General features: G+C 43.7%; 9 protein-coding genes across 17 annotated transcripts; 7 read left to right on the plus strand and 2 right to left on the minus strand.

Moving 5' to 3' along the window:
- The first annotated feature begins 6,058 nt into the window (after nt 1–6,058).
- On the plus strand, nt 6,059–7,389 carry LOC117044518 (taste receptor type 2 member 40-like). The gene is made up of 3 exons (XM_033145335.1): nt 6,059–6,575; nt 6,879–7,005; nt 7,380–7,389. The coding sequence occupies exons 1-3, from the start codon at nt 6,059–6,061 to the stop codon at nt 7,387–7,389; spliced, it is 654 nt and encodes a 217-aa protein (XP_033001226.1).
- An 8,949-nt stretch (nt 7,390–16,338) lies between these two features.
- Nucleotides 16,339–20,431, minus strand: ANKRD66 (ankyrin repeat domain 66). 2 transcript variants are annotated; one of them, XM_033145394.1, is made up of 5 exons: nt 20,268–20,431; nt 19,954–20,108; nt 18,764–18,992; nt 17,596–17,770; nt 16,339–16,761 (listed from the first exon to the last, which is right to left on the minus strand). In XM_033145394.1, exons 2-5 carry the CDS (start codon nt 20,090–20,092, stop codon nt 16,741–16,743), a joined length of 564 nt encoding a protein of 187 aa, XP_033001285.1. In that variant the 5' UTR covers nt 20,093–20,108; nt 20,268–20,431; the 3' UTR covers nt 16,339–16,740. The 2 variants fall into 2 exon arrangements, with proteins under 2 accessions (XP_033001285.1, XP_033001284.1); XM_033145393.1 differs by lacking the exon at nt 16,339–16,761 and having other exon boundaries at nt 17,523–17,770.
- A 3,985-nt stretch (nt 20,432–24,416) lies between these two features.
- Nucleotides 24,417–54,882, plus strand: LOC117044519. Its single transcript, XM_033145336.1, has 18 exons — nt 24,417–24,641; nt 25,714–25,896; nt 28,713–28,779; nt 29,609–29,725; nt 30,696–30,836; nt 31,776–31,876; nt 32,434–32,559; nt 32,897–33,007; nt 33,154–33,274; nt 36,573–36,654; nt 40,716–40,848; nt 42,431–42,651; nt 43,458–43,745; nt 45,327–45,608; nt 47,764–48,078; nt 50,967–51,110; nt 51,355–51,549; nt 54,731–54,882. Exons 1-18 carry the CDS (start codon nt 24,535–24,537, stop codon nt 54,880–54,882), a joined length of 2,886 nt encoding a protein of 961 aa, XP_033001227.1. The 5' UTR covers nt 24,417–24,534.
- PLA2G7 (phospholipase A2 group VII) lies at nt 54,731–69,119 on the plus strand. Of its 3 annotated transcripts, XM_033145580.1 has the most exons (11): nt 54,731–54,852; nt 55,891–56,002; nt 58,487–58,637; nt 59,729–59,822; nt 60,414–60,482; nt 62,166–62,310; nt 63,910–64,023; nt 65,321–65,412; nt 66,179–66,349; nt 67,832–67,980; nt 68,973–69,119. In XM_033145580.1, the coding sequence occupies exons 2-11, from the start codon at nt 55,916–55,918 to the stop codon at nt 69,083–69,085; spliced, it is 1,185 nt and encodes a 394-aa protein (XP_033001471.1). In that variant the 5' UTR covers nt 54,731–54,852; nt 55,891–55,915; the 3' UTR covers nt 69,086–69,119. The 3 variants fall into 3 exon arrangements, with proteins under 3 accessions (XP_033001471.1, XP_033001470.1, XP_033001472.1); XM_033145579.1 differs by lacking the exon at nt 54,731–54,852 and having other exon boundaries at nt 55,660–56,002; XM_033145581.1 differs by lacking the exons at nt 54,731–54,852; nt 66,179–66,349 and having other exon boundaries at nt 55,660–56,002.
- A 3,116-nt stretch (nt 69,120–72,235) lies between these two features.
- TDRD6 (tudor domain containing 6) lies at nt 72,236–84,539 on the minus strand. Its single transcript, XM_033145337.1, has 6 exons — nt 78,272–84,539; nt 77,487–77,555; nt 76,181–76,299; nt 75,957–76,046; nt 73,086–73,146; nt 72,236–72,360 (listed from the first exon to the last, which is right to left on the minus strand). Exons 1-6 carry the CDS (start codon nt 84,537–84,539, stop codon nt 72,236–72,238), a joined length of 6,732 nt encoding a protein of 2,243 aa, XP_033001228.1.
- A 5,970-nt stretch (nt 84,540–90,509) lies between these two features.
- Nucleotides 90,510–120,036, plus strand: LOC117044788 (24-hydroxycholesterol 7-alpha-hydroxylase). 4 transcript variants are annotated; one of them, XM_033145583.1, is made up of 13 exons: nt 90,510–90,761; nt 93,279–93,414; nt 94,940–95,114; nt 100,531–100,680; nt 103,159–103,252; nt 105,684–105,782; nt 106,667–106,757; nt 108,273–108,406; nt 109,047–109,142; nt 114,035–114,123; nt 116,532–116,619; nt 119,199–119,312; nt 119,376–120,032. In XM_033145583.1, the coding sequence occupies exons 1-12, from the start codon at nt 90,582–90,584 to the stop codon at nt 119,268–119,270; spliced, it is 1,404 nt and encodes a 467-aa protein (XP_033001474.1). In that variant the 5' UTR covers nt 90,510–90,581; the 3' UTR covers nt 119,271–119,312; nt 119,376–120,032. The 4 variants fall into 4 exon arrangements, with proteins under 4 accessions (XP_033001474.1, XP_033001473.1, XP_033001476.1 ...); XM_033145582.1 differs by having other exon boundaries at nt 119,199–120,032; XM_033145585.1 differs by lacking the exon at nt 116,532–116,619 and having other exon boundaries at nt 119,199–120,034.
- Nucleotides 120,037–125,687: 5,651 nt separating this feature from the next.
- Nucleotides 125,688–135,259, plus strand: RCAN2 (regulator of calcineurin 2). The gene is made up of 4 exons (XM_033145339.1): nt 125,688–125,826; nt 128,253–128,283; nt 133,173–133,339; nt 134,939–135,259. Exons 1-4 carry the CDS (start codon nt 125,703–125,705, stop codon nt 135,097–135,099), a joined length of 483 nt encoding a protein of 160 aa, XP_033001230.1. The 5' UTR covers nt 125,688–125,702; the 3' UTR covers nt 135,100–135,259.
- Nucleotides 135,260–138,422: 3,163 nt separating this feature from the next.
- On the plus strand, nt 138,423–143,879 carry ENPP5 (ectonucleotide pyrophosphatase/phosphodiesterase family member 5). Its single transcript, XM_033145340.1, is given in 7 exon segments — nt 138,423–138,780; nt 138,783–138,848; nt 140,773–140,923; nt 142,831–142,840; nt 143,285–143,453; nt 143,456–143,530; nt 143,533–143,879. Coding segments are annotated over 7 exon segments (969 nt in total). The 3' UTR covers nt 143,673–143,879.
- Nucleotides 143,880–148,194: 4,315 nt separating this feature from the next.
- Nucleotides 148,195–200,281, plus strand: CLIC5 (chloride intracellular channel 5). 3 transcript variants are annotated; one of them, XM_033145587.1, is made up of 6 exons: nt 148,195–148,808; nt 179,046–179,155; nt 180,632–180,757; nt 182,524–182,630; nt 197,147–197,328; nt 199,927–200,281. In XM_033145587.1, exons 1-6 carry the CDS (start codon nt 148,353–148,355, stop codon nt 200,092–200,094), a joined length of 1,149 nt encoding a protein of 382 aa, XP_033001478.1. In that variant the 5' UTR covers nt 148,195–148,352; the 3' UTR covers nt 200,095–200,281. The 3 variants fall into 3 exon arrangements, with proteins under 3 accessions (XP_033001478.1, XP_033001479.1, XP_033001480.1); XM_033145588.1 differs by lacking the exon at nt 148,195–148,808 and adding an exon at nt 163,773–164,141; XM_033145589.1 differs by lacking the exon at nt 148,195–148,808 and adding an exon at nt 166,655–166,673.
- Nucleotides 200,282–276,909: the final 76,628 nt, after the last annotated feature.

A 276,909-nucleotide genomic window follows, 5' to 3' on the forward strand; every position in this document is an offset into this window, starting at 1 on the left:
CTACACGCTGCACATTCAGATATCCAAACAGTCGGACCTGTGTGTGTAAAAGAATAAGCAGCCTTAAACAACCTTTTTGTGTATTGCTGGTCCATAGCAGCCAATCTGCCAGAAACCAGAAGGGAGAGTGGGGAGATTGGATGAATAATACAACATTTCCCCCCTCCCTTGTCTGCCTTTTTGAGGGTTTCCCCAAGGTTTGTTTTGTCATCTTGGGGTTAAAATTCTGTGGTCAGGAATGCATTATAAATTTTCCCATCAACAGTTATAAGGTTGAAGCGACCTCTGCTTCTGATTATCTGATGAAGAGTGTATTGCACACGAAAGCTCATACCTCGAAAGCTTATATTGAGTTGATCTTTCAGGTGCCACTGGAATTATTAAAAAAGATTTTTTTCATCTTTCATCTTGTTATTTATTATGACTATATCAGATCAACACGGCTATCCACCTGAATCTTCCTTCCTGGGTTCTTCTCCTGCATCATTTCCCCTCCTACCACTAGACAGCGCTGCTCCTCTGTTCTCCCGGCCTCTGTGTGATTTATATTTTAAACTCGCCTGGCACCAAGGGGGCGGGGTGGGGGGCAGCCACACCTCCATCAATAAAAATCAATAAAAATACATAACTAAATGAGGTTCTGTGCCCCCCCCCCCCACCGCCAGCAAAAGCCTGCCCCTCTGTTATGTACTGAGTTTGGATCCTAGAACAATAGGCAGGTAGGATCCTAGAATGCAACAACCAGATTGGCCTGCAGTAGCAGACCAATCAGGCTCCAGGAGGGAAGCAGAATCAGCCAATCAGATGGAACCCATTGTGTAAATAATGTATATAAAGCCTGAGGGGGGGGGGGGCGAATCATTCACTGTTTTACCAGCTGCATAAAGAGCGTGAAATTACTACTCGACTCCAAGTATATTTCACCCTCCCTTAAAAAACCCTCCCTACGCCCATGCCTGCCACTGACAGTTTTTTTTCCTTGCCATATTTCCTCTTGCTCCATATACTACTTAGAATTTGTTACTCATGATTTCAATGTAGAGCGGATAAATTAAACTTCTGAACATCACACTTTCTGGTTGCTCAGCAATCTTTGTTCTCACAAACTTGCTTTGAACCTCCAAATCTGCTTCGGATGCTGGAAGGGATCGGCTTCCTCTCTTCTGCAGCCTTGCTTTGTCCCCCTCTTTTCCCATTCACCCCCATGCCAATGGCTCCCCCCTCCGGTTGCATGGAGCCCAGACAGCCCCGTGGTTTCCCACAGATCTGAGGGCAATGAAACAATCACTGAGACAGCTAGAGCGCCAGTGGCGGATAACTCATTCTGAAGCTGACCGGACACGGGTTAGAGCTTAATGTCGAGCCTACCAAGTGGCGACAGTGATGGCAAAGAAGAGCTTCTTCACCACCTCTATTGTATCTGCAGAAAACAGCAGACTTTTTCAGGTGGTTCGCAATTTAGCGGAACCACCTGCTTCATCAGGGCCCAGTATGGGCCACATGATCTCCTGCAATGATTTTGCAAAGTTTTTCGCAGATAAAGTCACTCAGATTCGGGAAGAGGTAGACTCCACTGTGGGAGCAGGGCCGGGGCGGGAGAGTGCTAGAGTCCTGTCTAGTCCAGTTGTGTGGGATCAATTCCAATCTTTTTACCTCCGAGGATGTGGACAGGCTGCTTGGACGAGTGAAACCAACCACCTGTCTCCTTGATCCTTGCCCATCCTGGATTATAAAAGCTAGCCGGGAAGGGCTGGGCAATGGGCTCCGCGGGGTGGTGAATGCTTCCCTCTGTGAGGGAGCCTTCCCAGACCCGCTGAAAGAAGCGGTCATTAAACTGCTTCTTAAAAAAAACATCTTTAGACCCGGGCAATATCACCAACTATTGCCCAGTCTCAAATCTTCCATTCTTGGGCAAGGTGATTGAGCGGGTGGTTGCTGAACAACTCCAGGCACGCCTGGAAGAAGCGGGCCATTTGGATCCCTTCCAATCGGGATTCAGGCCTCATCATGCAACTGAAACTGCCTTGGTCATGCTGGTTGATGATCTCCGGCGGGCTAGGGACAAAGGTGAGAGCTGTTTCCTAGTTCTGCTGGATCTCTCAGCGGCCTTTGACACCATCGACCATAACATCCTTCTGGACTGGCTAGAGGGGTTGGGAGAAAGTGGTGGTGGGGGGTGAATGTTCAGACCCCTGGGCTCTCGCTTGTGGGGTGCCTCAGGGTTCCGTCTTCTCCCCCGTGCTTTTTAATATCTATATGAAGCTGCTGGGAGAGATCATCAGGGGGTTTGGGCTAGGTATTCATCAATATGCAGATGATACCCAGCTCTACCTCTCTTCCAACTCAGAACCAGTGAAGGCGGCGAAGGTCGTGTGTGAGTGCTTGAGTGAGTGAAGGATGGATGGCGGTTAACAGATTGAGGTTGAATCCTGACAAGACAGAAGTTCTGTTTTTGGGGGACAGGAGGCGGGCAGATGTGGAGGACTCCCTGATCCTGAATGGGGTAACTGTGCCCCTGAAAGACCAGGTGCGCAGCCTGGGAGTCATTTTGGACTCACAGCTGTCCATGGAGGTGCAGGTTAATTCTGTGTCCAGGGTGGCTGTCTACCAGCTCCATCTGGTACGCAGGATGAGACCTTACCTGCCCTCAGACTGTCTCACCAGAGTGGTGCATGCTCTAGTTATCTCCTGCTTGGACTACTGCAATGCACTCTATGTGGGGCTACCTTTGAAGGTGACCCAGAAACTGCAATTAATCCAGAATGCGGCACCTAGACTGGTGACTGGGAGTGGCTGCCAGGACCACATAACACCGGTCCCGAGAGATCTGCATTGGCTCCCAGTACATTTCCGAGCACAATTCAAAGTGTTGGTGCTGACCTTTGAAGCCCTAAACGGCCTCGGTCCTGTATACCTGAAGGAGCATCTCCACCCCCATTGTTCAGCCTGGACACTGAGATCCAACGCTGAGGGCCTTCTGGCGGTTCCCTCACTGTGAGAAGCAAAGCTACAGGGAACCAGGCAGAGGGCCTTCTCACCTGCCCTGTGAAACGCCCTCCCATCAAAGGAGATAAACAACTACTTGACATTCAGAAAATACCTGAAGGCAGCCCTGTTTAGGGTAGTTTTTAATCTGTGACATTTTAATGTATTTTAATGTTTGTTGGAAGCCGCCCAGAGTGGCTGGGGGGACCCAGCCAGATGGGTGGGTTACAAATAATAAAATTTGCACACCTTCTTTGCACACCTTTGCTTTGCACACCTTCTTCCTCCTGCACAATGAAGCTATGAAGCACATGGCTCACTTTCCGTGCAGGCATGAAGCCACCCTCCACCCCCTGCTATGCTTCGAACCCTTCCTCTCCCCGGATTCCACCTGCAACTGCATTCCCATCATGCCCCCTGGTCCTCCTTTTGGGCCGCCCCCCTTGCACCCCTTTCCCGTCTCCGCTCCTCCTTGCTTTTCTCCATTCTCCCTTGCACTCAGATCAGCCCCATTTCTACGCCTTTTCTTCTCTCTGGCTCAGCAGCCCCTTTGGCACGCAAACGCTCTTCATCTCATCCAGCTCCCTTTCCTTCCTCCTCCTTTTCCCAAGTCCCCCTCGTGTGCAGATGCCCCCATTTCCATTCCTCCTCTTCATTCCCTTCTTTGTGTGCACTCCCAGGCTGATAAATGTTACTGTAGCTTTAAAATTAACAAACTCTTCAGGGAAAGGCTGTCCGCTTCTTCAGTTTGAGAAAGTTCAGTTCAGTTGATGGGCAGTGTGTGTGTGTGTGTGTGTGCTTGTTAATAAAATAGATATTTTAAATTACTACGCTGAATCTGGAATTTCACGTGGAAGATGAAACATGGAACCAAAAGTGGAACACATTGTGGGAAGGTATGATGGAGGAAGAATTAACAGCCATTCCCCCCCCCCCTTTTAGAAGTGTTTTCAAATATTTTCAGGTTTCAGAAGCTGCCCTGGATAAAACATGTTCCCATTCAGACTTCCTCTGGCTTCCGCTGGCTGTTGGAAGCTGCCCTAATCTGTGCACAGAAATGTCATCTGAAAGGCAGCATTGGAGTGGAGAAAACTTTTTAAACTCAAGCTGAGCTACTCCACTACCCAGCAGCAAATCTAAGCAAATTAAACTTGTGACTGTAATGGAATATTTCCCACACTGGCATGCGTAGTGATGCTAAATGTGGAGTAAGAAAACATCATACAAATACTATAAATATTGTTTTCCATACCCAGTCTACTGGGTAAAAGCGTTATCACTGGATATTCCTTCTCTTACTGTATCCAAAAAAGAAATAAAAGTAGTCTGGCATGACTTGTTTTGAAAAACCCATGCTGGGTCTTTGAAATCACAACATCCTTTTCTAAGTCCTCACAGACAGACTATTTAATTTTGTGTTCAAGGAACTTTCCTAAAATTGACATTAACCTGACCAGTCTGTAGCTGCTTAGGTCCTCTTTCCCTCTGCCTGTGACAGAGAGCAGTTCCAACTCAGAGACAGAGAAGGAGGGCCAAGAGGCTGCAGAGGAATACAGGGAGCCTGCCTCTCCTACTATGACAAAGCTCCCCTCTCCCCTTGTCTCCAAGGGCATGCAGAGTGATATGTAGAGTGGAACAGAGATTAGAGATGCCCTGTCCACAGTTGGAGACAGCTTGGGAAACAGCCAGCCAAGAGGGGTGAAGGTGGGAGCAGCCAGTCCTGGCAACTGCTCTATTGGGACAAGACAGAGTGAGAAGTGTGGCTGAGTTGTATGCCATTTCCTTGAATAAAGGGTTAACTTCTCTGACAAACTCTACTTCTTGCATATGAATCCAGCCCTGATAGCCTGAAAATAGTTATTGCATGACTAAAGCCTTTGAACTCCAGAAGCTGTAAGCAATTATTCCAGTCTAATTTACGCAAGCTGCAATGTCTGCTAACAGCAACTATTAGATTCAAGAGCTGAGAAAAAAAAACCACTGCCATTCCACTCTCTAAAAAGTTATATTCATGACATATAAGGCTGTCCCTTTCTCCTTCTGTGCACCACTCTTGTCAGCCTTGCCCTCCTCCTTCACCCTTGAACTATAAAGAAAGTCAGCCAGGGCACTTGAGGACATCTGGGAGCAGCCTGAGAAGTTTCAGCTGGAAAACTGGTGCAGAGGATGTGCCTCTGGAGTGTTTCCTGCCATAGGCTGGTGTCAAAGCTCTCCCCTGTGGAAAGAGGTTTGAGTCAGTGGTGTAGTAACGGGGCGGGGGGGCGGTGCACTCCCGGTTCCACGACTCCAGGGGTGACAAGGCATGCAAGTTTGCCGGCAGCACCACTCCAGCGCCGTACGGACGGTGCCGGAATGATCTGCTCGCGGCTGCAGCCACAAGTAGAGTCTGTTTGCGGCTGCGGCTGCAAGCAGAGGATCCCAGCACCATCCGTATGGCACTGGAGCAGCGGCGCCGGCAACCCGCTATGTACAGCGCATGTGGGGTGTCGCTACGTACGACGCATGCACCATACGTAGTGACATTATGCATGCGCGCTACGTAGCAACGCACCGCCCCCGGGTGCACGTCATGTTTGCTGCTCTGGGTGCCCGAGCGGCTTCCTACACCACTGGTTTGAGTGCACCCTTAAAGTCAAAGCCACAGCTCTAAGGAGTGGTTTGGCAGCAGCCTAGCTCTACCAGTATCACTAAATATTAGGTTACACTTTCCTCTGATATTTGCCTAGGGTTTCACACAATTCTTTAGCAGGAAATAACAGGTGCAAAAAGTCCATCATTTTCAAGTCTTGCAGGAATGCATCCCTGTCTCAGATAAAAAAATAGAATCCATCTCTACATAACCTTGAAAACAAATGCTCTGGGGATTGTGAGTAAATGTCATGTAAATCATTGCTTTTTTGCCACAAGCTCTTGGCAAAAGAGTTGGTTGTTTTGCACCCCATGAAAAGAAGAATGCAAATCAGAGTGCAATAGGTGCCCTATGACAGCATCACTTCTCAATTTCATGGATAATAAAGCATGCGCTATCCAAAAGTTAAAAGCTACAGCCCTTTCAGACTGTGTATCTGGAAGAATGGAAGACCAATGGTGCAACCATCAAAGAGCAGAGAGTTTTCCACTCCCAGTTATACTCTACCTAGTTTGCACATCAGTTGAGGCTGTTGTTGGGATGTCCTTGAACGCTTTCATTGCTGTAGTGAATTGCATTGATGGGATGAGAAATGGACACCTGAAATCCATTGATAAAATCTTGACTGCTTTTGCTGTCTCCAGATGTTTCTACATGTTCTTGCTGGTTGTCAAGATTTTCTGGATAGCATTCTTTCCTTGGATATTTGAAGACACAAGCTTATACCAAACATACAAAGCTACAATGTGGTTTCTAAATTGTACCAACCTCTTCTTCACTGCCTGCCTGTGTACATTTTACTGTGCAAAGATTGCTAACTTCCAGCACTACATTTTCTTCCTCCTGAAGACGAGAATCTCCAGATTGGTACCCTGGATGCTTCTGGCTTCTTTGCTTGGATCATTGGCAACTACGTCACCTTTCTTCAAAGAAATTTACATCTTTACATGCCAAAACTATAGTAGTTTTGATATATTAGGAAATGTCACGCTTAAAGGCTTTACAGTAGAAACAGATTTGTTTCATTTGTTTCTGTGGTGTGGTCTGGGATTCACAGTGGCTTTCTTCATCTCAACCACATCAACTTTTCTCTTACTCTTTTCTCTGCGGAGACACACCCAGCAGATGCAGAACAGTTCAGCCAGTTTCAGCAGCCCAAGCATGGCTGCCCATTTTCAGGCTGTGAAAATAATCATTTCTCTCTTGGTCATAAATGTCATTAATTTTGGGTCTTTGATGGTCCTTCTGTCCAATGTATTTCCAGACAGCCATCTTGCAAGCCGGTTTTGCGCCATCATTCTAAATGCATGCCCTTCCGTGCAATCTAGCCTCTTGATTTGGGGAAATCCTAAACTGAAAAGGGAATTCAGTAGAGTTGTGCATTATATCTGGTACATGTTCTTATTTGGAAAAGGTGTAATGAGAGATGCACTCTGTCTTCCATCAAAAATGATTGGAAGTGTGAGCTGCATCCCAAACACACGTTCATATTCGTGCAATCCAGAAGTGAGACAAGTGACAAAAGAGGAATTGCGTTAAATTAAAATCCTGTGGATGGAGAATATGATAAAGCAGTTTTGTTGTTTGATTCAGCCTGTATTCTAGCCTGATTTGCCTGCTGTGTACTTTAAAAAAAAATATTGAAAATAAAATTGTGTCCCTATAGAATAAAATGATAGTGGAGTCTTTCTATGAAGTAGTGAGCCAACTGAATCTTTCTATGTAGAGACAGATTGCTGAACTATGCATAACTTTTCCACTGCAGTATAGAATGAGTGAAAATATGCATTACAATTAGGCTATTAAAGAAAACACCAATCATTATGATGGGCTGGATGAAAGGGCAAGAAAATTAAGAATATTTGTTTCTGTATGAGGGAGACTGCCAAGAGCAGAGAGTCAGTCTTGTCTGAAAATCATACCTTGGGCCCTCTTACATAGAAGTTCTTCTTTCGTCCACAGATGTGGCACTCTGCTCATGTGAAATGACACACATTCCTGGATAAGTGCTGTACAAGTCTTATTGTGATGAAAGCAGAAAGCCCTATGTAGTCAAAGTGTTATGAGCTGCCACTGACTAGAATATGGGGTTGCACCTGCTTAAGCTGCTTCGCCACTGTTTCTCCCAGGCTTTGTCATACATACTTCTGCAGTAGCAAGTATATATATTAATAACTTTTGGAATAACATTTTGAGACAACTGTTTTTCAGAGAATAATTCTTCATCTTAATTGGATCCTTTAAAAAAAATGACAATTTGATTTACAATTAAAGAACAAATTTAAGAGTAACATTCAATAAATAAATATATTGGGCTGGAGCCAAATAAGTTGTTGAGGTAACAGAAGCCAGTGCAATGATTCCGCCCCCCCCCATCTCTTCACACGCCTCTGCACCCTCCTCAAATCGGCTCAGAACTGCTGGGAGAACCCCTGAAAAGTGTGCACCCGTGTGGAGTAGCAGTGAGAGTATTGGACTAAGACCTAGGAGACCAGGGTCCAAAGCCCTGCTCAGACATGCAAGCCACTGGGTGACCTTGGGCCAGTCACTTTCTCTCAGCCCAACCTACCTCGCAGGGTTGTTGTGAGGATAAAATGAGGAGGAATACTCAAGAGGCCCATGCATGCCACCCTGAGCTCATTGAAGAAAAGGTGGAATGAATAAATATATAAAATAGTGTGAGAGAGAAAAGAGAAGAAAACATTCCTTCTAGAAAGCAGAAATGCTTGCGCTTCTGGAACAGTCTCCTTCGCACAGAGGTTTTCAACCTTTTTTGGGTCTACAGCTCCCTTGACCAACTACATTCTTTCTGCAGCGCCTCTTGCCTGCAGACCTGGCAGCCTCTCACACTTTTTTGAACACCCTCCCTTGTGGAGTGTTCTCTCAGCCTCCTCACCCCTCTCCTTGGGAGGGTGCACTCTGGGCAGCTGCTGCTGCTGCCCCTGATCTCTGAGGTGCCCCCCCCCCGCCCAAAAGAGAGGCACCATTCCCCTGCGGAGGTTATAGCCAGGGCTGCTGCAATAAACAGCTGTGCAAGCCTTTGAGATTCAGAGGCGCAAGAGGGCATCAGAGGAGGGAGGGAAGGAAGGAAAGAGGGACAGAGGGCAAGGTTGCCCGCAGCCATGAGTATGCAGATGATACCCAGCTCTACCTCTCCTTCAAATCAGAACCAGGTGGATGAGGAGGACTCCCTGGCCCTGAATGGGGTAACTGTGCCCCTGAAGGACCAGGTGCGCAGCCTGGGAGTCATTTTGGACTCACAGGTGTCCATGGAGGCGCAGGTCAATTCTGTGTTCAGGGCAGCTGTTCACCAGTTCCATGCAGGCTGAGACCCTACCTGCCCGCAGACTGTCTCACCAGAGTGGTGCATGCTCTAGTTATCTCCTCCTTGGACTACTGCAATGCACTTTACGTGGGGCTACCTTTGAAGGTGACCCAGAAACTGCAATTAATTCAGAATGCGGCAGCTAGACTGGTGACCGGTCCTGAAAGATCTTCATTGGCTCCCAGTACGTTTCCGAGCACAATTCAAAGTGTTGGTGCTGACCTTGAAAGCCCTAAATGGCCTAAGCCCAGTATACCTGAAGGAGCATCTCCATCCCCATTGTTCAGCCCGGACACAGAGGTCCAGCTCCGAGGGCCTTCTGGTGGTTCCCTCACTGCAAGAAGTGAGGTTACAGGGAACCAGGCAGAGGGCCTTCTTGGTAGTGGCACCCGCCCTGTGCAACGTCCCCCCATCAGATGTCAAGGAAATAAACAACTATCTGACTTTTAGAAGACATCTGAAGGCAGCCCTGTATTGAGAAGTTTTTAATATTTGATGTTTTAGTATGTTCTGATATATGCTGTGAACTACCCAAAGTGGCTGGGGAAATATTATTATATTATATTATATTATATTATATTATATTATATTATATTATATTATATTATATTATGTATTATTAAAGGCACCCCAGGGTGCCATGGCATACTGGTTGAAAACCACTGTCTTAGCATGACGTAGGATTCCACCCTTTAATTTAAGCTTCAATCCACTGTTACTTATTATATCTATTTATATTTCTGAATACAGAATTTATAAACTGCCCACTCATGAAAATAACATCACTAAAACATTGTAACACTATAAGATTATAAAATGCAGAGAAATTACCAACGTTGAATCAAATGAATTATCCAAAAATGCTTGGTGGAAAAAGAACATTTTCAGCAGGTGACGAAACGTTAGAATGGCAGCTTCCTGTTTGGTTTCCAGAGGAAGTCGTCCCAAGGTGCCTGTTGGTGTAGAAACTAAGGGCTCGTCCACACTTCCGTTTGCCCTGCCACTTTCCCCAAGGAAAACCCATGGTATAGCGCTGAATTGGAACAAACAGCCATGGGGTTTTCCGCATGTTAAATATTCAAGAAAAGTCAAAAGCCCAATGTAACTTCATTTATTCAACAGCTCACTCCCATATTAAAACAAGAACACACTCTGAAAGCCCAACAACAAGAACTGCCCGTTGGCAGTTGACAGTTGACAGAGATTGCCATTAGAACTTTCGTCCACCTACGCTCTGCGATTGGTTAGAATCATAACGTGTTAAACCCAATACATAACACTCCTCCCCCCAACTTCCTAACAAAAGGAACAAACATAGTCATCAAAGTGTGCTGGCCTTTTCCGCTCCCGCTGGGACCGTCGTGGTTCCTGTGCCCGAATGGGTGACCCAGGAGGTTCCTCCGGTACCTGCGGTCTAAGTGGGGAGGCCAGCTCTGAAGGGGTCGTGGCCAATGGCACCATTGAGGACTCCGGCCTGAAGTCACCTTGCTGGGGTAACTCGGTCACCGGCAACCCATTTGGTTCCCACCCTGGCCTGGGCACAGATTCTCCCAAAGTACCCATTTCTCTGTACTCTGGTTCCGCTTGAAGTTCCCTGTTCGGAGGTGTCCTGGTTCTGATCTGGTCAAGGTGTCTCTTCCAAACCAGACCCCCCTCCAACCCTACCTCGTAGGAGACCGGACCTGTACAGCGGGCAATGGTACCTGGGACCCAACCCTGTCCGGGCCCATAGTTCCGGACGTACACAGTGTCCCCCGGGAAGAACCCTCTAGGAGCCCCCCGCACCACAGTCGATGGCCGTTGCTCAAGAGCCCGGTCGGGGTGCATACGATCAAGGAGGGTAGTGAGCCTCCTTCCCATAAGCAACTCCGCTGGGCTCCGGCCGGTCACTGCGCTTGGAGTGGTGTGTTGGGCCAATAAGAACTCCGCTAACCGGAGAGTCCAGTCACCATGCACTATGCGCCTAAGTGCGTCTTTGGTAGTACGGACCATGCGTTCAGCTTGGCCATTAGTGGCTGGGTGAAAAGGAGCGGAACGAATGTGGCGGATTCCATTCTTTGTTACAAATTCTTTGAATTCCGCCGAAGTAAAAGCAGTCCCATTATCACTCACCAGTGTGTCTGGCAAGCCATGTGTTGCAAATAGCTTCCTAAGCGCGTTTATAGTTGCTCTTGTGGACACGGTTGAGGTCGGCACCACCTCTAGCCACTTGGACTGAGAGTCAACCACTATTAGGAAGAGTTGGCCCTGAAAAGGCCCCGCGAAGTCCACGTGCACCCGGGACCATGGGGACTGTGTGGACTCCCAGGACTGTACTGGAGCCTTGGGTGGATCCGGCCGGGAGACCTGGCAGGGCTCGCAACGTTTCACCCAACCCTCTATCTCCGCATCTATGCCTGGCCACCACACATAGCTACGGGCCAATGCCTTCATCCGGACAATTCCCGGGTGAGACACATGCAGCCCTTCTAAGACTTTTTTTCTTAACGGGGTGGGGACTATAACACGGCTACCCCATAACACGCATCCTCGGTGAGTAGACAGCTCGTCTTTGCGGGCTGTGTAACATGAAAATTCTGGACCCGGCTTCCCGGGCCACCCCCTCCCCACCCAGTCCGAGACACGGGCCAATAGTCTGTCCTTTGCGGTTGCGGCGGCAATGTCCTTCACATGCAGGGGCTGGTCAGGTAAGTCTTCCAGCCGCAGGATCTGGTGGGCAGGAGCAGGGTCAGGGCCGCTCTCCGGCAGTGGCAAGCGGCTGAGCGCATCTGCGTGACCCATGGCTTTCCCAGGTCGGTGCTGTAGTGAGTATTGGTACCCGGCCAGGAAAATGGACCAGCGCAATACTCGTGGCGAAAGCATCTGGGGTGTCTGGCGGTCAGGCGCAAAGAGTCCCAGGAGTGGCTTGTGGTCTGTAATGATTGTGAAAGGCCGACCATAAAGGAAGTCATGAAACTTTTTGACTCCTTTAACTATTGCCAAACCCTCCTTGTCGATCTGGGAGTAGTTGCGCTCTGCCGACATGAGAGTTTGGGAGAAGTAAGCCACTGGAACTTCCCTCCCATCTGGGAGCTGGTGGCCCAGTACTGCGCCCACTCCATAAGGGGAAGCATCGCAAGCCAACACCACCGGAAGCTTTTCGTCGAAGTGTGCCAACACTGAGTTGGACACAAGCAAGTCTTTGACCCCTCGGAAAGCCTTGGCCTGTCGAGGGCCCCAGACCCATGGTGCTTTTTTGTCCAGGAGCCTGTGCAAAGGCTCAGCTATAGCTGCCTTGTGTGGCAGGAATGCATGATAAAAATTAAGAAGTCCCAAGAAGGCTTGTAACTCTGCCTTGTTCTTTGGGTCTGGGGCATCGCAAATGGCACGCACTTTGTCCTCTGCTGGATGCAGGCCATCCGCGTCAACCCGGAACCCCAGGAAATCCACACTGCTAACTCCCAACAGGCACTTTTTCTGCTTTACTTTAAGTCCTGCTGCCTGGAAGCGTTGGAGCACTGTCCGTAATCTGGTGGTAAAGTCCTCTTTTGATGATGCGGCAATCAGCACATCATCGAAAAATGGTGTGACTCCGGGAATGCCTTTAAGGAGACGATCCATTAGGCTCTGAAATAACCCTGGGGCCACGCAAACTCCAAACTGTAGGCGTTTGACCCTGAAAGCACCCCTGTGAGTCACGATTGTCTGGGCGTCTGCGGTGGCCTCATCAACGGGCAGCTGCTGATAAGCTTGCGCTAAATCTAACTTCCCGAAAATCTTGGCCCCAGCCAGGGTCGCTAACACGTGGTTCACTACTGGAACCGGGTATGCGTGGTCCTGTAAGGCCCGGTTCAGGGTGCATTTGTAATCACCACAAATACGGACTGAGCCGTCTGGCTTAACCGGTGTGACAATTGGGGTTTCCCAGGTTCCCGAATCTACCGGCTCTAAGACCCCTTGTGCGACTAAGCGATCAAGCTCCTCATCGATCCTGGGTTTCAGCACAAATGGGACTCTACGGGCCTTGACCCGGATGGGTTGCACTATGGGGTTCGTTGTTGTTCAGTCGTTCAGTCGTGTCCGACTCTTCGTGACCCCATGGACCAGAGCACGCCAGGCACGCCTATCCTTCACTGCCTCTCGCAGTTTGGCCAAACTCATGTTAGTAACTATGGGGTTCAGCCGTAGGGAAATCGGGGGTCCGTTGTACAGGCCCAGGGTTCCATCAAAGACTGATGGAAACTCCTGGCAGATTGATTCGAATTCTGCCCCTGGGGAAATCTGATTGAGCCCTGAAATGCTTAAGCCTAATGGTCCGAACCATGCTAGGCCTAGAAGGCTAGTGAATGGGCCTTTAGTTATGATTAGGTTCAAATTCTTGGTGTACTTCTTAAACTGGACCTTGAAGGTGCCCATACCCTTTAGCTGTATTCTTTTCCTCTGGAAGTCCCGCAGAACTATGGGGGCTGTGCGAAGAGGAGGACCGCCGTCAGGACAAAGCTCTTTCAGAGTCTTAGCAGATATTATGGAGTAGGATGAGCCGGTATCCAACTCCATAGTACACGGGGATCCCTCTATCTTGAGTCGCACCCTAAGCTTATTGGGCCCCGGGGACGGAAGTTGCAGTACCCTGGCTGAAGAGGTGGACTGTAACTCCTCCTCTATGTAGGCCTCATGGACACGTTGCTTGGGTCGTGCTCCGAAGGTCTTGGAGCGGCAGACTCGACCAATGTGCCCAGTTTTCCCACAGCGGCGACATGTGGCATTCCGAAACCTGCATGTCCGCCGCTCGTGGTTTTCTCCGCAGCTGGCGCAGGTCCCTTGAGGTGCGTCAGATGATCGCTGGTTCGACACTGTGCTCGTAGCTTGAGAGCTGTGGTGTCGGTCGGATCTGTCCGAAGCTCGGTGGACATCCCCATTGTGGGAATCTACTGAAGATGACCGGTTTCGCTGTATGCGGTGAGTTCTCACTTCGGCATGTAGGCTGTAGGCCGCCTCATGGGCGTTATCCTTCTCAAAGGCTGTGGCCATATTTATTGCTTCCATCATTGTGATGTCATCTTTTGCCAGCAGCTTGCGGCGGAGATGGCTGTCTCGCACGCCAGTGATGAATCTTTCGAGAAGTCGTTCCTCGATGTCAGTGAATTGGCAATACATCGCAATTGCCCGGAGCGCGGTGATGTATTCACTCGCTGACTCTTGCACTTGTTGCACTCTGTGCGCCAAGTCGTAGCGGCAGTGGTTCTTAGTTGGCTGAGGCGCGAGGTGTCTTGTCATAGCCTGTGTCAGCTCATCGAAAGTGCAGGCCTCTATGTCCCTGGGTGCCATCAGACCTTCCAGTAGAGTGATGGCGGAACTTCCCAGCACAGTGAGAAGTACATCTACTTTATCAATTTCCCTAGTAAACCCTTGAAGCCGTACATAGCTCTTTATTCGGCGGAGCCATTGTGGCCATTGCTCGGGGTGGCTCAAGTCGAAGTCTGGTGGTGGCCTAGTCTGCCCAGTGGCCATTTTCGTACCTTGAGCTGTCGCTTGTGTTGTGCTGGTTGATTGCGAAGGCGCTGCAGTGCCAACTCAGGCCTCAAATCCAGGCCTCCAACTCAAGCTCACTGTGTGTGGCAGGCCTCAAAACCGGGAGGGCCAGAATCCCATCCTCGTCGCCAGTGTTAAATATTCAAGAAAAGTCAGAAGCCCAATGTAACTTCATTTATTCAACAGCTCACTCCCATATTAAAACAAGAACACACTCTGAAAGCCCAACAACAAGAACTGCCCGTTGGCAGTTGACAGTTGACAGAGATTGCCATTAGAACTTTCGTCCACCTACGCTCTGCGATTGGTTAGAATCATAACGTGTTAAACCCAATACATAACACCGCAGATAGCTGTTGGTTCCGAATTAGTGCTGAAGAGTGGGTTTTCAGGGGAAAGAGACCAGGCCAAGGCCACAGGGCTTGGACAAGTGGGAAACTGCTCAGACACTTGCTGCTTTCTAGGCACAGGGCAAGCAAAAGATGAGCCCTAACAGAAGAGGAGATCATTGTGGAAGAGTCGGGAGACCTTCTTTCTCTCAAGGATCCCAGGGATCGGATACACCATTCTGGATGGTGAACAAGGGACATGGTCGTCCTTCAGGTTAAGACTTTTAAAAGCAGCCCTTTCGTGAGGCAGTTTCATTGCTTTGCTTGTCGGTTATTTTTCTTTCCTCCCCTTCTATATTGCCAATGGAAGGGATTCCCCCGCCCCAGTGGAGTAAAAATGAAATTGAAGAAGAATAGGAGGAAGGAATCCTTTGTTTAGGAAGACTTCCCCCTTTCTCTCATTGCAGCTCTAAGGGAAAGGGTCTACGTCTTGAAACTCCTAGGGTGTCTGGTCACATCCACAACATACATATTAATCACATTTAAAGCAAAAGGTTTCCCCTAAAGAAACAAGGAAACCACGCAGCCAGCTACAATTTCCAGTATCCTTAGCAAACTGCGGTTCCAAGGATTGTTGAGGGGAAGCCAAGTGTGTCCAGAATATATATATAAACGATGTATCAAAATGTCCGCAAACTTTTGAATATATTTGCTACCAGACTAATTCAGATTACCAAACTAATATCAGTTTAATAGTAGCAGGGAATTAAGAAGATTGACTTACTCATATTTTTTCCCAAAACAACAACAAAAAGAATTTTAAACTGTGTGAAGCATAGCAAGAGACGTTTTTGTTTACTATAGCATCTGGAACTCCAACCTTCAGGTTTCCTAAAGAGTTAATGAAACTCGCCATGTTTCTCATATGGTTTTTAAATTGCTGTTATCCACGCTACTTAGCTTTTCTAAATAAGCATGCAAAACTGAGCATATGACACCATGCCTGTGAAAAGAATACTCTCCATATTTACATTTCTCAGAAACCTGGAGCTTCATTATGATGGACATAACTCAGTGGGTTTGTTTTCTCTGGACAAGTCTGAAATCTCAGTGGCTGTTCATCCAACTTCCATAATCTAAGGATGTGGCATGAAGATTTTCCTCCTGAGTGGAAAAGCTGACTGCTTTAAAGGATAACAGTTGTCAGGAGCTGGACTGAGGAGGAATGATGGGAGCCTCTTGCCCTTTTTCTGAACCTTCCCAAGGGCAGGAGAACAGTATTGATTTAGAACAGTGGTTTGGAGAGGGACATAGTCCAGGGGGCAAAGCTGGGAAATACTGAGGTATGAACAGAGAGCTCAGCAGCAACAAACTCAGATTACCCAACGTCGTAGATTAATGGGGATGGAGGGGGTAAAACTTTACTGGGAGCAACACCATTTTTAAAGAAAGATACCAGAACGCACCTTTCGTTTTATCTGCTTATTTACTACCATAGGGGGAGGGATTTGATTCCCCAAAGTCTGGAAACAGTCCATTGCTGCAGTTTTCTAAATCTTGGGCATTGGCACAACCATTAATTGTGTTGCTGGTACTTGGAAGTCAAACTATAATTGGAGTTTGATAAATGCTTTAATTTTGATGTTGCATCAGATAGGGCACAGCCACTTGGATTTAGATAATAAAAACTGGGCTGTTACAGCAATCTACATGTTTCTTGCAAAGCTATAGAAATTGCACAAGGTGGTCTGATTCTGGACCTGCTTTACAAGCTCTAAGTCAATAATCCAGTGCTATACTCTGGTTTTTCATTGTTCTGACCTCCGATTTGCTGTTTGCTTGAGCATCTCCACAGTGGGAAGGTTTGCAAACTTCAGTTCCCTCCTTTTCATTCACCTCCTGGATTCTTTATCTCTGATCAGCAGCATCTCTTTCTTCAGTGTGATTTATACAGCAATGTGTTATCTCCTGCTATAAGAATTCTAAGGTCCCAAATATAAAATAAAAGTTGATAAATGTACATGGCAAACACATACATCTACATATATATAAAAATGTTCCCATTGCGTGCACGGCCGACACCAACTTGCTCCGTAACCACTGGACCAAATCACATCAAATTTAGGACAAAGCATAACATGACCATGGGGGAAGGATCTAGCATAATAAAAATTCAAAAAAACCACACCTATCATGCCTGAAATATAGAATAAAGGCAAAAAATGGCATACCTATTATACCTCACCAGCAAAAGGAATGAAGACTCCAACAGCATCCAATAGAAAGGCAGATGGCCCGTTGACATCATCAGACCTGGCCAGAGCAACAATGCCTATGCCCTCACCTAAAATGGCCGCCGCAGCTTCGCATGCTCCGATGGAAAAAATACACGGAGCAGGAGGCCTGCCTGAGAGGTCGCACTGAGTAAGACCAGCTCTGAGGAGATTGTTTCTCTGGGGTTGCGTGATTTTGGGACTGGGTAAGTTTGGGCCTGGGATGGGGGAGAATGCTCTTTAAGGTCGCCATTGCCCTCACATAAAATGGCCACCGCAGCTTCACATGCCTGGTGTTTTTACATGAGTAGAATGTGTTCTTTTATGTAAAATGCATCTCTGGGTTATTTGTGGGGCATCAACCTCTTGGCATCCTGCACCAGCTGCTCCGGTTTCACCTCTAATTTTTACTAGATATGCCCAGTAAATGGTTTGCATCAAACCAAAAGATGCTGTAAGCACTACTCAAAAGGAAGGTGTCTGTGCCGCTTACGGTAGCTAAGGCAGCTGGGCTGCATCTACAGAGTTCTGCTCATTACTTACTCTAGGAGTTGGATCATGGCCATTCCCCACATGCTTTTTTGTGGGTTTCTTTTGTGTGTGGGCTTTATTTTTCAAAGGTTCTGCCTTTTTAGGCTCCCAATCTTCGTCCTCCAGGTCCAGCTGAGTCCCCTTTAATTTTGCTCTCTGACAGAACTCCCTGTACTCTACCTCAGCCCTAGATGAAAGAGAAAGGACAGCCATCTTCACCAAATTCAGCAAAACCTCTCAAGCCATCTGGAATTGATATGGCATATTTATTCAATAAAATATAATGTTGTTAGTGTGCTGATTGGTTCTTTTCAATCAGCAACCCAAACCACTTATTTCTATGTTACATTTTGTTTGTCCAGGACAACAATGGGTTGGGATCTACTTTTTGCTCTGGTGTGGACAAACCCCTGGTTGGGGTGGGGGTGGGCTTATATTCTATATGCTGAAAATCCTTGGTTCAAATCTAAGGTGCCAGGAAGGGGAGGCAGGCCCTTGCAGAGCTTATGTGAGGCCGGGGTGCAAGTCTTGTTCTTCGCATGACAGCAGAAGTCCGGCAGGCTGGGGGGGGGAGGCTGAAAGGAGCCCTGGCCAGGTTAGCCCTCCTATCCCTCCGAGGCCTGGGGCAGGTGTACCTGGCTGCCTCTCCCCTCCCCACAGGCCAGAGAGGCATAGTGGAACCCACCGGGATTGCTGTGTGGATCAACAGCTTGCTTAACTATGGCCCAACCAGCCCTCATGGCAATGCACCATCCCCTCCATGTTGCCTGGTCAGTCCGTCCTTCTGGCCGGCATCCCCCCCAGGACTCCTTGCCACTCGCCTTCAGCCAACTGCCTTGCACAGCCAGGGCAGTGTCACTTAACTCTCTTGGGGGTCCTGAGGTGCCTGCACAGGTTGTGGTACTGGAGCTTTGGAATATCCCTCCCAGTGGGGATTTGGCTGCCTCTTTATTGTCATTCAAACACTGTTATTTTTAGAGCCTTTTAATGTGTGAGTCTCTGATTTTCATACTAATCCCTGCTTTAAATTGCATTCTTTTAACTTGGTTTTTTTTTTAAATAACAACTTTTTTATTTTATTTTGAATGTTGCGAGTTTCTCTGCTCTACCAGCTGAGGAGTGGGATATAAATCTAGCTAAAAATAACTGTTTTATCTGTTAACAATTTGTCAATACTTACACCTCTAAGAACGTGACACAATCTTTGTGTCCATAGATCTCTGCGATCCTCTTTGGTGTGTCCCCATAGAGATCTGCTGCATCAATAGGAGCATGCAGAGAATGAAGTGTTCTTAACACTCCTAGTTTCCCAGATTCAGCACCAAAATGAGCGGCAGTCCATCCTGATTCAGTTCTCAAGCACAGGCGAGCACCATGCTCCACAAGCCGTTTTATTATCTTTGAGTGCCCTGGTAGAAATACAAGTATGGGAGCAAAGTGGGTGAAATGGATCACAGTGGAACTTCTTCATTATAGACAAGTTCCAGAAGAGTTGCAGCCACCTGCTACCTGAGGCAAATCACAAAATGGTGTCCCCTTCACTGCCAGGGAAGAAGGGTGAGTGAAGATCTACAACAGGAACAAGGGGGAGGGGAAAATAAAGATCTATATCAGGATCTGCTGCCCCTGTGGATCCTGCCACCCTTGCCTCATGAGTGGGCCAGCCTTGGTTGCTGCAAATACACCAAAGTCTGTGGCACCTTAAGGTAGGTGTGTGTGGGGTGTGTGTGTGGAGTGTTGAATGGTGGCTCCCCCCATGCTGGCTCTCATCCACCATCCCTGGCCATCGTCCAGGCTGGCTGGGGCTGATGGGAGTTAAGAGTCGAAGAACTGGAGGGCCACAGGTTCCCCACACCAGCCTTTAAAACGAACCAACTTATTGTAACCTAAGCTTTCACGGCTCGAAACCATTTCATCAAATGAACAAAGTGTTATGCTGTGTTGATGTGTAGACATGCACGTGAAAAGACAAGAATGGCAAGCAGCGGTGTCAAATGGCCAAGAGAGGCAAGAGATGAGATTTGTGGCAATTCAGTAAATACAGTGACCATTCACAAAAGCAGTAATTGGTCATAGTGCAGCCATCCTAACACTGTTATTTCCTGCTCCTAGTGTAAAAGGAAACCGACAACTCACATAAGGCCTATGTGAATAGAAACTAACATCTCAATGAGCTATCACTCAAACATTTCATGCTGCAGCCTCCCTTTGGAATTTCCTTCTTTGAAGAATCTTGCTTTTCAGGTCAGGTCAGCGGCAGAGAATCTTAGGAGACTGAAATGTTCTATTTGTTTCTGAATTCTGCTGTTTTTCTGTCAAATTAGTACCCTCTTTGTGAATGCAGTAGAAGAGATTTATTACTGTACTTACCTTTTGCTGCAGCCCAGTGCAGTGGTGTTCTGTCACTCCAATAAATATCTTTGCAATTTGGGTCACACAGCCCTGTCTTGAGAATCTCATCCACCAAGTCACAATTACCCAAAGCTGCAGCTTCATGCAGCTCTGTCATGCTGTTACATTAAGCTCTGTGCAAGACAAAACAAAAACAAAAAACCAAAAACCCAAATCCTGCATGATTTTGTACTTTTTTATCCAAATGAGACACAGTTATTAGTGGTAAAAGGAAGGTAGTAAGAAAGAAAATATTTCAGGGAGTTTTTGTTGAAAATGAATCACATGCCTACCGTCTGTGCTCATGCTCCAATCCTATGTCCCCTTGTTTGGGCTTAAGTCCCACTGACATTAGAAGAGAAAGACAACATGAGATTTTGCCTCTGCAATAAAGAAAGCAAAGTCTGTCTGCTGATGACAAAACCCCCCAGTCTGTTGTTACTTACTCTCTATGGGAACTGGCTCCTCCCTTGTTAAAGCTGCAGAGCTTTTAAAGGAGACATCTTTACAGGAATGTTTTCAGCAGATGCATGTCACACAGGCTTAGGCATTGAATTTTTGACGGCCTACGTAAATAAGGTAAAGGGTCAATATTGCACAATAAGAGAATTGGGTTATAAGGTTTCATGTTGCTGCAGATTTATTAAATATTTTCCAACTGCTCTTCCCTATCTGAAAAAAGGATGGTCTGAACTCTTTCGAGGGCTGCTTCCAGATGGGTAGCCCGTGACGCTTCCCAATTGTTGCTCTTCCGTTGCAAGCAGCAAGTGGAATTGCAAGCAACTCTCCATACTACAGTAGTGAGTATATTGTGCTTTTTAAAATGTGTACAATCTGCTACCAGCAGGCTTGACATGGCTGCTGTATATGTCAAAGGGAAGGTCCCAATTGACCTGAGCTGCCCTTTGACTCTAAGACCACATTTGCTGCAGTGGCTGTTGTTTTATCAGCCCATTGGGGTTTTTAATCAATCTTTTAATTAACACTAAAATGCTTTGTTTAGTTATAATTTTAAGAATGTTTTCAAATATGGAAATGCCATTTAAATGAAAGTATAGAGCTGTAACACTATAATGCTAATTTTGAAAAGAAGGGGGGACTTTCTGGTTACCACCACTTTACAAAGGTAATAAATGACGATGAGAGAAATGGCTTTTTAACAATCATTTTTATAATAGCATAATATCGTCATACTTTAATGCTGTAACACTTTCATTTTAGTGGTATTTCACTAATTTTTAATATTAAAAATTATAAGCAGTAATGCACCAGTAATGAAAAGATAGATTGAAATGAACAATACAATATAAAATGGTGCCCATGGGAAATATTATGGTGAATGTGTTCTGTGATCGTTCACTTGCCTGATACATCATTGCCCTTCTTCAAACCATGGACTTCAAAAAACACACCTGTGCAGATAGTGCTGCTCTTCTGAAAAAAGGGAGGACATTCTGTGGCCAGAGGAAAGACAGAAGAACCCGCAAGAAACAGTCCAGGATTGCAATGATTGAATGAATGAATGAGAGTGTTGTGTGAGGTAGTAAAGAATGACAGATGAAATTTGAGACTTTATTACTATGAAACATTGTATTCAGCAGTGGAAGTCATTTACTGAAATTTTAATTGTAATTTAATTTTGTTTGCTTAGATCGTGGTAGATCCTAGCAAAATCTTTCTTTCTTCTCCTCTCTTTTTATTTTCCCTTTTTCTTCCTTTTTCTTTTCCCTTTGTCTTTTGTTTCTTTTTTCTTTTTCTTTCTTTCGGTATATTAATATATGCAATAGGCAATATGTAACATATATTATGTAACATGCAATATGTAATATGTATTTTTTAAGGTGTAATAAAATTAAGTTTAAATTAAAAAAGAGAGTGTTGTGTGAGTATCCCATAATAACTGAGCAAATGAAATGCGGAAGATCTGCTTAACTATTGTTGGCTGTTGTGTTTTATTTGTATAGTGTGCTGCTACTATAAGTTGTCATTTTATTACAGTATTTGTTTTTAATATTGGTTTCAGATAAAGTATGACTATATTTCTGAAATTTGAAACTGTTGCTTAATCTAATAAAATAAAAGCTGGAGGTCTAGATCCAGGTTTGGGGCAAGTACTCTTTGATGATTATTTAAAACAGTGTTTTTCAACCTTTTTTGGGCAAAGGCACACTTGTTTCATGAAAAAAATCACGAGGCACACCACCATTAGAAAATGTTAAAAATTTTAACTCTGTGCCTATATTGACTATATATAAAGCAATTCTCTTGAATTTTTCAATTTTTCCCACGGCACACCAGGCAACATCTCGCGGCACACTAGTGTGCCGCGGAACAGTGGTTGAAAAACACTGATTTAAAATAACAATACATGCAGCAAAGCACGAGAATATAGGCTGTTAGACCTCATGGAGAAAGCTAGAGAGTTCCAGAAAAACATCTACTTCTGCTTCATTGACTACGCAAAAGCATTTGACTGTGTCGACCACAGCAAACTATGGCAAGTTCTTAAAGAAATGGGAGTGCCGGATCACCTCATTTGTCTCCTGAGAAATCTCTATGTGGGACAAGAAGCTACAGTTAGAACTGGATATGGAACAACTGATTGGTTCAAAATTGGGAAAGGAGTACGACAAGGCTGTATATTGTCTCCCTGCTTATTTAACTTATATGCAGAATTCATCATGCGAAAGGCTGGACTGGATGAATCCCAAACCGGAATTAAGATTGCCGGAAAAAATATCAACAACCTCAGATATGCTGATGATACTACCTTGATGGCAGAAAGTGAGGAGGAATTAAAGAACCTTTTAATGAGGGTGAAAGAGGAAAGCGCAAGATATGGTCTGAAGCTCAACATCAAAAAAACTAAGATCATGGCCACTGGTCCCATCACCTCCTGGCAAATAGAAGGGGAAGAAATGGAGGCAGTGAGAGATTTCACTTTCTTGGGTTCCATGATCACTGCAGATGGTGACAGCAGTCACGAAATTAGAAGACGCCTGCTTCTTGGGAGAAAAGCAATGACAAACCTAGACAGCATCTTAAAAAGCAAAGACATCACCTTGCCGACAAAGGTCCGTATAGTTAAAGCTATGGTTTTCCCAGTAGTAATGTACGGAAGTGAGAGCTGGACCATCAAGAAGGCTGATCGCCGAAGAATTGATGCTTTTGAATTATGGTGCTGGAGGAGACTCTTGAGAGTCCCATGGACTGCAAGAAGATCAAACCTATCCATTCTCAAAGAAATCAGCCCTGAGTGCTCACTAGAAGAACAGATCCTGAAGTTGAGGCTCCAGTACTTTGGCCACCTCATGAGAAGAGAAGACTCCCTAGAAAAGACCCTGATGTTGGGAAAGATGGAGGGCACAAGGAGAAGGGGACGACAGAGGATGAGATGGTTGGACAGTGTTCTCGAAGCTACTAACATGAGTTTGGCCAAACTGCGAGAGGCAGTGAAGGATAGGCGTGCCTGGCGTGCTCTGGTCCATGGGGTCACGAAGAGTCGGACACGACTGAACGACTGAACAACAACAACAAGACCTCTAAAACAGACTGTTCTAAGTTAATTCCAAAGTTCCCCAGTTCCCTTAGCATAGAAAGAAACCACATTTAGTAAGGAACCAAGAGAATAAAAACTTTAAAAAAAAGAATGGGAAAAAATTAAGTTATCTAGGAGACCACTGTAAGCAGACGGAAACATTATTTTAATTCCACTTGTAATGTAACAAATACTATGGATAATATGGATTAATATAACATTTAGAGTATGGAAGAATATGCAGTTGTAAATGTTGAAAATAGGACCCCATATGGATATGTATTTGGATTTCATAACTGTAAAATCAAATAAAAATGTTTTGGTTTGGTTTTTTTAAAGGTTTTTAACTCTTCAAAGGTCAAATTCATGTGCTTTTCCATACAGCTGTCTCAAAATGCAGGCAGTAAAACTTAGGTTCCAAAGTGGTGAATGTTTCTGAATTATTTGTATAGAAACACAAATATGGCTTGCTTAAACCTCCTTACTGGTGGAATCACATGGTGGAATGGCTTGATAACCTTTCCTCCCAAGGCTAGGGGCAGTGACTTAGCTAAGGCTGGCAGGACAGCTTACTTTATGGTCTTAACCCCTTCATGCATTAATTAGTGTTAAGCATGTTGGTTATATGAGGCTGATTTATCCCACAGAAAGGATAACAGTCCTTAAAAGTACAGCTATTTCATCTCAGGGCTACTAGATTCTCCTGCTTTTGACATGTAGTTTAACAATCCTTGCGTCTGTTGTCAGTACCACTAGGTTTTCACATAAAATATAAGCGAGGGAGGGGGGAACAGCCCTGGGAAATAAGTGCGGACTGCTGTTTACACCAAGGTTGTTAATGGCTACATCAGTATGACATCACAATGCTTATGCAAGGGCTTGACTTCCTTCTGTTGAACTGACATCAACAAGGTATTTATAAGAATGATGTGCGTGTAGGGATAGGGAGCTACTCTTAGCTTATGTATATTTAAATGTAGCAACTTACTGCAGTAAGGTTAGTAGACAAAACAGCTGCAAATATGACGCAGGATAAACGGGGGAAGCTTGGGCCCAGAACAAATTATACCTCAGCAAAGTCAAAAACCTGTGATCAAAGGGCCAAGAAGAAACTTTCTGCCACTCTGCTGTAAGTAGAGCATCTTTCTAAGCTGAGGGCAGGGATGGGCCCCACAGCTCTCAGTCCTCGTTGTGTTTCATCTGACCCAAGAACACGGCCTGATCAGAAGCTTGCCACTCTTTCTCTTGGCTCTGACAGCTGTTTCAGTCACATTGTCCAATCCTAGTTAAATGGTCAACATATTTTTTAATAAACTTATATATGACTTTTATAACAGAAGTTTCATGAAAAGTCCAAAATCCACACTTGGACAATACTGTACTTTTATTAGGACCAAAAAGTAAGATGTTACACAAATCGGGAGGGGAGAAGGAAAAACAATAACCCCCCACCCAAAATACATAAATTGGGCTTGATGTTATGAGGTCCTCAGATTGTAATCATCATCTTAAATAAGAACTGCAGATCATTGGCATTATTCCTTTTATCAATCTCCAAACATGGATTAGATATCATTAGAAAATGTCAAAAATTGTGTGCTGGTTACCCCAATCCCCACCCATTGCCATTTTGTTATGGCTACACCCTGGCACCTCCATTGTGATCTTCCGTTGTGTTTTGCTCTCTCTAGTGAGTCCTGGGGATAGAAGTTTGAGAACCCTTGAACTAGGACACCTGGGGAATGGCAAGTATAAGAGAAATTCCCTAACCTAGGAGATTTATGCCAAAGGTGGGCAAGATGTGGCCCTTCAAACGTTGCTGTGCTCCAACTCCCATCAGCCTCAGCCAGCATGGCCCATGTGGTCAGGGATGATGGAGGGCCACAAGGGCCCCAACCCTAATGTATCCCATCTATAGAATAGTGTGCATGAAAAATAAACATGTTAAACCAGGCCACTAATATCATTCTGGTGGCAATGGTAAACAGGATGGCAGGATTTATTTATTTATTGGAAGGCATTTTATAATTGATTTCTGATGTTTTAAGTTGGTTTTGCTGGTATTTCTGTTGGGCATTTTATATTTGACTTTTAGAATAGCTTTTTAAATTGTTGCTATATTTTTATCTTTCTTTTAGCTACTTAACTTATTTGAAAACTGGGGTATATATTATTTAAATACATAACCCTGTTCCTTGCAGGAGCGTTTTGGACACTGAGGATGACCTCTCTAATATCCAGTGGGGATCAGTGCCGATAGAAGTACAGGAGTGGCTGACTGTTACCTTTGCAAGGAAAAAAGAGGCGTACAGTATCAAACCTGAGGATCAGCCAAGCATTCGAACTATTTCATATGCAGTCCAGGCTAGTGTTTTGGTTAAAAGGTGAGCATGGGCCATAGAACAAGTAAATTCTGTAGCTCATGAGTGGTAGAATTAAAGGTGCATCTAACCCAGTCCCTGCAAGAAATGTTACATCCGGAATCTCAATCACCAATTTACACATACATGTGTTCATTATAAGACCATAAACACAGGGAGTCTGGGGGGGGGGGAGGCCCAGGATCAGATGCGAAGCAGCGCCAGCGAGCTCACCCAGCGGGGGCTGGAGTGGTCCTCTGCTTCCCGCTCACTCCAGCAGTGGCACCACCAGGGTGCTCTGAGCTGGGGCTGTGGGGAAAGGCGCTGCTTCTTCCTATTAAACAAAGGTTTCGAGGAGGGAATTATGGCAGGTGTCACTGTGACCAAGAAGATATTCTCTGTGACACACTTAATGGAATGTGCGAAATAAGGTCAGATCAAGAGCTGGTTATTAACGGCATAATGCAGGGGTGGGGAACATCCTCTCCCACACCAAGAGCCACCAGCACCCACAACATCCTTTGGCATCAGAATCATGCCAACCCTAAACCCATTCTCTATGAAGAGAGAGAGCAGGAGATGGGGGATTTAGGGGAGGCAAGGGGAGGCGACTGCCTCAGGGAGCAGGATCCACCAGGGCAGCAGATCCCCATGTCAGTCTTTCTTCCCCACTTGCCTCTGGTGCAGGGCAAGGAGTTGGGGCTTTTGTCTCCATCTCGCTGCTCACCTTTCCTGAAGGCAGCGGCTCCAATACAGCACATTCGCCCCACTTTCCCAGCCCAGTGGGAACAAGGAGCCCTGGAGTCACAACACACCCCAACATTAGGCTGGGGAAAAGCTTCTGTTGCCTCTAAGCTCCTTGCCAGACTCATTAGAAAACTGGGTCAAAGCAAACAAGATGAATTTTAACAGGGAGAAATGTAAAGTACTACACTTGGGCAAAAAATAATAATGAAAGACACAAATACAGGATGGGTGACACCTGGCTTGAGAGCAGTACATGTGAAAAGGATCTAGGAGTCTTGGTAGACCATCAACTTGACATGAGTCAACAGTGTGATGCAGCAGCTAAAAAAGCCAATGCAATTCTGGGCTGCATCAATAGGAGTATAGCATCTAGATCAAGGGAAGTAATAGTACCACTGTATTCCGCTCTGGTCAGACCTCACCTGGAATACTGTGTCCAGTTCTGGGCACCACAGTTCAAGAAGGATACTGACAAGCTGGAACGTGTCCAGAGGAGGGCAACCAAAATGGTCAAAGGCCTGGAAACGATGCCTTATGAGGAACGGCTTAGGGAGCTGGGTATGTTTAGCCTGGAGAAGAGAAGGTTAAGGGGTGATATGATAGCCATGTTCAAATATAGAAAAGGATGTCATATAGAGGAGGGAGAAAGGTTGTTTTCTGCTGCTCCAGAGAAGCGGACACGGGGCAATGGATTCAAACTACAAGAAAGAAGATTCCACCTAAACATTAGGAAGAACTTCCTGACAGTAAGAGCTGTTGGACAGTGGGATTTGCTGCCAAGGAGTGTGGTGGAGTCTCCTTCTTTGGAGGTCTTTAAGCGGAGGCTTGACAGCCATCTGTCAGGAATGCTTTGATGGTGTTTCCTGCTTGGCAGGGGGTTGGACTGGATGGCCCTGGTGGTCTCTTCCAACTCTATGAGTCTATGATTTCACTAGCTGGCCCGTCACGCCTTGGTGTGGGTTTTGTTTTTGTTTTTGTTTTTGTTTTGCTTTTTAAAATTCTCCTGACCCCGAGAATATTCTGGAAGCTCCTGTTTTCATTCTTCCTTGTCCCTTTAGAGCAGGGGTCAGCAACCTTTTTCAGCCTTTGGCCAGTCCACTGTCCCTCAGACCATGTGGTGGGCCGGACTATATTTGGGGGGGGGGAATGAACTAATTCCTATGCCCCACAAATAACCCAGAGATGCATTTTACATAAAAGAACACATTCTACTCATGTAAAAACACACCGATTCCCATTACATAAAAGAACACATTCTACTCATGTAAAAACACCAGGCATGCGAAGCTGCGGTGGCCATTTTATGTGAGGGCAATGGCGACCTTAAAGAGCATTCTCCCCCACCCCAGTCCCAAAATTACCCAGTCCCAAAATCACGCACCCCAGCGAAACAATCTCCTCAGAGCTGGTCTTACTCAGTGCGACCTCTCAGGCATGCCTCCTGCTCCATGTTTTTTTTTTTTTTCTCTCGGAGCATGAGAAGCTGCGGCGGCCGTTTTAGGTGAGGGCACAGGTATTGTTGCTCTGGCCAGGTCTGATGATGTCGACGGGCCATCTGCCTTTCTATTGGATGCTGTTGGAGTCTTCATTCCTTTTGCTGGTGAGGTATAATAGGCGCGCCATTATTTGTCTTTATTCTATATTTTAGGCATGACATGTGTGTTTTTTTAATTTTTATTATGCCAGATCCTTCCTCGAAGGTCATGTTACGCTTTGTACTAATTTGATTTGCTTTGGTCCAGCGGTTAAGGAGAACATCCGTGTCCGCCATGCACACAATGGGAACATTTTTATATATATATAGATTGGGAGGAGGGGCAGCAGGGCAGGACCATGCAAGCCTCTCAGCAGCCTGAGGGTGGCCCTAGGGCAATTAGCTGTCTGTGACGCTTGACAGAACAGCCCTGTCCAGTTGTGGAGGGCCACATTCAGAGACCACTCAGTGAACCTCATGGCCCTGTGGGCACATCAGCCCTCTTCCTACTTTGCCACATAGAGTCTCCCCCGCTACTTAATTTGACTTCACCTACTCTAAGGGTCTTCTCTGCTTAAAAATTATCTATGGCTTACATATATTTCATTTGTTCTCCTAGGATGTTCCGTTCACCCACCAGTGCAAGTGGTATGGCTTATCCAGAGGAAGTAATTGCAGCTTTAAAGGTGAAAGTGTTTTTTTTTTAAGCAGAGGTTGGATGTCCACCTGTCAGAGTGGTTTCAGCTGAGAGAATTGCAGGGGGTTGGTCTAGATGACCCAAGTCTACAATTCTATGATTCCATGATTCTAAGACAAAACAGTGTCAGTTGTGAAGAAAATACAATAGAAAAATGTAGTTTTTTGTTTCATTTCTTAAATCAAAGAAAGAAAGAAGCCATTTGTATTGATGGCAGAAGTCATTGGCCAAGAGAGCCTTGTCTGGAGGATGTGAGGATCTTCTCAACGGAGCCAGGGGGGCCTGCTGTGGCTGGGTGTACAGAGAAGGAGGAGGTCATTCGGTAGAGGGAGTTCATCTCTCTGCATCTCTGGCTTGTAGGTCCGAGACCCTTCCTGCTCTGAAATAGGGGTTTTGTTTCTTCTGTGCCTTGAATCCCGTGAATCTCCTCGGCATAGTTAGTAGTGGTGGATATGAGAAATTTGCCAGCCATAAAATGAAGATCTGTAATAAACTGTTATGACCAGCCATAAGAATACCTAATAAATTGCTGTTTTGATCAGTGTAAACTCCCATATCTATTAGCCAAAAGTGGCAAACAGGTTGACTTTGCTAACATTTCTTTAATGGAAATTGTAGCTGGAGGAAGAGCAGTTTATTATCTATATGCTTACAATAATCTGCCATAACTACATTCATTGGTATTGCGTTTTTTACTCACATAACTTGGGAAACCAAAATGTTTGCATTTATATTTTTACATTTTACATTTTGTATGTTGTCCAGGAACCTAGATTAAGAAATAATAGTGCTTTTTGTGTGTTTTCAATTACCAACAGGACATTGATAAATGGGATTTTGATGTATTTGCCTTAAACGAAGCTTGTGAAGGGCACAGCTTAAGATACCTGATGTGTGATCTGTTCAACAAGTATGATCTTCTGAGCATATTCAAGGTCAGGAACTTATCTAGTTAAATATTAATATGTTAACAATTCAGTGTTGCCAGACTTTCTTTTAATAGAACAAATGCCATGTTCTTGAAGGACAAAATATAATACGGTAGTATATAAGCAAACGAGAAAAAATTATGATAGGTGTGAAATAAAAAGCACATAGTGAAGCGAAGGGGTGTGTTCACAGAGTCAGTGTGTGGCTGCACTGGGAGAACGGGGGGACGGGGGGACAGAGAATTGCCCTGCAGAGAAGTTCCCCTTTCCAGATTTACCCCAGACTGGGGAAATCCAAGTTTACTGTTGGAAAGCTGTGGGCTGCCAGTTGGATGGGGAGAATGTCTTGTGGATGACACCTGAAAAATCAATGCACATGCAGCTTCCAATCTACATTAAACTCCCATGTGGACAAGCCCCAATTCTTGCCTTCATCTGTCCTTTCCATGCCATGGTGCCACCATGGATGTTCCACTTGCTTCTGTGCATCTGCACTGTCCCCAAATCTGCTCTGGAGGGTTGCTGGAAAGCTAGAAGAGATCAGGAAGGGGGCAAGGGGAGGGGGGAGAAGAGGGGAAGTCCCATTGTGAGAGTGGCTGTTGCTTTCCATGCACAATGGTTTGGTTGGAAACAACCCAGGAACATCTCATTTGACCCCTGAATGTCTGGACCTAAATCCAGTTACAGGTAGGTAGCCGTATTGGTCTGCCATAGTCAAAACAAAATAAAAAATAAAAAATCCTTCCAGTAGCACCTTAGATGACCTTGGTATTACCAAGAACAAACTTAGTTGGTCTCTAAGGTGCTACTGGAAGGATTTTTTTTTATTTTGTTTGGACCTAAATCTTTAGTCTCCTCTGTCACATCCGAATGATAAATTCAGAAGGGTGTTTGTCATACAACTGGTCTTGCCAGTGGTTGCAATAAAAATGTTTATTGCCAGTTCTAAGCATGTCCTAATTCTTGCCTTCCATAGATCCCAATTACCAGCCTGATTTCATTTGCAAGTGCTCTGGAAGACGGCTACAGCAAGCACCAAAATCCATATCACAATGTGATCCATGCTACAGACGTTACCCAAACTGTGCATTGCATAATGCTTCGCACTGGTATGATGGTAAGAAATGCCCCACAGTGAAGGGAAAGGGCATTGGGGATTCTTAGGTCCCTCTTTTCTTGACCTGGGAAAGCCTTCTGTTAGAATAATTTTAGAAACTCACATATTATAGTTCTTTTCTAAGGTCTATATTCATTATTTACTAACACACCAGTAGCCATTTCATTCACAGGCTATAGCTGACCCAGAATCATAGAATCACAAAATTGTAGAGCTACACAGGGACCCCGAGTGTCATCTAGTCCAACCCCCTGCAATGCAGGAAATAGAATCTGGGAATCAGTGAATTATACATGGTGTTGTTGTTGTTGTTGTTCAGTCGTTCAGTCGTGTCCGACTCTTCGTGACCCCATGGACCAGAGCACGCCAGGCACGCCTATCCTTCACCGCCTCTCGCAGTTTGGCCAAACTCATGCCAGTCGCTTCGAGAACGCTGTCCAACCATCTCATCCTCTGTCGTCCCCTTCTCCTTGTGCCCTCCATCTTTCCCAACATCAGGGTCTTTTCTAGGGAGTCTTCTCTTCTCATGGTGTTGCCATTCTATAAAAAAATGGTGTTGCCATTCTATAAAAAAATGCATTGACTCATGAGATCAGTTGAAAAGCTGAGGCAGCTGAACTTGTGTTAGTGCACAGGATTCAGGAAGGCTGGCATAAGATTTAGGAGGAAGTCTAAGTATGGATGACCCAGGAGAGCCAGGCAGACTCCGCCATTGACCACAGTATTGTGGAAGGAAGCGGAAGCCTTTCTCCAACATGCTGCTTGGCCCACAGGACAAAATGTGGACCGTGATCCCAAAGAACCCCCCACCCTGGCAGCTGATATTACCACTTAAAAAAGAAAAACAACTATAGGAGATTGTAGGCATAGATCATTCTGCATCATGTCTAATTGTTAGTTGCATGCAGGACATGACTGACTTTTAATTCTTCTCACTAGCATTGGTTCACTGACCTGGAGATATTAGCAATTATTTTCAGCGCGTCAATCCATGATTATGAACATACTGGAACCACAAACCATTTCCATGTTAGGACAAGGTAAGTCGCTTTTGTCATTTTCCAGAGTGACCATTGCAGCTCCACCTAAACTGAAATGGTAGAACCGAGGGGCTTAATGAGGGTTTAATTTCCATGTATCGCTTTAAGTTCAGCTTAAAGGTCAAGCAAATAGCTAGGAATGAGGCACTGGCTTAGTAATGGGATTTTGAGGAAGGAGAATTAGGGCATGTGGGGAAGAGAGAGAGACCGCTGAAGCAAGAGAAGGAAGCTTGAAAGTGGCAGTTATGGTAGCTTGTTGGGGTAGCTGGAGGGATAACCAGGACACTGGGGCAAGCTGAAATAGAAGCAGCTCAGCAGAGCTACCATTGCCCATCTCTCCCTCTGCTGGAACCGGTGGAGTGCCTGCTAATAGATGTCGGATCCCCAGAGCACAGTGTGAAAATCAGCACTCTAAAAAGTCAACATTGCCCCCCTAAAAATGATATATTTTCATCTCTGGGGATGACCTGGCACCAGGAAAAAGGAATGTGCAATCTGTGAATTGTGCAATTTTAGGCCTGTTTTGGGTAATATGGCTAATTTTCGTTTTATTCTAGGTCAGAAATGGCACTTTTGTACAATGATAAATCTGTTATGGAAAACCATCATGTGAGTGCTGTTTACCAGCTCATGCAAAATGAAGATATGAACATCTTGATCAATTTAACCAATGAGGAATGGAGGTGAGATAATATAGGGGTGCTACAGAAGGTGTAGTGATGCTTGTGCAGTTACAGGCCTTTCAAGAGTCACTTAACAATGCTATGATTCTATAAGTAAAGGTTGCCTTTATAAGGATTCCAGAATTAACAGGGAGACTTTACTAATTTCCCACCCCTGCAGCTATGGCTTGTAGGCCATAAATGACAATACAGATTTGTACGAGGGTGGCTTTCCTTCTCAGGGTAGACAGCTTAATTCAGATAACCTTGGACTCTGAAGGAGGGCAGAATGCATGAAAATCCCTGTTTTAGAGAACTCACAGAACACACCATGAACAAATTATTTATTTGTCTTCAGGGAACTGCGCCGGCTGGTCATTGAGATGGTTTTAGCTACGGACATGTCACATCATTTCCAGCAAATGAAATATCTGAAACACGTTCTGAAATGCCTTCAGCATGTAAAAAGGTAGGTTGTATTGGGAAAGTGTGTATGTGTGTTGCAAATCTGAATTTCTGTTGGTGGTATGAATTCTTTAAATCATCTCTCATTTAATATGAGAAACAATCCTACTTTTCTGCTGAAGTAATTCAATAATGCCCTACATTTGACAGGACAGATAGAGATAAACTCATGTCCATGATTGTCCATGCAGCTGACATAAGTCATCCATCAAAGCCCTGGAAATTGCACCAGCAATGGGCAAATGCACTAATGGATGAATTCTTCAAGCAGGTACCATTTTCAAAAGTTCATTGGTAGGCTAGATTCCTATGCATGTTTGAGACAGATATTACATTCATATCTTACCTGTCCAGAAAACCCCAAATGGCCTAAAACCTTTATTAAAAAATATGCAAGCAAACATGCATAAGGTAACACTTGGTATTTATTGTTGTATGTAATATAACATAATCTACCCTTGTTGCTTGCACCCATCATCACAAGAAACCACTGTGAAGTGCTGTCTCAATTCACATGTGGCACTAAGCCAAACCATGGCTAAGTGGGAACAAGGCAGCGCACACAGAGTGGACATGGAAGCCATTGCTCAGGCTGCACCATGGTTTGGCTTAGCATTACATCTGAATCCAGGCTTGTGGTTGGTCTCACACCAAATAAATTACAAGCTGTTTGCTTTTGGCTTACTGAGCATGGTTTCTCTGAGGAAGGACAAACCCATTTATGTAATGCCAAGCCAAATCATGCCTTAGCAGTGGGTAGCAGCAGGACTAGGGAGGAGTGCCTTTTGTTCTGTGTACCTGCTTGCTTCCTCATTCCTGCTAAACCATAGTTTAGTTTAGGGCTCTATGCAAACCAGGCCAGTGAGTAGCTCCGGCTTCTCAGTCCAAGCCATTGAATGTCATGCCTGAACGGGAATTAGAGCTGCAGTCTCTCTGGTCCAACATGTTACCTGATGCACCACACTGCTTCCCTAAAACCTTTCCTAAGGAAAAAGGGGTTGTTGTTGTTTAGTCGTTTAGTCATGTCCGACTCTTTGTGACCCCATGGACCAGAGCACGCCAGGCACTCCTGTCTTCCACTGCCTCCCGCAGTTTGGCCAAACTCATGCTAGTCGCTTTGAGAACACTGTCCAACCATCTCGTCCTCTGTTGTCCCCTTCTTCTTGTGCCATCCATCTTTCCCAACATCAGGGTCTTTTCCAGGGAGTCTTCTCTTCTCATGAGGTGGCCAAAGTATTGGAGCCTCAGCTTCAGGATCTGTCCTTCCAGTAAGCACTCAGGGCTGATTTCCTTCAGAATGGATATGTTTGATCTTCTTGCAGTCCATGGGACTCTTCTCTCCAAACTGGGACACACACATCCTCAAGAGCTTTATACATATAGTGGTACCTCTGGTTATGAACCCTTCTGGTTACAAGCTCCGCTAACCTGGAAGTAGCTGCTCTTGGTTGCAAACTTTGCCCCAGGATGCAAACGGAAATTGCGTGCTGGAAGGCCCCATTAGCGAAAGTGCGCCTCAGGATAAGAACAGTTTCAGCTTAAGAATGGACGTCCAGAAAGAATTAAGTTCTTAACCAGAGGTACCACTGTATTACAAAGCTGAATAATCTGTCTAATTATAGCTGTTCTAAAGCTTCTTCTGCCAACAGCCGAAGCAGCATCCACTGTAAAGCAAGCAGGACAGGTCTCTCCTGCTGTGCTGCATACTAGTAATAACCTCATTGTAATGCATTGCTTCTAAATAGCAGGCTCTGTTGTGGCTAAAATATCTTCAGGAGGACTGATAGGTGTGCCTTTCCCTGTACCCCCATCCCTTTATCTGTACACTTGACGATCCCTTCTGTTGTATTTTAAGGATAAACAGGTATGATTAACAGCTTGGTATGAAAGATTAACATCCAAATGTGTCAGAGTTTGAAAATGTTGCTTTTCCAGATGATTGGAGGACCAGAATATTCAACTCTTTGGTTTTTGCTTCACACAATTGCAGGTTGACAATAGGAAGGCCAAACTGTCCCACATTGTGCTTCTTATCAAGAATTTTGGGCATGTTCAGTCCAAGCTCAAGTAACAGTGGCAGTGATTCCATTCTGGCAGTGAAGCCAACAATAGACAATTGTGATGATTGCAATGATTTATGAGATTCATGTGATTCACCTGCATTCCCCACTCCTGCTATATGTGGGGACTGGAGGGATTTTTACTGATCTTGTGACTGGAGAGAAAAGGCTTAAGCAGCGCACACTGCGCTCCTCAGGACAATCGCCCTGTGCCTGGTATTTAACTTTATCAAACCCATGGCATGGTTGCTGATTGTGTCATTTATGTTTCATTTGGCCATATGTCTCTGGAAACAGGAGTATCTGTTATGTTAGAGGTTCCCAAACTGTGATCTGCAGAACATCGCTGGTCTGTTGAGCTTCATTCAGGAATCTAGTGCAGCGCATGACAATTGCTACGACAAGCAGAAAAAATATTAAGTGGTCAACCAAGACCCTCAGCAATTTTCAGGTGGTTTTGTGGCAAGGAAAGTTTGGGATCCATTGCATTATGTCACACCAAATACTGTAATGTGTTTAAATAAGGAAACACCTTGAAATAAAGATTGTCATTTATTCCTTATTGGGACTTTCATAAACTTGGTAGAATCTTTAAAATTCCCAGTGGAGGGCTCACACTGCACTCTCACATATAGTGTCTCTTTTTACACAATTATAAATAAACACAGACTTAACTTTTCATATTACATACATTCTCAGAGTGTAAGGGGTGATTCAGATGCAACAATCTTGCACAGCTCGTGGTTTTATTAAGTCAGAAATGACTATTGAGGCTAAACTCTCCCCTCTCATTCCTCCCTCCCATGTACGAGCTTTGAAGCTTTTATGTTGGTATCTTTAAGCCACAGTTGCCCGTTATGTCTGAAACAAGAAACTGTGGTTTAATGCTGGTTTTCTAAGTGATGGGAATCCTGTGGGCCTCCAGTTTCTGCTAAACTGCAATGCCCATCAGCCCCAGCAAGCAGGCTAAAGATGATGGGGTCAGCAACATCTGGAGGGGAATCAGTCCCCCACACCTGTTCTAAGCTGTTTTCATAGAATCATAGATTTGGAAGGGATCCCAAGGGTCATCTAGTCCAACCCCCTGCAATTCAGGAATCTCAGATAAAGCATCCATGACAGGGGGCCATCCAACCTCTGTTTTAAAACCTCCAAGGAAGGAGAGTCCACCACCTTCTGAGGGAGTCTGTTCCACTGTCGAGCAGCTGTGTCAGAAACTTTTTCCGAATGTTTCGTTGGAACCTCCTTTCTTGCTACTTGAAGCCATGGGTTCGAGTCATACCCCCAGAGCAGGAGAAAACAAGCATGTTCCCTCTTCCATGTGACAGCTCTTCAGATATTTGAAGATGGCTCTCATATCTCATTTCAGTCTCTTCTTTTCCAGGCTAAATATACCCAGCTCCTTTGTAAGGCTTAGTTTCCAGAGTTTCATATCAAAATAGAAGTGAATTTATTGGATATCATTCACACTGTCTTATATCTCTGTGCATTCTTTCCCTTCCAACTCAGGGAGACAAGGAGGCTGAATTAGGATTGCCAATTTCTCCACTCTGTGATCGTGGGACTACCAATATTGCTGAAACTCAAATAGGTAATGTGAGGGAGGGAGCCAGTCTTTAGTCCCTCTTCTCAATCCTTTTCTTTCTGAAAACCAGGTGTACAGTATGATTTTCTTTCTCAACACAGCAAAACAAAAAACAAAAACAAAGAAATATGCCAATAGGTGCTAGAAAATGTCCTGGCTGGATTACTATTTCCTGAAGCTCAAAAGCAGATCCAGAAATCACATCAATCATCTCGTTGTTGTTGTTGTTGTTGTTGTTGTTGTTGTTGTTGTTGTTGTTGTTGTTCAGTGCTATGTCCCTTTCACCACCACACCACCTGACTCGTTGTCAAATTCCCCCACTGCACTGCTTTGTGACATTTTTATAATCCCTTGCAAGCCATGTGTGACCTACAACATCCCAGTCCTGAATGCCTCTGAGCTTCATTTGGGTCTGGCCTTTCTTTCCGTTCTAAGCAGCACAGATTACTCAGCAGTTTCCAAGCCTACACTACTTCACCATTTAAAAAAATAATAATAAATTTTGGCTACTGGTAAACCGTTTCTTGAGGAAGTTAATTCCATAGTTAAATTATGCACTGTGCGAAGAAGTATTTTCTTTTGTCTGTCCTAATCTTCCAACATTCAGCTTCTTTGATGTCCACAAGCTCTATCTAGTGTTATAAAAGGAGAAACTTATTTCTGCCCACTTTCTCTATTTTTTTCAGCAAAGTGCTCTTTGAATTCTTTAAAGCATCCCTTATTGCCTGGCTGTATTTATTTTGCCAAAGTTTATGGTTCTCCTCATTTGCACAGGTTTCTAAAGGAAACTTCCTTGCCTCTGATGAGCCCTTTGACTCTACTCATTTCAGCACCCTCTTGGTGCTGATGGTACCTTTCTTAATCTGTGGTAAAAACACTTATGAGATAAATGTTTAAATGATATGCACTTACTGTTTATCATTTTATTACAACTGTTGTTAATTTTTTTACATCATCAGATATGGGGTTGCCTTAAGTGTTTGCTCTGGTGCCTGCTTGGACTAATATATATTTTACTTGGGCAATATATATTACTTGGGCAAAAAAAAAATGAAAGGCACAAATACAGGATGGGTGACACCTGGCTTGAGAGCAGTACATGTGAAAAGGATCTAGGAATCTTGGTAGACCACAAACTTGACATGAGTGTGATGCAGCAGCTAAAAAAGCCAATGCAATTCTGGGCTGCATCAATAGGAGTATAGCGTCTAGATCAAGGGAAGTAATAGTACCACTATATTCTGCTCTGGTCAGACCTCACCTGGAATACTGTGTCCAGTTCTGGGCACCACAGTTCAAGAAGGATACTGACAAGCTGGAACGTGTCCAGAGGAGGGCAACCAAAATGGTCAAAGGCCTGGAAACAATGCCTTATGAGGAACGGCTTAGGGAGCTGGGTATGTTTAGCCTGGAGAAGAGAAGGTTAAGGGGTGATATGATAGCCATGTTCAAATATATAAAAGGATGTCATATAGAGGAGGGAGAAAGGTTGTTTTCTGCTGCTCCAGAGAAGCGGACACGGGGCAATGGATTCAAACTACAAGAAAGAAGATTCCACCTAAACATTAGGAAGAACTTCCTGACAGTGAGAGCTGTTGGACAGTGGAATTTGCTGCCAAGGAGTGTGGTGGAGTCTCCTTCTTTGGAGGTCTTGAAGCGGAGGCTTGACAGCCATCTGTCAGGAATGCTTTGATGGTGTTTGCTGCTTGGCAGGGGGTTGGACTGGATGGCCCTTGTGGTCTCTTCCAACTCTATGATTCTATGATTCTATATGCTTCCTTTTTATCCTATATGGTGACAGGGGAATACTCACAGGGCTGTGCTTCTCTCCAAATGCCAGACCAGTTCTAGCAGAGCTGCACTTCTACCAATTTTCTGCGCCTCATCTACCAGGTCTCCTGCTTGTGGCCTTCATGCTGGCCTTCGCCACCAAGCTCAACATTTCTACTCGAGGTCGGAATACCCCAGGCCTTTTCCTGTGGTGACTACCACAGGAACGCATAGCCAGCCCTGGCAGGCCAAGTAACCAGGGCTACTTGGCCTGCCTCTAAAGTGAACTGGGAGATACTACAAGGTGTAGGCTGAGCTTTGCCATGTCTGAATCCTATTAATAGGTATTGGTGCTTATAGAAGACTTGGATATGCTGAGAGTTTATTCTAGCCACTCTCTCATTACTTTGGGTGACCAGGCCTCCACCAGGAGAAAACTAGAATGGCTGTGGCAAGACCAGTTGAACTTACCATATTGCCCTGGTGCTGTCATGTCAAGCCAAACTTTGACTTAGTGAGCTCAAACTAGCATATGTACTTGTGGAGAGGAGCTCACACCCACTTTGCTGCTCCCAGGACCCCCAAGCTAAGCTAACATTTGGCTTAGGGTGTTGTCCGAACCGGGACTTGTGGTTAAGCTCTGTCCTTATTAGCCATGATGTCTTAGGTCAGTATGGAAGCAAAGAAGAAATGGGAGGAGGCAGGCAGCTGCAAGCTCCTCTCCAGGAACCTGCATGTTGACATGGACTCAGGCCCTAAACCATGTTTATTAAACCATAGCTTAGTGTACTACTACTACTACTACTACTAATAATAATAATAATAATAAACTTTTTTGGAGGGACTTGCCTCTTTAGAATCCCTTCCAGATATATCATAGTTTTAGCCAAAATATCTGCACTCATCTCAGACCAGGGATGGATCTACACAGCTATAAAAAAATGTTTTTTTTTAAATCATATTTATTGATTTTCCAATATATATCTCCAATTACCAATCAAATTAAAATCCAAATTAATTATACAATTCCCAATTAAAACAATTCCAATTATGCCAAATTTTTTTATAATTTGTGGACTCCCCATGTCTCGGACTCCGGAGCGCTTTTCTCATCTCTGTCAGTTGCATTCACAGTCCTAATACTTTCACAGCCTCTGATATATGCCAGCAAGCAGACATGATTATAATAAATAATGTCTCTGTATGGATAAAGTCACTCTCATAAAATCCAAATGCCACATTTCGGCCGGTGCCATCTTCTCCCTCCTTCTATTACAGACCGAACTTCTCACACAGCTCTCTCCCCCACGAGCCTTCCATCCACCCCTTTCCAGGAGAGCCAGACACCTCCATAAATTCCACTATCAATCGTCCGTCAAGGCTGGCTTCTCCCTTTGAAGTGGTGTTCAGCTTCACGGGCTCTCCTCAGCAATTAATCTTTGCTGCGCCATTACCAGCCGGAGGTCCTCCATTGCTATTAAATCATTCCAAATCTTGTTTCAAGTCCATACAGTTTGTTTATGTAACGTCCAATTCTACCTAATTCACTCTCGGTCTTTAAAATCTGCTTGCTATTTCCCTGTGAAAGTGGATTTTCTGGGGGAGGTTTCGCGCGTGTTAAGTAAAATATTGAGGCAAAACAAACGAAGGGTCCAGAGCTCCCCCCCTTCTTCTCCTTCTTTCACATACCAATGTAAAGTCCACATCTTCCAATTTTCATTCTTAACCGCTCAGGGCTGCTGTTAGCAACATTCTTCCCACTCCTTTGTCCGAGGCATGCCCAAAACCTTTAGCCAGATTTATATTTCCAGTTCTGGGAGTCGTGCACGAACGGGGCCGGCATCCAGGAGCTTTGATCCTCCACGAGCCCTATGCGCCCAGGCCCCCCCACTCGGTCCCGAAGGATCAAAGTGGGTTGAGGGGTATCCGCCGGCGAGGCAGCCCTCCCCGGGGAGGTAAGGGAGGCTGCTTACTCCCATCGCAGCCGCCAAATTAACTCGTGATGGATGGCACAGGTGTTAAGGTCCGCCATTCTCCCGCTGTGCCCGCCGGAAGTCCTCCACAGCTATAAAAAATGTTATGGAAAAAAACCATTTTAAAGCTCACACTGTAACCGGTCAGACTTTGAATTTCAGCTCTACAGAGCTGTCTGATTTCACATTGTTATAATGCATTTATAACGTTATAAATAGACTAATGTAGCTGAGTCCTAGACCCATGAGCTCTGTACTGAATAATATTTCTTCATCTAGAACAAGAAATTGAAGAATTATGTCTGGATGTTTTCTTCTTTTCAGGCTTTATTGATGTCATAGTGAAACCAGTTTTTTATCTTGTAATTGAAGCAGCTGAGAAAATTGTTGAGCCTCTTATATATGAAGCCTTTGAAACTGGATGTTCCTCTAGCAGAGATTCTGGGTATTTTTCTGGGTATGACTGTTCTTCTTGCTTTTTTGGTTAATGTTATCCTTATTTTTTACAAATTGCTCTTGTCACCATGGTCTTTGATACTGGCAAGATATTAACTCATTTTCAGTTTTGTTTAAATAATTGTTCTTCATTTCACTCCCCAACCTTTCATTTTTTATTTTGTTCTGTTAAGAGCCCAGTATTTCATCTATGCATTTCTTCTCTTTTCTCCTCCAGGGCTTCCTGATAGCCCAATCAGGAATTTTAAGTTAACACTGTGAGTTTACTGCATTCCAGTAACTTTCATGCTTTGTAATGTGAGATTAGTTTTTAAAATGTTGAAGTGGAGTAAAATTTTGAAACCAATATTTCACTTTATTTCCAGTGAAAGGGTGAATTGGACCCCACTAACAGTTTGGACCCAGGTGGTGCTGTGGGTTAAACCACAGAGCCTAGGGCTTGCTGATCAGAAGGTCGGCGATTCGAATCCCCGCAACGGGGTGAGCTCCCATTGCTCAGTCCCAGCTCCTGCCCACCTAGCAGTTCGAAAGCACATCAAAGTGCAAGTAGATAAATAGGGACCGCTCCAGCGGGAAGGTAAACGGCGTTTCTGTGTGCTGCTCTGGTTCGCCAGAAGCGGCTTAGTCATGCTGGCCACATGACCCGGAAGCTGTCTGTGGACAAATGCTGACTCCCTCAGCCTATAGAGCGAGATGAGTGCCGCAACCCCAGAGTCAGACACGACTGGACCTGATGGTCAGGGGTACCTTTACCTTAACAGATTGATAAGTCTTTAAAAAGTCCCACAATAGCTGCTTTTGGTTGTCCCAGTGTTCATTTCTGTTCCTGAAAAAGAGGGCATTGATTTTCTCTCATTATATACTGTATATATTTTCTGGTGTTTTAAAATATATGATGGCGAAAGACGCAAACCCCTAAACCCAAGAAATTAATGCATGCCAGATTCTAACTAATATTTGGGATAGGAAGGGGAAATGCAAGCTGCCAAATTCATGCAAAGCAGCCTGGCCAGGCTAATTAAGTGTAGATCCATTAAGAACCATTGGCAATGCAAGAGAACTGTCTCTTCCAGCAGGAGAAATGGCTGGTTACCAAGGTGAGCTATTACCTTAACATAAGGTTGGGGTTTTTGGTGGGAGATTTACTGGGGGGAAAGAGGACAAGGGCAGAATGATCTTGGCTACTGACTGGAGAGGTTGCAACCCAGAGACCGGGGAGCCTGGCTGGCTGCTCTGGACTCCAGCTGGCTGATGCTCTGAGAGAAGCCAGGGGAGACCCCCCTAGAGATGCAATGCTGTGGACTCTCTTCCTCTCTGTGTACATGAAGCTGCACATTGGTGTAAAATAAATGCAACAGCCTCTGCCATAGCCTGAATTCACAATGGAAACATGACCCATGGGGCCCTAGAACCCTTGGGTCTTGCTACTGCTTGGTACAGATTGGGGTGCCATGTAACAATCAGTGCTTTTTTCCATGCCAATTTTAAATGTCAGTTGCTTATCCAGAACTCTAAAAACCTTAAAAATTAATTCAACAATTTCGCCTAACTCATTACTTACGGTTTTCTTTCCTTTTGTTAAGGTCAGGGTCAATTGAAGATGAAGATAAACCAAACTTTAGTGGGAACAGTTTTGAAGAGGAAGAAAACGTTAGTCAGGGAAGCGTCAAAAGTGAAAGTGGGACTTGCACAGAGAGAAATCTCTTAATTTCCTTGAATATAGAAAACTTTGAAGATCACTTGGTGCAGAATATTGAAGCAAACAGGAAAAAGTGGAAAGAGAGCCAGGAGCCCAAGAGCAAAGGTTTGGACCCCTCTTTTCACCTTCACTTTCGTTTTTCCTTCACCTTCCTCTTCTCAATTCTCCCTTGCCCACAGATCAGCCCCCATTTCCATGCTTTTTCCTCTTTTTTGTGTAGCTCTCTTTGCACAGGCACGCAGTTATCACCTTCACTTCCTTTTCCCAACTCTCTCTTGCATACAAACTGACCCTGTCTCCATGCTGCCTCCTCTCTTATTCTGCAGCTCTTTTTGCTTGCACACACCCAAGGCTGACACATGCAAATATATCTTTCAGATGCATTTGCATTAAGAGCAAGCCTGTCAGTTGACCTGTTCAGTTAGAGAAGGTTCAGTTCCCACTGTACCTGAAAGATACTCGGAGTCGAGTGTGAATTTCATGCTCTTTATTCAGCTCATAGTAGTGAGGAAAGTACATAACAGTACCCAAACAACAAAAGTTTGAGTAAGGCAGGGGTGGAGACCCCGAGATTAATATTGTTATGAGTTTGGGTGGGCAGCTTCCCCTTAAAGTCTTGGGTACCAGTTTCTCTCCCAAAATTTCTAGAGTTAATAGATGCAGCAGGAGATGACTAAAAGCTTGAAGTCTTCACCCAGGTGCGAGACGGCTTAGCCGTGTTACAAGGGCTGATTCTGATACTTTCGTACATGTAAAAAAGAAGATTGAAAGTGTAAAACGAGTGGTCCACAAAGTGGTTGTGCATAAACCACATTTTAAAAAATGAACATTAGGAAAAGTTTCATAAATATTTATCTTTCTACACATGAAATTATTTTAAGGAGCATATCTTACATTTCCTTTGTTTTTAGAATCACCAATGAAAGAAAGTAACAATGAAAGAAAGGCCAAAGACAAAGTAAGTAAAGATAAAAAAGAAGGGGGGAAACCCCAGAAAACATCAAAGCCCAAACACCATCCTTCAAAGTCCAATAAAATTTGTATTGCACCACAAAGTCCTACCGTTTGCGATTGTGAGCTTTGCCACAGCAGAGCATTTGAACCAATGGATGTCAGCTTCATCGTTTACAATGCCGGTGGATCAGAAGTGTTTCAGCCACAGCCGGATGATGAGGTCATGGATGTCACAGAATCATATGGTATTGAAAATAACTTTTATTTCCAGATTGTTGTCTTCGTAGATCCATTATTTTTATTTTGCACAAAATGCATTAAATCTATCCTTAGGTAGTGCTCTCTCTCTCTCCCTCTCCTGTATATCACTCCCCAACCAATTTTCTTTGCATCCTTTCCCCACGTTTAACAAATTCCACTTCTGCAAAACCTCAGTTTTTGCAGCACCAAATTAAGAGTTTTGTAATTTGCATTCATTCACTCATTAATAGATATAAAAGGATTTGTCAGTTTTGGTCCTCTTAGGTTTTGATTTTTCTGATCTTAAATTTGCCACATTTCTGCAGCAATTTGAAAATTCACCAGCATTCTAGTGCAAGTGTCATCTAATAAACACATTTTTGTAATCAATTTTTATTAATGTACATATTTTTGCAAGCAATGTCTCCTAATATAATGCATTTTTGCATTTTCATTAATTTTCATTAATATATGCATTTTTAATGCACACTTTTTGTATTCAGAAAAATACAAAATTTGAAGGATGGTTATGTTTTGGTTGTCATATTGTTTCAGAAAAGGCAAATTTCAGAAATTCAGCTTTAAATGCAAACTGAATTTAATTTCTCCCCCATCTCTATTCATTTCAGTAACAGAACCTGTTATTTTCTGTTTACAAAAGTGTAACAGGAACTGATGTCGAAATCTAGACATACCGTCTGTAGCTTCCAGATGAGTGTTGCTTCCTTGAAAAATGGAGTTCCTGAATTGGATTCATATTTTCATGCAAGTTGTCTACACAGGCACTTGAGAGAAGGGAGGGTAAATTTGCATTGATTAAGCCTCAACTAACCTAGGGCTTTCCTAGGGACGCGAGTGGTGCTGTGGGTTAAACCACAGAGCCTAGGGCTTGCTGATCAGAAGGTTGGCGGTTCAAATCCCCGCGATGGGGTGAGCTCCTGTTGCTCGGTCCCATCTCCTGCCCACCTAGCAGTTTGAAAGCACCTCAAAAGTGCAAGTAGATAAATAGGTACCGCTCCAGCGGGAAGGTAAATGGCATTTCCGTGCGCTGCTCTGGTTTGCCAGAAGTGGCTTAGTCATGCTGGCCACATGACCTGGAAGCTGTACACTGGCTCTCTCAGCCAATAAAGCAAGATGAGCGCCGCAACCCAGAGTCATCTGCGACTGGACCTAACGGTCAGGAGTCCCTTTACCTTTAACCCAAAATTGCAGGCAGTTCCAACCAATGTTCATATGCTTCATGAGTAATTGCAAGAACCCAGTGCTTTTGATCAAAGACCACAGTGCATGAATGTAATACCTTATTTTTAACATATCACAGTAATTTAGGAGACAATTTTTTTATGGGAGTGGAGTATTAGGATCAAGTTCCTCGCTGACTGGATATTTCCAGTTATGTTTCTACTTTAATATTTTTGCTGGTCTCTTCTAAGGAACTAGTTTAAGGAGTTCCTAGTAATGCAAAGCATAAGTTTAAAATTTTTATCAAAAGTTGTCTAGATTATCACAAGAATGTAAGCAGAAGTGGCATTTTCATTTGAGAAGATTTAGCTGACTGTCCCTCTTTTTGCATATTTGTTTTGTAGAGGAATTGGTGGATAATAAAAGTTCCTGGAGAAAAGCTGCTGGTCAGGATACAGATAAAAACATATACGAGATGAGAGGCATGGTTCCAAAAACAAAACCTCTGCGTCCTAATGAAAGTGATGATGTGATCATTGAGGAATTCATACCAGACGATCCTGAGCCCCCAAAAGAAAGTGAACACCCAGCCGCCACTGATCAAAATGATGCCCAGCTATCACCTGGTGTTGGCTTTATGTCAGAGCTAACCAAAAGTGACGTCAATTTCTTTTCCCTGTGGAACGGTAATTGGCCTTTTCTGCTCAGGCTTCAGTGATGACTAATAGGTAGTTTTAGCACAAACCTCAATGAACCTTCAACATTTCACAGAAGAAAATGGTCACTTATTGACTGGGGCCATCGGTGAACTATGACAAGCCAACATCATACGGGTTATGGAGGAAATAGTGGTGCCAACACAATCCAGGCACCGTGTGCCACAAATAGAGATGGCAAAAGCAGTACATTGCACTTATAATCTCATTTTACAGTCAAGGAAGATCATCTGGTGACACAGAATTCTTAAGGAGAAACAATAATAGAGTACCTGCTCTCAGCCTAAACAGAGTTCCTGCCACTTGCCAAAATGACTACAGCTTCTCCCTCCCCTATGCATTCCTTCCTGGTTTAAGGTATGCCCTCATCAGAACTCAGCCTGTGCCAAGACTGAGTCCTGGAATTAAATTATTTGATTATGCAGAGAGTGGCTTCCATCACCACTGAATAACTGCAGTTTCTTGCTGCCACTCAGAATTCAGGAGGATATTGCCTTTCAGCACATGCGTGGCAACAAAATTAGAATTTTTGATAATTTTTGACAGTCCTTTCCCTCCACAAATTCTACAACAGGTTCCCCCTTTCCCCATCCCTTCTTCCATCAGTACAACAGACACATTGACAAAATAAAGGTGTGTTTTAATAACTTCTAAGCAAGCTGGGAAAGCGCATTTTTTATTTTTTTTATGTTCAACTTAATGTTTTATCAATGAGCTAAAAAGCAAAATCTGGAAATTGAATAACTCATTATTATATGAAAAATAATAACTGAGAAAGTTAAAAAAAACTGAACTGAAATTCTTTCTTAGAAGTAGCAAAACAAAGGAAGTATCAATCTTAACCATGTGGAGTACATGTAAAAATTGAGGATGTTCATAAGTATTTATGGATTACCGGTATTCATAAATACTTTCAGTAATTTAGTAAGACAAGACAACAACAAGAGAAAAATACAAGGTCAAAATGAATTTGATTTTGAAATGAAATGTAAGGAAACAGAATCTAAGGACGTTTTTAAGAGCAAAGCAAAAACTGGAAATAGTAGATACTTATAAAACATGTAAAAACATGTGTGTACTAAACAGAAATGCTTTGAAATAGTAGGAAAAACAGGCAGACTACTGACCAATAGTCCTACAAAAAACATAAAAAAGATATTGGCACTCGTTAGAAACACCCTCAGGGCCGGCACACGCATAAGACAAGATCCACTGGAGCAGCAGATCCCAATGTCGATCTTTCTTCCCTCTTGTTCCTGTTGTTGATCTTCCCTCACCCCTTTTTCCCTGGCAAAGAGTGGGGTACCATTTGACGTCCGTCTCGGGTTCCATAATGCCAGCCCTCCCTCAGGTTTACGATATAATTATATCCCTCAAGCCCCAAAACCAGGACAAGTAATATTTTTTTTGGAAAAGTCTGAAATTAATATATGACAATGGAATGTTTCTTGATGACCCTGTCTTGAAACAAGTGATATTAGAGACCAATAATTTCATAAAAAGTCAGTTGCCATAATTCAACACACAAGGATGAACAGATCCCACCCTCTAATGCAGAGCTCAAACATTGAGTTGGGTGAGGATAAAAAAGGATGGCATTGCTAAATAGCATGAAAAAACAAAATTATACTTTAATCCCACATAAAAATGTTGAAAAGTAACAATAAATTTATTAAAACGCAACATTAAATGGACTCATCTATCCAGCTCAATGCCTGGCCAATAAACTAATGTGATAAATAATTAATAAATTATGCGTATGAGAAAAGAAAAAAAGCTACATGTGGATCATCTTTTTAATGGCATATACAGAACCTTCATCAGCACATGTACATGCAATGAAATATGTTTATGCGGACTTGTCAAACACATTATGCTTTCACACATTTCCAACATGCTGTGATTCTCAGTGTGATGGAATGTGTCTCATTTTTCTAGCACAAGCTCTAAGCATGGTTTTTCCACTATGTTTTACTCAGAATAGACCTAATTTAATTCTTGTTTATTAATGTTAATAGATCTACTCTGAGTAACACTTAGTTAAATACCACCCTCAATCGGGTAAAATGCATGCAAAAGTAGTAATATCTTGTCTAACAATATATTGTTTTCTCCCTCTCTGCAGAAGAAGTTATGAGACGTGCTGCTGAGCAGCAGAAACAAGACCAAAGCAGAATGACTCCTGGTGCTGCATCGTTACAGGTGGCAATATCAGCAAAAGAAAATGAGGGTTGTCAAGCAAACTCAGCTGATCAAAACTTTGTTCTACAAGTAATCTCTATTGACACCCCTATTGTAGCAAACAGGGCAGCATCAGGACAACATTGTGACCCATCCCAGAAGGAAGTTGCCAATACCTCTGCCCTAAAGAAAGATACTACCACGCCATCAAATGCAGGCCAACAAAATGAAACCACCCCACCTGGAGCTGGAGCTGGAGGTGCAGCTGTATCTGTCACATCCTTGAACTATGGGGTATTTAAAGTTCCCCAGTAGATTACTGATCTAACTGTTAGGCTAAGATTGCATTGTCTTCAAGCTTAACAGGAATCAAATACAAGGCACCTGACTCAAACATAGAACTTCTGGCTGCTAATGTTCAAAAGTTAAGGGGGAAGTGCTCATTGTGAGATCAGTTGACAGAATTCTGAAACACACATTGGTCACTACAGAATAGGTAGAGGTAATTCTTAATAAACCTTCTTATTGGTGGAAATGAAACCCACCTCTTCCCCTTCCCCTGAAGATTTTGAGTCTGTGGGACTTTTCAGGAGGCCAAAATAGAAGTGTGAGAGAAAATATACAAGGAGAAGAAAGGCATGTCTATGGGATGGAATTAGTAGCAGTATTGTGTGCTAAGAAACGGATGTTAAATATTTATCTTGATAACATTTTTAGTCAGACTGCAGAGTTTGTGTTTGGGATAGAAGAATGGTGAAGGGGCAGAGAAGAGGTATAAAGATTGCACATATGGCCTTGTAGGGGGAAAACCAACCTTTTCAGGAACAGTTTGAGACTTCATAGCCACCATGCACACTATGGACCTATCTCAGGATCTGGCAAAATGCACGTGGCAGGACACACTCTCAATCCAGTGTTTTGTTAGGGAACATGATATGTTGGGGAAGCCCTTACTTGTTCCTTTGTGATGGACAGATCACTGCCTGCTCATTTCCAGTGCTGGTGAGAAACATGGAAGAACTCTCCCAGATCAATTGACTTACAACTTTTCTAATTTCCTGTGACTCTCAAATGGTGGCTGTTTCTGTTCCTCTTACACACAAAAAAAAACAACAACTATTTTCAGACACTGAGATGTAGGGTGCGGACTTTGTAAGCCTAGCCTATCAGTGCAGTAGAATCTGGCATTCTTAAAAAATTCTCCTCTTAAGGTTTAAATGTTAGGTTAACTTTGCAGGTGGGTGTGGTATACTATTTTTGTCCATAGTAATCTACTATGGAATTGCTATGTTTCTACATCACAAAGCATCAAACTATGTAAAATATGAAACATAAAAGTCAACATTCTGCTATGCTAATCTAGCACGACTACTGTTACACCCTAGAGGAATCAGTCTTGAGTAGACAGAGTTCAAATTCACGTGTTCTTTTGAACAGCAATGCCTGGCCATAGTAACTTTCTCAAGTTGCGGTGTTCTCCCAAGGACAACTTCATAAATATTTTTCCTACATGGAAAACATATCAATCAGTGTAGGAAAATCTGTGCAGCCTGCATGTAATCAGCCATAGGTGGTTATTATATTTAACTTTGTGTATTCAGATATGAAAGCCATAATTGGTTGTGATTTTGTAATACAATGGTACCTCGGGTTAAGAACTTAATTCGTTCTGGAGGTCTGTTCTTAACCTGAAACTGTTCTTAACCTGAGGTACCACTTTAGCTAATGGGGCCTCCCGCTGCCACCGTGCCGCCGCCACACAATTTCTGTTCTCATCCTGAAGCAAACTTCTTAACCCGAGGTACTATTTCTGGGTTAGCAGAGTCTGTAACCTGAAGCGTCTGTAACCCGAGGTACCACTGTATGTTTAAATCACAGCAAAATATATGAATAAACATATGCCCTCACAAGTCATTTTACAAAAAAGTTAAAATACCTAATGTCAGCATAATAAATAATATCCCACCAACCCATATAAAAGTACAAATAAAATGTTTTAAAGTACAGTACATTAAAGTTAGCCAAAAACAGACTGGATTAAAAATGCCTGTTAAGGCTGGCAGCATGGAGTCTCAGGAAGATTGTGGTGTCCTCAGGAAAACGCTCTGTCCACCAATCTAGCAGCTCTTACTGGCAGGGCAGCAGTTAAAACGCATATTTCAAAGAGAGGCTGGGATAAATAGCCAAAGCATGAAGTTTCTTAAGATGCAAGCTACTTGTGTCCATGGGGAAAGTATAGTATACAGGTGAAACTCGAAAAATTAGAATATTGTGGAAAGGTTCGTTTCTTTCAGTAATTCAACTTAAAAGGTGAAACTAATATATGAGATAGACTCATGACATGCAAAGCGAGATATGTCAAGCCTTTATTTGTTATAATTGTGATGATTATGGCGTACAGCTGATGAGAACCCCCAGTTAACAATCTCAACTTTGGGGTTCTCATCAGCTGTATGCCATAATCATCACAATCATAACAAACAAAGGCTTGACATATCTTGCTTTGCATTTCATGAGCCTATCTCATATATTAAACTCCAGTAGCTAATGAAAACAATTGCTTACATAAATGGACTTTTCCACGATATTCTAATTTTTTGAGTTTCACCTGTACTTTAAGATGCTATTTTGACATTACTTTCCCAACATACAGTCTCAAGAGGACTGCTTGCTTAGCTTATTTTCCAACTGTTTTGGGTACCGGTTCTGAGAGAAGCGCTGGGGTTTGGGGGGTGCAGCCCCCCCCGCTCCCCCTTCCATCCACCCAAGCAACACTTTTGAGCATTTCATCTGGGAGCTTTTGCCACAAAGCAATATGCTGTAGCAACAATACTCTGTGGGAACACTTCCCTAATCATTCTTTTGAAAAAGAGAAAAGTGCCCTTTTATTTTATCTTTTCAGATCTCCAATTTTAATACTGGGCAATACTACAAAATATTAAGGGGTGTGGGGAGAGAAGCACAGGCTCTCTCTCGTTTCCCAGTCCTCCTGACTTCTGGCTCACTTCAGCCATTCCTTATGTTTCACCCTTTCCTGTCAGGGAAAAGGTGGGGCAGAAACAAAGGAATAAAAGAGGATCCCCACGGTCTCCTTTGTGGCGTGAGGCGACCAGAACCGGAGCAGCGCCTCCCCCCCCCTCCCCCAAGGCTCCGGCTGCTTCTCCTCGCCTGCGGACGCTGCTCGGTTGGCGAGCGGGGCGGAGGAACTAGCGGGCCGCCGGCAGCCCCGAGAGACGGCGCCGCGCGCTCAGGTCGAGCCCCGGCGGGAGCGGCCCCTGCGGCCGGGCGGAGGTAGGCGGGAGACCCCCACCCCACCCCCCGGGGCGGAGGTAGGCCCGAGGAAGGAAGCCCCTGGCGAGGAGGAGCCAGCCAGCAGCGGGGACTTCCAATATTATCACGTAGTAGTATTGCTATTATTCGTTTTCATTTTTATTATGCTCTTCCTCTGCCGACCTCGCCTCTCGCCCCCCCCGCCCCCCGACAGGGACTCGAGGGTGAAAAAGCGTGTGTCCCCCCTTCTCCTTCCCCTCGTGAGAGGAGGAGACGCGTGTCGGGGCCTCTGCTTCGCCCCCGTCCCCTGGCCCTGCCGGCGAGGGCGGGAGCGCCTCTTTCCCAGGCCGGCAGGCCGGCGTCGCGGCCGGGGCCGGGAAGGGCCGGCAGAGGCTGGCGGGAGAGGGAGGCCGAGGAGGAGTCCCTCGGAGCCTGCAGCCCAGACGGCGCTCGCAGCCGGGTCGAGAGGGAGATGCCTGCCTGCCTGCCTGCCTGCCTGCCTGCCTGCCTGCCTGGGTTGCCTTTGGAGCACTATCCCATTTCTGTGTCACTTCACATACCCAGAGGCATCCCAAAGCGATCTGCAAAAACACGGGGCGCGCTCGACAAGGCAAATATAACAAGATACGAAAAGTGCTCCGGGATTCGATCCTGAACGCCGCAAGTCTCAAGACGTCCTTCCTTCCCCTCCAGGCAGGCAGAGCACCGAAGCATAGCTGTCAACTTTTCTCTCTTTTTTTTAAGGGAAATTCCCTTATTCCGAATAGGATTCCTCGCAAGAAAAGGGGAAAGTTGACAGCTATGCACCGAAGCCTGACGCTCAAAGTCCCAGAAGAAGAAAAGCACCTTTGCCTGGTACTGGAATGATGGAAAAGGCAGTGCCCGGATTTGTATTTTATTGTCCTACCAGTCAACGTTTGTGATTTAAAAGAAAAGAAAAAAACTGGTCCTGTTAGCCTTTTGAAATGGAAGGGTAGGATTATAAATATCATACTGGAGCTATTCTAAAAGTTAAAAGAATTTATCTCTTTGTAACTAGCACGCTACTGGTTTTCCCAGTACAGTAGTGATGTATGGAAGTGAGAGCTGGACCATAAAGAAGGCTGATCGCCAAAGAATTGATGCTTTTGAATTATGGTGCTGGAGGAGACTCTTGAGAGTCCCATGGACTGCAAGAAGATCAAACCTATCCATCATTAAAGAAATCGGCCCTGAGTGCTCACTAGAAGGACAGATCCTGAAGTTGAGGCTCCAGTACTTTGGCCACCTCATGAGAAGAGAAGACTCCCTAGAAAAGACCGTGATGTTGGGAAAGATGGAGGGCACAAGGAGAAGGGGACGACAGAGGATGAGATGGTTGGACAGTGTTCTCGAAGTTACTAACATGAGTTTGGCCAAATTGCTGGAGGCAGTGGGAGACAGGAGTGCCTGGCGTGCTCTGGTTCATGGGGTCACGAAGAGTCAGACACAACTAAACAACAACAACAACAACAAACTAGCACACTTAATACAAGAGACAATTTGGGCAAATAAAGCATAATGCCCTTTTGGCACAGGAGGTATTTAGGATGATTTTTTTTTTGAGTACTGAGGACATTAATACAAATGTTAAACCCTCTCTTTATTTGAGATGATGCTCACTTTAAAGAATTCATTCCTACTATGTAGAACAGTGGGTGACTTGTATTGTATAAAATATGGTACTTGTATTCAAGATTACGCATAAAAATATGTAAATGTTTGTTATAATCTTGTCTCATGTTTCTCTATGTATGTAGTCAAATATAGTCAAATTTCTCACAAGAAAACAAAGGAAACAGTGGTGCTGCTACTTACACAACCAAGCTTAGGTCAGGACACAGTCTAGTTATTAGCAGAAAAGCACCAGTATACTGAGTTTATTGGTGGGGTTTATTCTGATATGGCTGTGTGCTGTTTGTTATATTGTTATTCTTGGAAGGAAAGGGAACCTGGTCTAGTATCAGTTCCAAGGTTCTATGTACATTATTCATGCATGTATGCATGAAAAAGCAAATAATCAGACCCAGAGGCATACCTAGACACCCTCACATCTCCCCTCCCCCCAAAAAACCACATACCCCGGGATGTAATTCATAATGACAAATGACTCTTAAAACACTGGGTGTTTAAAAGCACACACCTGTAAATGTCTACACATAAGTAAAGCCCACCAAGTTCAATGGGGCTTACATAGAACTACAGTCAATTTCAATTCAATTCAATTCAACACATTTATTGGCATATAAACTACAGTCTAAATCTGGCAGGAACTTTTGACAATACCCTGCTTGTCTTTGCATGACTTTCAACAAGGCACCAGCAGAAAGGCACTAATTTGGAGGTTGCGTCCCAGAGTTCACTTTACTTAGAAGTAAGCCCTGCTTCAGTCAGTGGCCCTTACTCTCTGGGGTAAGCATGCAGTGGCATGTGTGCTGAACATTGGTTGAGGCAGGAGAGAAACCAGGGGGGAAAGCTCCTTGGCTGTGTAGATTAAGAGCCTTGCCTGACACATCAGCTGAAAGGCTGCTCTGGGGGGAGCAGAGGGTGGGTAGTTAAAAGGCTGTGGTATACACAGGCTGGGTTGTGTGTTGCCCTCTGAATCCTAGCCAAAATGCCAGAGTTCTAAAGTTTCAACAATGCTAAGCAGGATCAGACTGCTTCACACAGGTTTGCTGCATGTCATGCAAAGCCATACTATGTGGTCTCCCAGAAATGTATTTAATTGGAAAATTAGCCATGAAAGTAAATGTCATTCTTGAATTGAGCATCTTGATATCATGCTACCTATGAAGAATGTTAAGGACAGTGTTCTCAACACTTTAAATTCTCATATTTCAAAGAATTGGTCAGAATAATAATTTGTGGAGTTAATAATCTCATGAGCTTCCTGTGGAATTTGTTTGGCATAACATAACTTCATTTTCTTTGTGAAAATGATGGATTTTGGAAATGTTGGTGGCTAAAAATTGCCTTTATTTTTATTAATTCAACATTTGCAGACCTAAGGGGAGCTGCAGGGAGATGCTTCCCTGCTGACTTGCTGTAGCCAGGTTGGGAGGTGCAACAAGTTTTTCTTCTAATGTGTGGAGGGTTTTTTTTTTTTAAGTCCCAGGAAATTTATCCAGGGATTGTTGGGAGAATGAGCAGGCTTTGGAACAAGCAGATCCAAGTCCATGCCAACACCCAGAGAGGAGGAGAAATAACCATTCTGTTTTGTTCCTTTCCCATCTCTCCTGGTCTCTTCTCCCTTTTCTTTCTTTCTGCTTCCCTGCCTTCCTTTCCAGTCACAGTGTTTTATGAATTTTGCCTGGAAAACTAGAGAACTGAAAGAGGAAGGGGGAAGGAGTAGTAGGCCTCCCATTTTCTCTCAATTCCCGGCAGAGACCACTCACTTCTTCTGTCAAATGACAAAGGAGACATTGAGTGGGAAGGAATGCAGAAGCTTCATGGGTGCCATTGCACCCAAAGGTGCCACATTGGGGGCACTAGCCCTGATGCCTTAAGCGATGGGCACTAAGGAAGTCTATGTATTTGAGGGGTTCCCCATGCCTTGTCTTTTATTTAGGTCACTTTCATGAATTGTTTCCCCCCTGCAGAGATGCTTGTTCATGTTTTTGCAGATCTGGCCCAGCCCCAAAGTCACCAAAGCAACAACAGTAGTCCCCTGGAGAAGGAGCTGAAGAACTGTTGGCAGTCACCCAAGGAGCTGGTTTCCGAAGCCACAGAGGGCAAAGATTCAGGAGTACGCCATTCCCAACTCTACAAAAACTAGTAGTGTTGCTGTGGGAAGGGCATGAGGGATGCAATGCATATTCAAAATGTCTCCCAAAACCAAATCATGGGTTGCAGGCGAGAGAGGCAAGAATGCTTAAAAAATGGTGTCTCTCCCCAACCAGTTCTCAGTGTGACAAAGACAATGAACATTCGGAATAATCTACGTTATTAATGTTGTTGTTATTTTAGACCAACCTTCAATTTGAAGTTCCCAGAACACTAGAATAATTGCAGTAAAATATCAGAGCCACATTAAATTTGTAAGATTATCAAGACACACAAAAGTTGGTAACAAGATTTAAGCAGTGCATGATGCACAGCAAATAGAACTGCTCGGTCATCTTGATGGTCCATCGAGGGCAAATGGAGGAAGTAGGTCAGGGGTCAGCAACCGAAGGCCCATGGGCCGGAGGGGGCCTGCGGAGGTCGTTTGACCGGCCCACAAGCCGCCCCCGAACTGAGTTGCCCGCTCGTGCACTGTGCTAAACCGGCACAGCGAGGTGCAGGGACTGGCTTCCGCGGCACCCCGGAAATTGTGTCTGCATACGCACAGACACTGGAAATCACATATGTGCAGACACCGCTCACGGAGGGATCTCCGCGGGACCAATCTGGCCCAGGCAAGATAAACCTTGCCAACCTCTGAAGTAGGTCTTCAGCAGCTCCTGACTAGGGTAGATATTATGTGGGCTATATTATCTCTTTGAAGTCCTTTTCAGTTTCAGTAGCACTTTATATTGTTTTGGAGAATCTTTTCTGATTTTAAATGCATGGCCTATTTCTTTCAATTGAATGGAAGACAGCGTATTTAGACTATGTCCAGACACTGACTGACCAAGCCTCTTTAGTTTCCACATGGTTGGCAATTTGATTGTAAACTGCTTTGAGGTGGTTGTTTTTTTTATAATCAAGTGGTATATAGATTTTATGAAATAAATCAATAATATGCCTTTGCAACATACCCATAGTTATACCCCCACACTCGTAAGATGATCTTGCTTTTCAGACTCGCCTGTCAAAGTGCCAAGGAAATGGGGAGCAACCTTGACAGGATTCCTGAAGGGAAAGGCCCTTACTCAGTTGGATGCACAGACCTTATGACCGACTACAGCATTCAGGTACCTGCAGTTGTTAAATCATCAGATTTTCTTTTAGCACCCAAAGCAACTTACGGTAAACAAAATGAAGGTGATCCAAAGTACAAGTTAATAGATTTAACAGCTACATATGTAGAATTAGGTATAGTGCCCCCTTGTGGTCCATAGACAAAACACATCCGGTAACTACTTTATGTAGTGGTCCCTATTTATCTACTTGCACTGGTGTGCTTTCGAACTGCTACCTTTACCTTTATTCATGCGGGCAGTGTTTATGCTAGGCTAATGCGTATGTGGCTCACTGTTTCCATGGGCACATTTGTGCACCTTCACCTACATACAAGCACTTTCAGCTTTTTGCCTCCAAAATCTGTTTTGATGTTTCCCATTTGTGCTAGTGGGTAATGATTGGTGAGATACATTCATGCCATGTGTTGTTTCCTCCCCTCAAGTAGTACTTCCAGAAACCTGGTGTCCATGGTGGGCATGCATGTCAGTATTTGTTGACCCATGCACAGGCACCTTTAATTATACAGCCGTACCTTGAAAGTTGAACGGAATCTGTTCCAGAAGTTCGTTCGACTTCCAAAATGTTCGAAAACCAAAGCATGGCTTCTGATTGGCTGCAGGAAGCTCCAGCAGCCAATCGGAAGCCCCATCGGACGTTCAGCTTGCAAAAGTAGTTCGCAAACCGGAACAGTCACTTCCGGGTTTGCAACATTCGGGAGCCAAAATGTTTGGGAACTAAGCTATTCAATTTCCAAGGTACAACTGTATATGTTTGAAAATACATTTTTTTTGATAAAGCAAGTTTGCACAAAAGTCAAATGTAGTGTAAAAATGTGTGTTATAGAATCGTAGAGTTGGAAGGGACCCCAAAGGGCATCTAGTCCAACCGCCAGCAATGCAGGAATCTCAACTAGAGCAGGCAAGGACTTTAAGTTGCTAGCATGGGAAGCTGGTACTTCTTCCCTCTGTTTTTCCTTTCCCACCTCCTGCAAGGGCATTTCTTTTGATAATGCTGTTTTGTGCAAGAGCAATTGTGTGCAAAAGAGTTGTTTTAAAAATGAAAATACTGTGATGTGTCTTCAGCAACAACCAATGGGAAAAAGCAGGCTGCATCCTTTCCCTTGGGCTAATGGAAACAAAATGGAAATACGGAGGGTGGCAACAGATGGCAGGCATCCAGCAAAAATGTCACCACACACACAGAATGCCCTTCAGTACATCCACTGCATGCAATTTTATAGTGCATTTTCTCCCCTTATCAGATTATCCACAGATTGGGGAAGATCAGAATTTAGAAAGGGGGAAATGCAGTCTGCCAGTTGGATGGTGTGATTACCACAAGAATAAATAGAGAGACAAGTAGCTTCAGATCCTTATTATACTCCAGTGTGGGTGAACCTACAAATATTTTATGCTACCTTTTAGATCAGAAAAGTCCTTCCAAAGTAGGTCAAAGAAATAACAAAAGTACAATAAAAAAGAGAACACACATATACAATATTAAAACTAAAACAGCATCATTAAATAACGAACCCAAACCAGCAATCTACAACAAATATAATATAAAATAATACACAGATGTAGCATCTAAAAATCTACCCTAACATCATTAATTTAAAGCAAATTGAAAGCAAGTATTTTTAAAGTCTTATTTGAAAACAGCTTGAGGGGGAGCAGACAAACAACACATATGCCCTTGACTTTCAGCATCCTAGCTAGCAATCTAAATTTTACTCCACAAATACATTTCCCCATGTCAGTACACAGCACGAGCACCGACTCCTCCCCGGCAGTATCTACCAGGCTCTCTAGGCAACAGACAACCTGCATAAGCGTTGTGCCAGGCAGGCAGTTCACTGTGGTGAATGGGTGCCTTCTGAGGAAATATTTCCTCTTCCTCACAGTGATGTTCTTCCACAAGATCTTCCCTTCGTCCTGGAGTGGGACCCATCTATAATGTCCCTGAAGACCTCACCCACCCACCTTTCTGCCTCTTAGCTTTTCCAGGTTTACCACCTTGGCCTCAAGGGAATGAAATTGTTCCTGGACACCCAGGAGCTCCTTACACCTTGGGCACACCCATGACTTCTGTCCAACAGGCAGCTATCCAGACATATGACAGACAGACAGTGCGAAACCCTGGAAAGCCCCCCACCCCTGCTGGCATTTTACCTGCATAATTGTTTTCATAATTTAAGTCCTTTTATTTAGAGTTGGGGTGGGGTTAGGTCAGGGAAAGGAGGGGCAGAGTGGTTTCCCTGGCCTCCTTGCCTTGCTGTCACACACGAAAACAGAAAATGATGCAGGACATTAAAATTCCTTATAGTCACATTTCAAAGGTAACCTCTCAGTTAACAATGTATACTTGGGGCCCCTCAGCTGAAGGGCCCCTTAATTCTGCACATATTATGCATACCTATATATCTGCCACTGCCTTCTTCTCTTAAAGCTTTTGAAAGCAGCTTTGAATAACTTGATTTTGTTATTCATCGCTAGGGAATTTTTTTGCGTCTCTATTACCCATCCCAAATTGGTACAAGTGATGAAGAAACAATATGGATTCCCAATAGAGAATATTATTACGGACTATCTGATTTTCTGAACATATATCGGACATTTGGAGAGTTCATTTTCACATGCAACTTTGGTAAGTTTTGAAGGACATTTTTAATTCCGTTAGACTCAATGAAGAGCATGTTTTACTTACTGCATCCGTTGCGTTTCAGTTCCTTTCTTTCAAGTGAATGCATGCCAGGGATTGAAACTGGGACATTCTACATGGCTTTCCCCCTGAACTAGGGTCCCTTCTCATGTCTTCTTCTGAGAAAATCATTACATGCATTCATTAACATATATAAGGCCTGAGTTGTAATTACATTTATTTTGATGACATTGTTCTGACAATTAATATAATAGTATTCTTGTGATCACAATATCTTCTATCAGATGAGTTTGCTTATTTCACTTAATATTCCAAACGTAACTGTAGGGCAGATTCTTTCATCTTTAATTCCTTTCAGTGACTCCTGTCCTAGATGCTAAACTCCAGACACAACAGGTTCAGTTGGGTTTTCCCCCCTGTCCTAAACAAATTTGTGCAAGATGTTACAGCACCTATCAGTCTTCTTACTTGAAGTAAACAAAGTGTAAATAACTGCAGTGATAGCTTCATTTATACCATCCAGACTCCTTGCTCCACAAAAGAATGCAGCTCTTCAACATTTATGATAACAGCTAGCAACCAATATCTGAAAAACGCAGAAGTCTAGTGTCCAGAGCAAGGGAAGTCATAGCACCACTCTATTCTTCTTTGGTCAAACTGCACCTGGAATATTGTGTCCAGTTCTGGGCACTACAATTTAAGAAGAATATTGTGCAGAGGATTGCCAGCCCAGAATAAAATAAAGTATCTGGTGCCAGAAGTTTTATTTAGGTAGGAATAGAGGCAAACTCATTTTCATAAACAGATATATATTATAACTCTAGCAAAAGATTCTAAACCTCTTGCAGATTTGTGTATATGAATACATGTGAGTTCTGGACATGCCTGTGGTTTCAGATACATACTGCAACAACTGCTGTCTAAAACCTTAGGCTGCCACAGGCTCAAACATGTATGAGATACTGTTTAGGGTGGTTGAGGAAGAGCAGTTTTATGTGTGAAGTACTATTTGCATGAGAGCAACAAATGGACATTTCCCAAATTCATAATACAAACACATATTCTATTCAATTTAGGCTCAGTGACATGTCCTGCAAAATGGAACGCGGCGTTCAAGCTTGGAGAAAAATACCCCCTAATTATTTTCTCCCACGGACTTGGAGCTTTCAGGTAGTGTTGCATTTTGGTAATAGAGTGTTTCCTAATATAGATGATTGCATTTAAGCAACATAATATATCAAAATATGTGGTTCATGAAGTTGACAGTCCTCAATAATGGTTTCAGCCTACAAAAATTATTAGTACCTGACTGGGGATGTGAGTACATTTGCACTCACATCCAACCTCAACCAAATTGTGAGTACATTCATACTCAATCCAACCTCACCCAAATTGCTCACCCTCCATCTGTTGGAGAGCAAAGTCTGAAGTGCATAGGCCACTCTGCCCATGGAGGCTCCCGACATGTGGTGACTAGATCCCTGCAGAACTGGGGTTCTAAAGCATGTGGGGAGCCTCCATGAATGAAATAGGGGCTCTCCTTCAGACTTTACCTTAAGTCCATTTGTCCCCTGTTCACTGTGCTCACATGTAGGATTTACCTGCAAGCGGAACAATTGTTTTTTAAAAAAATCTGTGTACAGCATCTAAAAAACTTTAGTTCATCATCATCATCATCAAGTTGTAGCATGCACATGAATTATGAATTCTGTCAGGACTAAACTAATCTGTATAACTAATTTGTTGTGTTTATATTTACAGAACTCTGTATTCAGCAATTTGCACTGAAATGGCATCTCAGGGTTTTGTTGTTGCTGCTGTTGAGCATAGGTATGCTGACGACTACACATCTTGAATTTTGTATTAGCTGAAGAAGAAGCATGTACACAAATATCTGATTAAGTACTAACTAGAAACACAAAAAAGAAAGAATATGGATAGACTAGATTTAGAAAGTAGAAAATAGGCACTTTAGAATTAGATTTTAGAAAGCTTAATTTTACTACAGACTTTTTTTTCCTTTGGGGGTGTTGAAGGATACTCAGAGGTGTGGACAGTATCAGTGGCGTCGCTAGCCTCTGCGCTGCTGGGGGCAGCGGCAGCGCAGAGGCACCCCCCTGGGGGAGGGGCACGACGCGTGCACCGTGATGTCATCATGACGTCACGACGCATGTGTATGCAGAAAGGGGGGGATTTCCCCCTTTCCGAGGCTTTTTTCGGCGGGGGGTGCTGGTCGCCCCCCCCCCCGCCGAAAAACAGCGGCGGAAAGGGGAAAAAAGAAGCAGAGCGTCGCTTAAACGCGCCTGCTCTGCTTCCTTTCCAGGCTTTCCCCGCCCCCCCCCCCCGCGGTTTTTTTTCGGCAGGGGGTGGTGACCAGCGAGGAGGGGATGACAAGCGTGACACCCCCCCCTCGCTGGTCGGCCCCCCCGCCGAAAAAAGCGACGGAAAGGGGAAAAAGAAGCAGAGCGTCGCTTAAACGCGCCTGCTCTGCTTCCTTTCCAGGCTTTCCCCGCCCCCCCCCACGGTTTTTTTCGGCAGGGGGTGGTGACCAGCGAGGAGGGGGTGACAAGCGTGACACCCCCCCTCGCTGGTCGACCCCCCCCACCGAAAAAAAGCGACAAAGTACCCCATCCGTGTGCTGCTGCTCCCGGGGTGACGGAGGGAGCAGCGGTGCGTGGGAGTGGCGGGAGGGGCCGCCGCTTGTCACCCCCACCCGCCGCTGCTCACCCTGTCACTGGGGGCGTCCCGCCCCCACCGCCCCTCCCCAGCGACGCCCCTGGACAGTATGACATCAGAACTGAACATCTTCATGCATTTTTTTTAAAGGAATGAGTGGCACTCTAGTTATTTGAGTATTATTCTACAAAACTGTTGGCCAAATAACTCCTGGTCAACAGCAGCAGGGGCATGCATGTTTGCTTCAAGTGGGATGAGTTGACTTATGGCCTATCAGATCTAATTTGTTTTTTAACTGGAACCTCAGGATCTAGCAGTGAGAGCCAGGGGCAATTTAGGAACCAAGATCAAGGTGCCTTTGAGCATATTCTGAGCCTAGGGATTTGTATTCAGTAGCAGAACTGAACTGAGCTCACTGTCATTTCACATAGATGTCCACTACTTGTTAGCTTTCCTTATTTCAGAAGCCTAATTTAGGTGGGGAAAAGTTGCTTGGGAGTCAGAACTCCACGCCTATATCATCCAGAGGTCTACCGGTGTGTCCCAATCTATCATCTCACCACCACGGTTCTACACTGGCTGGCAGCAGCTCTCCGAGGTTTCCGAGAGAAGCCTTTCCCAGCTGAACAGGGGACCTTCTGCATGCAAAGTAGAATAACAACCATTTTTAATAGAAGTTTCCTTCAGTACTATAATTCTTCAAGCTAAATTGTGAATTGGTTTTTCAATATTTCTTCTTGAATATAAAGGCAGAATATGGTGCTTGAGAGGAAAGGAGTGCAGCTATCTCAAAAGGGAAGTCCAAAGGCTTCAGAACAGTATTTTTCTTTTTATTAGAGACCAGTCATCTTCAGCTACATATTACCTTAATGAGAAACCTGCTTTAGGAGCAAAGGGAGAAGCCTCAGAAGTGCACAAGGAGTGGATCTATTACAGGAAATTAAAAGCAGGTGAAGATGAAGTTGCTTTACGTCAACAACAGGTATTTGTTTGAAGAAGTCCTCTATCTTTGAGCAGTATATTTTTCTCTAAACACTGTGGCAGTAGAGTTTTCAAGAAGGTTGGAGATGACATGAGAGAATCACTGGCTGTGGTGATTATGTTTGCTTCCCTTGTCCTGCTATCAACTCTGGACAAGCTCCTTTTCCACTGTTTTTTTTAGCATTTTAAAAAGGGAAATGTGAACTTACGTTAAATGGGGTCTCGGGTTTGGGATAGAGCAGTCTTGGAAGCACTTCCTTTTGGTTGACAGGCAGGGCTCTCTGGTAATAATTTACCCCAGAGGAAGGAACCTTTCCGCAGATCCCAGAGCAATACCAGAGCTTGGGGGGGACGGGGACGATGACAACTCATTAGTCCTAGCAAGTGAAAATTATATGTAAGAAAAGCAAGAACAAAACCCACCTGTGCTAAGTGCAGTAAGTGGTGCACGCTGGATAGAAAGAAACAGTAGGAGGTTCTTCTGGATTCAGAATATCCGAGTTGGATGCTGATAAATTCATATACCCAAGAACACAAGTCAGAGGCTTCTGCCTCTGAATGTCAGGTTTTCTTCTCTTATAAAATAGCGTGGTGGAAAGAGTGCCCACCCCGAGATCCCATGAGAAGAGAAATTTAAATCAAGTTCAAGGGTTCATTTCCCCAGCAGTTCTAGAGGGGCAACAGTCATTATTTCTGGGATTTTTTTTTTTTAAAAAAACCACATCCATACACCCAGCGAGAAAGGCTTAGGGAGCTGGGTATGTTTAGCCTGGAGAAGAGAAGGTTAAGGGGTGATATGATAGCCATGTTCAAATATATCAAAGGATGTCATATAGAGGAGGGTGAAAGGTTGTTCTCTGCTGCTCCAGAGAAGCGGACACGGGGCAATGGATTCAAACTACAAGAAAGAAGATTCCACCTAAACATTAGGAAGAACTTCCTGACAGTAAGAGCTGTCCGACAGTGGAATTTGCTGCCAAGGAGTGTGGTGGAGTCTCCTTCTTTGGAGGTCTTTAAGCGGAGGCTTGACAGCCATCTGTCAGGAATGCTTTGATGGTGTTTCCTGCTTGGCAGGGGGTTGGACTGGATGGCCCTTGCGGTCTCTTCCAACTCTATGATTCTATGATTCTACTATAATCTTTCATTTGCTAGATACAACCTTTTGGAGGATGTGGAGAATCCTGTGAACTGTAGTTTGTTTAGGGTGGTGGGAATTGTAGCTCTGTGAGGTCAGTTCCCAGGATTCTCCATGACTGATGAAGTGGCATTATACATGAAAACTATAACATTTCTTTTCATGTATGGTGTGCATGTGACCTAACTGTGAGGTTCTGGGACTAATAGAAACTAGATTGGAAGTACTGTACTTCTGCGGAGTGACCTGACACTTGCAGTTCTAATGTCAATTAACAAAATCTACTGTTTCTATAGAGGAAGTCCAGTACTTGGTTTAAAAAAGCTTTTGAGCACGTTTCTTAGGTTCTGTTGATGTCAGGCCATAGATTCATAGGAAATTTCCTCTGCTTACCAAATCAGTGTCTTGGTGCATTGGCTATTTTAAGTCCAAAAGGATAATGATTTATGTTTGCTTTTTGTGTAGGTGCAACAAAGAGCTGATGAGTGTGTTAGAGCCCTTGACCTCATGCTTGATATTAATTCCGGAAAACAAATAGTGAATGTGCTGCCATTGAGCTTTAACTGGATGCTTTTAAAGGTAAAGAAACTTGTGGGCTCCTCCTAATACAAATTGAGCTAAGCTGTTTGCTACAGACTTTCCAATTTCCTTCTATGTGCTAAAACAAAATAATAAATAGTAAAACTCCTTCCAGTAGCACGAAAGCTCATACCAAGAACAAACTTAGTTGGTCTCTAAGGTGCTACTGGAAGGATTTTTTATTTTTTATTTTGTTTTGACTATGGCAGACCAACACGGCTACCTACCTGTAACTGGAACTTTCTATGTGCTGTTTGCTACACTTCCCAGCTGTTGAAACATGGCGGAACTGTCTTTGTACATGGCACAAATGTTCATTTTTTCCAGTCTGCAATGAAACTGGTTTTGTAGAGCTCTTCAGCAGTGTGTCAAGTAATACCCAGAAGCTGAAACAAGTGCTAGCAGTTCAGCCACCACCACAAGAGAGCTGTGTTGTGTTTTGAGGTGACTGTCAAAGAGGCAGCCACTGGTTTTTGCTCTTTTTAAGTATGGCTATGCACTCCTCTTTTCAGTTACCAACTCTCAATGCCCTATAAAGAGAAGAGCAGTGCTGCCTGCCTCTCACAGCAATGTCCCACCATTCAAGATTCTTTCTTGAATTTCCCTTAGGAATGAAGAATAAAAGCTGCTTATTGACTCACTATCCTCCTCACATACCTTTGTACAAATACCTCATTATTAGTGCCAAAGCAGTTAAGGGAAACTGCTCCCATAATTTCCCAGAAATTATAATCTATAATCAGCTTTAATAGGGTCGGAGCCAGCTCCAGACAGGAGTCACCATTCTGAGGCTCCATGATTTGCCAAGGCAGAACTGAAGGGAGAACTGAACAGGCTCATGTTCTTCTGCAGGCAAGATTCCAGATGTTGTTGGACTACAGTTCCTCCTCCTCCTCCTCCTCCTCCTCTTCTTCTGTTGTTGTTGTTACTACTAAATTTATATACAGCACTTCATCACAAGATCTCAGGGTGGTTTAAAGAATAAAATGCAAGATAAAAACACAAGTAAATAATTAAAACAAAACAGTGAAACAATAACCCCCTTTCCAAGCCACATATTAAAAAGGCTGTAGAATATTAATCAGCCAAAGGTCTGGTTGAAAAGGAACATTGGGCATTTAAGAGTTGTATGTATTAGCCTCCTGGTTTCTTTAGGTCTAAGCATGTTTAACTCTGTCTTGGACTGAGTGTGTTCAGTTATTCCCAGCCAGATGGGCGGGGTATAAGTAAAACAACAACAACAACAACAACAACCAGCTAGAAGAGCAACAGTTTCTCTTACCTTTTGTATTTTCAGGATTCTATTGATGTACAGAAGATAGCTGTGATGGGACACTCTTTTGGTGCTGCTACAACTATTGAGGCTCTTAGCAAAAATGTCCAATTCAAGTAAGAACTGTCATCTTAAAAGCCTGTGAATGTTTTCTGATCCCCACCCCGTGCATTAACAACTGAACTCTGTTCAAAAGGTAGGGGTTAACCCTGTGGCACCAAGAGCACACACTCAAAGCACTAATGGTGACATGTGCCATAGCATCTGGTAAAATCTGTATAAAAGCCATTATGGAACTTAAGAACTGGTACCAGGATTTATATCACTTTTATATTGTGCGTCTTAGATTATAAAACTGTGGGGAGAGTTTGTCTTGTTTTTTTATATTACTTCAGTGCCTAGAAAATGGAAGGCACTTTATAAAATAAAAACAAAACTACTAATACTGGGAGGAATTCGGTGATGCGCTCTCCTGATGGTTCTGTCAGTGCAGACAGAAAAATCCTTCTTCTCCCCCCCCCCCCCCGCATACTGTTCCCAGGGTTCTTCTGACTGCCCCCCATGCCAGCCGCTGAGCCAATTTCGAGGGGCACACAGAGGGAGGAAGCCCTGTTGCATAAGCAGAAGCCTTGGACAGAGCTTTCACTGACAGGACTCATGAGTTGAATCCCACTCATTGGAACAAGATGTGGCTTTGAACAGAACATCTTCCTAAAGCTTGTATTTGTAACCTCTCTCAGAAACCTGTGGAAAAGCTGAATGATGTGCAGTATATATAGAACTAGTGTCCCATGTCCTCTGCAAATCCCACCAAAAGTAAAGAATAGACCTTGTGCAACTAATACCAACATGCCACACACTTGCACTTTGTTTCCTGTTCAGGTGTGGCATTGCCCTTGATGCATGGATGCTACCCCTTTGTGAAGAAATGTATCCTAGGGTTCGTCAACCATTGCTGTTTATTAATTCAGAAAAATTTCAATGGGCTTTAAACATTCTAGAAATAAAGAAACTTAACTACAAAGACACAGAGAGAAAAATGATCACTATCAAGTAAGTGCTAAATTGCAACAGTATTAGTTTCTTTTCAGGGGAAATGGAATTGTCTGTGCATGTTGTGAAGGCAGCAAGCTATTCAAATTCTATTTCAGTCCTACCTGTCCAGTGGCAAAATGGTTATATCAGGCTAGCCCATGCAACAATGCAGCCTGTGACTATCCAAGTTCTAGCATGCCCTAGCAGGAAGAAGCAAGTTCTAGCAGGAAGAAGCAAGGTGCATCCTCTTAGGGAAATAATTGATTTCTTTCCAGCTACATGTGATGTTAAATGTATATTTGCATTTATAATGTGCAGGTTCTTAAAAATGTGAATAATTCTTAGCCCCCACCCCAAGGGACACTATCAAGATTTAAGCCGTTAGCTGGAAAGAAATCAATTATTTATTTCCCTGCTGCAGCCCCAAGCAAAACTCTGAAGCTGCATTGAGAGGAAATTTTCACCCATGAAGCATTTCCTCCTCTCTACAGTGGTACGTCTGGTTACGTACTTAATCCGTTCTGGGGGTCCGTTTTTAACCTGAAACTGTTCTTAACCTGAAGCACCACTTTAGCTAATGGGGCCTCCGCCGCCAGAGCACAATTTCTGTTCTTATCCTGAAGCAAAGTTCTTAACCTGAAGCATTATTTCTGGGTTAGCGGAGTCTGTAACCTGAAGCGTATGTAACCCAAGGTACCACTGTATATAAATAAATGCTTCAGATGATGGGTTTTCATTAGGACCACAAGGGCAGAGGAGAGGGAGAGAAACTCTCCCTATTTTTGCTTCTTTCCTAATAATGATCAGTCCCCTGCTCCAGATGTTACTACTTGCCTTTGAAAAAACCTGCATGTTTCAAAAAAACAGAATTATCAAACTTGGAGAGAAAGGGAAACTTTCTTCTGAATGCAAAATTTTGCAAGTTCTGGAGATTCTCAGCACGGCAGCAAAACCTAAATAGTGGGCTCACCCTTCTCCTGTCCCTAGAAAATGTTCATGAAAAAGCTCCCATCCACTTCATTCCATATCCCAGTTTCCGCTGTGTCAGTCTGCAGCGACTTACAGAAAAGAAAAAGTAAATATTTTAAAGTGGCAAATCCCTTTCAGTACCTGCCTGTCCCCAAAAATGGCTACATTGATGAGCAACACATAAGGGCAAAAAGATACAGAAAATAATTAATCTGTAATTTGGGACACATAGTTCATTGAACAAAACATTTTGATTGGTGGGGCAAATATGTCAGGTGACCTGCTTTTGCACAGCACTGTGCATTGCAACCCTAACTATCATCTGTATGCAGCTGTAATTGATTAAAATTTACCTTATTAACCTACTTAAGATTTAATTGGGTGAGAATCAAATGCACTTGTGATAAGAGGTGCTCCTTTGCCATCCTAAGGAAAAACCCACTATGTTTTACTTTTAACAAAAAAAAATTAAGATGTTGTTTATAACTGTACAATTACCCTTTTGTTGGGAAATATATTTGCTATTTGCAGAGGAACAGTACATCAGAGTTTTCCAGACTTTACATTTTTGACTGGCAACATTGTTGGAAAGATTTTTGGACTGAAGGGACAATTAAATCCAAATACAGCCATTGATATTAGCAACAAAGCTTCATTAGCCTTCTTACAGAAACATTTAGGTAAGTTACTACATTTGCTGCATGATTTTTATATGTGATTTATTGTCTACCCCATCCAAATGGCTTAGAGTGGGTAATATGTGAAAGTCAAAAGATGGAATTCAGCATCAAGCTATAACGAATGTTCCGCCTGCACAAGTATTCCATCTTACCAGGTGGAATGATTCCCCCTTCTCTGTGCACTGTTCTGGAGTCTCTCCTGACCCCCAGGCCTCAGAAGACATTTGGGGTGTCTGTGCAGGAGAAGGGGGGGGCCATTGCAGAATGTGAAATCCTTGTGCAGGCGCTGAGGGGGCTTGTTAGCTGAACATGTGATTCCATTCTCCTGAAGGGGAGAATTGGGATCCGTGATGTGGGTTGTCTCCACCCATCTCACCACTAGCAGGAAGTCTTGGGGGGGGAAAACCTAAGGAGTTATCCAGGGGAGAGATGGGGAAAGCATGGATCTGTGCCTGGAAAGCACAGGGCAAAAAGTAAGTGTGGAGAAGCCCATTTGGACTTCTTGCCCTTCTGGCTGTCCTATCCATTCTATACTACAGTCATACCTCACGTTGCGTCCCGCTCTTCTTACGGACTTTCAGCTTATGAACGCGGCAAACCTGGAAGTGTTTACTTCTGGGTTCGCCGCCCGCACACGCGCAGAAACACTCGATTGCACCGCATGCATGTGCAGAAGCATTTGATCGCGCCGCGCACATGCACAGAAGAGGCGCTCTAGTTGCAGACTTTTCGGGGTGCGAACAGCACACTGAAACTGATTAAGTCCGCAACTAAAGGTACCACCTAATATTGATAAAAGTCCTAAAATAACTGGTAGGAGCAGAATGTCAGACATCTAAAAGAAGATCAGTTTTAATATAATGCAACTCCCAACATGTCACAAAAGGTTGATAGTAAAACGCAACACTGATATGTTATTTCACCATATCTGATTTTAATCATTCTTTTGCCCTGAGTTATGTTTTCATTTGATTTACGCCTCTGTTCTGTAGGTCTCGATAAAGATTTTGACCAGTGGGACTCTCTCTTAGAAGGCAAAGGGCAAGATGTCATTCCAGGCACCAACATTGATCTACCTCCAATGCCACCTCAGTCCAAACAATAAAGACAGAATGGAAATTGTGGACCCTTTAACAATTGACAAGGAGCTGCTTGATTGTTGACAGCACTATCTGGAAATCGAAAGCTTGAAGAATAGTTTTGTAACCTGAAGGCAACTGTGCAGCAAATTATAATTGGTTTATAGTTACAACAGCAGTATATGAAGGTTGCCACCACTGCTAATTTACTTTCTGGACTCAAGAAATATACCAAGTAAACATCAGTTAATAATGTGCCTTCTGTTGCCTGAAGATGATTTTGTGTAAAACAGATCACATCAAGTGCTGTGTTCCTAATGTGCACAAACATGGGGTGGGGAGCTAAACATGAGATTAGTAGACCTCCATTTCAATTATTGATAGCACAATTTTGCCACTCGTATGTAATGCAGGTTTTGATACTGTGCAGTTTAGGTCTTTAAAGGACATGATCTCTACTGTAAGAAAAACAAAAAGAAGCATTGCTATAACACCCACTTCCACACAAGTGGGATGCTTGAATAGGTGGGCTGCAGGCTTCATCCAGCCTCATCATCTTAGGCTCTCTTTATGTTAGCATGTTGGGGGTCCCAGTGGAAGAATCAGATCTATTAGGTGAAATTCAGTGTCACTGTGGAGTACACTACCATGGGCTCTCTCTCTTCTCACTGCCATCAAGCTGGATCTGCCCAGGAAGGCCTGTATTCCTAGCCAATAAAATTGCATTCCTAGCTAATGAAGCCTCCTGGGCTTCAAGGAGCAGCCCCAAGCAACAAGCCTCCTCTTTACAGAGGAAAGTCACGACATCCAGAACAGGTGCACTCACTTCCCAAACTCAACTACCCACAGTGGCTCGAATGAAGCTCATTACTTCCCCACACCTGAACAGCCTCTCCTGATTCAGATGGCACAGGTAGAGTTGCATGTCAGCAACATACTGGCATAACACTCCCAAACTCCAATGGCTTCATACAGATGTTGAACAGCATGGGGGGCAAGATTGACCTCTGGGAGACACAACTCCCATGATGTAGCATTCCCCAACTACTACTCTATGGAAATGATTCCTAAGGTTAAGAGAGAGATCACTGCAGCACATTGTCTCCCCATTTCCAACCCACGGCTGCTCCAAGAAGCTACTATAGTTCATGGTATCAAAAGCCACTGAGAGATCAAGGAGAATCCTTGGTGTTACTTGTGCTTGAACTCATCACTGGTATCATGACTCCTGGGTGGGACCAGGCTCGGGCATGGAATGGGAGGTTGAGAAGAATGAGGGAGGGGCTGAGATACGGCAACAGAGCCTGGAGATAGTGGGTGCTTCTCCCTTGCAGAGGATGGCTGTCCCAGCTGGGGAAAAGAGCATGGCAATGGAATCTGAGGGGCGGGGGAGAACCAGAGTCAAGGGGAACTCACACATAGCCTCAACACATGCTCAACTGTCTCACAAGTGAGCCAGCCTCGCCTCTTCTTAAAAGTGAGTGTGGCTACCAACCCTCTGGAATGGCACCACTTCTTCTGTGCAGTTGTGAGCTCCTTGCCCTAATCTTGGGACTCTGTAAACCTGGACTGCTGCTTCTAGTCTGGCTAGCCTTCCCTTTCCTGTTGCCAAACTTGATCACAGTGGCTGCTGGGACACATTACCTGTTGCTAAGCCTCTCTCTCTCTGCCATGGTGGCCTGGTTGAGAGCCAGGAAAAATCACTTCTCTTGCTGGTGGCAGAGGTGCTGGGCCTGATCCATACTTAAGTGTGGGATAAGCATCCTGCTTCCTACTGGGAGATCCCCTTGAGACAGTGGGCCAGATCCCATTTACCTCCAACCCCAAGGACCACTTCAACAGATGGGAAAGGGCTACACACCTGCCAATTAACTAATGTTAGCTGAAGTGTTTTCCTTTGCCTGTGTTGTGGCACACGCTGTGGCTGCAAAATTTGTTTCTTTTGGCCACAAAGTCTGAAATCAAACCATGTGGGCAGAGGAAATGCAGCCAGCCATCACCAACAATGAGCTAATCGAGCTGCCTAGCGATTGGTGTCACATAGGGCAGGGAACCAAACTTGGCGAGCTGTAACTAACAAAGCTGTAACTGTTATAAACCCACTGCAAACTATGGGCAGACTGATCCCCGTCTGCCATACCCCTAACTCTGCATTGTACAAAAACCCTATATACAGTATTACAAGTAATATTACAAGGTTTAACATAGTTCCACATTTCTGTGTATCATGCATGTAGCCTATTTATAATGGCTGAGATCACACACCATCCGTGAAGCAGAAAAATGAAACAGCAAGAATGAATACTACCCACACTATAAACTTTATTCTTGTTTCAATAAACAAAACAAAAAAGTAACAAAACACGAAGCTTTTCATACAGCTAAGGGTTTAAAAAAATGTTTCGAATGGAAGTGCACTCAAAATATGCAAGGAAGAGTATTTCTTTTACAAAGGTGCTCCAAAGCTTAAACAAACTTTAACATTACAGATAATGAACATATATTTGAGGTTTGCCAAAGGGTACCATTAGAAAATGAACATACTTGAATGGAACATGTTTTAAAGACTCAGAAGTGGCACTCTCATGGTTGGAAGAGGACCTGTCCATTAAACACTTGCCATCAATGCCAAAAACAGAAGAGCCTTGTGTGTAAGACTCCTCCATCTCTCAGGTGCAATTTAGTGCAATATCCACAAAGCAGGAAGATCAGCACTGCCATCTGAAACGCCACTCCCTTCCTCCACTGTAGGAGATACAGGCAAGTTAACCGTTTATACCATAGAGAGTTGCGTGTGCTCTCAAGTGTATTAAATACACATTTCCTTTACAGACGTTAATCTGTGCCAGTAGCAACAGCTGTAAAGAGACAATTTTTCTGATATCAGTTGTCATTCAAATCATGAGGGACTTTATTCATATGACTAGTTCCAATAAATTTAATTCTACTGATCTGAAAAAGGAACCATGGCACTCCAGCAAAATTGATGACACTTTGAGTGGGAGAGCACTCACGTTGACAAGTTCCACAGCTAACAGAATAGTACCCGAGAATGACAAGGCAACAATCAAGACTGAGCAGAGATGAAAGCAAAGAAACAAAAGCACAGGGGAGACATAGACCTTGGCCTCCCTTGCCAACTGCTTCACAGTTCTGACAACAGCACTTCTCCCCCTCTATGTTCTTGTTGACACTCTCCAAGAACTCTTAAGAGGTTTGTGAGACAGGATGCCCCTTGCAAAGCCATGCTGACTCTGCTTCACATCCCACACCTCTGAGGTGTTCGGGAGGCCCTGTGAATCTAAATACAACCAGATAGTTGAAATTATATGACAAAGGGACCATGCGCTGCCCCTCCATAGCCAGGCAGCCATCATCCCAGCCAGGACAAAACAAAGCACTAGCTCCAGAATATGTGCTACATGAATGGGCTTCAGTCCCACATGGAGGCCATGATATCCTGGGCCTCTCCCAGCCATGGAAACTCAGCATGAATGCTGAAATCACCCAGTTCAATCAAACTGGGAGACTGAAGCATGACATGCAAGACCACGATGGCTGGCCAGCTCCAGTAAGGACACTGTTGAGCAGCAGAGGGGTTGGTGCACAAGGAACCACTATTTTGCTCTGACCCCTCACTCTCATGAACACTCAAAACTTGAAGTATGCTGAATGCACACTTGGTCAAGGAGGAGGAATCCTCACAGACTACAGCAACCCTTGGCTAATGATGCATAACAAACTGTGGCAGACAAAGCTGGGAGAGGATCACACCAGGTCCATCTGCTACAGACGCTTGGCCTCCAAAGCACGAAGGGAGGCAGGGCTGGCAGCACAAGAGGCTGCAGCTAGCTAGCAATCCTCACGCTTTCCTCACAGAATTCTAGTTGCATGAAAAGAAGACTTGCAAAAGGACTGTAATCAGCAGCAAGAGGGAAGGGAAGTGAGGCAAGGATTAAATATACGATACACATAGAAGATTATTCAGTACAAGTTACAAATTCAAACATTTTCTAAATATCTTACCTTCTGTGCCAACAGGTGGCTTGACAGTTGAATGCACAGTATCCCTTTTGTTGTCTAATATCTGTAGTGAAAGGGAGGGGAAAGAATTATCTCAAGAACAAAATAATATTTTGATACCTGTTTCCAATGTATTGCTTAATGGTATTGTAAGATAGTACTGAACTACAATTCACTGACAAGTGCAAAATATAGAGAGTGCTCCTCATTTATGCCAGGGCTTCTGTTATAGGAGAGAACTGGCAGTAAGCATTTATTAGAAACCAGCACTCAGCAACAAAAATGTTCTTCCTAAACTCTGAATCAGTTTCCTAAACAAAACTTGCTTCAAAAGAACTTTACTGAAATAACAAGGCATAAACTCAAGTCTTTTCAATTAACAAATTATGCACATTATTGAATAAGGTTTTAGTTTTTCACACAACAACACCAACACACTTCACAATTCTGAAAACACTCACAGAGAAGCAATATCCTATTTATTATTGCAGAAGCCATGTTAATTCTTCATCAGCAAGGCTATTCCAAATGCTTAAATTCCAGGACAGACATTAAGGGTATAGATTAGGGCAGAAAGAAGAGAAGCATCTGAGAAGGAAAATGGAATAAAATATAGATAGAAACAAGTTTTTATCCTCAGCATGTTTTCCTTACACCACTGTGCAAGATAGTGAAAAAGGAAGAAAAAGGGTTCTTCTGCTACTTTCACCTCATCCTGCCTCTATAATGAACTCTCTTAGCCCCACCCCTGCTAGTGTAGAAAAAGGAGGAATTATTGCTGGACATGAGAGAGAGGAGAAATGAGTACTAGGTGTGAACTACTGCTAACATGGGGCAACTTTGTTGGATAAAATTTTATTAATGCAAGGACTTCTGCTTGCACAACTGAAAATACACATCCTCTCTCTGTAGCCCCCCCCAATCTACTACAGAGGATTGGGGAGCCCCCAAAACAAATCTGGTGGCACACAGAGGAGAGAAAGGGAAAATTGGGTTACACAAGCAGAGGTCCTTGTGCTAATGAAACAATTTTGTTGGCTACAACCCATCATTCTGCTTGGTCTAGGCAGCGGAGCATTCTTACTGCAAAAGAGAGCCACTAGTTTGAGGCAGGAAGAGGAAAAGGATTTGAAATGGAAATATGGGGCAGAGGACATTCAGGCTGAGAGCCAGAGGGCAAAGCCAAGCAGGAGACTTACAATTTCCTTGACATCTGATGGGAGGGGGCCACTACCAAGAAGGCCCTCTGCTGGTTCCCTGTAACCTCACTTCTCGCAATGAAGTAACCGCCAGAAGGCCTTTGGAGCTGGACCTCAGTGTTCAGGCTGAATGGAGAGGAGTGGAGACGCTCCTTCGGGTATACAGAACTGAGGCCGTTTAGGGCTTTAAAGGTTAGCACCAACACTTTGAATTGTGCTTGAAAACGTACTGGGAGCCAATGCAGATCTCTCAGGACCAGTATTATATGGTCCCAGCAGCCACTCCCAGTTACCAGTCTAGCTGCCGCATTCTGGATTAATTGCAGTTTCCGGGTCACCTTCAAAGATAGCCCCACGTAGAGCACATTGCAGTAGTCCAAACAGGAGATAACTAGAGCATGCACCACTCTGGCGAGACAGTCTGCAGACAGGTAGGGTCTCATCCTGCGTACCAGATGGAGCTGGTAGATAGCTGCCGTGGACACAGAATTAACCTGTGCCCCCATGGACAGCTGTGAGTCCAAAATGACTCCCAGGCTGTGTACCTGGTCTTTCAGGGGCACAGTTACCGCATTCAGGACCAGGGAGTCCCCCACACCCACCCCATACCCTGTCCCCCAAAAACTGTACTTCTGTCTTGTCAGGATTCAACCTCAATCTGTTAGCAGCCATCCTTATAGGCTATCTATAAGAAACCAGATCTAAATAATCAGGTCTAACCTAACCAACAGGAATAGCTTGAGGATATGCCAGTTGTCTGAACAACTTAAAAACCATCTGAGCCTCATCATTTTATCAGCTGATTCACTTGTGTTAGAGAAAAAGGGAGGCACACAGGAGCAGAGAGAGACAGTCAAATCCTATTTCATTCAAATAGGATTTGGTCTACCAAATCCTTTGGTTTGTGGTTTCAGCACATGTGAGAAAATACACTATGAAAGTTATCGGCTTCTCACCCTGACACATGACACAGGCAAGCTCTCTGCCTTCTGATGTGGCCGCACTGAATGGTGGACTTACTTACAAGCATTTGTGGCAGGACTGTAACTATGTTCATAAATTTGGGTTTTCGTTAGTGCAGGGAATTTGACAGTTTACGGGAGAAAGGTTAATGATGGACCCCAGTTTATATTTACTTTCTACGTTTGTCAATGAAAATGTTAATGCAATTTGTAAACTTCTAATGTTCCATATTTTGGTTGACGTCATCTGGTAATTTCTCTGGACATTTGGTTAAAAAAAAAATTCTATATTGCCATATTTCATCATCTGTGAGCCACTGGAGGGGGGAGGCCGACCCACAAGACTCTGCAGCCACTTGGTGGCTTTTTGAGACTTAGGTGACAAGACCAACATATGGTTGCATTTCCCATCAAAGTAGGATTTTATTTGGAGAGATGTGTAACTTTATTTATTATGTATTACTGTCTTTTTCAACAATGATACTCGCTTTTCCTCTGTGTAACCTTTTGCCCAACCCCAGTAGTAGGTCTGGCTTTTCTCTGTTTTCTTTTTTAATGATTGACTGCCTTTGGATTTAACAATTCCATTGTTTTGGTTTGTATTATACCGTACAATTCTTTCTGGGTTTTGTGTCTTACTGCTCTTGGGTTCTAATGAAAATGTTTTTAAATAATTAAAATAAAGCAACTTAACATTTTAGAGAATACTTTACCTCAGTTGGACTTGCATCCTGTTCAGGAATCCGATTCCAAACATTGATAGGACTTACTACCTCTTCATTTCCACTTGAAAGATTCAAAACCTTTATGTAAAAAGAATGCAACCTTTACAGATGTACGGTAACTTTTATAGTGCACCTTAATGGACAAGTATCATTGACATAACAAGATACAGTTGCATGTGGCAAATTCATTCACCACATTCAAGCTGACTTACCTTTGTACCTTCAGCAGATATGCCTAAAATCTGAGCCTTGTACCAATGAATGCCAGACCACACCATGCATTTGGAACCAATATCAAAGCCATTTAAGTTGTAAGTAGTTTCATTTTTTTCTGAAACAGAGAAAGTGCATTATTTTTCTAAGATGCCACACTGCTAGCCCTAAGCAATTTAAAATGAAGCTATAGGGTTAGCGACTGCAGCCCAAAATGACAACTCCCAAGCAGTACTGCCAGATTTCAAGGCTTTCCTCCATGTTTGTCTGTTTTACAGACTGTTAACTAATGGCCAGGTGTTACAGTGGAATACTGAAAAAGTAAGCTGCCTTCAATGTAATAAATTGTCTGTTCATAGATTGAGTCAGCTGTATGTCTAGTGCATGTCTAGTACTGATCTGACGAAAAGCCATCATGAATTCGTGAAGTTATCTTAGTTAACAGTTTAAGTCAGGGCAATTTATAATATGTGCACACGTCTGTTGGGCGAATTGATATTTTTCTTCCTAACAGAAAAATGTCACCGCTAGACTGATCAGGGCTCCCAACCAACAGAAGCCAACCGCTGAAAGAAAAAGAAGCCAGCAGTGCAGGTGTGGGGCATGTGCAAGGAAAAGTGAGAGAGGTCCTACTGCTGAATGTGTATGCAAGTAACATGTGCATTGCTCACGTTCTCTCCAGCTACTGTGCATAAATGTTTTCTACATTCTAAATACTATACAATCCACGTCATAATTTTATTTGCTTCCTTAAACATCTGCTCTGTATATTTTTGAAATCTTTGCCTTGGAATCCAGGCTGTGGAGCTCCTTGTCCTGCAAGACTGGTTTACCTCTGCTTGTGTTATTGCTTTAGCCACTTATTTGTTTAGGCAGGCATTTAATGTTGGCTGGCTGGCTGGCTAGTCTCTGCAGGACCCCAGAAGTGTTTTTAAGGGGAAGGGAGACAAAAGACCAACAGGGCATGAATAACACTGCCAGCTTTGGAGGTATATTTTTTGACATCTCTTTTCTGGCATTTCATAACCCCACAATGAAATCCTATTCTTTATTATCACTATAGATTTCAAACATCATGCTAGGAGATGAGACAGGACTTCTCCCTCTCCTCTCCTCCCTCACCCAGAACTCCCTATCTGCTCCGGAGGCCAACTGCAGAAGGGAGGAAAGGGAACGGAAGTCCGGTGTCTGAGTGGGAATCTGCTGCACAAGTGGAACACCGCAACTGGATACCATCCTATGGAGCTGGAACTGCTTGTACGATTACAAGCCTATTTGCATTTATTAAAGTTTACCAGTGCCTACCCAAAAGAGCCCATTGATGATGTTGAAGTGCACAGAAATGAAGCATGCACTTCATAGGTCCAGAGAAGAGTTAAAAACAGAAGAAAGCATTAAACAATGCTACTGTGGCTATTGCTATGGATGGAATAGGGAGTAACTCTTGCTTCTTTCATAGTGCACAGACAGAAAAACTTCAGTGGATGCACCTTTTCCCACCATTGTGGTAAAGCTGACTTTCTCTCTACCTGTAATAATAAAAAAGGAAGAGCCCTACACAACATTCTATTCAACAACTTTAGCTAGAGCCCACCAAGAGATGACAAATATGAATGGGCCTTTCCCTTGATGGATGTTTTGGATTGTCAAGAATTCCCATTTTCCAGAAGGGAGCAGCACACCATGTGACCAGAAATGTGTCAACAGGTATAGCTCAAAAAACCAATATTTTCTTTTACTTCAGTATATATCTAACAGTATTTACTAACCAGCACATTTATCTGAGCCCAACAATTTTACAATGTTTTGTAAAAGGAAAATAATAAGGTCATTACTCATTCTATATTCAATAAAACATTTCAGTTTTGACAGATAGTACTCCTAAGTGGTGGTGATTGCAATCCTTGAAACAAATTTTACATTCATTTCTTTCTGCACAATTCCTCCTCCTAGCGACCACTTATTACAGTATTATTACGTAGCAAAGCCTGCAAAGCAAGAGTAACTCTCTTCAGCAAGAGACACCATATGCATCACAGGTCACCTACAACACTTAAAAGTAAGCATTGTAAAAACAAGCACTGTCTTACCTGTACTTGGAATGTCAACTGCTTCTTCATCCAGCAGTGTGCTTCTCAAAAAATCCTCTCCAACCAAATTGCTCTCTTTAAATCTTTCACCTGCATCATGGCTCATCTGTGTTTCAATGTGGTTCTTCTCCAGCAGAGTTTGCCTTGCTAGACAACGGTAACCTTTGCTGTCTTGTGCTGCTCCACACACCTCTACATTGTCCTCACGGCAAAAGAAGTCTTGCAGTTTGAATCCAGTTTCTGAAAATGGTAACTGGATTTCATTATCCACAGGCAGCTCCAACAACATATCCTCCTTCATTTCACCACCTTGTAAAAGATACACTTCAGGTGTAACAGGTTCCAGCAGTAAACAGTCACTTTTATCCTTTGGTGAAGAGCGCTGTTCTAACTCCCCTTCTGCATGTGTCATGTCAAGCAAGTCAAATTCTGCTCTCTCTTGTATTTCCTCACACAGGGGAGGGCTCACTTCAATTGTCTCCAGATCCAGTATGTCTCCAAATGGGTGCATCTTCAGTTGAAAAGGCAGCTGATTTGTATCTGATAAAGTCTCCACCTCAAGGGGCACCAAATCTGACACACTCAGTGTGTCATCCACAGCTAAATGTACTTCACGTGTATCCAGTGTTAACATTTCTGCTTGGCCTTCAGTCTCTTTCAGAGTTTCAGACAAATCTAGTTCTAACACCTCAGATTCACCACCATTAGGCAGCTGCGTTTCAGTAACAACTGCAAAATTTGGAATATCACTTTCTTTTGCAAATGCATAATAGTCAGTTCCCTTTTTAAATGTTTCAGACACAGTGTGTTGGTCTCCAATGTCAAGTACTTCAGAAGTGGTTTGGTGGTGCTTGGTTTGAGATTTGGGTGAAGAAGTTGGGGAAAATGCTCCAAATGAATTACTACTCCCTGTAGCAACTAAACACTTATCTGCCGGTTGGAATGCCTCTGAACAACATAGCAGATCTTCTGAAGGCATTAGTGCACAAGCAGATACTTCAGTTTCATTTATAACCACCTTTGAAGTATCTGTCCCTACATCTTTAATCTGTTCTTCAGGTTTGTGAATACTATTTGTCAAAGTTAAGGCACAGTCTTCAACAAAAGGCTTCCAAAAGGGTTTCATTTGTTCATTGATGCTGATTTTTTGACATTCCAATTGAACAACAAATAAGGGGATTTCAAAAGGGCGATCATTTTGTTTTTCCATGATGGTAGTGTCTAATAGAGAGTCCACCGTGACATCACAGAAGATCTTATTTATTCCTTCAGCCCACAAACCTTCTGCAGAGTTAAAGCCAAACAAACAACAAAGAAATGCTTGAGGTTGTATTACCAACAGGTCATCAGGAATTTGCCTGATCATCTCTGCACTGCTAAGTTCCTCGGTTCCATGGTCAATATGAATGAGACTCAAGGTTTCCCCCTCTACACTGCTAATAACTGCTCGGTAAAAGGTATTATCTTCACTATTCTTTGCTAAACAGGGACAGCCACTTTTTATATCCTCTACATCCATGCCCATAAGCTCTCCAGCTTCCTGAAGCTTTCTTTCAATTGAACCAATATCATCCGAGTCAGCAAACTGGCACCAAAAATATCCTGGGCTCTTTGCAACTATCAAAAAGGTTTTCAAAGTTTGACCTACCTTAGGAATCTTCCAGAGGAAGGATTTGGTGTTTGACATATTGAAAGGTTTGCTATACGTATCAGGAACAGCAACTTCAAAGAGGTTTATCAGATCAGTGTCACTCTCCGTTTTGTCAGATGTTTCCCCCAAAGGAGGTTGTTTGTACGCAAGGTAATTATTAACCAAATCCGCTGCTACATTACCATCTTTGTCACAGAGAAGAATGTTCCATTTGCTTTCAGTTTTCTCCACAAATTCACCATTTAGCTGAATATCACTTGTCCTTTGGGAGAAATACAGCACTGCTTCCTGTGTCCATTCTGAAAGCTCTGTGGTCTTAACTCCATACAATGAACAATGAATGCTCATCACTGGGACTGATGAACAGTCTTCAAGGAGTCTACCTGTTTTGCAGATGCTAACCAGTGCGGTATTGCCATAATCAATATACTGCACCCTCACCAGTTTACCAGAGGGTTTTTCAATAACTGCAGCTCGATACCATAAGCCATCTTCTGAAAACAATGCACACATTATGTCTCCTATGTGAAGCTGTTGTCCACTGAGGCTCTCAATCTTTTCAGAATTATTTAGTTTCTCTGAAATGCTGTCAAGCAACGGCTCATCTTCTACTAGGTGAACATAGAAGTCGGATGGATTATTTATATGAGAAACATACACCAAAGTTTCAAGACCAAGGCTTATGATTTTTTGAGGTAAATCACAAATATTTTTAAGTGAAAAGTGTGTATTAGTTTCAGATTGATTTCTGCTTTTCAGGTTATCAGGAGGGGTTTCTCTGCTTAGCGTGGAATCTCTACCACCCCTACTTGTTACAGGATCATTTCCGTTATTTTTTCCCACTGGTCCAGGAAGCTTAATTGTCACTTCTCTTTTTGTTTTCTGCTGGAATTGTCTTACTTCTCTACATACAACAGTGTGTTTGCTACTGCCCACTATGTCCAAATTTTCATTGTTCCACCTCTTGTCCTCAAAAGTTGGTTTATCTATTTCTGTCAAAGATTGCCTTTTTTCAGTGTTTAGTTCCCTGGTGAGCAGATATCTGGACGCTGAAGCTCCATTTTTTGTATATTTGGCCGTCCCTCTGCTGCATTGCAAACTCTCTTTCAGTTTTGCATTGATCTGCATCTTACCATCATATAGTTCAATGATCAGTTTTCCATCAGGTTCTTTTGCTACAATTAAAGCCTTTAAGGGCTTATCTAGTACTACTTTTTCAAACCATGCAGAAACTTCTTTTGGAACATTAACAACATCAGATAGAGAGCATTTTATGGCTTGCATTGGCAAAAGCAGTACCTCATAAGCATCATTTGGTACTAGGACCAAGTCTCCATTCTTTAGCAACTGCCTATTCCCAAAATCCACAAAGAAAACTTCTTTGGTATCTTTTGCTGAAGTTACTACTGCCCTGTACCAGCAGCCATCCGCATACTTTGCAAGATACACATTTCCAGGGCTCTGTGATGTTTCCAAATTGCACCGCATTTTGCTGAGTTTAGCAATACCAGTAGTTAACCGCCCAATAACATTTGCATTTCTAGCAAGTTGGCAGTAAAAGTGACAGGGATCATTAACATGTGTGATATAAACCACCTCTTCACTTCCTATTTTAATGTCATGTGTAGAATAATAGTATGATAGAAGATGAACAGAAGATATTAGAGGTTTTTGAGGCTGCACACATCTGGCTACACCCTTCTTTGTTAAAAAATGGCACACACTTTCAAAAGGGGTAATCAAGTCCACAATATTGATGAAATCTGTATTGTTTAATGCTGCAAAAGCAAATATGGTACATTTCAGTTCTAATGTGCTTGCTGACTCCACAAATTCATGAAAAGCTTCAGTGGCTTTTTCATCCCACACAAATGGATCCTGACCATTTGGCTGAATTAAGTTGTAAAGGCTACATCTGAAAGCCTGAGCTTTCAACTTCAGAAACTCTGTCTTAGTTGCACGGACATTCTTTAGTGAAACACGCTCTTTGTTCCCATAGTCAACATATGCAACTTCCACCTCTTCAGCACAACATACTTTACTAGTAATAAGAGCTCTGTACCACTTCTCATCCTCAGAATACTTAGCCAAACATATAGGATTTGGCCATTCACGGGGTTGTGCTGAATGCATACAATAATCCTGAATTTTAGCCATAAGTGCTCTCAGGTCTTGGGAACTTTTAGCTAGCTGACACCAGAAGAGACTAGGACTTTCTGTATAGGATACTACCACATCTACTGTATTTCCAACTTCCAGATGCCCTTCACTAGAAAACCCTGGCTCAATTTCAGAGTAGTTTTGCATAACATAGAGTGAAGGGGTTGGGGCAATGCTAGAATCCTCTTTTGCAAATGCTTTGCCTGACAAATAGCAACTACCTTCACTGGGCTGCTGCTTGGCAGTCAAAGTTTCAGTAGGATAAGGGGCTGAACTGTGACCTTGTGGCAAGGGCTCATTTTCATCTTTGGGGGAAAATTTTCTCACAGGCTTCTGCCCTATGCCCTCTATTCCAGATGTGCTCCTCAATGGCTCACTGGTCATTTTCTGTAGAGTCTCCAATTCCTCACCCTTATGATGCTCAGCATACTTTCGCTGAGAAATTATTTTGCCCAAGTTTTTTTCTCCTGCTAGTGAATGATCAAAAAGTTCCACTACATAAATATCCCCTTGCATGCCTAAGACCTTGATTACCAGCTCCTTGTTTAGCACGGCTTTCCTGAAATAGTCTACAGCATCTGGGCTCCATGACAGGCCTGGTGGGAAAGGATTAGCCAATGCACATCTGAGTGCTGCAGCAGGAAGTTCTCTGAACTGGGGAAGCAATTCCTTCACCTTATGCAAGTCGATAATTTCAGTGTTTCCTCTGTCTACCAGATAAACTTCAATCCCTTTTCCCAGCACCTTGGTGACAACAGCACGGTGATAGCAGTTTTCCTTCAACGCGACACAGCACAGGGATCCTGGTTTGGGCTGAAGCAGAATACCCTCTAGTTTTTTACTCTGAGAGTAGAAGTCACTTAAGTTCTGTATGAGGCAACAGAGGGGCTGGCGATGCTCCTGCAGGTGCACCCAGAAGTCTGTGGGATCCTGGAGGAAGGACACTTGAGCACTGTGGTACTCACCAGCTTTCAAACGCACAACAGGAAGTGGGTCAGCGACAAGCGTGGACTGAACTCCCAACAGAGAGGCACGCTCTTCGTTGGCTGTGGCACCTACCTTCTTTAGTTCAGCCTTTAGTTCAGAATGCTCTTGATTGCTGTGAAGGAGGCTCTGCTCCATACAATGGGCCTGGACCCCATAGAGGCAGTTAAGGTTCAGGCCATCTTCTCCATAGAGAGTAACATAGTAGAGGTGCTCAAAGGGACAGTAGGCTTCAATGTGAGCTTGCACCACCTTGCTCAACAGCAATGTTTTAAGCTGACTTATCTGAGAGCGGGTCCAGCCACAGCCTCCATCGGTAATACCTTGCAATGAACAAGGATAGGTCACCACGGGCATTCGGAAACACTCAGCAGGCAAACTGCGCAGGTTTCGCTTCGTCACAAATTCCTTCCTCCCATAATCCACATAGATCACCTGTGCCACTTCTCCAAGCTGCTCCTCCGGGCCATCCAGAGGGTATACTTTCAGCAGCAGGGCACGGTACCAGCAGCCATCGATGCCCCGTGCGGCACAAGGGGATCCTGGGGCCAGCAGGGGTTCCTGCAAGTCTTTCCCAGCGGAGGCCTCGAAAGCTTGGTGCATGGTGTCCGAGAGCAGTTGGATCTCCCTGGAGAGGCTGCGCAGTTGGCAATATATCCTGCAGGGGTCGGATACCTGGGTCACCAGCATGGGCTCCGTCACTCTCATCTGCAGCTGCGGGTAGTAGTAGTCCAGGGCTGTGGGGTTGTCCTGGGTGCGGGGAGCAGCTGTGCCCCCAGGCGCCTGGGGGGGCGGCTGTGGCGGGGCGCTGTGGGTGGTGCCCCCGAGGGAGGTGGCAAGCAGGTCGGCAAAGGTGCTGGGGGAGACGTGGCTGGTGAGCCCCAGGTGGCGCATCTGTGCCAGCAGCCAGGGCAGCTCCAGCACCACCAGGTGCTGCGCCACCAGCACGTCCCTCACGAGGCCCGACACCTCCTGGCCCTGCAGGCGGCCCAGGAACTCAGCGGCGGCCAGTGTCCAGCTGAGGCGCTGGGGCCCCTGGTGGAGTGAGACCAGGCCTGGTGGTGCAAGGTCGGCCAGGATGCAGCCCAGCACCTCGGAGGGCAGGTGGAAGAGCTCGGCGGGGCCGCGGGCCAGATCGTGGGCGCTGGCGCTGAGCGTGCGGCCCTCGTCCAGCAGGAAGATGTGGTAGGTGGCCGCGGAGCCATGGCGAAGGAGGCCCAGCACCCGGCAGCGCCGCCAGCGCCCGCCCACCTCCGCCAGGCACAGCTCTCCCGCCGACAGAGGCCCAGCGCCTGGCAACGCTGCCAGCCGGGGCCCCGCCTGCGCCTGCACCTCCTCGGCCAGGCGGATGTACTCCTCACGCCGCTCGCCGCGGAGGCCCCACAGCCGCACTAGCGGAGCCTCCGCGTGGAGCTCCACGAAAGACACGCGCAGAGACAGGCAGCTGCCCGGGCTCGGCAGGGAGGAGCACATGGCGGACGGGGGAAGGCGAGCGGGCGGGCGAACGGACGAGCGGACACCGGCGCCCTCACCCTCACGCGGCACCAACGGGCGGCGGACAGAGGCGGCCGAGCCACTCCGCGTCGAGGGGGAGGAGCCCGTTCCCCGCCCCGCCCACTCCCCTCCGCGCGCGCGCGCGCCTGCGCTAACGAGCGAAGGAGGGAAGCGGGGCGTGCGCGTGAGGGAAGCCGGACATTTACCTCACGAAGTCCCCGCGGCGCTTAGGGAGGACGGACGGCAGAAACCATGGGGAAATGGGGCGCCCCGCTTGGACAGGGAGGGTCCTGCTGCCAGTGCACCTGTCACTGTAAACCGCCCTGCGAAGGCCGCCATGTCAGTGTGATGCTTGTAGACTGACAGCCGGATCAAGCAGTCGTGAAAAGCAAGCTGTGGCGTTCATTTGTTTCCGTCTGCAGCAGTCCTTTCATCACGCAACATGGGAACAGGTGTCTGCCCCCCACCCACCCACCCCGCGGAGTTGTGTGCAGAACTTTGCCACTTCCACGGGGGGCTTTAATGCGGCTTCCTTAATGGCTGGAGCAAAATGTGTCCATGCAGGAATGAGCGAGCCTTCAATGCCTCCACAGACAACATATCAGAAAAGTTTGGCAGACGATTCCTGCTTTTTCTTGCTTAGCTGCCTTCGGTGGCATCAGAGGGAGGAAGGGGTTTAGCTTACATTTGGGTTATGATGTAAGAAATTTTCACTAGCAGAAATCAGTATGTCCTCCATTAAGGTCCTGAAGACTCTGCTCAATCTGGAACCACACAATTGCTGCTATTTCTGAGTGAGAAATTGAAGCAAGGAGAGGAGGTTTCATGGGGCAAAGTCACAGGCAGGCAAATACCCTTTACCCTAAGGGGCATCCAGTCCAATCTCCTGCAATGCAGGAATCTTAGCTAAAGCATCCATGACAGATAGCCATCCAACCTCTGCTTAAAAACCTCCAAGGAAACCTATCACCTCCCAAAGGAGACCATTTCACTGTCTAACAGCTCCTGAAGTTTAGTTGGAATCTCATTTCCTGTAATATGAAAGCATTGGTTCAAAGTCTACCCTCCAGAGCAGGAGAAAACAAGCCTGCTCCATCCTCCATGTGACTACCCTTGAGATATTTGAAGATAGCTATCATATCTCAATCTCCTCTTTGCCCGGCTCCTTCCATTGTTCCTCATAAAGCTTGGTTTCCAGACCCTTGATCATCTTGGTTCTCCTCCTCTGCACATGTACCAGCAGCTTGTCAATAACTTTAAATTTTGGTGCCCAGAATTGGACGCAGTATTCCATTTGTGGTCTGACCAAGGCAGAATAGGTATTACGACTTCCCTTGATTTGGACATACTTATCTTGATGCAGCCTAGGATAGCGTTAGGTTTTTTCGCTACTGCATCACGCTGTCAACTCACGTTAAGCTTGTGGTGCACCAAGCCTCTAGATCCTTTTCACATGTAAGCCAGATGCCCCCATCTTATATTTATGCACCTGCCTCTTCCTGCCTGCTAAGTACAGAACCTTACATTTGTTCCTGTTAAGATTCATTTTGTTAGTTTGGGCCCAGTTCTCTAATCTGTTAAGGTCATATTGATTCCTGATTCTGTCTTCTGCGGCATTAGCTACCCCTCCCAGTTTGGTGTCATCTGCAAATTGGATGAGCATTCCATCAATTCCTTCATCCAAGTCGTTTATAAAGACATTGAACAACAATGGGCCCAGGAGAACTCTGCAGCACCCCACGTGTCACTTTTCCCCAGGATGACTAGGAACCATTAATGAGTACTTTGGGTTTGGTCTGCCAACCAGCTACAAATCTAACAGTTACCTCATTCAACCCACATTTTACCAACTTCCTCACAAGAATATCATGGGGGGACTTTGTCAAAAGCCTTACTGAAATCAAGATACACTATGTCCACAACATTCCCCTGATCCACAAAGCTTGTAACTCCATCAAAATGTAATAAGATTCATCTGGAATGACTTATTTTTGAGAAACCCACGATGGGTCTTAGTAATCAGAGGCTGGCAAAGCTTGTAAGTCAGACATTGCATGGAGGATTTCCCATTGCAGAGATCATGAGACGGGAAACAGTAAGTATTTCTTAAGTTTCATGGAGGAATTATAGGAAAATTAACTGAAGGCAGATGTGCAGAAGAGGGACCGACTGAGGAAAAGAGAGGGAGGGGCTAAGAAGGGTGGCTGGAAGAAAAAGAACCCAAGAGACCATAAGTAAGTAAAAGGGAGAATGGGGCAAGGAAGTTGCATCAAAGGGGACTGTACAACTTAATCAGTTTGGTATTTAATTGAAATGTTGTCTGATTAATTTATTATTAAATTGTATTATAACAAATTTTTGGGATTTTAAAATTTACTCATAAGTTTGATAAATGTATTATAAGCAAGGGCAACAAACAGCATCACATTTAATAAGCAGACAAATGTTTTGTGAAAAAAATGTAGCATATACTCATTAATGATTAAATAGCCTATAGTGTAGCTTGATTCAAAGGTCATATTTTATCACCAAACCTTGCTAGGTCAGCATGATATTAACAATCAGCTCACTTTGGGAAGCTCAACTATTCTAAGTTAAATCCAGTATTTTTCCAAGATTTCCTATGAATGTAACTACAGTGGTACCTCTGGTTAAGTACTTAATTCGTTCCGGAGGTCCGTTCTTGACCTGAAACTGTTCTTAACCTGAAGCACCACTTTAGCTAATGCGACCTCCTGCTGCCGCTGCGCAGCCAGAGCACGATTTCTGTTCTTATCCTGAAGCAAAGTTCTTAACCTGAAGCGTTATTTCTGGGTTAGCGGAGTCTGTCACCTGAAGCGTATGTAACCCGAGGCACCACTGTACAGTATTTGGATATTACAGCTCCATTTACATTTATGACAGCTTGGAAGATAAACAGATATTTTACTCAGTTCATGGTCAATTTATTTATATACTGTACCACATTTCCCACAAATATGTATGTGCTGAAAGCAGTTCACATAAAAATGTCTTAAGTACATTAATGAAACGTATTTAAAATGTACCGTATTTTTCTGTCTGTAAGATGCCCCCATGTATTTGGGGGGACTCAGATTTAAGAAAATGGGAGGAAATGTATCCGTTTATAAGATGCCCCCTAATTAAAAGTAAGGCTTTCCAATAACTTCCTATCCAAAAGTAGCCCAAAAGCTGTTGATGCGAGTACCTGGCACCCCTCGACCTATGCCTCAAACCAAAAGCCCAGAAAGCCCATGGGCATGGCCAGGATTTATTTGTGGGGTGCAGGTATTATGTGGGGGGGCAGAATGAGTTATATGTGACACAATTGGTCAGATACTTAGGTATTTTTATTTATTTACTTGATTTGGGGGGTAGCCCCCCCCCCCGGCTACAGAATTCTTCTGAGAGGCTCTCAGGCCTGGAGTGTGGGGGCAAGGCAGACAAAAGCAGTCATTGCTAAATGGCACACACAGAATCTTTCTCCCCTCACAGTTCTGAAAGCAGGTCCCTCATGAAGGCTCATTATAGAAACACAAGTGCAATGTGCTTGACTTTTTTTAAAAAAAAGTTTTATGTACAAGGAGTCCTCAATTTACACAGGGATTATGTTCTGGGGATCACACCTAAAGCTAAAATTGTGCACGGTAAATGGTGAGTGGGGTTGCAAAAGTCTTTTTTCCCAGATGCCCACCCCATTTCTGTCCTCTTAAAAAAATAAAAATTGAAAAATAAAATTTTGCCAAGGGCATGAAGCTGAATGCACACAAGTTAAATGTACATAAGTTGCGGGTTTACTGTATACCACTTAGAAAATCTGAATATCAAGAAGTATATAAATACCTAGATAAATAAATGAGCAAGTCAGCTGCTGGAAGCCCCAAAATACAAGGGGAAGAAAATGGGAATCTTCCAAATAGCTCCCATGGCTGGAAGCCTTCAGATAAAATGTGGAGAAAAAGCTGAAAGAGCTCAGGTCATCACTGCTAGTCATGTGGTGAGATTCTCCATAATCTACATCAGTGTTTTTCAACCTTTTTTGGGCAAGGGCACACTTGTTTTATGAAAAAAATCACGAGGCACACCACCATTAGAAAATGTTAAATTTTTTAACTCTGTGCCTATATTGACTATATATAAAGTAATTCTCTTGAATAGGAATCAAATAAACACAATTTTTCCCACGGCACACCAGGCAACATCTCGTGGCACACTAGTGGTTGAAAAACACTGATCTACATGATGGTGGATGTGAGGAAAGTCCTGTCCTTTTGAACTACTGGAGAACACAGAGAGAGGCAGAAATGAGTAATGATCAGCAGTTGTGACACATTGTTCCTGGACCTGTGTGCATTGTGTGTGTTCCTAAATGTCTGTAAATAACAAATGCTCTCAGGCTCATGCTCTGTGGCTCCAAAACTATAATACTGTCTATTGATATAAAAAAATGTTGAGGCAATGCATGCAGTTAAACAACAACAACAACAATAATTTATTATTTATACCCCGCCCATCTGGCTGGGCCTCCCCAGCCACTCTGGGCGGCTTCCAACACAATATTAAAATACAATGACTCACCAGATATTAAAAGCTTCCCTAAAGAGGGCTGCCTTAAGATGTCTTCTAAAAGTCTGGTAGTTGTTGTTCTCTTTGACATCTGGTGGGAGGGCATTCCACAGGGCAGGTGCTACTACCGAGAAGGCCCTCTGAAAGGATCTATTTACATTTGGAACGGAAAAGCTTACAGCTTCTGTTCACAGCACAACAGTTAATTATTGGACAAGAAGGAAAATGAAATATGGCTCCATGTTTCAGAGAACAGAGAGAAGTCAATTAGAAAGTGTAAACGGAAAATCCCAGGTGTGGAACTGCCCAGGCACCTGGCCCTTGGGGATAAGCCCACTGGTTTCTGCGGAGTTAAATAAAAGAATTATGGTGCTGGAGGAGACTCTTGAGAGTCCCATGGACTGCAAGAAGATCAAACCTATCCATTCTGAAGGAAATCAGCCCTGAGTGCTCACTAGAAGGACAGATCCTGAAGTTGAGGCTCCAGTACTTTGGCCACCTCATGAGAAGAGAAGACTCCCTAGAAAAGACCCTGATGTTGGGAAAGATGGAGGGCACAAGGAGAAGGGGACGACAGAGGATGAGATGGTTGGACAGTGTTCTCAAAGCTACTAACATGAGTTTGGCCAAACTGCGGGAGGCAGTGAAGGATAGGCGTGCCTGGCGTGCTCTGGTCCATGGGGTCACGAAGAGTCGGACACGACTGAACGACTGAACAACAACAAATAAAAGAAGTCCAGCCACTGGAGCAAGGACAAGACAGGGTTTATTGCACAATAGGTTACAGTCAAAACTGCACACCCAGAGCAGTGTTACAAGAACTTTCAAAAACTCCTATCATATCCCAGAATACAGTTTGGAAACATCATTACTACATCACTAAAACATCATCACTACATCACGAAAGGGAAGGGTTATACATGATTAAAATATAGGAAAAACAAGATTAGCATATGGGGAAAACAGAGCAATATCAGGGAGATAGCCCTGGGCCAATGTGAATTGGTGTTAAGTATTGGCAAGGATACCTTGAGCACTTATCTGGGAGAGAACAATGGGATTCCAGCTGAGGGATATTAGCCCAGTGGCTTCCTGAAGCACCCAGAGATTACCTGCCGAGGCATTTCCCTGTGCACATGGTCTCTCACCTACTGGATCATGGCGGAGAGATGGGTTCCCTTAAGGGCATCACTCCATACCCCAATGAGTTTGCTCGGGAGGAGACTTTGCTTGGGTGACCCCCCCCCCAATAATTTCCGTAACAAAAGTAAAACTAGCCCCTCCCAGAGTCAAGCTGAACTATGTAGTAAACTTGTCTTTTATCATAGCATCCACAAGAAGGCAGTAGTACAAACAAGATTTTTTTTTTAATACTGTCCTGAAGTAACCCCTAGCAGCATTATATCTTACAGCTGCAGCCTGTGTCACAAAAGCAACTGCTACAGAGGAAAGAAGATGGAGATCATTTTGGCTCTCCTGTTTACAGTGGTTCTAGGTTTTGTTGTCAAGCTGATTTTCTTTCCGTTCAGAAACAGCAATGAGCCACCTTGTATCCATGGCTGCATCCCTTGGTTCGGAGCTGCCTTCCAATTTGGGAAAGCTCCTCTGGAATTCATCAGACAAGCCCAACTCAAGGTAATAACTGTGGGAGCCAGGGATGGGGGGGGGGAGAATGAATGAATGAAACCATTTATTATAGTCACAGACCAGAGATCAGAGAGGGAGAGGATGAAAAGGCTTGAGCTTGAGCTGAACAAGCTTTTGCCTTAGCTAGGTTTCTAACTTACTTTGCTTTTTACAATTTAATATGCTTTGTGTTAGCTGACTGTTATCAAACGATTTATAAAGTCTGAATTACTATGATAGAATAACATGCTGAGGCATGTCCAACAGGTAGATCGTGATCTACTGGTAGATCACTGGACGTCTGTGGTAGATCACTGGTAGATCACTGGCTCCACCCAAAGAAGCTCAACAACTTTGGCTTCCCTAAAAAAGCTCTACATCTTTGCCCTGAAGCCCCCCAAACAGGGCATTCCTTCCTAAAAAATGCTCAACTTTGACCCAAACCCCCCAAAACATGGATGGCTTTCCTTCCTAAAAAAAAGCTCAACAACCTCGACCTGAACCCCCCAAAGGGGGTAGATCACTGTCAGTTTTTAACTCTGTGAGTAGATCACAGTCCCTTGGAAGTTGGCCACCCGCTCTCTCTCTTTAGCTTTAGAGCAATGTTCAGAACAATGTGGCTGATCTTGTCTAGCAGGACAGTTCCCCTTGAACAAGCCAAGTATTAGGTTACTAAAGTTCATGTGTGCTTTTCAAGCTGTCCAGAAAGCTACTCAGTGTTGAAAGAATGAATTAAAATACAATTCTATGAGAGCCTTATAAAATGAGTATTTTCAAGCAGTATGTATACAAATGTGTTTTTATAATAAGTTTTGCAACTTCATTGTAATGCAGTCGGCTCCCCCCCCCCTTTCAGTACAGTATTGCTAAGAGATTTTAGACAATACCGTTTTCTGCATTTTCAACACAGCCTTCTGTGCTGATGGCATAAGTAGGCAGAATAGCACCACACATGTAAAAGTGGGATCTCTCTCTCTCTCTCTCTCTCTCTCTCTCTCTGGTGATTCCCAAATTAGCAAAAAATGAAACCTAATAGGGCAGTGTTTTTCAACCACTGTTCTGCGGCACACTAGTCTGCCGCGAGATGTTGCTTGGTGTGCCGTGGGAAAAATTGAAAAAATTCAAGAGAATTACTTTATATATAGCCAATATAGGCACAGAGTTAATTTTTTTAACATTTTCTAATGGTGGTGTGCCTCGTGATTTTTTCCCCTGAAACAAGTGTGCCTTTGCCCAAAAAAGGTTGAAAAACACTGTAATAGGGAACTGTGCATATGTGCCCCACATGCAGGAAAGAGGTAGAAACAGAGTATAAACCATAGAGTGGGAAAGATTGTGCATAAGGAGGAAGGAGGAGGAGAAGCAGAAAGGCAGAGTGAAACTGGGTAGGAGAGGCAAGCAAGGATAGAGACCATAGAGGAACTGAGGTTTGTGTGGACCACAAAGCATTTTGAAATCAGAGTCGTGTAGGGGAAATGAGGTGTGCTCGCAGCACAGCAAGGAATGAATGGCTGTGGCTGCCAGTCAGTCTTACTCTATTTCATCACAACAACCACACAAGCATTTTGGTTTTTTGTATATCTACCACCCCAACTATTATCCTGCTTCAGAAATGGGTAACAGGGTGGAGAGACCTTGTGGGTGCATTGCCTCCTCCTTGTTCAAAATCCATTCCCTAGAACAGTGTTTCTCAACCTGTGTGCCTTGGTATGTTGGGGTGCCTTGAATGATAGTCAGGTATACTGCAGGCAACACTGGCCTCTGTCCCTGTTTCCTCCCCTCCCTCCTCTGATGCTCTCTTGTGTCTCTGCCACCCAAAGGCTTGTGTGGCTGTTTGTTGCAGCAGCCTTGGCTATAAGCTCCCCAGGCGAATGATGCCTCTTGTGCTTGCTGTGTACAATGCCTGCCTGGGAGCTGAGTGTCTGGTGCCAAAGGGGAGCCAATGGGCAGGACCCAATGGCTCCCCCTAAATGTAGTTGTATTAAACTACTTAACTTTTTATGATAAAAATTACATAAAAGATTACATATAATCACATTACGTAACATCGTACCCTCTTATTTTATCTCTTTGGCTCAACTGAGCCTAACGACTTCCCTCCCTCCCATGTGATAATTTACAAAATTAAACTTTACATCTTTACATTTCACTTTGTTTCCTATCCTTGTTGTATGATTACCTAAAATATTATATTACTCAACCTGCATAGGTAGCAATTTCATCTTACAGATCTTCAGATAACCCTGCTAATGATATTAATTGCTTACAGTTGTCTTTCAAATATAATATAAATTTGTTCCAGTCCTTTTGGAACTCTTGGTTTTGCTGGTTCTGGATTCTTCCCATTAGTTTCACCTGTTCTGCAAAGTCCATCAGTTTCATCTGCCACTCTTCTTTTGTTGGTAACTCCTGTTGTTTCCATCTTTGGACTAACAAAATTCTTGTCGCAGTTGTTGCATAGTTTATTCTTCCTGCAGATTGTTTTATATAAAAGCTACTTAACTTTTTTAACACTATATTTTACAGTATGGACCAGTATTCACAGTGTATATGTTGGGGAAACGATACACATTTGTAACTGATGGAGAAGGTTTTCAAGCATTTTGTACATCTAAAGATGTGGATTTTGAGCAGGCAGTGCAACAGTCTGTCCAGCGTACAGGTAGGTAAATGATATTTAATTTCAGTGGGGAAATTATTTCTTTCTATCTTAGTTGACAAAGGGTTGAAACAGATGTGAAGTGGGAGATCTTTTTACTTTAATGTAGCTTTGAGGACTCCAGTTTTGACTGGAGCAATGTGCTGAGGGAGCAAGTATTTCTCTTACTCACACACCCATGCATGTTTTTCACTTCAAAATTATCCTCCCTCATTAATTAGCCTTACTAAAGACAGTTCCAGTAATACAGGCACTATACAGGTAAGAAGGCAACAATTTCCATTCTCTGTGTTCATAAACATCAGCACTATTCCACTGCAACTTGTTTCCATTAATTTGTTGCTGTTGTTTTGTCATTCAGTTGTGTCTGACTCTTCGTCACCCCATGGACTAGAGCACACCAGGCACTCCTGTCTTCCACTGCCTCCTGCAGTTTCGTCAAATTCATGTTGGTAGTTTCGAGAACACTGTCCAACCATCTCATCCTCTGTCGTCCCCTTCTCCTTGTGCCCTCAATCTTTCCCAACATCAGGGTCTTTTCCAGGGAGTCTTCTCTTTGCATGAGGTGGCCAAAGTATTGGAGCCTCAGCTTCAGGATCTGTCCTTCCAGTGAGCATCAGGGCTGAGTTCCTTCAGAATTGATACCGTGTTTCTCATAAAATAAGACACCGTCTTATATTTTTTTTTCCTCAACAAAACACAGTATGGCTTATTTTCAGGGGATGTCTTATTTTAACCGTGTCACATCGATACACTGCATAGCCACGCCTCTCCAGGCTGTTTTAATGGGAGGTGCCGCATCACTATGGCTTATTTTCAGGGTATGGCTTATTTTCGGGGAACGGCTTATATTTCGCAAATGCATAGAAATCCTGCTATGGCTTATTTTATGGCTATGTCTTATTTTAGGAGAAACACGGTAGGTTTGATCTTCTTGCAGTCCATGGGACTCTCAAGAGTCTCCTCCAGCACCATAATTCAAAAGCATCAATTCTCCGGCGATCAGATTTATTTATGGTCCAGCTCTCACTTCCATACATCTCACTTTCCATACTACTGGAAAAACCATAGCTTTAACTATACGGACCTTTGTCGGCAAGGTGATATCTCTGCTTTTTAAGATGCTGTCTAGGTTTGTCATTGCTTTTCTCCCAAGAAACAGGCGTCTTCTAATTTCGTGACTGCTGTTACCGTCTGCAGTGATAATGGAACCCAAGAAAGCAAAAACTCTCACTGCCTCCATTTCTTCCCCTTCTGTTTGCCAGGAGGTGATGGGACCAGTGGCCATGACCTTAGTTTTTTTTATGTTGAGCTTCAGACAAACTTTACCAGGGCACATTATATCAAGATTCTGTATCTACACATTTTTGTATGTCTAATTAGAAAGAATTGCCTCTTTTGAAAGACAACACAGCATGAAATACAGAAACAAAGCTGTTCATGATGCCTGCACAGATTCCAGGGTATTTTAAGTAAAACTTTACAGCTTATTCTGACTAATATTATTTTTTCCACTTGGATTTTGAAGCTTCAATTCCTGAAGAAATCTTTTACAAGAATAGGAGCAGGATATATATCATGGTGAAGGGAAGACTGGGTACATCTAATCTGCGTCATATGCCTGGGAGTCTCTGTCAGGAACTTCAGAAACACATGGAGGATTTGGGTCATGAAGGAACGGAGGAGCTCAGAGATCTGGTAAGGTAGGTGATTTTGAAAACCAGCCAGAATGACACAGGCCTCCATTCTTTTCATTAAATAAAATTAATATCTAGAATAAGCCATGAATGTTGCAGTTTAGAAGAAAATAAAATATACCCATATATACTCGAGTATAAGCTGACCCAAATATAAGCCGAGGCACCTAATTTTACCTCGTTTCTCCGCCGCCGCCAGGGCCCTCTTAAGCATATCCGGCGCCATGGTGCAAAGATCCCTCCGGCGCGCCCCCCCCCCACTTTCCCAGAGTTGGGAACCCCAAAGTTGTTGACCTTTTTAAGGAAAGGTTCCCCAGAGTTGCTGACCTTTTTAAGGGAGCTGACACCACATTTACACATTATCTCTGCTTGGGAAAAGAAAACAGGAAACATAAACAAACCTCAGTCAGTAAAGCATTAGACTCTTAATCTTAGGGTTGTGGTTTCAAGCCCCCTGTTGGGCAAAAGATTCCTGAATTGCAGGGGGTTGGACTAGATGACCCTGGTGGTTCCCTTCCAACTCTGTGAATGGTTGTGTTATTCTGTTGTATCTGAAGGGCTGTTCACAGGGAAGATGGTGCAAACTTGTTTCGTGAGAGATGCTTGTGCTTATACTAAGTCCATTGGTCAATCTTATTTAGTATTGTCTACACTGACTGGCAGCAGCTTTCCAGAGTTTTTGACTCTACCTGGACATGCCTGCAACTAAACCTGGGGCAATGCAAGGCAGGTGATCTATACTGAGCTACAGCCCAGAAAGCATAAACCAGGAACCAGAGGAGCAATTACAGTAAGAAAGGACAATAACAGTGTGCTATAATTTGGCAAACTTTGGCTACCTAAACCAGCTCAAGAAAGCAGCTTGCAAAAGGCACCTTTTGTTTATTCTTGTTCCCTTTGCTATTGAGGTGAAGAACTGAAATACACAGGCTCTTCCTTTGAAACCAAAGAATGTAACTGGATTTGCAAGGTGCATATTGAATCCCTGCCCCCAGGCAAATCTACTTGGGGTGTGAATTTGATTTGAGCTCTCAGCTTCTTCTTTTATGTGGCTGTTGTCCAACCGGTGGGGATTCTTACTGTGCCAAGGAGAGCTCAAACGAACAACAATGGGCACAGGAGGAGGTGCTGCTATAAAGATATATTAAAAAGCAAAACTTTTGAGGCCATTTATTGTAATAATTTTCACAACTTGCCAGAAAGAAGTGAACTAAATAGTGTCACAAGAGGAAGAGGGGGTTAGGATTAAATGCTGAAGTCTCAAGCTTGGGGATAAAAGACAGAGGGAGAGAGGGAGAGAGAGAAATATGTGACAAGCTCTGTGGGGAGAATCCACATCAGATGGAGGGTTGAAGGAGGAAGGAAGAGCTTGCAGGAAAAGCCTGGCAGATCTCCCCCCACCTGTCCTATCGATCCCTCACCTTAATGGGGAACAGCAAGGATCACCCACCTTTTTTACTCTCTGGGCCATAAAGAGCCCCATCCGGTCTTGAATGTTAGATGACTTCAAGGCAAACCTGTCCTGCACGTACATGCCCAGCATTTTGTACTATTGTGAGGGAGGGGGGGTTACTAGTGTAGCCTCTTAAATGGGGGAAAGTGATCCAGACGCGGGAGCATGGCCAGTCAGCCACTGGGGAAGGTGGTGTGTGTCTGTGTGTGTGAGAGAGAGAGAGGCAGAGACATGCTGCCTGAGACGGGAAGGAACGGAAGGGAGAGTAGCAGATTTGCTGAGAGGCTGCTGCCAGCCAGCCACTGGGGGAGGTGGTGTGTGTGAGAGAGAGATAGAGGCAGGGGCGGAGCAAGGGAGGGGCATAGGGGGTGGGTTGCACCGGGTACCGCCCTGGAGGGGGTGACACTCTGGGCCCCGCCCTCGCAATCGGTGACTCCCAGCCAATCCCAAAACTTCACTCGGCGCGCAATGGTGGATGGCTTGTGCTTGCTCTTTCTCTTGCTTGGCCAGCTCGTGATTTCCTTTATTGTTTTTCTTTTAATTGTTTGTTTTTTCAGTGCTGGGGTGGGCCCTGGGCAGAGCCGTGTGTGGAGGCGAGGGGCCGGCCAGCAAGGAGGGGTGTCACACCAGCCACAAAAGTGACGCCTCGCTGGCCTGCCCCTAGCCTCCGCTCGCGGCTCCGCCCAGGGCCCACCCTAGCGCTGAAAAAACAAACAAACAATAAATAAATAAATAAATAAATAAAGGAAAGTGCGAGCAGGCAGAGCGAGAGAGCAAGCACAAGCCAGCTGCCGCGGCGCACTGGGCAAGGTTTTTGCTGGACGGTGGGGCTCGGCTTGCTCCCTCTCAGCCGGCGTGCACTCCCCCTTCCTGCTGCTGGGCCCTGGGCGGAGTCGAGGGGCGGGCCAGCGAGAGGGCGTCACGCTTGTGGCTGGTTTGACGCCCCTCGCTGGCCCGCCCCTCATCTCCGCAGCTCCTCCCAGAGCCCAGCAGCAGCAAGGGAGAGCATGCACTAGCTTGCTCGAGCCCCACCGCCCGGCAAACGGGGCTCGAGTAAGCCGGCACGCGCTCTCCCTTCCTGCTGCTGTGCGTCGGGACATCACAATGCACAGCGTGCGCGTCGGGGTGCATGCACAGTGCAGAGCAACACCACCCCAGGGGGTGTCTCCACGTTGGCCCCCCCTGGCGGCCAAGCGGCTTCCTCTGCCCCTGAGACGGGGAAGGAACAGAAAGGAGAGGAGCAGATTTGCCAGCGGCAAAGACAGTGGAAGAGGAATGAGCGCTCGTTCCTTTCTCGCCGCTCCTTTCTTACCACTCGCCCCTCGCCTGCTGCCTGCCTCACTCGAGTATAAGCCGAGGGCAGCTTTTTCAGCACAAAAAAATGTGCTCAAAAACTCTGCTTATACTCGAGTATATACGGTAGTTTAAACACTACAAGAGAAAGCAGAAGGGTAGGGCACTGGTGGAGTTGTCATAAACTCATTTTACTATTGGATAGGGTATTCTTATGAAGCCAACAGTAGCATCTCCTTAGAAGAGGGCATTCCAAAGTATGTAATAGCAAGGGAGTGTGATAAATATACTCTTTGAGGCTAATTTCATAGAATCATAGAATAGAGTTGGAAGGGATCCCAAGGAGCATCCCATCCAACTCCCTGCAATGCAGGAATATGCAGCTGGCCCATACAGGGATCAAACCATAATACATACTTGTACATTGGAACAATTTGACTTTGGTTCGGCTTTGGATCCATTCCAGTCCGGTTTTCACTCTGGTCATGGGACCGAGATGGCTCCGTAGGCAGCTAGATCGAGGCAGGTCGGGGCTGTTGATTCTTTTTTTTATTTTTTTTTATTTTTTTTATAAGATTTTTATTATTTTCCAGTAAAACAAGAAAAAAACATAACATAACATAAACACCAACATTAACACAATAAAAGCACATTACATAAACACAATCGACAAAGAGAACAATTAAAACAAAACCAAAACCAATACATACCTAAACTGGAACACCAATCTATCTCTTACTACTTAACGAAATCTAATTTCTGATCTTCTAAAGGGACCTCCCCCGCTTTCCCTCCTCTGCCTTCAATACTAATATACTTTGGTAACATCCATTTTTAACATTACAGTTCATTATCCAACCTTTTATACTATCATAAAAACTTAACATCTTATAATATCATGAAATAATTCTTAAATCAATCTTATACTTCTTTTCACTTAAGCTGCTGCTATTAGTCAGTTACATATCTCTTCACTAGTTCAAAATTCCCAAAATCGTAACATCAAAATCTTAAAACTTAACATCAAAATCCTAGAATCTTAACACACTATCTTCAGGGTACCATAAATCCATCCTAATTCAATTTTTATCATTTTCACCCTATTCCCCTTCTCACCATTTTTCTGCTCTCTCCCATGCCCCCCCACCATTCATCTTTACATTCCCCTCTGTTGTCCTTGTTTTGTGTCATCTTATAGTTTATAAATCTCCTCCTCTCCTCTCCCAGCAACTCCATTTCGCAATTTTGATTTTCTTCCACTCGTGTCTTCAAAAATCTTCTCACCTTCATCTCTGGACTCCCACTCCAGAGACTGGATCTTGTAGCTCCAGTCAAAACAACAGCCCTGTGTCTCTCACTGCACCAGGGCCGTCCATTTACCTGGGGTTGCTGAATCAATTCGTCCCATTTCTCCAGCACCTCCCCCAGTTCCCTGGAGAAGTCTGCTTCCAAGTTATCAAAATTCTCCCAAATCTGGCTGGTCTCTCCTGCTCCACAACAAATTTCTTTGAAATTACGCCCTAACCAGTCCATTTTTCGATTCACAAACTCCAATTGCAGAAGGATTGTTCTTTGTTCCTGGGTAATACCCGGATCTAGAATCAGTTTAAAAGCGAAAGCAAGCATGGTTGGAGAAGACAAAGGGTGTCAAATGTCAGTAATTTTCCATCTTGCGTACTAGTTTTCCAGCGCCATTTTCCCTGAGACAGGGTGCCAAAAATAATTCCAAAAGCCACAGAAGAGATATTTCCAAAATCTTCAACCCCCTCACAGGGGTTTAATCCATTTTCTCTGTCAAAGTGCTTCGTAGCAACATTGTTTCCAGTGATACAGCTGCAGCGGGGCTGTTGATTCTTTTAGATCTGTCAGCAGCCTTCGACGTGGTTGACCACGAACCTCTAGACCACCGCCTTGCCAACGTGGGGATTTGGGGCACAGTCCTTCAATGGCTGTGCTCGTTCCTCTCTGGTTGGGGACAGAGGGTGGTGCTGGGGGGGGGGTTGTTGTGCTACTCCTTGGTGTGTGGAGTACCGCAGGGTGCAATTCTCTCCCCGATGCTTTTTAACATCTATATGTGCCCCCTTGCCCAACTTGTCCGGAATTTTGGTTTGGGCTGTCATCAGTATGCTAATTTTAATTCATTTGAATTAATTTTGGGATGCATTTTAATTGTTTGTTTGTTTGTTTTTATGTATATTGTGTTTTATATGATGTTAGCCGCTCTGAGCCCAGCTCCAGCAGGGGAGAGCAGGATACAAATAAAAATTATTATTATTATTATTATTATTATTATTATTATTATTATTATTATTATTATGCAATGACCCTTCTCCACAGAAGCAAATTAAATTGACCCAAATGCTATCTAAATAATTGAGAATAATTGTTGAGTTGTTTTAGGCTGACCTCTTCTGACAAGAAAAGGTACAATATTTGTAGATATTTCATAAAGCAGAATGTGAATAGTAGAATTTGTGAAAGGTATGATGTGCCATGGTTTGTTTGTTAAGTGTACATATTCCCATCTCACAACAGCAGAAGTTTATCCACTACAATTTATTTCACCTATTTTTACTTTAGTTGTATGAAACCAGTATGGCCAACAGGTGACCATTCCAAGTGGATTCTAGCATTATTTTCCTTCAGTCCACAACTATACCTTTTCTCCCATTGCAGGCACATCATGTTCCCATCAACAGTGAACACCCTGTTTGGAAAAGACATTTTTTTGACCACCAAGGATAATGTCAAGGAGTTTGAGGAGCACTATCAGAACTTTGATGATGATTTTGAATATGCTACCCAACTTCCAAAATATTTTCTGAAGTAAGGGAGTAGTGTTTCTGTTTGACAATATAAATTTATCCAGAAATTCATGTTCTAGCTTAGACTGTTCTCAGATTCTTGTTGACTATGTCTACAATATTATGGGTGTAATCCATAGACGACTTACATGATGGCATGCTTTCTCTCCAACTGGCATACTCCTGTAGTCATTGGATCTAAGACTGCTTGCAGTAGCTAGTTGGGGAGCCAAACTAGTGTGTGCAAAGTTAACTTTTGATTTGCTAGGTTTACACTACATCAAAGAGGGGACCCTGCATTCTGTGAAGAGGTGTGAGCACAGAGTCAGCTTAGTGTGATGTTATGGAACGGGGCAGTGCATCCTGTTTTGCCGCCGGAGGGGAAACGTAAATGTGCCACCTTGCTGCCCCACCTCTGATTATGCTCCTCTCCCCCGCCATTGCTGAAGCCTGCCTTACCTGCATTGCACAGCGGCACTCACAAAGCACCAGCAGTTGTGCTGGCTTCTGGCGAGATCTCGCTGAAAGCTCACAAGATCTCATGTGCCATGTGAGATCTTTGCAGAAGCCATTGCTGCCATGGGTGCTGCTTCTCCAGAGCTGGCAAGACTCGCGGGGGCACTGCCTGGTGGGCTTCTGCCGCTCAAGGCGAGCTTGCCTCATGGGTGGGTTAGCCCTGCTATGGAACCTGCTTGAATGGGAGCAAAATTAGGCCAAGTGCTGTTTTGGCTATCTGGAAACAGATGCTTAACATTTTTCAAAAAACAATTGTGGTCATTTAATCCTCATCTCAATGAAAATAGAGATAGGTAGTAAGGGAAATCCTGGTTAGACTTAACAGCATCGTGAGTTGAGAAACTGCCTGAGCAGAGTGGAAGGATGTTCCAAAGATGGCTCTTTATTTGCTGGGAGTTAGCTGCGAGCCAGTCTGCAGTAGCTCACCGTGTATTTAGAAGCAATTTTGTATCCCTAAGAAATCCTTTAGATCCTGACCTGCAGCAAGCCCTTATTGGATCTTCCCTGTTCTTGTAAGGTGTTAGGTATTTAGTGGTCTGTGTTTGCCTGAGCTTGAGTCTGGACTAAGGATTCTGAGCTCCTGTGTTCTGATTCAATACATGATGTCCAATCACAGAACATTTCAGGATTTGGGCCTCTGCCATTGGCCCTTGAACTCTGAGTCGTGATTCACAGCTTGGAATCACGTTGGGAGTGAGAGTGGTGCAGGCTTTCAGGAAAATATATAAGCAGTTGCTTTGCCCCTGTTTCCGAGTTATGTAGTTCAGTAAAGGTTCTTGCTGTTATCACTACGTCTTGCCTCGTGGGTACCCACCTACACTTCATAAGGCTCTTCTGAGAAATTGTGCAGGGCTTCTCATAAAAGTGAAAGTACTTGTCCTGTGACCAGAGTTGGGATTAGAAGATAGCCTTCCCTGGTTCTGCTGGCAATTCTCCAGTAGTGACAAAAGGGGCAGTGGTACTACCATTCCTTTTTTTTTCTTCAATGCACCCTGTTCATGAAGGCCAGCATGGCAGGTCCTTTCAATCTTACTGACGAGCATGAACTGGGAGCATCTTTCTTTCTGCTCCTATGGGGTGTAATGGCTCCATTAATTATTGTGGGGAAAGGAAAAACCCCAGTGGGAATGAAAGAGGGGGGGGGGAGAGGTGTATTTATTTTTCCTTTACATATCATAAAAACATTTAAGTGGTTTACAACAACAGTATCTATAGACAATAAAACCACATAAAAGTTAAAATTGAGAGACTACCCTCTGAGTTTGTCCCCCTAGTGTTTTATTCATTATATTCACTGACAGGACATCACCACTCTTTCTTCTGGCAGCACATTCTGTTTATGCCAGCCAGTTAAGAGAAGAACCATTCTTCCCAGCCAGAATAAACAGAAAACAGCACCTTAACTTGGTGGCTTGAACTGTGAGCAGATTTGGTCGCTCAAGGGCTTATCCACACTTACCTTTTGCCCTGTTCTTTCCAGGCATAGGTCCACACTTTAAAGCTCCATGCCTGAGTGTTGGATTTTTTGCCCCAGAGCTTTCCCCACAAAACCTCACTGTTTAGTGCTTAATCTGAGCAAATGTCAATTTGGGTTTTCCACCAGTTGCCATTTGCTCCAATTGAACTTTGAAGAGCAGTTTTGCCTGGAAAAGCTCCAAAGCCAAAAATAAAATGGCGCTTGGACATGGGACTTAAAGCGTGGGCTGTGCCTGGAAAGAACAGAGCAAAGGTAAGTGTCGCTGAGCCCTTATTTTCTTTCAGGTGGTGGGCCCTGCCCTGTCACTCAGCAGCTCACTCTGGAGACTGCATTTCTCAAAAGCAGGGCAAGCATCTGCCACTGTGATCTGCTGAACTTCTGCAACTGAACATTACTTGAAAGTTTAAAAAGTTTTTAAAATTATGGAAAAATTGTTTAGAATTATTTTCTGAGTACAGATTATCATATATATTTCATAAGCATTTTGTTTTCCTTTTTGCTTCCTAGAAAATGGTCCAAATCAAAGAAGTGGCTCCTAAAAAGTTTTGAAAAAGTTGTCTTGCATGCAGAGGAAACTAATCCTTCAGATGACTGTTCTAAGGTAAACTCTCCATAAGGCTTTTCATGTTAATATAATTATTTATAAAATACTAAGCCAGGTGCTGCGCAAATCAATGAGATGTCAAACCTTTTGCTTCCTTTATTTTTGGCAGTTTTGTGAAAGCTGGGATTGAAGTGAAGAGACTGGGGAATGAGAGGATTTTTGAGAAATGTCACAGAGTGGGAGTGAGGCATTGCTTTGACCCTGTAGAGGGAGAGGGACCCTGTGGTCCTCCAGTTCAACAGAATCCCTCCTCATTGCCTAATAGGCTATAAGGGGGGGGGGTAGTCCTATGTACCACCTGCCATCTATAACCTAAGGTGTCTTCCTAGGCTACAAGGTGGCAACAGGGGTGCCTTTTTTAAAAACTGGCTCTTCTGTGAGTTTATCTATAATGGCCTGTAAAAAATAAGTTGGGGAAGGCTATACCTCTCTCTCTCTCTCTCTCTCTCTCTCTCTCTCTCTCTCTCTCTCTGTGTGTGTGTGTGTGTGTGTAAGACTAAGCTTGAGCACAGTGGGATTTCCTATAGAAGAGATATGAGCGTGTGTTATTAGGAATTGTACCAATGTTTTAGGATTCCAGAAGTTTCACTTAAACAGCTATCTGATGTAGGAGCAACAGGTCCATCTGATGTTATCTTCCTTGCCTCTGCCCCACCAGTCCTAATGGGAAGCAGTCACCACAACTTGGGCATCAGACAAGCTGATAATTAGGCAACCTATAATTAGTAACTCCCCAAGTTACTATAGGGACGCGGGTGGTGCTGTGGGTTAAACCACAGAGCCTTGGATTGGCTACTGCTGCAGCAATTGGGTGTTTGGTTTCCGGCTTGTGTTTGCAAATGGGCAGACGCTTGTCGGCTTCTGCGACGCCAGTGATTCTCAGCTCTTTTCTTTAGGGTTACTGATTTTCTGCCCCCCCCCCCAAAAAAGCTCAAGAACCTTGGGCAACCCCCCCAAATCCCAACAACTCTGCAAATCCTTCCCAAAAGCAATCCCCCACGAAAGCGCAGCAACTGTAGGCAATCCTCCCCCCCAAAAGTTCAGCAACTCTGGTAATATAGCCACCACCCCCCATTTTCTTAAATTATAGCCCCCCAAAATAGGGGGCGTCTTATACATGGGGCGTTTTATACAGCAATAAAACATACAATGACAATAAACAAGGGTGTGTGGGGTGTACACATTTCTTCCCTACTGTCATCTTGAAGATGTAAAATGTACCTATTTTCATTTAACAAATCTTTAGAAGCATGGAATCATTAAAAATAACTCTTGTGCTTGGGCTTCTTTGTGGTCTGACCATCAGTGCCTATCTCTCCCACCTAGGTTGTAGTTAAGGATGAGAGAATAGGTCAATTTCTGAATCAGTTCTGAATCACTTCTGTTCAGAATCATTTTGCTTAAAGAAAGAAAAAAGTCCTCATGGAAAATGGCCAAGCTTTTAGTGCACATTTGTCCAAATACATACACATTTGCATGCGATTTTGCCCAGTCTAAACATTTCCCCCCAAGTGATCCGTAATAATAATAGTCAATGCATTTTAATACAATAATATTTTATATGTTATTTTCACTAATATAAGCAGTTTTATGCACCCCTTCCCTTAATATACACATTTATGTACACATTATTTGGCTGGGGAACTGCATCACACAATTCAGAGAATTTTTACAAAATTTGAAGGTTAGCTGTGTTTTGGTTTGGCTATTGTTTCTTAAAGTGTGAATCAGGCAGGGCTCACATTAAAATCCAAATGAAATTGAATTTGTCCTCCATTCTTACCTACAGTAGTGATAAGCAGAGCACGGGGAAATACCTGCTAGCATGAGGCAACAGATTTGACACTTTTGTATCTTTCCCCATCTATACCTGAAGGAAGTGTGGTCACTTGGGCATTCTAGAAAATGGTGTAAGGAAGAAAGCCTGTGTATGTGCAGAGCCTCACACTACTGCAAGAGGAGGCAGGGCCACCTCTTCCATAGTAAAACTTGCAGTGTATGGGGAAAGAGCCACACACACATGTTCCTCCTCATCCCATGCCCCATGAAATTTCTCTCACCTTCCCAGCGAAAGAGGCATTAAAATAGCCTCTTTCACAAGGAGGAAAGATTGTCATTAAAATTACATATAAATTGGTTAGAGCATGGTGCTGATAACACCCCGGTTGCAGGTTCGATCCCTGTATGGGACAGCTGCATATTCCTGCATTGCAGGGAGTTGGACTAGATGATCCTCAGGGTCCCTTCCAACTCTATGATTCTACAATTCTACAAAATTTAAAATAAAAAGCACACAATAGCCAGTGGCTGTTGTAAGTCAGCTTGTTATAAAAATAGCCTGGGTTCAAAGTAAAACATAGCTGCTCTGTGAGAATGACTTGTGTATGCTATTTTATTTGGTCTGTCTGTGTTCTTTTGTTTTTAACAGACACTATGGCAACATGTCCTAGACACTTTGCAAGGAAAGACCTTCAGTGCTAATTATGGCCTCTTACTTCTTTGGGCATCTCAAGCTAATGCAATTCCTGTAAGTATGAGACAGGAAGTATGCTTCCTTCAGTGAGTAAAGTGAATCAAGGAGCCAGCCAAAGAGGAGCTCTGGGACTAGAAGCAAAGTTTAAATATGTAATCCAACCACAGTTATGCAATTTTATGATTGTCTGTTGTTAAGAAGAGATATTATATTTCATATTTAAGGAAAAAAACAGCAAGTAGCGAAGATGAGGCATGTCATAGAATCATAGAATTATAGAGTTGGAAGGTACCCCAAGGGCCATCTAGCCCAACCCTTTGCAGTTCAGGATTCTAAAGCATCCATGGCAGATGGCCATCCATCTCTGCATAAAAACCTGCAAGGAAGCAGAGTCCACCACCTCCCTAAGGAGACTGTTCAGAGGGGATGTGAGATCAGGGAGTCTACTCTAGCAATTAGAACTTTGTGGTCTTTAACCCCTTCATGTACATATGAGCATTGTTTGCAGATCTCCCACAGATTTTAGGTCCCATACATTCTGGTTTCAGATATTGAAGCAAAAACAGTCGAGTCTAATAAAATTACATTTGGCTAGATCACGTACATACTGCTTAATCATTAGGGAGAGAATGAGAGGAGCCCTGCCTGACTAGGCCTGTCTAGTCCCATAGTGTACCATGAGGTGCTCCTGAAAGCCCACTAAAAGGACATGAGGGTCATAGCAGCTGATATTCAGAGACTGGGTACCTCTGAATATACCAAGTTAGCCACCAAGACTAGGAGCCATTGATAAAACCATTCCATGTGAATTTGTCCAATCCCACTTTGAAGACACCTGAGGTAGTGGCTGTCAGCACTCACAGTGACAACAAATTCTATGGGTTAATAAGTAATTTCCTCAGGTCATAATATGGCCATTTCCTCTGGTCTTTCTTTAGGTTTCATTCTGGACACTTGCATTTATTCTGTCTCAACCTTCTGTTTACAAAAAAGTCATGGATGAACTAGAACCTGTTTATAGAAAATCAGGTAAATATGCCTAAATGCCTTACTATGACATCAGAACTGTTTGTAACAGTTTCAGATATCTGCATCTACGTGATGTATACCGTAGGCTTTGATATGAAGGATTTCACCTAATTAATTTAGACATAGCAGTAAGCAGTTAATTGGTACTGGATGCAATTTGAGGATCACAAAATGCTTATTGTTTTAGTGTTGAGACATATGCCCCAGGTACATCTTAATATTGAAGTAGACATTTGTATAACTACATTTACGTTCCAAATGGGATTAATCTACGCACATATCTTAGTTTTTTTAGAAAATCACATGGGAATTGGCCAGAAGAATACGCTTGTGAAGAAATGTCAGATCCTGCCTATTATTAAACATGTCTATTGGAAAACCTTGTGTGTGAACCTGTCACCAAAGTATCCCTTTAAACACACATTGAGAGGAGGGGGAACTTTTGGTAGAGATGAACCAGGCCCTGTCCTTGAATGGGTCTGAATAGTTTGTGTGTAACCCAAGAATGTAGGTCCAGACCTGACTAAAGCAAAGCTTTCTTTTATTGCAAGAAAAGAGAGAGAAACAAAATTATTTGGGTGCATGGCAGCATTAATTATGAATATTGTAATCTATTCATAACTCTAAACTAAGACATAAAAGGTCCCTACTGCTACAAGAAGTAACAGGTGCCAGAAATTATATCTTCTAGACTGAAGAGTGTAGGGAGTGGTATACAGTAGCACCTGTGAAGAATAACCATATTTTTTCGTGTATAAGACGCCCCCTATTTGGGGGGACTCCAAATTAAGAAAACACCCCTCAGCACTACCCGTTTATAAGACGAGCCCCAATTTTAAACCTTATTTTTTGGTTAAAAAAAACAAAAACAAACCCTAGTCTTATACACGGAAAAATACAGTATAACACTACAGGCCAATGATCTTGAACAATGGATTTTCCTGCCAAGCATGAGGGAAGCTGCCAAGGAGATAAGATAAAAACTCTTGTCGTGAACTCATTGTATTTTTGGGAACTAACAAATTTTATTTATTCAAATTGAAATGCCTGAATCCTTGTCATGTCAAATGAGTGAAACCTACAGTGGGTTAAAAAAAAAAGGGGAGAAGGGTGTCTGTTATGGTTGCCAAATTCCCTGCTCCAAATGAACTACCGGTAAGTGCTGGTCTGCCAAAGGCATCCACCTAATACTGCCTTGCACTTTCTAAGCAAGCAAAAAAGGCCCAACTCTCTACTGCAGTTTACAACCCACTTGTTGAGTAAGATTATAGGGCTTTTGCTAGACGTTTGATATGGTAGGGGTGCCACAGAGGAGGGTGAATCAATATTGTTTCAACTGTTTTAACTTCTCCTCCAAAATTTGATGGTAGTAATACCATCTTTCTCTCATTATACTTAACTGAGTTCCCCTGCTCTCATTACCCACACTTGCATGGCTGTGAATTCACATAAATATATGGGAAAGCTTGTAGTGTTTCAGTAACCAGAATAATGTACAGTATATGACTTTTGCAGGTAAAGAAAACATCCAGTTATCTGAAGATGACCTTAAAAAGTTCCCATTTATCAAGTGGTGTATTTTGGAAACAATACGATTAAGGGCACCAGGTGCTATCATCAAGAAAGTGATCGCTCCAATGACAATTCAAGTAAGGTTTTGTTAATGACGGTAATAGTCTACCACAGCTCTTCATTCAATAATCCTTAAAATGAATATGTTGTTGAATGTATGAAACGTACAGATACACATAGAAATTCCTGTCAAATCACCTATTTAGCACAAATGACACCTCTTCCAGCCTGTTTCAGTGTCTTGAAGATAACGAGGGATGCTGAAATTTATGTGAGATTCTACTCCAATGAAGGCACCATAAATAAAAGCTAGCAAATACAGTACATCTTCGTGTTTAGGGTCTGGCTAACAATCAATTATTACCTAAGTGCATCACTTTATTAGTGACCTCATATAGACAGGATTATCTGCTGTGTTCTTGTGAAATAAATGTTTATAAATGACTGGCTTTGTTGAAACAGAGTTTGAAGTTGTGCATTAGGCAGCCCTGTTTAGAGAAGTTTTTAATGTTTAATGTTTTATTTGTTTAATGTTTTATTGTATTTTTAATATTTTGTTGTAAGCCGCCTAGAGTAGCTGGGGAAACCCAGCCAGATGGGTGGAGTATGTATGTATGTATGTATGTATGAATGAATGAATGAATGAATGAATGAATAAATAAATAAATTATTATTATTATTGTTATTGTTATTAAGAGCATGTTCTTCTGCTTTTAGAATTTTGTTATCCCTCCTGGTGACCTGCTGGCCTTGTCTCCATATTGGATTCATAGAAACCCCAAATATTTTCCTGAGCCCAATACTTTTAAACCAGTAAGTTATTACATGGGAGCCATTTGTTTTTCTCTTTTCTCACTAGCTGATGTGGAGTATAGTATTTATTTGTTGTTTGTTGTTGCATTTTTATCCCACCTTTGCCTCTAAAAAACTTAAGCAACCCTGTGAGCAAGATTAGGCTGAGTGGCTGTGTGTGGTGACACGGCCCCTTTAAGACTGGTTTATGGGTTAGGGGCTTCCGATCCCACCTGCCTTAATGGAGGCAGCCCCCATGACAGTGGGGGATCATTGGCGAACAAAAAACAAGGATGATAGAGGGTAAATCATCCTTGCAAATTACCCCCAGGGACAGGGGGAATGGACTTCACTTGCAGTTCATCTCAGTACCTGGCTCTCACTCAACCATGGAATGTGGGAGGCAGGGAGGAGCAGAGTGCAAAAGTACTTCTGGCAAAAACTTCTCCTACACTGCCTTTAAGAAGCAGAGGTTCTCGGTTTCTGGCCATGCCCATGATTCATGGTGCTAGCTCTCCTCTGCCCTCTGGGGCAGAGGGGAGGTTCAAGCAGGGGAAAGCCAGGATTTATGAGGTAAAATTCCTGGCAATGCTCCTTGGGGGGTGGGGTGGGGGGTTCTGGGGAGTTCACTGCATCCTGCTGTGCCGCTTATTCCCATCTCTGCCTAATTGAAAGGCAGAAGAGGCGCGACCTGGGAGTGTCTCCCTACCATGGACGAGCCTCCATCGGCAGCATGATTTGTAAATAGTTCCTCAAGAATTCAGAATATTGGCATTAATTATGGAGCACTCCTGAAGCAGCATATGATAATGGGCTGCAACTAACCAGCTACCGAATGGACTGGACATGAGCTATGAAGGTATCGGAATGACTTTGAACAAGCACGAAATTCCTTACTTCAGTAAGGAACAATGTTTGCTTTCATGGTTTTTTAAGGGTCTTTTATTTTCTGACCAGCCCCCTACAAAATGAAAGAATCGTGCGAGGCATTATGATGTTATCTGATATCGAGAAATGTGGGAGCCAATGATTTATGCTCTATAAAGGGTTTTACAATGCTTTTCTATACCCTCCCCTCTTGAACGCATGGATTTTATATAAACTATTCTTGGACTTGATCTGTAGTGAGATGAGAGCGATTTGCAAGGGCGAGGGACTGCTAATTGCACTTGAGGGGGAATTTTATATGTGACTTTGCTTTTTAACTGCGGGCTGTGGAAAATAATCCCCAGAGTTTTAATGGTGGAATGGTCATCTTGTTGGGGAGTTATTTATGGTTCAGTGTGTCCTTGAAGTGAGAGATTTCACTTTCTTGGGCTCCATGATCACTGCAAATGGTGACAGCAGTCATGAAATTAAAAGACGCCTGCTTCTTGGGAGGATACAAATGACAAACCTAGACAGCATCTTAAAAAGCAGAGACATCACCTTGCTGACAAAGGTCCGTATAGTTAAAGCTATGGTTTTCCCAGTAGTAATGTATGGAAGTGAGAGCTAGACCATAAAGAAGACTGATCGCTGAAGAATTGATGCTTTTGAATTATGGTGCTGGAGGAGACTCTTGAGAGTCCCATGGACTGCAAAAAGATCAAAGTGCTCACTGGAAGGACAGATCCTGAAGTTGAGGCTCCAGTACTTTGGCCACCTCATGAGAAGAGAAGACTCCCTGGAAAAGACCCTGATGTTGGGAAAGATGGAGGGCACAAGGAGATGGGCATGCACACGAAAGCTCATACCAAGAACAAACTTAGTTGGTGTCTAAGGTGCTACTGGAAGGAATTTTTTTTTTGTTTTGACTATGTTAATTATGTTAGTGTTTGTTGTTTTCTTACCTTTTGAGCTATTTGGAGTTTCTCTCTCTCATAGGGTTTTGTTTTAGTAAAGTCTGTGTATGATTTTATGAAATTTGGTCTGGTCTGAACTCCTGACCCTTTTTTTTAATGAAGAATTTATTAGCATTTTCATAGCACAACACAGACCCTAACCCACACCTACAAATACATAGCAGATACATATACATATATTGCCAGGATTCGTCTTCTTGTTTATATACCTAAGGAAAAAAAAATCCATTTTCGAATCTTGACATTTGACTTCCCCTGCCTTTTCACCTTCGGTTTTAAAACTATATTTTACTTCCATAACAGCTTTTCTCTAAAAAAACAAAACAAAGAATTTAACTTCCAATAAAAGTAACACCATTATCTTAAACTTCATGTTCTAGCTTAAATCTTAACAAAGTATTCTTATAAAATCTAAACTTATTTCTTCTGTCCTTTATCATGCTGCTATTAACATAAAATCTCAATATCTCCTTATTTAATCAAGATAGACTTACAATTAATAACCTTCACCCTCCGATTTCAGATACCATAACAAGCCATTAAAATTTTACATTTAGTACTTCACCCCACACCCCCTCTGTCCATTGTCTTTCTCTGTCTTTTGCCGGATCCAATCTTCCAGTTATCTTCTTTTCCCAGATGTCCACAGATCCAGGCAGCATTCACAACAAACTTTGCATCGAGCTTCAGGATACACATCATCTCTTTTCTGGGCTCCTCCGCTTCTTTGTACCATACTTCTTCTTCTTGTAAATATCTTAATTCCTCGTCCCTTGCCCCCGAGCTCCCACCTCGGGGTCTGGATATTATAAATTTTACCGTTCCGGGACTGCCACCCCCAAAGAACGGTTCTTTTTCCCGGAGTCACCCAGACATTTCAGACCATCCTTCAAGCATCCCTTCTAACTCTTTGCAAAAGTTTTCTTCCATTGTGTAAAACTTTTGAAAAGCCTCCTCTGTGGAAAATGGATTTTTCTTATTTATTATCCCACTCAAGACTTTCAATTTCCGATTAAGCAGTTCCAGCCTCAAGACAGTAAGCATTTCTTCCTCCGTTAATCCAGAGTTCAAAACAAGTTCAAACACAAAGTCCAGCATGATGGGGGAGGGGGTGAGTGTCAAATTTCAGTTCCTGTCTCTTCCTCCCTTTGTTTCAATTGTTTCCCACATCAGTCCAAATTTTCCATCGCCATTTTTCTGAAGCCAGAGCGTAAAGACCAAAACTTTAAACGGAGATATTTTCTGCCCACTTAATCCCCGAGGGGAAATCTCAGCAATCTCAATTTTCAAATTTCAGACACATTATATCCATTGTTGTAGCAGCAGTCACTTAAACTGGTTATTTTCTTTCCTTCTCCCGAAGGGAGGGAGGCAGGCTGCCTTTCCTCTTTCCCCCGGATCGTTCCAAAGGTAAAAAAGTCAGTCAAATACTCACGACCACCGGGTTCTTTCAAATCATTAATGACAGGTAGAACTTAGACGCTCATCTCGGGATTTGTCGCCGCATTTGCATCCCGGTTGGGGCATGTCCCCTATAGCCCGGCTCCGTCGTCCCTTCACCCCCACTCCCCCTTTACAGGGGGAGCGAGGGAAGGGTTCGGAGCCACAACGGGCACAGCCGGGGAGCCCAGGGTGCGGGACGCTCTTCCCGCACCCCACCGGAGCCCCGCTTTGCGGTAGCGGGGCTCCAACCCCCGGGATGGACTGGGCGCTTCGCAGCCGAAGCAGCCCACGACCACCCGCAATGGCGTCGCCGCCGGAAGTCCCTGACCCTTTAATTTTGACCATGTTTGTTGGAGCAAGGGTCATCCACCACACCATGACTGGCCCAAGGGAGCTTCATGGTTGTGTGGGAATTTAAACACTGGTCTTCCAGGTCGTAGTCCAGCATGAATCACTACAAGGCACTGGCTTTCTGTGTGGACATAGTTTCCATAGAGTAGGCATTTCCAACACGTTGATCACAATCGACTTGGGAATCACTGACTGATTTTCTTCAATCATAGGCTGAGAAAGAAAAGCCTTTCTCTGCAGCCTGGGACGCAGCAGCAACCGCTGCTACCATCAGTCTCATGCAAGCCTGAGCCCCTCCTCCTCCTCCAGCCATGGACTGGCTTGCCTTCCTTCCCCGACGCCCGCTCTGCACTGCGCGGGGGGGGGGGGGGGGGTAGAGCGCCAGCAGTGGGGTGAGGGGGACGCAGTGCCCTGAGGGAGGGCTGTGATGTGTGTGTGTGGGGGGGGTGTTCCTGCAGGGTAATAACTTAGGGGTGGGGGCAATAACATGATTGCACTCAAAACGAAAAGCTCCAGAAGCAGAAAGACGGAGGTGGAGGGAGAGAGTGAGGATGCCGTGGGGGGGGGGGAGGGAGGCAGGGGAGGGAAGGAGAATCATGGAGCAAGGAAGGAAGCAACTCAGAAGGGAAAGAGGAGAGAGAGAGAGAGAGAGAGAGAGAGAGAGAGAGAGAGAGAGAAGCTTGTTCCTCAGATCTGTGCAAACTAATATAAAAATATAGTTTTCTCACTTGTTTAGTTACTTGTTCATATTTAATAAACTTAAATGACTTCGGAGGGTGGTAGATAACTGCCAGTTTTGGATACTTGTTGGTAGATCGCAGCCTATTTGAGGTTGGACATGTCTACCATAGAGGAACTTGAATGCTTCTCCTTGGGCATGGCTAACAAGGTTGTAACAGCTTGTACTGCCATAATAGCTTGTACTGAGGAAAGCACTATTGGGGAAAGGAGAGTTATTTAAAAAATAACCACAGCCATGGGTGTTGAAAGTACACCTTTTGTTCAAATGAGAGCCAAGCTCTTGATTACATTACTATCACAAGGATTCTTGGGATTCTAAGAGAAGCTTTTGAGCATGAAAACATCTGCAGCAGCACTTGGCTGCACTTTAAGCTTCCCTACCACCTCTCTTCCGGATCTAGAATTTAGGAATGTTTAAAATAAACTCACAAAAGTAGCTTCTTACTCCATGATTAGCTAAATAGAAGGTCATGTTTGTTATCAAGCTCATTTACCACAAAGTTGATTTTGAGAAAGGGAATTTTCATCACACAGGATCGTTGGAAAGAAGCAAATTTAGAGAAAAATGTTTCCTTGGAAGGTTTTGTGGCATTTGGAGGAGGAGCACACCAGTGTCCAGGAAGGTCAGTAAAACAGCTGGAGTTTATTTCTTAAACTCTTTAGAGAGTGACTCTACTCCTATAACTTCATTCCCTCTTAACAACAAAGCTTCACAGATGATTTTCTTTTTTCAAAAAGGATTGAAAAATTTACTACTTCTACAAGCTATTACGGCAGATACCTTGATGGAGGTATTCCCAAGTTGAATGGTAAAGGCAATGCTGGATAATGTGGGATGTAGGAATGTCTTGCAGTTTCTCTGAATTTACATTTCCTTGCCACCTTCTTGAGCTGTGTAAAGTTAATTTCAGTTGCTCCATACAGTGGTACCTCGGTTTAAGAACAGTCCTGTTTACGAACAATTCAGTTTATGAACTCTGCAAAACCGGAAGTGGTGTCCCGGTTTGCGAAATTTACCTCGGTCTACGAACGGAATCTGAATGGTGGAAGCGCACCGGCGGCGGGAGGCCTCCTTAGGGAAAGCGCGCCTCAGTTTAAGCACAGATTCGGTTTATGAACGGAGTTCCAGAATGGATTAAGTTTGTAAACCGAGGTACCACTGTATACTCATTTCAATATTTGGTCACAATGCATTCTGTTGATGTTGCAGGATGCAGTGTTAAACATTAGCTGAAACAATAGCTTTTGCATCCATTTGTATAGGTGTGAACAAATTTTCTCACAAAGTGCACTGTGTCAACATTTTGTTGTTGATGGCTTTCACTGTAAGAATTAGGATACAACAAACATTCCATGATGTAACAGTATCTTTGTAAAAATTGTGGGAAAGCTTGCAAACTTAAATTGCAAAAAAGATGCAACAATATTTTTTTCAGTTTGAAATTTGAATATATCCAAGAGCAGGCCTAAGAAACTTATTGAATGTTACTTCCTTCTAATACAAAACAAGCACTCAGATAAGCACACTACTCCTAATACAAACTGGGCTAATATTTGTATTACTCAGGTTTTGAAACTATCCCACCATTGACAAAACTTACCCATGAAATGAGCCCACCCAGACTACACCCACCCACACACCCCACATTGTGCAACCAATGGGGGCATTGTGCAAATGGTTATGTACACACAAGTGGCTGCAAACATCTGCTTTAAGATAAATTAAATCTACTGTATATTTTGGAAAGTTGTTTCTTTGCTATATGCCTCTTTAAAAATACCCCTCCCCAATTTTTAATTATTGTTATGAATTTTGTGTTTTTATGTTGTAAACTGCCCTGTGATCTTTGGATGAAGGGTGGTATAAATAAGAATGAAGTATCATAACAGAATTTTAGATGATGTTTTCTGAGATCAAGGCAGTTTTCATCTATGTTTGGTTACAATTGAAGGCCATTTTGAATCAAGATGGCAGACTGAACCTTTCATAACTGTTTTTAACCACTGATTTAAAAACTGCACTGATTTGTTGGTTTCTCAGAATTCCTGAACAATGCTAGTGAAATTATCTTTTCAAATATATCTTGGAGACACATGTATTTCATTCTCTGAGAGACAGGTATATTATTTTAATAACTGGTCTGATTTCATTTCAGATTTGAAAGAGTAATTTTGATCTTTTATACCATTCTGACTAATGATATAGAATTATAATAAAGGAAGAACTGGGAGCCTTCCATTCACTCCCAGACTTCTAAAATGCTGATATTCGTTGCTTCAGATATTGTATGTTGCCAAATATAGTTAGAGCATTTCAAGACTGAAAAAAGGAAATAAAAAATGAAACTATACTAGTCAAATCTGAATTTGAATTGCTATATTTACCTAAAAGGCAACAAACTTCATTTCATGCATCCATAGTAGGTCAAGATGTATTTTCCCCGCTGTTCAGTATTTTATATTGTGGGACAAACATCAGTTGGGAAATGAAATTAAATGTTGCATAAATAAAAATGAATGATTGGCTACACGCTGAGGTGAGCTGCAATCCTATACACACTTGCCTGTGAATAAGTCTCAGTGAAGTGAGTGGGACTTACTTCCGAGTAGACATGTATAAGACTGCACTATTAATTGTCACTAGACATGTATAAGACTGCACTATTAATTGTCACTGGGTCATGCTGAAATCAGTGTGAAAACTTGTTCTTGACTTAAATGAAGTCGCACTGCTTACCCCCAGTAAAACCACTCTTTAGTGCTCAGTCGGAGCAAACAGCAATTCAAGTTTTCCCCAGATTGCCATTTGTTCTTATCTATTACTAAAAAGTGAGTGTTTCCTTGGAAAGGGTCAGGGCAAGGGGAAAACCTAGAAAGCTCAGGTCAAGTGGAAACCTGCTGAGACCCATGCTTTCTAGGCATGGCACAAGTGGAAGTGTGGACAAACCCTGAGTCTGCACCCAACACACTGCACTTAGCATCATGCATGTATCCCATCCTGGAGAGATAACTTGTACTGTTTGCATTTTAGATGGTTTGCTATCATGGAGATTCAAATTCTAGTAGCTACGTTGCTTTGCAAATACAAATGCCATCTTTTGGATCCACTACCAAAGGAGGTAACATATTCATAATGAAAATTAAAGTTCATAGTATGTAACTTTAATTATCTTTCATCTCCTCTGTTAAGCTTTTGTAACTTTTCTAACTAGATAAAAGTTCACCATGCAGTGCCTTTTCTTATGCAGCAGTTTTTTAAAGTGGAGAATATCTGTGGAGGAACAGACATGAAAAATATTGCAACAGAAGTCAACCAATACAGATTTTGGATTTCAGTCTGTTGCTTGTGTATCTTTCCAAAGTCACAGAAAAACATATCACTTGGGACAAATGCTCCACAATAAGGACTCAGCATTTCTTCCTGCAAAGAGGCTTAAGATAAAACAAGATATATAGTCAACATCTATTTCTGGCTGAAATGGTTACATTTCAGTGAGAATATATACATTATATATTAGTTGCACAATGGAGTCTAAGTAGTAAACAACCAATAGCTTAGAAAACTGGACAAATCTATAAAGATACAACAAAATGACAATAGGTAAAGGTAAAGGTTACCAGTAGGTCCAGTCGCGGACTACTCTGGGGTTGCAGCGCTCATCTCGCTTTACTGGCCAAGGGAGCCAGTGTACAGCTTCTGGGTCATGTAACCAGCATGACGAAGCCGCTTCTGGCGAACCAGAGCAGCGCACGGAAACGCCGTTTACCTTCCCGCTGGAGTGGTACCTATTTATCTACTTGCACTTTGACGTGCTTTTAAACTGCTAGGTGGGCAGGAGCAGGGACCGAACAACGGGAACTCACCCCACCATGGGGATTCAAACTGCCAACCTTTCGATCGGCAAGCCCAAGCAGCACAGTGGTTTAACCCGCAGCGCCACCCGCGTCCCATAAAATGACAATATTATTACCGGTAATCTAATTGCAAAATGGTGGGAAGAAACTCTGAGTTTACTGAACAGTGTCTGGGTGTTAATTTACGAGTTGATGTTACTTCTATCAAATACATGAGGGACTGTAAAGAAAAAGACTATGTCTCTATTGTCTGCTTGTCTGTACTTCTTATTGTGGAACACTTGTACTTGGTGATATATTTTTCTGTGACTTTGCATTCTACTGTTATATCACTGTCCTCTGTATTGTCTGTTGTGTATCTTTTCTGCAAGATTCTTATGGATTAGGAATTTGAATGTGATAATTTTTCACATATACTCCTCAATAGGTATTTGTCAGTGAAATATTAAGTTGAAGCTAGCACCCTAGTTACTTTAAATGGAAGTTAAATATGCTTACCTGAGTTCTGGGTTGCAGCCATAAGCTACAGGTCTGCATCCAATTAGTCCATGCTACAGTAAATTCTGTTGAAACCTCCACATTGACCAGGTGCAGGCTTATAATCATAGTGGACAGTCTAGCTTCAGGGAACTAACAGGAATTTTTTCATGCTCTTTTATGATTTGAACCAACATGCAGTAACCTTGTGATGTCAATGAAGTTACTGTACTGTTTTAACATCCCCTATTATGTTATAACAGACTTTTATTCCCATAGTTTTTTTAAAGACCCTTAAAAGTATATGTTTATAAAAATTCCACTAAATATAGATAATCTCTGTTTAGATCTCTACATCTCCCTTACAGTTCATGGTTAGATAATCTGAAATGTAATCCTTGTTTTAAAACGTGAAAGCTTGTATATGCTGCTCCACTTTTGAATAGCTAGCACCCCAGGTTGTCAGCTGTGTAGGGAAATAATATTTATGAAAAACATTTAATCCCACTTTTCTGCCCCATTATGAGCATGATAAGATCCATTACAGGCAAAAAGGAAAAAAATGCAAGAATAAAAACACTTTAAAAACGCAGATTATTCATAAAATGCAAAAAATAGACAACCTCAGTCAAAGAATAACACGGAGCAGGCAAGCAAATTGGAAAACTCAAGAACATAAGCAAATGCACCCCTAAGTATTCTGCCTGGAATGAAAGGTCATGGGAGAATTGTTTGGCTCCCTGTCCCAAGACAGGGCTTTCTAAGCCTTAGCACAGCAACAGAGAAAGCCCTATCATGTTATTCTGCCAAAGAAACTTCCAGCATAGGCAGGACATACAAACTTCATCTCCTGATGAAGTTAGGCAGAGACTGGGCAGGCTCATATGGTAGGAGGGCTTAGGTAATAATCAGTTGTAACTGGAAAAGTGTGCTACAAACCACCACCCTTCTTCCTCTGCCCAATATTTACAACTGTTTACTTAGGTTTTATCTTGTCATAAAGTAGAATTCAACATCACTCTCTTCCAGTTGTTCCATGTGTGCAAGCATTATGGTTTGCCAGATGTAAAATTCCCCCTTCTCCTCCCACACACTGTTCTGGGGATTCTCCCAACCCCCCTCCCCCCACCAGTCAATTGCAAAAGTCCTTTGGCAGGGCCTCTGTTGACAGGACTGGTTATGTGAAACTTGCCCACAGAGTTTAATTCTAAACGGCTTTAGGGACCGATCCTGGCTCAAAATAATGAACTTTTTTGGGGGGAAATATACTTAATGGTTGGTAAAATTCTTGTTTCATTTACACTTATATCACCACTTGTATTATCACCTGAAATGTCTGCTTGTAATTTCTTTTCTGTTTTTGCAGAGCCTTCTCCACTTGGTGGGGACACAGCAGCCTGAGGGACCATGCAGAATTCAGTATAAGTTGAGAACATGAAGCTGAGCATTGGTGCCCATCCCGATTCCTTAACTGTCAGACTGAGAATCAGAATTGGAAGGGACCCCCAGGGGTCATCTAGCCCTACCCCCGCAATGCAGGATGGATCTGCTCCATTCCGATGTGTCCTGCATTCTCTGTTACCACCTTTGATCACCAGAGGTTTAAATAAACCACACAACCCACTTCAATCCACTTCAATTGTTTTTATAGGATGCCAATTATACTTCCATTTTGGGGCTTGACTATCCAGAGAACTGCCAACTTCTTTTCAGTAGACACATTTTATAGTCATTGAAATACCCAGTTAATTAGAAACCCCTGCAACCAAGCAAGTTAACTGAGGGCAAATGATTTCTCTGAGCCAAACAAAGGTGCTAGGAGTTCCTTTTAAATATAGGTTGATTGGTTCTTGTTCTGTAGCTGTGTGAGTGCTGATAAAGTTAAGAGGGTGTCAAATGCTGCCAAAATTTGAAGGGAAATATTTGCTTTGTTAGGTGCAAGGCACTGGTAAATTAGACTACAGCTTCTGTGAGCTGACTGAGTATGATCATTTAGCACAACTAAATGAAAACATATAGTGAACTGTCCCGTGTTTTCTCCTGAACACTGTATCTTGTAGCGGCATCACTCACCCAAATTCTGGATTGCGTCCATCTTGGTGAGTGAGTATTCTTGGAATGCAGCATCATCTTTCCACATTGTACAGTTGTACCTTGGAAGTCAAATGGAATCCATTCCAGATGTCCATTCAACTTTCAAAACATTGGAAAACCAAATCATAGCTTCCTGCAGCCAATCCAAAGCTGTTGAAGCCCTGTCGGACATTCGGGTTCCAAAAGAACGTTCGCAAACTGGAACAATCACTTCCAAGTTTGCGGCATTCAGGAGCCAAAATGTCTGAGTTCCAGGGCGTTTGGGATCCAAAGTACGACTGTACTTGGAAACTCACCACACAGGGCTCTTGTGAGAGACCCTCTAGGCCAATTTCTAGAATACTCTGTGTGGGCATTCTGCCCATCTGGATCTCTTTCTTCAAGAATCAAGTTTCTTACAGCCCACTCTTAAGCATCTTTGTAGAAGTTACGTGACACTGTGTTCTCTTGAACTTGCTCTTCCTGCTTGGCAGGGGGTTGGACTGGATGGCCCTTGTGGTCTCTTCCAGCTCTATGATTCTATGACCTCTTCATGTACACGTTTTGGCATAGCTGAGAGGAACCAACAGAATGTCCACCCAGAAGCTACAGAAGGGAGCAGCAATTTATAAATGGGATAGTCTGCCTCCCTTGAGCTGGCCAGGTTGTGCTAACTTGGCAGGAAGCTGTGCTCTCCTCCCCCAAGGCTATAGCATCTCTCACCTGTGCCTCTTAGTAAGGTCTCAAGCAGCAGAGAGCAGAGGTATTCCAAGGCCTTTCAAGGGCATGCTGCTGCTATGCAGCATCTCAAGTTGCAGAAAACTGCACAGCCATACTCAATACCACTGAGAATCTGACAGGAATACACACACACACCACAACTACCGGTATGTATGTTCCAGATAGAAAGCATTCCAGTTAGTTTTTTACAATTACATTTTTTTAACCACATGTACATTAAAGCCACAAGCAACACGTAAGTAGTGTGTGTAAATAAGAGTAGATAATCTGCAACATTTAGGAACATGTTTCTCTTTTTAGATTGGAACATTACAGTAGAATCATAGAATCATATGGTTGGAAGAGACCCCAAGGGCCATCCAGTCCAACCCCCTGCCAAGCAGGAAACACCATCAAAGCATTCCTGACAGATGGCTGTCAAGCCTCTGCTTAAAGACCTCCAAAGAAGGAGACTCCACCACACTCCTTGGCAGCAAATTCCACTGTCCAACAGCTCTCACTGTCAGGAAGTTCTTCCTAATGTTCAGGTGGAATCTTCTTTCTTGTAGTTTGAATCCATTGCTCCGTGTCCGCTTCTCAGTAGCTCAGGCTAATGGTGCTGGTGTTTTGATTTTCCCAGCAGCTGTCAAGCTAGCTCAGTCCACCAACACTACAATTGCATGCAAGATGACACCAACCTGTTTCCCCTGCTTTGTTTTCATGTTGCCAGTCTAGTAAGGCATTGTGTTTTTCCCCAGAGCCACCGAAGGGAGGGGAACCAAAGGTGTTGAGCATTAAAAGTGTCCAGCAGCAGTTTAGTGAAAGAACCTCCAGGGTTTATGGATCTGGGAAAGGATTTCATGTGAGCACATTAATGTACAGTAGTGAATTAATAAACAAAATGAAGCTGTTTCTTAACCACAACACAACATTAAGGCAAAGCATGTAAAGCCAGAGGCAGTTTGTTGGCATACTAACAATGGAATTGTGATTAAGTCAGAACATTATGACAATCACTGCCTGATATCAAAGTGTTAAAACTAAATGCTGATTTAACAAAGCTGGATGTCACAACTTTTAGTATGCAGTTTCTTATGCTAGTCTATTCTCTCTCAAAATAAAATACTTTTGCAGGAATTTTAAAGTTTAGCCTTATTTTTACAATACCATAAACAGTATATGCTGATGATACTACCTTGATGGCAGAAAGTGAGGAAGAATTAAAGAACCTTTTAATGAGGGTGAAAGAGGAGAGCGCAAAATATGGTCTGAAGCTCAACATCAAAAAAACTAAGATCATGGCCACTGGTCCCATCACCTCCTGGCAAATAGAAGGGGAAGAAATGGAGGCAGTGAGAGATTTCACTTTCTTGGGTTCCATGATCACTGCAGATGGTGACAGCAGTCACGAAATTAGAAGACGCCTGCTTCTTGGGAGAAAAGCAATGACAAACCTAGACAGCATCTTAAAAAGCAAAGACGTCACCTTGCCGACAAAGGTCCGTATAGTTAAAGCTATGGTTTTCCCAGTAGTAATGTACGGAAGTGAGAGCTGGACCATAAAGAAGGCTGATCGCCGAAGAATTGATGCTTTTGAATTATGGTGCTGGAGGAGACTCTTGAGAGTCCCATGGACTGCAAGAAGATCAAACCTATCCATTCTCAAAGAAATCAGCCCTGAGTACTCACTAGAAGGACAGATCCTGAAGTTGAGGCTCCAGTACTTTGGCCACCTCATGAGAAGAGAAGAATCCCTAGAAAAGACCCTGATGCTGGGAAAGATGGAGGGCACAAGGAGAAGGGGACGACAGAGGATGAGATGGTTGGACAGTGTTCTTGAAGCTACTAACATGAGTTTGGCCAAACTGCGAGAGGCAGTGAAGGATAGGCGTGCCTGGCGTGCTCTGGTCCATGGGGTCACGAAGAGTCGGACACGACTGAACGATTGAACAACAACAACAACAAAAACAGTATTGCTTTGAATAAAAAATTGTCCAGTGGCACCTTAAAGGTAAGGGTAAAGGGACCCCTGACCGTTAGGTCCAGTCACGGACGACTCTGGGGTTGCGGCGCTCATCTCACTTTATTGGCTGAGGGAGCTGGTGTACAGTTTCCAGGTCATGTGGCCAGCATGACTAAGCCGCTTCTGGTGAACCAGAGCAGCACACGGAAACATCATTTACCTTTCCGCCGGAGCAGTCCCTATTTATCTACTTGCACTTTGATGTGCTTTTGAACTGCTAGGTGGGCAGGAGCTGGGACCAAACAACAGGAGCTCACCCCGTCACAGGGGTTCAAACCGCTGACCTTCTGATCAGCAAGCCCTAGGCTTGTTCTTGGTATAAGATTTTGTGTTCATGCATACCTCTTCTGATACACTGAAACAGAAGTATCGGAACTGGACAATTTTTTATTTCAACTGCGTCAGACCAACACGGCTACCTACCTGAATCTAGTATTGAAGAAGAAGATTTTGGATTTGATATCCCGCTTTTCACTACCCGAAGGAGTCTCAAAGCGGCTCACATTCTCCTTTCCCTTCCTCCCCCACAACAAACACTCTGTGAGGTGAGTGGGGCTGAGAGACTTCAGAGAAGTGTGACTAGCCCAAGGTCACCCAGCAGCTGCATGTGGAGGAGTGGAGACGCGAACCCAGTTCCCCAGATTACGAGTCTACCGCTATTGCTTTGAGTCTACCGCTATTGCTTTGGTTACTGTTTAAGAATTTTTACAGGAAATTTGGTTACTGTTTAATTTACAGGAAATGTTTAAGAATTTTTACATTTCTGGTATATTGATAGGGAAATTATTTTGGTACTTTGAATAAGATAAAACATATGAGAGCTGGATTCCTAAGTAAAATTGCAACAGAAAACATGTCATAATTTCTTACTTAAAGTTTGAAATGCTTTTTGGTTTTTCAGTTCTTTTTCGGGCTGTAATTGAAGGGCGGTTCAGTAATGATGTGTGCTCCATGGTGTCTGTGCTGTAGCCTAAGCAAAAGAAACAGGAATCTACACTTCAGTATTATATGCCAGATTCATTTTGCTGATGCTGCTGAACCAAAATCTTTGTGCTGCTAAGTGCAACATCAGCATTGCGGAGCATGAAAGAGAACAATTGAACCTATCTCCCTGAGCTACATCTCAGTTTGCATTTTATTTTTAATCACATTCGTCAAAAGGCTTTGAGGACAATCAGGCACATTCTGACAGACATTTCTGCGCTATAAGAAAGCTGAACGTTTACCATTCATTCTATTACCAAATTCAAGGGCAGCTAAGGTATAGAATGATGGACTTTGAGTCTTGCTTTCAAATGACAAAGCTTGCAGTGTGTGTGTGTGTGTGTGTGTGTGAAATATCCTATATTCTACTGTAAATCCTAAAACCTAATAATTAAATTCCTAGTATTTCTAGAGGAGCTGGGTTGTTTGTTTTTTTCAAGACTAGAGATAGGCTATGAAAAGGCTCAGTCTGCAATTCAGTAAAATTTATGACTGTACAAAATCCAGTACACGACTGGATATAAACACTGCTGTTTATTTGCTGTGAAAATTAATGTTTTCTAGCCTGGAAAGTACTGGATTTGGCCATAACATACAGAGCAATCCTATACTTATGTAACACCAGGATCAGAGATACGCTGCCACTACATTGCCACATAGGCTCAGGGGAGGAGGGGAGAAGAAACACGCCCAATTGGAACATACAGAAGTAGAGTAAAGATGGCAGGTCCGCATCCCTGGAAAGGCCCACCTTTTGGGAACTCTTCAGAGTGCCTGGGAAACCTGCCGGGGGGGGGGGGGAGAAGTGGAAGGAAAAGAAAATGGAGTGAGTGGAGTGGCTCCTTTGTATCTGTTGCAAGCTGTCCAGAGCGGCTGGTCCTGTTGCAAGTGCCCGGCCTCATCCTGAGACTACAGGGCTACATGGGCCATCCGGGAAGGCATCCAGGCAGCTCATGTTGTCTCCCTGAGATTGTGTTTTCCTCTTCCCCGAGTCCCAGAGCAGCCTGTGACAGGAGCCTGCCTGGTCTGAGGTGAGCCTGTCTTTTGCAGTTGTGGCTTCCTAGGGGTGAGTTTGTAGAAGAGGGTAATTGATCTGAGGCATGGCTCTGCTTTACAAGCATTCAGTGCAATGCCCACCTCTCTTATTCTCCAGAGAAACTTTTGGCATTATAGTAGGACCTTCCAACCATATTGATGAAGAGCTCTCATCTGTCACCACTGGCTCTTTCAGATTCTCTTGGTCAGCCACGTTGGCCACCTGGAGGAGAACTTGGAACAGGGTTAGGGCGGACTCATGGGGTCTGTGCATCGGATCCATTTAGTTAGGTCATCAGGACATGAAAGCATTCCCAAATGCTTATGGAGATTTGTCTTCTGTGTACCATTATTCTGCCACCATTATTTCTGGTTCAACTTTAATTGCTATGTTGGAAGATGTTTGGAAGATGAGTATGTTCCAAGCATGGATAGGAGGAGGGGGAAATTGCAGAATTTCACGCAGCTATTAAAGACACAGGAATTACGTTGAGGGAAAGTGGTGGCAACTGACAACCCTATCCAAGGGGGATCAGTAGCAGCGGTGCTGCATCACAGGTTGTAGCTGGGACAAAGGATGGGATGTTAGCTTTCAACAATGGCTGAGGGTTCTAGTGAGTATCCAGAAAAGCAAAATGCCTTGGAGGACATTCTTGTTTTGCCAACACAAACTATGATGATTCCGTTGCCAGCCTGTGCTGCCTACATTGATTTAGTCTGGGTTTATTATAATCATCATATTCTGATTGCTTCAGTGTGCTGCTTAGAGTTGATAAAATGTGTGAGCTGGGGGTGAGGTAGCTTGTGCCAGTCCTTGTGGTGATGTAATTGCAATGTGAAATGGACCAGCAGTGCTTACATTGCTGGAAGTTGTGTTGGAGGCTAGAAACAGCTCAGGCGAGAACTTGCATCTGTGTTCCCTCCATTTTAAAGCAGCTGCCTTCAGCCTGGAGGAGCATCCGGAGCAATTAGGAGGCACAATTCAGAGCTCTGAGGCTACAAGCTCCTTACGGACTGACACCAGGGGGAGGGGGGATGCCAGCCCATGGCATGGACTGTGATGCCGCCTCTCTGGCTGCCTGCGCTCTGGATGTTGAAGTTTTTACCAGCCAAGATGTTAAGGTACGGACCTGCACCTTTGGAGGAGAGGGGACTGAGGGCAACAGGAGTTATTGAAGGACTGCAATAAAGCAGATAAGATGCTGGCATTCTAAGCACAACAACTGGAGCACATAGGTCTGTTTATATGAAGAGAATGCGGGGCTATTCCTTAGTAGGAGCTTTTAAAAACATAGCTTTTGAATTACCTTTGTGATAGTAACAAAAAAAGTTTGCATCTTAATGGAAAGCTGATTACTTAGCAAAATGTCCTTGTTCTTTTACCAGTCTGTTAGCATAAACAAAATTATCTTTGGTTGCTCTGCATTTTTTGGACAGCATGATAAGGAAATGAATAGTAGATGCCATGTGAGCCCATGAGAGTGGGTTCTCTGGATTTTCTTCCAGTATGCCAACTGTTCTAAGTGCCTGCTGGAGCACTCACTTGGAAAAACACATAACTTTGACTAAAAATTATCAATACTTTTGCATTGTAAAAGGCTAGGTTTTCTGTTTAACCCTGGCGATTGCACCATGATGAAATTAAATATAATTTCCCTTTTTTTCTTGAGCGGCCAAAAAAGCAATCCTAAAAATAAAGATCAATTTTGTGAAAAGGTAGAATTTTAAAAGGCAGTGAGATAAGCCTTCATTTAAAGAATAGTTGCAAATGGCATAATTTGGACTGGTGAAGCATCCTGGTTGTTTGCTCTCCCTGATGCAGTGAGAGAGGGGACACAGGGCTGAGGGCGTGAGTGAGTGTGGCAGCCCCAGGGTAGGTGGGCTTGTTCATGGAGGAAGTAGACCACTGTGGGGTATCTTGTGGTTTTTACTATTTTATATTATTTTGAAGATTGTTACTGTATTTATTGTACTTTATTGCACCCTTCTTTGAATTGATATACTGTTCACCTCTTTGGGTAAGTATGTCAATGAACCATAGTGTAGCATATGTTGTGCCCCACACCCCAAATTTTGTGATGGAAGAAGAGGCAAAAAGCACCTATGGGTGCTGCACAGCACAGGGAGTGTGTAAGTCAGTCTTTAATATTTTCACCATAGTGTACAACAGAGGATAAAAACAATTAACAATAATTGCAAAAAACTGTATTCAAAAATCTTATGTACTTTTCACATTATGCACAACACAAGTAGAAATTTGGCTTAAACTTTGGCAGCTGCCAAAGTAAACCTTACTGCAGCTAAATTTAAAAGAGCTGCTCGGTTACAAGATGCCACAGCAGAGGAATCATGAAGTTTAGAATCTGTCTCTTTAAAACTTTCCAGTTGAATCTGAGCTGCAATTCTGAGACTAGTAGCAAGCAGAGCCCGAGTTCCTTTAGGACCAGCCAAACTCCAAGGCAGGGGTGGGCCAATGTGGCCCCCTCCAGGTGCTGCAGGACTCCCACTCCCATCAACCCCAGCCAGGGATGATGGGAATTATCCAACAACATCTGGAAGGAGGCACATTGGTTGCCCCTGTTCCAGGGCATGTGCAGAGTTCAAGCTGAATTAAGTGTCTCACTAACACACAATAACACACACCTTAAGATGACTGCCTCACACACTGTTTCTCTAAAGAATCTCAGAAGAGAGAGTGAAAACAATGTGGGCTGAAGCATTGGATGGCATCCCCCCCCCCCCGTCCACCCACCCACCCACATCACATCCACACATCCATTCCATTCTCTCTCTCCCCCCCCCCCCCACTTTCCTTTCTCTCTCCTTTTGCCTGGAACATCAAGCCTGGCGAATGGCTTCCCCCACAGCCTGGAGCAGCTGTGTTGCTGGCCCCTTCTGAGCATGCTCCGGACTGTGCTATGCAGATACAACCCCTCACAGAGACACATCTGTCTGACATGAGAGTAGGGTGGGCTGCCTCCAGGTGTTTTTTGACAATGTATTAAACTGTGATGAGAAGGCAAGTTTGACACATTAGAAAGCTTTGTTTTGTGGTAGTCCACTGTATCACGTTTTTTTACTGCATTAGTTGATTGTGGCTTGCTCTTCCCTTGGCTTCAGTTGAGTCTCGGATGGATGGACCGCTGGAGAAGGGATATTTTATTTCCCCCTTGTTACTTACTGATTGTTTTTTGGCGTTTGTATTGATCATTAACTGTATTGATTATTCTTTCATAGCATTTGCCTTTTGCTACAGTATCTGTTTCTGTATGGTGCTTTGGGCTTATTTTGGGATAGACAAGCAGAAACAGTGATAATATCTGGCTCTGCAAGTTTGTACAGGTTCTTTGGTGCTCTGTAATTCTTCGGTTGTGGGATTGCCTCCATTTACATTGTGTCCATTTTACTGCTTCAGTCAGCAGAATTGGCACTACCGCAGGTGCTACATAATCCCCATTGCACATTTGTAAATACTCAATCATTTAGTGAGGCAGCACCCATGCTGGAGCTCCCTGCCTTTTGACACCAAGCAGGCTCACTCCCTGTTCTCTTTTTGGTACCTGCTTAAAAAACATTCTTCTTTAGACAAGTCTAATCAGATGCTTAGAAAATTGAGGTAATTTTCATCAGTTTTAATATTTTAACTTTTGTATATTTTAAATTATGTTTGTGAATATTTCTTGATTTTACTGTTTTATCTTTTGTAAACTGCTTTGAGGTCTTCTGCAATCAAGTGATGTATAAATGTTATGAAATAAATAATAAAATAAAGGCGATAAACACGATAGATAGATGATAGATAGATAGATAGATAGATAGATAGATAGATAGATAATAAGTACAATGCAGCCAATAGATTGCTTTCCATGAAAGGCTCGATTTTTCACAATAAACAGGCCAGACTCTGCTTCCCTGTTTCCAAATCTTGTATCCAGCCAGAGAGGAAGTGTCTTCTTCACTATTTAGAAATTATCACTGTTCTTCTTCTTCGTGATAACAACAACAACAACAATTTAAAATAAATAAATGCCTGAGGTAGGAAATGAGAATGAGCCACTTTCATTTTGGCCAGCCTTTCTTCTAATGTAATGTCTGCATTGTCTTGAGGGCCTCCACCCATTAATATAAATGGCACCACAATTAATGTGCCTGTAGTTGAAGGCTTGCTTTGTTGTTAATTTGATATATTTATTCTGAATTTTAGCTCCATATCAAGGTTTAATTTTCTTTGCAATGTGTGGGGCAAAAGAGCTTGTGACCTCTGTAAAGGCAATACATGACTGCACAAGAAACTATGGAAAATTTAATTGATCTGATCTGATCAATACCCTAATCTTTTGTTCTGTTTACACCACAATCAGCCCTGCTGGGACATGGAAACACTTGCCATATAAAGCTTATTTGTTGCTGAAGAAGCCTAATTTTTATTCCTGTTGTTCTGTGTGTACGCATTCACTTCAAGTGGTATGTATAACGACGTTTATTTTGTGGCCTTTTTCATCTATTTTGGAGTGGCATTACTGCAGAATTACCTCTTTGTTTGACTTTTGCTTCGTGGCAACCTCACCTGTATCTTTTGGAGTGGCGCAACTACAGAGCCATCGCCAACCAGTACGACCTGCATCACACCCCTCTGTGGCAATGGGACCTTGATCTGTAAATTGTGGATCCCATGATACTTATGGATTCATGTTGAAGGCATATATTTACAGTTGAATGGTTGTGCCAATCTATTATTATGTTTGAGATTTATATTACATTTGTTTATTTGTGCATTTGATAATTGTGATTATTCATCAGCCGGTTACGACCTTTGTGTGTTTGGCACAATAGTAGATTGGCAACAGAGTCTCATATAATCTGTGAGGGGCATGGTGTGTGTGTGTGTGCGCGCACATGCAACCTTACTCTTTCACATTCTACCCCTGACAACCAATTTGAATATGAACACGTGAGACCACACATAATCAGGTCAAGGAACTGGCTACACTCACTTACCCAGCAGTGGGCCTTGTTGGATTCAGTAGGCCTTACTTCTGAGTAGGCATGTTTTGGGTTGCATCCTTAAGAGTGCGCTCCATTGGACTTGGCATGCATGTACAAGATTGCTCTCTGTATACACCTTTGAACAACTGAAACTTGCAGGTTTCCTGTGAGTGCAATGCACAGCGTTGCTGGGTGCTTGCTTGGGGTGCTCAATGGAATGTTTAGCACAAGCATATTGAATCATACCTAGAATATTCTATTGGTGTCTTAATAAATTTTGACTTGCAGAAATGAAGTTGTAGAACAATATGAAGCAGCTTTTTCATATACACCTTATTCAGATTTTGTTCCATAGAAAAACAACATCAACAATAACAACCAAGAGTGATGAGGTACATATTTTTGCTTATGTTGTAAATTAACTAGTATCTATGTTAATCACAATGTTTTTCATTACATTCCAAGTATTTTGAAGAGTTCAAGAGTGTCAGTAGTAAGGCTGCAGGAGTACAGTCATTGCAGTTCATGCTGTAGAAACTCTCCTACATAAGATTTCAACATAATGTAGCTGTATAACTGAGGTAAATAAAGTGCACTATTGCATAAATGTTTTCAGTATCTTACAAGTAATTCTTATTTAAAGAAAGGGTTTTAAAAATCCCTTCAATCCCTACTAAGGTTAAGAAGGTTTAATTTTCTCTATAGTAGAGTCAAGCATGCACACCTATCTTTTAATAAGCATTTCACCTCCAGAGCCTTGAAAAATATTTATTAAATGAACGTTTCACACACAGAAACCTTGACACAACTGAGGGTGATGGTTAAAATTATAGTTAAACACACAACCTAGTGACTGCTAGAAGTCTATCACCTATTTCCCATCTCTTCAGATACCAACTGTAACAGAAATCATTTTTATCATAATTTATCTCTGGTGGAGAACTGTTTCTGGTGTAGGGAGTGCACCAAAAGTGCACCAAGGGAGCGCAATGTGTTGGATCGTACTGCTTTCAGTCAATGTTCATTATTGTGCTTTATATTTCTAGGTTTATATTGTACTGTTTTATTTTTCATGTTCTAAACAGTTCATGGGCATATTGGCTGAAGAGGGAGGGAAAAGAAATAATAAATGAATTATTTTATCGTTTATTATTATGAAATTACTCTTGCATAATGCTATGCTGACTTAACTAGAATCACATGTCAGTGTATCTTCAAGACCACAGTAGGACTTAATCTTAATCCAATACCTTCCAGCTGCCATAACTGGAGTATAGGATAACCAAAGAAAATCCTAGGCTCCTGTTTACATTCAGGACAGAGACAGGGGGAAATGATGGACAGATAAGGGAGGTGGTTGGAAGGGGTCAGACGTGTAGAAAGCAGTAAAAAAGGACAGTGGGGCAAACCGGAAAACATCTCACTACTACATTTCTCAGCTTCCAGGGAAACTTATCACAAAATGTGGGGGTTTTCCATTCCTCCCACACACAGATTTTATGCAATGAAGTTCTGAAAAGTGGGTCCACTTAATGGTCATTGGGTGCCAACGAACTCAGCTGGTAGCAGCCCAGCAAAATTCAGTATCAATGATATTCTGAAAATGGCAGTATATATTGCTAGCACTTATTGCCAAAGCGCTGTCTTCTCCTCTTTAGTGAGACTCTTTCTTTCATCCACGTAAAGGTCAGGAGTTGTGAGATCGGACTTCCGGCGGCGACGCAATCGCCGGGTGGTCGAGGGCTGCTTCGGGTCCGAAGCGCCCTGTCCATCCCGGGGGTTAGGAGCCCCGCTACCGCAAAGCGGGGCTCCGGTTGGGGTGCGGGAAGAGCGTCCCGCACCCTGGGCTCCCCGGCAGCGCCCGCGGAGGCTCCGAACCCTTCCCTCGCTCCCCCTGTAAAGGGGGAGTGGGGGTGAAGGGACAACGGAGCCGGGCTTCGGGGACATGCCCCAACCGGGATGCAAATGCGGCGACAAAGCCCGCGGTGAGCGTCTAAGTTCTACCTTTGAAGAATGGAGCTAAAGGAACCCGGTGGTCGTGAGTAAAGAATCTGATTAGAAATCGTGCTTTTGGAACGATCCGGGGGGGAAGGAGAAAGGCAGCCTGCCTCCCTCCCTTCGAGCTTAAGAATCTAACCAATTTGAGTGATTACTGCTACAGAACTGGCTACAATGTATTTAAAATTGACACATGAGACTGGCAAACTCTTTTTTCGGGAAGCTAACTAGAGGAAAATATTTCCATTTAAAGTTGCGGTATTTGCGCTCCAGCTCAGGAAAATGGCGACGAACAAAGAGGGGAGCAGAAATATGACACCCACTTCCTCCTCCTCTGCCAGTATGCTGGGTTTCGTCCTTGAACTGGTATTGAACTCTGGACTAACGGATGAACAGAGACTCACTGCCTTGAAGGTGGAACTGCTTTGTAGAAAAGTCAAAGTCTTGTGTGGGGGTCTGAAATGGAACCAACTGCCCACAGAGGAGGCTTTTAAAACTTTTGACACTTTGGAAGAAAGCCTTGCCAAGGAGCTGAGAGGGTGGATGGAAAGATGGAGAGAAATGAGTGAGCTACTTCGGAGAAGAAATTCGCTTTTTGGGGGTGGCAGCCCCAAGGCGACGTCAAGATTTCTTATATCCAGTCCCCGAGGTGTGAGCTCGGGGGCCAGGGACAGAGAATTAAGGTATTTACAAGAAGAAAAGGAATGTTACAAAGAACCGAAGAAGCTGAGAGATGATGAGATGGACACCTCTGAACTCGTGGCAAGGAGAGGTTTGGACTGTGCCTGGATCTGTGGACGTTTGGAGAGGGAAGCTACATGGGAGTTCAATGCTGATGCCACCAGGAGAAGAATAATGGACAGAGGGGGTGTGGGGTGAAGCATTAAGTAAAACTTAAAGTAGCCTGATATGGTAAATTGAAATCGGAGGGTGAATACTGTCAACAATATTTTGTTATATTTTTTATTTGAACATGAAAGGAGATATTTCAAGTTTTTATGTTATTAGCAGCAATCTTAAGGATAGAAGAGATAGATTTGATGCGAATGATTTGCGAAGATCTGTGAGGTGGAGTATAAGTAAAGTGAATTCAAGTGGATTAAGTTTATGGATTAAGAGGAGCAAGATTAAGATGTAGATTAAGATAAGAAATTGATAAGAATAAATGAAGAAGAATTATGACGAGGTACTATTATGATGATGCATTCTCAGTAAAATGTTGAAGATATAATTGAATGTAACTATACAATTGAATTTAATTTCTTTTTTCTTTTTTCAGGAGAAATGGTTATAAAATAGATTAAGGATATAAATTCGAAGGTGAAAAGGCAGGGGAAGTCAATGGTCAAGATATGGAAATAGAAATTTTTTTTTTTCTTTTAGAAAGATGCAATAAGAAAACTTGACATTGTTTGTATTTGTTTTATTTGTTTTGCATTTGTTTAATTGTAGGTGTGGGTGTGGGTATATGTTGTTATAGAAAAATGCCAATAAATTCTTATAATAATAATAAAAAAAAAGGAGTTGTGAGATCGATGAGGACAAACTTCATTTGGCTCCACCCCGGCCAACAAAGCAGTTTCTTATCTCTCCTCCAGCCTCTCCTCCTGTAGGTTGGCACCCAATGAATGATGCAACACCTGCTGCTGACTATGACCTCCTTTATGCAGTTTCTAAACTGGAATCAGGTAGGTCTTCTGAAATTTCAGGTATTTGAGTTTAAGAAGAGAAGATGAACTGAGCCAATAGAGACATGAACACCTAAGTTATATCTATTGTTAAATTCACCAAAGTTCTCTTTTTAATCACTTGTGTGCAAATCGTGGGTAGGTATTGTAATAAATCTATATGGATAGCTTCAGTTTCAGCTTGAGGACATTTTCAGTGTGTTCCAAGGACATGAGTTCTCCTACTTCTTCTTCTGAGAGTAGTTCTGAAACTGAAACATGTACAGCATCACAGAACTTAATACCTGCATTTCATGAGTTTTTCTTATCTAAATGAAAAAAAGTGATGTATGGTTGCATGCTGCAGTTTTCAAGGGAAGTAACCACTGACCGTATTTCTCTATGAGACCCTGACTTGGTCTGAGATCTACAACATTTCTACCTATATCCACATTTTTTTCACAACCAAGGACAACTAGAAAGGGGGGCTTTCTCCCAAGTAGGGTTAGGATTGCAGCTGTTAAAACAAAATAAATCTCAGTATAAAGGTACTGTATCTTGGGGGTAGATGACTATGTCCACAGACTCAGTTTGCTGTGCATGTGTGGACCTTTGTTGCAGAGCAGCAGGCGATGACCACCAGGGCCTTGGAGCTGACCAACAGTCATCTCAAATCAACTGATGCCTGCAGGCAAAATAAGCACTTGTAATTTCTCCCTTTGTATTTTATCCTGTCAACAAGCCCGTTAATGTTTTATTGCACATGAATTAGTAGATAAGAATCCCAAAATATTCTTAAATTGCAAATTTAATATGGCCACTGTGATAAAACTCATCAGGAAGATAGATTTATAGACCCTGTCTGCAAAGCTTGCTAACCAAGTTTCCTCCCATCTGCTACACTGAGAGCTGCCTTTTTCTTCTTCTGTTTGGGAATGATCTCTGCTTGTGCAGAAAGTCATACTATAAAGTACAAAGGGCAACCTAGCGTGTGTGTATTGCGCAGCAGGTACACAGAGCAGGCATCTCTCGTATTGCCCAAGCTCTCTCTCTCTCTCTCAATCTCTCTCTCTCTCTCTCCTAAAGACTTTTACAGTGAAGGAGAAAACGCACATACACGGAGCAGCACAAAGGCCACTACAACTGGTTGCCAGTTTACAGCCAAATAAGTGCATTCATGCAAAACACTCCTCCACAAACTAAACAATCACACACTGCCCCCTGGGGAGAGGTTAGGCAACAGCATGTTCAATTACAGTTTGTGTCCCAAATGGGATACTTAAACAATAGTGGCAACAATGAGTGACTTGAATCAATGTCCAAAATCCATTCATGGCATTTTTGCATTTATATCCTACCTTTTCACCTGATTCTCACCCTCCTCATTTAATCCCCAGAACAACCCTACCCTGTGAGGTAGGTTAGGCTGAGAGGCAGCAACTGATCCAAGACCACACAAAGAGCTCCATGGCTCAGTGGGGATTTGAACCCTGGTCTCCTAGGTCTTATTTCAACTGTAACCACGATGCCCTCTGTCTGTCCAGTTGAACAGTAATGTATTCTAGTGGGGCTCTATGATGCTAAATAGCATTTAGTCTAAATGTTTGTCTTTGCTTGCAGGTGAGAAATATGAGCTGCACGCAGGTACAGAGTCCACCCCAAGTGTCGTGGTGCATGTCTGTGACACGGATGCAGCAGAAGAGGGAGATCAAAACAATTCACCCAAGACCAAAATTGTTCAAACTCAACGTCCTGACATGCCACCTTCTGTGCCTAACTGATTTTCTCCAACAAGAGCACCTCTTTCTTATTCCACTTCTGTAGTCTCCCCATGTATTTTAATTTCTATTGGCTCTGTTTGTCTGGTAAAAATATATTGTGTGTTTCTGGATTTTTACCTTATTGGAATACACTCTTTGCTGCAATGAAATCTAATGAAAGGGGCTACAGTAATCATATTGCACAGCATGCAGAACAATTGGCATGGGTCAGATAATGAAAGGCTGGTGTGCTAAGTTGACTAGGCAATATTTCATAGCTCACTTGAATGTCAAGCATCGTTCAGTGAACAGTACCAGTGATTTGCAACTCAGGATCTACAAGTTACTCTTCCAAGTGAACTTCCTTTTCAAACAGGATCCCCATATGCCCTGCTTAACTACACAGCTTATGTTGACTTACAGAAGGCAATGGCTTGGCAGCCTTTTTTGTAACTTCACTATGTCCTTGCGGAGCAGGGAACAAGTAACATTCAGCCCTATCTAATCATTTCCCAGGGATGCGGGTGGGTTAAACCACAGAGCCTAGGGCTTGCCAATCAGAAGGTTGGCGGTTCGAATCCCTGTGACGGGGTGAGCTTCCTGTTGCTCAGTCCCTGCTCCTGCCAACCTAGCAGTTCGAAAGCACGTCAAAGTGCAAGTAGATAAATAGGCACCGCTCCAGTGGAAAGGTAAATGGCGTTTCTGTGCGCTGCTCTGGTCCGCCAGAAGCGGCTTAGTCATGCTGGCCACATGACCCGGAAGCTGTATGCTGGCTCCCTTGGCCAGTAAAGCGATATGAGTGCCGCAACCCAAGATTTGTCCACGACTGGACCTAATGGTCAGGGGTCCCTTTAGCTTTACCCTTTAATCATTTCCCCTTCCAATATATCTAGTCCTATCTAAACCTTCACTTTTGGGTCTAAGATGGGAGGTGCCTTCACTCAGTGAAATAACACTAAAGGATGCTATTAGAGGCAAGAAAGCTTCCGTTAGGAAAACAGAAGTCTTGTCCAAATGAGAACAAAAGAATCGCAGGTAATTGCAGATAATAAGAGATGCAACAGTAACAAGGACAAAAATGTGAGAAGCACAGCACTAAAAATATTAAGATCAACAATAAAAAACAAAACAAAAACAACCTTAGATAAATTAGAAGGAAACCAGCTGGACCTTGGATGACAAAAGTGTGCTAAGAGACAAAAAGGAGATTAATAATGTACTTATTTATTTATACAAATATTTAAAGACCACACCTTCATATAAAATATCAAAACAAAATAGAAAATTCTTTCCAGTAGCACCTTAGAGACCAACTGAGTTTGTTCTTGGTATGAGCTTTCGTGTGCATGCACACTTCTTCAGATACCTGATACCTCCTTCAGATCCCGGGTATCTGAAGAAGTGTGCATGCACACGAAAGCTCATACCAAGAACAAACTCAGTTGGTCTCTAAGGTGCTACTAGAAAGAATTTTCTATTTTGTTTCGACTATGGCAGACCAGCACGGCTACCCACCTGTAACATAAAATATCAAGTACAATCAAACATCAAATGCCGTAAAAACTAGAAAATAATTATAAAAATGACTGATTCTTCTTGAAAAAGTTTAAACAACTTAATAATTTGCTCTGTTGGCATAAAAAATATTTAAGAGATGCCCGAAAGCTAGCAGCTAAGATGGCCTGCAGAATCTCTGCTGGAAGAGTATTCCACAACCAAAGAATTGTAGAGTTGGAAGGGATCCCAGGAGTTGTCTGGTTCAACCCTCTGCAATACAGGGGCACTAAATGCTCTACTTTTAGTTGAAGCCAGTTGAGCTTCTGGGTCACAGGGGTGGGGTGGGGGTGCAATAGCAGCACTGGTTTCGGTGACTTAGCTGGGGTATATGAGTTCAGCTGGCCCTTAAGGAATCTGCCTGGCTTGTGCCCTCCCCAAAGCTACTCTGGCAGGTTAGGGTTACTTAACACTGCATTAGATGCATCTAGACCCCAGTTGTTCCGGGCTTTATATATGGGAACCTTTAGCCTGGCCTGGTTGCATATAGGCAGGCAGTACAGATGTTTTAGCAGAGGTGTTCCATATTGTTGGCTAGCTGGAGCTTCCAGGCAAGGCCAAGGTCCAGCCCCATGTAGAACACTTTGCAGTAATCCAGTCTTGAGGTTGCCAATGCACAGTCCAGATGCAGTTGTATCTGGCATATACTGTACCAGGCAAAGGTGGTAAAAGGCACTCCTAGCCAGAGTCGTCGCTTGGGCCTCTAAGAACAAAGATGTATCTGGGAGTCGTCCCGTTCCCCAAAGCTATGTACCTGCCCCTTCAGAGGGAGGACAACCCCGCCCAAATGTTGTTGTTGTTGTTGTTGTTGTTGTTATTATTATTTACTTATACCCCGCCCATCTGGCTGGGTTTCCCCAGCCACTCTGGGTGGCTTCCAACAAGAGATTAAAAATACATTAAAACATCAGATATCAAAAGCTTGAAGCTAAGAGAGAAGTCATCCAGGCACTACAAGATGGAAAAAGGTGCCATAAAGCACAGGTTCCCCCCTCCCGCGAACGTGGGTGTGCGGTGACTTCCATGGGTGTAGCCAGGATTGGGGGGGCGGGGGCGGCAGAACCTCAGATTTGTATAGATTGGGGGGGCAGCTGCTCCATGCCCCCCCCCCCGCTACGCCCATGGACACTTCCAGGCTGGGTTGAGGATCAGGTGGGGGGGGGCGCCATGGCACCCAAAATGCCTGAAAGGGGACCCCCAGCCAGGCAGGGGCCCCAGACTCTGAGCTTTCATTTACAAGAAAGAATAAAGAGAGGAGCGGGGGGGGGGGGGAGGGAGACCTGAAACACGGGACAAACTGCATCCCTAGTGGAATGTGGTGTCCCTATGTAGGAGGACGGGGGGGGGGGACACTCCATCTTCTCTGTTCAGCATCCCAGCCTTTGCACGCCTTCAAGACTGGCTGCGAACTTTCCTCCGGTTTCGTCGTTTTCGCCAGCTTCTCCGAGGGGTTTCGCCCTCCCCTCCCCTCCCCCCCGCAGGCAAGCGCAGGACGCGAACGTCCCCAGGCGAACAGGCAGCCAACGTGCCTGCGCTCCGGTGAGCCCGAGGGGCGGGGTCCTCCTTCGCCGCGCAGGCGCGCTCGGGAGCCTCCTCGGAGCGGCGGTTGGGCGAGCGGCTTCTTTCAGAGGGAAGCCGGGAGGAGGGAAGGAGGCCTCGGCTGCGGGTCTGCCTGGGGGTCGGGGGTCCCTGAGGCGAAGGGCGGGGAGGCGTCCCTCTGCCCTCCCCTGACCGCCGTGTCTCCTCCTGCTCCCTCCTGGGCGAGGGTCGGGGTTCCCCCGCGGAAGGAGATGGACGGACGGAGCTTTTCCCGGGGAAGAGGCTCGTCCCGTGTGGATCAGGGCCCAAGGCCGAGGGCGCCTCCTCCCTGGGGCCGGGAGCATGGAGGCCGACCTCCGAGGCCCACGACGCCGCTGCTCCTTTTCAGGAAAGGGAGGCCGAGCTCGGGAAGGGGCTGGCGGGCAAAGAGCTTCTTTGCCGGGAGCAGCCAGCCTGGTGAGGCGGACCCTCCCGTCACGACACGTGTCCTTAGTGATGCTGACAATAAGCTGGGCTAACTTGGGTCAGAGCTGCTGAAGAGAGCGTGCTTGTGACCGTGGAAGGGCTCCTCTCAGTCCCCAAAGGACAGAATGGTAGAAGAACTGGATCTGATGTGGATGGAGACCTGTACAGAATGATCAACTATTCGCCTGATGTAGCTGTTTTACCAGAAGAAGGTAGGAAATGACCGTGACAGAGCATCAGTATCATTTAAAAACCAGTAAGGAATGATTGGATGTAGCACTTTATCTAGAATTAAAAGAACACCTCTTAAAATATTGCACTTGGGCTAGAAGCTTAATAATAATAATATTTCATTTATAGCCTTTCAAAATGACTTGTTCAGCAGATTGCAGGGAAATTATTTTGGAACGTTATAGTAACTAGAGCATTGTCGGGATATATTGGTAAGTATTGCACTTTAAGCCCTCTTCAATATTTTCCTCGAAAATCTTAGCACTGATGTTCTTATTGCTGTGGTGGTGGCCATAATGAAGAAGCAAAACTGAACCCATACCAACTTGGAAATTGTGTGCCTGCAATTCAGCCATAATCTAGTCCTGCCTTCCCCAATGTGGAGCCCATGGGTGCCACAGCACTGCAAGGTCTTCTGCCCCTACCAGATTTTTTTTTAATTAAAAAAAATAACGCAGTTGGTGAGACTCCAACTCCCCCCCCCACACCACCACCACCTTACTTTCCCATTTGGGCCATGAGGCATTTTTAGGGAATTGAGGTGGCAGGCAGCTGAAGGCTACTAGCACTTTGCTTTGAAGCATGTCCATCTGACTGCAACAAGTGTCCCCTGCCCCTGCCCCTGCCCCCCTGTAACAAATTAAATAGTGACACTCCCTGCCCCCACCTGTGTTTCATAAGCTTTGCAAAGTGTGGAGGGTAGCTGGTGCCACTGACTTGCTCAGGCTGGGAAATAAGAGTGCATTTGCATGTGTCGTCCTTGCAGGATGTGTCGCCTGCAGAAGGCAGCTGGCTCCATTCAGTGAAGAGTGTGCACTTGTAATGCACTCTGCGCTCTTTACCTTTCCCAGCCTAAGCTTAATCCTAAACTTACCCTAAACTTAACCTTGAGCATGACTTCCATTTCAAAACAGAAGTAGGGCAGTGCTGGAACACTGTGCACGAAGTGGGCCATCTTTTCCAGTCAGTGTTTTGTTTTTTGTTGTGAAGGGAGCAAAAGTTTTCTTCCATTCTGAATTGGTGACTGAGGAGCAGGCTGACTGGTGAACATGGTAGGCTTGGTCCCTTTAAAGACCAGCTGCCCTTTTATCAGACACCAGAAATTGGTCATGCAAGTGAGTGGTGATGGAGTAATGAAGGGAAGGAAGGTTGCTTCTGGCACATACTAGGCACCTAGGGGGGGGGGGGGGTGATGAGCTAGTCTAGACTGGGCTCTGGCACCTGGAAGGATTTCTACCCCTCCCCCAACTAACAGCACTTCTTCCTGTCTCCCCATGTGTACGCTTTATACTGGTTGGGGACCCTTGAACTAGTCCATTATTTATTACTACCTGAGAAATACTCACCTAAGGAACTGGTGCAGCATGTAAATGCTGCATACACACGGGCCTGTGTTCATGTAAAGAACCTTACATATGATGTGTGATTTTTGCTCATCTGTTGTCTTGTTTAAATTCATCTTGAGTTGCGGTTGGTATACTCATACCATGAACTGGGCTTACATATTATGTTTATTTTAACACTTTGCTTTATACCATAAAGCTGCTTAACACTTTATGCATCTGATGAAGTGAGCATTACAGGGCAAAACTATATAGGTCCACTTGGAAAAAAAGCCACATTGGTGGTGTTTACTTCCAGGTAAGTGCATGTAGACTTGGACTATGAAAGTGTTACAAGACTATGCATGTATGATTGCAATGGTTGTCAAGTTAGACTGCTTAAAAGCCTATTGAAATCTGGGAGTACAGCAAGCAACTGACCACAATCTTGCAGTAGGTGGATTTGTTAGATTTATCTATTAGCTACACATTTCTTGACCACCAGCTTCTTCCTTGTGCATGTAAACCAAACAATTTTTCAGGATCCTGCTATTAAAGCCTTCTTTTTGGATTTTATCTGAAGGGAAATATGCTGAAGTATAAAATGCATTAGCGAATGTTCATCCTCACATGAGTGTCTATAAGGAGGAGGATATCCCAAGTAGACTGCATTACCAACACAGCTGTAGAATTCAACCCATTTTAGCAGTTACTGATGAAGGATGGGAAATCTTGCAAATCTGAATCTGTATGTAAGTATGCTTTCATTCACCTTTGAACCATAACACTGCTTTGTTTTTTTTAAAAAAACAAACTCACAATTGAAAACCAGTATAATTCAGTAACTATAGTTTGTTGTACTTAGCCAGAGTTAGGATATTCCACTTTACCCTACAGCAGTGTTTTTCAACCACTGTTCCGTGGCACACTAGTGTGCCGCGAGATGTTGCCTGGTGTGCCGTGGGAAAAATTGAAAAATTACTTTATATATAGTCAATATAGGCACAGAGTTAATTTTTTTTAACATTTTCTAATGGTGGTGTGCCTCGTGATTTTTTTCATGAAACAAGTGTGCCTTTGCCCAAAAAAGGTTGAAAAACACTGCCCTACAGTGTTACAGAAGTACTGTTTTTGGGGGACGGGGCGGGCTGGTGTGGACGACTCCCTGGTCCTCAATGGAGTAACTGTGCCCCTGAAGGACCAGATGCGCAGGCTGAGAGTCATTTTGGACTCACAGATGCCCATGGAAGCGCAGGTCAGTTCTGTGTTCAGGGCAACTGTCTACCAGCTCCATCTGGTATGCAGGCCGAGACCCTCCCTGCCCGCAGAATGTCTCGTCAGAGTGGTGCATGCTCTAGTTATCTCCCGCTTGGACTACTGCAATGCGCTCTACGTGGGGCTACCTTTGAAGGTGACCCGGAAACTACAACTAATCCAGAATGTGGCAGCTAGACTGGTGACTGGGAGTGGCCGTTGAGACCATATAACACCGGTCCTGAAAGACCTACATTGGTTCCCAGTACATTTCCAAGCACAATTCTGTTGGTGCTGACCTTTAAAGCCCTATACAGCCTCGGCCCAGAATACCTGAAGGAGCATCTCCACCCCCATTGTTAGCTCAGACACAGAGGTCCAGCTCCAAGGACCTTCTGGTGGTTCCCTCACTGCGAGAAGTGAGGTTACAGGGAACCAGGCAGAGGGCCTTCTCGGTAGTGGCACCCGCCCTGTGGAACGCCCTCCCATCAGATGTCAAGGAAATAAACAACTATCTGACGCTTAGAAGACATCTGAAGGCAGCCCTGTTCAGGGAAGTTTTTAATGTTTGCTATTTTATTGTGTTTTTAATATTCTGTTGGGAGTCGCCCAGAGTGGCTTGGGAGGCCCAGTCAGATGGGCAGGGTATAAGTAAAAAATTATTGTTGTTGTTGCTATTATTACTGTGAAGGTAAAGAAATCCTACTCACAGGCTTCCCATGGACATCGGGTTGTCCACTGAGAACTAGATCAGCCTTTGGCTTGATCCAGGAGTGGTTCTTTGTAAATGGAGTAAGCATTCTAAAGCATGTTTTACATGGGAAAGTGCTCTAGAAACCATTATAGAAATAAACTTGGCTGCAAGGTTTTCAAAACCTTAAGTCTTATTGAGACCATTGCATACAAGGCAGTCTTCAAATATGGATCACCTTTAAAATGAGCGTAGCTTTTTACAATGGTCCAAAAACAAGGAAATTACTTTAGAGCGAAGTCCCATGTCTTTCTGCCAGAATGTACCTCAATACTAGAATTATTCATCCTTCCATTCCCCTGCTAATAATGTAACATTGCAGTAAATTAATGTTCAGAAATGAACTCTGAGAACATGGGACTCTGACTGCAAATGAGATCTTTGGTTATCAACTTGCTAATGTTTCATTAAAAAGCAAAGTGCCAAGATACACACCGGGCAACTATGGTGATAATGTCCAAATAAGCTCTTAGAAGGCTTCTGTTGCTTTGCAATGCCTCATAATCTAATAATTCTTAGAAATGTGTTCTGTGGAGATCTAGGTAAACTACTTTTGTAGAGAAACCCAACAGTGACATTGTCTGCCTATGGACATATGTAAATTGGTAAATGTTTCACATGTATCTTGTGCCACAGGATTTTATCAGTTCAAGCTTAATAGCCACATTAAAGTCTGCTTATTGTGCCAGTTCAATAACTCCTAGTCATAGTGATACGTAGTGAGTTAGCGTGGTACAGTGGTTAGAATGGTAGACTAGGACATGTGGAGACCACGGTTCAAATTCCTTCTCAGCCATGGATCTCACTGGGTGTCCCTGGGCCAGTTACAGTTCTCAATCTAACCTACCTCACAGGGTTGTTGTGAGGATAAAGTGGGGAGAAATGGAACCATGTACTTGGTGGGTTATAATAAATAACTAAATAATAAAATCTTGATGTCTGAGAAGTTTGGAGACTAAAAACCCAAACTTATCTACAGAAGTATATCTGTTATTACTGATATAACCGAGGTCATATGACTGCATGTTCCAGCAGTTGTTGTTTTTCTGGGAAAGAGGTCTAAAGAGTCTAATAGTTTCCTGAAACATAGCTGTATACATATGAATGTCAAAAGATGGCAGTAAATGAGAATTTGTTTCTTCTTTTTCTAGTGAGTAACCATGGATGCGACAATGTGCTACCAGATATGCAGCCTATCTTCTTAGCCCATGGGCCTGCCTTTAGAAAGAACCTCACCAAGCAAGCTATGAATTTCACAGATTATATCCCCTTTTGTGTCATCCATTGGATATTACTCCACTGCCCAACAACAGGTCGCTTGACAATGTGAAGGATCTCAACATATAAACTATCAGCAAGAATCATATGCCTGTTTTATTGGAGTTTTTCTTGGCAGCATACCTGTCTTTGTCTTTCCTCTGTTGTTCATAAAACATTTAACTCAGTCACATGCCAGGTCTGTGGGTACAAAATGCTGAAATACCTGAGCCATTGCTTCAGACTTAATGCTTTCTTAAAATAAAGGCACTGTTCATAGGAAGCCTTCTTAGAAATTGTGTATGTGTATGAACAAGAGCAATACCATGTGAAATCTCCTGTTCAACTAGGATAGACAAAAACTTTTATAGAGAAACATGGAAGGCTAAGTCACTGGAAATCTGAGAAGGAAATAATCTTAAATACACTTTAAGGTTCCAGTCTTCTAACTTACTCAAATAATTAATTTTATAACTCGCAGTTCTGCAAGTTGTAAAAAGTGGAATGCACATGTTCTATATCATGCATGCACAGATTGGTTTAAATTGCTATGTATAAGAATTTTTATTTTTAAAAATTCTCTTACAGAATGTTATGTGTTGAGCTGTGTAGCAATTGCATATGCTTTAATAAGATTAAATGAAAATAAAGGCAAGCTCTATGTTAAGTTATTGAAGAAATGTGACAGCTTAATTTAATATAAGCAGCAAATTTTCTATTTACTGATTCAAAATTACTTTTTAACAATCCTCTTCCTAGTTTATATACAGTGGACGCTCGGGTTGCAAATGCAATCTGTGCGGGAGGCGCGTTCACAACCTGTACCGCTGCATCTGCACACGTGCATGATGTAATTCGGCGCTTCCACACATGCGCAAAGCATGATTTAGTGCTTCTGCATGAGCACCGAAACCCGGAAGTAACCTGTTCCAGTACTTCTGGGTTCGGCGCATTCATATCCTGAAAATGCGCAAGCCGCAGCAAGCGCAACCCGAGGTATGACTGCAGCAGAGGAACTAGCAGTAGACTCAGCACATAGTTAAAATTTCTAGATCTACTCTGTCCTACATGGTCTCTGTGTTACAGTACATGAATAGGTGTTTTACTTTAATTTCCTTCCTGTAAAGCTTGAATGCTCACATTCTTAAAGTTATTTCCAAGAAAGCGTCTTCTGATAGTTTCTTCTTCAGTGCATGCTAAAATAAGGAAAAGTGAGTGGCAAATCATATCCATATCAGTTTGAATTTCACAATTTTTTGTGTATAGCTTTGTATATACCGGTATGTGTGTATATTTAAATGCGTTCTAGAGTCTGCTACATTTCGGTTTATGCTGCAGAAGCAGAAGCTCTCACCCTTGTTAATCTATATATTTTTCCTTTTGTCTTATGTTTTACTGGTACACTTTAATCACAGTTGCTCGGTTGCTCCTCCATTCATGTAAAGCAGGGATTTTGTCAACCCCGCCATCCTTCTGCAGCCCTCCCGAAATCCCTGGGAGCACAATTTCATGGAGCAGGTAGGCAGGTGGGCTCAGTTTTATAAACGTGAACTCTATTTCCATTCATGGAAGGAATTTTAGAACCCAAGCCAACGTTTAATGCTGGGATAGGTTTTGTTGGCATTTGTGTGTGCTTAGAGGCCAGCGTTCTAAATATAGGTCCTGCCATTTTCAAACCACATTTAGGAAAATGTACCCCTCTAAGTACTAGGGATGCGGGTGGCACTGTGGGTTAAACCACTGAGCCTAGGGCTTGCCGATCGGAAGGTCGGTGGTTCAAATCCCTACGACGGGGTGAACTCCTGTTGCTCGGTCCCAGCTCCTGCCCACCTAGCAGTTCAAAAGCACGAAGTGCAAGTAGATAAATAGGTACTGCTCCGGCGGGAAGGTAAACAGTGTTTCTGTGTGCTGCTCTGGTTCGCCAGAAACGGCTTAGTCATGCTGGCCACATGACCCGGAAGCCATATGCCGGCTCCCTTGGCCAGTAAAGCGAGATGAGCGTCGCAACCTCAGGGTTGTCCTTAACGGTCGGGGTCCCTTTACCTTTACCTTTTACCCCTCTAAGTACATAAGACCAAATGTAAGGATTAACAGTGGGCTGTTAATTAAACAATCTATTCTGAAAGGCACTTCCTGTAGCAATGATACCTGCTACTTAAGCTCTTACGAATGTGATATTTTAAAGTACCGGTAAGCATGTTATAAAACGGGAGCTGTTCTAAGCAGCTGCAGGGAAATTGACATTTAAGTTTTTCCAGTAAGGTTATGAAAATTTATACTCCCATAGGCGCTCTGTCAAGGAATTGTTATTTTTATATGGGGAGGTATTATATGTAGTGTTGTACAGCTTCCTCTGTTTATGTGATTAATTTAAACTGGGATAAATGAAGCAATTAAGTATAATAAGTCACTGCCTTGACAATTGGTACTCGAATTGCATTTATGCACAGAAACTGTAACTAATTATAAAATCCCCTCAAGAATCTTAATAAACTATTTTAAATTGCTTTTTAGTTTTAACTAAATAAGAATAAGCTAACTGGAAGTTTCATAGCTTATTCCAACTTCAGTTATGGATTTGTATATTGAGATATAGATATATAGTGAAAGTTTTTTTTGTCAAGTCGAGATGATTGATAGTTTGAAGACTGATAAATTACCCATCTTACTGATTATATATATAACCCCCCCCCCTCCACAAGGTATAAGAAACTAATCCAGCTGGGATGTCATGTACATCTACAAACATTCTCACATCCTTTGCATACTGGAATTCCTCCACTAGGACAAAACTAAAATAACAGAATCTTCTCAAAGGAGGCTTTTTGTGAGCAAGTAGGGAAGGGAATAGTTTCAAAATATATTTTGCAGTGGAGGAATAGAGCAGACTGCAACATACTGAACAGGGTCTGTCATTTGGTGTGGATTGGTGCATTGTATTTATTTAAATTATATATAACTTGCTCTTCATTGTTATTCACACTGTACCAGAGCGAGAAACATCACAAATAAAATAAAACAGTATTTCATGTAAATAGTGTTGGTACTGCTCATATCTGAGAAGGGAGAACATTCAAGAGTTGGAGGTGCCCTCTTATGAGTTGCCACATACAGTACTGTATTTTGGAGAACTGTGGCAACGTGAGACGGGCATCGTTCCCTGATGACCTCAAAGTCCTGGCAGGTGCATGAGGAAGCAGGCTGTCTTTCAGGTATCAGTCCTGAGCTGCTTAGAGCTTTTTATGTCAAAATGTGAACTATAAATGTGCTTCAGTAGTACTACTGAAGTCAGTTGGCAGTCAGTTCAGAACTTTCAACACCTGCATTGTTTGTGAGATGTGTTCTACGCCAGCTGCAGCTTCTGAGCCAGACCTTAAGGCAGCCTTGTAGAGGGAATTGTGCTGATTCAGCCATGAAATAGTAGCCAGACACTGCCTGTTCAGGGACAGCCATACGGGGAGCCACCCAAAGCTGGTGAAAGGCACTCAGCTGTGGTTTCCACCTAGACTTGCACCAGCATAGTTTTCTCAAACTCTACCCACAGTCTGCAAGGGGGGGGTGCAGTATCACAGAGACCAGTCCCCAGTTCTTGGAAAAGGGAGTAACCCACCAAGGCTCTGCCTTTTCAAGATTCAGGTTTAGCTTATTCACCGTCACCGAATCCATCACTATCCAGGCAACCAAAAAGCTGCAGAGTCTCTCCCAACTCAGGTGTTGCAGAGAAAGCTGTGTGTTATCAGAACATCTCAATTATGATTCCCTTTCACCCCACCCAGTCCTAAATGAATGTACCCCAGTCCTAATTGTTTAGGAATGTTTGTAAGAGTCCTCATGTTTGTCTTACGAACTCAGTTAATGCAGTTTTTCTTGCATACTTGTGGAAGACCCTCCCATCAGATGTCAAGGCGATAAAGAACTATGGAACTTTTAGAAGACATCTGAAGGCAGCCCTGTAGTGGGTAGTTTTTAATGTTTGATGTTTTATTATGTTGTTATATGTACTGGAAGCCACCCAGAGTGGCTGGGTATAAATAAAATTATTATTATTATTAGATGCGGGTGGCGCTGTGGGTTAAACCACAGAGCCTAGGGCTTTCTGATCAGAAGGTCGGCAGTTTGAATCCCTGCGACAGGGTGAGCTGTTGCTCAGTCCCTGCTCTTGCCAACCTAGCAGTTCGAAAGAACGTCAAAGTGCAAGTAGATAAATAGGTTCTGCTCTGTCAGGAAGGTAAACAGCATTTCTGTGCGCTGCTCTGGTTCGCCAGAAGCTGCTTAGTCATGCTGGCCACGTGACCCGGAAGCTGTACGCTGGCTCCCTGAGCCAATAAAGTGAGATGAGCACCGCAACCCCAGAGTCATCCGCAACTGGACCTAATGGTTAGGGGTCCCTTTACCTTTACTTATTTTTATTATTAGCTGAGACTGGCGTGATACTGGGTCTCTGGTGTACAAGAGATGACAAGAGAATTCATCCTATATCCAGAACAGAAAACAACCCAGCAGACATTTGCTGCTGTTGCTTTCAGTCTGCAAATGGTTAAAATGTGTGTGTGTTTTGATAGATAATAGATCAATCCCAACAAAACCAGGTGAAAATAATTACATTTTATTATTTGTCCTCCCACTTTTACAAAAAACATGGTGTAAAAATAGAACATTAAATTATTTTGAGAAGCGTGTGTAGGTACTTTGAACAGTGCAAGGGTTAAAGGGGAGCAATTCAGGAGAGTGTTGATTTAAAGCTGTCTGTAAATGATTGCTGGAAATCTGTCCCGTGTAACAATGCATTCAGAAAGTATACCACAAACATTGCTCACTCTCACTGTTTATCTGTCACGGTTGCCAAGTTGGTTCCAAGTCTCAGAGATCACAGAAGCAGCTGATTTAACTCACTGCCCAGCATGGAAAATGTGGGAAATATAGAGAATGCTAGGCTCTGTGGAATTCCAAATTCAGAGGAAGGGGAACAAGTTTATGATCAAATCAGTGAAGACCGAGCATGCCTTCCCTTTAAGGCTGTGGTAGACTGCATGGATATGAGAAGTGGAGAGAGCCTGGGAAATAGCTGTGTGGATTCTCTGTCATCTCAGTATAGCTACAATGGGAAAGAAGAACGAAATTCTTTTCGGAGAGAGATTTTTGCTCTGGAAGGTCAGCAGATGCAGCTGCTTAGGCCAACACAAAGGGACAAATGGAGCTCCTCTGCAAATAAAGCGCCTTCAACCGATCACATTCTAAAGAAGATCCAGAGCACGGCCAGAAATGCTCAACATACCATCAGGTTGCCCTGCAATAATAATTCAGAAGAAAACAACAACTTTCAGAAAGAGGACCTTCAGCTTTTCCTCATCATTAAGGTAGGTGCTTTTTCCAAGTATATACACAATTATGTGAATGAGATGAAGGAAAGATTTCCCCAATGGGGGGGAGAATGTATTAGGTTTGCTTGTTTCTTTGCTGTTTTGTCTGATGAAATCTTTTTGTAACTCAAAACCAAGCTACTGCAACAATTGCTAACTGGTTTAGAGATTTGATCAACCTCTCTAATTTTTGTGCTTGCCCTCAAAATATCAGGATCCTGTGATACAGAATATTGGTTTAGGTTTAATGCACATGAACTGCTTTATAGGCAAGAGCCTGTGTGATTTGTTTTCCCTGATAACATACACCGTGTAACCTGTAAACTCCTACCATAATAATTGTGATCATCTTTGAGCTATTGGAGGACTTGCGCTTTGCAGAAGAAAATAACACACTTCAAAGCTTGTGCTTTCCTGCAGTATAACTTCAAATTATGTAGTAGTTATTAGTTTATTAAGTACGCACATGATTTGTCTTTGTGAATTGCTCAGCCCAGCTTCGATGGGGTCTCAGGCAGTCTTCTGTCTAGGCAGTTCGCACAGCTAGACCTGATTGGCTTCAGCCATAGAACTGTACCTGTGTGATTTCAGACTGTCCCTCTGGTCTTTCATGGCTATTTCCAGGGTCACTTTTCTGACATAATGCTCTCTTGAGAAAAGCTTATACTTTGCTATGTTTGCCTGGTGTCTGGGCAGAAGTGCTTTTTTGTGCATGAATTGAGAAGCCATGGGCTATGCTGGCTTCCTAAGTGATGCCTCTGTTGCTATCATTCATGGTGAGCGAATGGGCAAAACACTTCACAGATCCCTTCTCTCTATCAGAAGACAGAATGTGTGCAAGGAATCCTGTTCTCCCTCCTTTGAGCACTAGGTAAATTACCACACAACGCTTGCAAGGGCAGAATCCATTGGTGGATATATCGCATATAACACAGTAATCCAAACAATAGGAAATTCTTTTCAGTGGATTACACTGGGGTAATGATGCAACTTCAAACTTCATTCAGGAGGAGGGCTGCTGCTGAGCAGGGCTGGCCCAATACATTTTGGCACCTGAGACGAATGACAAAATGGCTTTGGCTTCCCTCACCAGGGAAGAAGGAGGGAGTAAAGATCTACATTGGGAACAAGCAGGGAATCAAATAAGCCTTAGCTGATAGCTGAAGTGGGAGTCAATGCCATTCTCTGAATCATGCTGGGCCCCAGGAGACCCCAGAGGGCAGCCCCTGCCTTTTCTTGTCTAGTGGTGGAAGTGAGATTGCAGGGAATCAGACAGAGGGCCCTTCCATTAGATGTCAAGGAAATAAGCAGCTATCCTATTTTTAAGAGACATCTGAAGGCAGCCCTGTTTAGGGAAGTTTTAAATATTTAATGGTGTATTGTTTTAACACTCAATTGGAAGCCACCCAGAGTGGCTGGGGAAACTCAGCCAGATGGGTGGGGTACAAAGAATAAATTATTTTTTGTTCAGTCGTGTCCGACTCTTCGTGACCCCATGGACCAGAGCACGCCAGGCACCCCTATCCTCCACTGCCTCCCACAGTTTGGCCAAACTCATGCCAGTTGCTTCGAGAACACTGTCCAACCATCTCGTCCTCTGTCGTCCCCTTCTCCTGGTGCCCTCCATCTTTCCCAACATCAGGGTCTTTTCCAGGGAGTCTTTTCTTCTCATGAGGTGGCCAAAGTACTGGAGCCTCAGCTTCAGGATCTGCCCTTCCAGTGAGCACTCAGGGCTGATTTCTTTAAGGATGGATATGTTTGATCTTATTTATTATTATTATTATTATTATTATTATTATTATTATTATTATTATTATTATTTTCAGCACTTATCGTGCCCTTGGCTCAGCCTGCTTTGCTGGAAGGAGGACTTATCTCTGGCTGAGGATGTGGAACTTCAGCCGGATGAGCCGGCTCCCTCGGCCAGTAAAGCAAGATGAGCGGCGTAACCCCAGAGTCGTCCGTGACCGGACTTAATGGTCAGGGGTCCCTTTACCTTTAAGCTAGGATTATTCATGAAATGTAAAATAAATAAAGACAACAGCACCTACCTGTCAGACTGCTGTCCATGTGTGTACTTAATGGGGACAGAGTGATGGGGCCTTAAGGAGTGATGCTAGTTCCCCAGCAAGGGGGAAACAACAGCACCAGTGAGCTCTGTCCAACATCTGAAAGCCATGCTCCCGGCCTGGAGAGTTTCGAGGGTCCTGCCTTGTGAATGCTTCCTGGGAGATGCACTGTGCTCATGAGCTAACTGGCATGTTGGCAGCTCACAGTGCCACTCCATGACAGAAAATGCATCTTTATTTTGTAGCTGATAAGAGTGCTCTCAACACTGCTGAACAGAAATGATAATATTGACAGAGCACCTAAGAGATAATAATGCAAATGCTAATTCACACCAATCAAACTACAAGAAAGAAGATTCCACCTAAACATTAGGAAGAGCTTCCTGACAGTAAGAGCTGTTTGACAGTGGAATTTGCTGCCAAGGAGTGTGGTGGAGTCTCCTTCTTTGGAGGTCTTGAAGCGGAGGCTTGACAGCCATCTGTCAGGAATGCTTTGATGGTGTTTCCTGCTTGGCAGGGGGTTGGACTGGATGGCCCTTGGGGTCTCTTCCAACTCTAGGATTCTATGATTCCAGAAAATCCCTGAAAGTCCTGTGTGCATCACATGCACATATCTGAGATACACTTTTAAATATTTTATCTGTAGTGATTAGCAATGTTTACTTTCAAAGTTATTTTATTTATTTAGCGTATTTATATGCTACCAAACATCCACAGATCAGAACAGGAAACAATAAAATTCCATAAAACCAAGCTCTTAAAACACAGAAACGTAAGTGCAATAGAAACAGCAGTTTAACTACCGGTATTCTCAAATAATAGTCGCACAATTGACCCCACTTAGTAGCTTCATATAGCTGTTAAGTAGCATTGGGGACAGAATAGATCCCTGAAGGATCCATAAATCAACTGCCATGGGGGGTGGGGTCAAACAGAAGTCTCCCAGTGCTATTCTCTAGTACCAGTCTGGTGTAGTTCCCTGATAAAACAGGATAGCGAAAGATACATTATACAAGGAGAAAACCCCCTTGGCAATCAACATTGATGGACCTTGAGATACAGATATTTGCATGCAAAGCCCATGCATGTTTACTTGGCAGTAACGTCTGCTCTGTTCATTAGTGCTTACTCCCTGAATTTGGGATTGCAGCCTATGATACCAGTTGTTGAGGGTGGGGAGAATGCCTATGTGAACATCTCCCCCCACAAGATAAGCCTGGCTATTTAATGGCCATTTTTAGCTGACTTGATTTATTACTATTGGTTCCATAATTTTAACACTGTGTCCCTCACACAGGCCTGTCCCATATCACACTAGTTTGCTTTACAAAGACTGTTTCGGGGGAAACTCACAAAGCTAACAAATAGTTCCTGAGTGTTTATGGCATGTCTGAACTTGCAGAGAATGAACAAAGGTTTCCATGGGGTGTGTTTTATACACAAAATCAAGCGATTCACAAATCTCTCTATGCTTGTGGAGCAGACCTTACGTTTTCTCTCACCTGCTCCTTTGCATATCATCTTTTATGGTGGTATGACCACTTTTAATTGTGAGCCACAAGTTTGTATATTGAGCCAGGGTAGCTATTATAAAAATTGTAAAAATTGCTTATGATTGGTTGTTTACATTAAGCTGCATGCATGTCAAGAGCATTGCAGCACTGCTGCAGTTTTGCAACTGACTTCTTCTCTAGCGATCCCTCGTAGCCAAGTAAGATCGTCTTCCATGAACACAGTTTTAACAATGAGTTCATAAGTGACTATGGAGGCCAATTCTGGACCCACATGTCCTTCCACAGTGGGGACATCGGAGTTGATCATGGTGAGGGTTTGCCAAGTCTGCCTTCCTCTTAGCACGTTTCTCCCTTGCGTCCTGAGTTTGAGCATCTTCAAAGCCCATGACACCTTTGGTAAAGGCTGTTCTCCAATTGGAGCGCTTGCAGGCCAATGTTTCCCAGTTCTCAGTGTTTATACTACTTTTTTATTTTTTAGAATTAAATTACGCTTTCCATTCTTAAGCTGGGAATAGAGTAGTTGCTTTGGAAGACGATAGTCAGGCATCCGAACATTATGACTAGTTGATATTGAAGAATCATTGCTTCGACACTGGTCATCTTTGCTTCTTCCAGTACACTGGCATTAGTGTGCCTGTCTTCTTAAGTGATGTGTAAAAATTTTTGGAGACACCATTGATGGAATCTTCCGAGGAGTTGGAGATGGTGTTTATAAGTGGTCCATGTTTCACAAGCATACAGTAAGGTTGGTAGTAAACAAGCATTTTTATTTCCCTGCAAATGTCCCGGTCCTCAAACACTCTGCCCTTCAATCGGGAAAAAGCTGCATTCACAGAACTCTGACAATGCTGGATTTCGGCATCAATGTTGGCCCTTGTGGAAACTGCCCAGGTAGGAGAAGTGATCAACACTTTTGAATGTTACACCATTGAGTTGGATTTGTGGCACTGCAGAGGGGTTGTTTTGTGCTTGTTGGAGCAGCACTTTGGTTTTTTGGATGTTGAGCGATAGGCTAAGCTTTGCTTAAGCTGTAAATATATTTAGGATGGTTTGGAGGTCACCCTCTGAGTGTGCACACACTACGTTGTCATCAGCATACTGAAGCTCTGTGATTTAAGTTATGCTAACCTTACTCTTTGCTTTCAGCCTACTCAGATTAAAGAGCTTTCCATCTGTTCGATATATGATTTCTACCCTGATGGGGAGTTTCCCTTCGGCAATGGTAGGATCATGGCAATGAAAAAATAGAGTTTGGGCAATAACACAACCCCGTTTAACACCTGATCCCACTGTGAATGGTTCACTTTGAGAGCCATTGTTATCTGTGATTGTTGCTGTCATATTTTCATGATGTTTACAAATTTATCTGGGCAGCCAGTTTTCAGAAGAACAGTCCACAGGGACTATGATTTACAGTGTTGAAGGCTTAGTCAAGTCAATAAACGCCATATACATAACCAAGGCTTGACTGTGTAATTGCTTACTCAGATGAAACATTGAAAGTTCTGAGGAACTATGCTTATTCAGCATAAAGTATTCTTTAAACGGCTGCTTCATTGCTTTCACTGCCATTTTGAGGTGCTATATCCTTCCTTCTCATAAACGTGAAGCACATTGAGATGGCAGTAAAAGCATGCAGCAGTTTAATCAGAAGCAAGTAATTGCTCCGATAAGAGCAATTAATTTCACATATTCATTCCTCTGAACATTGCATTGCTGTTGATTCAGCTGGTGTCCGTGACAGGTCTAATTACTGACGACTGCAGCAATAAAGCCTTTTCTTTGGCTCCTTTCTCCGCTGGCTCTAAAAAACAGTTGAGCAGGGGGCAAAGTTTCTCTTGGGCCTCAAGAGCTGATTGGCTGTGCGCTTGATACTTGATAATAGCTAAGAATAGCAAGAGTATAAAAGCTCCAAGCACAGCAAAGCAGGGAACTTGTTCAGGCATTAGGTGCTCCTGCGATCCACTTGCTGGCGGCCTTGGTCCCGCCAGCCCATCCCCGCCTTCCTCGCCCCCCCCCGCTCCACCCCCCACATGGTGTGTGTGTAAAGCTCTGCAGAAGGGAGCCTGCTGTGCGTGTTTAGGCTTCCTGTGTGATTCTGCACCCTCCATTGTCAGGGTTCTCCGCCATGTGGGGAGTCCCTCTGTCTATCTGCCTACTGCAGGCTTCCCTACTTCAGAGCATCCACTCCAAAGCAGGACCCGGTCAATGGGGCTGTGACAGAGGAGGCCGGCCTGTGAGCCTGGGGCTGCTGTCCACCTCATGCGAGCGCAGTTGTGTCTTCAAACATATTGCCAGCTGCATTGTCAGGATGCATCCAGGAGTGCTGAGCCCACGCTGGAACTGCATCCATCCCATTTTGGGCAGGCCTCAGCTGCCTCCGTCTTCCAGCTCTGTGGGGATTGGTGGACAGCTGGTCTTTGTGGCAAGCAGCCCTCAGGCACTGGACTGGCTCTGCCCCTCCAGACTGGCCATGGACCCTCCTGGACAGGAAAGCTCTCCTGTTCCCCTTGAGCTGTGATTGAGCAACAGGGCCTTCCTGTCGTCCTGCAAGTTGCTCTTCTATCCTGACTGCTGGCTTTCAGTTTCCAACCTCTGGCTGATATCGGACTGCTGCCCGTGGCTCAGCCTTGACAGTAGAAACCTGTTATTCCTGTCTGAAGCTAAAGGGCTCTGCACTAACTGGCCTGTGTGAAAGGCCTCTTTCCCATGTCACTCGCTTCCTGAGAACAAATGTCTGTGGTGTAGTGGTTAAGAGTGGTTAAGAGTGGTGGACTCGTAATCTGGTGAACCGGGTTCGCGTCTCCGCTCCTCCACATGCAGCTGCTGGGTGACCTTGGGCTAGTCACACTTCTCTGAAGTCTCTCAGCCCCACTCACCTCACAGAGTGTTAGTTGTGGGGGAGGAAGGGAAAGGAGAATGTGAGCCGCTTTGAGACTCCTTCGGGTAGTGATAAAGCGGGATATCAAATCCAAACTCTTCTTCTTCTTCTTCTCCCAGAGAGGAACTTGTAGTTTCCAAACCATCGGCTCACGTTTAAGCTCTCTCCTCCTTAACCATGACCTCTTACCTTGGCTACAGTTGATGGGACCTTTACCACAATCCTGGGGTCAAACTACATACTAAGCCAAACCTTGACTTAGCTGCTGCACCTAAAAGGCTCAGTGAGGAGCAGAGGGCCTGCATTCTCCTATTCCTTTGGAGCCAGCATGTTCATGAGTTATTGTTAAGCCATGATTTGGAAATGCAAACGTGGCCACAGTCCCTTACAATTGCTACAACAGTCAGAAAAATCATTAAGTGGTCCACCAAGACCCTCAATGGTTTTCAAGTGGTCCACATGGGGGGCTGGAGTTAGGGAACCACGGTTTCAGATTGCTTTAAAATGAGCTGTGAAAAAGGACTAATTAGACTGGCCATGTTTGTGGAAACTTTAGCACAAAAGTATCAAGGTGTGGCATTAAAAATGAATAAGGGCAGCAGATCTCGAAGGAGAGCAAGAGAGTGATACTCCTCACTAGGTCAGCAGTCAGGATATTATTCATTTATGGAAGGTATGCAGTACTGCCAACACAATGCCAGTCAAACCATTGAGCTCGTCATGCTCACTGAGCATGCTCAGTCCTTACTGGGCTGTCAGGGGTTCCCTCCTTTGCAGGGCTTTCCCTGCAAACACCCCACTTCTCCAAAGGCTACTGGTCCCTCTTCTTCTGTATGGTTGGTTCTGTCTTGGCCACCAGAAGATCCATACTTGGTCAATGAGTCCTCTTTTAGTATATAGGACCCTGCAGACTGGTTCTTCTCACCCTATTGGATCTGCGCTGGAAGGAATTGTGAAAGAAACAGGAGATGACCATTTCTGATCTGCATGGATGTTGATGGTCATGTGATGCTTGCGCAGACTGGGATAGGCACAAGCCAGGAACTTCAGTGTAGCAGCAGGTCTACGTAAGAGAATGCAATGGGCCTTCTGACTCAAAGGCTGCAGTCCAAGATTGTCGTGTCCATCAGCCAGATCTCTAGTGTTATGCAGATTAGTGCAGCCGTGTGTCATGGAACTGATTGCCTAGTGGGGTAGCTTCTCTTTCTCAACGGCAGTCAGTGCTCAATAGATGATAAGACTGGCCATTGGTTTGGGACTATATGCCAGCCATCCTGCCGGGTGCAGACTTCTTCTGTGCTTTTAGCACCAGCCCTTAACACGGAGGGGTTTCAGAAGGAGAAGAGGAACTCAGGTGTGGAAATGTACTTCTGTGCCCAAACCATTTTTAACTAGGGGCTCATCCAGACTTCCTTTTGCACGCACTTTCCAAATAAAACTCTGTTTCTCTACCCTTAACATCCAGTTTTCTAAGTGGATCCTTCTGGGTGGGTGTTTGGGGGAGTATTCAGTCATGTGAGCATTCAATCCAAAATAATACATCCCTGCTGCGGGTAAAGATTTGCAAAGATTGTCATCAGGTTTCTTTTCCTTTGCATTCATTCAGGTTTTTGTTTTTTTGGCCACTGGTATAAAACAGCAAAATAGTGCCCCCTGGAAGCTGTAACAGGAAACAGCAGGAGTGAAATGAAGACTTGCTGCAGTGCTATTTAAATGCATGTGTATACAGTTAGGTTCCAAATAATCCCATTAGTAGGTTTGCCGATACATGAACTACAATCTTGTGGCTTCTATATATCATAGAATCATAGAATTGTAGAGTTGGAAGGGACCCCCAGGGTCATCCAGTCCAACCCCCTGCAATGCAGGAATCTCAGCTTAAAGACCTCCAAGGAAGGAGAGCCCACCACCTCCTGAGAGAGTCAGTTCCACTGCCAAAAAGCTCTTACTGTCAGAAAGTTCTTCCTGATGTTTAGTTGCAACCTCCTTTCTTCCAACTTAAAGCCATTGGTTCGAATCCTGCCCTCCAGAGCAGGAGAAAACAAGCACGCTCCCTCTTCCATGGGACAGCCCTTGAGGTGCTTGAAGGTGGCTCTCATATCTCCTCTCAGTCTCCTCTTTTCCAGGCCAAGCATACCCAGCTCCTTCAACCATTCCTCATAAGGCCTCATATGTACTGAGATTCATATGAGCAGGGGCTCTGTCCACACAGGCAGAGTGTTTTTCTCCTTCATAGTAGAGAATGGAGATCCCTTGCATATATTAGGAGGTCTGTGTGTGCCCCAAGACAAGGAGAAGTGGGAAACTCTCAATATTTGCTAGACAGGTTTTGCTGCTAACAAGGCATTTGCAGGCAAACTAGCTTCTGAGAGGCTACCCAGAGCTTGAGAGGTGAGATTTCTCCCCTTCCTCTCCTTTTGCTGAAATTGGGCAGGCTTCATCCCCTCAGAAGGGGTGACTATTTGTGTGAATTGCATCCAAATTCTGGAGGGGGGGAAATCAAAAAGTTATATAGACTTTAGTTTTACTTTTTTTTAAAAAAAAAACCACAACTAACTTTGAAGGTGTCCTGCACCTGAACAATTGGATAGGTTTAATCCACTCTGAAGGGGCTTCTGTGTGTGTATTTCATGCACTTTGGCCCCAAAGGGGAAAGCCTCCTTTAGCATCTCCATTATGATGAATGGGTAACACTGAGGCTTGTTTTACATAGAACGGCTAGAGAGGTTTTTTTTTAATGTGCAGATATAAGGTGAATTGGGAGGAGAAGGGCTGTGCTCACTTCAGCATATACAGGACTTTAGGTAGTAGTTACGCAACTGCTGAAAAGCTTTAATAGTTTTCTTTACAATACAGCAAGCACTAAGTGTTTTTAACAACTGACCAAGTGCTTCTTTGACTGCAGCAGCCTTCCTATCTCTTATCTTTACCCTGTGAGCAGATACTACAGCTGACCAGGCTCCCTCCACGGCTGCCTGCTCCCTCGCTGAGTTGCTGCTTGGTCTGCCAGGGCCCCCTGCCAATCCTGGGGCCACCCTTTGCTGTGGTTTCCTCTTCTGCTGCTGTCCCCAAGCAGATGAGCTGGGAGAAGCAGCAGTCACCTTTCCCTCTGGAGCAGAGATGCTGATGGGCTCCATGCAGCTTGAAGGTCTCACCCTTTGCATAGAACCCCCAAGCTAAACATTGTTGTTCTTTTTTTAAAAAAAAGAATTTTGTTGTGCAGTGGTGTGCTTTATGCTTGGCCTTGCGCTCACCTTATCAAAAGTCTTTGCTGTGAAGTCGTACTTAGCTCAGGCCTATGAAACACGATCACACCTTAAAGATGAGGTACAATGAAGTTTTCTTGCACAGAATGTGATTATTCCATTTCTTGAGCAGCCTTCCTGTTTTATTAATGTGGTGACACGATCATATTCTGCTGCAAACTTCATAAGGGCAAATGACGAAGCCTTTGCGGAGATGAGTTTATATTCATTTATATTGTGTAATCTGAAACCTGGATTGGTGTAATAACTAATTGGCCTTGCTCACCAGCCTTTTCTGACGCAGTAAGATGAGCATGCGTGAATATTTGTTTCTTAGTAGATTATTCTGAATGCATTATCAAAAGAAAAATTGGTCACCAATAAGACAGACGTGACCGAAGTTTCATGTCTTTGACGCTTGTCCATCTTGGCTGCTTAATGAGTAACTCCCAAGGTTATTGTTGCAATTTTTAATGTCTTAACATATTTTACTCTTGCTGCCCCTAGGCTTGTGTTTTACTTTGTTTTAAGGGTTAACTATATCTTGCTATTGCTTTTAGAAATTGCTGCATTACATTTTTATTTATTACATTATTTGGCTTTATTATTATATTCTATGCTGCTCTTCAGTAGAAGAGTTTGATACAGTCAAACCTTGGTTGTTGAACGTAAACCCAGAAGCTCATTCGGCTTCCAAAATGTTCAACAACTGAGGTGCAGCTTCCAGCTGGTTGCAAGAGCTTCCTGCACTCAAGCGGAAGCTGCATCGCACGTTCAGCATCTGAAAAACGTTCAAAAACCAGAGCATTTACATCCGGGTTTTTGGTGTTTGGGAGCGAAAACGTTTGAAAATGGAGCCATTCAGGTACTGAAGTTTGACTGTATAAATAAACTATTGCTCTTAAGTTTAACTGACATTTAAGTGATTCATGGGTGTAATATGACAACACTTGGGCTATCTTCATAGACCGGTCAGCACTGTCTATGAAGTGTCATGTACATCACTAGGGAGTAGGGATAGCCAAAATGGGACAAAAGAGCTAAGATTTGGATGTTAGTTCCAATTAAGAGTTGTCACCAGACGTCATTCATTCAAAGCAATTTTACCCCATTCTTCAGCCAGAAGTACTCCCAGAGTGGCTTACAGATTAAGAAAAACAACACACCTTGAAAGCACCTGAAGCAAAAATGCTAACATAAATTAGGAAGTTCCTACTCATTTGATGTAAGCCAAAAGAGTTTCAACAAGGTTAGGAATATTTCTTAGTAGGGGTCTGCATAGCTCTAGTTAAAATGGATTTCAGTTTGACAAGGGAGGAGAGCAGGCTCCATGGGGGGTGACTCAGGTGCCTCCATATTGGCAAAATTATTATTCTTCGCCAAACCTTTATTAGGCAATACAAATATAGCTTATCATAAAACATCCATATATGAATTTTTAGAATATATACAAATAAACAGCCATGTAAAAATATGTAATGAGGGTTTTCATTGGACTTTCTTCCTGCTACATAGTGCCATTCACCACTCTAAGAGATACTATTGATAAAAAGTCTCATCGGCAAAATTCAGGAAAATTTCCATTCAAGCCCTCCTCCAATGCACAAAACTGAACACTGTTAAATTCTTTGGAAGTAAACAGAATATATGTGTAAACATAGTTATCATTGAGCTGTTAATATGTGGTGTTAAGTATAGCTTGGAAAGTAAGTTTTTAATATTTTGTATTCATTTATACAATTATTTATGTGCTGCTTTTGGGTGCATAGCCCTCCCAAGGCAACTCACAATATTGTAAAAGCACAGTGAATACAATAATCTTAAATAACCAAAACTAACAAAAGCAGCAGCATTGACAGGGCCAGTTAAAACAATTAACAGAGCCTATTAGACCAACTAAGCAGATCTGGTTACAGGTAGGTAGCTGTGTTGGTCTGCCATAGTCAAAACAAAATAAAATACAAAATTCCTTCCAGTAGCACCTTAGAGACCAACTAAGTTTGTTCTTGGTATGAGCTTTCGTGTGCATGCACACTTCTTCAGATACACTGAAACAGAAGTCACCAGACCCTTAAATATAGTGAGAGAACCTAAACCAAAGTCTAGGCTACTATTCAGCATCCCTGAGTAAACATGCATGCCATTGCACTGTGAAGTGTGCATGCACACAAAAGCTCATACCAAGAACAAACTTAGTTGGTCTCTAAGGTGCTACTGGAAGGATTTTTTAAATTTTATTTTCTTTTTAAGCAGATCTGGTTTGCCAGAAGTGGCTTAGTCATGCTGGCCACAGGACCCAGAAGCTGTCTGCGGACAAACGCCAGCTCCCTTGGCCAGTTAAGTGAGATGAGTGCCGCAACCCCAGGGGTCCAGGGGTACCTTTACCTTTAAGCAGAGCTACAGTCTGCAACATAGCGCTGTAGGAAAAGCTGCACTCAAGAAAATGTGTTTGTTTGTTTTTTAAAGGTGGGGTTAGAGGCCAGACCCACCTCTGAGAAGAAAGTCTGGCATACTCAAGCTCTGCTGAAACAGGTGGGATTTTCTTCCAAGAATGGCATTCTTCTAAATACTTGATAGCTGTTTCTATTAAGGGAGGATCCTGGCATTTCATTATGGTGTTTAGATAACTCCTGGCATTCGAATAACAACACCTTCCAATTGAGCATTACTGTTAAATTAAAAGTCTTTCCAAAACAAACAGATGCCCCGCAGGAGCATTTTGTCCCCCACGCTTCAATTATTGGGATTTTGTTGTTCTTGTTAGAAGCAATGGCAGTGAAACATAGTTCAGATTTCTTCAGCCTGAATTCAGATGAGCTCTGAATACCGGTACATGGTGACAGAGAAGGTCGGGGTGGCTGGAAGAGCACCTTGTGTCGATCAGAAGAAGCTCACTGACGGGACTTCTCCTTCAGCATGTTTGTACTTTGCACTTGTCTACGGTCTCTGGCCCTGATCCCTGATTCCCTCTTCCATCTTCTTGCTGCCTAGCCAGTGCCACACGGCTTTCCAGGTGTTGAGGAAGAGGTCTAAATGTGGGGCTGGAAGCTGCCCTGTGACTTCAAACCGGAGGGAGGAGGTAGAGCTTAACCAGCGTGGTGCCATTATTGTATACAACATTATTCCCCCTTCATGGAATTGTAACCCTTTGAAGGAAGACTGTGTGAGACGAGGATCATAGATCCACAGAACTGCAGCATTGGAAGGGAACACGAGGGTCATCTAGTCTAACCCCCTGCAATGCAGGAATTTTTCAGCCAGCGTAGGGCTCAGACAGAAAACCCTGAGATTAAGAGACTCAAGCTATATTTTTCATATGTATACACCCTGCTTTAAATGAATAGGAATAGCCAATTTATACATTTCAGTTGTTTTTCTGTAAAAATGAAGAACACGGGATGAAGTAAGAATAGTATAGGAAAAAACATTATAGTTGAAATGTAATACCTAAAAAAGACAGATTATGCTGTTATCTATATAAATAAAAATGTAAATGTTCGTTTGTTCAATACCTCAAATCTCAGAAAGTCCTTGATTTGATATTTCGACACAACGTTGCGTTCCAATCCAGGAGTGTCTTTACGTAAAAATATTACATAAATGTCGCACCTGTGTCAGGTAAAAACTTGATTTTTGGCAAAAAACAGCGCCATCTGCTGGACGCAAAAGCAGCGCACAGTAATTTCATTGGTCGTGTGCATGGGGGGCGGAGCCAGCAGTTTTGACGGAAGAGCCGTTTATGAGGGAGGAAGACCATGGAGCCTCTCCGCTGGGAGAGGAGGCAGGCAGGAATTCAATGGGAGAAGCTGTGGGGAGGCAGGCGAAAATGGGGGAAAGGCAGAGAGGAGGCAGGTGGGAGTTCAATGGGAGAAGCTGTGGGGAGGCAGGCAGGAGTTCAACGGGAGAAGCTGTGCGGAAGCAGGCGAAAACGGGAAAGGTGGAGAGGAGGCAGGCAGGAGTTCAACGGGAGAAGCTGTGGGGAGGCAGGTGAAAACGGGGGGAAAGGCAGAGAGGAGGCAGGTGGGAGTTCAATGGGAGAAGCTGTGGGGAGGCAGGCAAAAATGGGGGAAAGGCAGAGAGGAGGCAGGTGGGAGTTCAACGGGAGAAGCTGTGGGGAGGCAGGCAGGAGTTCAACGGGAGAAACTGGGGAAGCAGGCGAAAACGGGGAAAGGTGGAGAGGAGGCAGGCGGGAGTTCAACGGGAGAAGCTGTGGGGAGGCAGGCAGGAGTTCAACGGGAGAAACTGGGGAAGCAGGCGAAAATGGGGGAAAGGCAGAGAGGAGGCAGGTGGGAGTTCAACGGAAGAAGCTGTGGGGAGGCAGGCAAAACGGGGGGAAAGTTGGAGAGGAGGCAGGTGGGAGTTCAACGGGAGAAGCTGTGGGGAGGCAGGCAAAACGGGGGGAAAGGTGGAGACAAGGCAGGTGGGAGTTCAACGGGAGAAGCTGTGGGGAGGCAGGCGATATCTCCACAGAATTACAAATGTACGCTTTCTCTTGTCTATCTTCCTTTTCCATTAAACCAAATGAGCCCCTGCAACGCGTGGCCGGGTACAGCTAGTTGCTAGATAAAGTTCAACTAGTGATACAGTATGCAGCAATATGAATGGCGTGCAACCTCTTACTAACATTGCTCAAGAATTCTACGAAATCAATATTTCAGTGCAGTTTGAAAGCTTCGGCCTCAAAACACAAGACAAAAAACTGCAGGAAGATTCCTTGCCCACCTTCCCACTCCCTAATTCACTTTTGTATGCCACTTCACACACACATTCTGTGTTCCCCAAATGGTCTCCTCTTCCCTGCTGCCTTTTATTTTATGCATGTGTCACATTATGAGTTTGCAGAGATCCTCTCTGTAGCCTGCCTCTGAATATGAGAGTGAATGAAAGGCAGAGAATGACATGTTTTGTTTTTAGCTCTATGAGCCAGCAAAATGAGCAGCGTTGGCAGGAACCTTGGGGTGCACATCTTCTTTAGTTCCCCTCGAAATGTGTGTAGTGGAAATAATATGCTGTGGAAGATACCATTGAGATTTAAGGAAACATTCTGATATCCTTTTGTAAAAGCTGTGACTGGAAAGCTGTGGCAGAGGGAAACACATGGGGGATGGATTTCCATATAATGCTGAAAAGAAACTATTTGTCCTGAGGTACCAATCGCTCTCTGCCCTCCTGTGAGCTAACTCCACCCTCTTCTCTGGCACGGGGCTATTTTGGGCTGGCTGTGTGTGTGAGCCAGAGCTCTGACAGATGAGCACTCTGAAACACAACGCAGCACAGTTAGCACTTGTTGCTCCTGTGAACCATTATAAACCGGAGCAGAGTCTTCTGATAAGTCCTCTCCCCGTTTTTGAAAATTCTCAGCTAGGAAATTTATTTTCTCTGCTAATAGAAGTTTCAGAAACAGCAAAGAGATGGTTTAGAGGAGGGGAAGAAAGCATCGCAAGCCGTCTCTTTTCCCCTTATTATAAAAGGAAGCATAGCTGTTGTGGAGCTGGAACCTTTGGTTGCTTTGTGGTGTAAGCAGAACACCTCCTAGCTTGGGGGGGGGGGGCTTAAAAATGACAGACTCATCTCCTGCAAATGGAGAAGGAAAGGACCCTGAAATCGAGCTCTTTGTAAAGGTAGGTGAGACACCGTTGAATGCCCTGAACTCTCCTGCTGCTGCCTGGCTGGGCTGACTTTGACAGCTCCATGTTCCCTTGGAAGTGTTTCAGTTTTGTGCTTCTGTTCTCTTGCTTGTGATACTGGAAACATGTTCTTTTGTGTGCTGTCGTTTGCCTTCCTTCCTGCTTATTGCACTAGTCTTTCTTGTCTATGGTGCCACGATCTCCTCACTCGCGTGGGCCAGGCATGCCACAAAGAGCCTCGCTTCCATCTTTTGAATTCTGTATTCGTATTTGCAGTGTTACCATTGTCCATGCAGAAGTAAAAATATAGGCAGATTTTGTTACTGTGTGGAACTGGTTCACACTTGCTCAAGTGTTTTGGTCATAGCTTGGTTCCACTTGTGTGAACTTCACTGAAAATGGTACTGACTGGGACAAAATGAAAGCTTTTGTGGCTTTTTATATGTGAAGTATTTTCACACATCTTAAGTCACTACATGTACCTCAGGCAGGTAGAAGAGCAGAAGTTCCTCAAGCTGCTCAGCTTAGTAAGCAGCAGACACAAGACACCTGCATGCATGTTCTCACCCCTCCATCTCCACGCTGAGTAGGGTTGCACTGGCCACACAACTTGCAGTCATGGGGCCTGCATAGATGAGTAGGCTGGCATCCTTGTAGAGAAACAGCAGGAAATGCTGCTGGTCAAAGCGTGTGGCTCCCATCATGTGGTCTGGGCAAGTGGGATGTGTTTGTGGTGCGTGCTGCCCCTTTTCCCTGTGGAGAGCAAAGGGAGAACAGCAAGGCAGGCAGGCACCAGAAAGCAACCAGCAGTGGCTGCAGCACATGGTATCTCATTCTGGATGCGCATGCCGGGGTTTGCGAGGACGTGATGGGTAGAGAGTGCTGCTGCTTGTGTGGCTCAACGTTCCTCCCTTGGAGCCTTCCCTGAAGAAGGTGAAGTGTGTCTTGGAACTGCTCTGTTCTGTGGGCCCAAAGCAAATGCCTCTGGCCGTTGCAATGGTAGGAGGAGAGATGCTGTTATTTACCTGCAGGTGAGAGCACCTGCTTAGCCTTGTGTCTGCTGCTTGGGAGGCCCCAATCCCAGCTGTTAGGGGCAAGGCACAGTTTTCACATATGGCAAAGGAAGTGGGATACATCTGCAGCAGTTCTGCTCCCCCTCTTCCCTTGCATACCTGTGTGGGGTGATTTTTCTTTGACCCCCCACTTACAGGAATGGAGGGGGTTTAGTGTGTTTGATGCAAAGTATCCATAAGGATTCTGGAAAGAGAAATGTTATCAATACACTTTTATAGGTATGTCACGAGACCAGGCTGCTTCTGTCCAGTGCCCTTCTGGTTGCCCCCACCCAAGTCTCCCCTTGCGTGGTCAGCGTGCAAGTGAGAGGCCAGAGAGAGATGGGCTCATGCCAGGCACCCCATCATCTGATGACTGCGTCCTGCTGTGGATGTGCTTGGTTGGTTTTAGAGTTTGTCTGAATCCTGTGTTCTGTCCTGACAGTGTGGGCAGGGGAGGAGGCAGTGGGGAGCACTATTGAGTTTTTTACCTTTACCACATCCAAAATCAGTGTAATGTCATGCCAAGAATTGGGGCAGGACCAAGGTCTGGTGAAATGCAGGAATTGGCACATGTTGACCCTCTTCCTGGCACGTTCTGGGTTGCCCTGGTGGTCGATAGTGTGACCTGGCACCAATGCATTTCTGCTGATGGGGGCACCTCTAGAGGCAGGATTTTATAGCAGGGCTACCACCCAGCTAGCACTGAGACTCTGGACCTCCTTCCCGGGGAAATATGGCTGTTCCCCCTCATTTCCCTGCTATTCTTCAAGAGCCACTTAAGATCTATTTTTTTCACTTGTGTCTTTTGAGAATTAAATGTATCAAGGATCCAGCAACTGTAAATATGACACTGTACTTTTTAAGAATTGATGCATTTTTAATTTTGTTGTTATTGTGAAACATTTTGTAATGGTTTTTTAAATACATTGTACACCATCCTGAGCTCCTGTTTGGGAGGAAGGATGGCATAGAATGAAAATAAATCTGGGGTATAGGATTGCACCCACAGTTTCCTGTCTCTGCAGTGTGAGTACAAATCTGTAACTGATATAAAATTAGGGCCGAGACAGAAGTTCTTCTGTCTCCAACTGGTGGTGTTATGGGAGGACCAAAACTCTGTGCGCTCCATGACCTATTTTTTTGTGGGAGACCCAGCCAGATGGGTGGGGTACAAATAACAAATTATTATGATGATGATTATTGTGGGTCTGGGGGTGCTGCTGTTCCTGGAGCCTGATGAGCCTGGGAAACCACCAGTGCTTTTTCTGAGGGTACTCAGGTGTAAGCAGTACTGGCACCTTCTATTTCTAGAAGAAAAGCACTGGGAAACACCATTTTGTTTTCTTCCCAGCAGCCCCCAGAGTGAAGGGAGAATGCTTCCTGTCCTCATTCTGTAGTCTGCTGGAAAGGAAAAAAATGATGGTTGCCTCCTGCTACTGAGAGACGCTGAGGAGTGCAATTACTGCTGGTGGTAAGTTTGGAGCATCTCCCACGATGGCAGCAGGGGGGAAGCATGGCTAAGTTGGGGGAGGCATTTCAGCTCACCAGCCCTATTTAAAATAGGTTCTTTTTAATATCCCCATCCCTCAGTGTATGAGAGATAAAAGGGGGTGGGGGGGGGAGAGGATAATGGTGCGTACCAGCAACTTTTTTTTCCTAGAAAAGAAGCACTGCGAATACATGTTACGATTCATAGTGCAAGTGATGCTAAAAGGTGCTTTAAACATTCATGCGAATTCTCATATACACTTATCTAGATATTTTGTATGAATGGAGAATGTTTCGGCAGTAAAATAATCCACCTACTTTGGGAGACAGATCTGTACAATTGTATCTTAAGGCCATTGTGACAAAGTCCCCCATTATATTATTGCAGAGAAGCTGCTAAAATGTGGGCTGGACAAGGTAACTGTTGGGCGGATTTGTAGCTGGTTGACTCACCGAAACCAAAGAGTACAGTGGTACTTTGGTTGTCGAACTATTCTGTTGGGTTATGGGCAGCTGGTGCTAAAGCAAAAGTCAATAACAATGTTCCTAACATTTGGCTTTTAAATGGCATATAAAAGGCCTGCACAATTTGTGGCCCACCAGTTCTAAAAGCATTCTGACAGATATTTATAGGAGCCCAGTAGGATTTGCTCTTGCTGCTCTCCTGGTACTGCAGAAACATGGGCTTGTGTAAGGGATGCTTTCAAGGCATCGGCAGGCCACAGGACACGGATATCGAGCTTTCTTTGGATTGATGTGCCACACATTTTACAGACATGCCCCCGTCCTGAAGTTATATACATTAGAAACAAACAAACAAAATTCCTTCCAGTAGCACCATAGAGACCAACTAAGTTTGTTCTTGGTATGAGCTTTTGTGTGCATGCACACTTCTTCAGATACCAAGAACCAACTTAGTTGGTCTCTACGGTGCTACTGGAAGGAATTTTTTTGTTTGTTTCAACTATGGCAGACCAACACGGCTACCTACCTGTAATTATATACATCAGAGTTCACAATCCCCTTTTACTTGACAAGCCCCTCTCCAAATGGAGGAAAAAACTCCCAGTGGCTGCATTCCATTGTGACTGTTTCACCTCCTCTTTCAGAAACCTCTGCAGGCTGTTTGCTGGGAATCCCAAGTGGGGAGAGTGTTGCTGCACTTGTGGGCATCTGGTTGGCCATGGTGAGCACTGTGTGCTAGACTTCATGAGGCCTTGGCCTGATCCAGCAGCACTCTTCTTGTGTTCTTACGTTAAGTGTGTGGCTACTTCTGAAGTGTACGCTTAGAGACAAGGCACTTCAGTGCCCTCCAGATGTCCCTAACAATTGCCCTCGCTGCCTGGTGGAAGTTGAAGTCTAACAACTTCTGGAGGGAAGAGTGGGGAAGGCTGGTCTAGTGGTTAGAGCAGGGGTCCCCAAACTAAGGCCTGGGGGCCGGATGCAGCCCAATCGCCTTCTAAATCCGGCCCGCGGACGGTCCGGGAATAAGCGTGTTTTTACATGAGTAGAATGTGTGCTTTTATTTAAAATGCATCTCTGGGTTATTTGTGGGGCATAGGAATTCGTTCATATTTTTTTTCAAAATATAGTCCGGCCCCCCACAAGGTCTGAGGGACAGTTTCCTGCTGAAAAAGTTTGCTGACCCCCTGGGTTAGAGTGTCAGTCCAGGACCAAGGGAGACTCAGGTTCAAATCTTCATGATGCTCATTAACCTTGGACCTGTCACTTTGCCAGCCTAAACTACCTCACAAGTTTTGACAGCCTGTGTCCTCTGGCTCCTAGAGACTGATTGTGCTCCTCTGTTTGGAGATGCCTAAAGTGGCTATTATTTTTGCTGCTGTTAAAACACTCCCTACTAACTCCAATTTTTTGTTAATTATAACTGCTTTAATAAAAGCAATAAAATATAGAGGGAATGAACAGGTTTGGAATATCCAGTTGTTTTGAATGAAAACAGCACATCTTCCCCTCATTTCCAACAAATATTGCTGATTTGAATATATATGGTTTGCCAGTTTTTGTAGAGTTATTCATCAAACAATACAAAATAATGTGGAAATTCTCTTTCAAAGTAATGCATAGATAGATATTTGGCGCGTTATAAAAATATGTTTCCATTGAGAAATAGAATCTGAAATTTTTGTACCTTGCATTTTCACTATCTTGAGCTAAACTGGTTAGCTGGTCATTCAACATCCTATCCTTGTCTAATGATTTTTCTCTCCCCAACAAAGTCCATTACCAACATTTCTATCTTTTCAATCTTTATACCTGGAACTCTTTCCCTGGTAATACACTCATTTAACCTACCAGTTAAGTCATTATTATTATTATTATTATTATTATTATTATTATTATTATTATTATTATTTACTTTTACTTAAGTTTATTATGTCAATGGGCTTGTAATTTTAGTTAACCAAGGTTGCAGTTTTTCTTCTGGCCTGAGAATTGAACATTTAAAAGTCATCTTAATGAGCCCTTTGCTCCTTCTAACCCAGTCATGGTTACAGTCTGTGGCTATTTGAGATCTCAGGCGGTGGTTTTTTCATAGCTTTGCTTCCTGTTATCTTTTAACTGAAGAAGCAAGTGACTGAACCAGAGACCTTCTGCGCACAGAGTACATGCTCTGCCCCCTTGAAACCCCTTCCTTGTTCTTGCTGTGCCCTCACTCTCCTTGTATCACTGTCTGCCCTAAATCTGATTTGCCTGTTTTGCCATTAGCCTTCCTCTCTTGCCCAAATATACAGGCATCCAGTGCAATATTTATAGACCACTTTGGTCATTCTTTTTGGTGTATAAATCAATCAAATTAATAAATAAAGTCTTGCTGGCCAGAGCAGATGGAAGGGAAGGGTTTACAAGGGGACTAGAGAAACAATGATGGAGGAGGCACAGTAGCAGTTTACTTTCCAAGCCTGAGGGTGCTGACCTGTGTAAACAGCATCACTGGACGGGGAACTGGCTTCCCTTGCAGGAGACATTCGGAAGACTTTAATCCAGGCAATCTATTGGTTATTTTCTTGTAGTGACCCTGAACTTCCACAGTCAAACCTCGGCTCCCGGACTTCTCTGTTATCATACGTTTTGGCTCCTGAACACTGAAAACCCAGAAGTAACTGCTCCGGTTTTTGAATGATTTTCGGAAGCCAAATGAATGGCTTCCGGGAAGTTTTTTCTTTTTTCTCCCTTGACTTTGCCGACCACCCTTTGATCCTCGGAAGTCGAACGGTCTTCCAGGACGGATTACGTTCAACAACCGAGGTTTGACTGCATTAGTGCAAAGGGATAGGTGCTTGGCTTTGGATGCAAGGGTTTCAAGACATGGAGAGGTTCCATCCTACTATTGCAATTGCTGCAATCATTCACAATAGTTCCCAGCAATTTTACTTTTTCTGTGCACACTTGTGCTTGCACGGTGTCTATGTCACTGCTATCTGCATGCTTCTAAACTGTAGTGCCGGTTTTTGTGTCATGATGCTGTGATGGAAGTGAAGTTCCTGGAACTGTATGAGGCTGAGGAGAAGGCAGAGGTCATTCCATTACAGTAAATGTCACAGGGATCATTTCACATTGCATCCCAAAAATATACTGGAGGGACTTTGCAGAAGGTCAGCAGTAAACGCTCTTTCTCATGATAGGAAGTCCAGGGTCACTGTCAGTTTGGTCGACAATTGCATGGTTAGAGTATAGTCATTTGGTGAGTGGACTACTCTGAAGTAAATGGCAAATATTTCCTTTGGCTTCAAGTGAGGGAGGATGAAACCCCAGTTCTGCGAATATGCCAGGGGAGAACGTTGCTTCTTAACATGTACTTTTCACTAAAAAACCATAAATGACTGATAGAAAACATGGCTGTTTTATTGCTATAGTATAGTATGTTTGGCAGACCTGATTTTGCAGATGCTGTTGTAATCTGCAAGGGATTCCCACATGACAGGGTTCATGTTGCCAGCCTTCATGTCACGTTTGCAGACATTTTTGTAACACAGGGTGCGCGGGACTGGCAGGATGCTAGCAAGTGTGCCCTGGGGGAAGGGGGCCTGGAGTATGACTTGGGAGAGAGGGGCCAGTGAATTGTGTGTAACCTGTGCTAGCCAGGAGGCAAGAGAGAGGCAGGGGAAGCTTCAGAGTTGGAGGATGGAGCCCAGGATGAGTCAGAAGAAGAGGAGGAAGAGGCAAGTCAGGGAAGGGCTGGGGGCTTCCCCACCTTCTCCTGCACCACTGTCTCCCAGAACCAGGAGGGGATTGAAGGGGGAAGAGCAGAGGGAACTTCCATGCAGCTGTAGTCTCTGGCTAAGTGCACACAGCCTGTCGGGGGCAGATACATAAACTGGTGGCGGGGAAGTGGCCCCCTGTTGCTGCAACTGTTCCATAAAGTGCAGACCTGGGAATAGCTGCCTAGATGCTCGACTGGCGTGTGTGTGTGTTGGGGAGGGGTATTTGGAGCCATAGAAGTGACTGGAAGTGTCCCCTTTTGACTATCTGCCGTGTGCATTCCTTTGGCTGGGCAGTGGCTGTGGCATGCGAGTTGGCATGGTGTCTGAAGCCAGCTCCCCATAGAGCACGTCTTGGGGATCCTGCCATCGTCCATTCAAAGTACATGACCGAACCAGCACTGGCGTCGCTGAGACAAGAGTGCGAACATACTGGGGATGTGGGCTTGGGATTTGGAAGGCTGCAGTATCCAGGCAGGATTGATCAGCACCTCTTCTTTAAAAAATTAAGCAAGGATACACTATGGAAGTGATTTCTCTAGCGGTATTTCGGAAATAAGTGCAATTGCCAACAGCAAAACCTTCATTTCTGAATCCATTGTTGTAAACCGTATTTCTTCTGGAGTTACAACTTTCAACACTGCTCTGCACTGTATTGATATATACTGTGCAATTAACAAAAGTCCCATTACTGTGATGACAGCTGGTAATGAATGATATATCTTGCAAAGACTCCATGGGAATCCAGTGCATTTATTTATTGTTTATGGGGAAGTACCAAAGTTCATTTCATACAAAAAGGCCCAGATTTGATCCCTGACGCCTCCAGGTAGAGCAGGGAGTGTCCCTGTGACGAAACCCTGGAAAGCTTATCAGCCAAAGGCCTAGTTAAAGAGGACCATTAAAACCAGCCCTGTGATTTGGGCCCGGAAACTAATGGGCAGCCAGTGCAGTCAGATCAGAGCAATATGCTCAAACCATCTTGCCCCAGTGAGCATTCAGAACAACAATTGAGCTTACCACATTTCCCCATGTATGAGACAACCCCTATTTTTGTAAACCCAGAATTAAGAAATTAATATTTTAAACATCCAACAGAACAACTTTGATATTTTACCAAATAGTCAAAGCACCGGCACTGGCATAGCAACCCCTGCTGGCGCCTGAGGCGGGTTGTGTGTGTGCACACGTGGGCAGCAGCAGAGCAGGCCCTGCCAACACCCGAGATTGCCCACAGTTCTGGAAGGACAGTGGCTCCACGCCCTGCAGCCCACTTGCCACTTGGTGCGCGCGCATGTGTGTGCGTGCACACCCACACACCCACTCTGCCTTCTTACGGTAATGAGCACCTGTACATTTAGTGGTAAGGGACACGGGTGGCACTGTGGGTTAAACCACAGAGCCTAGGGGTTGCTGATCAGAAGGTCGGCGGTTCGAATCCCCGCGACGGGGTGAACTCCCGTTGCTCGGTCCCAGCTCCTGCCAACCTAGCAGTTCGAAAGCACATCAAAGTGCAAGTAGATAAATAGGTACCGCTCCGGTGGGAAGGTAAACGGCGTTTCTGTGCGCTGCTCTGGTTCGCCAGAAGCGGCTTTGTCATGCTGGTCACATGACCTGGAAGCTGTACGCCGGTTCCCTCGGCCGGTAATGCGTAATGAGCGCCACATCCCCAGAGTCGGACACGACTAGACCTAATGGTCAGGGGTCCCTTTATATTTAGTGGTAAGTGTGATGATTGGTGGTTCCAGCCCCCATGTGCATTCACCATCCGTGTATAAGATGACCCCCATTTTTGACTAATTTTTTTAAGCGAAAAAAACATTGTCTTATACACGTAAAAATATGACACTTTAAGTTTATCAGAAGCTGAAAGTGGCCAAGGAGATGATGGACTATTAGATGACAAATGGAAGCTACAGGAGAATAGAGCAGTGGCATGTGCTTCTTGGGGGTCCATGTGCCCTTACCTGTGCATTGTAAGAAGGGTTGCATTCCTCGCTAGAGGTTGGCCTTTGACAGAAATGCTGCTATTGTTTGCCCCCGTTTTTTTTCTAGTTCTCTGTTCCTTTTGTGATGGTCAACAGGCATGTGGTGCGAATGTTTTTCTTTTTGCTGCTGAAAGGGCAGATTACTTCACACAGATGTGGACGCATATCAAAAGAATAAATATTCCCCCCCCCCCCCCGTTTGTTGTAATGAGCCATTGTTAGAGATTATTATGCAAGCTGGGTTCATTGGGTGTTTTAGTCATAGTGGCTGATCATTTGACACCTGAATAGAAAAGGGTTTCACTGTAGAAGATTCTCACAGGTTGTGGGAGCCCCAGGAAAGCGAGTTTCAGTATTTTTATTAATCTCTACTTTCTTTTCAGAACATCATCTCCTGATCAACATCTTTTACCTCTCACTGTATATCTGCCTATTCTGTATTCTGCTAAGCTTTGGCTTCAAGCAAACACTAGCTGAGTAAAAGAAATTACTTTTCCACCAACTTCTGTCCCCACACAAAATGCCATTTCTGGAAGAGGGAGGAGGAGAATCACAGAATCATAGAATTGGAAGGGACCCCAGGGTCATCTAGTCTAACCCCCTGCAATGCAGGAATATCAGCTAAAGCATCCATGACAGATGGCCATCCAACCGCTGCTTAAAAACCTCCAAGGAAGGAGAGTACACAACCTCCCAAGGGAGTCCGTTCCACTGTCTAAAAGCTCTTACTGCCAGAAAGTTCTTAATGATGTTTAATCGGAATCTCCTTCCTTGTAACTTGAAGCCCTTGAATCAAGTCCTACATTCCACAGCAGGAGAAAACAAGCTTGCTCCATCTTCCATGTGACAGCCCTTAAAATATTTTAAGATGGCTATCATACATAGTCTCAGTCACCTCTTTTCCAGGCTAAACATACCCAGCGCCTTCAACCTTTCCTCATAAGTCTTGGTTTCCAGACCTGTGACTGTCTTGGTTGCCGCCCTCTGTGCATGTTCCAGATTGTCAATATCCTTCTTCAACTGTGGTGCTCAGAACTGGACACAGGACTCCAGGTGTGGTCTCACCAAGGCAGAATAGAGTGGGACTATGACTTCCCTTGATCTGGACACTAGACTTCTGTTGATTCAGCCTAGAATAGCATTAGCTTTTTTTTGCTGTTGCATCACACTGTTGACTCTTGTTAGGTTTGTGGTCCACCAAGACCCTTAGATCCCTTTCACATGTACTACTAGGAAGCCAACTAATAGCTCTGTAAGCCAGCTGTCCCCTGTCTTATATTTATGTAGCTGGTTGTTCCTGCTGAAGTGCAGAACCTGACCTTTGTGCCTATTGAAATTCATTTTGTTAGTTTGGGTCAAGTTCTCCAGCCTGTTAGGGTCATTATGAACTGTGATTCTGTCTTCTGTGGCATTAACTACCCCTCCCAGTTTGGGATGAGTATCCCCTCAATTCCTTTGTCCAAGTCTTTTATAAAGATGTTGAGCAACAATGGGCCCAGGACTATGGGCCCTGCAGCACCCCACTTGTCACTTCCCCCCAGGATGGCTAGGAACCATTAATGAGTACGCTTTGGGTTCGGTCAGTCAATCAGCTACAAATCCATCTAACAGTTACCTCATTCAACCCACATTTTACCAGCTTCCTTGCAATAATATCATGCAAAATTTTGTCAAAAGCCTTATTGAAATCAAGATACACTATGTCCACAGCATTCCCCTGATCAATGAAGCTGGTAACACTATCAAAAAAAGAAAAGAAATGAGATTAGTCTAGCACAGGGGTAGTCAACCCTTTTATACCTACCGCCCACTAATGCATTTTTCTTGATGGTAAAATTTCTTTACCCCCCATCAGTGCTTGATGGAAGGAGGATTCAGCTTGTGCCGTAGAACCCCCTACCGCCCACCTAGAATCCTGAAACGCCCACTAGAGGGCAGTAGGGACCTGGTTGACAACCCCTGGTCTGGCATAACTTATTTTTGAGAAACCCATGCTGAGTCTTGGTAATCACAGCATCCTTTTCTAAATGCTCACAGACCGACTGTTGAATTATCTGTTCTAGGATCTACCCTGGTATCAATGTCAAGCTCACCGGTCAATAGATACCTGGGTTTCTCCCCCCCCCCCCTTTTTGAAGATGGAGATAACACTTGCCTGCCTCCAGTCTGCAGAACCTCACTTGTTCTCCAAGAATTCTCCAAGATCATAGGCAAAGTCTCTGAGATTACATCCACAAGCTCCTTTGGTACCCTTGGATGCAGCTCATCAGGCCCTGGAGATGTGAATTCATTTAAAGTAGCGAGGTGTTCCCTTACTACCTCTTTTCCTATCTTGGCTGCAGCTCCTTCCTTCCATCATTTATTCTGTTATCACCAGGTTCGGCATTGCTTTCCTTTTGGGTGAAGACAGAGGCAAAGTAGGTGTTGAGTAGTTCCGCCTTATCTCTGTCACCCTAATAGCATTTCTCCGTCTTCTCCACACGGAGGACATACCACTTGCCTGTTCTTCCTCTTACTTCAGACATAGCCAAAGAAACCTTCTATTAATATTTTTAACTTCTCTTGCAATCCTGAACTCATTCTGAGCTTTAGCCTGCCTGACTTTCCCCCTGCAACTGTTGGCTACTCGTGTATACTCCTCCTTTGTGATTTCCCCCTTCTTCCATTTCTTGTACATGCCCTTCTTAACTCTCTCAGCTCATCTGTAAGCTCCTTATGCAGCCACACACTTTAGGTGCCTCCCATTTTTCTTCCTTTTTGAAACTGTCTGCATTCGTGCCTTCAATATTTCCCATTATCTTCAGTAATATTATCTCCTCCCTCCTCCAGTCAGCTCCAAATAGTGTTTCTATGCCACATGCTTCCTGACTTTCCTGAAGGAGCCTCCACGAGCTCCTTCAGACAGTCACAAGGGTGATGGGGATGACAGCTGGAGTGCTTGGCTCTGCACCCTCTCCCTCATGTGTCATAGTTCTGGATTCATAGAATGCCTGAGGGCTGTTGTTTGTACAGGTTTGGCCATCCTCTAAGGAGCATGATGCGGGGGCCTGTGTGACATAGCCTCCTGCTGCACAGCCTCTCCTGCAAGGGGTGGCCTCATGGTGGGGCTTCCATACTGCTAGTCGTGAGCTGCAATTAGGAATAGGAATAATTTATTATTGGCCAAGTACATTTTCCAACATACTTGGAATTTGTTTCGGCTACATTGCAATGTAAACATACAGACACCGTTCCTCTCACAATACAAAGAAGCAAAGAAACCCCACCCATATTTTACCTCCCCTTCAGCTATACAACTACGAATTTAACAATTTAATGGCACAAGGGAAAAAAACTATTCTTGTGCCTGGCCGATTTTGTATATGAAGTCCTGTAGCGACGTCCAGATGGAAGTAAATCAAGCAGATGATGACCGGGATGTAAAGGATCTGTTACAATTCTCTCTGCTCTCTTCCTAACTCGGGTAGCATAAATTGTCTCTATTGAAGGCAAGCTAACACCAATTACCCTTTCTGCAATTCTTACAGCTCGGAGCCTTTTTAGAATTAGAAATAGGACAACCCCTGCCTGGACACAGCACCCAAGTTATTTTGGCTCCTGAGACAGAAAATCCCATGAGACTTCTCTGTGGGAGTAAAACTACAACCACAAGGCTAAATTAAATAACTAACCATTTGCTGATCTTTGTGGCACAGGCCTCACTGGCTAGGACTGGGCCCAGAATTATGCCAAACCCTGCTTTGTCATGATGACAATGAGGGGAGATGGGGCAGTGGGTTTTCGGAACTGTTTCCACCCTTGCTCCATTGAGCTCAGTGAGTGAAATGTGCCTTTTGCCTGACCTGTGGTGGAGTGGCAAGAGCTCAAGGGGAGTGTACATACATGCGGGCATCATTTTATTTGTGTGCCGCGTTCCCACAGTTAAAACCATGCTCAGGGCAGCTTACAACAAGGGGGGAAATGCATTTCAAAACACAGCTAGTCATAAACAATAAATAAAACATCAAAAAGTACACAACCAAACGGAACAATTTCCACATAAATCAGAATTTATATCAATAACAGCAACACCCCCTCCTCAAACACACCCACCCCACCAGCAATACCCGAGCCCAAGATTCTGTTCAGTGACCTCAGCCTTTGTAGCCAGAGTCAGTCTGGGCAACCCCTGCCCAAGCCAGCAAGGCAGGGAGGAGGTCTTCCAGGACTCACAGCCAAGATGGTTGTAAGATCTGGGGCAAATCTCCTCCTCCTCTGCTCCATCCACATCTCTGGCCACCAGGTTAGTGGAGTTTTGCCAGCAGTGCAGATGTGCTCCAGTGTATCTCCACTGGTGGAAGGGTCTCTCAAGTGCCACCCACACAATAGGAATTCTATATTCCCCCAGCCAGTTCGTCTTTATGGGCATGCACTCTTAGGCTTCAATCCTAAAGATATTACTTGGATGTAAATCCCATTGAAATCAGTTGGACTTATTTCTCAGGAAATGTTTCAGACTGGAGTGCCAGAGTCTATGGTTGTTTCTCCCATGAGCAAAGGGTTCTTGCTCAGTATTTGCACTAGATGCAGATTCACCCGGCTTCTAATACAGCAAGTAATGTAATGGAATTTCAATAAATAATTCAAGCTTATCTCCAGTTACATTTTCAGGGTTAACTTTCAGCACCTGACTGCCATTATTTTTGCTAGCTGAATTTTGTGCTTAGAGGTATGGAAATTTGGCTGAGGGTCACCAACATTTATGAGGCTACAGGCACAACCAGATTACTGATCCCAGTCTATAGATTTTAAAGAGAAATTTGAATTCCAGATGTGGATAGCTTTCTATTTTACATAAATTCAGTTGAAATGTATCTCGCAGTAAGTTTTAGCTCCTTGTTATATTGGTATTATTAATGTTTTATTCACCTTGCTTTTCGTGTTTTTACTTGGTATTTTATTGCTGTTTTACTGTATTGTATTCACAATATTGCTGCAAGGGGCCTTGAGTCTATTTAATAAACAAACAAACAAACAAATAAATAAATTATAGCATCGCATTTCCAGAAACTTATCTTAGGTTTGTAGCTGTACTTCAATGAAAAATACTGTGCTCTTCTTATCATCTGACGATGTTAATTTGCTACATCTCCCATAACAGTAGTTCAATTTCCAGGCAACTGGGCAGTATTCAACTAAATTAATGTGCAAGCAAAACGACTCCTGCTTGTGCAGTGAGACTTCTCTTCCTTCTTACTGTGCTCACTTGGTACCATTTCTAAATCTGCTGGGGGTGGGGGCAGGGAGAGAGGGGAAGTGTCTTCTTGCACAAATCAAAGTTGTCCCAATTGCATAAACTGCTACTTAACACTATGTTAAGTGTTTAACCTTGGTTTTGAATTGGAAGCATTTAATCAGAAAAAGTTGCTCAGTTTGTTTGTGGGTTGGTGGGAGGGCAGGGAAGGCCAGATCCCTGTGAAGAAGAGACTTAGTGAAAGCTATGGAGAAGATCGTGTTGAGATGAGACACCTTTGGGAGGGCCAGGAAAGCTGATTTTCTTAAGGAGACACAAATACATGTGTTTAAGAGTCCTGGGGGACTCTTGTAGCTCGGCCTGCACAACATGCAGAACCAAATTCACTTCACTGGCCTTGGTATACGTCTGGAGACTTGCCCATGACTCCAGACTCAGCTGCCAAGCAACTGGCAAACTACGTCTGTGGCTGGTGGGCGACCTTCACCTGGGAAGGTCACAGGTTGTGCAGGTTCTGCTGTAGCTGCCAACTGTGTAGGGAAGCCAAGGGGGGAAGCGCAGGAGCCCCATACGCCCCCAAACAATCTGCATTTGCAGTGGGAGAGTGAAAAGATAAGTCTCCCGCCCTTGTGCGTAGCCTTCCCAATAAGAATCGCACCTGCCACAACCTGTAATTATTTAAAGAAAAAGAAGACACAAAGCTGCCGTGTCCAGTTTGGCCATGAGAAACAAAGTACGAGAAGTCTGGGAACAAAGTGGAGCTGAGCTGCTAGGAGGTGGATGGAGATGGAATCAGCAGCTTGGACGAACTTGAGAAGGATTTTGGGTGGACTCAAACTGGCATTGTGATGCTTGCGGTGATAGGAAAAATACACCTCCAGATAATTTTCTTCTCTATTTCTTATTTCCTCTAGGCTGGTGTAGATGGTGAAAGCATTGGGAACTGCCCTTTTTCACAGCGTCTCTTCATGATACTTTGGCTCAAAGGGGTTGTGTTCAATGTCACCACAGTTGACCTGAAGAGGTAAAGGATCTTGAGAAAAAATATTTGATGAGACAGAATGGCATTGGTGTTTTCTTGTGTTTATTTATAAGAGTTATAAAGCTGCCTTTCACCAAATGGTTCTACACCTGGGTAAAATTGGATTTAAAGACAGTATGAACAGCCAGAGGATGAGATGGTTGGACAGTGTTCTCAAAGCAACTGGCATGGGTTTGGCCAAACTGCGGGAGGCAGTGGAGGATAGGGGTGCCTGGCGTGCTCTGGTCCATGGGGTCACGAAGAGTCGGACACGACTGAACGACAACAACATGAACAGCCACAAAAAATATGAACCATAAACCATAAAATTACCAGCATTTAAAGCCTGTTGAACCAGAACTGACTGGCAGACTATTGCTCTGCCAGCAAAAACTTAACATCACCACCTCAGAGGAGAGGTCATTCCAGGGAAGTTTGTAATGGTTGATGTTTTATTGCATTTTAATAGTGGCTGTGGCAACCCAGTCAGATGGGTGGCATATAAATAACAAATTTATTACTATTGTTATTAAACGGGGCTTTACCACCAGGAAAATCCTCTCACCTGGTGGTGGGAGCAGCAGCAGCAGAGCTCTCTCAGCTGGTCTTAATGCATGGGCAGGTCTGTGAGGGAGGAGATGTTTTTCAGAGAGTTGGACTCTTAAGTCGCTTAGGGCTTTGTATGTTAACATCAAAACCTTGAATTGGGCTTGGAGCATATTTGCAAACAGTGCAATTCTTTCAATACCAGTGTCATCCAATTGGCCATACCAGTTAACATTCTGGCCACTGCAATAAGTTCCAGCTGCAGTTTTCAAACCGTCTTTCAAGGGCAGTCCCACGTAGAACGCGTTGCAGTAGTCTGGTCTGGAGGTCACTAGAGCATGGGGTACTGTGACCACCTTTATTTCTGACCACAAATGGCAGTAGCTGGTGAACCTGTTAGAGCTGGAAACCAGCACTCCTTGCCACCTGAGCTTCAGGTGTGGGAGGTGGATCTATGCACCTGCTATGCGCCTGCTCCTTCAAGAGGAGTGCAACCCCATCTAGAGCAGGACTCCTTTGTTCTCTCACCTCAGATGGAAAAGAGAAGCAGAGTTGAATGTCATCCACACACTGATGACACCTCACCTGAAAGCTCCTGATGACTTCTCCCAACAACTTGATATTCCTTCTGATCACTTTCTTTGGATTTTCTGTTGGGAACTTTAATATTTCTCATACAGACAGTGAATCCTACTTTGCTTATTATTCTGGACTCTTCAAGTACAGGCAACTCCCCATATACACGTGAGCAACCGCTGATGCAGGCACTGCGTTTGCCTCAGAGTACAACCCCTGCGTAAATGGAGAGGGGCCTGGATATCCTATATGTAGCTTAAAAAGCAAAGGGCTAATTTACTAAGTAGTACAAAACCAATGGGACTTCCATGGCATATATGGTTAGTGATTTCTTGAACTTTCTTTTTGTTTCCACAGAAAGCCAGCTGATTTACATAATTTAGCTCCTGGGAGCCACCCACCATTCCTGACGTTCAATGGGGAAGTCAAGACAGATATCAACAAAATTGAAGAATTTTTGGAGGAAACGCTTTCACCTCCAAAGTAAAAAATAAGAGTATTTTAGAGTTATGGCGTAGTTACCACGTGAAATGGGTAAAAGTAAAGGGCAAATTGATACCTGCTTTGTGTTACAATGAGCCTGCTTGCCTCTTAGCTAGTAAACCTAGAAAAATATATATTTCCAAAACTTGCCTCTCCTCCTCCTCTGGTACTAATTTGAGCATCAGCTAAGGGTTTCCAACCATGGGACCTGATTTCATGAACCCCCATAATTTGTTCTTTCCTCTCTACCTGTTTCCCATCCCGCAAATTATAACTTCTTAAATGTAGCACTTAACTTGTACTAAATCAGGCTTCCTCAACCTCAGCCCTCCAGATGTTTTGAGACTACAATTCCCATCATCCCTGACCCCTGGTCCTGCTAGCTAGGGATCATGGGAGTTGTAGGCCAAAAACATTTGGAGGGCTGAGGTTGAGGAAGCCTGTACTAAATCCTTGTACCTGTAAATATAATTTGCAGGACTCCCTGCCTGCCCCGCTTTGTATGTAGTGTAACAACAGGAGGGAATACTATGGGATGGCCTCACCTTCTGTAGCAGGTTTGCCCAACATGTGACCCACTAAACTGAACCCAGCTTGCCAGCGTTGTGTTGAGGTTAGTCAGGTACTTGACGTCTCCCTCCTGGGTTGTTGTTTCAAGGTAGGGCAGACCCAAACATTCAGAGGTTCTGATGGGCTGGCTAAAACCTCCCATAAAGGTGGGTGGAGGTCAGTGGATGTGTGGGGATGTTGCAAGGCAGGGACACAACGTTCTGCTTGAGGGGTGGTTACAATTTGATGAGGGGGCGGGGGGAGCACACCGCCCCCGGCAGCATGATCCCGCCTGCTCTCTGCCCCCCGGTGCTGGAGCCTGAAGCTCCGCCACTGGGGCAGCCGTCTTCTTTTTGGTACAGCACGCCTTGGGAACCGTGCCATATAAATTTAGCATGGTGGGCTCATCAAATGGCAAGCAACCCGGCTGCCCGAAGGTGCTGTGGTCTTTGCGGGCCCCCGGTGCCAGGCCACAGGAGGTCTCCTTGCCCCATTGCTACAGGATGGAAGTGGTGGGAGCCAAGGGGTTGTGCTCAGCCCTAGCACCGAGGCTAGCAAGCAGCATTTTGCTTCGGGGTCACGGGTTGCCCAGGGCTGTCACACGGCCGCCGTGGTGTTTCATTATTGCTGGAGGAAGGCATTTTGATTGGTCCCAAATCACAGGAAACAGAAACCTTTCCAAGAAGCACAATACACTTTTCAGCAGCCCGCACTGATTCATTGTTGCCTTTCAGCTCCATATATACTCCTTTTTGCCAAGCACCTCTTTATAAGTGCCATTATATCCTGGAATGGTTTTCTCCAAAGGCCACCATTCACACAGTGAAAAGAAGCAGCTGCTGCTGCTGCCAAACGCCTCTGCATCTTTTGAAAACATACGACTAGTTCTGATTTAAGGATGCTGTTTCTCGGTTCCTTTCACATTAAGCCCCGGTACAATTAACCTTGTCATAAAACCATCATTGTGTAACTTTTTAAAATTCTTGGCTCCCCACAGTGGCAGCAGTATTCAGTTAGGGTCCTGTGAGGCTGACATGCTGAGATAAGAGACAGGTTTAAAAGCAGTACTTGATCCGCAAGAATTTTGCTTTGTGCTACAAACAGCACTTGAAGTGAGCAACATATGCCTTTTCGTGGTATTTGTGTGCAATTTCTTTGCTTTTAAATTTCCGCAGGCAGAGGCCTCCTTTTTAAAACCACTCTTCTGTTTTTTGCAGGTATCCCAAGTTAGCTGCCAAGCACCGTGAATCAAATGCTGCAGGCATAGATATCTTCTCCAAATTCTCGGCGTTTATCAAAAACACAAAGCAGCAGGACAATGCGAGTAAGTTTGTGGGTGGTGAGAATACTCTTCCAGGACACCCCCCCCATCCTTTGTGGGTGCTGGGGAATGGGAGCACTCTGCAGGGAAAGGGTTAAAGACTGTCTCACCGGGGCCTCTGATCAAAAGTGTAGCTGACAGAGGCTGCTTAAAAACTTAAAACAAATCTGACCATAGACCACTTGAGTCAAGTCTGCAGATATGTTTGTTTGGGAGGATGGTTTGACTGCTCTCTGCTGGCCGTTAGGAAATGTACAGATCGGGGATGGTGAGAGTGTGGCCCCCAGGTGCTGCTAGTCTATGACTTGCACCCTTTCCTAGTGCTACTCATGTCAGGAGTGATGGGATCTGGAGTCCAACAGGAGTTGGAGGCCACAGGTTCCCCACCTTAGGCATTAAAGGAAATAGCCTGCGTATTCAGAAGAAGGTTGTGAACTGTAGGAGACATGCATTACACACACCTCACAGGTACATAGGGAACTGCCTCAGAACACTGGCCCACCTAGCTCATTAAGGCTTGTTGTTTTTTTAACTTAGAAAACGCTTGTTTCCTTAGATACCTCATTTTATTGCTCCTTAGGAGGATGAGGATGCAGCTGCAGGCAGCCTGGCCGCTTCCAGGGAAAGGAAGCCCCCACCCCTCCTCTGGCCACAGGAGTGGAGCTGGCCAGGGCAGGAGCCAAGCTTTCCACCTCCTGCCCCTGCAGCCAGAGGAGCCTGGCTTAATAGTCTGAAGTACAGTGACTTTTATATCCACAGGGAAACGAAAACAATTTGTGTGATGCGCTTTGTGGCGATATTTGCTTTATTGCGGTGGTCTAGAACCTGAAATATACTGTACAACCAAACTGACCTCGCTCATCATTGCTGACACTGACTGGCAGCAGCACTCCAGGGTTTGGGGCAGGAGATATTTCCATCCCTACCTGGAGATAACTGAGGTTGAACTTGGGACCTTCCACATGCACTGAGTTACAGCCCTTCCTCTCTATGTTCCTTTGTATTCTGTGCAGGGGATATATATATATATATATATATATATATATATATATATATATATATATATATATATATATATATAACCTTATGGAGCAATTGCCAGTGGCAAATGTCTTTTGCTCACTTTACCTGAATAGTAATTTACATCACCATCCCCTGTGCTTTTGGTCCTTTTCTCCCATTTGTTTGGCTAGTTTTCCTGCCTGAACATATGAAAGGTTTGCAGCAGGCTGGCTGGGGCTGTAAGCCCAGAAGCAAACACATTTCTTCCATATCAAAGTTCCACAACTTTTAAGCATCTTGAAAGAGAAGGAATTGATTCCAGATTCTCAGGATGTGGCAAGCTGTGTTTGAAGAAAGTGTGCATATTTATTATTTCATGCCAGTTCAATTACAGCCAACTTGATTCCTTCTACCCCCAACATCAGCCAAATAATTTTAATAACAGGCTTTCCTCGAGGCGTGATCTTCGCCACGTCCCATCTCAGCACGTAGCGTGACTCTACGCTTTGACTTTTTTCTGCAAAGTCCTAGTACTGTGGTTGACATAGCTAGAATTTAATTTCCTCACATCTGATGCAAGAACAAAGAACACAGAGAAGATACAAATGAGTAGGATCTTGACATCCGTTTCCTAGAATCAGCTCTTTGAATTCCTATCTGATGGAGGCACACAGACTAAAATTGACTTAATGGGTATTTCCTCTCCCCTGGGAACCATGGGAACTGTAGCTCTGTAAAGAAGGAAAGAGATTTCCAGCAGGTTTCTCAGCAACCCCTGCAAAATGAAATAAAAGACTTGGGATGCGTTACAGGAAGCCATGGGCAATGGAAGCGGCATGAAACTGCTAATACATGTAATGAGGTTGTGCCCATTTCACAGGAGTTATGCAGGCTTCTCGGCAGGTTCTGGCTACTGAGGGCAGACTCTTGATTAAATGGCGTGTGCCCAGACCAATCTAGTTCTCTGAGGGTGTGGTGTCCTGGCCCATCACTTGCCAGCCCACAGAGAAAGGGGAGCATGGAGGGAGGGGCAGCTCCATGGTGGGGCCTTGCCCCATCTAACGTCTGCTTCTTCCTCAGAAAAGCAGCTTGTTAATCAGAAATTAGTGCCATTAGATATCCTCAGTATACCTGATCCTCTAGTCCAAATTGGCAAATGCAAAGAATCCAACTGATTTCTGACAATTGCACAGGAGACGCAGATAAAAGCAGTCATTTATGTGCTCTTGAAAGACCAATGATCGGCTGAAGCTCTTGGTACTCGGGTGCTCCCCCCCCCCCAGCTGTTTATTTGCTGCTGAAGGAGATGGTGGAGAGAGTAACTAGCTGTTTGCAGCTGACTAATGTTTCCTAAAATTGTACTCACCTTGACCGAGAGAATGAGCCCTTTGATTTCATTTGAGGGTTGTTGTTTTTTTAATTTGTACTGAATTGAATATTTAATGGCGCCCCGTGTGGGTGGCCGCATTCATTAAGGTGTTCCAATGTTCTCCTCTTTGCTGAGCTGTGAGACCACCAGCGTCGATTTCATTCCGTGGAATTTCCAGCCGTCTGCCCTGAGGAATCCACTGGTCTGGCCTGGATTCAGATCAAGGCCCTAAAAATAAAAGAACATTATATCATTAATTTACATATGATTACCCCCCCCCCCCGTTGCTGCATCATGTGGTTAGGTAAGAGAGGTGAGAAATGCCTATCTGCTATATATAGCAAAGAGTACGCTGCCAGAAGTCTCCGTTGGATACGATTCCCAGGAATACCTACATCAGTTGGACTCTAGCTTAGCAATACTGACGTTGGCACATTTGCAGGAAGGCAAGTGGTGATTTGCAGGGCTTGTTGTGCGCGTTTTAAGTGTGCTCTTTCCTTTATCAAGCAACCATCAATTTCTGAAAGAATTTGTATGTCTTGGAAAGTAGAGTTAACAGGTCTAGGTAAACCAGAAGAGGAAACCTTTGCATTGAAGAGTTACAGTGCATTGCATGGAGAATTCTCTCAAGTACAGCTTCTCCTGTCACAGAGTTCAGACATGGTGACCTTACTAGGAAGCCCATGTGCACTTGGAGATGGTCAGAACCTGGTCGTTTATTATTTAAGGAAAAGGTTTAAAGTTACAAGGGGTTTGATTTCAGACTTTGCAAAAAGGGATTCTATTCACTTTTCAAAAGTGGGTAATTGAAATACAAACACATTTTTCTCAAATATTTTTCAGGGATTTTGTTGTTTCATGTTTCTGAGGATTCTGTGGGAAACTGGGGGTTTATCCAGATGCAGAAGTTGTCGGTGTCTGTCAAGCATGGTTATTAATGCTGTGCCTGGAGGCTGCTAGTCAAATAAGGACTCGGCCGGCACTCATCCTGCCAAATGCAAGGTGAAGGGAATAGAGGAGAGAGGACAGGCAGGACAGTCCCAAAGAAGGGACCACAGCGCTGCATCTCCAAAACTTGTCTCCATGACAGATCTGCTTAATTTGTGTTTCAGGCTTCTGTTAAAAGACATAGAGGAAAAGGCAAAAAAGGAAGAAAACGTGGCAGGCCTAGTTTCCAGAAATGTTGTATCATGATATATATATATTTAAGCTTTTAAAGTACAGTGGTGTTGCCTGCCCATCCCATACATTTTGTGCCTGTCTTTTGGTTTGTGGTCTGAGAGCCAGTCCATACTTTCTCTCATCCCTTTGCTCTCCCGCAGGAAGAAAACTGTTCTTTGGTGCTCAGTCGGAGAAAACAGCAATTCAGTTTTTCTGTAGACTAGCCTCTGTTCCAATTAAGAGCTGAAGAGTGGGTTTTCCCTGAGAAAGGAGCCAGGCAAGGGGAAAACCACTTACCTGTACCTAGAAAGCGTGGGTCAAGCAGAAGTGGGGGTCAAGCCCTGACTGTATGTGTATGTGCGTGTAGATGAATGGAACATATGCACCCTCCAGTTGAGCCTGGTTGAGGCCGACTGGCCATGACTCTCCAGGGGGCAACGGGCATTTTGGTTTTGGATCTCGCTCATGTATTTTTTTCCTGTTTTATTCCAGTACAAATCAAAAGCAATTTATAGAGATATCAGTGGTGATTAAAAAAAGTAAGTGATATGAAAGAAGAGAATCTTGTATCGTCATGAGGGATATTAAGAAATACGTTCCTGCAACTGCTGAGTCTGTGTAAGACTTTGCACATACATTTGACTTTTGTTCTTTTTGCAGATGCATTCTTCTTCAGTGTGTACACAAAATGTGTCTTGTGTCTAGTAATGTGTCATCAAAAATCCTAAGCTAGTGTGTGACATGAAACCAGTGACCGGACGCTCTCCACGTGTCAAATGTGGTAGTTTTCTGGCATGGGGAATGCAGCAACAGCAAAGCCATCTTCTAAAATATGGAATTTCCTTTATCACAAATGGATTCTTTATCATAGCTTTCAACTTTTCCCCTTTTTAAAGGGAAAATCCCTTATTCCGAATAGGATTCCTCGCGAGAAAATGAAAAAGTTGACAACTATGTTCTGTATCAGTTTGTACATAAGCATAAAATAGAATATACCGTAAAAAGATGAAACCAATGGGACCTTCTTTATGCAAATTGTTACTTGTTCTCTAGAACTCCAGGGGGCGCTGTAGTCCAGGCCAAGCACACCAGAAGATATTCCCTTTTCCTGTGGCCATGGCCTAACACGTTCAGTAAAAATCTGAAATTACTTTGGGATGCCTGGTTTTCGAGGTATCTCCCGCTGCTCTTTGATCATTTAAATTGCACTGCACAGTCTGTGTAAACACACAGCAGCTTAATATGGAATGCTGTAATGATCATCTTTCATTTATAAAATGTGGCTTTACATTTAGGTCTTGATTTTTCTCTCGCAGCATTAGCACTCGGTATGTGGTGTAAAGACATTTTTAAAGGAGGCAGATAAAGGGCCTTATCTGCTAAGCACAGTTTCTTTCCAGAAAAGAAGCAGCAGCGCTTGCAGGGCCTGAACATGTGGCTGCTAGAGCAATTCAAAGATTTGCACGAGATGCTTTACTCACTTGTTTCTGGCCCAGTTCACACTTAGTGGCTGTCCTCACGCGAACACGGTACAAGCTCCAGCGATTGCGCAGGAAGGCACTGCTTGTTTGAAGTGGGGCCTCCATGAGGGGGCTGTGCTTGTGCAATTTGTGCAATCGCAGCATCACGCAAACACATCCTGCAAATCGTGGCGCTCACACAGACGGCTGCTGTTTTAGAGGCAGTGGCTCTCACCAACAGCAGCGGCATGTGAGCGTTGCCCAACTCGCCAAGGTCTCCCCTGGGACGGCCATTGTTTATCAGGCTTTTGAGACTTTGTGCAGAATGAAAGGTTTAAGAAGCATTATGGGAAAACGAGTCAAACTATTTGTTTTAACTCAAGTCTGTCAAAATCTTTTGCAAGGTGTTCTGAAGGGATGTGTGAATGTGGGGTGTATAATCCTTTTCCACTCATGGTTTAGCCCCTCACTATTTGTTCCTCAGAGTACTTTTTCTGCTTCAGATGAGCCAGTAGGGGAATGGATGGAGGTGGGGCAGGTGGGGGTTCCTGCTTCAGACAGGTAAATGGTAGTGGGAGGGTTCAGCTTCCCTCCCCTGTATGTGCTTTAGCTACCCTGTATAATAATGTACCTCCACCTGCTTTATATGTGGGTCAGCCAAACTAAGGTTAAACCAATAGGAACGTTATGTCAGTTTGGTCCTAAAAGTCTATAAATTGTATCGCAGATATTGCTTCACCCTGCACATTTTAGGATCTCAGTAATTTCACCCACAATTACATTACGTACATGGAAACTTTTAAGAATTTGATAAATACCTCTAATGGAAGTATCTTTTCATGTCTGATTCAATAAGGACTTTTTTTCAGCTGGAACTCAGTTCTGGCCTCTCACAGTTGGGTGCCATTGTCATGATAAGAGAACAAGGGAGGTGTTCGTGGTGAGTTCTGGCACCTCTTTTTCTAGGAAAAATAGCACATGATTTAATGTGATTATAAAAATTATAATTATTTGATTCAATTCTACCTGCATGCAAGGAGCATAGCTGTCAACGTTTCCCTTTTTTTAAGGGAAATTCCCTTATTCTGAATAGGATTCCTTGCAAGAAAGGGGGAAAGTTGACAGCTATGGCAAGGAGGAAAATAAATTTCAGAGCCGTTTGTAAGGAGCACTTGGTCCCTGTTCCTACCAATAAAATATATTATTACAACTTTATATATTGCCTTATACTCAAAAAGCTCAGTGTGACGTACAAAGTTAAAAAAAGGTTAAAAACTTGCAATAGCAACAATTAAAATAACCGTTGAAAGTGGTCACACTGAGCCTCCCTCCTGGCTGCCGTTCTGAGGAGAGTGCTGGACTAGATGGGTCTTGGATCCCAGTTATATTGAGGAGTGGAAAGAGGGGAAGAAACCCCCCAGGTAAACCAAGGTGTGCCTGTGCACATGGGCTCCGTAACGGAAGTGCTTTCTGCTGGGTGCTGGTGCCAGCTCAGTTCTCAAGCTGACTTCTCATGGCCTCCACTCCAGATCTGCTTGGCTTCAGCACAGAGACTCCTGAAGTTGCAATCCAAAGCAAGATTAGCCAAGGGTACAAAACCTGCCCCCTGGCAAAAACAATATCTAGACGAGCAGTTTACTTGCTGAAGATGAATTTATAAAGAAAATTAAGCGGGTTGAAATTTGCATTAGGGCATTACTTGTCCAGATTATGTGAAGTTTAACAAAGATGTGGTCTTTAAATCAGACTGCCTAATGAAGCGGAATGGTTTGATTTTGTTGTATTTTACCTTAATTTTCTGTTCCAAAGTAGTGGGAACAAACCAGAAAAAATGCAACAGACCTCATGTAATATGCTATGAATCTGGAAGTGATCAAGGAAGGTGGTGTGTGTGTGTTTTAAGGAAAAATAAATCTCAGATTGTTTGTGTGAGACTGGATATTTATGTACAGTTTCCCCCTTTCACTCATTGCATATTTCATCCAACTCATTTGTGTGTGTTATGGGATAAATCTTGTGTGGGTGGAAAAGAGCAGTAAAAAGAAAAGGCATCAATCAGCGGCCAAAGGTAGCAGCAGTCACGATTCATTTTGTACACAGGTCATAGTTTGTTAAACATGCCTCCGCGTGACAATTAAGCAGCTTGCAGGTTTACAGAGGTCATTTTGGGGTGGCTTCATATTGCAGGCTGAAAGGAAGTCTGCTTGCCTTAGAGAAAAAAGACAGCTCTGAAGCGTTGTCAGGAAGGCGTCAGTCATTCCCATTTGTGGCTGTAGGAGCCACTTTCCCTCATAACTAGTAAGCAGTTACATAGCGGAGGCAGAAGAACTCGCCCTCATTTGTTTGTCTGTTCTCAAGATTTGTTGGGTCATTGCCCGGAAATGTATACTTGTTGGTTCATTATGTTTCTATCCAGCCCTGCCCATCAAATGGTAAACATGGAGGTCCAGATCCTCAAGGCAATGAGTAGCTTTGGGCCAGTTATTCTCTCTCACCATGTCCTACCTCACAAGGTTATGGTGAAGATAAAATGAATTGTACGGGTAGACCTCCGTTGTGCACGCTGCCCTGAGGAAAGGGTGGGATAGAAAATAAAAGAATGGATCAGGCTCAAGGCCAGTCAGAACAAAAACACCTTTGGCCGCTTCTGGAAGGTCTTCAGGTTGAAAAGAGAGGCCTCCCTTGGCAAGGAGCTCTTGCCACGGAGAAGCCCTGAAGATCCTCAAATTGGGCTGGGCTCATATGACGGAATGCGGTCTTTCAGGGAACCTGGTCTCAAGCCATTTGGGGCTTTGTAGTTAAACCACAGAGCCTAGGGCTTGCCGATCAGAAGGTGGGCGGTTCGAATCCCCGCGACAGGGTGTGCTCCCGTTGCTCAGTCCTAGCTCCTGCCCACCTAGCAGTTTGAAAGCATGCAGTGCAAGTAGATAAATAGGTACCACTCCGACAGGAAGGTAAATGGCGTTTCCGTGTGCTGCTCTGGTTCGCCAGAAGCGGCTTAGTCATGCTGGCCACATGACCCGGAAGCTGTACGCCGGCTCCCTCGGCCAATAAAGCGAGATGAGCGCCGCAACCCCAGAGTTGTCAGTGACTGGACCTAATGGTCAGGGGTCCCTTTACCTTTAGGTTATACCTAGTTATTTAGGATTGTACCTAGAAACAGATGGGTAGGAAGCCTGCCATGCTGGAGTCAGACGCTTCCTAAAACTGTCCCAAGCAGTTGAATGGTTGCAGCGTCCTGAAATTTCTGGACATTCTTCAGACATTCACACAGAGTGTGTTACAGTCCATCTCTACCCCACTGCTCCCAAACTGCCAGTTTATTTCATTCCTCCTCCCTGGTCCTTTTACATGCCTTTCTTCCTCCCATAACAGCATCCCCTTCTTACCCCATTCCTTTTTATATTCTCTTTCTCTATGTGTGTCTAATAAATGTCCCCCTTTTATGTCACATTTATGTCCAATTTCCTTTAACAAGTCCTCCAGCCTTCCTCCCCCCCCCAACCAAAAGGCTATGGCAAAACTGGGGATGGGCAGGCAGGCAGGCAAGGGAGAGAGGCCCTGGGCAGACTGTGGGGCCCTTGGTGCTGCTGCCCCCCCCTAAAGTGACCCAAGGCTCAGTGGCTGGGACGCACTGCTCTGTCCTGCATGATTTTGGGGCGGGGGGATATGGGTCTGTCTTATGCAAATGTCTGAATAGCTGTGCAAGACACAGTTAATATAATTTGAGGCTTGGTGTCTAGTTCCCGGAATGAACGTTCCCCACATCAAATGGGGTGCGCCTTTTGCGTGGTCGCGAGTAGCCCCCTTGGATCACGGTGCAGCTCCTGGCAGTTGGGCCTGGCACTGCCTTCCCAGGTTGGATACCTGGGGACTCCACCTACTCCAGCAGCCACCCAATCCCGGCTGGGGAGGTGTTGCCGGGGGGGGGGGGATTGGCCAGGTGGAAGGAGGGAATACACAGTGCACACAATAGAAGTTGAGTCATACCTGGGAAGCGGCCTGGATTCAGAGCTTCCCCACCCTCCACTCCCTCAATTGATGTTTGTTGTTCAGTCGTTCAGTCGTGTCCGACTCTTCGTGACCCCATGGACCAGAGCACACCAGGCACGCCTATCCTCCACTGCCTCCCGCAGTTTGGTCAGACTCATGTTGGTAGCTTCGAGAACACTGTCCAACCATCTCATCCTCTGTCGTCCCCTTCTCCTTGTGCCCTCCATCTTTCCCATCATCAGGGTCTTTTCCAGGGAGTCTTCTCTTCTCATGAGGTGGCCAAAGTACTGGAGCCTCAACGCAGGTTTAACCACTTATTTTCCACAGGTACGCAGGCGCTGCTATGCCAAGGCTGCTCTTGAAGGGCTGGAAAGGACTTTCCCGGCATTGGCAGGTTTTGCCTTTCCCGTAGCAATTCGTCACAACTTTGGCGGTTGCAGGCCTTGGGCGGAATCCTTTAGTCATCTACAAAATCGGGGGGGGGGGGAGTGGTGACCCCCACCCCCATTGCGGCGTCGATAACAGGGTTCCCGTTAAAGGGATCTCAGGGGGAGGCATTGACCATACGCCCAGAGGTCGTCACTGCCCTCCCCCTCCAGCGGCGGCCAATAGGGGGGGCGGGCTATCTGCTTGAACATATGTTCTCCAGAGCTAGCCCACTCCCCACTCATGCTGGATAACCCAGAAGTTACCCAGAACCCCGGCTGGGGGGCTGGGAAGGATAAATGCCCAATGCCTGAGCCAAGGTCTCTCTACATCTGAATCTTAATAAAGTTGTGGCCAATTTAATCCCATAGAACGTTGTCACGTGTCGTTATTTCCCTCAGGGGCTGCCCAGGGTTCGGGGGACTCCGCCTGGCCATGCAATAGCGTTGCCCTCATAAAAACACTGCTGTTTCTCTAAAATGGGAATGGCCAGTTGGCGACACAGGGCCAGACTCATCTCCAAAAGCAAATTTTATCTGCCTCTTCAGTGGCACACCAAATTGTGAAAAAAAGACATTTTGAAAAAAAGTTACTCACCGGCAGTATTTCTCTTTCTGGATTTTGCATGCAACGCCTGAGCAGGTGTGCCCCACACCTTTAGAAACCTTGAGCACTGGGTGGTTTCAACTCTATTGTGGAGCCAGAGAACGGGTGAGGGCGAAGGAGTCAGACTCGCATGGAGAAATGTGCACTTGTCAGGAGATCAGAGAGGCTCCCAAGAAGGCAGATGCTGGCCATGCTATTCTGTCTAGGAGACAGAATACAAAGCCATGCTCTACATTTCCTCTCCACCACCTCCTCAGATGGGAAATGGGAAGCAGATGGGCAAATGCAGGCAAGCATATATGAAGACAGCCACCACTGAAAAATAGATGGTTGAGCCAGGATTTCAAAAATCCAATTGAGTTAAATTAAGTAAATAACTTGATTTTGAAGGGGACAGTAAAACAATATTATTCTTTGCTTACCATGCAAGGAAAACCTTTTATTCAACAGGTTTTAATAGGTTTGAAAAAGAAAAGGGAATTCTCCGTATTTCCAGGTCTGCCCTAATAATAGTGTTCTGTGCACCCTGCGAATATTGTCATTTCAGTATGGCTTGCATAGAAAAATGCAGCCGAAGGAGATTAACCGGGCAGTAGAATACCAAGTGCAAAAATTAAATTCAGGGTTTATTAAATTAGGGATAGCAACACGTTTGTCTGAGATATGGCAATACTTCAATCACTTTATATCACTGCTTTAAAAAATGATAAATGGGCCCTTGTTCTGGTGTGTCCCCACTCCTTAAAAGGCCTGCTCCTGTGCATGGCTCCTCACAAGCCGAACACAAGCCTTGTAGAGTTTCTCAAGTCAGAGGGGGAGATGTTCCAGGGGGGGAGAACGTGGAAAAGACCCTTCCCCCCCCCACCACCACCTCCAGGAAGAGAAAGCTGGCGGTCCAATGGCACCTCCTGGACTCCGGGGGAAGACCTTTAGTAGGGCCCTGGACCAGCCTATTCACCCTAATGCGTTTGAAGACCTGAAGAAATAAGGTTTTGTCATCCACCACCCCCCCCCCCCCCGCCTTTGTACTTGTGCACCTTCCCTGACAGGTCAAGGCCAGGAGATGTCATTGAATCCCATGGAATTCAATTGTGACATAGATTGGTTCCTCAACCTGATTCCACCAATATATGATTGGGATCCAGAGTTTCATTCACAATTTTTCCAATATGCCCCCCCCCCCTTGCCCATCCCTGGTCGTCCCTGTCATCTCTCTCAGCCCTGAAGGTCTTGATCAGACTGTGGCCCACAGCGCAAAGGGCAGGATAAATATTTACAATTTAAATCTAAAAGAAGAACATGGTAAGAGATCATGTGTTGCAGCAGGAAACGGATTGCTGGACATTTTCATTAAAGTGGTTTCAGCAGAACAAATGCGAAAGGAAAAGTAGAGCCATTGAGCAGAAACAACATATTCTCAAATTTTAGAAATGGAAAAGAGTAGAGAGTTGTGACGAATAAGGATTTAATGACAGCTTATTTAAGGCAGGTGATATGCCTATAAGATCCACCTGTGCTAGACAATAAAATATTTATTGGTATAAATAATCTCATTAACATATCCTGGCGCTTTAACCTTAATAATTACTGTCAGGTGTTCAATATGCAAAAGACTCCGTAAGTGTATTTAAGAGGGGGGAAGGCTCAAAGTGGTCCCATATTAAATTATAAGTTTAACTCAAAAGGGGTTTGCACTGTATGGGAACGGAACTGTTCATTGATATCTTCATCCTCAGACTCCACTTTGTCTCCCTCCCTCTCATTTATCAGTCAGCCTTGACTAGTGATGGAATATGTGATGCTGCCTCACTTTGTTCATTTTCTGTGAATTATTCAGCCCATCCCACTTTGCAGTTTGTTCACTTTTGAAATTTTGATGCTCTTTTGTAAGATTCCATAATTGTTTTTGAAAACTTCAATGTGTGTTTCATCACATTAATTCCAGCCATATAACAGATAACATATTTCTGTTTGTGTAATTTTGCTTAATTTTACTATGATCTATGTTTATGTGGAAAGGAGATTACCTGTGGAAAGTGGTGCCAACCACTTTTATTATTATGAAAATGAGCTTTACAAAAATATCATTTTGTGAATAATATAGTTCACAGCATCACAATATCTAGAATGCTCCTGGAATCTTGCTCAATGTGTGCTTGCTTTGATGAGAGCATGAAATAGAGAATTATGTGGCATTTTATAAGCAATTTTTAAAAACAAAATAAAAAATAAAAAATAAAAAAATTCCTTCCAGTAGCACTTTAGAGACCAACTAAGTTTGTTCTTGGTTTGAGCTTTTGAGTGCATGCACACTTCTTCAGATACACTGAAACAGAAGTCACCAGACCCTTATATATAGTGAGAGAGTGAGGAGGGGTATTACTCAGAAGGGTGGTGGGAATGGATGATTGGCTGATGGGTGTGCAAAACCTGTTGACGACTGTTAACGACTGCAATTAGTCTTAAAAGGAAAAAGCAAAGGGTGAGATGGCGAAAGATAGCTTTATCATTTATAATGAGATAAGAATCCAATGTCTTTGTTCAGACCAGGTTTCTCCATGGTTCTAAGTCTGGTAATGAGTTGCAATTCAGCAACTTCTCTTTTTTAAAAAGATGAACTTCACATTTTTAGTTTTGACTTACAAAAGCAGGACTTTGTGGGGTTTGCCTGATCATTTGAGGGGTCTCAGCCCTCTCCCCCTGGACAATTTAGCAAAAGCTCTACCTGCCTCACTCTTCCCTCTGTTCCAGGGCTTTTGGAGAAGTTTTTATAAGGTAAAAAATAACAGTCTCTTGGGGTGTTTTTGTTTTTTTTTAGTATAGGTAAGTTTGTCATTTATAGCTTGGATCCTGCCCCCCAATAGAGATTCTCTGCATTTGTAAATCTTGATCATAGCTTTTGTCTGTTAGTCAACTAATGGTGCTGGAGGAGACTCTTGAGAGTCCCATGGACTGCAAGAAGATCAAACCTATCCATTCTCAAAGAAATCAGCCCTGAGTGCTCACTAGAAGGACAGATCCTGAAGTTGAGGCTCCAGTACTTTGGCCACCTCATGAGAAGAGAAGACTCCCTGGAAAAGACCCTGATGTTGGGAAAGATGGAGGGCACAAGGAGAAGGGGACGACAGAGGATGAGATGGTTGGACAGTGTTCTCGAAGCTACCAACATGAGTCTGACCAAACTGCAGGAGGCAGTGAAGGATAGGCGTGCCTGACGTGCTCTGGTCTATGGGGTCACGAAGAGTCGGACATGACTGAACGACTGAACAACAACAACTAAAGGTTCAGTTGTAACTGCAATGCATTATCCGTAGGGCTGCCTCTGAAGACAGTTTGGAATCTTCAGCTGGTGCAGAATTCGGCAGCCAGATTGCTCAGCAGGAACATATGACACTGAACCTGGCCTGACTGCACTGGCTGCGAGTTCGTTTCCAGGCCCAATGCAAAGTGCTGGTTTTGACCTATAAAGCCTTAAATGGATCAGAACTGTAGTAGCTCAAGGGCTGCCTCTCTCCATATATACAAACGCGGACCCCAGAATCATCCTCTGAGGCCCTTCTTTGTGTGCCAACTCCACGTGAAATCCGGAAGGTGGCAACAGGAGAACAGGGCCTTTTCTGTAGTGGCTCCCAGGGAGATTCACCTGGCGCCTCCATTTTACATATTTAGGCACAAGGCGAAAATGTGCCTTTGGCTGATTAATATTCTGCAGCCTTTAAAATGTGTTTGTGAGGGGGGGGTTAAATTTGATAAATCATCGTCATCATCATCAAAATCTACTGAATACAGCAAAATCCTAATTGCAATTACTTAGCAGTAAGTCCTATTGAGTTTAATGGGATTTATTCCTAGATAAATGTGCATAGTATTGCAACCTTAGCCCCCGTTTGTCTGTTGTTGACTCCCCATGACTCTTTCATAGCATTTGATTTTGTTGTCAGATTACTAATCTGATATATTCCAAAAATGGGCAGTTTGGCATCAGAGACCCCTCTTCAAATTGTCTGGATGTCATGAAGGCAAAGATACTGAACTGAGATTTCAATACTTTTTAAATTTTTTTAAGTGGCACAGAGATTTTTATAATTGCAATGTTTAAGAAGGAGAGAGAAGGGATGGAGCAGAGAGATGAGATTCATTCTGCATTTTGGGGAATGTCCAAAAATAACAGTGCCATGATGAAGGCTTGTGATTGCTCTGTATGAGACCAGAAGCCCAATGTAATTGTCCCAAGTATCCCAAAAATGCTGTAAGGTTTCCAGGGTGGTGTGTAGAAGATAGCATTTTGGACTTTCCTTTTCTTTTGTCTTCCTATAGTCTGTCCCGCAGTCAGTCTTTATTAGCGAAGACTAGAATTCATCACCCCAACAGTACATAGGCCAGACACACAACTATCACAAGCTTTGCCACCAGACTAGGTCCAAAGTTTTCTGTACATGGCCGTGAACTTTATTGGAAATTCTGTTTTATTTCCTCTTCTCTTTATTTGCTTCTTGACACAGGCCTGGAGAGAGGTTTAACAAAGGCTTTGAAGGAACTGGATGACTATCTGAGAAATCCTTTACCTGAAGAGATAGATGCAAGTAGCACAGAGGTGGAGAAAGTGTCGAAACGCAAGTTCCTGGATGGGGATGAGCTGACTCTTGCCGACTGCAACCTTCTGCCCAAACTTCATGTTGTCAAGGTGAAAAGAATTTGTCTTCGGAACAGGCACCTATTTGCCACCATTCCTCACATTGTTTTACATGCTTTGCATTTCCCTGAGCTGCAGTGAGAAGCCTAGGAGGATGAGCACTACAGAAATCTTTGGATGAGAGGGAGATCACTGCAGCCTTTGGTGACTTGGCTTATTTACAAAAGTACCAGCAGAGCACACTGCAAACACGGCAGACTGCTAAAGCTGGCAGCATAACTGCTAAACCTGCATGAGACCCCCAGGTTCCCTGCCCAAGAGTCACAGGTGGGGACCTCCAAGCCACCTCCAGCCACGCTAAGCTCACAGCTGATGCTGCTCAAATTCAGTAAGCAGCCTCCATGACTTCTGCCTACACAGGCAGACTGCCACCTGCAGGAAGATTTCCCCTTGAGAAAATATCTTAACCATTGAGCCCATTAAGGTATATCAGCTGATCGCCCTTGATAATTAACAAGCAATCAGCTTAGCAAAGGATGGTCAGCAGTTCCTTGGTGTTCTGACCACACTCACCTTTCAGTTTCTTACTATGCAGTATCTTTTCAAGCAGCAGTTCTGGTACTTGGGGTCGGGTCAAAATTTTGATGCCAGCAACATAAAAACCAAAAGGGCACTTCTAACTGAATCAACATGGCATGCAGTCTAAACATACCCAGCTCCCTCAGAAGTCTTGGTTTGCAGACCCTTGATCGCCCTCCTCTGCACGTGTTTCAGCTTGTCAGTATCCTTCTTAAATTGTGGTGCCGAGAACTGGACATAGCATTCCAGGTGTGGTCTGGCCAAGGCAGAATAGAGTGGGACTAGGACTTCCTTTGATCTGGACACTAGACTTCTGTAGATGCAGCCTAGAACAGCATTAGCTTTTCTCTCTCTCTCGCTGCATCACACTGTTGACTCATGTTAAGACCCTCAGATCCTTTTCACATGTACTGCTGGTAAGCCAGCGGTAAGCCACATTAAGCCTTATATTTGTGCATCTAGTTCTTCATACCTAAGTGCATAACCTGACATTTGTCCCCATTGAAATAGGTTGGTGTCATCTGCAAATTTGATGAGCACCCCCTCAATTCCAAATCCACCTAACAGTTTCCTCATTCAACCAACATTTTGCCAGCTTCCTCACATGAAGGAACTTGCTTGTTCTTCCTCTTGCTTTGAACATAGCCAAAGAAATCTTAAAAAAAAAAAAATCTCTCCTGAGCTCGTTTTGAGCTTTGGCCCACTTGAGCTTCCCCCCGCAACTGTTGGCTTCTTTGTGATTTTCCCTTTCTTCCATTTCATATATACACCCTTCTTAAATCTAAGCTCATCCATAAACTCCTTATGCATCCACACTGGTTTCTTTAGATGCTTACCACTTTTCTTTCTTCTTGGAATTATCTGCATTTAGGCCTTCAATATTTCTCCTTTTAGAAAGTACCAGTCATCTTAGAGGCCCTTCTCTTTGAGTATTTCTGACCATGGGATCTCACCCAGTAGCTCCTTTGAAATTGGCCTTCTTAAATTCTTTTCTCCTGCCTCTATATCATGAAACCCAGGAGGACATGATCACTTCCTCCCAAGTTTCCCAATACTTCCACTTGCACGGCGAGGCCCCGGGTCCCACAGTCCCCTTATATAATAAACACACATGGACACGGATAATTTAGGTTAATGGGCTAAAATAGGCCACAACTTTATTGGTTACAGATGTGAGCAGTTTGACTTAGGCATTGGGTAAGACCAGGCTATATCCTGACTCCTGCCCATCTGCAAGGAGTCACACTAAGGGTAAACTACCAGTAGGGGCAGCCCTGTGACATATGTCAAATTGGGGCACTTCCAGGGTCCCCGATGGGTCATGGCATGACCATAGCCCACGACCAGGCTTCGGACAGGATCCACACCCCTGGATCCTTTTAACAGGATACCTTTATTGAGGAGGGGCAAGCGGAAGCTACAACCTCCCCTCCCATCACAAAGGCTTACCCAATGCCAATTGGTCAGCTGTGGGGTGTGACACAGCCGGGAGTCACAGTGACGCAAGCAGCATCCCTCCACCCTCCCGCCTGGTCACTGGGAGGTCCCAGGTGCCCTCCTGCAACACCGCCCCCGGGGAAGGGGAGCGGACTTCTCCAATTAGTTCTTCTCTGTTTGTGAGGACCAGGTCCAAACTAAATGATCCCCTTGATGGTTCTTCCACCTTCTGGGAAATGAAATTGTCAGCAAGACAATGGAGGAATTTGTTGGACCTTTCATTCTTGGCAGAGTTTGCGTTCCAACAGATATTGGTTGAAGTCTCCCATGGCTATTTTATCTTGCGGGGCCATCCAAGATCTCCTGATCTCACAAGATCTTGGACAGCAGGGGGGCGGGGTTCCGTGGGTCATTCAGTCTTTGCACAATTTTGCCTTTACACACACACCATAACTCTCAGGTAAGTTGCAATTTTACTGTACTAACAAACTCATTAAGTAATACTTTAATATTAGACTGTACTTACTTCTTCACGGCTTCCACTATATTCTTAATTCCTTTTGTCCATATGTTACAAAACTTATTAATAATATTCAAGTATTAAAAGCAGATTTTGGGGGGTCTTCATTCTAGGTTGTAACGAAGAAATATCGAAACTATGAGTTTCCAGCAGAAATGACGGGACTTTGGCGATACCTGAAAAATGCTTATGCTCGGGATGAATTCATCAACACTTGTGCTGCCGACAAAGAAATTGAAATAGCTTATGCTGATGTAGCCAAGCGGCTCAGCAAATCCTAATCAAAATCTATTTCACTGGATGGCTGGAAATAAACTTATCTGTTCCCTAGAGAAAATGGAAGGTGGCAATGCAGAAGAGGAAACGTTACTTCTGAAATGTGTACTAATTTGCTGGAACAAATTTTATCATTTATGACCAGTGTTTTGAAATCACCATGTTTGATTAAATAGCCTCCTGCTAACAGTACATTCTGTAGCTAGAAATTTCAAAGTTAAGTAGAACATGAATGTAAAGAATTATTTGGGTTTGGGGTATTTCTACCTTTTTTCATGGACCCTTGATGTGTTCTATTTGAAAATACACCGTCAATAGCATTGGAGGGAAAATAGGACTGACAGTAAGAAAGGGGACATCGCCGTGCGGGTAGCGTAACTTTAGGGAATTGGAGGCATCTGCCCTCAGAGCAAGGAGACAGTTATAAGAGAAGTCTCGTGCTAGTGGGGAAGCCGGAGTGAATGCTGGCGCAGTTACGTAGGTTTGCTCTCAGCAGAGGCCCCAGCAGTGGGGAAATGGTGAATGCAATCATTTTGTGTACATTCATGATTCAAGGATATTTGGAGGAGCAATGTTAATACAAAAAACAGCCTAGGTAATATTGAAAAGAAACTCGGACAGTACTGTGATGGAATTTAGATATATATTGAACGGCTCTTCAAAGCTAACTCAGAATCTATAGTATCCTTGCGAACATCTCAGCATGTTAAGAAAAAAAAGCATGCAACAGAAATCTGCTTCCTCATATGAATGGATAAGAAATTCATTGTCTATTCCTAAATCGTCATTTGGTCTAGAAATCCTGAAAAACAGCAGTTTTGTTTTTTAAGAAAAAGTATTCCCCACTGCCAACACTAGGTTGAAGTTGGGCAGGTATATAACTGTTGGTGGGTTTCTTTGTGCTCACAGAGAGTAACATCCAATTGCAACTTCCCACAGGGGCAGCAGATTCTGAGTCCACAAACAGGAATTCCCCTACGCTCTCTCCTACAGCTCCTTGCATGCTCTTAAAAACTATTGTGGGGGTTGAAGGACCATCCAGAGCAGATTGGGGGAAACGGGGGAGGGGGACGAGTAGCGGGGATCAGAGGAAGGGAAATTCTGCTGTGTCTGTTGGCATGAAGTTGGACTTCACCTAAACTGATTTTATGAAATGGATTATTCTGTGCTCGATCTAGCCTTTGTATTAAGAGTTCTGCTTGAAGCCAATGGATATTTTGTTCCATAAATTACTTTAAAACTTTTATTTATTTGTTTGTTTTTTGAAATGTAGGTGTTTTAGCTCATATTTCCTAACATTTTGGAAGGCAAAAGGTTTGGCTCTGAATCATATAGAACAGGCACGTCCAACAGGTATATCGTGATCTACTGGTAGATCACTGGATGTCTGTGGTAGATCACTGGTAGATCACTGGCTCCCCCAAAAAAGCTCAACAACTTTGCCTCCCCTAAAAAAAGTTTATTTTTATGCCCTGCACCCCCCAAAAACAGGGCTTTCCTTCTTCCTTAAAAAAGCTCAACAACAACTTTGAACTGAATGCCTAAGAAACGTGGCTTTCCTCCTCCCCAAAAAAGCTCAACAACTTTGACCTGAACCCCCCAAAAGAGGGTAGATCACTGCCAGTTTTTAACTCTGTAAGTAGATCACAGTCTCTTGGGAGTTGGCCACCCCTGATATAGAACAAGTCTGCAAGTAGGTTCAACAATGTGTTGTTGTTCTGCTTTTGTCTCCACTGCAGTTCCTTAAACTACACTTTTTTAAAAAGAAAGAAAAAGAAGGACACCCAGTGCTTGCAAAGAGCAGGCGAATGTTACATTTTGTGATGGGGGTTCTTTAGCATTCCCTGGATCTATTTTGCAGAAACTGTGTTTGCGTGGCAAGGTCCCAAACCCTCCTGAGATGAAAGAATAAAGACACATGAAACCAGTATTATAGGTTAATGAGCTAAAAAAAGGCCACAACTTTATTGGTTACAGAATGTGAGTGGTATTGGCTTAGGCATTGGAAGCGAACCGACTATATCTGACTCCTGCCCATCTGCAGGGAGTCTCAGAAGGGTTAACCTCCAAGAGGGGGAGCCCTGCTGGTGCACATCAACTAGGAACTCCCCCAGGGTCACCGCTAGGGGTCGTGCCATGGCCCTAGCCCCCCGTCTGGGGTTCGGACAGAGACCATGCCCCTTTAATGGAATCTGAGGGGTAGGTGATGGCCACTACCTCCCCTCCCCTCCAACCGATTACTCCAATGCCTAACCGCCAAACCTTACAAAGTTGTGACGATTCGCTACAAGGTAGGTGAAAAACCAAACGGCTGGTGCCAATTTGCCAAGTGGGGAAAAATTCCTTCCAGCCCCCTTCAACAGGTGACCAACCGAGGTCCATAGTAAGGTCAAGAGATAAGGAGCCTGACCTTAGGGAGGGAGGGTGGCAGAACTGTGCAAGCAGGAAGCAAAAGGGGGCAAGTCCTCGACCGCGGGTGATTTAAATAGCCCAAGCCACGCCCCTAGACCGACCGCATTGGTCGGTCCAAGGGATGATATGACTGAGGACTCCAATGGCGCAGGGTCTATCCCGCCCTGTGCGCACGGGCCGGGCTTGTGACCAGCCTGCAACGACATCTCCCAGGGCATGGGAAATGGCTTTGTTGATAGCCATGCCTTGTTTCCCCCTGCTGCTATTCACACAAGAATATATATAGTCTGCTGCATATCTCCCTGTGATCTTATACTGTTCAAACTCCACTTCTTGTTATTTTTCGCAAATCCAACTGCAGCATTTAAGTGGCACTACAGTTTAGGACCAAAACCTCTCATTCTCCTTTCTAGCCTATGTCTTCCTCACTTTCAGAGCTTTTTTCCTGAGCAATACTGAGGCCAATGTCCTTGCACTTTCATTTCCTTGGACACTTTCCCAACTTTGCCCACTAGCTGAAGCTTCTGACCACTTTACTTCCTCATCTGCACCCTTTCTAACACTGCATCAAATTTGTTGAGAGAATGGGTAACAATTGCGTGATACAATCCCACTAATTCAGCATGTACTGTATTGAATCTGCATGTTTTTGCAAATTCCAACATGACTGGGCCTGATAGAGATCAAAACATTTGTTATCCTTCAGATTTTGCACTTCTCCAAATTTTGAAGTGCAGGTTTCAGATTAGGAATAAAGTATCAAAGTTTTAAAATGTGTATTTTGAGAAAGTTATATAAATATGCATTTAAACCTATTAAATGCAAATTGGAAAGAATAAAATCCACGCATTAATGTGGAAATGGACTGAGCAGTCCAGAAATAGACGGATCTTTCTGACCCTGCATAAGATCCCCAACAGTGTATTTATGGAGGACGTAGGGGAAGCACGTGTTTGTACAAGAAATGCACATTGAGGGTAAAAAAAAAAAGGAATGACCAGTGAGCTAATGTGGGTGTATTCTTATTACCAGCATGTGAACCCTGGTCAGTCAGGGGTCACATCCCCACGGAGGCAGCCCTCTGTGCAAAGTCACCCGCAGACCTGTGTCAGTAATCGACTAAGAAGCAACAACACTGTATTTATATACTGCCCTCATAAAATATCAGGGAGATGTACAGGAATATTAAAACACAGGGACTATTGAAAAGCAGTACATCAGTGAAAGCAGCGATGCATGGGGGGGGGGGGGTCACGACCAACACACCTTGGCATCCAGGGATGGGGCTGGCCCAGCAGTGCACAAGAAGTTTTTCACGCATTTACATGGGTTGCCTTCAAGAAGGCTGTTCCTGGGAAAGGACTTGGATCCTGGTGTCTCCTAACTGTCTCCAGAGCTGGCTGCAAGACTGCACTTTCTGCCAGCACAGTAGCTAAGGCAGCCATAGCTCCAGCCCCCTGTTACTCCAGCACTGTATATTATAATATGCAGGGACGCGAGTGGCACAAACCACAGAGCCGCTTGGGCTTGCCGATTGGAATGTTGGCGGTTCGAATCCCCGTGACGGGGTGAGCTCCCGTTGCTCTGTCCCGGCTTCTGCCAACCTAGCAGTTTGAAAGCATGCCAGTGCATGTAAAAAAATAGGTACCGCTGTGGTGGGAAGGCAAATGGCATTTCTGTGCACTCTGGTTTCCGAGATGAGCGCCACACCCCATAGTCGCCTTTGACTGGACGGTTGAGTCCAGGGGTCCTTTACCAAAATGATGATGATGATGATGATGATGATTATATATTATATATTATATTGCATATTCTGTGTGCTTTCAAATGGAATAGGATATGATAACTTAATATTTTCACTTTTTTCCTGCTTCTAGATGGGAACTAAGGTACTAAAAAGGGGAATAAACAGTTACTTCTTGTGGGGAGCTGGATTTCTTAAGAGTGACCTACTTAATTCAGTAGGCCTCTGAGGCTTGATAAATAATTGGGAAAATCCCTAATGTGTGCTTGTTGTCAACTTCAAATGGACTTCAGTCAGAATTTCTTTCCGTTCCATTCTGAATGTGAAGTAGTTTGTGTTAATCATGCTGAACATAGTTTATCTACTTTGGCAAAGTGATTTTTTTTAAAGAACTTAAATGACAAGACAGACAGTATGGATTAGCAATAACTTTGTTCATAAATTTCTCACAAGATGTAAAGAAAGAGGCAGATCAGAAGGAAAAGTAGCCAACAATGTGGATTTAATCATTGATGTTTCAGAAAATGCAGACCAAATGTCTGTAAAAATGTCCATTGTAGTCAAACATTTCTGAGATATTTGTTTCAAAGACACCAGTACTTCACTAAGTACTTCATTCCTATCTGAGATCCACATTGATTTCCCTCTTAATATTAATTCAGAAACGGCTAAAGGGCACCTTTTTCTAATAGAGTACTTGAGCTGTTGACAATCTGGCGTATCTGTAAAGCCAGTAAGTTACTAGGATTTTTTAATCGGAACCGTAGCAAACACCTCAAGGATTTCCAGAGGGGCAACTGCAGTAGACTGTCATAGCAAAAACAACAGATGCCTCTGATGAAGTAGAGACCACAGAATCAGAGAGCTGGAGGGGGCCCTGAGGATCATCTAGTCCAACCCCCTGCAATGCAGGAATGTGCAGCTGGCCCAAATGGGGATTGAACCTGAAGCCTTGGCGCTATCCGCACCATACTCAACTGAGCTATCACAGACTTATCAGAAACTCCATAGCACATTTGTAAAGTCTTTAAGGTGCCACACATTTGAAAAACTGCCAGGTCCACTTCTACTTCTGCAAGGTGGCCCCTCTGAATTCTCGTTTCCCTGCCCCATTGCAGCCTCCGATTCCCCGCCCCACTGGCACAGCTCTCCTCACTACTCTGTGCTTTCAGAGAGAATATCTGCTGCATCACTGAACAGTCTGAAGTAGACATTGCTTTGCTTTGCTTTCTTGGATGTATTCAAAAAATGATGAAAGGAAAGTGTTATAAACTGATGACATATGTAGAGTGATTATGAAAATAGGGGACAAATATTGATTATAACTTCTCCCTGAAATATCACCCATATGCTCTGTCCTAAATTTAATATTGCGAGAAATGATTGAGTCCTTGGACTTTAACAAATGCTTAGAATAAGAGATTTAACTAAAAACAGTACAATAACAATGTGTACTGAACATGCATGAAATTGCCTTCAAAATCTGGATTAATAAGACCCCCTTTCAGTACTTGCAAATCAGAATTCTTTTATTAGAATGGAAGTGAAAATGTTTACAGGGCACTGACAACTTTTGAAAACATATTTTCAGGCAAGATATGACAAAAAGGGTTACCATAGAAAATGTGTCATGTGGTTCCATCACTAAGGGCCATGAACTGTAGTTATAAAAGAAAGCAGTAAGAAGAATCCAGTTGGAATTTATTTGGCCAAAAACTTGTCAGAAATATGCACAAATGCAATGAAGAAGTTGCTAGATGTTAGATCTATTGGAAATGCGATCTAGCATGCACCTCAAAATGGTAATTTAAAAAATACACGGTTTTAAGTTAACTCAAGTTGTTGGCAATGTAAGGAACAATATACAAGCATAACTCAGATATTGCAGGTTCTGCTCCAGACCACCACAATAAAAGTGAATATCGCACTAAAGCCAGCCACACAATTCTTTTGGTTTCCCAGTGCATAAAAAAGTTATGCAGTCTATTAAGTCCCCCCCCCCCGGCTGCAGGGGTGTGAGGGGTAAAGCCCAGCTCCACTCCCGTGGCCAGAAGAGGGGTGGAGGTGGCGGCAAGTGCAGCTGCACCCACCTCCTCGTGAGGAGGAATATCTGTGAAGCCCAATTAAGCAAAAAGCAATAAAACGATGTGTTCCTATAGAGGCTTTGCACATATTTGGTGGTCATGTAAATATGTAATAGCTTTATGGAAACTTATTGTCATAACTATCAAACGGATTATAGGGGGAATCATGTGTTTTAAACCAGAAGGGGAGAGGGGGGAGAGCTCGGACTCTCTTAATGATCTATTAAAAAAAGAACATTGGTGTTTAGTAAACAATTTGTTAGTCTGTATTATAACTGGAAAAAATGGAAGAAACCAAATTACCTTCTGTGGACAATTGGCTTCAAAATGCTTTGCAAACATTGGAGATAATAAAAGCTAGTCATAAAAGACATTGTAACTCACAGGCACATGGGAACCATTCCTGCACTTGGAAAAAAATTAAATCAATAAATACTAAATTGCCAAGAAATACCAAATATTGTGTGATAGATTTTCTAGCTGGAGGAAGAGAAGATGCCTGACAGTCTTTTGCACAAAGGGTCAGTGGCAATTGTGAGTACCCTTTCAGAGGGGTCTGCATTTAGTGCTGTTGTTTTTAAGAAGATAATTTAGAAACCCCATTTTCCCTCCTATTAAGCACCTAAGCACTGGAGTATTTTCTTTATTTGGCACCTGTGGGCACAGCTCTAATGTAGCCTGTCGTGCAATGCCAAGCAGGCTGCCCCAGGTAAATTTCCAGCCCTCCTTATTGCCAACACATGTGCAACTTGGGCTACTGTAGAGCATTGTAAAATCTTATTTAGAAACGAAGTGCTGCAGACTGACTACCCGTGAGTCAGACCCCATACGGCTGCAGCAGCGCAGCCCCTAAATTGGCCTGACATCAGAAACCGCAGGGTGAGAACAGCAGCTCTGAAGTGATGTTTTTGTCACCAGTCATTTTCTATTTATAACAACAGCATAATCCCATTTTATAAGAACACAATAAAGCACAACAGGAGCAGGCATTGTTCTGCTCAAATCGCTTTTCTCATGCGGGTACATTTAAAGCACTTACCCTTTGGCCTCTTGTCTCACTGCACACACCCAACACAAGCAATTAAGGAGCAACAATGCACACCCTGTTGTGTCTGAATGCACAAAACCCACTTGAGGAACAATCTTCTACCAAACATTTTTAGAACATACTTAATTGCTGCTTTTGCCTGTGGTGGTCTGCACACCACCTTTGCAACCGTTTTGCGAAATTCACTTGATATTAAGAAAATGGGGGGGGGCATATTTTGGAGATGACCCAGTTGTCTCTCATGTCCCATTGTCACTGGGGGGAGAGGATGAGTGGGGATAGTATTCCTTAATTATTGTAAAGTGTGTGCCTTTGGTGAATAGTTTTCTTAACGGCTTTGAGCTGGACTGTACGAGGAGGTGTCCCAAGAGATGCCATTCAAACCTTGAAGCGCAGCATGTTTGCTTCTGTGATCATTTCTTGTAGGCCCAGTATTTATTTGGGTGTAAAAAATGTCCCTGTCAGTTAAGCACAGGGTTCTCTGCTTTTGTGGGCTACACATTTGAGCAAAAAGGTAATTTGCTGACATTTCAACTACTCAGAAGAGAAGTTTGAATTAATCAAAATGCAGTCTGAAAAGATAGTATTTATTTCATTGCTGCATCATAAAGATAAACAAAATAAGACGGGCACCTTTTGATTTGACCAGGATAACCCTGCACTGCAGGGAGCTCCTTGCATGGATGGTCACTGTGCTGCTACCTCCAAAGTCCAGCTCTGTAGTGCAATATTATACCTTCACCAGGTATAGCATTCCTTCAGGAAAAGGATGGGTCAGCTTTGAAACTTGCCTCAGAAGTGGGTAGATGTTCAGTTTGGAGCACCATGTAAATCGGGCCTCCCTTAAAGAGGTGAGACCTAGAAACTGACACCCAATGTTGTGGGTGGGTATGATTGGTCAGCCACAACACCCGACTGGAAGGTCCCTCGATGCTGGGTGCAATCTGGCCAATGGGGCGCAGACTCAATGTATCGAGGGACCTATATATCCCCATGCACGTGACCCAGAGCTTCCTCTTTTGGGCCAGTGCATCGGAACACCCGGCCACCTCTCCCTACTTTTAAGGCTTGCGCTTGACCTTGAAATGCCGTCGTGTGTTGTCTGTCGTTGGGACAGGGGCACGGCAGGAATTTTCCCACTTGGCTGATTGGCTGTTGCCATTTGGGTTTCGCCTGCCGCGTAGTAAATCGTCACAACTTGTAAGGTTGCGGATAGGCTCTGGTTCAGGTGACAGGGATGGGAGAACGCTCTCGCCATCCCTATGTGAAGGGTATTTTGTTAAAGGAATCCAGGGACTCGATGGTTTGGTCAACCCCTGAAAGGAGTTGTGCCCGTGCCTGAGTCCAGGGGGACATCTGGGTGACGGGTAGAGCAGGTCTCTGGCTTTCCGCTTATCCAGGTGTTCACCCTTGGCTGACCTTCGCTGGTGCCCTGGGTCAGCGCCACCTGCATGGCAGGGAGCTAGTCAAACCAGAGCCTATGCGACCATTCACTTGCTGTAATCAATAAAGTTGTGGCCTAAATTCTGCCAAAAACCAAACTAAGTGTGAATTTATTTAGGGTGCAGGTTTCTGGGTCTGAACACACAAATCGTGAAACATTGAAATGGCAACCTACATTCAATGCTGTGCTTTTCAGGGAAACGCATATGAATAAGGAAACAATAATTTATTCATTTTATCTGTGTGCCCATGATAGAATACAAGTTCAAGCAGCCACAAGCCTAACTACCGGTAGATTGTTTAATGCCTTGTGGGTTTGCTTCTATTAGGCAATTCTGTCTTGTCAGGACAGTAAAGTCTTTGATTTTTAAGTGATGCTGAGTCGTCTTTAAAATTAATACTACATATTTGTATTTTTGAACTCAGTGTAAGTGTATGGCAATGGCAAACAGTCCAATAATAAAAGAATACTGTGATTTTTATATTAAGACCAGTCACTTTGTAAGTAAATCTGTTCTTTTGAAGAGCTTTGAATTTTAAAAAGGAGGCAATATTTTTAATGTATTAATATTTACATACATTTGAAAGACACAACAGAACTTTCCAAAGTTGAGATACTTTATAACACTTTTGCTTGTTCTTGAATAGCACCTCCTGCTGATTTTAATAAAAAGGGGTTTGTTTTCTCGTATTAACAACTGTCTGTCTTATTTAAGCTATTCTTAAAGTCACATGTAGCTTTTTTGTTCACTAAACCAGAGTAAAAAGTGTCATCCTGCTTTTGTGACAACGTTCATAGGCCATGAAGTGGGAGACTTTTTCGGAGGCTTAAACAAACAAACAAACAAACAAACAACACCTTTCTTTAACTCAGTTTCTCCATTCACCATAACTGGCAATGGAGCTTCGATTATGGGCTGCAAGTTTATTCCGAAATGAGGGTCTGTTGTAACCAAAGGAAGGAATAGTGGCCTGTTGACTGCTAATCATTAGAAAGTAGTAATAAAACAATTGTCTTAAAAGAAATAGTATTTTTAAGACAGCACTGTAGACACTTTCCTAGTAAGTCACTTATTCCCTGAAAAGCTATTTCATTTTTGTATAACATGAACGAATTTTACATTCATTTTCTCATTTACACATTTCTTGTTTACTATCTTTAGATTCTCACTAATTTCTATTTACACAAGTATTTCCTATATCTACAATGGCTTCCAATCTTCCTTAGCCATCTTCCTTCATTCATGTTTTACAGCGCTTTGTTTTACTTAAAACGTAAAAAGTTACACTTAACGCACAAAGGATTTTGTAGCATGTATATACATAACTAATTTGCTTGTTTCCCCTTTGTTGATCCAATAAAATTTATGTATTTGAGAAATTCAAATGCAAAGTGTGATTTATTTCAACTCTACTGCTACGTAATCCATAAATTTCTTCCATTCCCTGTCGAAAATTGCCTCATCTTGTTGTCTGATTTTTCCTGCTCGTTTAGCAATTTCCGCATATTCCATTATTTTTTGTCTCCAGTTCTCCATTGAAGGTATTTGCTGTTGCTTCCATACCTGTGCTAGTAACGATCTTGCCCCTGTAGTTGCATACAGAATTTTTTTTTGATCGCTTTTCTTAACGTCATCAGCTACCATTCCCAGCAGGAAGGCTTCTGGTCTTTTCTTAAAAGTGTATTTGAAAATTTTCTTTAGTTCATTGTAAATTCTTCCCCAGTATTTTTTAACACTCTCACATTTCCACCACATGTGAAAAAACTCTCCTTCCTCCTTGTCGCACTTCCAACAGCTCTTATTACCTGATTTATACATTTTAAATAGTTTAGATGGTGTAAGGTACCACCTGTAAATCATCTTGTACAGATTTTCCTTTAGCAACATGCAGGCAGTGAATTTTATTCCACAGGTCCATAGTTTAACCCATTTATCATAGTCTAAGTTGTATCCTATACCCATTGCCCATCTCGTCCTTACTGCCTTGATCTCTTCATCTTTGGTGTGCCATTCAAGTAGGAAATCGTATAGTCTAGACAGTGGTTTGGTATTACTCTGGATCAGTGTTTTATCTAATACTGAGTTTTGATATTCAAAACCTTTTATTTTCTTATCTTTTAAATATACATCGTGTATTTGATAATAATCTAGCCAGCTCCCCAATTTACCTTTTAACTCAATGTACGCTCTGATCTTAGTCACATTATTTGTTTCTACCAGCAGTTCTCTGTAAGTCAACCACTGACTTTTCATGTTTGTTTTCTTAACTGTTGACAAAAATGAAAAATTAATAAAAATTATCGTGGGGAAAAAGAAAAGAAAAGCTATTTCATTTTTATCCTGCAATCTCTTTCTTTTCAGCCCACTACTGTTGCTTTTTCAGATAACTTTGACCTAGCTTTAAGATAAATGATTGTAGTTTGGAGTTCTTATCAGCAAATCTTTAAAAAGCGTACACTAAACTGAAGAAATCAGGAGTTAGATCATGCAGACTATTGAAACAGACCATTCTGCCATTACAGCATCAGAGTTCTCATCTGCTTAGTGGACTTTCTCCTGTATGCTCTGAGTCCTGGGAAAGAGTTATCCTAGTTCTACCAATCTTCTACAGCCACTTGGAAATTTGAGGTGGTTTCATGAGGCTTAATTATGGCCAGAGGCCATAATGACCACCTTTCCATGCAATTCCACTTGACTACAAAGTAAAATGATGCGCTGCTGCCTTGTGGCTTTCAGTCATCTGAATCCATCCTTGAAATGCAAATGGGATAGAAAGGGGCATACAGTGTACAGTTCATACTGACTTAAAGACAAAATATGACAACTCAGTACAGTATCAGAAGTATATTGGAACCAAAGTTCTGGGCATAACCCATCCTTCATATTTTGTGCATGCCTTTACCAGCAGATGCCTTTAATTGCTAGCTACTTCTGCAGGCTTTTTTAAAAAAAGTAGCCAGGGAACTTTGGAGTCCCTTTGGCATACGATGAATCAAAGGGGCCCAGCACTGTTATGACACTTCTTGGCAGGGAACTCAGTTCTGGGAAGAACAGAGTCCTACCTCCCTTTAGATAAGCACAGAAATCTTAAGCAGATGCTTGAGAGAGAGAAATGGATGCTCTTTGCCAGGGTCCCATGGAAGTTGCAAGAGGCTGAGCATACACTTCTTCCCAAAAGTTACATTTTGCACTTGATGACTAGTGTTAATGAAATAATAAAAGTCCACTTCTTCTGTCCCTACTTTCCAACTTCTAGACTCCTGAATGTGTCCTGCCTATTCACTTCAGTCAGGGTTTGACTTCACCCACAGAGGTACACTCCATTGTCACAAGAACAGCATGACATTAGTATGTGAGTAGGAAAAGTAGGGGACACGGGGGGCATTGTGGGTTAAACCACTGAGCCTAGGGCTTGCCGATCAGAAGGTTGGCGGTTCGAATCCCTGCCACGGGGTGAGCTCCCGTTGCTCGGTCCCAGCTCCTGCCCACCTAGCAGTTCGAAAGCATGTCAAAGTGCAAGTAGATAAAAAGGTACTTCTCCGGTGGGAAGGTAAACAGCGTTTCTGTGCGCTGCTCTGGTTTGCCAGAAGCGGCTTAGTCATGCTGGGCACATGACCTGGAAGCTGTATGCTGGCTCCCTCGGCCAATAAAGCAAGATGAGCACTGCAACCCCAGAGTCGTCCGTGACTGGACCTAACGGCCAGGGGTCCCTTTACATTTACCTTTAGGAAAAGTAGACTTGCAGGAAGGCATAAGCCTTTCTGAGGAACTGATGGTCCAAAGAGTAGGCACACCCCAAGCTGCTGCTTTTTTCTCTTTCTCTTTTTGTCTAGAAAAAAATTATTTCATAAGGAATCACATATATTTATTTGTTTCATTAAGTTTATTTAAAGCTTGTGGTACCCATTTGTCATTGCAGCAGGGTGGGGTACATATGAATATTAGGAATACAACACAAAGAAAGTAAAAATGTATATAACCTAACATAGCAAAAAACCCTGACAGGCTCACTCCATTGAAGTTCAGTAAATTGCTCAGCAAAAATATGTGTCTTCAAGTGGCACTGAAAGCTCCTAAGGGTGCTCAGAATTCCTAATAGATAAGGCATGTTTGGGCATGTCCAGAAAAGTGCAGATGGAGAAGCTGGGCCACCAAGTGGCTGCCCATTTCACACAAGGAAGAATTCTGCAGGAGCTGCTTGAGGTGAACCAGTATTCTGACCCTTCTCTGAAGCCCACCCAACACTTTCAGAGATGTGGCTGGAGAATGGGACTTTCCAGCAGGGGGCCTCTGGCTTGTCCAGGACATTGGCCAAGCACCAAGCTTTTCGACACTTTTTGGAAGCCTTTCTCCCATACTGACTTTTGTATACTTCACTTGGTCCTCACAATGTTTTATTACTCTTCTTTTTAATATTTGTTTTAAGCTTATACTGTAGGCTGCTCTGAGAATCCTAACAGATGAAGGAGCAGGGTCTAAAATTATATAAATACAACAAATAGATAATTAGCCGAATCCCTTTAAAACCCTGATTCAGCCAGGACAGCCTTTCCCCAAGCCCTTTCTTTAAAGAAAAGACCACCATCCAACTGCAATATTGCCTAATTCAAGTCCTGTTTGTTGCAATTCCTTCAGACTGCTTTTAAGCTTTCAGTTTCTCTTTTGGCACTATATAATATTTGCTCCTACATCATCATGAACAGAGATCACAGTGGGCAAGTTCAACACTGTGCAATACTTACAGCAACTGAGTTTGAAAGGGCTGCAGCCTTGGCTTTTAATTTTCTAGGGCTGTCTTCCAGGACTGCTTCCATTCATGGAACACTTCAGAACCTACTGTCACCATGCCTACATTTAAATTTTATTTCCTCCAGTTTGCAGGGGAGGCGGAGTCCTCATCTGAGTTAAGACATTGTTAATTTTGGCATGTGAGAGTGCAGAGCTGTCATCCTGCAAAGGGGAGCATAGTTCAGAAGGAAAGTTGCATGTGCATCACTTTTCCAAGTGTTAAGAAGTCCTAGAGAGAGTGCTAAGTCTTAAGATTTAGTGTCAGGAAATAACGTAGTCCTGGACACAGCAGAGTGAACGCAGGTTTTCTGGAAGCTTCTGGCTGTAGAGCATTGACTGGACAGCACAACGCAGGAACTCAGGAACTCACTTGGATCTCTAACACTAAGGGAGTCAGCTTCCACTGAATGAAAGAACATGGAAGTTGGAGCTGGCCCCAGGATTGCATGAGTCTTTGGGCATGCCTTCTCCCCATGCCTGTTCCTTTCTCCATGGGCAATGGGGGACTCCAGGCCCTCTCTCTCATCTCCAACCCATTTGTCCTATGACAGTGGTGCTACCAGTGGAGGAGGAAGATGGCAGCATGGACACAGGGCTACGTTACCAGCATCTGACCAATCATGCCTCCTGGTGCTTTATTTCTAAATACACAAGCAGATAATACATGGAGGAGTTAAACAGTCATCAGAGGGAGGTGCTGGACTGCCTGCCTCTTGTCTCTATTGCAAACTACTTTTCCCACACACACAAAGCTGTCCCTTGCCCTTTGCTGTGTGTGACCTTCCCCAAGCTCTGCCTCCTTCAAAACCCCCAAGAAAGATATCCAGGAGGAATCAGGAGGACACCTCCTAACAGTTACCTTTCCTCGGACAACCATTCTCAGCTGCTAATCCGCCATCTGCCCCATGAATGGCACTGGAAGCCACAACGTTCTTCAGCAGGACAAATGACCATGATGTCAGTCGGGAACAGCTTTCATATTTGTCGCCTTTGGGTTCACATCTTTACAAACAAAGTTGAAGCTACAATGTCAGTTGCAACCACTGAATTATTCTGGAAGAGTAGAGAAGGAGATGCTGGGATGGGAAGAGAAGGATTTGTGGGAATATTACAGTGTTACACACTTGCTGTTTCCACCACTTGCTGTCAGTTAGGTCTTTCTGTTAGTTACCTTTACCATTATGGATACATTTTAAGATTCAGACTTCCAACATACATAACTTTAAATCATTAACATCCTTCATAGCCTATGATTTGCTAGTTCCATATGTAGCCTTTTGGCTCATTCATCTGGCTCACATTCAAGGCTTGTCCTGCCTTTGGTTTAGGGTTTTCCTTCTTTGATGAGGGAGAGAGAGAGAGAGAGAAATTCACAACAGTTTTTAACTCTGAGTTGTCACTGGTGTGTTATTTAGGATAACACTGAAAACCCATTCTCCACTTCAAATCACATATTGTTATTATCCTCAGGAATACCTATGGCTCATCTTGGATCAAGGGCAGGACTTTGAACCTTTTGGGAAGATTTCTGCCTGTGACACACACACACACACACACACACACACACACACACACACACAAATACACTCTCACACATACCAGACATGGCACCTTTTTGTTGTCACCTTGGCTTTGAGGGCATCAGCCATTGTGTGTGTCGGCTTTGAGGTAAACTAAACTACACAATGGCAACAGTGGCCAAATTCAAGTCTGAAGGCTGCTTTAAATAGAGAACCCCAGCCTGTGTCCATCTCTGTCCTGACATGTCATTTTCATATGATTATTCTCCCCTTTCCCCTCCTCCTTTCCTTCGATGACCTCTGTCCTCTAACTGCCCCCTTTAAGATTTTCAGTACGTTTGTGTAGCGTCAGCTGTCTTAAATTTGAGTCTCTTTTGTGATTTACCAGGGTTGCTGATGTGCACCCAGGTGATTTAGTGCTGCAAAAATACCCAGGAATGCAAGGCAAGGCAATCTCCGCGTTATTAATAACAATAATAATAAAACTAAATGTCCCCTCTCAGAGCTTTCAGTGGACATGCCACTCAATTTAGCATTTTAACAGTGGCATGTGGCCTCTACATGGCACCTGGTTAGAGCTGATGGATTTGAGCAGGCAAAGAAAAGGTTATTTGTCGAGCCTTCCATGGCAACTGTGTGCTGTTTGGAAAGCTCCAGGTCAGAGCACCTCCAGCTGCATTCCTGTCCATGACACGGAACGAGACTGAACTTTGTCACATTATTAAGCTGTCAGCGGGGCCAGGGTGTCAGCTAGATTTCTGGTGGGAACTCCATGCATATGCTCAGGGACCTCGAGCAGAATTATATCAACGCTATTGTAAAACAGGCCAAAATGGACTGCGCCATAATTACCACCTTAAAATCTCCACCAGGAAGACGAGTGGAAATATCCGATAAACACCAATGTTAGGCAACTACTAGGATGTTTATCAACAAGGCAATACATCCATGGACAAGAGTTTCAAAGGGAAAGCGGCACTTCCTAGGTGACTTCACTTCCTGGGTCAGCCATTCCGAGTGAGGCAACCAAGCTTCCTATTTTATCACTTTCTAATAAGAATTTACATTTGTGCAGAGATATAAAACATTAAGCAAGGTTTTGAAAGAAGTTCATAGAATTATTCATGGAATGATTCATAGCTATGCGAAAGCCGACAGAGGAACATTTTTCTCCCTCTGTCCTAATGCTAGAATTTGTAGACGGCCAATCAGTGGCGTAGGAAGAGCAGGGCGTAGGGTTCCAGGGGAGGGGTGACACTTGGCGGCCCCTCCCACCACTCCCCACTGCCCGGCACCCCGTCTGTGCTGCTCCATGGACGGCCAGGGCAGCCCCACAAGCCGCCGCTTGCCCGGTGGATCCCCCAGTCGCTGAGGGAGCAGCAGCACTGGGCAGGATGCATTGCACATGCTTGGAAATTCCGGGCATGCACAGTGCATTCGAGTCCGTAAAGCAGCAGAAATTCTGGGCATGCACATTCCATCAGAGTCAGTGCTGCTGCTCCCGCGGCAACCAGGTGGGCCGCCGAGCGAGCGGTAGCTCGTGGGGCTGCCCCGTCTGTAAAGCAGCACAGACGGCGTAGCCCACCAGCTGCCGCTCGCCTGCTGACCCACCCGGTCGTCGTGGGAGCAGCAGCGCCAGGCCGGTGGCATTTCCACGCATGCACAGCCCGTCCTGACATGCGTCGTGACGTCGCGACCCCCACCCTCGCGGGGGTGGTTCCTCACACCGCTCAGGGCAGCATGGAGGCTTCCTCCGCCACTGTGTCCAATAAGGCTGAATGTTGGAAGATTCAGGATAGATAAAAGAAATGACTTCTTCACACAGCTCATCACTAAACTAGGGCACTCCCTCCCACAGGAAGCATTGGTGGCCAGTGGCAGAGCTTCATGCTCTGGCACCAGGGGTGGGAAGCAGGCGGGGGCGGGGCTGGCGCGCATTCTGGGGGCGGGGCACACCACCTGCAGGAGCGTGGTGTGTGTTCTGGGGGCATGGCGCGCCGCCCGCAGGGCTTCCTGCTGGCATCTGGCTTCCTGCTTGCAGGCTTCCTGCTGGCATCTGGTTGGCCACTGTGAGAACAGGATGTTGGATGAGCCTGATCCAGCAGACTCTTCTTATTTAGTTAGCAGAAAGGCCTGATTCTGGACCCCCTCAGCTATCCCAGCCTAGAGCCCCTCCACCCACACCTGAGCCAGCCAAACAGTTCTGTGGCACAACAGGGCACCAGGGATGTGTGTGCTGGGCTAAGGTCCATAGAGCAATGAGAGCAAGAGGGCAGTCTCCGTGGGGCAGGGCCTCCTGCAGTCCAGGGCCTTTGGCCAATGCTCCAGCATGCTGCACAATGACACTGGGCCCAAGGGGCAGGACGCTGTTTTCTGCAGTGTCCACAGCTCTGCTTATGCAACTTGGCAACCACTTACACAAAGGGATAAATCCACGATTAATATCACATTTCTCTATCTTAGGGCTAGACACATTTGTCTAAACTATTAAGAAAAGAAATTGAAAAATATAACGAATTTCAGTAACCAGTATATATGGGGAGGAATGTAAACATAGTCTGGCTGTCTCTATGGCCTTTGATCACATTTGCTACGTTCTTATTTGTCTTATACAGGACTATGCACCGATTTGCAGCAAGAGATTTCCACACATGTCTTTCATCCTCTTTTGTTATATCCTAAAAACATATCCGATAAAACAATGTTAAGTATCTAGATAAATCCAAATTTTAAAGCATCTTTTGAATTCACTGAATAGGAGAAACACCCCGAAACTACTGTGCTGTTCATAATATTGAAGCAATTGTAATTTTTATTATCTATCTTGCATCCCAGATGCATTGCTAATGATATTATTTAGGAATCTAAATGTATCCAAATGAAACCATTCTCCTTATCACTCACACTCATGTTTTGTGAAGGGTACAACAAATGCAAAATGAAAGTATAGAAATTATAGTTTGGTTTCTTGTATTTATGCTTTGCTCACTGGCTGACCCCTTGTATAAGACCTAGTTCTCTGGTCATTCTACAGGTTCTACACACTGAATGACTACTACTATAAAAAATTCAAAAAGAGGGAAAGTCCTGGCCTATAATAATAATAAAAAAATTAAAATGGAAACCCACGATTCTCCATCTGGTGAGAGTTTGGGAAATGAATTTGGAAGGAGGCAACAGACATTAAAATGGATTGCAAAAAGAAGGAGAACACTAGCTAACTACTAATCTCTGGAAACAGAAGGGATGACTATAACCCAAGCCTGCCTCCATTCTTAGGCAAAACACACAGATTTGCTGACAGGTAGAAAAAAGGAATATAGAGAAACTTGGTAGTCTCTTGTGATAGCAAAGGTGGAAAATAATTTTATGGTAGTGTGTTAAGAGAAGCCAAATTGGGTAGCTTTGCCTAGCAGTTAGAAGGTATGTTTCACTAGAGAAGAAAGTCACGTCTTCAGCGGGTGTCAAATCCACCTCCTTTGGTTTGTATTCCAAACTGAACTACCATGCAGAAGTGGGATCCTATACAAAGACAATCACAACAACCTGCCCTGACTGTGCCGTGATTTTGCCCCTGTTTCCGCTATGTGCTGGAGAAGGAGGAGGTGAGCAGAGGTCAGGTGTTTAGGACAGGGAACGTGTTATTTTTCGATCAGCAACAAAATAAACAGAAATACTTCTTTACAGTGATGGTACATCAGCTTTCCAGAGATTAGACTTCAGAGACTGCACTTAAAGCAGATGCAGCAGATGTTCAGAGTCTGATGCTGCTGCTGTGTTTAGGATCAGGTAGGAATTCCCTCAGGCCAAAAAGGTGATGGGAGGAGACCCCGGGGCACTTGCTGTCCATTGAATTGCTTCAGTTGTTCTCTGCTTATGGCTCAATGTTGACTGGTGGCAGGTATGCTCTCACCTTTGATGAGGGTAGGGCTGGACCTAAATAGTATTTTGGGTAGATTTACAAGTCAGCCAAGAGCTTAAGTGACATCTACCCTCTAAATAGGCTTGGTGTGAGGATTTTCCTTCTGTTCCATCTTTTCTGTATAATTTATTCATCTCACACATTACTGGAGCAGTGCAGGATGCTCCCACAGGGAGGGAGCACTCAAACGCAAGCCGGTTTACACCCCTCTATCCTCCCTGCCAGTGGTTTTATATTGTCTAAGGCTGACTCAATGGAAGATGCCCTTTTGTCATCAACACGGGAAGCAGAATTTTGTTTTCATGGTAAAAGCCAAACAATCCTTAAAAGGCATACGGGGAAAATCCGGGTTACAGACGTCAAACAATATTTAGCAACGTCTTGTATCACTGCTAAAGTGAAGCCACAAACCCACGGTGTCGCATGCAGACTTCTTTAGGGGGGATTGTGGCTAACCTGGCTCCTTTGGATTTCAAATTGTTCAGTCCCAATTCACTGGCTACTGTTCTCTGCACTGAATTGTATTAGTTAGGTATCAATAAACAGCTGCAAAGTCAAATTAGTACTGTTTACTGTCAAATTAACATGGAAAGTGATAGGTTGTGCTTTGTGTTTATAGCTTCTGCACAGCCTGCTCCAGCAACAAAGTGACTAAATGAGAATGGACAACTTCCAGTGGTAGATGCTATTTGAGATCAAACAGAAGGCAAATGTTGTTTGTCTTATAAAATAAACAGTATCTTTTCAGGTTCATGTGCTCAGAATAACAGCTATTATATTTCGCCAGCTGTTTTTTATTTTCCAACTAATTGTATGTCTCGTTCTCCAGTCAACTTCCAGACCATTGTTTCCATTCTATTGCTGATTCAGGGAAAGAGAGAAGGAATGCATGCCTATGGATGTAGAGGTACCACTCTGGGGTGGGAAAAATAGAGAGGCGCACACTCATCTGTCTGCGGTATGCTGAGGGGCTGAGGACATACCCTGGCTTTTCAACTCTGTCTCTAGGGTGTGTGTGTTTTAATTTTTGGAAGAAATTATCTAGTTAGATTTCCAGTGCCTGCTTGGGTGTCAGGGACTGGCTGGATGACTAAGAGTGGGGGTAGACGCCCTCCCATGAATCCCCCAGGGATGACACAGAGGAAGAAGACTTCGACCCAGGACAGTGGTGGTGGGACACTGATGAATGGTCTGTGGAAGAGACAAGCTGGGAGGTGATTGAAGCAGGAGGTTTGCATGAACGTGGGGAGTCAGAAGAAGAAAACTAATTTGAATTCAGAAGGACCCATTCTACCTCTCTCCTAACTGGTCTATCAAGAATCCTGTTGCTGCTGCTTCAACAAACACAAACTATTCAGCCAAAACAATGTCCTAGACAACAATATGTCATCAGAGACACCCAAATGATGTTGGAAGTGTCAGAGTGCAACACAACTCACATTGCAGCTGCTGCAGCTGCATGAGGAAGGGTGGTGGTGGAGAGAGGAACCTCCACATTTCCTAGACTGTCTTTCTTCATGTTGATCTTCCTTCAGGTTAGACTGATAATTTTCGGGTTGCTGACCCATGTCCTCTTCCTCCTCCCCCTCCATGCTTCCCCAATGAGAGCAGATATACTTGGAGCTCTTCCTCTTGAGAGGCAAGAGCCAAAGCAGCTAACTGCATCTCCATCTTAGCCAGACAGAACTATATCTTCTATCCTACTGGAATATGTGATATTAGCTCTCTGGTGTTCCTGATGCCACAGCTGCTACCTTTAGTGGCCTGTGGTGAGCCCAGGGGAAACAGCTCTTCTCTAGCTGAAGTAATTCTATCAACCTTATTCCCACCATATAAAGCCCATCATGTATGCCATTTTCTCTGACAGTGGCCATGGCTCATAGCGTCCTGAGCTTCAGCAGTTAACCAACCTGAAGAGAAAAAAGGTTGACTCTGAAAGTCAAAGGGAAAGTGTGGGAGCATGGATGCTATGTTTTAGGTTAAGCTCTTGAACATTTACTATTTACATAGCACAAAAGTTAAGGTGGGTGTCTTAACTTACAATTTTCATGCTTTTGGGTGCATGAATGAGTTGTTGTTGTTTAGTCGTTTAGTCGTGTCTGACTTTTCATGACCCCATGGACCAGAGCACACCAGGCACTCCTGTCTTCCACTGTCTCCTGCAGTTTGGTCAGACTGCAGTTTGGTCAGACTTCAAGAACACTGTCCAACCATCTCGTCCTCTGTCGTCCCCTTCTCCTTGTGCCCTCAATCTTTCCCAACACCAGAGTCTTTTCCAGGGAGTCTTCTCTTCTCATGAGGTGGCCAAAGTCTTGGAGCCTTCAGCATCTGTCCTTCCAGTGAGCACTCAGGGCTGATTTCCTTAAGAATGGATTGGTTTGATCTTCTTGCAGTCCATGGGACTCTCAAGAGTCTCCTCCAGCACCATAATTCAAAAGCATCAATTCTTCAGTGATCAGTCTTCTTTATGGTCCAGCTCTCACTTCCGTACATTACTACTGGGAAAACCATAGCTTTAACTATACGGACCTTTGTCGGCAAGGTGATGTCTCTGCTTTTTAAGATGCTGTCTAGGTTTGTCATTGCTTTTCTCCCAAGAAGCAGGCGTCTTCTAATTTCGTGGCTGCTGTCACCATCTGCAGTGATCATGGAACCCAAGAAAGTGAAATCTCTCACTGCCTCCATTTCTTCCCCTTCTATTTGCCAGGAGGTGATGGGACCAGTGGCCATGATCTTAGTTTTTTTGATGTTGACCTTCAGACCATATTTTGCGCTCTCCTCTTTCACCCTCATTAAAAGGTTATTTAATTCCTCCTCACTTTCTGCTATCAAGGTTGTGTCATCAGCATATCTGAGGTTGTTGATATTTCTTCCAGCAATGAGTTAGTAAGCACCTTAATTCTTTTATTAAAGTAGGGCTCTTTAGTTCTAGAATTTCTTTTCATTTTGGATGGAGACAGCTTCAATTACTCAGATTGTTCTTTGGCTCTGAGCATCCAGCTCAGTCCCTGATGTTGGCAAGCTCGAACCTGGTTTGGCTACATCTTCCTACTTTCACATTAGCTCAAAGCTATTAAATTTAGAGTGAATATTCAATGTTTTCAGCCTGCATTTTCTCCCCTGGACATTTAATGTTATAAAACTGCTGTGGGAGGTGGGGTGCTGATAAACTTACATGAAGTCTTACTGAACTGTTTCATGGGGTCGCATTCACTCTTTTGGGCAACTGAAAGTTTCATATACATTTCAAAAAGTATATCAGTAGTAAAAAAAAAAAAAAAAAAAAAAAGGTTGTTGAACATTTCCAACCCATCACAGCAATACAATTTTTACACTTTTGTTTCTTAAACATTTTTTCTTTGCTTCAGAATCCACGTTGTGGTGTTTCCAGTACATCTGTGGGTTATACTATTCTGAAGACGTTTGGTATTCAGCTTTTGAGAGGTACAGGCTCCCGTGAGCCAGTCCTGTTAAGATCCCCCAATCTCAAACTAATAGGAGCCATACTTCACTATTCGTGCTGACTTCAAAAAGGGTATAGCGATACCAGCCAGAACTGTTTGCTCAGTGTCAGTCTGAATTTAACTCCACACTGTTTTGTTTTGCTTTAATTTGACATTATTTTTGTGTTTATTTTACCTAATACGTGAATCATATAACTGTAAAAGACTCATTCTGGAAGGTTAAGGATGGATTTCAAGAATGGGTGAAACTTGGAATAACCACTGACCTACTCAATTATATTGCAGTACTGTGTGAACAATGATGTCACAGCAACAGAGTTGTTGCGATAAATAGACCTGCCACTCTACTCTTGACGGAACCATAATCTCCATTTTAGCCACTTCATGAGGAGTAAGAGTGAACAAGCTTGTGATGGATTGAAGATTGTACTGATTCCATTTTCATTTTGGGGAAAAGGCTTAGTAAAGAAGATGGAAGATTTAAATCCATATATAAAAACTGTTTAACAAGCTGTTACAAAATTAAGAATAGTCCCATCCCATATGCTAAAAAGATATCCATAAGATATTAGATGTTGAGAGGAATTTTCCCTAGGAGGTTTCAGCTAGGAATGGGAGGAAAATTCAATTCAGTTCACATTTAAAAGTGAATTTAGATAATCTGCACTTTCTGAAACATATACAAACCAAAGCACAGCCATCTTTCAAAATTTCTGAATTTTTCATTGTGCTTCTCCAGGCAAGTAATGTATGCAAAAATGCATATAGAACTGTATATATTAGTGAAAATGCCTCATATTGTGGGAAAGTGTTTTGCAAATGTGTATCTTAAGGATAATATACCATAACGTGCATGCTAAAAGAAATCTGCATTAAAATGTTGATGGTTTTTTAAAAATTGCAAATAGCTGTAGAAATGTGAAGAACTGAAGACAGGGAAAAATGAGAAACTGAGAGAAACCAATTGACAGATTTGCCCATCCCTATTTATAACATTATCCCAAATATAAGATGCCATTTAATAGTAGTAGTAGTAGTAGTAGTAGTAGTAGTAGTAGTAGTAGTAGTAGTAGCCAATTATAAACAACATGAATCTGCATGTGAAGAAGAAGTTGATTGAACAGAGGTCCATTTCTCTAATATGTACAAATATGCCTTTTCCGTGTAGAAAAGTTGAATGGGTGACTCATCCCCTTATTATAAGATGACCTGTATTGGGTTAGATTTGTTTTTCACGTACTGATGTTGCCTTGAATTGTCAACAATGCTACACCACAGTAATCTGATTCACAGACATTTCAAAATTGGATATTGGCAGTCAGTCTCATAGTACATGGTGGAGTCCTAGACAATACTGAAAAATATATCTTTGTGGTTGTAGAAAGAGCATATTACCACATGAAGTTTGAAGGAAGGCATTTCTGTGGATAAATGGACATGACTGCGGTAAACATAGTGAGTTCCTCTAACTCTGAAGACTAGGCATGCCTGTTAACAAATAATAATGCCCACTTCCTTATGCCTTACTAAATTTGCTCATTGGGCTGTCTGGAGACCCAACAGATAAACCTCCTCACCGGAAGATTAGCAAGAGACATGCCACAAAATTGGATGTGCCAATATTTATACTGGCCTTTTGTGGGTGTAAAGAAAATATGGCTCTTTATTTTTAAATTATATTTTTTTTCTAAATATTTTCTGGTTATTTGTTCACTATGTATTCACTGTAAAGTTATTATAATGTGGGAAACTGTCTTACATGGAATGAAGCCACTGGTCTGATGACCCTGTTTTTATATCATGGGCTGTATTCCCTCAGGGCAGATCTCATGGGAGCTGCAAAAGTGGCCAGGGTCATTTTTATTCATGACTACTTTGTGGGTTTGGTGGTACACATTTAGTATTTAGAACATAACATATCTAAATACAGATAGCACACATACAGGTATGTAAGAGAGGTGGTGACAAAGAGGACCTAACTTATGCCTAGTTTTAGTTGTACTTGTAGCAATGATATCTGAGAAATCAATAAATTTCCAGAGGGGTCCCCAATCCTTCATAGCAGATTTTTGGGGTGCATAGAGGGCTGCAGGGGGGTGGAGAGCAAGGGGGAATCTACACCAGTGTTTTTCAACCTTTTTTGGGCAAAGGCACACTTGTTTCATGAAAAAAATCACGAGGCACACCACCATTAGAAAATGTTAAAAAATTTAACTCTGTGCCTATATTGACTATATATAAAGTAATTCTCTTGAATAGGAATCAAATAAACAAATTTTTCCCACGGCACACCAGGCAACATCTCGCGGCACACTAGTGTGCCGCGGAACAGTGGTTGAAAAACACTGATCTACACCATTGGTCAGCACCCTGACAAATAAATAAATGTTAATGAACTGCACACATGCTCTTAAACAGATACCTGTATGTGCCCAGAGAAGCTGCCCAATAAACTACATTTGCTCTTCAGGATTGATCTGCTGCCTTGACAGTAAATAAAATCCTTGTAGCCAGGTTCCAAATTATTAGGGTCCTTCCACCAACCATCCACCAACTTCTTGTGTGTGTAATCCTTGGTCTCAGAGCAGAGGACACCAAAGGAAAATGGAAGGGAGGGAAGGGGGACGGGAGAGAGAGAGAAGAAAGGAAAGGAGGAAAGAAAAAAGAAAAAGAGAGATAAAAAGGATTTCCAATTTTTTTTGCCTGTATGTTAAAGGTAAAGAGTAAAGGTAGCCCTGACCGTTAGGTCCAGTCGCAGACGACTCTGGGGTTGCAGTGCTCATCTCGCTCTATAGGCCGAGGGAGCCGGCGTTTGTCCGCAGACAGCTTCTGGGTCATGTGGTCAGCATGACTAAGCTGCTTCTGGTGAAACCAGAGCAGTGCATGTAAATGCCGTTTACCTTCCCACCAGAGTGGTACCTACCGGGTATTTATCTACTTGTACTTGGCGTGCTTTCGAACTGCTAGGTGGACAGGAGCAGAGACCGAACAAGGTGAGCTCTCCCCGTCGTGGGGATTTGAACTGCCGACCTTCCGATCGACAAGCCCTAGATTCTGTGGTTTAGACCACAGCACCACCCGTGTCCCTGTCTGTATATTACATAAAAGAAATTATTTAAAACATTCACTCCTGGATGACATACTATTCCGCTTTCCATGAAGTAGCATTTTTCCAATCTTCAAATCCAAATGTCTGAAATTCATTCATTTTCCTTTTTGAACAGAAAGTCCAGAACGGGTTCTCCTATTATTATTATTATTATTATTATTATTATTATTATTATTATTATTATTATCATCATTAGTCAGCGATGGTTTTTCTCCAATCAAACATATCTATTTTGCCTCCAATAATTTCAACAACCATGCCTCCATATTAAACAATAAGTCTTCTCACCTTTCTCCATATAATAGTCCCTAAGCTGTGATTATATATTGAAATAGTATTCCATAGTTATTTTCTTGCTATGTATTTGTTAAGTTGCACCCAATTCTGTATCTTTCGTTTCCATTTTCTGTTGTATTTACCATAGTTTTCCATCTTTTTTTTTCTTTTTAAAAATTATCCCTTCTGCCATTCTTTTTCCAAGAAAAGCACCAGAGATTTGATAGCTTTTTCCTGTGAGTTCACACCAAGTTGTAAACAGAGTTCTTTCTCTATCAGTGCCAGATCGGGATGTATCTCCATCTCTATATCCATGACTTCATTCCTCTCCTCCAGCATCACGGCTCCATCATTTGGCTGTTTCATTCCTTCAAACACCTGTGTGAAGGATTTTTCCATTTCACTATCTGTTTCATTCAGCTCTACCATTTCATTCTCCTGTTCTGGCAATCCTTTATTGATATTGTTCTTCAAAGCCTCTTTAATTCCATTTTCCATTTCATCCTTCTCTTTGGTCTGTTTTCAATCATCATTTCATCAATTTCAGCTCTATTCTCTTTTAATTGCTCATTCAATAATTGCTGTAAGATGCCAACAGTCAATGGAATGTCCAACAATGTATTTGCCACACTGAATGTTCTTGGTCTTATTAACTGTTCAATCTCCACCTTAATATCTTCACCGACTCCACCTTAAAATCTTCAATCACCTGTCCCCACTTTATTATTCCAAAACTAATTATGAAAGGGAGGTGTTTGCAATCTTACTGTCCATAACAGGACTGCAGCATAGTTTGGGCAATATGATGTCCTCAACTTCTAGTTGCTTCAACTCACAAGGCAATCCTTCAACCCCACAAGAAGCAACTTTCAAAGTAATAAGAGGTTAATCCTTTCATTTCAACATCTTCTTTGGAGTAAAAGTTGACAGTAAAACATACGTTTGGCCATTCCTTTTACTAAGGAGTACTCCCAATGGTAAGAAAGTCTTAGGGACCCTGACATGTGATCCATGCACGCATGACACGAAAGCTCATAACAATAACAAACTTAGTTGGTCTCTAGGGTGCTACTGGAAGGAATTTTTTTCATTTTTTATTTTGTTTCGACTAGGGCAGACCAACACGGCTACCTACCTGTAACTAGGTAGAAGGAGTTAATCTAAGGGTTCCCTGACAGGTGAAGTAGTCTGGAGCAGGGAATGCAGTGTGTGCTCAGTAGTCTGCCTTGCTTCACTTGATTAGGCTCTGGGTAGGTTTATTGTCTAATACTTGCTGTGCACCCAGTAAAACCCATAGTCTTCACCCTTAGCTGTGCTTATTGTCTCCGACTCTACAAAGAATGGCTGCCCTGGGCATAACACTGTGGCCAGACCTTTATGTGTGGCAGAGTCAATGATATTTCAGTCTGTCATCTTCATTTGTAGGCATTTCTTTCTTCAGGGTTTTTTCCTTACACCATTATTTGTAACTGATCCCTTTTCTCCTCAGTACTTGCAGCAGCTGTGGGACATGGATGGCACTGTGGGTTAAAGCACAGAGCCTAGGGCTTGCCAATTGGAAGGCCAGCGGTTTGAATCCTCACGACGGGGTGAGCTCCCGTTGCTCGGTCCCAGCTCCTGCCAACCTAGCAGTTCAAAAGCACGAAGTGCAAGTAGATAAATAGGTACCGTCCGACGGGAAGGTGAATGGCGTTTCTGTGCGCTGCTCTGGTTCGCCAGAAGCGGCTTAGTCATGCTGGCCACATGACCCGGAAGCTGTATGCCAGCTCCCTCGGCCAGTAAAGCAAGATGAGCGCTGCAACCCCAGAGTTGTCCACAACTGGACCTAATGGTCAGGGGTCCCTTCACATTTACCTTTCGCAGCAGAAATTTCCTCAACAAATGAAATATGGATAATTAATCACACAATAGAAACATAGGAAGCTTCCTCACCCAGGGAGAGCATTGGTCTTCCTCACTCTGTCTGGTCTACGCTGGCTGGCCATGAACCTCCAGGGTTTTTGACAGAAGTCTTTCCCTCCTTTCCCCAGAGATGTCAGGGAATGAACCTGGGACGTTCTGCATGCAGAGCAGATGCTCTTCTCCTGAGCTATTCCCCCACCCCTTCCAAAGACCTCAAATTCATGTAGTGAGGTCATCAAAATGAGTTTTGGCATTGTGTGTTCATCCTTATCCCAGCTTGTTTGAGGCCAAAGCATCTTAAAGTTATGTGAAAGTTTTAGACTTCCAGGCTGCAGATGTGTATTGCAGCCAAACACAACTATGTATTTTGGTAAGCATGATAATGACAGGATGCAGATATGAAGCAACCACGGCTGAAAGCACAAGTCATAGTTTTATGAGAATAGAAGACACATGTTTGGGGGTACTTTTATGAGAAATGAATAGCTGAAGTGGGTCTTGCACTTTCTTGGTTCCAGGAATGACTTATTCCTTGTAAACAGTTTTGTTCAAGTGGGGCATCCAATTACTGCAGAATTTTGTTTGGTATTAACGCTAGCTGCATAGAGAAGTATTGCCTTAGCAAGGTTTAACACGTTGTCAACCCAAACATGTGGCCAAGCATGAATTCCATAGCTCAAAATATATTTGAGGTGCTTAAAAACATCAAAATGTCAAGAGAAGATTATAGTCATTGCTCCCAGCAAGTCATGACTTAGAGGCAGTGGTTGGCAACAAGGAGCATGTCCAATACAAGCACAATGTGAAAAGTGAAATGCCAGGAAGTCTTCTACTGAGGTAAAAAGGAAGGAACGCAAGAGCTCTGTCCTTCAGAAGTGAAAGCTTGCCTTTGGCGATGAACCCTAGAAAAACACACTTTATGCAATGGTCTGCCCCTCCTGCCCCCAATATGCAGCACCGCACATTTTCTCAGCTGACTCCTCTGCTGCTTTTTATTTGAGAAACAATATATATATAACAGCATAGTATCCCCCCCCCCCCAAATGAGAACTTCCAATAACTTTTCAAGGAGAAAGTGAGTTTGCATGCATTACACAAAGACTGCTCTTAGCATACCTCAGATATTTTTGGAAGTATGGAAACATTTAACAATTGTGGAACGAAGGGAATTGGCTCCAGTGAAATGTGTATCAAATGAAACATAGAGGAACTAATAATGTTGCTGTTTCAATTTTTAATCCTTTCCTCAGAAACTTGTAACATGCATAATTTGAAATTAGGTGGTTAATGTAGTGGGATTACAGAAAAGACATTGAAATTACATATTTATTCACAGGAGCTTATTCATATATATTCTTGCAAAACTTCATATGTGTGCCTGTCTTCCTCTGATGTTATCAGATTGCATAAAAAAATCAACAAGTAAACACAGAGAATTTTATTGTGGCAAAAGTTTTCATGCAGATGAACCTGCCAGTTGTGTTGTCCTTACCATAAAAGATGTAGAAAGATTTGCTGTCCTTCTAAAACTATCAGTGTAAGTGGCACTTTATCCATTTAATATCAAATTGCTTTTAGAATATGCTAGCCTGTCAATTGTTTCTTTTAGATGTCACCAAGACAATTCCCCATTGTTTGTTTTTCTTTTATTAAAGGTCCCCCCCCCAATTTTGTACTTTTAAAAGACTGTGGTATACTGTAGGGTTTATTTCTGGCCTTATTTCTGATCTTCTGTCCATAAGAAACTGATGATTCTAATGATTTATTACAATAAGTTTGCTTTTATGTCATCAACTTAATCTGTAGATTATCAGAACCCTACAAATCCCCCTTCAGTCTTCTTTTGCTCTTTCTCCCATCTCCGTTTCCCTTTCCAGTTTCCACTCAGTCTCTTCAATTATTTTCCACAATAGTGGAGAGTCTCTCTTCTCCCTTTCCCCATGTCAACAGCAGGTGGCAGCTTGAATCTCTTTTGACCATACCAGCCCCCTTTCTTGCACTATGGGCTCAGCCGACTGTTTTATTTCCAACTACACCAGGACATTCTGCTTGCTCTAAAGCAGGGCTTCCAGCCCGGGGAATTTTGAGAAAGTGCCTTGAGCATTGTCACTAAATGGGTGTATGACCCATTTGAAAATTTAATACTGCAACAAAGCACCTATTACACAGAAGGCAAACCAGTGACCCTTAGAGACAAGAAACTCACCTGAGAACAAGCCAAAAGTGAGATTTGAGTCCCAATAAACAAAGATACTCCTTTCAACCCACCATTTTCTGCTCCAGCAGTACAATGATTTCACAGCAGGGAAGCAAAACAGTTTTCCTCAAATAACCTCTATATAAATTTCTCTAACATTAATTTATACTACCAAATAAACATGAAGTACGCCTCCAAATCCATTCCTTCAGATTTGTTACACACCTGTTTGCCCCAGACTTCCTCTTTAATTAAGTTTCAGCCTATTCATTTCCAATCTGCCATCTCCTCTAACTTTGGTCTCTCCACCATACAGCAATCCTGCATCTATCTATCTATCTATCTATCTATCTATCTATCTATCTATCTATCTAGTGGCTTCAGCTGTCATCAGCTGGCTGGTTAACATGAACAACTGAACTTATCCAGATGGTTGAAAGTTGAATCACACCATATGTACATTATATTTATTTATATTAATATTTCTAGGCCTCTTCTCTGTCTGTGGGCCTTCAAAGTAGAACACAAAGTATAAGTAAGAAATACAATGCCATGAGAGTAAAGTAGAATAAAAACAACCCAAAGCAGCAGAAAAACAAGCACACCAACCATCTATTCCCTATACAAAATATAATAGGGAGCCAGGAGAGTAATTGAGTCAGGTCCAAAGCCCTAATAAAATAAAGCAGGGCTCAGTGAACAGCCCATAGCAGAGAGGCCAGATGAAGCTCAAGGGAGGGGCTTCTACAGCCTCCGTGCCACTGCTAGGCAGGTCCTGTCCCATGACACTGCCAGCTGCACTTCTGATGGTCAAAAACCAACATACAGCCATGGAAATAATAACCCAATATGAAATACTCAAAACCATGAAAAACTCTGAAATATGAACTATGAAAATATATCAATGTATACTATACCAACAAATAGTACTAGAGTATTGCCCCTTTAAATGATTTCTTGGCTTTTTGTATTTAATCCTGAGAAACCTTCAGTTTGTATTAGCCTTTGCCAGAGTGATGAACGTTAGAGTTGCTGGAGCTTTTTAGCCATGGTTAAACATGGTTAAAAAGCAGAGACATCACCTTGCCGACAAAGGTCCGTATAGTTAAAGCTATGGTTTTCCCAGTAGTAATGTATGGAAGTGAGAGCTGGACCATAAAGAAGACTGATCGCCAAAGAATTGATGCTTTTGAATTATGATGGTGGAGGAGACTCTTGAGAGTCCCATGGACTGCAAGAAGATCAAACTTATCAATCCTTAAAGAAATCAGCCCTGAGTGCTCACTGGAAGGACAGATCCTGAAGTTGAGGCTCCAGTATTTTGGCCACCTCATGAGAAGAGAAGACTCCCTAGAAAATACCCTGATGTTGGGAAAGATGGAGGGCACAAGGAGAAGGGGACGACAGAGGATGAGATGGTTGGACAGTGTTCTTGAAGTGACTAGCATGAGTTTGGCCAAACTGCGGGAGGCAGTGGAGGATAGGGGTGGCTGGCGTGCTCTGGTCCATGGGGTCACGAAGAGTCGGACACGACTGAACGACTGAACAACAACAACAAAAACTTTGTTATTCTGTATTTCTGTCGGTGAGTATTTTAAATTATTACATTAATATTCCAGTAAGTTTTATGAAATGTTGATAGAGTGTGTTATTGTTGTTACCAAAGATGAAGTCCGTTCCTTTGAAGAAACTGTACCAGTGAAACGGGGAGACCTCAAGCTAGCCACCCGTCGGAGGACAGACGAGGACATCTGAGGGACTTTGCTGTATACACCATATCTATGAGCATTCATTGTACAATCACTCTACAGCACATAGTATTGCATATTGAACTTTTGCACTTTAAGAGTTGATTATATTTGGAAAGTATGCCATAGGCTATGCCTTTGAGGAGATACTTGTAGATATGTGTTAATTTATGTTACTTTCAGTCAATTTGTTGGTATAATATACATTAATATATTTTCATAGTTCATACTTCAGAGTTTTTCATGGTTTTGTGTATTTCATATTGCACTTCTGAAGGTGGCAGGCAGGGCACAAAGCAAGGCATTTCGCCAAAAGTTTATGCTTGGCCAGGTGAGATGGGGTATGTTCCAGCAGCTGTGCACAGGGGAAGCAGGGGGCAGAGGGCAGCACATTTCTGTTTTGCCTCAGGTGACAAAACAGGATGGGCCACCTCTGTTCATATCTTTCAATATGAGAAACATAAATAAATTGAGGGATATAAGTGAAACACATGAAATGAATTTGTGACCTGAAATGAGCAGCTCATATTGCCACAGATATGGGCACCGGCATGAGATTATATGCCATTTATGACATCAGCAAACAGTGCTTTTGAAGCTTTGTCATAATTTGCTTTCACCTTCTTCATCTCAAGGCACTTCCCACCTATAGCCCCTAATATAGTTGGAAAGGGGTGACAGTACATCGAAATCCTTCTCCTCTTCTCTAAGCCTAGCACTGGCCTTGTGGTCGGATTTGAGGTAATCTTCTCTGGCTGCTTCTCTGCCCAGTTCAAATACAGCACAAGAAATTTCATATGCCCCAGCCCTCTTGGAAGACCTCTGGGATCTCCTGTGGCTACTGCTTTGTCTCATTTTTGTTGTGGCAACTGCTCTTTGGCCTGCAGAGATGCCACCATTTCACGTCTGCATGTTGGGGGCTCCAGCAGACTTATCCACAAGGAGACTCCACAAGGAGAAAACCATTAGCATAGAAAATTGTTGTGATGCAGCTTATACTTTCTATGCATGCCTACTTAGAAGTAAGCCCCATTGAGCTCCATGGGACTGACTCCCATGTACAAATGTACAGTATAGGATTGTAACTTTAAAGTATGGTCTCTAGCACCATAGTGCAGAGCCATGGAGAAGCATTTTCACGTGCCTGATAGTTCAAGAATTTAATTCCAGAACAACATTTCATACAGCTTGGACTATAGATAAAATGTTTGCATCACAACCCCTTGGTAAAACCAAGTGTCTTACCACTTAGTGTCTGTCAAATTTTGAGAGTGAAATTCAGAAACCATCTGGAGGCAGATTACTTTTTCACAAGTAACTTGTTTAATAAAAGTAAAAATTCTCCTACATTTCTGACACAAAACTATAATCATTCTACCCTAACATGCTTTGTCATACTCAACTCAATGAAGTAAGAGGAAATTGTAGACATTTATCATGTCTGGGTTTCTCTGGATTGATTATGACTCACTGCTTTTATCTTCCAAACAGTCACTAAATCTAATTGCCTTGTTGTAATGGATTAACCTTTGCGGTTCTCAGTAGCGTTCATATTATGTTCAAAGAAAATGGCAAGAGACTTGAGAGATTTCGTAGCTATGTGCTTTTATGGCTCACAATTGCTCCTATGATACAATTCATCCAATTACAGAAAGCCAGCAGATGATCTAAGCAGAACTTCAAATAAAGGTTTCAGCAGAACATTAATGCTCTGTAGGCTCGGTGGCAGCTCTGCTCAGGCATCCTATATAATTTTTAATGTTTCCAACTTTGGCTGGCAATACACTGGAGAACATTGCAGAACTCTTGGCTTTAAGGAGCAACTCGGGAATTTTTTTAACTTCCAGGAATATTACTGGTAGCAACCTGTGTCTTGAGAAAACAGTTTCCAACCGTCTGATTCCAAGCAATGAGATGGAAGAGGCCAATCTACACCATGCAGCCTGTAGTTTGGCTTGAAGGCTCTGGATGCTTCTACAAATGTGCATCCAGAAACATGAACCAAGTGGGCAGTTCTTTTGAGCAACCCTGGACTGAAACTTGTGGTTCCTAGAATCTGAGGTGACATGTAAGTGTTGTTGAATCAACTGAAAAGTACTATCAATTCCTATATGCTGAAGAAATCAAATAAAGTCACAGTAACATGTAAGTTGTTTTTGCCTCTGCATAATTGCCTCTTCCTTGCCACCACTGTCACAAACAAGTTTGTAAGTTTTTATTTGTGCTTCGTCAGATTCGCTACAAAATCTCAGATCACCTGGCTGGTGAGCTTGCCTTTGCTCACCTCAGTCGGACTCCAAAATGAAGCAAGTTACATTGAAAAAGCAGCAATGATTTGCTTCATATTTCAAGCCTATCCAAAGCTATAAAGAAACAACCAAGCATGTTGCCCCTTAGCAGAGCAATACAGAGCCCTCCGCAGAGGCCAGCTTTGCCCCCAACACATTTTCCTTGGGGTAGGAGTTGCCAAGCGGGGCAGAATGCTTCAGCCTGGAATTTTTCCTCTGTTTGGATCAAGATGGAGAAGAATGTGAAGACATCAGGTACCTACCTTGAGTTAGGAAATTTCTGAATCAACTGAATACCCCTTGCCTTAAGATGTAATATATAGCAATGTATATTACTTCTCATATTTGGAGTGGCTGCTCTGCTCATTCTGTGAATTTCTGCCCTCTAAGTCCTGCCATCATAACACCACTGCTCACATCTTTTTTGGAAGTGAGCAATAGTCAACTCCCAAAGCTTACTTCTGGGCCAGAGCCCAATGAATATTGCCAACATTTCTTTTGAGAACAGAACACCAAGTCCACAGCATGTGTTGGGCCAATAATACATTGAGAGGAAGTGCCCCAGGGTTGTCATGATAGCCATAAAATCCCATACAAAGCAGCTTCAGCATAGATGTTCAGGTCTCCAGAACCACAGGGCTGGCAGCAACACTACCCTGTCAGTTCAGGCAGGAAGACCATTAGTCAGCAGGGTGGTCTGTACATTCACAGAATCCTTAATCGGTTTTGAAAACTCAACATCAGGCACAGGTGGTCAAAACTGTGGCTCAGCCAGGTAGGAACTCTGGGAGATGAGCACCCTAAAGACCACAGCAATTCACCACCAGCAAGACCATGTTGCTACATTGGGAAACCAGATGGACATCACTGGGACTGATATGTTCTTCCCAGTTTACCAAGACTTGGTAATGCAAGCCAATTTGCTGACCCAATCCAGGCTCAAAACAGGATCATGTGTTGTTGTTGTTGTTGTTGAATTAAATGTCTTCCTAGTTTTGCTTCTCTGTATTTATGCTCATCCTCAGAACCTTCGTTCTAGTGGTACCAATACTCTAATCATATACAGCAGTTTGAATCCCCGTGATGGGGTGAGCTCCCGTTGCTTGGTCCCAGCTCCTGCCCACCTAGCAGTTGGAAAGCACATCAAAGTGCAAGTAGATAAATAGGTACCGCTCCAGTGGGAAGGTAAACAGCATTTCTGTGCGCTGCTCTGGTTCACCAGAAGTGGCTTACTCATGCTGGCCACATGACCTGGAAGCTATACACCGGCTCCCTCAGCCAGTAAAGCGAGATGAGCGTTGCAACCCCAGAGTCATCCGCGACTGGACCTAACAGTCAGGGGTCCCTTTACCTTTACCTTACCATTGGAATTCCCTTTCACCCAACTTCTGTTCCTCTGTTCTTGTAATGTCCTTAAGATACGTATATCATCCCTGGCTTAAAATTTTGTTGTTGTAATGGCAACAACAGCAATAATTAAAATGCAGATTATTATTGTAGACTCATGGGCTGTTAGCTGGTTAGCCATTGCTCATTTCAGATTATGAAGAGTAGGGAATTCTGTAGTCTTTCAAGAGGAATGAAATATTTGGAAAGAATGGTCATCTTTCTACATTTGAGAATTGCCAAAGAACAATTTTGGCAGACAGACCTATGCCCAAATGAATAAGTGCATTTGCAGGAAATTAATTAGTTAGTAGAGGGAGGCATACCACAGTGGTTCCGGTTTTTCCAGCTCACAAACTTTCTTACCCAGAATATAAGGAGAGAAGTTTGCAAAGCTGGTTTATATGAGACTGTAACTGGGAGGATGTTAGCTCAGATTAAAAAAAAAAAGATTAGATTATGAGTCTGTGATACACTTGAAGAATAAAGTGAGAGAATGACAAGGAAAGGAATAGGCCTTAATAACCAATGGTTCAGGAATTAGTCCTTAAGAACTAATAGGACGAGAAAACATCCTAGAGAATGGCACTGAATTAAAGTCCCTGATAGAGACTAATTATCAGGCCAGATGAGCTAAACTAAACTGGAATAGCTAAGAATGTACCAGTAACCCCTTTGGTGGAAGATTGAATGATTAGATTAACAGAAGCAGCGAAAAACTTTTTCTTTTTTAAGAAGCTGAAACCAACCCACACTATTTCAAGGTCAAATTAGGAGATGGGAACATCAGATTTAGTAATATCAGACTTATTCATCTGTCACTAACTCTAGGACTTTTGTCCCTATATATAGTATTTTTAGGTTAATAGGGCTATGCTGAGGGACATATTATGAATGTGGGTAGAACGAAAACATTTCTGTAATCAACAAAGTTATCTTATCTAGGACAGGCTTAACTGTACTCCTCACAATCAGCATTACAAAATAGTTTATAGATGTGGATAGTGGGAGAAAAACATTTAGATAGACATGCCCCAGGACCCTCTGCATCACGCAAAGCCTGGGTTAAATAAGTTCACTACAGGCTTTTAAGGGACATTTTCCGGTTCTCTGAGATGTTGTGCTTTTCTCCAAAAATAAAGGAATGGCAAGTGCTTTATGCCGATGAACATCAACTTATATGTTTCCGCCTGCTCCAGAGGGAAGGACTTGAACGAATGGCTTCAAGTTACAAGAAAGGAGATTCCAACTCAACATCAGGAAGAATTTTCTGACTGTAAGAGCTGCTCAACAGTGAAGGGTCTTCCTCAGGAGGTGGTGGGCTCTCCTTCCTTGGAGGTTTTTGAGCAGAGGCTGGATGGCCAGCTGTCATGGATGCTTTAGTTGAGGTTGGAGTGGATGACCCTCATGGTCCCTTCCAACTCTACAATGCTATGATTCTGGGAACCCATTGTGTTTGTTCTTAGTTAAGCAGCTGGCTATTCGTGCCATGGGATTCACCAGCAATTTGAACTTGGTTGCTTCAAAATTTAGGATGCTTCTTTCCTACTCCCAATTTCCTACTGCAGGGGGTTGGACTAGATGACCATTGGGACCCTGTCCAACTTTACAATTCTTTGCTTCTTAAAATATCCTTGTCTAAAGAATGTAGCTGCCAGGATTCATGTTTTGCTGGACTGGTAAGAGGAATAGCAGAGCCATCTGTGGGTGCACTCATTCCCCCACACCTCTGTAGTGTTCTCACGATTCCCTACCCCTCAGTTGCGAGAGAGAGAGAAATGCTTCATAGATGGATGGATAGATTGATCGATAGATAGATAGATATGATAAATAGACTGATAGATAGATAGATAGATAGATAGATAGATAGATAGATAGATAGATAGATAGATAGATAGATAGATAGAGATGGACAGATAGATAGATAGATAGATAGATAGATAGATAGATAGATGATAGATAGCATTACTTGTTCTAATAGAGATTTTTCTTTTTTTAAAAAAAAACCCCAATAAAGTTCCAAAAGAAACACATGGAAAACATAAAAAAAAATGATTAAAAGGGGAATGGTGGAGGATTATTTAGCAGGGGCCAGCAATTTGAGGATGCAAGTAATTTGGATGTTACACTGAAACTTTTATAAACTGTACAAACATATATTTATACTGAGGTTATTGCAGCTAGAACTTTTTATCTGGGACGTTTGATGCAGTAACCCCGATGAGTAATTGATGTGTGGAAGATCACATGAATCAGATGACCATAAGGAATCAATACATTTCTAAAAATTCTTCAGATTTCATGGACACTTTTACGGGATTAAATGTAATTTTGTTTCTCAGCATTTATGCTTAAAGTTTTTGTTTCCTTTCCAAAACAGAGATGTTTCCCCAGATGCTTTCATCATTATTTTTAGCTGTCTCAGGTTTTTTATAGACTCAGACTATACTTATTATCAATAAAGCTGCTGCTTAGGAAATGTCTCAAATGTAAACTTTTTACTCAAATTTCTTTTTAAAAGCATGCCCCTAATCAGTTCAGTTTCCAGCTTTTAAAAACTGGAGCAAAACAGTTCTTTACCCTTTTCTCTTCTGAAATCATTTTTGCATTCAAAACAATTTACTCCTGGTACAGGCTTTGAGCCTTTCTTCTCAGTCTCTAGCAGTGCCCTTGAGACTGATTAATGCTGCTTCACTACGGCAATAAATTCTCACAAAAGATATTTAATATTGTGTCTACAATAACTAATCTCACACAGCCACTCTGTCATCTGACAGTAACAACTGTCAAATGGTAAACTATGGCAATGTCAGTCACCCCACTTGATTATGTTCTCAGTTCACTTAGAGCCTTCAGGAAGAGTTTTTTTCTGGATTGCGGGTCAGATTCAGTCAATGAGTCCCATGCAAGGACTTCCACTTGTGCAATGGGGCTTTCCCCAAACTGACTTAGGGGGTGTTGAGGTTTTTCCACAATGACTACTATGAAAACTAATATTTCATGAAAACTAATATTAACCGTTGGTTAGTGATGATGGCGGCTGCTTCTGTGATCAGCAACTTTATGTCATAAGAAGCAAAACGGGAAAGTACTGCCCCCCCCTCACGCCAAAGCCTCACTTACCCCCTGGTAAGCACCACAGCAGCTTCATTCAGGATCTTGCGGCACTCTCACAGGATGCTGCCGCCACCACTTCCTTCTCCTCACTTCTCTGGTGGCAGCAGCAGGGGTAAGCAGGCATTCTGCCACCCGAGGCGGCTGCCTCAGTCCACCTCATGGGTGGGCCAGCCCTGTTAAGCAGCAGCAGACAGAGCATGAAAGCTAGCTCTGCTTGTCAGTTTCCCAAAAGTATTTGTCTTCTGAAAGCAGAAGGCAAGGCCAGCCTGAACCAGCAAGGCAATTCCTGTTTTTGCAACCTGTTCTTATGCATGTTTATTTAGAAGCAAGTCTCACTATATATTCAATAAGGGTTATTTCCAAGTAAGTGCACACAGAGTATTGCAGCTTTAATCCGCTTGTTTCTTAGATATTTAGTATCCTGCCCTTCAATAAAATGCCCAGGACAGTTAACAAATTTAGAAATTATTATTATTGTTATTATTATTATTGTTATTGTTATTGTTATTGTTATTGTTATTGTTATTGTTATTGTTATTATTATTTCCCCCCAGCCACTCTGGGTGGCTTCCAACAGAATATTAAAAACACAATAAAACATCAAACTTCCCTAAACAGGGAAAGTGAAATAGACCTCAGTGCTTAATGTGAAAGTGTTCATAGTGAGGTGTGAAAGTAAATGGCAGAATACAAGAAAGTTCTACAACCAATAATCAATTGTAACAAGCAATTCTCTTTCTCAGAACTAAACAGCCTAAACTTTTCTAGAATTTCTCCTAACATTTGTTAGTCTTGTGGGTCCAGGAGCGGGACGGTGAATCTGTGGAAAGATGTGCCCTGGTCCAGCTGGAGCTGTGAACTGTATACGCTCTGGGCTTGTCAGTATCTTTTAATTAATAAAGTGCACACGTTACGGATTCTTCCGATCCTCCCTTCATTCTGTTCCAACACGTTTCATTCATTTGAAACCTGTGCCCTCTGCCAAACAGGCCTGAATTTGTGGAAGGGAAGGGAAGGCCTGTCAAAACTACAAACGACTCTCTGTTCTGCTTAATTCAGTTTGGTGGAATTTCAGTTTGTCAAATGACAAGATTCTGTATTTTGACAGTTGCCTATTTATGCTAAACTGGAGGCATAATAAAATCAGTTTGGCGTCTGGCTTGCTCTGTCTGTAGCTTTTACTTAGGAACGTGATGCTCCTCTCAACAATTTGACTGACGTTGGCATTTCGGTTCTGCTTTTCATTTTTAACAAAACTCCGAGACTGGTAGTAGTTTTTGAGCTGCTCATTTCCAGCTGCACATATGAAGAATGAACATAAACATAAATGGCAGTCTTTTCTTCCTGTTTTATGATTAAAGTTTCATAAAGTGAAGAGCTGAAGACTGCTAAGAAAAGAAAGAAAGAAAGAAAGAAAGAAAGAAAGAAAGAAGAAAGAAAGAAAGAAAGAAAGAAAGAAAGAAAGAAAGAAAGAAAGAAAGAAAGAAAGAAAGAAAACATATATTGCATTTCTCTAAGCAAAGCACCAGTTGCCTGGATTTCATCACACTCTAGAATTACCAAGAAATGGAATCCGTGGTGGGACTGTGCAGAGGACATGCAGATTATAGCTTGCTCAGTTTTCAGTGGTCCCCACTGAGAAGTGATGCCAGGTGTGCAAAAATCTCTTACCCACATATTTATTCTGTGCACTTGGCATTAGCACAGATATGGACAACTCTGTATATTTCTAGTCTGTGTCCCTTTCATGTATTTTTATCCATAATTCCATTCTGTTTCATTTGCACATTGATCTGTTAAGTATTTTAAAAACAAACATTCTTCTCAAAATGCCTATTTAAATGGATATTTACTCTTTAAATAATATTTAAATGCATAACGTAGTAATTTTTAAACGGTCAAAAATTGCATCTCAGTGTTTGGAGAAGAGAGAGAGAGAGAGAGAGAGAGAGAGAGAGAGAGAGAGAGAGAAAGAAAGAAAGAAAGAAAGAAAGAAAGAAAGAAAGAAAGAAAGAAAGAAAGAAAGGCTGATAGCTAAAATCCAATGTGCATATTAATGCAAGAAGCACAGATTAGGTCATTTTGTATCAGGATTCGCAAAGACTGAATTCTTTAAGGGCCACATTCAAACTGGATTTCCAGCACCTATTTCTGTGCTGCTGACATCACTGAAGTGGTGCATTCTGAGCCACAGATCCCTGGCCTCTTAATGTGCAGGGACCAGGTGGATTCGTTCATTTATTCAGTATGTTCATGCCCTATATCAGGGGTAGTCAACCTTTTTATACCTACCGCCCACTAATGCATCTTTCTTGATGGTAAAATTCCCATGCCGCCCACCAGCGCTAGATGGAAGGAGGATTCAGCTTGTGCCGTAGAGCCCCCTACCGCCCACCTAGCATCCTGAAACGCCCACTAGTGGGCGGTAGGGACCAGGTTGACAACCCCTGGCCTATATCATCAAGAGACTTTTCAAGGTTGGTTACAATAATAAAATAAATACAACAAAAGATAAAAAAACAAGAGCCTATTAACAATGAAAACTAAACACTAAAGCAGCAACAGATTAAACAGTCCAGGATAGGGTACTAGAAATGCCCAAAGCAGCAGTCAGCACGGGATGCTGCTGAAACTTGAGACTCCAGGGTCTGCCACTGCCCTGGTTGTGAGCTAAGAGCAAACCTTGATTACAGCTAATGGTTTGTTTGGAAAGAGGCAAGCCACCATGAGCCTGGCTTTGGATGTAACACAGTAGTAGGCAGTGGCATAGCGTGGGTTGCTGGGACCCTCCTCCACCATGTTATTCTCACAGCAACTCTGCGAGGTAGGCTGAGATATAATGAACAGTCTGAAGTCACCTAGTGAGGGAAGTGGGGAGGTGAACAAAGGTTTCCTTAGTCTGACACTCCCTTAATCATTAAAATATGGGGCACTTAGGAAACTGGAGCATTGGCAAAAGACGGATGCTGCTGCTTGCTTCCTCCTTTTTACCATAGCCTACACTTTCTGACTCAGCCATTTCTGCTAAGAATCACAGTAAGCGAGACAAATAAATCTCATTTCCCGGCCTTCAATGTCGAACCACTAGAGGGTTCCTAGAGCCATTCAGAAATCCCATCCTAGCAAGTCTTTATGAAGCCAGTTGTATTATGCCAGTTGTAGTTCTTCAACCCAGGTTGAGGGTTGGAGAGATTAACAGGGTGTGAGCTGTTAAACTGGTATATATTAATGAAAGAGAGTTGCTCTGTCTAAACCCATTGAGTTCATAATTAGCTGAAACTGCACAGATAATAATAGAAACAAGGGTCTTTTCAGGCGCTTGTTTTTAAAAGAACTGGAAAGTGGTACAAAGTTTGGTGTAGGGTGACTTTTAAAAACAAATAACATTAGCTTAGCCATTCTTTATCCACACCTTTCCCCAACAATAGCAAATTTATAATGTTATTACCTTTTACAAGACAGTAATCTTAAAGTGTTAATGCTGAGAGAGCTTAGCCAGGCTAATGACATGCGCACAGTGAAGTCTCGTTTTTCTGAAGCTATAATTGCACGCAACACCAATCTTCTTCCCCAACATTCCCTTAGCACCTGCAGCACAGAAGGGGGAACCTCAGTGAAGGCTGAGAGGGAGCCTTCAGGTTTGCACATTCAGGCCCTCCAACATTTCTCCGATGAAAACAGGGACGTCCCATTCCATAACGATAATTTTACTATTTATACCCCACACATCTTACTGGGTTTCCCCAGCCACTCTGGGCAGCTTCCAACATATATAAAAACATAATAAAACATGAAACATAAAAAACCCCTTCCCTAGACAGAATTGCCTTCAGACGGCTCGGGGGTCGCATAACTCCATAGCCTCCAGCAATTCTCCAGTGAAAATAGGGACGTCCTAAGGAAAAGCGGGACATTCTGGGATCAAATCAGAAACTGGGGCAGCTTCTCTAAATCAGGGACGTCCCTGGAAAATAGGGACCCTTGGAGGATCTGCACATTAATAACCCTTATCTTCTTGGAGCCCTTATGTGTACTCTGCCTCCAGACACCGGACATAAACGCCCAGCAGCAAGTCCTGCTCTCTTCCTTCAACTGACTGGGGGCGCAAGATCAACTACTTCAGCCAAATGCTCGTGTCGAGATGGAATGGCTGGAGTGGATTTTTCCTGCTTTTGCTCTGGCTGACATATTGTGAACATTCTAATCTGTCTTTTTTGTTTTAAACTTGCAAAATCCTTTCTTTTTTTAAAAAAAAAACCTCCATTCCCCGACAGCTCATTTTACAGACAAAGAGTTGCATTTCAAAGGAGGTGCTCTTTATTGGGATTTCTTGGTTCAGCTCCAAGTACTCCAACTAGGGGTCAGCAGCTGGAAGACTCGTAGCCAAACCTGGCCCCCAAAAAGGTATCATCTAAAAGGGATGTGGAAAGAGAAGCAGCTGTAGCAACAGACCTTTGCTCATCATGCCCATATTTACACAGAAACAAGCCCCATTCTATTCAAGTGGACTTGCTCTCAAATACAAGTTGAACACTAGTTGTGAATCAGGGCTCTAGCCACTACTGCACTGCACATCTTAACATTGTTCTATAGCAGGCATCAACACCACCATCATCTAGACATGAGCTCTTGGCCGAAGACTTACAGCAGAAAGACAAAATTGCAGCAAATCCATCACATTAAGTTTGCAAGAGGACTGAGGGGTGATATTGAGTTTCATGCTACTGTATGAAAAGCCAGTTGACAAAAAAATGTACATTGTATGCCGAATGTATGGAAAGATAAGTTAACTCAAGTTCTCCAAGCTTCCCCTCCCTCCAAAAAAGAGAATGAGAAACAAGAAAGAATGGAAGCTATGGCCTCATTTATTCCCTTACTCAAGCCAGAATAAATAAATAAAATACTCTTGACTCAAATATCAACAGTTTTCTTATCAGTCCAAAGAAAATTAGACATGAGAACCTGCTCACAATAGTGTAAGGCGCATGGAATTCTGATGATTGAATGCACACCAAGTTATAACTAAAAGCTTAAGGCATAAAACTCCTGAATTTAATGTACCAAGCTTGCTTTTCAAAGTTGTTTAGAAACAGTGGCAGCTGTTGATGAAAGCCAGACTTTAGGTAACCAAATGTAGAGGGAAAGCAACTTAGAATGACAGCTTTGTGGAGATCTTTTGTCTTTGAATAATTCAGCCTTGATCTCCTCTGCATCATATTCACGTCTGATTATTGTGTTCTTTGGTGAGGTGAAAAGGCCACCTGGATCTAATTCATTAGGTCTATATAGCGTCAGGCCTAATATTAACCATGTCCTGGAGAACAATCAAGTATGCCAAGCCACTGGGACTACTTTGTGAGAGATATAATTCAGACAAAAGGTTCACCAAGGTCCCAGGAAGTCAACCTTGGGGTCAGGAATCAGGCAGATGTACCACAGCCAGAGGTGCCAATTGGCGCCCAACATTGCGGGGGGGGGGTGTCACACACACGTGACATTACACACATTCGTGCATCCTGAATTTGAGAAATAAAGCTGTGAGTGTCAGATGAAAAAGGTGGCTTCATCCAGAACAGTTTTGTGTCTTAATTAGAGCTGAGCCAAATTTCACAGAAAATGTTTTTCTGACAAATTTCATAGGGTGCAGGGTGGGGGTATCTTTTTTTAAAAAGAGAATTTCAGTGGCTCCCAATTTCAGCTCCTGGGAAGTTTGGGTGTAATAGTTTTGTTCGACATTAAGCAGACAGACATTTCTGAAAAAAAAGTTCTCTGAGAAAAATCTGTTGGGAGAATTTCACCTCCCTGACAAAATAGTGGCCATTTTCATAACTCTTGTTTTATTAGTGGCTCTTCTGTGTCACTGGAGGGTTGTCAGACCAGAAGGAGTGAAAATTCCCCTGAGCAGGCAAAGCGTGCATTTTCTTACTACTGAGTAGTCACAACCAGCCCCTGACAGCAGCAACTCAAGGCGATTGGTGGGAGAATAGGTTCCAGATTAGAGGGTACTGTTTTTGTTGGAGATTCATTCCCTGTGTCTGCAGTCATGGGATTATTATCTATCACATGACGGTTTGTGTTTTCATACCACAAAATGGGAAGTGACGAAGACAGGATGTTTGTGTTACTGTGTTCCGTGAAGTGGGGCTATTGTCCTTTGTTCTTTCTCTTTGGTATCTGATGCTAGAGAGAGAGGGAGCCATGTTTCAGAGCTCTGTGTGTGTTTATATGTAAATCAAGTAGATTAGCCAAAAGGCTGAATTGCTGAGTTCTGTTACGCAACTGCTCAAACTCTGCAGATCTGTAAGTGTACTAATGCTTTTTGGCATTAGTCGCTGTGATGTTCGGGCTGAAGAAAGCTTTTGAAGCTCCCGAACAATCGACCAGGAGGGAAGGAACATGCCAGTCGGGCATGCGTATCTGCCAGGGTCCTACTCATGTGTAGGAAATCCTAACATTGGTTATGGGCCCAGGGATCAGGGCCACAGACCCAGTGCCAGCAGAGGAAGAACTGGGTTTTTGTCCCGGCTGGAGTCTCCTGGAACCGGCAACGTGAAGCAAGCCTCTTCAGAGACGGAAGAGAAAGACAGCTGCAGAAGGAGACAGACTGTGTGAGTACACTGGAGAGCCTGTGCCTAAAAGTGAAAGAGAGAAGAGCTGTTTGATGCAGCAGGACTTTGCTAACAATGTAGCCCTGATTTATGTGCTACAAAGGGAGGACATGCTTTTTGGCATTAGTCGCTATGATGTTCAGGCTGAAAAAAGCTTTTGAAGCTCCCGAACGATCGACCAGGAGGGAGGGAACATGCCAGTCGAGCATGTGTCTCTGCCAGGGTCCTACTCATGTGTAGGGAATCCTAACTGTTTTCAGATAGACTTGAGTCCCAGCATCTTGCCCCAGTAGAAATTTGACACTGTTTTGAAAGCCCCACTTATACTTTTAACAGTAAAGCTGTTTAATCAACACATGTCCTTTCCTTAAACAAGAAAGAGTGTCAGTATATAATTGTTGCATGCAAATAAGCATAATGTAGATTTTAATTTGCCCTGCAGCTGGATGAGACCAAAGGCCCATGTGGGCAGCCACTGGCCAACCACAGGCCCCAATGGAAAGCGCATGGGCGGAGCAGGAGAGCTCAGCCTCTGATCCTGGGGGCAGGAGCCACGACCAGGAGCCATGCATGCAGTGATTGTGCAGGATTTGTTATCAAGTGCTTGTTGCTGCTTTAAGAAGCCTTACCCCTTTCCACTCTGCTAACTCCTTTTGTTAACCAAAAATAGAGCCACATGATTGTATCTTCCAGCACCCAATAGGAAGCAGATGTAAAGCATCTTGATTTTAGAGTCCTTTCCAAGGCCTGTTATAAGTTTTGGCATGTATGTCAGCATGAGTCAACATGTTACTTTTTAGTGACAGGTTAGTTTGGTTTCCGATTTAGTACTGGTTGAAACCGAAATGCCGTAAATCTGTTTGGTCACAGAACACTGAATCCTCACAGAAAAATATTCTTTAAAAGTACGAGTGAAATTTTCCAATCCATTTTATGTGTCTTCTCCCAATTTCCTCAAAATTGCAGTGAAAAGGAATTTTGTGATCAAAGTGACTGAGACTGGCAGGGCATGAACCAAGACAAAACAAATGAAGATCCCAATTTCAGTCTGTTTTGATTAAATCCATACATTGATTCTAATTACATTTTCTGTCTGTGAGCTGAAGCTGATCATACCATTTCCCCTTTACTCTACAAAATGACAGTGGTACCTGTCCACTTACTGGTAAGTGCTTGCAGGTCAGCGTTAATTGTAATAATATAAATAGTTTGGCCCAGGACAGGTCTTGTTTTCTCATTCAGAACTGAAGCCTTTCAGGGCAAAATCACTCCATCATTAAGCAGCAACTCTATGCACAGCTATACACATTTGACTCATTAAGACTTAAAATAAGTTGCTAGAAGGCCTTCTAGAAAAGGACAACAAATTCACAGCACAGCCTTCTGGAACCCAGCTATCTTTTTCAAATATGCATTTCTCATTCAGAGGGATGGCATTTTCCCGGCACTCAAGACAACAGCCACTGCAATTGTGATACCGCTGAAGAACAGGCTTCTGCTCATTAATCATTGACTGGCATCTGAAGAAGTGTGCATGCACACGAAAGCTCATACCAAGAACAAACTTAGTTGGTCTCTAAGGTGCTACTGGAATGAATTTTTTATTTTTTATTTTGTTTTGACTATGGCAGACCAACATGGATAAAAAGCACTTACTGTACACAAACGGGTACTGGGTGAGAATCTCCTTTCCCAAACTAGGGGCTTGCCCACACTTCCCCTGGGAAAAGCTGTTCTTTACTGCTGGATCAGAGCAAATGTCAACTGGGTTTTCTGCAGATTGATGTTTGTTCCAATTCAGCAGTAAAGAGCAGGTTTCCCTGGGGGAAAGCGGCAGGACAAGTGGGAAACCGCTCAGACCCATGCTTTCTATGCATGGGACAAGTGGAATTGTGGCTGAGTCCTAGCTGCTGGTGGGGCTATGCATGCACAGTCCTGGTCAGAAAAGCTGCAGTCATGCCAATCAGCTGTTCAGGGTGAGGCATGGGCATTGGTTTGTTCCTGCTCCCTCTTCCCCACCAGTCAGCTGATGGGTGAGATTGATCCACACTCTGCACTGGCACCATGGATGGCTTATCATTCTTTTAGGTTTGCACTCGGATCTGCAGGACTTTCCTGAAAAGGACAGAAATGCACCAGGGGCATGTTTTGACTGATTGCCTTGATAAACTAAAAATGCTTTCATTGACATTCTATTAAGGAAAGCATTCAGCCTAAACAATGAGAAGCCAAATGTAGTTCTTTTGCCTTTCTTTCAATGATTCCTACGGAGCCAGATCTAATTAACTTCAAAAACTATAATCCTACTTTGAATGCATCCAGTGTGAAAAGTATCTAGGCAGAGGTTCTGCAGAACAAAGATCTGGAACTTGCTCCATTTCCTGGAGCCATTCTTCATAGCTTTTCAGGGTAGAATATTTTTATGACATTCCTCACTGTTTGCTCAAGAAGCTGTTTTTAAGAAATGTGATCACCTCTCAAGAACATAGGATGTTCGGTAAAGCTAGTGGTAATTCCAGGAGAGGTGCCTTTATATAAAAAAAGGAAAATTAAAGGAAAAGACACACTACCAGCAAAAAAAAATAAAAATTAGTCTACATGTACAGTTCAGACATTTTCATTCATCCAGATACATCAATGGAGACATTATTTTCTTATCCGTTAAGCATCATAATACACTGCTCCTTTGCATGCACACCAAAGAGAAGATTTGCTTTGGCAACCATAATAGCTGCATTTGTCCCTCAGTGCCATAGAACTGCCTGCTTATTGGGAACTACAAGTAAGGCTCCAATCCTATGCATATTTACTTTGGAGTAAGTAAATTCAGTTGGACTTATCTCTGGGTAAACACACATAGGATTGGGCTGTAAATGTGTTTATAATCAGGATTTAAACTATTTCCCCCTAAGCTAATGCAAACATTAACATTCAATTTGAGCCAAATCCTAAATCACGGCCTTTCAAACAGCACACACCAATAGTTGTTTTTTTAACCAGCTAAAATTTAGTATAGCTTGATTGAAGCATGTGACTATCACGGTCTGAAATGTTTTTTTGAGAATCAGTTTTTAATTGGCCCCAGTTGGAAGCAAACCAGATACCGTCAAAAGCTAACAAAATGGGACACTGTGCAAGAGGGACTGCCCTGCAGTGGGCAGGAGATGGGAAGGCTGTGAAAAGGAGCAGACCGAGTATAAGTGAAAGTGGTGCAAAATATAATCAGAAATGGGTTAAACAATTGAAGTGAAAAACAGAATATCTAAATTCCCAATTCAGGGCTATTTTCTTTTCTTTTTCTTTTTTTGGATGAGGAACTTCAAAAACCCGTGTCAGAGTATTGATTCCAACAGGGCCACTGTTCTGATCCAAATTAAGGCACAACTAGTACTATTTGCTAGGAATTTAAATAAATGGAAGATCTAGAGTTAGGAGTGAGCAGTGAGGTGGCCAGCTTTGCTCAAGGCACTAAATTGTCCAGAGTCATTAAAACAAAAAGTGATTACAAACAGAAGCAGAGGAAGCCTCCGCGCCACCCAGGGCGGTGTGCGGAGTCACACCCCTGGGGGCAGGGTGTCACGACGTCACGAAGCATGACAAAGCATGCATTGTGATGTCACAACGCATGTTGAGACAGGCTGCGCATGGGTGGAAATGTCGCGCATGCACAGTCCATCGGCCTGGCGCTGCTGCTCCTGCGACAACCAGGCAGCTTGTGGGCTGCTGCATCCGTGCTGCTTTACGGATGGGGCAGCCCCACGAGCCACTGCTCACTCGGCGGTTCGCTTGGTCGCCGCGGGAGCAGCGGCGCCAACTCGGATGCACTGCACATGTCCGGAATTTCCGGGCATGCACAGTGCATCCTGACCGGCGCTGCTGCTCCCACGGCAACCGGGGGAGTCGCCAGGCAAGTGGCGGTTCGTGGGGCTGCCCCGGCTGTCCTTGGAGCAGCACAGATGGGGTGGCAGGAGGGGCCGCCAAGTATCACCCCCTCCCTTGGAACCCGGGGCGGAGCGCCTCCTACGCCCCACCCTTCCTATGCCACTGATTACAAAGAGTTCCAAAAGGCCTCTCCAAACTGAATGAATGGGCAGTTAAGTGGCAAAAGTACACCAATGTTATCAAGTGTAAAGCAATGCATGTTAAAGCAAAAACAAAAACAAAAAAACAACCCAAACCCCTTACTTTCACATACACGTTCGGGAGTTCTGAACGGGAAGTGACGGGCCTTGGGGTCATAGTCAATAGCTTGATGAAACCTTGACGCAGTGTGTAGCAGTGGTGAGGGGGGGGGAGTAAATTCCTTGCTAGGGATCATTAGGAAAGAAATTGAAAATAAAAGTGCCAATATTCAAATTTATGGTGTGACCACATTTGGAGTACTTGTAAACAGTTCTCATCACTTCACCTCAAAAAGGATATTTTAGAGATTCAGAAAAGGGCCACCAAACTGATCAAGGGGGTGGAGTGACACTGGGAGTGTTCAGAACTTTTTAGTTTAGAGAAAAGGTGAGAAAGAGGTGGCGTGACAGACGTTTATAAAATTATACATCACCTGGAGAAAGTGGATAGAGAAAATGAAAGTCCTTCTTCAGGCAGTGCATAGTCAAACTCCCTCCCCCAGGAGGCAGGGAAGGCCAACTTGGATGGCTTGAAAACAGGATTAGGCATCTTCATGGAGATGGAGGAGGAGGAGGAGGAGGAGAGGCCCGTCCATGGCTACCAGCCACAATAGCTGTGCTCCGCCTGCACATCTGGACTTCTGAGTCCCAGTTGCTGGAAACCACAGGGGGGGGGGAGAGTTGCTCTTGGGCTCATGTTCTGCTCCCTGGTTTCCCTGTGAAAACATGATGCCGGACTAGGTGGGGCATTGGCCTGATCCAGCAGGCTACTCTTGGGGGGCGCTGGGCAGATCTTTGCACCCCAGCGGTGCATATGCTAAAGGCGGCCCTGTGTGCATCTCTAGCATCATTCCCACACCCTTCGTCATGTTGGGGGGCTGGATGACTCCGTTGGGGGAGGGCTACCTGTGGAGCACCTGAAAACCAGAGCTACCTGGTTTTCAGGTGCTCCACAGGTAGCCCTCCCCCCAAAGGAGTCATCTAGCCCCCCAACATGAAGTTGATGTCACTTTGGGGTGGCGGGGAGGTTGCCTGGCTTTCAATCTTCCTGGCAGAGCAGCTTTGGGTGGGGCTCGGCAGATCCACTGACAGCTGGCGCAACCTCCAATTTCAAAGCAGTCTTTCTACTCAATCAATCGATTTATTTATTGCATTAGCCATATGGCCATAGCACATAGTGAAAGAGCAGGCAGTGGCCTGGCGCGATTATACCAAGAATACTACAGATATAGTTAAAACATTGGATGTAAAATTGTGCTGGATAATACAGATAAAAAAGAGAGCAATAGCAGGGCATGACGACAGTGTCCATGTCAGAAAGATACATAGGACTAAGGCTAAGGCAAGTTAGCCGAAAAGGTGGTCCTGAGTTTCAGGGCCTGTAATGTATGGATGGCCACTCCATGTGAAATCAAGGGGTTGGCATCTGCCAGTAAGTATTTCATGCGGTCAACGTCCCTGGTGATAGTCGGCGGGATTAGAGGGAAAAGCCTGGGTCTTATTGAGACATATAGTAGGCAGTAGAGGAAAAAGTGAATAAAGTCCTCTATCTTTCTACTCAGGCGTGAAGGTGGAGCAGGTCTTCCTTGCCCAAGCATGAGACAAGAGAAGCTTTGGAAGTGCAGCAAGTGCTGGACTATTCATTTTCCTGGAGGTGGGGGGCGGGGCGGGGGCTCTGAACATTATGGGAGGAGGCAGCAAAGGGTTCCAGTTACTTTATTTTCATGACCTGAGAGCAGCGCCAGAGCTGCAGCCAGTAGCCTCTTAACCCAGCAGACTCTCCTCCTTCAGGACAGCGCAGTGGGAATGGTGCTATGGGATAACATTGCTGGCAACAACTGCTGCAGGGTGGGGGAGGTGGCTGCCCACTTGAGGTGGTGGCAATGTGTCCGTTCCCCGTCCCCCTGTCAAAGGAAAGTAGGTGGAACCCTCTGGCTTCACTTCTCTTTCTATCCCACACCACAGGGCTGTTGTGAGGCTAAAATGCGGGTGGGGGGAGAAGCTCACAAGCTACCACTGAGCTCTGCGGAGGAACGGCAGAATGAAGCTGTAATAAATAATGATTATTTTGGATCTCCTCTCTCCTTGAAACATGATATTGATTTAATATTGTGATAACATTAGCAGGCATATATGCTTGTAGCCACTGCATGGAAGAAGATGCTTGTACAAAGCAAATAAATGCCCTGGGGAACCACAGTGAAGCAGCCATGGGTCTCCAGATTAAAAACCTATACCTGATCCGGCTCTCTGGAGCTTGTCTTCATGCTGTTCATGCAGTGAAAAATAGACAAGGGGTTTCTTCAGATAGGGGCACAACGGCATTTTAAAATGTACCTGAAAATGCATCTCTAATCAAAGAAATATGAAGTAACATAAAGGGTCCAGAGTTTCTGTTGCCAGACTAGTGCAAAGGGGCTTTAGCTGACTGAATCCTTAAATGAGAGTTGGGCTGCCTATAGATTTTTCTTCCCCTATTATTTTCAAGGTCACGGTGGTTCAGGTAATTGAGTCATAATTTCTCAAACACAGCAGAAGCTTTCCCCTATGACCTTGGTTGCAGAAGCTCAGGACTTTTTTGTGACTAAATGAATGGAATTCAAGGCTCAATCATGTGCCAAGCCGATTCCCTCACACGGATCCCATTTGGAGCCTCAGACAGGGGCAGACGTTGAGGAAACAGAAAATTCATTGCTGCACTCTTTAAGCTGGCATCCCATGATAGCTCCTGGCTGGAACTGGCAGGGTCCCCACAAGGGGAGCCTCGCAGGCATGCTTTGCAGAAGGCTGAGGCAAGAACCACCAGGGCTGGGTGGAAATGAGGCCACAGCCAAACAGTGAGGAAGTAAAGATTAAAGTGTTTAATGCTTCTCACATGTATATTCATTACAGAGAGGGAAAATGTCAAGCACACAGAAGTCTAGCAGTAAAAACACAGCTAATCAGATATAGGTTGTAAAAATCATTCAAGAGGTTTGCAGGAATAGCCTGGAAATATTAAAACCCATAGGTTCTTGGTAGGCTTTTGCACAGGCCCTATAAGGACAGGCAGTTCTGTATTCATTGCAAGTATCAAAATAGAAAATTCTTTCCAGTAGCACCTTAGAGACCAACTGAGTTTGTTCTTGGTATGAGCTTTCGTGTGCATGCACACTTCTTCAGATACACTGAAACAGGTGTGGAAAACCTGTTGAAGACTGCCATTGGCCTTACAGGGAAAGGCAAGGGGTGAGATGGCTAAAGATAGCTTTGTTATGTATAATGAGATAAGAATCCAATGTCTTTGTTCAGACCAGGTTTCTCCATGGTTTTAAGTTTGGTGATTAGTTGCAATTCAGCCACTTCTCTTTCCAGTCTATTTCTGAAATTTCTTTGTATTAAGACAGCTACTTTGAGATCTTCCCTGCAAGACTAATTGCAGCCGTTAAGAGTCGTCAACAGGTTTTCCACACCTATCAGCTGATCACCCATTCCCACCACCCTTCTGAGTTATACCCCTCCCCACTCCCTCACTATATTTAAGGATCTGGTGACTTCTGTTTCAGTGTATCTGAAGAAGTGTGCATGCACACGAAAGCTCATACCAAGAACAAACTCAGTTGGTCTCTAAGGTGCTACTGGAAAGAATTTTCTATTTTGTTTTGACTATGGCAGACTAACACGGCTACCCACCTGTCATTGCAAGTATATGTAAGATTGGCACAGGGCAAGCAGCATATAAGGGCAGATAGACGCTATGCCAGCAAGTGTACACCAGAGAAGAAATTGGCCTACTTATTGCTACTGCTACTGCCCTGCGCACCCACTCTGATAAGCGGCTGGCATTTTAATTCCCCACAGTTCCCTGCAGCAAGCAATTAAATGGCAGCCTCCCCATACTCCCCAGAAGTACTTCACCACCATTATCCTCCTCCTTTTTCTCTGCTGTTGATATTGTCACTAGGTCCTCCTCACCTCTCTTCTGCTTCAGGCATGGTGGCGTGTGGGTTGGGTGAGTATCCATGCCATTCACATGTCCATGGTCCCCTTGGCCTTGGAGCCAGCCCAGGGTGCCGGTTATGTAGGTTTGCCATCTTATAACCTGACAAATTACAGACACTCCAAAAACGGTCTTCAGCAGGCACAGAGAGGACAACAGTGATGGCACCTGTGGAGGGGAGTGTGGCCAGGACACCAGCAGCAGCCCTGGGCAGTTGCAGCTGCACTAAGCAGGCGCAGGAAAGAGGCATGAAGGAGCAGCATGGACACATATGGTAGCTCCGCCCCCTCTGGGTTCAAAAATGCACAAAAATACAGTATTCCATGGCTGCCAAAGGCTGCCTGCTTCGGACTGTTGCCTTCCATGAGGTGGGAGGTAACATAAATGTCTGTGGGGGCAGAGCTAGCACGCTCCTCGATGCTGTCCCCTTTCATAGGTTCCTTGCTGCCACTTAGTAATGGTTGGAGTTCTCTCAACATAGTGTACTTGCTGAGCTGCAATGTGCGAAGCGCTGGGTCACTGTGGGGGTTCGGTGCTGGAGCTTCCCGTGTGTGAGTCTAGGCCACCCACACACGGGATACCAGTTGCAGGGGAAATGCGGCCAGCGTTCCACGTGCGTATCGGCACGGGCGCCGGCCAAGCCTCATAACCTGAAGTTGCGTGAGTAAGTCGGAAACGATGACGCCTCGAAAATGAATGAATGCCTCGGAAATAAATGGATGCCTCGATCTAACTTGAAGTTACTTGTGACCTCCTGTACTGTTACTGACGTGAAAACAAATGAACTAAGGGCAAAGTTAAAGCACTACGGTGAAACCCCTGACGTTTTTTGTAAAAATCAAATAAAAACCTTTTACCCTTTCCCCAATAAAGACAGACACCGAGATACCCTTTATGGCTTTGGCTGACCCGCATAGGCTCTTTTACTTTTGCTGTACCTAGCCCTATGCTAAGGTTCCCTAAACTCTCAGTCCCTGCGCCGCCAAATCTTCCGCGATACTAAACTAAATAAAACTAAACCGATAAATCTTCCGCGATCTAACCCTAAGCTAGATCTAGAAGCCTAACTAAAACCTTACCGAAAGATCTTCCGCAAACTATACCCTAACTAAAGTAAAACCCATCCAACCCTTCCAGCCCGCTCCCAAAAACCCTTAAACTAAACTTGACTCCAAAATAACCTAAATGAACTGAGATCCTAACCAAACTGAGATTAACGAAAAACTGACTCGCCTAAGCGGGGAGCCTCAGCCTTTTATTGATCCGCAAGTATGACATCATAACTAATACATTAACCAATAAAACCACTGTTGCTGCCCTCCAAAAAGGCGGGAAGCAGAATAAACGTTCATTGATAACTTCAAAAACCTCTGGAACTATACTTTTTTGGGCGGAATGATCTTCAGTGGCAAAGTGCTCACTGAGTTTACTTTTACTTTTACTTTAGAACGGAAGGACACTAAAAATAGTACCTAAATAAACCATTAATACAAACAAATAACCGCGGATCTTTATGGATCCACGAAGTGTATTCCGACAGGTCACATGGATGGAGCCACACTAGAGCTCCTCCCCACACAAGCAACATCCTACATGGAAAACCAGGCAATGTTTGCAGGAGGCGCCATTGCATGGGATCTGCCAAGACGCCCCATGTTATCCAAGCCACACAACAAGGAGTCTCACTGTGGCAAGTTTCCATGCTTCAAACGTAAGAAACCTCTCCCCCCCCCCCCGCCAATAAATCATCAGGCGTTCTGTATTGTGTAAACTGAACACAGCATGATGAAAACTACTGACCTGAGTTACTGAATCTGAAAGAGACACAACCTTTAGTTGTAAGTAAAAATTAAGAGAGCCCAACAAGCTTTTTGCCTGAAGCCAACTTACAGAGTCGTAATTAATCCCTAATTCAAAGGGATATTATCAAATGTTAATGTGTGTATTTTTTTCCCTTGGAGATTTTTTTTCACTTTCCTTTCCAATCACCTCTTGCCCTTCTTTGGCTCATTTTGAAACTATATTTCTGCCCAAGCAGTCAAAAATGCTGAGTGCCTGAAGCAAACTAGTAGAACGAGCCTGTTTCTCTACTGTTCCCTGGCAGGCCTTCCAGCCCAAGCCCTGCTTCAAATTAAAGCACATGTGGCTTGAGTTTAGCATTATCATGAAAATGAAATTACCACTTTAGAAAAGTCAAGTTATTTTGGAAGTGAAAACTGCAGGTCAGAGCCCACCAAAATCCCCCCCAAACTTGTTCGAGAAACATCTTGCTGAATGTTCAGGGCTGCTGAAGCAGATGCTACATCCCTTCTTCTGCACAGTGATTTATGAAGAGTGCCCCCCCGCCGCCGCCTGTTCCCTACATTTGCTACATCTTTTAAGTTGGAAAGTGGGGGGGGGGGAACCTCCCTTTGAAAATCTCTGTTGCCACTCCAGCTCTGTCTACAACAGAACTCATAGAAAGAGTTTAAAGATATCATTTAAATAGACTGAGGCACAGTATTTGAGAATGGCCAGGCAGCAGTAACTAAAACAGTATCATGGTCAAATTCCTTTATAAGAAGCAAACGGTGTTGTTGTTGGTCCACACATGTTGTTCTCAGTGTAATGGTTCCTTTGCTGTTGCTGTTTTAGCTAATACCCCTTTTGGGTTAAATATTGATTTACGCTATTATCAGTGCTTTTTCTGCGGGGGACACAGGGGGCGCATACCCCTAAACATTTTGTGCACCTTTGTACTTTTGTCCATTTACTGTATTTATTTTTCCCAATTTGAACTATAAAATGGTGATTTTCTTGAGTCAAAATTGTTTAGAAAAAAAGCACTGGCTATTATGTATGCACAATGTTAGTGAAAATGGACATCAGATGACCTGCCATAGTTAGCATCAAAATGTGGTCGGAATCCAGGACGGACTGTGCACTCTACCTGAGTGGCTGCAGCATAAACAGCAAAGTGCACTTATTCTGCAACATTCATTTTCTCTGCCATGTGACTCACTCATTTGTGCGTAAAGTGGGTGGTGCTATGCAAAATGACTAGGGAATTATGCAGGGTAATTATAACAGGTGAAAATTGGAACATGAGAAGAACATAAGAACCTGCTAGCCCAGCTGGCATCCTGGTCTCACAGTGGCCACCCAGATGCTTGGACCTGAGAATAAGGGCACTCCCTCCCTCCACTGTGGCTCCCCCCCCCCCCTGCGAGGAGTTGTCAGAGGCAGACTGCCTTTGGCAATAACATTTATTTAATTAATTTCTATACCGCCTTTCATCCAAGGATCACAGGGCAGGTGAGGGTATAAAAACACAAAAATGCATAACGTAATGAAAAGCAACACACACCGTTTAAAGGGCCATAGACAGATTAACCTGCCAACAGCCTGGGAGAAGAGGAATTGTTTTCACCTGGGGCCTGAATACATGTGGGGAAGGCGCCAGGCAAGCCTTTCTGGGGACAGCAAGTTTTTATTTAATCCTTTGCTACCATTTACTGTTTGAGTCTTCCCCAATCGAAGAAGCCCTAATAGCAGTAGGACATAGCCATCGGGACTAGAAGCCATTGCCTGCTTTAACTTCAATGAATGAGTCCAATCCTCTCTTAAAACTGTCTGTGCTGGTGACTGTCAGCCCACCTTGAACAGCTGCACATGGTGCAACGAACTTCTCCTCGCCAGTCCTGAATCTTGCACTGGTTTCACTGGGATGACCCTGAGTTCTAGCATTATGACACACAGAAAACAACTTACCTCTATCTGCCTTCTTCACGACATACATAATTTTATATACCTCTGTCATATCTTATTTTTAGAATTCACAATGAAAATCAGATTTAATCAATGCTTGAATAACAGCCTTAGCAAAGCTTGAAAAAATAATTTGCTGAATTTGAAATTCATGTGTAAGTTAGAAATATGTTTTCCCTAACAGTTTGTGCATGGATGTAAATGGTGTATATACTGAAATAATAAATGATGGAAAAGTAAGAATTCACATAATTCTTGATAGAGAATAACACGACAAATAATAATTAATTCTGAGTGCACACAGATGAGCAGAAGTCAAATTCAGATTGGGCTCTTCAGTTTCAACATCAGTCAGGAAGAGGCAAGAGCAATATAGGCAATTATTATATATTTTGCTTAGTCTGTTTCAATTCTCTTTTCTTTTCTGGGAAGCCTGTTTGTCAGGCAGAAAAAGTGGGATATTGTTGTTTTAAATAATTTAATAAACAGAATATCTTCAAAAATCAACTGAATTTTTGTTGGAAATCTGTATGGTACTTTTGCACAATATGCTCGGAAGTTGCTTGGGCCCCAGCTCCATGCCATTCTCATTTGGCCCATGGGAATCAAACCTGGCTCTTGCATTCGTTGGAGGCGGTCTATTAAACATTCTAAGTATATCTAGTAGTATTTTAATATGAATGGTTAAACAAGACATTTCCCCAAACTGAAATATCTGAAATATTGTACAATGAGCTTTGGCTAGTTATTGCCTTTACTTTACGCTGCTTTGGATTTGTAATTGTAAGAGAGAATCAGGCATCATCTATAGGCTCACTGGAGAAGGCCTGATATTTGGGGAACGTCCTGTAAGTATTTAAACAAGTCTTTGGTGGCCTTCCACATTGGGATTGGTTAAGCTGTTTAACACACTTTATTGCTCCTGTGATTTATTGTCTGATGAGGACACTCAAACAAGGCTGAGAGCCTCTCTGGGACTTACTGAGCTGGTACATATTTTATGCTGGTTTCAAATAAATCAGTGTCTGCTGCAGCCTAAAAAACAGGAGCGTTGGAAAGAACATTGTGGAGAACTATTTCCGGAGCTTTGTGTTCTGCTTCACACAGAAAGCAAGAGAACTTCATTAGCCTGGAAGCATCTGCAGGGCGAACCTTTAAGCTCTCTATTAATCATTTTGGTGACAAATGCTGAGAGCCCTGTGATTCCCAAATGCTTCCTAAAAGAAGCCATAATATTTGTGCGATGTTTCCTCAAAGTAGTGACAAGCCTTTATTTAACAATTTCACTTCTTCACTGAATGGATTCCCATTCTGCAAAGCGCGGGGAACCGGATGAATTACCCAGTCGACACACGAGCGATATGTGAAACCCCGTTAAGCAGCAGCAGGGGTTGGGGAGGGCGGGGGACGATTGCCACCCTCTGCGTGTCTCGCCCCACCTGCCACGCCAGCACTCACTCGTTGGCAGTGGGGGAAGCGAGTGCCGGCCTGGTGGCATCCGTGGCAAGGGCTGGACAAGTGTGCTCCAGGGCGCATGTGCACTCTCTTGCCTTGGGCTCTGGCAAGCTGCGCTAGGCCCCTGACCTCAGCATCTGAAGTAGGCTGTTGCCTAGGGAAGACTCATGACCACTTATACTACAAATGCTTATTAAAAGATAGTCTCAAGGTGCCATTAAGCACATTTCTATTTATCATAAAATAAGTCAAGGCTAAACTAGCTTTTGTTTACAAAGTCAGATTCTTTAATGAATAAATTCTATTTGTTTGTTTGTTTGTTTGTTTGAAGATAGGTCTTTTGACTGGGTACCTTGGAGTGTGGGACAGTTTATGGAATGTACTTGTTGAAGATATTATGGCCCTTTCCCATCATGGGTGGTTTTGTTTGCTTTTCCCCCAAACACCCTCAATATCATCATAAAATGCCTAATACAATTTTGAAGGATTTAGTTGATTTCTCAGTACAGCAGTAAGAATATGAGATTTTATGTTCTGATGGCTTCCTGAGGGATGCTGCAGTGGTAGAGTATTACACTCTTCCTACAGTATTGCTTGAGAGAAACTGCCTGTCACTTCCACCGGAACTATTGTTCCCAAACACAGGGAGGAAAACAGACCGCTCTTTCATACAAAATAGCAGGATTTTGTGGTAACTGGTACTTTTAGGACCACTTAGGTGAGTAGCAAGCAGGGACAGAATATTGTGCTTTCAGCATAAATATATTTAGTTTGCAAAGGGTCTCAAGATGAAATGTAGCAATTATGGTAGTCTAAGAATACACTGGACTACTAGAAAACACTTGAAACTCTGTGCCAAAAGGAGATGCCTCCAATACGTAAAATCCCGAGTTTGTGTTTTGTTTTAGGACAAAATGTTCCCATTTAGAATCAGGATCCGTTTTCCTTTCCTTTCCTTTTTGTTTCAAAACTGCAGGAGGACTGGCCAGCAAGAAGGCAAACAAAATGAACAACACCGTGGATTTAAAATATTTAATCGAGTTCTTGGTGATCACAAATCTTGCAACACATTCCAAAATGATGAAAAAGCATGCTATACAGAAACCAGCTGAGCCAATATTTAAAGCGCTTTTAATTTAACAGAACCCATTTTTACAGTATTCAGGATATGTTGTTGGCTTAACTGCCTGTCACATGATCTCCTGTCCAGATGTGCTGGTGTGTCTCTAGGAACGGGCGAGCCAAACCACAGCGCCTTCCCACTGCTTGTAGCTGACACCTCTCGGTTACAGAAGCACTGCATGAATATGAGGTAGAACAATAATAACCATAATAATAATAATATAGGAGGTGGATTAAGTTAACCATAATATTAGTTTGTTTCTAAAAATAAAAATGAAAAATGAAACTGCCCAGCTTAGACAGATTAATTTGTCAGCCCAAGAAAACCCACCAGATATAAAAACTCCCAAGTATGCGTGCTTGCTTCAAAACTTCCACTCCTCCCACACAACCTGCAGCTGAAACCCCCTGCTAAACAGGGAGGGAAGGCTTCCTTCAGTTTTGGTCAGCAAAGCCGCTAGCCCATTTGTTTAAATCTCAGGATTATAGTGCAGAATCATAAAATGTCACTTTCAGAGGCTTCCTTTTGCAGAGAATGAAATGGGCATTGCACTTCAGTTCCAATAATGAGCATCATTCTCGTCCACAGTGGTCTGTGACAGAAGACCAAATGCACATTTTTAAAAAACAAACAAACTTTTTTCCCTTAAATTATAGAAGACCACCTGGGATTCTTACAAACAACAACAAAAATAATAATTCACAAAGAAGAAGTGTTATACTTCATAATGCAAATGTATTGTGCAGGTTAGTGTGAGTGTTGGCACCCCGTCATGGAGAAGGGCTTTACCAGCCATTTTCTGTCTAGGTCTTCAGGCAGCGATGGACTGGGAGCCGGTGAAATGATTTCAGTAGTGAGCAAGGCATGTTCTCAACAGCTGGTCCTAGTCAACAGTTTGATGCCTGCATTTTGAACTAGATGAAGTTTCTGAACAGTCTTCAAAGGCAGCCCCACGTACAAATCACTGCAGCAGTACAGTAGTGAAACATCTAACTTGGGCCAAGCCAAAGGACAAGCCACAGCTGGCACAGCAACCTAAGGGGATCAAATACCCTCCTTGCTTCAAAGGCCACCTGGGTCTCTTGTGACAAAGCTGGTTCTCGGAGGACCTTGAGCCTTTAGAGCAGGGGTCAGCAACTTTTTACAGCCGTGGGCTGGTCCACCATCCCTCAGACCTTGTGGGGGGTCAGACTATATATTTGGGGTGGGGGAATGAACGAATTCCTAGTCCCCACAAATAACACAGAGATGCATTTTAAATAAAAGCACACATTCTACTCATGTAAAAACACGCTGATTCCCGGACCGTCCATGGGCTGGATTGAGAAGGCGATTGGGCCACATCCGGCCCATGGGCCTTAGGTTGCCTACCCCTGCTTTAGAGGAAGGGCAAGCCCACTGAAAATAGGTGAAAAAACACCATCTCCCCACAGAAATTCCAACTTCTTGTGACTGCTCAGTTTATGGTTCATCATCCAGTTCGTTACTGTTCCCAGGCACTGTTTCAGCCCTTCTACTGCCTCACATGAATCCAATGAGACAGAGAAATAGAGCTGGATGTCAACATCCCTCAAGGACTTCTCCCAGCAGCTTCATTGAGATTTTAAACAGCATAGGTCACACTTCTCTAAGTCCCTAACTCTATGTCCTCAGACAACAATAGCTGGAAGTCATCCAGCAAGCTGTGACTCGATGGTGCTCTGGACACATCACCTGATTTCACTGTAAAATGTATTGTTGGAAGGAACTCTCAGGTCACTAGACCCAGCCCTGCCAATGCATCCCTGATAGGCGGCTCTCTGGCCTCTGTTGTGCTGAGATGAGTCAACACCTGCATCTAGGAATGAGCCTATTTGAAACAAGCTCATCTGAGCTCAGTCCAAATCAAGAACAAATTCAATGGCTTTAGGCAAGCCCATTCTGAACTAAACCTAGAAAACTTTGCCCCAAACGTTTTTGGAGGCTCAAAAGAATAATATCTAGTATTTTAAAATGAATGTAGCTTACACCCAGCTATACAACTGCAAATAAAATGTTTTAAGTGGGTTGTAAAGTGCATTATACAAAACTGACACTAGAGGGCGATGGTGAGCTATGGCAAATTCAATATATATTTTTTCAAAATGTTTTTATATGTGTCTAGATTCCATCTCAGTCAACAAAGGGTAACACATTTTTAAATATTAAGTAGTTTATATATGCTTTTAACCAGTGCTTTTTTCTGGGGGGACGCAGGGGGACACATACCCCTAAACATTTTGTGAATCTAATGGGAAAAGAGGCTTTTTTTTTAAAATAGTTTCTTTTCTAGCACGGTGAATCGTCAATTCCGTTGCTACCCCTGATGGCAGCCTCATTTCCTGTCATGGTGTTTCCTGAGTCTCAGACAGAAGCGAGCATTTAATGTGTGAAGCAGTGTGGAATGTGGATGTTTCAATGATGAAAATTTGGCCTCATTGAGGGGCAGTATTTCAATATGAGTAATGCATGTTCTTTGTACAGTGGAACCTCGTGTTACGGACGGGATCCATTCCAGAGGCCCATCCGTAACACAGATCTGATTCAAGCCAAAGTGCTGCGTTCTGGTACTTCCAGGTTGCCACGGGACGCAACACGGAAATGCGTAACGTAACATGAGGTATGCCTGTACTTTTTGTCCATTTACTTTATTTATTTTTCCCAATGTGAACTATGAAATGGTGATTTTCTTGAGTCAAAATGAGAGTACTGTAGTACCTTGATTTAAGAACAGTCCAGTTTAAGAACGATTCGGTTTACAAACTCCGCAAAACCGGAGTGTTCCGGTTTGACAACTTTACCTCGGTTTACAAATGGAAGCCGAACAGTAGAAGGGCACCAGCGGTGGGAGGCCTCATTAGGGAAAGCATGCCTTGGTTTAAGAATGGTTTCGGTATAAGAACAGACTTCTGGAACCCTAAACATATTTTTTGAGGGGAAAAAAACCACTGCTTTTAACTAACTAACTAAACTAATATCTCAAAAATCTCATGCTTCTATTTCCCCAAGCTGATACAGAGATTGTGTACTGGATCCTTTAATAACTGGCTGCCTTTGTGGATTTCCAGAGCTGAGTTCAAATTTTTTCATCTGAGGGTGGGAGCCAGGATACTTTGTGCATGTTACTTTGTGAAAAGCACTATATATTTGTATCTTGCTTTTCCTCTCAGGAGCTCAAGTTTGTGTGCAATATCCTCCCCTCCTCCCCTTTTACCTTTGCAACAACCCTGTGAGTTAATATATGTACTTAAGCATCTTGAATTCAGATTGCGTGTGTGTGCAGAGGCCCCCATCAGACTGTGTACCAGGCCCAAGAAATCCTGTTGGCACACTTGAGCTTGATTATGAATAATGAAAAAATTACATCCCTAATTTTCTGTGAGAAAGGATTCACAAGAAAGTATTTTTTCTAGACAATAGTTACAGCCATGTAATGTAATGTTTTCTTCAGATTAAAACTGAAAAAGTATTGTTTCCAGACAGTGTTTATATCAAAGTGCTGTTGGTTTTATATTAAAAGTGCATTATTCCCTAGCTGCATTGTCTTCTACTCAAAGCTATGGACTATTATATTCCAACACACACACAGGAAACGTTCTGAGTACAAAGTACAGTATCTAGTTGCAGATAAAAATGAGTCCTGTTGACTGCGTAAATTTTTATAGCAGCAATTGATTTCCTAAAAAAAGAAAAGGAAAAAAAACCCTTAGTTTTGAGCCTTCATTAGAGGTTAAAAGTAATTGTTTTTGAACCCACAAACACATCACAAATCACAGAACAAATGCAAGCTAAGGAATGTTTCTAACCAGTAAAGAATTATTAGGTGTGCTTGAATAATAAGAGAGGTTTTTATATTAATGATTGTTTGGTGTTGAAAGTACTATATAAAAATGACATCTAAGAGCTAATTTAGATGTTATTTGTTATCAGGAAGAGCAGGTGCAAATATTACATACCCTCTGCTAAAAATTCAAGTATCTGAAGACGTGTGCATGCACACGAAAGCTCATACCAAGAACAAACTTAGTTGGTCTCTAAGGTGCTACTGGGAGGAATTTCTTTATTTTTTATTTTGTTTTGACAAGAAGCTTGTGTATTTCTTGTCTTGCCTGTTGAATTCAGGCTCCACACAGGTGCTGGTAACTTAACTGATTTATTTACAGTACAAGGTTATATGTTACTCCTTGTCAAGTCTGCATCAAGATTTCTTCCAGTAGATGTGAAGAAAGGGACTTTGGGGTGGGGTGGGGTGGGGGGATCCCGGAGAAAAGATGGGTTGTCCTTATGGGACGGTGCACACGTAATTCACTGTGCCTGAGCACAACACCCTCCAGAGTTCATCTCAGGACAGTGAACAGCCAGCCTCTTAATTGATGCAGCAATAACTTCTTTTATGTAACAGACAGACAAAAAATGGGAAGTCCTTTTTATTCCCCCCCCTCTTTTTCCTCTTCTATTTTTTGGTTTTCATCTGCTGTTTTCTTTTCTCTTTCTATGTTTTTGTTTGGATTTAAATTAGTTTCTTTTATCTTATTGTATTATGAAAAAGCTTTAATAAAATCTTGTTTTGAAAGGGAGTGAGAGAGAGAAATCCCTCATCTTGCCTGATAACTTGAAGTTGGATCAGTGGACCTCAAGTTGCTCACTACCTTCTCCTCCAGCAAGGCAACCACCTTGCACTTGCTGCGGGTGTAGATTTGCACGTTCGCAGGCAGCAAGATGTTGCAGGTCACTGCAGCAGCTCCCTCACCGTCCATGTCTCTTTACAAGTCCTGGCCATGAGCTCCCAGAGGCTGCAAACAGCTAAAATAACTGCTGCTGGCTGCCATCTCCTCCTCCAGCCTGGCTTCCTCTCAGCAGTAGCCCCTTCCCCTCAGACCATGTGCAGAGGACATGGCCCCCCACACAAACCAACTCTCAGTCAAGCCTCCAAACAGCTCAGACAAGCAACCAGCCTTAATCCAAGAGACACTGTCTCTTCAGTCTCCTCCGCCAATTCCTCGCAAACAACCGTGCTTACAAGTCCCGATCACAAGTCCTGGTCATTTACACCCTTTATTTACTCCTTGGGATAATCTTTGGACTCCAGGTAGATCTATTAATCAGGTTAAAATAAATTGGAAGTGTGTGTGTTGCAGAAAGAGAAACCCGGTATAGTTAATCATCATTAGCATGTCCCATTAACATTCATTAGAAAGTTGTGACTCTTCTCTGTGCCATGATTTTTCTTCAGCTTACTAATATTGCATGCCTTTTCTGGACAATACAGGCTAACCAACAATATCATGTCTCCTGCATAATTTATGCTGTTAAGAGCACGGGCTGCGTGCCTTGGGTTGACTGCAGGGCGTATCTCTGCATTTCAGAATGCTGATCACTAAATTTTTGACTATTGCTAAGATAGAGAGCCTGGGGTTGAGGCTGAAGAATTGGGGGCTCTGCCTGCTCTTGATGGCCTTGCCTTCCTCTCCGTCTTGGTCCCAGGTAGCTTTCATGGCAAAGAACTTTGCACCCTTTCCTGGACTTGGCCACTGAGACTCATGTGCTAGTAATCTCCATTTATACTTAAATACTTACTGAAAAACCTATCTTAGCCCAAGATATGAACTGAGCTACTACCAGGGCTGCCACACATTCGGAATTTCTCGGACATGGCTGGAATTCGACAGTCGTAAACAATGTCCAGGCGAAAATTGCTGAAATGTCTGGGAAAGTGGACAGAACTAGAAAAGCTCAACAACTTTTGTGTCTGGATATTCACTTGTGAAATATGGCAACCCTAACTACTACATATTTATAAATGTAGGTTGAACTAAAATGAGTATTAGCTTACTCCTTTAGGTAGTTCTTTTGAGCCAAAAACTGTATTGCAAAATTTGGAAAAGTGGGCAATCTGAAGACTCACTCTGTTCCAACCTCTGTATTAGTCCAAGAGATGTGGCTTCACTCTGTTCTCTTCTTCCCCCTCTCCAGCATCCCCTGGGTCAGCTGTGTCTTGCAGGTCAGAGAGCCTAGTGGGATACACCCTTTCTTTATTTGCATGGGATTGGGGAACCTTATTTGCTAGGTTTCCATTCTTTCTTTCATTGGCAAGCCTGCCATACTCACATACACACACAAAACACCTCTCTGCTAGCCAATGACTGGAGGAATTTTCACTCCTGTGGGAAGATCAAAATAGACTCTGTGAGCTGAAATAGAGGGAAAACTTCCTTTTCGTCTGGAGAGAGTTTCCAGCTGGCATTTGTAACTGTGGAATGAACTTCCTGTTTCTTCGTGGCTTCTTCGTTCTGAGAGAACATATGGCGGACTCTAGTTTGAAATATGGTTATCAAAGGACTGCTGGATTTCACGTAAGGCTATAGCACCCTGCAAGCCATAAACCATCTAAGGCCATGCTGGGAGATCGGGAACTTGGCCAAATTAAACTTTAGTTCTACAAGTTTTATGCTTTTGTCATTATTGGTTTTCTGCCCTTTTCTTTTGATTGCCATGTAAACTCTTACTTTCTTACACAAATGACTTTTTGCTGTTAAACTGCACGCTGTGCCTTGTAGGTTCCGACTCTGCCTTCTTACTCACTGGAGAGTTAAGGAGTTCTTCTGACTCTTTTAAAATAAGGGAATAGTAAGGCATCATCAATGGGCTGTTGGAATAAAAATGGAATGATGCAGGAAGATGGAGTTCTTGTTTTGAAAAAACGAACAGTTTTTGGCCATGTGCACCATAAATGCACCAGGAGCAAGAAGAGGAGGCTGAAGCAGTACCTCCGCCCCACTCTCGGTTCATGGTAGTTTCTGCAATCTCAGGATTGTAAGGGGGATCCTCTTGGCCATTACTATTAATTTTAAAATAGGCACTTGCAATACAGTGTAGCTACTAGATCGGGGCGGGGGGGACAAACTGATGTGGAAATGTGGAGAAGTAAACTTTATACTGGAAAAACAAGAAACCAAATGACAGATTCATCCATCCCCAATCCTGACAAATGTAAATTTGTAAAATTTAAATGTTAGATACTAATTTTAACAGGCTCTTTGTGTGTTCATTTTCATTCCTTTTCATTTTAAAAATAAAAGAAATATTCATTTGGAGAGATCCCTCTGCTGCTTGAGGCTCTTCGTGTGATCTGCTTCCCAATTAAAAACAAAGCAAAGAACAGCACAGCAGTATTTGATTTGGCAGCCTGTTCACACAGGGGCTTCTGGGGACGCCACCCATGTTCAGGACCGGCCTTACCATGAGGTGGCCTGTGGCAGCTGCCTCAGGCGGTAAGATCCTGCTGGGGACCAGAGGTGACACGTCCTGTTGCCGTACCCACTGCAGCTTGGGAGATGCTGCTCAGGTGGGTGGCTTGGGGGTGAACTGGTCACTGCGGCCCCCTCCAAAATGCTGCCGAAGCCACTGCCAAGGCCCGTTGGCTCCTGATGAAGTGTCCATTGAGAGTGAGCCCACAGGCCTTGCCGCCATTTTGGAGGGGGCCTCAGCAGCTACTTCCAAGCGGTGAAATAGGACAAGCCATGCCTGCCCGTGGCCTGCACCATGAGAGGTTGGGGGAGCCAAGTAAAAGTGACAACGATCAGTTGTGCGTGGTTATGGGGCTGGGGGAGGGAATATGCCGACTGCTCTTTTTACCAAGCAACGGTAAGCACCCCACTGAACTGAGCTGCTGAGACCTACTTGGGCTCACGGCTGCTGCAGCACCAGCTGAAACCTCAAAGGCTCCACCGGGGAGGGAAGCGAAGGGTCGTGCCCAACAAAGTTATACTCCATCGCAGCAGACTCATTAAAGTTAATGAACCTACCGGTAAGTTAGTAATGTCCCTTAATTTCTGTGGCTCTGCTCTGAGTTAATTCATGCTAGACGCACCTAGGGGTGGGGGGGAGAAACGTGGTTAAGCACACTAGTAGAAGCAAACCTACCAGATCCACACTTTCTGAAGCCAGACATGAACGGAAAGACAGCCATCCTTTGAAATGTGTCCACTTCTGAAGTTAACAGCACAGTTCCCAAACCAAGCAATGTATACCCCCCCAAAAAAGATAGCCATGTTCAAATATATAAAAGGATGTCACATTGAGGAGGGCGAAAGGCTGTTTTCTGCTGCTCCAGAGAAGGGGACACGGAGCAATGGATTCAAACTACAAGAAAGAAGATTCCACCTAAACATTAGGAAGAACTTCCTGACAGTGAGAGCTGTTGGACAGTGGAATTTGCTGCCAAGGAGTGTGGTGGAGTCTCCTTCTTTGGAGGTCTTTAAGCAGAGGTTTGACAACCATCTGTCAGGAATGCTTTGATGGTGTTTCCTGCTTGGCAGGGGGTTAGACTGGATAGCCCTTGGGGTCTCTTCCAACCATATGATTCTATGATTCTATTCTATGATTCTAAGTACACCTGGAGGTGAAATGTACATAAAAATGCATATTTATGAGAAAATAACATCACGAGTTCTAATAGGGGAAACTGGTTAGCAAAAATGTGCATATTGGACAAAATTGCATGCAAGCATGTGTTCCTTAGGATACACTCAAATGCTGATGGATTTTTATGGGGACTTTAAAACCCCCTCAAATGAATGTGGAAATGTGGAGACTAGAAAACTGAGAAACAGAGAAAAACTGAAGTTGGCAGATTTGACTATCCTTATTTGTTGGTAATGTTAGCTTCCATTATATTTTCCCAGGTTTTATTCTCTGGGAAAAGCTGCTTTTCACAAAACTGGGTTTACTACCCATTCATAAATTCCTCTGTTATGATTCCTGTATGTTTATGTTCGTATATGGCAGAACATCAAGTGTACCTTGGTGAACTTAGACACGGTGCTGTCTCCCTTCTAGCCTCATGCCACTGTAACTTTGAGCAAATAGGTAACCCCATGGAAAGAGCACTCCAGTTTATTTTGGGTGCCCACCAAGCCATTTGGACAAACTGAGCTGTGTTATAATTTAGGATTAGAAGATACTGTAAAGATACTTTTAACGTGACTACTTAATGTTGTCCATAAATTTCAGACAGTATCTACAGACATCTAAATGCCCTTTTTTGGGTTTATTTAAAAATAGGGTGCACTTATTCAGTGTAGCCAATCCCAGTAGCTTTGGGTCTGGGTCTTCAGCCTTTTCTGGTTCTATGTGCATGACTGAGGGGGCTGTTGTCAAAGTGGTCAGGGAATCTTTTACAACCCTTGACTAATTCCACAAAGACCATTAGAAGGACTCTTCCTGTATTTCTGTGTGAGCCCTGAAGAGTGTGATCAAGAGTTGTCATATGGATATTAATGGCACTACACAAGTTATGGATAAATAATAAAAAATGAACTCCTTGAAGTGCTGTACATTCACAGCTACATTCACTGTGAGCAGTGGGGCAAGCAGCTTTAACTGTGAGGGGGGGGCCCTTAGCAACCAGCCATGGGGTCTGCGGAAGCACTGTTCTCTTCGTCAATGGGGTTGTTTCACGACAGACCGCTACACCTTTGCAACATCTGTGCTACTGACTCACAAACTTGGGAATTGTTGAAATATATACAACCCAAAATTAATCTGTTTGAGTCGTGCAACTCAAATTGGGTCTCCTAGACCCAAAGTTTTTAAGCAGTTTGAGCTGAAGTTGGTTCTGAGGTCCCTCCAGGATGAGGGACCCTGAAGCTTAAGCTTCATTTGTTTAATAGCACAGCCACCCTTGACATTTGTTTGTTTGTTTGTTTGTTTGTTGTGCATTTTCCAATTTCCCTGTTTACACAACATATTTCACCATCCAACATAATTTCTATACTGACTTCCCAACCTAACCTTCCATGGCATTCTTGGTAGTCCTAGCTAAGCTGCGTATCCGTTTATTCACCCACCCTACTGTTCTCCTTGTTGTCCCACCTTGTAACACCCTTGACTGTGATTGCAGAGAAAACCTTCTATATGCACGAGTCTCCTTCACTGGATTGGAATTTACACCATCACCTTTACTTGTGGACAAGTAACAATCCCCCCCCCAAAAAAAACCACTCCTAGAGGAGTCCAATTAAGCCAGTGGGGCATGTTCAATCTGAACAAACTCTTCATAGTGAATGCTTTGGGTTTTTGCTTTTGTAAAGATGGAAAGGAAGAGAAATACTACAAGTTACAGATACAGACTTTATAGATGTTGATACAGTTTTCACATCTGCATTCCAACAGAAGTAAGAAAAGAAGTTGAGGAAGCAAGGACATCACCATGACCATTACATTTCTAATGGCATCTCTTTCAAACTCTCTCACACGTATATTATTTGCTTTCCCAATAAAAGTATGTGGCAGACTCTGTCCAAGGAAAAGTTCCTCTCTTACAAGCCTGGCGTATTGGTAGACTCCTGCTGGGATGCTAAGGCTGAGGTAAGCTGGCTAAGAGCCCTTGCAATGACAGAAAGGTGGTTGTTCATGGTCTTCAGCTCTGCCAGGATGTCCCCTAGAGTTGCAGGTGCCTGTTCAGAAGGTGGGGGGATGGCCGGGAATGACGGTGGCGGTGAGAAAACAGATTCAGGAGGCTGCTGCTTGATGAACCCTGCCTGGACATTTCCTCCTTCGCTGAGGGCAGGCAGATAGGCGCTTCCACTCCTCTTCATGTGCTCCATCCCTGCGGGTGGCTGCTCTTCCTCCTTCCCCCGCTTTGTGCTAGTCATCACTGAAGCAAGGTATGGAAGCCAGTCAATAAGGTGAGGAGCAGGGCTAGGTGAAATGGCGACACCCGCAGGGGAGCAAAGGCTCGGTTGCAGAGCTGAAGCAGAGGCAGCTGGTGGTGCAGTGTAAGGAAGCCCAGGATTCGGGGAGGAGGTGGAAGCAGAGGCTGGGTTCAGCGTGGCAGAAGCTGTTGTTCGCAGTGGCATTTCAGGATTCAGGGCCATGGTGCAGGTGGACAGTGGTGGTGAAAACATGGAGTCCTCGCAGCCATAGGGAGGGGATGGTGAGGGAGGAGCTGTGAGAGTTGCAGGATCTCCAGAAGATGATGGTGAGGCAGTGGCAGAGGGGGTGTCAGGGGTGCAAGGTTCTGAGTCTGTAAGAGAAACAACAATAACCATGCAGTATAAAACAGAGGTGGGGAGGGATGCCATTGGCTGGATGGAAATAGAAAATCTGAGGTGTATGTTCCTAATATCCTAGCCCATCTCCTTCTAGTTCCATTCCCCTTCCCTTAAATGCCCTCCCCTTGCTAAATTCTTTGTTGCTAAAAAGGACTGCAACAGCTTATCAGAACCAGGAATAGATGGGCAGCGAGTCTATACAGTGTATGGTCTGTTTCAGTTTTGCATGTTTCCATTCTATCCCATTTCTGCATTAATATAAGATTTATTAAAATAAATTATGTATTTTATCTCAGTGTCTGCAATTCAAAACACACTTTATTTTAAAATACTAATTTTATGCTGTTGTTGTTGTTTTTACTTTTTAGAGTCAAGAACCAAATTCTAAAATGTGTACAAAATTGAAAGGATAATTATGTTCTGATCCATAGGAAGGTGTGAATTTAGTCCCTTCACTTAAAAACTGTACCTATCCCTAGGACAAAATTCAGCAGGTGGGATGCTCTCCCTTACCTCCGCCCTCATCAAATGCTGATTAGAAAGTTGAACATCACAACTTTACGTGCAGAGCAACAAAAAGAAGAGGGTGCCCCTGTGAGGGGACGTGGTGTGACCATAATGAAGAAATCCTGCACTTCTGAATTTGCCATTACTCTACAGTGTAAAGTGAATACTGTATAAGGAAAGCACATAGCCCCAAGGAATCCTTACCTCACATTTTCAAATATAACCCCACTAGTTTCTAGCTATGCAAAACCCTGCTTGCTTAGGATTCAGGTTCACTGACTTTTCCTTGTTTTGTGCCCCATCTATGGTTTGGAACCTGGTGGTTGAAATACAGAAATGTTACTATTTCTCTTCCTTTGCATATTCTTTTTCAAGGCCTGGCATTGCTGTGAACACCATTAATCCATCGCACAAGGAAGGAGATAAGCTGGACTTGCTTGGACCAGGCCAGGCCATCAGCTTCCATTTGACCAGTCCAACCATTCTGGGCACAGGGATTATGCAGAAGTGTCCAGTACAAATTGGCAAAAGGTGCATAAAGCGTAGAAATCAAAAGAAAAAAGAGAGCAAGGGGCAGAATTGAGAAGAAGGGGCAGGACGAGCCACTTAAAAATAATAACTGATTTAACGAAGCTGTAATTTGAAGAATGATAGGAACAGCAACAAGTCTCTTATCCTGAAAGGGTTAATTTGTTGTGTGCTGTTCTCAATTTATCCTGATAGGTTGAAAAACTGGTCCTTTGCACTCCAGACCAGCACAGAGGCAGGAATCCCAATTCCAACAAAGGCATTTATTTCATCCATCACTAAAAGCTGCCTTCTGCCTGAATTTTAACTCTTGATCTGTTGGGAGTTAATGTTTTGGTCTGCCTGCTTTCATTGCATCATTAATTTTATCTAGCCTGAAGTCAAATCACCTACAGCTGTATAGTCTGTGCATATCAACGAATGAGCTCTGGCAGAAAGAGGCCCTTGCATAAAATGTTGGGAGTTGGGACGTACTGTGGACTTGCCATATTGACAGTAGCAATGCACAAATTCAGGAATAGAGGTTTCCCCCCGTTATTGTTGCTCATTGCTATTACAATGCAATAATTTTGGAACACACACACAAAAATACATACATTAATTTGCATATCTTACTGTATGGTTAGAAAGAATCATCAACCAAATGCGGTGTTACCTTTTTTGTGCCTGCAAGCGTGAAACTGAGTAACTGTGTTCACTCTGCAAAGCTTAATACACACAGAGTAGGAGATGCTCACAAACAGGTGTTTTATGCTTCTTCTTCTTCTTCTTCTTCTTAAGTTCAAAGCTCAATGTCCCTGTTATAAAAACTGTCATGACAGCTACTAGGAAACTGTGTTGGCCCGAGAGAAATGAGCAAAGAGTATCATCTATTCTCGGTAACCCTTCTGCCCCCTTTCTAACTGCTGAAGACCCCTCTGCAACTGTAGGTACCACTGTGGACTGCACAGGGGGGGGGGAGTAGAGGCCCAGGCAGAGGGTCCCCAAGTCATGTCCAGTCAAGGGGGCAAGTTCTGCAGACATAGTAGACAGCGACTGCTGCAGAGAAGCCATATAGGTAGTTATGTTCTTTTTCTATGCTACAAAGTCTAGTAGAAGCTTGTCATGGTAACACTATTACTCTTTTGGGTGAGAGACATCGCCCTGCAGCTAGGGGCTCTTCAGCTTATCCTACCGCTTTCCCCTGGAGAAACCTGTTGTTTACCACTGAATCAGAACAAATGTCAGTAGACCTTTTGGACCTGTGCAGTTGTAGATGAGCCCTGAGTCTTGATGAAGCATTATTCCTAGTGAGCCCTTGGGGAAGGACTGCCATCAGTTGTTGAACTAAATTTTAAAAAAAGGATTTCTCCAAAAGCCACTGTGGCTGCTCCACTTGTCCAGGTAAGTCCCCACCCACCCACCAAAAAACTCATCAACATTTTGTCCTCATCCCTGTGTCCCCCCCCCCCACAGCTATGGTGGACAAGTGATTCAGCCAAAGCTAGTGTACCAGATGAAGCTGGAAAAAGTAATTTCTAATCATAAAGGTCACTTGAGTCTCTGATGACAAAGATGTGTCTAGGAGTACCCCCAGGTACTTCCTCCATTAGTGGAACTGCAACGGCAACTGCATCCAGAACAGGCAACTGGCCTCTCTTCTGGATATGACAATCCTGTACGCACAGAATGTCTATCTTCCCAGGGTTCAAATCTGGTTTATTGGCCCTCATCCAATCCACCACAGCATTAAGGCACTGGTCCAGGGCTTGCACAACCTCTCCCAATTTCATCGTTCTGGAAATACTGAGCTACGTGTCATTAGCATACTGGTGGCAGCATGCTGCAAAACTTCTAATGACTGCTCCCATAGATATATTAAGTACCACCACTGTGATGAAATGGTTAGAGGGTTGGACTGTGACCTGGGAAATCAAGGTTCAAGTCCTTACCCTGCAGAGCCCCAAAGCACAAGTGTGGGGGGTTGAAGAGAACTCCCCCAATCTTACTCTCCAGACTTGACCATGCAGATAGGAAAGGAGCCCTTGTAGAGCAGTGTTTCTGATACCCATCCAATTCAGTCCCAAAGGAGACCATGGCCAATGGTATCAAAAGTGGCTGGGAGGCCAAGTAAGAGAAGCAGGGTTGCACTTCCCCTGTCTTTCTCCTGATACAAGTCATCTATCAGGGTGACTAAGGCCAAATCAGGCTTAAAACCGGGCCTTAACCCATACTGAATTGAATCTAGATCAGTCATTCCCAATTGGTGGTCCACAGACCCCAGGGGGTCTGAATAACCCACCCAGGGTGTCCATGACACCATGCACATAACAAAATCTACCATAGAGATATCAACATTTTCATAAGTGTGGATCCATGGCTTGGCTTTTGAAAAATCAGTGTCATTCAGGAACAGTAGCATTTGCTGTGCTGCCACCCTGTCTACTGCCTTACCCCCCAAAAGGGTATTGGGAAATCGCCACTGTTATTGGGTCTGGGGGGGCTGGCTTTTTAAAAGAGTAGCTTCACCACCTCCTCTTTAAGGGCAGTTGGCACCACCCCATCACGCAGTGATGTGCACAAAGCGCCCTGGGCCCACCCCAGCTGGGAAAGGCTGGGGAAGACAAACCAACATATATGTAGCCAGGAAGGGAAAGGGATGAGATTTCTTCCATATGCAAAAAGATGAATCAAAAACCATCCGGCACACCCAGGAGAGTGTTCTCTTGGTCTGCTGGCACAAATTCCCCCCTCCTCACCATTCTGCCAATAGTTATGGCAAACTCCAGTCAGTGCCACCATTTCAGATTACAGAATGAGTAGTTAACAGATAAAAGGAACCAGTCGATGGGGGGGGCACTTATGAACCCAACTGTCACTCAATGCATTTGGCCTCCAAGTGCTTCTACCCCCTGCATCGATACTGGAAGCAAAATATAAGCTTGTGAACCCCATGCTGCCCTTTTAGGGGTCAAACTGTCTCCCAAATTGTGCAAGGATTAAGTGTTATCCACAAGAATGCTGCTTGCTGTCGAACATCTATTCTATCCATATGATTGATTTCCTTCACCACTGTCTAGTCTGGCTGAAGGTGATTCCTTCTAAATGAAGACGCCCAAGTCCACTAAAAACACAATCTTTTTCAGATTACCTTGAGCAAGGTGACCGGCTGTTGTTTTATGGAAAGTGTATTGCAGCTCAAGACTACATACCACCTAACAATCCTGTCTGAATTATACCCTTAGGCATATATGAGGCCACCACAGAGAATTTGTGCATGATCTTAGGAAATATTTATAGGAGGAGAGAGTACAAATCAAGTTGCTTAAAATAAGAATCAGAATATGAGCTCAGGTATCCTATGGAGTGAGAAGGAAAAAGACAACTCCATTTTAGTGACTGCCATTATTGAAACAGCAGCCAAACCCCCGATTCAAATCTGAAAGAAAAAGCAATGACTCAACATAGAAATGTTTTCTGCTGATTAATTCTATGAAAGACATTTTATAAAGTGATGAATAAGAGAGATCCATAGAGCTGAGGTCAAGCTGGGCAAATTTTATTTAAAATAAGAATGTACAGAACATGTTTTTGAGTCCTACTTAAAATGATTTTTTTAAAAAACCCAGAAGGGCCTAAAGTGTGTTATGTGGAACATGAGGTGAGACTAGGATTGCTCATCAAGTCCGTCTAGGTTTGAGTTTGCTTTTAGGTTTGCTGCAAACAAATTACTTGCCTCTGCCACTTGAACTCTTAGTCACATATCAGCCAACTAACCAGCTATTCACATTTCATTACAATGTTGTGCCTAAACAAATAAGACATGAGATCAGTTTTAAAAAATGACAAGCCCAGATATGTGTCCAGAGTTTGCACACAACATTCAGGCTGGTTTCTGGTTTGGATGCATCTCTAAAATAACTTCATATTTATTACAGAAAGGCAAACACCTTGCGAGGCCTGGCTCTAATAGAAGTTTCTCCATTTTCATTGCTTTACCACACTGCCTGAAGAGTAGCAGGGAAGAGTCATTTTGGCAGTTGGAGAGGGATATTTAACTACTAAAGGGCAGTGGGGGGGCAGGCCTCAGGGTCACCTCTCTTGAAAAAGGATGGCAGCCTGATTAAATCTGTGAAATGAAACAGCTGTAATAAGGTAGCATCCTGCCTCTAACAAGGCCCAGGAGTCAGGAGCTTGGCCAGCTGGGCACTCTTTCAAACTCCCAAGGTCAGAAAAAGTCGGGACACCACCAGGAATGTGAGGAGAGACAGTCTGACAATGGGGAAGAATTGCAGTGCAACTTTCTATTTCCATAAATGAGTCAACAGATGGATGAGGTCAGCATTGGGTTTTAGAGAAGGAAACAATGTCTACTAAGGCAAGAAATAATGGATATTGCCCTGTATCTGATTATATATATATACATTCGTACCTTGGCTTTTGAACAGATTGCATTCCGGGAGTCTAAGGAACTGTTCAAAAACCAAAGTGCAGCTTCTGATTGGCTGCAGGAGCAGCCAATCGGAAGCCGCAGAAGCCACGCCGGATGTTCGGCTTCCGAAAATTGTTTGAAAACTGGAACACTCACTTCCGGGTTTTGATCGTTTGGGAACTGATTTGTTCGGGAGCCAAGGCGTTCGGCGTTCGGCTTCCCAGTTACCACTGTATATACAGTGAAAATCGAATATATATACTGTATATGATTTTCACTGTATGCTCTCAGTCACCCAGGGGACTTTAGGAATTAACAAACATTCCCTACATTCCCAAGAATGCAGGAACACTGGTAAACAGGTGGGCAAATAAAGGGGCAGGCAATACTGTGTAGACTCAAAACACTTGAGTCAGGAGGGCAGCTCCACCCCACCCTCTCAGGCTGAGCTAGTGAAATTTGAAGGACCCTGATGGAAGCCAAGTCTGAGGGCCTTGAGTGTTCATGCGAACTCGCCCCAAGCTTGTAGCCTGCCAGCAACATTCAGGCACAGGTACTGTTTGGTACAACTGCCCCCTTCGTGTGGGAACTGTATACACAGTTATGGCAGGTACAGTGATGGTAGCAGCTTAAGGAAATGATCTGCTACATCCACAGAAATTGTGGGGACCCTTTGCCAAGTCCCAGGTGGAATATATAAAATAATAATAATAATAAATTGTCCCGTAGCACCTTAGAGACCAACTAAGTTTGTTTTATTGTTTTTTTATATATTTCGACTGCATCAGACCAACACGGCTACCTACCTGAATCTAGATC

Source organism: Lacerta agilis, chromosome 3 (genome assembly GCF_009819535.1).
Source record: "Lacerta agilis isolate rLacAgi1 chromosome 3, rLacAgi1.pri, whole genome shotgun sequence".
Lineage (NCBI taxonomy): Eukaryota > Metazoa > Chordata > Lepidosauria > Squamata > Lacertidae > Lacerta > Lacerta agilis.

Excerpts from the sequence above, each read along its gene's own strand:
- LOC117044518 (XM_033145335.1), top strand. The coding sequence starts at position 6,059 with ATGGAAGACCAATGGTGCAACCATCAAAGAGCAGAGAGTTTTCCACTC. Across the intron at positions 6,576-6,878 it reads CTTTACATGCCAAAACTATA|ACAGCCATCTTGCAAGCCGG; the intron begins GTAGTTTTGATA and ends ATGTATTTCCAG.
- ANKRD66 (XM_033145393.1), bottom strand. The coding sequence starts at position 20,092 with ATGACAGAGCTGCATGAAGCTGCAGCTTTGGGTAATTGTGACTTGGTG. Across the intron at positions 18,993-19,953 it reads GCACTGGGCTGCAGCAAAAG|GGCACTCAAAGATAATAAAA; the intron begins GTAAGTACAGTA and ends TATTTCTACCAG. Across the intron at positions 17,771-18,763 it reads TGTGTCACGTTCTTAGAGGT|GGCTGAGGTAGAGTACAGGG; the intron begins GTAAGTATTGAC and ends TCTTTCATCTAG.
- LOC117044519 (XM_033145336.1), top strand. The coding sequence starts at position 24,535 with ATGACGCAGGATAAACGGGGGAAGCTTGGGCCCAGAACAAATTATACC. Across the intron at positions 28,780-29,608 it reads AAGTAATTGCAGCTTTAAAG|GACATTGATAAATGGGATTT; the intron begins GTGAAAGTGTTT and ends AATTACCAACAG. Across the intron at positions 48,079-50,966 it reads ACCTGGAGCTGGAGCTGGAG|GCTCCGGCTGCTTCTCCTCG; the intron begins GTGCAGCTGTAT and ends CCCTCCCCCAAG.
- PLA2G7 (XM_033145579.1), top strand. The coding sequence starts at position 55,874 with ATGATCTTGCTTTTCAGACTCGCCTGTCAAAGTGCCAAGGAAATGGGG. Across the intron at positions 58,638-59,728 it reads CATTTTCACATGCAACTTTG|GCTCAGTGACATGTCCTGCA; the intron begins GTAAGTTTTGAA and ends TATTCAATTTAG. Across the intron at positions 66,350-67,831 it reads AGAAAAATGATCACTATCAA|AGGAACAGTACATCAGAGTT; the intron begins GTAAGTGCTAAA and ends TGCTATTTGCAG.
- TDRD6 (XM_033145337.1), bottom strand. The coding sequence starts at position 84,539 with ATGTGCTCCTCCCTGCCGAGCCCGGGCAGCTGCCTGTCTCTGCGCGTG. Across the intron at positions 77,556-78,271 it reads AGTTGACATTCCAAGTACAG|TCTTCTCTGGACCTATGAAG; the intron begins GTAAGACAGTGC and ends TCTGTTTTTAAC. Across the intron at positions 73,147-75,956 it reads AGGATGCAAGTCCAACTGAG|ATATTAGACAACAAAAGGGA; the intron begins GTAAAGTATTCT and ends CTTTCACTACAG.
- LOC117044788 (XM_033145582.1), top strand. The coding sequence starts at position 90,582 with ATGGAGATCATTTTGGCTCTCCTGTTTACAGTGGTTCTAGGTTTTGTT. Across the intron at positions 100,681-103,158 it reads CTTCCAAAATATTTTCTGAA|AAAATGGTCCAAATCAAAGA; the intron begins GTAAGGGAGTAG and ends TTTGCTTCCTAG. Across the intron at positions 103,253-105,683 it reads CTTCAGATGACTGTTCTAAG|ACACTATGGCAACATGTCCT; the intron begins GTAAACTCTCCA and ends TGTTTTTAACAG.
- RCAN2 (XM_033145339.1), top strand. The coding sequence starts at position 125,703 with ATGCCAGCCCATGGCATGGACTGTGATGCCGCCTCTCTGGCTGCCTGC. Across the intron at positions 125,827-128,252 it reads TGGAGGAGAGGGGACTGAGG|ACAAGTCTAATCAGATGCTT; the intron begins GCAACAGGAGTT and ends ATTCTTCTTTAG. Across the intron at positions 133,340-134,938 it reads AGTTTCTAAACTGGAATCAG|GTGAGAAATATGAGCTGCAC; the intron begins GTAGGTCTTCTG and ends CTTTGCTTGCAG.
- CLIC5 (XM_033145587.1), top strand. The coding sequence starts at position 148,353 with ATGGAAAATGTGGGAAATATAGAGAATGCTAGGCTCTGTGGAATTCCA. Across the intron at positions 179,156-180,631 it reads ACCACAGTTGACCTGAAGAG|AAAGCCAGCTGATTTACATA; the intron begins GTAAAGGATCTT and ends TTGTTTCCACAG. Across the intron at positions 180,758-182,523 it reads GAAACGCTTTCACCTCCAAA|GTATCCCAAGTTAGCTGCCA; the intron begins GTAAAAAATAAG and ends TGTTTTTTGCAG.